General features: G+C 47.2%; 2 protein-coding genes and 3 pseudogenes across 13 annotated transcripts; 1 reads left to right on the forward strand and 4 right to left on the reverse strand.

The window, feature by feature from the left end:
* Nucleotides 1–15,946: 15,946 nt before the first annotated feature.
* Nucleotides 15,947–47,842, reverse strand: CA5A (carbonic anhydrase 5A; the record flags this gene model as incomplete). The annotated part of the gene is made up of 7 exons (XM_079759764.1): nucleotides 15,947–16,090; nucleotides 19,675–19,830; nucleotides 23,486–23,548; nucleotides 23,697–23,792; nucleotides 26,185–26,303; nucleotides 41,749–41,946; nucleotides 47,686–47,842. 7 exons carry the CDS (start codon nucleotides 47,840–47,842, stop codon nucleotides 15,947–15,949), a joined length of 933 nt encoding a protein of 310 aa, XP_079615890.1.
* A 13,108-nt stretch (nucleotides 47,843–60,950) lies between these two features.
* On the forward strand, nucleotides 60,951–207,068 carry BANP (BTG3 associated nuclear protein). 9 transcript variants are annotated; one of them, XM_079759428.1, is made up of 15 exons: nucleotides 61,022–61,045; nucleotides 75,958–75,995; nucleotides 90,796–90,890; nucleotides 94,150–94,288; nucleotides 100,168–100,259; nucleotides 103,554–103,753; nucleotides 122,500–122,616; nucleotides 124,359–124,534; nucleotides 137,877–138,116; nucleotides 144,132–144,302; nucleotides 146,736–146,866; nucleotides 149,263–149,334; nucleotides 152,528–152,566; nucleotides 182,158–182,301; nucleotides 185,591–186,215. In XM_079759428.1, exons 4-15 carry the CDS (start codon nucleotides 94,219–94,221, stop codon nucleotides 185,660–185,662), a joined length of 1,524 nt encoding a protein of 507 aa, XP_079615554.1. In that variant the 5' UTR covers nucleotides 61,022–61,045; nucleotides 75,958–75,995; nucleotides 90,796–90,890; nucleotides 94,150–94,218; the 3' UTR covers nucleotides 185,663–186,215. The 9 variants fall into 9 exon arrangements, with proteins under 9 accessions (XP_079615558.1, XP_079615552.1, XP_079615557.1 ...); XM_079759427.1 differs by lacking the exon at nucleotides 75,958–75,995 and having other exon boundaries at nucleotides 60,979–61,045; XM_079759429.1 differs by lacking the exon at nucleotides 90,796–90,890 and having other exon boundaries at nucleotides 60,983–61,045.
* LOC307092412 (small ribosomal subunit protein eS1-like) lies at nucleotides 95,743–97,410 on the reverse strand (annotated as a pseudogene). Its single transcript has 2 exons — nucleotides 97,396–97,410; nucleotides 95,743–96,412 (listed from the first exon to the last, which is right to left on the reverse strand). The product of its transcript is annotated as a small ribosomal subunit protein eS1-like (transcript).
* Nucleotides 207,069–254,696: 47,628 nt separating the features above from the next.
* Nucleotides 254,697–255,409, reverse strand: LOC307116033 (proteasome subunit alpha type-2-like; annotated as a pseudogene). The gene has a single exon. The product of its transcript is annotated as a proteasome subunit alpha type-2-like (transcript).
* A 4,087-nt stretch (nucleotides 255,410–259,496) lies between these two features.
* Nucleotides 259,497–265,351, reverse strand: LOC307092485 (protein BUD31 homolog; annotated as a pseudogene). The gene is made up of 4 exons: nucleotides 265,339–265,351; nucleotides 265,137–265,251; nucleotides 260,565–260,794; nucleotides 259,497–259,700 (listed from the first exon to the last, which is right to left on the reverse strand). The product of its transcript is annotated as a protein BUD31 homolog (transcript).
* Between the last annotated feature and the right edge of the window lie 23,007 nt (nucleotides 265,352–288,358).

The following is a 288,358-nucleotide window of genomic DNA, read 5'->3' on the forward strand; positions in this document are numbered from 1 at the left end:
AAATACGATGGGAAAAGAACATAGGCAGAGCCTCCCTGTCAGCTGTTGTTCGAGCCGGCCTCGCAGGCCGGGGAGATGAAGCGGTTCTCGCCAGGAGGTGCCTTTCAGACAACCTTTGCTGTGGGTCCCTATACAAAAACCAATGAGACTTTCCTTTCATTTTGTTCTGTGTCCTAAGACCTTGGCTTAGTGACCAGTGAATATATTTCCTCTGGTCTCACCATCCCGAAGGTCCACTTACAGGGTACACCTGGTGGCCAGTGAACTAGTGTCTCTTTGTCCCGCGGTGCCAGCTCTCAGGGGAGTTTGTCATAAGGGATCCCAGGCCATAAGGGGCCTGTGCGGTCTAATTGTTAGGTGTTCATTGTTAGTGCTGGGAAAATCTCCTTTTAGTAGAGCCTGCCCAGTGCCACAAATTAGCAGTTTGTGGCTAGAGGCTTCTCACGTTCTGTGGGCGACCTGAGATACCTCACCCACGACACACCCTAGCCGCCTACGTGACGAAGGCCTGTGCGTTCTCTGACTTGCTTTGGGAGTGAATTTTTGGATCGTGGAGGCTACACCAGGAGTCCTTCCCCGGGCGCCTGTAGTGCCCCTGATAAAACTTACCCAAAGCCTGGGAAGCTAACCCTGGGTCTCTCCATTACAAGGCTTATTGGAATATACGGATGAAGATCCTATTCATCCATGAGCAGATTTTGAATTGGAGAAACTTCTATATTTAGAACAGATTTCAGGACGTTCTCCTAACAAGCAGCTGCCTTGCTGGTACTTCCGGATAGGTCAGATTGACAGGAGGACACACAGAAGCATGACACCTGGCTGAAAAGCTCCCTTAATACGATAAAAGAGTGGAAGTTAGACTCAGCGCGAAAATTAAAAACCAAATCCGATGTTCATTCCCTTCCTCCCACCTGTACTCCCCTTTATCCACACCTCCTGTCCCTGACGGTCCAGAAGATCTTCTGGCCTCAGTGCGCCTCCGCACCTCACGTCAGCTCCCCAGTCAGAGCCCTTCCATCCTAAAGAGCCCCTACTTCCCCAGGAGACCCCTTAAGTTGCCCAGCTGCCTGTTTTATCGTCCGTTCTTTACAAGACTGACACAGGGCACTCAGGCCTGACCTTCAGCCTGAGAGGTGGCCTGGTAATTTGTAGAAATGCTGGAAGTCAGGAAGGGCAGAAGGGCTCACTCTGCTGTCCCCTTCGATTTCTCCTGTTTTCCAGGACTTCATAAGCAGGCTTTACCAGCTTGAGCTATTCATATGCAATGTCCCTTGCGGATGTATCCTGCAGCCCTGCCCCAGACCGCCAAGAAGACGTGTGCCCTCAATGGCAGCCCATCTTTTAAATCCTTTTAACTTCTCTCTCAGAAGATCCGACAAAATTCAGAGAGAAATTAGAAAGATTTATAGCTACTTGTAAGTCGACGACAGAGGTCTCCATTGGCTGCTAAGTAGGGTACCCGCAGCCCAGATTACACAATAATTATCAGACAGGCCAGCGGGCCCCTGGAGAACAGCCCTCATCGGGGAAAGAGATGGCCAGACCCTCTGTCAGGCCCTCCTGCAAATGAGCACGAGGTGGCTCCACTAGAAACTCACGTTCAAGGGCTACTAGGAGAGATGATGGAGGTCTTTCCTCCTAAAAGAAGTGAGTTGGTAGAAGTTGCATTAGGAGAACATCCAAAAGCACTTGTTGGACATTTTGCAAAAGGCTTTCAGAGACACACTCACAGCTCTGAGTTCTTTTCAGCATTCAGTTCGTATTCCCAAGCTTTGGAGATTGTGAATTGGAAAAAGCAAGCTTCAATCTCGGCATGGTAAGGAAACAAGAGTTCAGTGCCACTATGCAACCTTAACAGCTTAACCTCTGTGGTTCTCCAAAGTCGTCACGCCCTAGATATGCTGACTGCCCAACAAGGGGGAGCTTGTACAACCATCAGCGAAGACTGTTGCTTTCATGTAAACCAAACGAGACAGGTGGTGTGTAACTGAAATCTGTGAAAAGAAAGGATTGATACTTCCCAACAGATAAATGAACCACAGACATTTTATTGGGCTGACATCCCCAGGAATGGGGGACTGGTTTAGCGGGGTGTGGAAAAATGTGCTCCAATTGCTTCTTTTCTGTTTGTTTATCCTCGTGTGCACCTATGTTCTTTTCTCCCTCTGCAGCTCCCTCACCACTCAACTACTAACTCACTTGTCTCCACAGCCAACAGCTGGTTTTGACATGCGACACTCCTAGGGGAGTTTCAGCGGAGGGAACTGTGGGTGTCCAGGGTGAGTGTCCCCAGAATGTGCCACACTGGCTGGCAGATGATTTCTAACTGAGATCAATTAAAGCCCAACAAACTCAGGAAGAGTTTTTTACTTACACTTTTTCTTTTTTTTAAATTTTTTTCATTTTTATTTTATTTATTTGTTTTTAAAATAAATGTATTGGGGTGACATTGGTTAATAGGATCATATAGGTTTCAAGTGTACATTTCTATGATAGAAGATTTGAATATTGTACTGTGCCCACCACCCATAGTCAAACCATCTTCCCTGGCCATATATTAGGCCTCCTCAACCCTCTACTTCCCCTTTTTCTTAAAGAGATTCAATAGGAACTTTGGCATCATCACCTTTAACTTTTTCACCTTAGCATTGGGAAGACTCCAGGAATGTTGACTAGATTACTAGCCCCCTCCGTCCCATTGTTCCTGACTTGCCAAGCAGAGAATTTACCTGCCAGGTGTGCTCAGTTCTTCCTCAAATAGCCATAAGTCGCCCATTCTTCCTTTTGAAATTTAAGACCCCAGTTCCCCTTTTCTTTGTTGTCCAAAATGCCATGGCCCAGTCAGTGGGTAAATGAGTGTTGTCTTATGAACCAGGAAGTCACTGTTTGATTCCCGGTCAGGGTACATGCCTGGGTTGGGGGCTTCATCCCCAGTGTGGAGCATGCAGGAGGCAGCTGATCAATGATTCTCTCTCTCTCTCTCTCTCCCTCTCCCTTCCTCTCTGAAATCAACAACAACCAATATTTAAAAAAAAAAGAAAACTGGGAAAAATGCACACACAAAAAATGTCATGCATATTCAATGCCACCTCACTGTTTTTGGAATTTTCATGCTTATGTGCATTCCCTGTGTGCAGGTATCAAACAATTGTTTTTCTTGCCCTGGCTGGTTTGGCTCAGTGGAAAGAGCATCAGCCTGAGGACTGAAGGGTCCCTGGTTCTATTCCGTTCAAGGGCACATGCCCGGGTGTGGCTTGATCCCCAGTAGGGGGCATGCAGGAGGCAGCCAGTCAATGATTTTCTCTCATCATTGATCTCTCTCTCTCTCTCTCTCTCTCTCTCTCTCTCTCTCTCCCTTCTTCTCTGAAATCAATAAAAACATATTTTTTAAAAAATTTGTTTTTCTCCTGTTAATCTGCTATATGTTGTTTGAATTATTTGACCAGCCAGAACTACTAGTAAAGGGGCAGGAGGGATGGCTCCCCAGCCCCAACAGTAGCAACCACATACTGAGTGTTTAACTGGGCCAGGATTTCCATATATTTCATGTCTTTATTCTCCCATCAACCATATTTAGATCTTATTAATAGTGCCTATTTGTGCTGGAGAACTAAGGCAGTTAGTAAGTTTAGTAAGTTGCCTAGCCCAGCTTCAGACTCAGGGTGAGCCTTAAATCATAGCTGCAATGCTTGGGGCCATTAGGGACAGAAATAGAATATTGGGGACAAGCTATTACTTATAATAAATAATGATAAGAAATATTAATCATGCTATTAACCAAGGTTGTTTTGTTCTGATTAAAGAAAGCACATTTTAACCTGGCTGAGAGTTGCACTGTGGGACCTGGGAGCTCACCTAGACATGCTGTCTATCCTCCCCATCCAGGAGCAGCCTATTATCATAGAAAGACTAGCAACCTTATCGAGGAAAGGAAACAATGGAGTCCCGGATGCCCCCTGCCCTTTGCAAACCCCCGGCCCACATTGCCTGTAATCTGTAACCATTATACCTAGTTATTCCTTTTGCCTACTTCCCCATGTAATCTTTGTTCTTGTACCCCATCTAAGCATCTGGCTTATGGGGAGGGGTAGTGCAGTGGATGACCAGCTGCTCTCCCATATTGCTAGTATTATTATTGGAATAAATGCTCATATAGGAGTCAACCCCGTCTCTGCTTAATTGGCTCAAGTGGTGACAGGCAGCCCGGACCCGTTGGTTGTCCGGTTTCATGGCCACATGACTGTGCCTCTTACACAGGCGACCAGGCCACTGCCCTCCGGGAGCAGACCGATGAGTACCTGGATTCTGTTGGTTAAATGAGAGCTTTATTTCAGCTGCTCCTGGTGGCTTCTTGAAGGTTCATCACCCTTCATTGGAATAAGCCCCCATCTTGTGAGAAAAGGACTTATGACCTTCCTTCACAGAACCTTCCCAGCTGCATCCAGATGCTCAGCCAAGTCTCCCAACCTTCTGCAGTTCAGAGGGTAGTAATAGTGTCTGTAATCCAGGCGGAACCCAGAGCCCTGGGCACTTCTGAGTAACGGTGGGAGGCAAAGTTGGAGGTTATCGAGCTAGACTTTTCACTTGGGGTTCTGCTAAGTTATAAAAAATAAAGGGGAGTTTGCCTGTGTTCATCCCTGGGCTTATGACTGGCCCCTGTGAGGGTTATGCCCTGCTTCTCAGCTCTGTCCCCAGGCTTGGCCTCATCAATGTGCTCCCAAAGGGTGCCCTGCTTCCTGAAGATCACGGAGGAGCAATAGTAGGAAACGGATTAAGCATTCAGGCCTACCCATCAGCAGATAGATGGACAAATAAAATGTATCCTAACCACACAATGGGCCATTCAACCATGAAAAGGGGGGAAGCACGGACACATGCTACAGCAGGGGATGGGCCACGAAAGCATTGCATTCAGTGAGAGAAGCCACACACACGGTGCTGTGTGGTTCTGTTTACATTAAATGTCCAGAAACGGTAAGTCTAGGGAGACGGAAAGTACATTAGTGGTTGCCAGGGACAGTGGGAGGAAGATGGGGAGCGACTGGGTTTCTCTTTGGGGTGATGACTTATTTTAGGCGATGAACTAGGTAGTGGTGATGGTTGCACGATGTTGTGAATGCGCAGATGCCTCTGAAGTGAGGGGGACGCAAAGCCGACAGAGGCTGGGCAAAGGGAGTCCGTGCAGCGTCCGCTTGTGGCTGGAAGGACAGAACAGATGCGAGGTTGCTCTGCAGAGGCCACACCAGGGGGCCTCCAGAAGGGGTCCTCCTGCAGATCTAAGCGTGCGCATCCTCAGGACCCAGGGTTTCCTCCCTCCTCGCGCTGGCCATCTCCAGGGCATTTGGCACCTCGTCTTTTCCTCAGTCATGGCGTGAAGGGCAGGGGCGAGGGTGATGAGGTAGCTCCAAGCAGCCAGTCAGCTCCTGGTGGCCAGCTCAGGCCAGAAGAAAGGAAGTTGCAAGGGCTGGTGAGGGGGCCCCAGCATCACCTGTCTTGTCCCCATTGACAATTCCATCCCACGTGGACATGGCCATTGGCGGGAAGGTCTTGGCTGCCTCTGCTCTCAACCCTCGTGGGACTGGAGAGCTTCCGTAGGAGAAACCAGAGGGACTCCAGAGGAGCTCCTGCTCACTGTGCCTGATAGCTCTGAGCACCCCATTCTGGGGGTGCTGCACATGTCACCCCCGGCACTCTAGCTCCCCGAGGCCCCCTGGGCTACGCCTGCCTGCCGAGGGTCCGACCCAACCATTTCCATCTTCCTCCACTCTGCAATGCATTTGCCCTTTAAAAAAAAATTTTAACTGCCTTTTGCCCTTTCTAGGTTCTGGAAGTGAGAGGGGCAAACAAGCTACGCTTAATCAAAAGTGTAGCTCTCACAACTCAAAGTGACAAGATGAAGTCAGAGTTACAGGGATGGAAGATCTCTAGCCTTGATCAGATTTCCCCACCTTTCCCCCCAAACCCCTACCCCATCCTTCCAGGTCCCCTGAGGGCAACTCTTCCCTCTGATCTCCTTCCACCAGACACCGTGGCTTTATCCTCAACACCTCACGTTCTCTCGTATCCTACAGCCAGCAGGGCCGGACCGCAGTGCAGATGTCTCCAGCATCCGACCCTCTCCCCACTACTGCTGCACCGTGTGGCTGGGCGGTTTGCAGTTCACCTGGGTCTCCCGCCTCCCTTCTGCAAGAGCACGAGTGAGCTGTGCCTGCTCTGAAGTGTCCACACTGCCCTCGAGTGGAGCCCCACCTTTGAGTGGTCCCCAAGGCCCCTCTGGACCTGTCCCCTATGATTCCTCCTCTCTCGACACTGCTCCTCCCTCACTTCATCCCGGCTGCTCTGGTCTCTCTGCTGCTCCAGACTTTCCAGAAACCATCCCCGGTTTCTGCACAGCTCACTCCTCACTTTCTGTCAGTCTTTGCTTAGATGTCAACCTCTCAGGGAGGCCACCCTGGCCTGGTACCGGGCTCCCTGCCTCCAACCTGCCTTTTGGGGAGCCCTGGTCACCTCTAGCATATTCCACCCACCGTCTCGGTACTGTCCACCCGTGGGTGCAAGCTTCACCAGGGCCTGCGTGCTTTGTAGCTTTGTCCACTGACGTTTCCCACTTGCCTTGCACACTAACTGGTACACACTGGTGGGACATTAAATTGGAGTGGTGCTGTGTGCTTCATTATGAAATACTGGGGAAAAAAATCAAGGAATGTGTAAGATGGGTATATATGAAAAGCCTATTGTTTGACATCTCCACCTTTGATTTGTGCTTATTTGTTCAGGGACCTAGAGCCCCTATAGGGTGGACCCCTCTAAATTTCAAGAATTCCGTAAAAAGGATCAGAAGATTTCACTTTGCTTAAAAACAATTCCCCTATTTCATTGTTACAAAAAATAAAAAAAATAAAAAAAATCCCAAACTGACACAGGAAATTCTGATACAGAGAATACTCTTGACATTGAAAAAATACACAGCCTTAATCTTCAATGCAACAGTTGCTGAATGTGTCTTAAGTATGGCGGAAACAGAAGAATTTTTTTTCCTGTTGACATACATTTGAAGATTTCCATGGACATCTGAGCCAGGCATTCCCACTGCTCAGCCTCAAGGACAACTGCGTCCGTGTATTAGTAGATGTGAGGACAAGGTGACTTTCACATTGAACTTGCTCTCACTGTGCCCTGAGCTGCATGCCACATCCCGGCACTGAGCAGAGCTGGGATAGATGTGCGTGCCTAGGAAGCCGCTCTTATAATTCTGTAGAGTTTGGAGAGACCTGCGCTCTGCAGACATGGTTTTCAGAGTTGCTCACTCAGGCTACTTGGCCTTCCTCTCAGTTTTGGACACCAGGCCACAGGACATATGCTACACATACCAGGTCAGGGCCAGGAACTCAGATTTTCGAAGGGAGATTTGGAGCTAAGAGTTCAATTCTGTACTTCAGTAATGTTCACCACCCTACACAATGCCTCCTACTGAGGCCCGTAAACCCTGGCTGCTCCCTGCTGCTCCATGCTGTTCCATGCCTACTCCATGCTGCTCCTTGCCTCCTCCGTGCTGCTCCATGTTGCTCTATGCCTACCCTATGCTGCTCCATGCCTGCTCCATGCCTGCTCCATGCCTGCTCCATGCTGTTCCATGCTGCTCCATGCCTGCTCCATGCCTGCTCCATGCCTGCTCCACGCCTGCTCCATGCCTGCTCCATGCTGCTCCACGCCTGCTCCATGCTGCACCATGTTGCTCTATGCCTGCCCCATGCCTGCTCCATGCTGCTCCATGCCTGCTCCATGCTGCTCCATGCCTGCTCCATGCCTGCTCCATGCTGCTCCATGCCTGCTCAATGCCTGCTCCATGCTGCTCCATGCCTGCTCCGTGCCTGCTCCACGCCTGCTCTGTGCTGCTCCATGCCTGCTCCACACCTACTTCACGCCTGCTCCATGCCTACTCCATGCTGCTCCATGCCTGCTCCGTGCTGCTCCATGTCTGCTCCATGCCTGCTCCATGCTGCTCCATGCCTGCTCCATGCCTGCTCCGTGCTGCTCCGTGCCTGCTCCATGCCTGCTCCACGCCTGCTCTGTGCTGCTCCATGCCTGCTCCACACCTACTTCACGCCTACTCCATGCTGCTCCATGCCTACTCCATGCTGTTCCATGCCTGCTCCGTGCAGTTCCATGTCTGCTCCATGCTGCCCCATGCCTACTCCATGCTGCCCCATGCCTACTCCATGCTGCCCCATGCCTACTCCATGCTGCCCCATGCCTACTCCATGCTGCTCCATGCCTACTCCATGCTGCTCCATGCCTGCTCCGTGCTGCTCCATGTCTGCTCCATGCCTGCTCCGTGCTGCTCCATGCCTGCTCCACGCCTGCTCCGTGCTGCTCCATGTCTGCTCCATGCCTGCTCCGTACTGCTCCATGCCTGCTCCGTGCTGCTCCATGTCTGCTCCATGCCTGCTCCATGCTGCTCCAATGCCTGCTCTATGCCTTCTCCATGCTGCTCCATGTCTGCTCCATGTCTGCTCCATGCTGCTCCATGCCTGCTCCATGCTGTTCCATGCTGCTCCATGCCTGCTCCGTGCCTGCTCCACGCCTGCTCTGTGCTGCTCCATGCCTGCTCCACACCTACTTCACGCCTGCTCCACGCCTACTCCATGCTGCTCCATGCCTACTCCATGCTGCTCCATGCCTACTCCATGCTGCTCCATGCCTGCTCCGTGCTGCTCCATGCCTGCTCCGTGCTGCTCCATGTCTGCTCCATGACTGCTCCGTGCTGCTCCATGCCTGCTCCATGCCTTCTCCATGCTGCTCCATGTCTGCTCCATGCCTGCTCCATGCTGCTCCATGCCTGCTCCGTGCTGCTCCATGTCTGCTCCGTGCTGCTCCATGCCTGCTCCGTGCTGCTCCATGTCTGCTCCATGTCTGCTCCATGCCTTCTCCATGCTGCTCCATGTCTGCTCCATGCTGCTCCATGCCTGCTCCGTGCTGCTCCATGTCTGCTCCATGCTGCTCCATGCCTGCTCCGTGCTGCTCCATGTCTGCTCCATGCTGCTCCATACCTGCTCCGTGCTGCTCCATGTCTGCTCCATGCTGCTCCATGCCTGCTCCGTGCTGCTCCATGTCTGCTCCATGCTGCTCCATGCCTGCTCCGTGCTGCTCCATGCCTGCTCCATGCCTGCTCCGTGCTGCTCCATGTCTGCTCCATGCTGACCCACACTGATCCATACTTGCTCCCCCTCACTCACTTTCACACATCAGTAGAATGGGCGGCAGCACCGAGGAGAGCGTGGTACCAAAGAAAATATCACAGAAGAGAAAGCACTTGAGCTGAGCCTGAATGATAGAAAAATGTTCACAAGCAGAGCCTGAGGGGGAAGGGCATTCCCAGCAGAGAGAACAGCATGACTCAGGCACTGAGGCGGGAGTGCACGCTGCTGCTTGGGGAGGGCCAGGAGCTCTGAGCTTTACAGGTTGGAGCACCTCCTTCACTTTCTAGCAATGAAGGTTTATTTGGTGCTGTGAGCATGTGAGTGAGGGCACCACCCTCAGAGGGCTTACCTCCCGGAGTGAGAAACAAGCAGTGAACAGCTGACAAGCTAACTGTGGACAGAGATGAGTGCGGATCCAAGCAGTGCGGGTAGAGGATGGCAGGGAGGCCTGTGGCCAGCACAGAGGCTGAGGAGGAGATTGAGGGAGCCGGTGACTCCCTCAGATAGCTGTGGGGACAGCAAGGCAAGCGGGGAGCTCCACGCACAGAGGTCGGCATGGAAGGGAGGGGCTTGTGCTCAATTCCACATGTAACAGGAGGCCTCAGTGTTGTTGTTTTTTGTGTGTTGTTGTTTTTTTTTTGTTGTTGTTGTTTTTATATATTTTATTGATTTTTTTATGTTTTACAGAGAGAAAGGGAGAGGGATAGAGAGTTAAAAACATCGATGAAGGAAACATCGATCAGCTGCCTCCTGCACACCCCCTACTGGGGATGTGCCCGCAACCAAGGCACATGCCCTTGACCGGAATCGAACCTGGGACCTTTCAGTCCGCAGGCCGACGCTCTATCCACTGAGCCAAACCAGTCAGGGCAGGAGGCCTCAGTTTTGAACAGGGAAGCAGATAGTCAAGTTGACATCCCCCTTCCAAAATCTCTGCACTGTTAAGAGAAGAATGGATTGGGTGGGGAGGGGGAGATGCTGGGAAGAAGTGGCAAGAGCAGAAGGCTAGCGATATCGTTATGGCTAGAGATGGGGCTGCCTCGTGGCAGTAGCAGAGAAAACGGAGAACAGTGAGAGGATCTGGAACATGCCATAGGGTAGGGGATCCGCCCATAGGACCCCCGGCTGCCTGGGGTGCTCTAATAGGGTGCAGGGAGCCATGAGGGGTTCCCCTCGGCTGGCCTGAGTGCTGGGTGGATGAAAGTGCCGTTTACTGAGATGGGGGTCCGTGGGTGCCTTTCAGCAGGAGGAACAAGCCCTAAGGACAAGGTACCCCTTCATTGCTGCGGTACAGCTGTGCACCAGGTGCAGTCGGTGGGCTCCAGGGAGGCCTGTGAGGAGTGGGTGCTTCAGCTGAGAGCAGAAGGAGGAGCAGCTGTGGAGCAGGTGGGAGAGGGGATGTCCAGGCTACCAGGACCAGCTGTGGGGAGTGGCCGGATTCCTGGTTGGCACAGAAAGGGCAACCAGGCGGGGATGGGGGAATGGGGCAGGGGCCACCGCATAAGAACTGTGGGTTTTGTCCCGAGGGGGCAGTGGGGATTTAGTCAGGCCTACAGCCCGCTCCCACCCAATCACCCAAGAGCGAGTAGAAGGGGGAGGAGGGGGAGGACGACAGCAGTTTGCCATGAACCTGCAAGCTCTCACACATTTGTATTTCCACAAAATGAGAAAATAACATAAAAGCAAAGGGAGGAAGCCTTGAACTTTAAAAGCTGGGCCAGAAGCTGTACAATACAGTTCCAAACCACAAAGGCGTCCCAGTGGGAGCCATCCTGCCCGCGCGGGCCTGACTTCCCGCGGCCGCCCGGGACAGTGGAAGCACCTGTTTGTTTTATCGCGGCTGCTGCTTTGAGGGCTGAGATCAACATCTTTCCTCCTGGCCTGTTTGCGGTTTCCTCGCAATGCGCCAGGCTCCGTGTGCTCACCAGGAAAAATCTGTGTCTCGGGGTTAAGGCCGGTTTCTAAAAAACAACTGACAATAGAGAACATCCACCAGGAGACAAAGGTGTTTGTGCTTTCAGAGGACAGACCTATATCCACACGAAAAATGGGGCGGAAGTACCCCGCCTGTTCTTGGCATTCTTGTTGGCACATGCTATGACCGTGTGGCAAGTGGAACCGCGTTCAAGATGCTGCGGTCCTCTCTCCCTCCTACGGGTCCTCTGGTCAGCTGGGCTTTGCTCTTCCCAATGCCCCTGTGGAAACGGCCCCCAGAGAACTGACATGTGGCTGCTCGGCACCCTCCAACTCACAGACCCCACCCCAATGACTGCAATCCCTTCCAGACGCGAGAAGGACGCTCTCGCACGCCGCAGGAGGGCTGAGCAGGTGCCGCTTTGGGATGGAGTTCGGAAATACGTCTGCAGGTTACGATAGAATACGATTTCTCGTTTTGTAAAGTTCAGGTTTTGTGCTTTTGCTTTGAGGCCGTATTTCTTCTTGCATTTAATTGCACACCTCAGAGAGGGCAAAAGCAGAATGCTACACAGGCCCATCATCCAGGGATCTCAAGAGTCTCAACCCCTCAGGGAGCCTCAGTTTCCCCATGACGACCATTTCATAGAATTTTCGTCGAACTTGTTGTAACACCTGAGTGGGGATGCTGTGTGGTCTCATCCTTGGCCACACCATCCAGTCACTTTTGGGGAGCTTTGTAAAAACCGCTCCTCAGACCCAGGGCAGCACAAGCTTTGGGGACCAGGGCTGGGCCCCCCGTGGGTCAGGCACACAGCGGGATTGAGGATTGCCGAATATGCCTGGGAGCACTCAGCCCTTGTCTGGCGGGACACGGACAGCGCCCTGTGAACTGTTACTGGGGGTGGCACACCCCGCTGCTCGGTGAACTCAATGATCGATGGTAAGTAAGCAGGGACATCAGCTTAGAGTTGAACAAAAACGTGTCTGTTTTGATTGCCTTCCCTTTTCAACATCGATTTTGACTCCTTCAAGCCCGATCCTCTTTCACCCAGCATAACCACCGAACGCAGTCCTTTTAAAAGCCAAACATGTTTTATTTTAAGCCATTTTTGTTGAGAATGAGTGACCTGTGCTGCCTCGGTAACGAGTTGACTTCTCTTGGTGGCGCCAGTTCCCTGGTGGCAGTGTGTTTCATGATGCGCTTCGTAGGCAGCTCAGGAGCAAGGCAGGCGGCTCTGGTGACATCCCGATCCTCAGCCCCGCACCCCGTCAGTGTATCCTGGTGCCCCCAGTGTCCTGCCTGCTTTACTCCCAGAAGCGCTTGAGCCAACATCCCAGACGGCCGGCTATCCTGCCCGCAGAGTCAGAAACCTGAGCTCTCAAGTGGGTCAGCAAAGTACTCTTCCAATTGAGGCATAACATACACCCTGTGAAGTGTGTAAAGTGCATGAGTATTGAGTGTTCACCTCCATGGTGCTTTACATACACACAAACCCCTGTAACAAACGCCCAGGCTTCGAAAGAGAGCTGCGTATTTAAATGTGAACGAATTACGCCCGGCCGGTGTGACTCAGTGGCTGAGCATCGACCTATGAACTGGGAGGTCACGGTTCGATTCCCGGTCAGGGCACACGCCCGAGTTGTGGGCTCAGTCCCCAGTGTGGGGCACACGGCAAGCAGCTGACCAATGATTCTCTCTCATCATTGATGTTTCTATCTCTTTCTCCCTCTCCCTTCTTCTCCGAAATCAATTAAAAATAAATAAATAAATTTGAACTAATTAAAATCATGTACAATTAAACTTCAGCTCCTCAATCACACTGACCGCATTTCAAGTGCCCAGCGGCCACCTGTGTATACAGGACAGGGCGGCTCTGGATCACGCCACCATCACAGAAAGTGCTCTGGGGTAGCGGAGCTCCGGAACACTCAACACCTACCCACTCTGCCCGCTTCCTGTACCTTTCCCCACCCACCCCCTCCCCCTGCCGCGGAGGAGACTGGCCTCGGGGCTGCTGCCTGCTGCTTGGCTGACTTGCTGCAGGCTGGTTTTGCATGTCCGGTCCACCGAGTCTCAGCCCAAGATGTTCACACCGAGCGACCTGACCTAGCAGAGGGGCTTTGCGGGTGTGATTCATTCGGTGAGTGACTTTGTGATGATAGAGTATCCTGGATATCTGGTAGGTCCAATGACATCACAGGGTCCTTGTAAGAGGGAGGTAGGAGGTCATCACGTTGAGGTATCCTGTTACAACAGCCAAAGGAAACTCTCCTTATAGGCGAAAGCCCACTTCACTAGAGACTCAAGAATGGCTACATTTTCTCAAAAGTCAAGAAATATTTTGGGGTCCAAACCAAACTTAAAAATATCTCCTTCCCTCCTGGACACCATACGTCTCTGGCCTTGAAGCAACCCACCCATTCAGAGTCTGCACCCAACTCAACACCCGTGCCTCCACCCACCACGAATGCTCCCAAACTGTTTTGTTTTGTGGTGAAACAAAAATGACGCCGGGCCTTTGTAAACCAACATGAACGCCGCGTGCTGCACAAAGCACTGGGATAGGACGGGTGCTCGTGAGCAGCTGCACTCTTCCAGCGAAGCGTGAATGTAAGGAAGTTTAGGACTGCCATCTCTGTAGCAGGTGCCAAACACTGAGTAGCTCAAAGACAGACTGTAAGTTGTTGGTACCATAAGAAATTCTGTGATTCGGGCGGGGTGGGGGGGGGGGGAGAGGAGTGGGGCGTAACTCTCTGCCACAATAAACCACACTCACTCACAATATAGGTCCTCTCTGATTTTAGATGTTATCTGTGGACGGTAATGAGTGTATTTATTCTTTTTATATATATATATTTTATTGATTTTTTACAGAGAGGAAGAGAGAGGGATAGAGAGTTAGAAACATCGATGAGAGAGAAATATCGATCAGCTGCCTCCTGCACACCCCCCACTGGATATGTGCCCGCAACCAAGGTACATGCCCTTGACCGGAATCGAACCTGGGACCTTTGAGTCCGCAGGCCGACGCTCTATCCACTGAGCCAAACCGGTTTCGGCGAGTGTATTTATTCTTTACCTCCCAGGGATGAGACGGAGTGTATCCCTGCCCGTGGTGGACAGAGCAGCCTTTGCTTATTTTCCTGTCCTTTTCTCACTGTTTATCCGACTGTAAGATCATGTTCGGAGAGAACGTGGTTAGGTGTTTGCAGAGCTGCATCCCTACCAGAGGGGAAGGTTTTAAATGTTCCAAAAAATAAAAATACCTTTTACCAATTAGGATGTTATTCAGACTAAAAAAGGAAAAGTAAGGACATTCTGACACACGCTGCAACAGGGATGAGCCTTGTAGACATTACGCTGAGTAAAACAAGCTGCCACAAAAGGACAAATGCTGCGTCATTCCTTTCACACTGATTCTAGAGCATTCAAAATCATGGGGCCAGGGTCCCAGCTTTCCACGACGAAGAGAGCTCTGGTGATGGACGGCGGTGATGATTGCACGACGTTATGAATATATTGAACACCACTGAACGGTACACTTAAAAATGGTAAAGATGATAATTTCATGTGTATTTCACCATAATTAAAAACATAGGGAGGCCGAAACCGGTTTGGCTCAGTGGATAGAGCGTCGGCCTGCGGACTGAAAGGTCCCAGGTTCGATTCCGGTCAAGGGCATGTACCTTGGTTGCGGGCACATCCCCAGTGGGGGGTGTGCAAGAGGCAGCTGGTCGATGTTTCTCTCTCATCGATGTTTCTAACTCTCTATCCTCTCTCTTCCTCACTGTAATAAATCAATAAAATATATTAAAAAAAAAAACATAGGGAGAAACCATAACACACTTTCCAGAATGGTGGCATGTCCTGAGCAACCAAACACTGTGGAGAAATCTCTGGCTTTGAAGATGGAGGAAGGGGCCTCGAGCCAAGGAATGCAGGCGCCTTGAGAAGCTGGAAAAGGCAAGGAGATGGGTTCTCCCCTAGAGCTTGCAGAAGGAACCGCCCTGCCCACACCTTAAATTTGGACTTCTAGCCTGCAGAACTCTGAGACAGTACACTGCTGTTGTGTTAGGCCCACCGTTTGTGGTTGCTACGGGCTAAATTGTGTCACCCGCCCCGATTCATCTGTTGAAGCCTTAACCTCCAATATGTCTGTATTGGAGATGGGACTTTTAGAAGCTAATTAAGGTTGACCGAGGTCATAAAGGTGGGGTCATGATTCAATAGGATTGGTGGCTTTATAAGAGGAAGAGAGAGAGGAAAGGCCCTGTGAGAAGGTGCCACCTGCAAGCCACGGAGAGAGGTCTCACCAGACCCCAGCAGTGTTGGCACCTCGACCTTGGACTTCCAGCCTCAGAACTATGGGAAAGTATATTTCTGATGTTTAACCCCTCAGTTTGGGGTCATTTGTTATAGGGGCCCCAGGACACTGATACATCGGGACTCTGTTGCCTGGGAACTACGGGTGGCCATGAGTGTGGAGAGACAGAGGACACCACCTGGGGTGAGGCAGCATGGGGCTGAGAGAGGGCTGGGTGGATGACATCAGTCGGGGGGCGGGGGCGGGGGGGGGGCGGGCTTGCTCGGCCCCGTGAGGCTGCCATGACCCGCTGCGAGTCCTGTGAGATACTCCGGGTCCCGGATATCCATTCACTCTCTTTGAAGTGATTTTCATTGCAGCTGAAAAGTACATTGACTGAAACAATGATCTCTGTCTTTCTTTTTAATTTCAGGGGTTGCATATGATCAGACCATGAGACTTGGGAAACAATACTTCCTCTTTTTAAAGTCAGTTCAGCCCATTGACTTGGACGTAATGAATTTAGGGTCTGGTGCCCTCTTTCGTGGCCTGGAAGGATGAACGGACCTTCCGGTTCATCAGGGGTTGAAGTGGGCGGTAATTGTTCACCATCGTCTTCTCTTCTTCACCAAGTGCAGTGAACAGGAGCGTGCGAAACGCGGCCAGCTGGAACAGAGATCCACCAGAGTTACCGGGGTGCAGGGACAGTGAACAGCTCCCAGGTGTCCCTCGGGCCTTGTGTAGTCCCCTCCCACAGTGGATCAGGGGTGGCCCTGTGTGGCCAATACAACATGGCAGAGGTGGCTCCTGAGCTATGTCGGGAAAGGCATTGCAGCTCCCGCCGGGGTCTCTTGGGTCACTTGCTCTGGGGACGCCAGCTGCCATGTTGTGAGGACACTGAAACAGCCCCATGGAGAGGCCCATGTGGTGTGTATTCTGCTTGTGTGAGCCACTTTGGGCATGAATCCTCCAGCCCCAGGCAAGCTTTCAGAAAACTGCAGCCCCAGCTGACACCTGACTGCAACTCCCTCCGAGATCCTGGGCAGAGACACCCCAAATTCTGACCCACAGTAACTCTGAGAGATAATAAGTGTTTTTAAAAAAATCACTAAGTTTTGGAGCTATTTGTTGCGCAGCAATAGAGATCTAATGCATATAATGTACATGCTAAAGTAATCTTTGATTTACTTTTCATTCAAGGAACTAAAAGATTATTTTTTTATGGATCATCTCATTTGTTCTCAGAATATACTTACGAGCTCTGTGAAAATAACTCACATGTTTAATTAATACAGAAGTGACATTTTATCTCTATAGTGACCACTTAATGAGCAAGAAAGATCTGTGTGGTTGATGAAGCGCCCTCTGGAGTTCTGTAGGGCGTGGTGCACACAGTCTCCCAGGCATTCAAGCTCACTGCACGTTTTTTGTTGTTGTTGTTTGTTTGTTTGTTTTTTACTTTCTCAGAAATGCAGCCTTTATCCTCTCCTCCACTTGGCAATCTCCTTCCCACTGCCCCCGGGGTGCACACACACCTCCCCACTTCCCCCCGGCCAGGGTAAGGGGCTTCTGCTCTGTATTTTTGAATAACACTCAACTATGTTTTCATTTCCCCGCAGACAGCAGTTTGCAGAGACTGATATCATTGCTTTTGCACCACCCTCTCCCTTTCTACTTCTCTCCCACCCTCTCCTGCTACAAACCTGACCCAGAATGGGTACTTACTACATGTCAGTTGAGTGACAGAGGGGCTTGGTGGCAAGGATCATTCTTCCACCAAGGCCGTCTGATGTCTGCAATAGTTCTGGTTTGGGGATAGGATGGGGTGATCTGCAGTCTGCATCTCAAAGTTCAGACTCACAAGGCAAAGGGCATCATTCCGTGGCTTTTAAATAAGAGAGTATTTTCAGACGTGCGAGTCTGGGAGTACCTCTAAGAGCGCATCTAGAGCCCTCAGAAAAAGGACAGCTGAACCAGAGCTGATGAATACTGCTGAGATTGATCAGAGATGTCTGCCCGAGGCAGCAGTGGCACAGTGACACCATGCTTGCTGTGTAGTTGCAATCCCTGAATCTAAATTGCCCTCAACAGACGGACTTTCTCCTGATTCTAGATTTCCAAAGAAAAAGATAATGCAACTTAATATATATCCTACCTAATAAAAGGGTAATATGCCAATTGACCGCACCTTCGCTACACCCAAGCCACGCCCACCAGCCCAAGCCATGCCCACCAGCCAATCAGGGCGAGTATGCACATAAATCCAACTAAGATGGCTACAGCCACAGAGAGCAAGGTTTCCCAGGCAACAGAGGAAGCCAAGCTTTCCACATGCCTTTGCCAGGCCTAAGCCTCCACTCAAGATACAAAGTTTCAATTATAGAAGGTAAACAAATTCAAACAGAATGGCGGCAGCCACGGAGCTGGAGAGACCAGGCCAGGGTTGCCAGCGGCAACGGAGGAAGCAAACCTTTCCGCACACCCTGGCCGGGCCCAGGCCTCCACTTAAGGCTACAAAGTTTCAATTATAGAAGGTGAATTAACCCAAACAGAAATGGCTGCCAGCCGTGGAGCATGCAGGAGGCTTGGCTCCTCTCTAGGCTACAAAGTTTCAATTGTAGAAGGTAAATAAATTCCAGATACCAGGGCATCTGCTTGGGTCACCAGGGGGCGTGGCCGGCCTGCAAACCACCACAGGCCCCTTGCTCAGGCTGCCCCACGCCCCAAGGGAACCCCCACCCTGATCCAGGACACCCTTCAGGGCAAACCAGCTGGCCCCCACTCCTGCACCAGGCCTCTATCCTATCTAATAAAAGAGTAATATGTAGATTGACCATCACTCCAACACACAATATGGCTTCCCCCATGTGGGATCGGGCCTAAACGGGCAGTCGGACATCCCTCTCACAATCCAGGACTACTGGCTCCCAACTGCTCGCCTGCCTGCCTTCCTGATTGCCACCCCCTAACCACTCCCCTGCCAGCCTGATTGATGCCTAACTGTTCCCCTGCCAGCCTGATTGCCCCTAACTGCCCTCCCCTGCAGGCCTGGTCACCCCATGCAGCCTGCTGCTCAGTTGTTTGGTCGCCCCTCACTACCACCCCTGCTGGCCTGGTTGCCCCACGCAACATGCTGCTCAGTTGTTTGGTCGTCCCTCACTAACCCCACTGCTGACCTAGTCGCCCCACACAGCCTGTTTGTTCGTCCGTTCAGTTGCGATGGTCGCTTACACTTTTATTACATATATATATACTTATTTTACAACTATAGAAATTTAGGTAAGAAAAAGGAAGAAAATAAAAACCACTGCAGATCTATGACCCTGGGATAATGAGTAGTAACATTTTGGTGTGTATCTATGTGATAAACCGGGGTATTGTTCAGTAAATATTTGCTCCCTTTCTCTCTGCCCCACTGACTTTGGCCTTGCTATTGTGACTTGCTTTAGCTAACAAGATGGGAATGGGTGTGATGCCAGCAGAAGCCTTAAGTATGCATGTGTCGTTTGGCTTGCCTTTTGCATTTTTGTCATTTACCATGAGAACCAGCCCTTGGTGGTCACTGGTCCAAGAAGCATGAGAGACACTGGGCCCAACCCAACCACTGACCACCTTTGGTGAAGCCCAGACGCCTACAACCTAAAATAGAGCCTCCCTAGCTGATCAATGATTCTCTCTCATCATTGATGTTTCTATCTCTCTCTCCCTCTCCCTTCCTCTCTGAAATCAATAAAAATATATTTAAAAATAAAATAAAATAGAGCCTCCCAAGCCAATCAATAAACCCGCAAGCAGAAAAAACACACACACAAATGTTTGTTATAAGCCACTGAGTTATGGGGAGGTTTGTTACACAGCATTATTGTATCAATAGCTGACTAATACAATCCTTCTGGAATTTTATCTCAGCATATATAGTTCTGTAGCTTACTGTTCTATCACCCACACAAGTGGAACAAACTAAAATGTTCTCTTCCTCTACCCTTTTCTCCCCCCACCCTGCTCCCACTCCATCTCTCTCGGTCTCTGTCTCTCTCACATACTAATATCTCAAGGTCAAAGAATTGTGATTTCAGGAACCTCTGTTCGGTGTCAACAAGCTTGTACTTCAATGTTAACCTTCTGGTGCAGGAACATCCAAAATGCACCAAAAAGTTAAACTCCATGATGCTCACTTACAATATCTTAGTGACACCGCCAAACAATTTCTTCAATACAGTCCCACTACACCCGCTGTGGGCACAGCTCACCTGGTTCGCGGACACTTCAATGGGCTTCTTCTGGATGATCCAGGTGACAGACTCGGTTAGTGGAGGAGTGGTGAGGGAGCCCGGGTAGGTCCAGTAATCCCGGCAGGTGGGCAGCAGGCAGGAGGGCTCGAAGGGGTCCATGGCCACCCGTGCCTCCTGAGAGACAGAGACCACAGGCTGCATCAGGAGGAGATGGGGGGTGCAGAGGCTCAGGGAGGAAGGCAGGGCTCTATCTTTCTCTCAGAGACGTGGCTTTGCATGGCTAGGAAGGAAGTGTGTTCCTCACCAAATGCTTATATATTTTTCTTTTAAAGTTATTTACTTTCCCATGCCCAGACTGTGAAAATATTATACTTTTAAAAATGTGGTAAAATAACATGCATAACATAAAATTTGCCATTTTAACCCCCCATTTTTGAGTTCTGTGGCAGTAAGTGCATCCACACTGTTGTGCAACCATCACCCCCATCCATCTCCAGGACTTCCTCATCTTTCCAAACTGGAACTCCTTCCTCATTAAACACTAACTGCCCATCCCCCTCCCCCAGTCCCTGGCCCCCACCATCCTACTTTCTGTCCCTATGAATCTGACTCCTCTAGGGACCGCACATGAGTGGAATAATCATGCACTAGTTGTCCTTTTGTTACTGGTTTATCTCACTCGGCAAAATGTCCTCAAGGTACACCCATGTTGTAGCATGTGTCAGGATTTCCTCCCTTTTTAAGACTGACTAGTACACCACACTGTGTTTATCCATTCGTTCGTCGGTGGATACTTGGAGAGCTTCCACTCCTTGGCTATTGTGAGTAATGTTGCTGGGAACATGAATGTACCAACATCACTTTAAGACCCGGCTTTCAATGACGGTGCATATATACCCAGAAATGGAAATGCCAGATCCTATGGGAATTCTAAGTTTAGTTTTGAGGAACTGTCACACTGTTTCCACAGTGGCTGCTCCTTAAGACAGCTGAACTTCTCTCTAAAGCAGCCGTCCCTGAGTGTCAGGGCCATGGTGATGACATACACTTAGGAGAATGCCCTGCGTTGAGCATATGCCAGAATTCCCCTTCTCACAGGGAACAGGCGGGATTGGTGGACATGGACAGCTGTTCTCGACCACTGTGTCCCCAGATTTCTGTGTTGCTCCCACAAGGGACTCCCATCAGCATGTCTGGCTTGGGAGCCCAGTGTTCAGAATTCACAGTTTGCTTGCTTTCTGTGCTTTATAAAAGGACTAGAGGCCTGGTGCACAAAATTTGTGCACTTGGGGGGGGGGGGGGGCGGGCCTCAGCCCGGCCTGTGCCCTCTCACAGTCTGGGAGCCCTTGGCTGTGTGCTGGTGCTTCACTCCTTTCCATGCCGGATGACATTCCATTGTGGGGTCTGCTTAATTCTTGAAGGAAACAGGTCACACAGGCTCGTGGGACAAAATGCAAAACGTGCCAGTGGATTTGTGGTGACAGATACGTCCCCCCTCCTGCTCCCCTTATCCCAGCCCCATAGGCTGCCGGACCCCTTTGGAGACTATTCCCTTGAATTTTTAGAATCACCCTTCGAGGGGTATGTTTATGTTATTGACGAAGAAAGTAAACAGATGTAAGTGACTCTCCCTAAACCACACAGTTAGGCAGTGGCCGAACCCAGGTGCTGGGAGGTGTGTCCCATCCCAACGCTGGGCTGCTTCCTCCCCGCTCGGGGCTGCAGGGTGGGGGTGAGGCAGCGGGTCCCACGGAGGAGCAGCTGGCGGGCCACCACCCACTGCCAGGTTCCTGCCAATGACAGTTTTGAGAGGACATCTATGCGTTTCTAGTGATGTCCTCGGGAGCTGTGTCCTGTCCCTCAGGCACATGAGGGTTCCGATACAGAAAGCTGTTCCCCCTCGGAGCCCCAAAGCGAGCTAAGGCCCCTTCTCTGTGTGTCTGTCAGCCCCGCTGGCTAGAGGATTGGCAGGGCGCACACGCGGGGCTTGCACCACCGTGCAGCACGAATCTCGACAAACCGGCTCCCGTTGATGGGCGCCCACGCGGAGGTCTCCCCCGTTCTCTTTTCTAACGTGCACATCCCACTTGGGAAAGAGGGAAGGCGGCTGACAAAGGAAGCTCCATTCGGTACAACATGGGAGAATACAATGGGGGAAAAGGCAAAACCATAGGGTTTGGAACAAATCAGTGGTCGCCCAGGCTTGGGGGCAGGGCCATGGCTGTGCGAGGGCCATAGGATGGGACATGCCGGGCGGGGCGCGGTTTTGTGTGGGCCTGGCTGGGTGACTCCACTAATGTGTCAACACCGATCGAATGTACACCACAGAGACGACTCCTAACACTGCAACGTTCAAAAAATCGGCCCAGAACCCAGGACAGAGTGCAGACTGTGACAAATGACTGACGGACGGAGCGCGGCTCCTGCTCACCAGGGCGGGGCCTTTCACCGCTAAGATTCTCTTATTTTTCAGGTGAGGAACCTGAGGCCCAGCGATGATCCTCAGGACCAGACTGAGCCCAGGCAGCGTCTCCTGTCACCGCACGTCAGACACCATTCCTCCCTGGTGGTTGGCCCAGGGACCCTGAGGTAGCTCATGTGAGTGTGTGTGTGTGTGTGTGTGTGTGTGTGTGTGTGAGTGTATGTGTCGGGGCGGGGTGCGGGGCGGGGGTGGGGGGGTGGGGGAGAGAAGGCTCCAGAGCCTTCCTTAGAAGGAAAACACCCCCCTGAGCAAACAGGACCTCCGAGCCAGCTGCTTTCTTTCCCACCGGGAGGCGGAGGCCACCCCATGCAGGAGGTGGATGCTGGTGGGGCAAACATCCCAGGTTTACTCTGGCCGGAGGCCAGCGAGGGAGAGGATGCTCCGAGCACCTTGCCCTTGTGGAGTTCCTGAGCTGGCAGCCATGGCGGCGGGGGGTGAGGAGGGTGATCTGGGCTCGGTCCCACGAGGCCCCCGCAGAGTCCACATCAAGGGGAAGGCACCACACAGATCAAAAGGCCCCCGTGAGCCAGCCAAGGAAGGGCTGACCCCGGCCTTCCTGTGGGCCGCGCTCACCATTGTTAGGACAGGTGGGAGCCCCATCCGTCCGAGGACCACGTTCAAGGGCCGCAGCGACCCCTTCCCTCTCAGGATGCTTTTGTTTGGTACCGAACAAATAAACGGCATTTCTGTGGAATTTCCACTTCTCCATCAAAGTCCTCTCTCAGCCGATGTTGGAGAAAAGCGACATGGTTGGTGGCCTTGTTATCTTTCGGAGCCGTGCTTAACGCGACAAGGTGTTCAAGAGGAGCCGAGCCAAGCTGCGCTCTGCCTCCCACGCGTGGTGGGTGGTGGGGTTTTCCCTCTCCCCGTGGTCTCCATGCTCTCAGGGAGGGGGTGGTCCTGTGTCCCCCCCAGGAGTGTGCCAGGGGGCACTTGGGTGGGCACTCTTAAAGGCTAATAGTCAGGCATTTATGTCCGTCAGTTTTAAAACAAACGTTATCATTAGTGGATGTCATTGCTTGGGGCAGGACCAGTGCCGGGGGGACAAGGCAGACATCTTCAAGATGCTGCCGGAATGACTGAATTTCTGGGGAAACTCAAATGGAGTCCAGCACCCCATTTATACCGAGAAGGCAGGGGCCCCGGAACAGCGGTGTCACAGTGACAGCCGAGCGTGGGCCAGCGCGCGCCACACAACCGGAGTCAGCCCCCGCGCACTCCGTTTCAGGATGGGACTCAGACCCCCCGGGCACACGCACCAGCTGGCTTTCTTCCCCTGGCAAACCAGTCAGTGCTCTGAACAGCCTTGCTTCTCCGCGGCCGCCGACTTCGATGTGTGTGGCTTACCTTATGCTTTATTTCCGGCAAGACGTCCACCAGCTTCTGCAGTGCCTCGTGGTGGGACCCCAGCTGCACAGCACAGACACCACATGTTCATTCGAAAAGGCCGGGGGCGGGGCGACCAGCACGCCTCCTTCTACGGAGACTGTTCAAACAGCAGCCCCGTTACCGCACACCACTTCTCCATCAGGAGGGCGAGGCCCTAGCGAGGGGTTACCTTTAAGAACACGCCTATCACAGCCAAGCCATTCTCTCCCATCACAGCTTCCTTGTAGTTTTGGTATTTCACAGCGTTCCAGTGAACTAAATGCAGCTGAAACACAGGAGACAGAGACCTTGTGCCCATCACGATGCAGCGAGAAATGAAACAGTTGCGCCCCTGCTGTGTGGCAGACCTATGTGTCCATTCAACGGTTTGAATGAATTCAGCCTGAGCAGCCGGTGTAAGGAACGTGGGCGCCACCAGCATGCCTGGAGCCCCAAGTGGCTGATCGAATCACAGACCCTAAGGGCCTTGGCGGTTTTGGTGGGAGAGAAAGAGGCTCGTTTTGACTTTATAAAATAGAAATGGGGATTGGAGAGAGTGGGTTATTTTGCTATTTTTCCTATTTTTTTTCAGATATCCTTGAAAGTGTTTGCCAGATCAAATGCGGGACTCCCAGTAAAGTTTGAATTTCACATAAACAACACATAATTTTAATGCCCCCAAGATGGCATTTTTCTCTCCATTTGTCGTCCTCACTTGAACTTTCTCTTGTCCTTATTTCACACCCTTCCTTCTGGCATCAGGATTGGCCAGATGATAAGGATTTAAATCAGGGCCAGGGGATGGGCTTGGGGAACAGGTTTACCTGGGTCACTGGCCAACAGGAGGCAGAGCCAGCACCCCTGGGCTGGCTCGGGGGTTCTCTGCGATGAGAGCACGTGGTGCTGCCCACGCCGGGTTTGGCTCGGAACCTGGACGGGGCCTGGGTGTCCTTACAGATTTCCTTCGGCAGGAATGAGCCGCGGTGAGGTCTTTCTGAATGGAGACCCAAACCCCGAGGCTGCAAGCCCTCCCCAGGTGCTGCTGGATGCCAGAGCCCTGGGTCCTCTGCGGGGTGCGGGGTCCACGTGTGCTCCAGGTGGCACCTCACTCCCAAGTCCCAGTGTTCCCAGCCATGTGCACTGGGGACAACGAGGGTGGCGAGGCCTCTTCCTGCTTCTCTGTAGCTTACCTGGAACCCCCTGCCTGCTGTCTTATTGCAACTGCCAGAAATAGAGACAGCTGGCCACGGCCCTGACTGCAGCTGCCTGCCTTCACAGACGCCACCTCTGGAGCTGGCTCTGCCCTCCACACCCCCACCGGAAATAGCACTCGGCACCAGGCGTCTGAGCATGGCCAGGAGGGATCTGACTCAGAGAGAGCCCCTGGTGGGTCCCACCGCCGATCTCGCCTCTATGCTAATAGCTTACAACAAGCTCCTCTGCTAAAATATCTGTTCATTCAAAACCGTGGTGTGGATACACAGTTTGTGTGGTCCAATGAACGGGAGCATGTTGCAAGCGGCTGCTCTTTCACCTTCGTCACATCTGTAAACATGTGTGTAATCATATCAGTAGATGTAATTCCCTATTTATAAGCTGTCCCCAGAGGTCACGTCTGGGTGTGTGACTACAGGTCATTTATATTTTGGGGCTTGGCTGGACTCTAGTTGGATTTTAACTACAGTATGACTCCCATAACAATGGCAACAGAAAGTTGAAACAAAAACAGCTCATAACTTGAAATGCATCCGAAAGGCAGGTGGCTGGTGGGTGGGTAAAGGGATGGGCGGGTGGACAGACGTGTGATAGAGAGAATATGGCAAAATGTTCATCTTAGGATCTGAGTGGCAGACTCACCGGTTCTTGCTGTATGGTTCTTTCAACTTTTTGGTATGTTGGAAAATTTTCATAATAAAATATTGGGGGAAATCTATACATTACCACTTATCACCCCACCATAACTACAAAACCCGATTCCTAGCATTAACCTCTGCTCATTTTTCCCCCGACTCCCTTTTTCTTTTTTTTTTTTTAATGTTTCAGAGGTCACTTTGTTTTAGGACAGTGGTCGGCAAACTCATTAGTCAACAGAGCCAAATATCAACAGTACAACGATTGACATTTCTTTTGAGAGCCAAATTTTTTAAACTTAAACTTCTTCTAACGCCACTTCTTCAAAATAGACTGGCCCAGGCCGTGGTATTTTGTGGAAGAGCCACAACACTCAAGGGGCCAAAGAGCCGCATGTGGCTCGCGAGCCGCAGTTTGCCGACCACGGTTTTAGGATGATCCCTATTGTAAAGATTTTCAGATTCTTGATGGTGGCCTCAACCCCTGAAGGACAGGAAGGGGCGAGTCTGAAATCGAGCACCAGCAAGCTCAGGGCTGAGTGAGAGGCTCAGAGCACATTCTGTCCTTGAATCCCAGCTGCCCGGTTTTGGCAAGTTACCCAACCACTTAGAACTTCTTCTGCTAAATGAAGGTGCTAAGAACACCCTCCCTTTAGGACGGTTGTGTGACTGAACGGGTGGGGTGTCCGACTGTTCTGGTTGGAGCACAAAGAGACCCACATCCCAGGAAACTCTCCGTTTCTGGGCCACTGGGATGGTTGGCCACCCCACGACGGAGCCCGGCATGTAGAACGCGTCCACATGTGCGCTGCTCGGACATCTACCCACCTCTGCCGGGTACACGTGGTCCTCCACCGTGTGCTCCGAGCCCCACTCGTTCACTGCTCCCCAGTGGAAGTGGAACTGCTTCAGGCGGTAGTGGTTTTCCAAGGGGCCACCGCTGATTCCTGGAAAATGAAACCAGTGGAGCTTGCGTGTTAGTGTGTCTATTTGTTGGATTGTGGTATTGCTGTGACACTGTCTACGCTGAAGCCACATGATTTCACTTTCGACTGATGTCTTGCTGAAATGGCAAACTGGAAGGTGGGCCCCGTGTCCCACTTACCTGGCCCCAGGCAGGCCCACATCACGCTCATAGTAATGATGCAGATTCCAGTGCTGCCACCAGGTGGCGGTAGGGGCCTCAACCTCTCCCCGCAGCAATAAAGCAGAGAAAGACCATTTCTGAGATGTATGCCTGTCCTATAAGATTCCCAGACTTCCTTATTTAAGAAAAAAAAATATGTCTCTTGGATGAAAAAAAAAAGGCTTAAATCCCATCACCACATAATTTCGTAAACTAATATGTTAAGAGCAAGATTTTAAAACAAATTCTGAGCTACAGCATGCTACCTTCTCCACCAGCTCTGGTCTTGATGCAGCTCTAGCTCAGTCTAGTCCCACTATATGACCAGGTTTTACAGGCACACTCCTTTCTAAGTCACTCTAAATGCCTGGCGGAGCCTCCCCAAGAGCTGTTAGCCTGATGCCCTCGGGCTCAGACCTGAGCATCCGCCAAGGAGGAGTCTGGCTCTCAACTGCGGGCCTGTGGGCGCCATCCAGGGGTTCAGGGTTAGGGCAGGGACTCTGCATTTTAACTGTCTCCTGGGTGGCTCCGATGCACATGGCTTGGCCTGCCGCTCGCTGCACTTTGCTAATAGATTTCCATGAACAACCGCTACAGATGCAGTGGTAACTGTTGGACATCCCACTTTGGATTGAAGTGAGCTTGTGCTACTGGGGTGGCTGGGACCAGTCTGGAAGACATGGCAGAATGGTGGAGTGAATTCCAGGAGCCTTGCTGGCATCAGCCCCTCTACATGTCAAACACTACCGGCTAGTGGTGTTTTCTGTTGGGTCTTTACCATAAAAAGTATCTGTAGCAGGAAACACTGAACTATAAACAAGAAAACAGGCTCAGCTCATAATCCTGCTCCCAATCAAGTTGTAAAGCTTCCTGCCATCTTTCTTGACTCAAAATGAGGGTGTTGGTCAAGGTCATTAGGGTCTCATCCAGTCGTAAAGTTCTATGGTTCATGAGGTAATCTTCTATTCTCCTTAACACCACATACACACACACACACACACACACACACACACACACACACACACACACACATTACATCCCTGCTTTTAAAAACAGGCAGAAATACCTCTTTCTCACCAAGTATACAAGAACATTTTATCCCTGGCCAGGCGGCTCAGTTGCTTGGAGTATCTTCCTGTACATCAAAAGGTTGTGGGTTCAATTCCCGGTCAGGGCGCATGCCTAGGTTGTGAATTAGATTTCCAGCCAGGGTGCTTGTGGGAGGCAACTGATCTCTCTCTCGCTCCCTCCCCCCCCCTCTCTCTCTCTCCCTCTCTCCCCCCCCCCCCCTCTCTCTCTCTTCTTCTCTTCCTCAAATCAACAAAACATATCCTTGGGTGAGATTAAAAAAAAAAAAAAAGACCCCACATTTCAAATCATAAAGTCTGAATCCATCAGTGGCCAAGACTACTGTGACATGAAGGAGGAGAGCCTCTCAGGTGGGTTCATATCACAAGACTTTAATGGAGATGTTCGAGGTTAGAAATACAAGAGGGGTGATTGTTCTCCCTCGAGGGGTGAGGATACCACGCAGACTGGCCTTTGTAGTTTTGTGTTGTATTTTAATTTATGGTGAGTAGTTAAATAGGTTGTGAGAAATCCCTGAGGTGCAGCAATTGGAGCTAGGATTCGAACCCAAGTCTGACGCCAAAATGCATGCCTTTCCCCTTTATCCTTCAAAGTCCAAAATGTAACCTAAGGAGTCACAGAACCGTGAGGCACAGGCAGGCGTCGTCTTGGGGCACGTCTGCCTGGCGCCTTGTATCTGTGGGGGAAAGGGCGTTTGTAGCATTGGGCAGCCAGAGACCACATGCCACCAAAATACATCGCGTAGGGACCGAGAGGTGAGCCTGTCACCTGACCAACGTCCTCAGGAGGTACCCTGGGCACTGAGAGACCGGGACTGGCAATGTGCTCGCCCACGCAGAAGGTACCCATGGGGATACCAACGCACATCTGGGTCACCTTTCCCGGAACGTACGTGCAGAAGGCAGGAATGATGGGTGTTTTATCCAAGGGACAAATTGAATTGGACACAAACTGGTGAACACAGTTGTAAGGCTGTGAGCTAAGCACCATCCACTCGAGGTCCCAAGACAGGGGCCATTCTGTCTTGCTCATCATTGTATTCTCAGCACTTAGTCCAGGACACATCCATCGGAGGCACCGGGTGGGTGAATGAACGGGATGACTCAGCTCATTGATTGGTTCAGCCAGCCACTCAGTGAGCAGATCTGTGCATTACAGCAGAATTCAGCCTTTCCCGTGGTAGCTTGGGAACTGCCTAAGATTTCTAGGGAATTCCACAAAGCACTAATTATTTAAAGATCTGGATTTGCAGCTTAGCTCTAACTTGCTGTGTGACCCTGAACAAGTTGCTCAGCCTTTCTGAGCCCAGCCTCCCCACCTGTGAAATGAGGAGTGTTGGCAGGACAAACGGAGATAATGGCGGGGAGATCACTTTGTAAAGTGTTGTCAGACACGACGACGATGATGACGATGCCGGTGACCAAATGTCACATAACCTTTCCGGGACTCGGCTCCTTCATCTATTAAAAAAGAAGCACTACCTACATGGTTCTTGTGGTTCCTTCCAGCTCAAGCCTCTTAGACTTCTATGTAGGTACACAGGTGAGGTCTCCAAAAAGAAAGATACCAACTGCAGGAGGCAGACATTCACCACTAGCTGGATGTCTGCCAGATCCCCGCCTAAAATAACCTTTAGCAAAGTCACGCCCCACCGTGGCCGGCAACCGAGAGCCAGAATCAGAGACGCTGGGATGGGCGGGAACTGTGAGCACAGAGCATGGCTCCTTCCTCTGTAAGGTAAGGAGAGGCTGGAGTCAGAAGACTTTCCCAAGTTCACACTCTGAGCAAGACTGGAGCCCATGACCACACACTCCACTCCCACCTCAAACATAAAGGCCCCCAGAACCCCTTTCCGAAGCAGCCTCCCACCAGTCAGACTCCTGCCTGTCTGCCCCTGCTTTTCTTTGCTTTATTGCTGCGGGCAGCCCGAACATAAATGGAAGCCTGTTCTTTGAAATCCTGGGGCTCTCCCGCTGCAGGGAAGAATGCTCCTTTTCAGTGGGGCCTCAGAATATAGATCCCCTCCCATTCAAGCTGATTCTGGTCATTTGTACATGAACCAGGGACTTGCTGGGAACCTGGGCTGGGACCAAGCAAACCCATAACAAAGCCCCCCAAAGCCTGCTGCCCCTCGCTAGCCTGTCATGTGCAAATGTAAATAAGGAGATAAGCTTTTCTAGGAGGAGAGTGAGGAGGAAGAGGTCTGGGGCAGGCAGGCAGGGCTAGGGTGGAACATGGGCTGGGCTGGAGCGCCCCCACGTGGCCGATGGGTGGAGACACACCGGGATCTGCCATTTTGAGGGTTGCAGCCTCACTCTTGCAAGAGCATTTCAGAAGAGAAAAAGAGCGCGTCAAAAAGCGTTAAATTCAGGAACGCCAGCAGACATGGACCACCGAGAAGAATCTCAGTGTAATAATGTCTCTTAACTTAGACCCGACCCGCAAAGACAGCCCAGTAGCCAAGTGCCTGTGTATTTATTTAATAGCTGGGGAATCGTATTTTTGTCTCCCTTTCTGTGGGAGCAGGGTCTGGAGTCCGACTGCCCGCCCCATCTCTTCCAAGCTGAGTGATCTTGGTCCAGTTACTGAATTGCTCCCGGCCTCAGTTTCCCCATCTGTAATATGGGGGTGATCCTAGTGCTTACCCAGAGGGACATTGCAAGAATTAAGTGATGCGGTAAATACAAAGCTCTTAGCATGATGCCTGGCAATTTGGAAGTGCTCAAAGACAAAACCCAGCAGCCATCGGCATGTCTCTGGGATGAAATAGCTGATTTCATTGCTCAGCGTCTCCTGTGTCCTGGTCCTGGGTGCTGTGCGGCAGCATCCGCCAGCTTGTGTACCGTCAGCACCTGAGGGACAGTGAGTGCATGCTGGAAACGCTACCACCGAACAAGCCGGCATTTATTGGGCATTGCGCAAAGCACTGTAGGTTCCCCCAGGGAACGTAGGACCTCCTCGCCGCAGGTACTATTCGCTCATTTTTGAGATGAGGAAACTGACTCGGGAGTTAAGTCACCTGCCCCAGTGACCCAGTGACCTCAACCCAGGCCTGCTTGACGGTTCAGACCCTCCGCTCACGTAGCAGGGTTCAAGCCAAACTCTGTGGTGTTTCTGGTCAGGAAAGTTAGGAACCTGGTTTAAGATGGCAGCCCTGGATTTTAAAAAACTCAGCGTGACTTTTTATGACAACACTGTGTCAAAAAAATATTCCTTTAATGAAACATTTAAAAAAGGCAAGCCCAGTACAGAAAGGGCCTTTAGCTTGCCAGCCCTCAGCCCCCAGACTCTGCCATCCACAGGGTCTGTCCACAGAGAGGAGGCTGTGCGTCACCTTTGAGTTCTCCTGAGCAGGTGCTGTGTCAGCGGCTGCCAGACCCTTCAGACCCCCGAGGACAGATGACATTGGAGGATGATCCACGCTGCCCTTGGCTGGTCCCAGACACGCTGTCTCTGTGCTTACAACGGCGGCTGTTCGTAGCCACCTGTTTGTCGTTCAGTGGTTTCACTAGGCTAAGCCGGCTTTTGGCAGGCACGGCTGTTTTAAGGCTTAAAATAAATGTAAGAGACGTTTGAGATATTCAAGTTAGTCAAAACTGCAACGAACACGACATCTCCGAGGAGCAGCCTGTCCTTGGTGCCACTCTGGGGTTGAACCAATATTCTGAAGCTGTAAAGTTCAAGGTCAAAGGTTTTCCGTGTGTTCTCCAGACCAGGAAGCTCTCTGTAACGCCCCCCCCCCCCCCGCCGCCACCGCCCCAGGCAAGTGGGAGCCACAGCAGGTGCCGGCACACTGTCAGTGTGGGGGTCACAACCTGACCCCAGAACCCCGGAATGAGGGAATCCAGATCACTCCCTGGGCGTTAAACTCGGAGATCATCACCTGTTGGCTCCGGTTTTAAAGCCATGCAAACGAGCCCAAATGCCGGCCTCACACAGTGCGGCTCTGCAAGGTTGCTTTCTCTTTCTGTGTCTCAGCTTTGGCACTTTTAAAAGATAATGACACTAGCCCTAGCCGGTGTTGCTCAGTGGATAGAGCGTCGGCCTGTGGACTCAAGGGTCCCGGGTTCTATTCCAGTCAGGGGCACATGCCCGGGTGGCGGGCTCAGTCCCCAGTAGGGGGCGTGCAGGAGGCAGCCAATCAATGATTCCCTCTCATCATTGATGTCCAGAACATCGGAGGAACAAATACAGGGATGCTTACAAACACTCGCCAGCACAGCTCCCAACACCAGTAGGGTCTTCAACTAGCGACAGCACTTCCTGTTATTATTACTGGTATTATCGATCTTATTAAAATGATCACCACCATCATCATCAAAGCAGAGATTTGCAGTCACCTGAGGCAGCCACTATTTCTCCCAAGATAGGACCTTCCCATAAAGACACTGAAGGATAAACATTATCTTAAGAGATTGTCCTTTAGAAGGGGGGCTCAGCCAGCCACAGGTGCATAAAAGAGGAAAAATCATTCATTCAACAAATATTCACTGAGCTCCTACAGTGTGCCACAGCCTGTGCTAAGTACTGGGGAGTCTCCAGAGAATTATACAGATGTCATCCTGATCCCCGGGAGCTGGGAATCCAGAGAGGCAGGCAGGCAGCAAACGAGTGATGAGCAGGTCTGTGAGTTGTGACAGGCGCGGATTAAGTGCTTTGAGGGAGCAGGCCACCAGGGAATGGCACGAATGGATGGTTCGAGTGGCCGGGGAGGAGGGAGCAGTACAAATGGGGTAGGGGGCAAAGGGGTAGGCGCTGGCAATGGCTAAGTAGGGGAGCCTTCATCAACAGACTTCGAATGTTCTGGTCTTTAAAAATGGACACCTCATGCGAGACTTGCCCAAGCCATGAACTGTTTGATTCCTCCACTCCTGGCCTGACTCTAACCTCAGCACGGAGGTAGGCGTGCGGGAGAAACCGCGCTGTGTGGCCTGGGCGTCTACCGCGCTGGAGCAGAGGAACCCGAGCACAGCTGGGTGCTGGAGGCTGCGTGCCCTTGCCATTGACCTTGTTTCCGATCACATCACGAGCCCCAAAGAATGACAGTCTCCGCGGTAGGCTCTCCTGAGTGTGTCGCAGGAACCTACCCAGCATCTCCTTCAGAAAGTCCTGGAATTCACCTCCCAAGGCCTCCACCGTGGCTCCTTTCAAAGCTCTTTCTTGTCCCCGTTCCATTCCCGCCTACCATCTCCTTCCCCTCCTCTCCCCAGCCACACACAGCCCTCCCCCCCCCCCCCCTCCTTCCTACATGCCACCACAACCCACAGGTTCCTCTGCCTTTCAGAGCCCGGGGCAGCGCAGCGGCCCACTCAGTTCTCACCAGCCTTGCAGACGTGGTTGCTAGACCCTCCTGCTGCGGCTCTCCCCGAGGGCAGCCAGGTGCCACGCTTGCGGCCTGAGCAGGGACTTGGGAGGATTCGATTCGGGATCCAGATCACGTCTTCCTGGGGGTTGGGTGCGGGGGGGAGGGGGGTGGTGGCAGCACCTGCATTCTCCCCTCTCCATCCATGACTTGGTTTAAGTTTTCACTTTACCTTTCCACCTATTTCCTAACCTGAGAGCTTGTGAGCAAGGACCGCCTCCGGGAGGGCTCTGTGACCTGGCGCATTCCCACCCACAGTGAGTGCTTAGTAAGTACGTGCCGAGAGAGAGTGGCCTGCGCTGCTGTATTGCAGATTTACAGTTGTAGCCTCTGATTCGGAACAAGCACATTTGCTTCCTGGGTGCTTTTGCGGAAGCACCGGTGAACAGCTGCGTGCCTAGTGATGGGGAGACGGAGGGCAGGCTTGGAACCACGTGGGCCCCGTGGGCGTTAACAACGTGACGGGATTTCAGAGGGTCCTCAGAGGATCGCCCATTTCCCAGTTGATTCCTGCTCAGTGGAGCATGGTTGGCACTAGCCGGGGCTCCGACTCACCACATCCGCCCGTCCTTCTGGGAGCCCTCTTCAGCCTCGCCACTCTCCTGATTTGGGGGAGCTGGGAGGACGGTGCAATTGGGAGTGTGGAAGAATGCGAGGGAAGAGGAAATGACGAGTGGAGGGAGCAGTGGGGGAGGGGAGAGCAGCGGGTGGGAGAGCAGCGGGGGGAGGAGGAAGAGACCATCACAGGGGCGGGCGGGCGGGGACTGGCTGCAGGGGGTTGGGACTGATGTGGACCTCGTGGGTCCCAGAGGGCAGAGCGCTTTCCTAGGTGGGAATTATTATTCCCGTGGATGGAGAATCACACTTCCCCCCAGCCTCCAAAAGTACCCAGGCCCAGGAACCGAGGGAAGAAACAGTAGATTAAGTAAGGTAGCAAATAAACGAAATCTTCATTCTTTAATGAAGATGGAAAGTATATGGTTTTAGGAACCAGACCGCCAATTTACAGATTTGCAGGGAAAAATAACTGCCCGGGATGAGTGTGATCATCACAGTCTTCCATCCCAGTCAAGGTGTCGTCTTCTGACCTGTAGCCACAGTCCCCTTCCTGACAGCCCGGGCTTTCCCTCCGGGACCCCCTCCCCTCCCCTCCTCTTCCCTCTGCATAATCTTGGGGCCACTAGTTCATGCCTCACTGCAGGCGCCCAGCCAGCAGAGGGGTCCCCTGGGACTTGGGTCCCTGGGACTGGGGTCCTGCATGGAGACATGGCAAAGCAGTTCTTGCTGCTGAGTGCCAGCCCCTCTCCAGGCCCCACCTGCCTGTCCGGGGGAGCCCCAGATTCTTCCCGGCAGCTCCCTTTTGGCTACACCTGAAGACTCCCACCTGGTGGAAGTGAAGTCTGCAAACTTGAAAATCACATGGGTGTGCAGGGCAGCATTCAGTCCAGGAGCAAGCACACGCTCATCTCCTGCGTGTGCGCCAGCGGCTGATTCTGCAATGGTGAACGACGGCCACGGCCCGCGGCTCTCGGAGCCGTGCCAGCGGGATCTCTTGGCAGTGGGGACAGTTACCAATTGTCGTCTTGAGGATAAAAGGCTATGATTGGCCCCACTTTACAAATGACTTAAAATTCACTTCCATGCCGGAAGGATGTTAGGCTGTGGCTTCGGTGCCTGGTGCCTTCACTGCCGATTACTGTCCTTGCGAGTGAGTGACCCTTCAGGAAGGCTGCTCGCAAGTCACCGTGGGGCCTCCAGGCTTGAGGTTTCCATTTGTCCTCCATCTGCCCACCGGTAATGCAAACACACGAGGCCTCAGTGGTCAGAGAGCCAGACTCCGCCTGGCGGCGGCTCCTCTGCCTTCTCTGTGCGCCCTCTAGTGGCAGACAGTAAACGAGCACACAGCCAAGCTTTGCTTGATCATCTTACTTGGAAGGCACCCCAGCAGGCAAAGCTACTGGTGTCCCTGACCAAGTGCTTGATTCTCCGGGCATGGAGCTAAGCGCGTCACACGGGTCCTCTTCTACTCTTCCCACAGCCAACCGGAGTCAGGTCTTCAGTTTACAGAGGAGGAGGCTGAGGGTCAGAGAGGATAGGAGACATGTTCATGCCACCCAGATGGTAAGCGGAGGACCTCGGCCTCACACCCTGTTTTTTTCCGACTTGAGAGCGAGGCCCTCAACACCATGCTGTCACCCCACCCTTGAGGAGTAGGATGAGTTGCCACTTGGGTGCTGGAGGGGCAGTCCAGGACCCTGTCCCCCTAAAGAAGCCGGGCCTGGCATGGAAGACAGAGGCATGGAAGCAGTTTGGGCCATCTGCTGCTCTACTCGCGCCCCTCCGCTAAGGGTGGGATGGGGGACAGCGGGGCCTCTTAGCGCTTGGAGTCAGGCCCCGCACGGTCAGCAAGAACAGATGCACCGGCTTTGTCGTGTAGGCATGGAGCTAAGCGCGTCACACGGGTCCTGGGAGGGAGTAGGTTTTGGAAACAGCCCTGGGTTTGACTATTGGATATGGGTATCCTCTTCCAATAAGTGGAAGTATTTAACTATCTCTTGGGGTTTGTGAGAAGTAAATGCCTTGACAACTGTTCCCCAATTAGTACGCTGATTCCTCACGGCCAAGCAGCAGTGAGCTAGGATCTGGTTCACAGCACGGTGTCTGCTCAGCAGGGGTCTACCTGCGGCCTTGGAACCTGGACCTTTGATACGTTTTCTGCACTAATCAGGCCCATCAGGCGCTGTCATTCGTTACAGGAAGGATCGCTGCGCTGGGACAAGGCGTCTTCTTTCAAGTGTGAGGCGCTGCATGGCTTTGACGGCAGGGGGCCCCTTGAAGCCGGCGCTGTTTTCCAGCGTTCGCTCCCCCTTCCTGTAAAGTCCTTCACGGCTCCACCCGCCCCTTCTTCCTGGGCCTCAGCACCACTCACATTCCTTGGAAGGAGCCCCTGCCTCCACCTCTGTTATTCATCCTCGCTGGCTGGCGTTCCTCTCCAAGCACTTGTGTCCCTTGCCCGCTGGAAACACTGCTGGAGCCTTCCACGCTGATGGAAAATGTCCTTGGCCTCCCAGTTGTGTTTCGCTTTGAGTTTTTGGCTCCCGCCTGTTGGTGTTACCCAACCTACGTGATCGCATTTTATGCAGAATTACTCTACCCCGCGCGCCTTCTCCACTCACTTCCTCCCTTGCTCATGGAGCATTTCCTTTTAGTACACCCCGGGTTTGTTCTCTTTTAATTGTGGGAGAATCTCATTAGTCTCCGTTTCTTGCTACAAAACTTTTTTTTTTTTTTTTTTTTTTTTTTTTAGTACTTTCCGTCTTTCAGCTGTGTTTTCCATTTCCTTTCCTCCCACGGCTCCCAATTTCCAATAGCGGTGGACGGGGAAGACAGATAATCTGAAAAGGTGGGGGCTAGAGGCTGGAAAGGGAGCTATAGAGATGGGTGTGGGAGCCTGGGAAATGGAGTAGGAAAGAAAGAAGAGGGAAACTGGGTTTTGGAGAAAATAACAAGTAAAGTAAAACCAGATTGGCCTGTGTGGACATGAGCCACAGGGGGAATTAGCCAACTAATTTATGTGGCCGGGGAGAGACACCCAGATAATTCTTTCGGTCTGTGGCAGGGTGGGGTCCCTTTGAAACAGATTGAGAAGGTGGTGGAGGAGCCAAAATGTGGGGGTCACAGCCAGGTCAATGTAGAGGCCTGGCTGCAATAATGGGTGCAAAAACCTCTGAGAGCAATGCGAAAAAGGGGTGAGCCAAGGTCAGCTCAGGGTCAAGAGCAAGGATGTCAGGCCCAGTGGAGATAGCACTGAGTGCGCTTCTCCAGCCTTGCCTCTCTTCTGGGAAAGCACCCCTGTGGTCCTCCACTCCCGGACCTCACCTTGCTGCAAGGCCTCCAACCACAGAGTCACTGTGATTGGCTCACCCAGAATGAGTGACCGAAGTGGGGCCATGGCAACCAGCCCTGGGGCCGATGCTGCTGTTGCTGGGACAGAGGCGTGGGCTGTCCCTTTGTGCTGCTCTTTTGGGAGGGTCTACAGGGCCACCATCCTTGCCCCATTCCAGGGGAAATGAAACCCACCAGGAGAAAACAGAGCCGAGATGGGGAGGATTCAGCTCCAACTGCACCCTGTACTTTCGGGGAATTTAAGCCAATAAGTTTTCCTCTTCTTTGCTTAAGCCAGTTTGAGTTGAGTTTCTGCCACGTGCAACACAAAGGAAGTCTTAACCAATACAATGAATGCCTGGCAAAAAGGAGAGCAAAAATAAGATCGGAGGCAGCAGGGAATGAAGAGAAAAAAGAACAAGAGCGTGACATGTGGGACAAGCTCATACAGGCTCCTGGGAACTGTGTGCGTCTCTTCCTAAACCATGTCAACGACTTTGCACTGGAGCTTGAAATAGGCGGGCAGCGAAGGAGTATTTACACCACAGGAAGTGGCAAACGCTACAAATTATGGCTTCTTGTCCCCCCACCTCCATCCCACAACCCACACCCCAGAAGGCCAGTTGCTAAACATTTACCAGGACTCCATATACTCAGAAAGGCCAGGTTTATGTGGGCCTGGCTTTTCAGACAGGTCTGAGAGTCTTAAAGCACCATGCTCTTACCAGTAATCTCTCTGGGTCAAGTTAAACAGATCACTGCCAACGTTCCCCTCCACCCTGGGTGGCACAGACCCAGCCTACAGCTGAATTACATTTGAGCAAAGATTAAAAGGACTGAAACTGGTGATTCTCCAGCTGTCTCCCTTTCTATTTCCTCTCTCTTAATCTAGTCACGTTTTGTTTGTTTACTTGTATTAGGACTCTTGAAAATAAGTGACTGAAAGATAAATCAAACTGACTGAGGCTAGAAAGAGATTGAATAGTCCAGGAGCTGGTTTGGCTTCAGGCAGATTTGCCGTTAGAGGCTCTGACAATGGCCTCTGGCCTCAATTTTTACCCATCTCTTGGCTTTGCTCTGCCATGAAGACTCACAGATGCACCCTTACAGCTGGGCTCAGCACAACCTTAGCAGAAAGAGAGGTTCTTTTTTAACATTTCCAAGAAAAACCCTTTGGCTCTCATTGGCTTGGCTTGAGTCACATGCCCACCCCTGAACCAATCACTGAAGTCAGAGAAAGGGTTGCTGGTACTGGCCACACCCACTCCTATGATTCAATTTTTGGGTAAAAATTCAACACACTGAAATTCTTGACCAAAAAGAGGCCTTGACTTGTGACTCTGGGGATGATTGTCACCTGTAATAGTCTAGTTTCCCAGCCTAAACTCTGACCCTGAACTCCCATGGGACACAGGAGCAACTAGGATCCAAGGCACACCTGCTGTAAGACACCCAAATAAAAATCCGATCTAATAAAGAGGGAATATGCTAATTGACCATCACTCCATCATAAAGGTGGCTGCACCCACAGCTGAAGACAAGTTCCCATAAGGAGACTTAACAAGCAATCAGCAGGGACCTGAGGCTACGCCCTCCCCCGCTCCCATAGGGCTTGACAGGGGACCTCAGGCTGGGCTCTGCACCCCAGCACCAGGCTAGGGGACCTGAGGCCATGCCCCCTGCCCGGCGGGGCTTGACGGGGAACCTCAAGGTGCGCTTCCCATCCTGGTGCTGGGCTAGGGGACCTCAGGCTGCTCTCCCCACCCCAGTACCAGGCTGGGGGAACTCAGGCCATGCCCCGCACCAGGTGGGACTTGACAGGGGACTTCAGGCCACACCCTCCACCTGGCGGGGCTTGACGGGGGACCTCAAGGCATGCCACCCTCCCCGGTCTGGGCTGGGGGATCTCAGGCCATGCCCCCCATCCTGGCACCGGGCCAGGGGACCTGAGGCTACGCCCCCTGCCCGGCAGGGCTTGACAAGAGTGGGACTGGTCAGGTCTGGATCTAGCCCAATGGTGGCGGGGGCCTGCCGGGTCTGGGTCTCACGCGATTTTGAGGCGCATGTGGGTGGGCGGGGACTTGACTCTGGGTCCCATGGTGCACCCCAGACTCTGACAGGAGGAAGGTTTTCATATACATTTTACTAATTTTCTTTCATCTCTGACACTTCCATTATAGAGAAAGGGCAAATAGCAATATTAAATTATTTCCTCTAATTAATCCCCTTTTAATGTGCATGAATTTTGTGCACCGGGCCACTAGTATAATATAAACAATCGGGCCCTTGGAGCATCGAGGAGATTCCCTGTTGCACCTGTCAGGAAGGTCTGGGTGTGGGTGTCTTCTCGCTGGTAGGTGAGAGACAGGTGCCCAAGCTGACCTCACTGCCCCTGGCCCTCCTGTGGGGTGAGCACACTGGACACAGCTTGGCTGGGCTTGAGCCAGGAGCCTACCTGGCCCCTGGCTGCTGGCTCTTCTGGGCACTGACAGGACCACATTCCTCCCGTGTGCTAGCACTTTCCTCCCGGGCGTGCGGTTAGCACCTTTGGCCTCATGCCTGAACCCTGTGGACATCGGCTGCAGGTTCCTTCCACAGAGGAGTCATGCTCCTAAAATTCCCTTCTTCAGAGAGCAGAGAATCTCATTGTGAGGGCTCTGTGACCTCCTGCCCTGAATCTGAGCCTCATTTTTTCTCATCTGTCAAATGGGGAATAATATTCGTCTCACTCGGTGGTTACAAGACATATTTAAGTTTGTGCGAGTGAAGCCCTTGACAAGGAGAAGGAGCCAGTGAATGACTGGTGGGGCTTTAGAACCAGCAGGACTTGGCCTTGAACCAGGACCCTTCCACTTCCCTGCCACTAGGTCTTGAGTGAGTCACTTCCATTTCTTCTTGCATAGAATGAGGACCCAGGACTCTCACAGTGGTGTCTGTTTTGGGTGTGCTGTTACAGTGGTGCTTTTTAAAGAGGGTGTTTGCTTGTCTGTACAGTATAGCTTCCCCTTCTAGAAATAGCACCTGAGCATGTGGTCTTGGTGAGGACAAGGGTCAGGGTGCTGGGTTCCCCACGGACTGAGAACTGGGTAAGTGCCAAGCTCAGCCACCAGACCTTTCCCTCTGGGAATCTGAATTATTTTTTCAAATGTATCTTAACTCTATTCATACAAAAGTCCAAAGTAACCTTCAAAGTTTTTTATATTTTAAAACGTAAAGGAAGCCAAAACCGGTTTGGCTCAGTGGATAGAGCGTCGGCCTGCGGACTGAAAGGTCCCAGGTTCGATTCCGGTCAAGGGCATGTACCTTGGTTGCGGGCACATCCCCGGTAGGGGGTGTGCAGGAGGCAGCTGGTCGATGTTTCTCTCTCATCGATGTTTCTAGCTCTCTATCCCTCTCCCTTCCTTTCTGTAAAAAATCAATTAAAATATTAAAGAAAAAAAAAGTAAAGGAAAATAAATCTGTTTATAGATATCAGCCAGACCCATAGCTACACATAACAATTATATAGGAGGATTATGAGCTCATCTACATCCATATCTGTTTTTCTCAATCTTATTAGAATATGTATCACACAACTATTAGCCAAGCAAAAGTTCAGGAACTATTATTCTTTATTTAATCTTTTCAAGGTGCTGCATAAAATGTTTAAAATTAATACAAACCCTATTCCTGAAAAGCCTGTTTTAGTTGCTCCTTGGGAATTTGAACTTGGAACAGACCAACAGGGGCAGGAAAAAAGTTGGTGTGCTAAGTAAATAAATGCAGAACCCCTGCTCCCGGAGCCCGGAGCCGGCCTGGTTCCTGTGCTTTCCAAGATCTGCGTGTCCACCTTCCCTCCTCTTCTTCCAGCTAGGTCTAGCCTTCTGAGCAGTTCCTCTCTGCTTATGTTGGCCGGAGTTAGGGTTCTCATCCCTTGCATCTGGGGAGTCGTACCTGAGAAGTGCCCCTGAGGGTTGGATTTATTACAGAGAGAGGATCCAAGCAAAACCTGCAAAGGGAAAAGGTGCACCCGGCGATGTCTGGAGACCAGGCGCCAGCTTCCAGTGTCCTCTCTGGTGGAGTCACAGGGACGTGCTGACCCCCCCAGCTATGAGTTGTGACAACACGGGCGAAGTGTTGTCTACCAGGGTCGCCCACGGGAGACTTGGTGCCCAAGGTTTTCACTGGGGGCTGGGCACAGGGGCACCCTCTACCTGGCATGAACAAATATTCTCCACTCCCAGAAAGAACACGGATGTGCGGCATAAACAAGCTTACAATCCTGACAAGTTCGGAGGTAGAAAGGAGCAGCCCCAGCCTGATGGAGTAGCCGTCCCTAACTCCCCAGCAAGGGACGGGGATTTCGGGGGCTTCTCTCCCGCCGCCCTGCCCACCTGCCCCTCAGCCCTCCATCATCCCAGACAGCCTCCACCCCGTCCCCCTCCGCTCCCCTTCCTCCTGGCAGCTGGGTGTTCATTTAAAACCTCAGCCAGCTCAGTGTCTGCTGGCCACCCGTCTCCCCTGAGTAAGAACCAGCGAGGTGACCAGGCTCCAGACGCCATTCCCTCCTCCTCTCCTTCCAAGCCCCCTCCACCGCTCTCCTCGGCCCTTCTCTGGTTTCCTCTCTGACGGGCTACGTATTTGTGTTTCTGTTTGCTTAGAGTTTCTTCCTCCCCAGTCCCTGCAATGTAACCCAGAAGGAAGGGACTTAACTTCATTCCTAGTTTTGTCCCCAGCAGAACCGTGTGATTGGCATTATAATCTGTAACATAAGCATCCCGTCCCTGCAGAGAGCCTTCGAGAATTCATCCTGTTTCTGCCGCCACGGTGCTGGTCCTTGTCCCCAGACTTCATACTTAAGGCTCTCAGGCCCTTTTCTGCTAAGTCCATGACCCTGCTCTTGGGATGTGACAGGAGAAGAGAAAAGCTTCAAATCCCACTCCAGGCTCACCTGAGCCCTCGTTGGCGTCGTCAAATTCCACCTGGAAGAGGTAGCCGGTGTTCCAGGCGTAGCGGCAGGCCGCGGCGTCGTAGGAGACCCGGAGAGGGTGCAGCCCGGGGTCGTAGACACTGTCCCTCCAGCGGATGTTGATGGGGGACTGCCGGGAGCCCCCGGGCTTGGAGGCTGGGCCCTTCCAAAGGGGGTGCACTGGGGACAGAGAGACGGAGAGAAGGAGATCCTGATGCTGCACTGGCCACACTGAGCCTCGGAAGCAGAGGCAGAGATCCCAGCGTGGAGCCTGGGGAACCCAGAAGGTCCGCCAGCTTACCCCGCCCACCACTGGGGGCCCTGCTCCACGCCCTCTCTGGACCCTCCCCAGATACCGATTTTCCTGCTGCATTGATTTGGTTTTGATCTGTGTCAGTGTGGTTCCAAGGAGCCCCTGCCCGTGGTTCCAGGCCAGACCAGGGGAGCGGGTGGGCGAGGCAGAGTGCCCCGCGGCTGGGCATCTCTTCCTGCCCCATCCCACTCGCCTGGATGACAGCAGATACCTCAAAGTCTTCCACAAGAAGGAGGGGAAATATGCCCGCAGCAAGGAAACCACGCAGAATGACCCTGACCCCTTTTCTCAAGGTTCCCTTGCTCTGGGCTGCTCCCTCCACCCACTCCTGAACCCCCCCCCGCCCCCTCTAGCCTGGCAGGGCTTTCTCTGCTCTTTGTAGACCCTTGTGGGTCTACGCTTCTGCCAATGGCCACCCACGGCCTGAAATGACACCTTAGATTCACGTGTCTTGCCTTCCCTATGAAAGTGGACATGTTGATGAAGGAAATCCTCTATATGCAAATATTTTAACAATAATTTATACCTTGATTTGAGAGCGAGCTGGGGAGGAGCACAGAGTTGGAACCTGGAGGGCAGCATAGTAAAGGGGCACCGCCTTCCACACAGGGAAGGCAACCCATCGAGCTCATCTCGGGCAGGAGTCACCAACCGCGTGAAAGACCCAGGGCTCATGGAATCACAGAAGTGGAGGCTGCAGTGAGGACCTCGGCCGTCATCCTACCCGGGCCTTGGTGCAGACCGGGGGCTGCCGAGGCCAGGCAGGCAGGTCAGGTAAACGAGGCAGCTGACTCTCACCCAGGCGCTGGCGCTGGGGGGCGGGAGGGAGAGGTGGTGACTGTGGCTGACTGAAAAGCGTGGCAGCACTTGTTGCGAGATCTTTAGATTTTTTAAGAGAGGATAAAAATGCAGATTTTCATGCAACATCTCCCCATGTTTGTGTTGATAATTTTGTGTTAAAGTTTTTACCATTATGTAGAGGGAAAGACACAGTTGTGACCAAATAAGCCAGCTCTCCTTACTCACCACTTGAGTTATTGGGTATGTTATTTACCTTCTCCCTGTTGACGACCCACCTAAGCCTCATCTGTAAGAATGAGAATAATCCTATATAATAAAAGCCTAATGTGCTAAGTGTCCAGTTGTCCAGTCATCCATTCAACCAATCAAAGTCTAATATGCTAATAATATGCTAAGGCTGCTCAACCACTCACTATGATGTGCACTGACCACCAGGGGGCAGACAGTTGACCAGTTGCTATGACATACTTTGACCACCCAGGGCAGATGCTCCAACCGCGGTAGGTTAGCTTGTTAATGGGATCCAGCTGATTGGTACTGAGCGAGACAGGCCTGACACACCCTGGAGCCCTTCTGCGGTCCATCCCCAGCTGGCCAACCTCCCATGTCCCTCCCTGGCCCCAATTGTGCACTGGTGGGGTCCCTCAGCCTGGCCTGTGCCCTTTCACAATCCGTACTGAGGCACGCCCCCCCCAGGTGCACAAATTTCATGCACTGGGCCTCTAGTAATATATAATAATAGCAGGTTGTGGAATCCATGTTAGCTCCCACTCTGCCCATTGCCCTAAAGCAATGACTGGCTGGGCTCAGAGAAAGACAGCCCGGGCACCCTGCAGCTGTCCAGCACTCTGCCTCTCCGGTTCCTGATGATGAATGGATGGCAGCAGACTCAGAGCCGGATAACCAGCCTGCACCTTTGTCTGGTGTCCTTTGTTCAGCCGCCTTCTGCTTTAACCCAGATCTGTACCAGGGGTGCTTTAACCCAGATCTGTACCAGGAGTGCCTGGTCTTCCACTGTCTGTTCTCTCCCAAACCCCTCTGAGCTGCACAAACCACGATTGTGTCTGATGGGAAGCGACATTTCACACACAGTGCAGCCCTCACAAGCCATGTTCACACCCATCCTCCCTAAGGGAAAACGGGGATTTACACGGCTGCACACTCCTCAGCACGGACAGACACGGGAGCAGCTAAGTGCCACAGAGGCAGCCTCCCCTGACCGGGGACTCAGCTGCCCCCCACACAGAGATGCAAGGTGCAGAAGAGTGGGGGTCTTTAGGGTACGTTTGAGACATTTCCTGAAGGCTGAAGGGTGCCGCCAACCATGAAACCTCTGCGTGGAACACCATCCCTGCCACCAAGAAAAAGGTGTTGCCCATCACAGCCTGCGAAGAAGTGACGCCGCTTAAACCTTTCAGTAAGTGTTCATAGAGCTGCTCCTGTGGGTCCCGCATTGGCCCAAGTGCAGGAAGGATGAGAGGCACGTTGAACAGATCCGGACGACCCAGCTTGGAGCCCAGCCCAGCCAGGGTGAGCCAAACCCAAGCCCTGCAGACAAATGAGCAAGAACTGCTTGTTAAAATGTTTGAGAGCACGCACTGGCGTGCTGCTGAAGGTTAATGACCAGCTCAGCAGGGGGAGAAGGAGCTCTGAGGTGGAATGTTTGTTGATTACCACGGGGGATACTCCCTCCAGGGCCGATTTTAAGCTACCAATATGAAAGTCACTGATCACAGCCTTCGGAAGACCAGCTGCTGCTGGTAAAAGGTAGCTTACACACGCAATGAAACATGGTCCGAGCACGCTTCATTGAAATGGTCCCTAAAATTATTTCTGAACATTTTATAACTCTGACTCTCTCGGGACCACACCACGAGTGATTCTCACTCAGTTTTAGTAGCAAGCGTCCTTTTCCCCCCAAAATGAAATGTTTTGCCACATCCCAATAAACAAAACAGTGAAGAGAACCCCAGGGATTCCCCCGCCAGCAGTTTGAGAACTACAGCATAAATACAGCATAAACCGATTTAGGCACTCGATACAGAGTTACTTTGTTATTCTGTCCTGCACACATGTGCAAAGATGTGGGAGAGTATGGTTTGTAAGAATTAAAAATTGAACACCATCTAATGTCTCCCAACAGGGTAATGGCTCAATACAGGGACATGCGTATGATTGCCCAAGACGATAACAACAGTGCTCAGAGAGTTCTCACAAGATGCCAAGCACTGGTCCAAGCCTTCCTTTTCTTTTCTCTTTTTTCTTTTCTCCTTCCCTTCCCTTCCCTTCCCTTCCCTTCCCTTCCCTTCCCTTCCCTTCCCTTCCCTTTCCTTTTCTCTTCTTTCCTTTTCTTTTAATACTAGAGGCCCAGTGCACAAAATCGTGCAGGTAGGGTCCCTAGGCCTAGCCTCCTGCGATCAGGGCCATCTTCTGCCCATTTCCCAGGCTGAACGCTGCCTCCACCGCTGGGCTGTCAGGCCTTTGGGATCACCAGCTCATCCCCCGCTGCTCAGGGGCTCAGGCCTGTGGGAAAGCAGGTGCCAGCTACTTCACCTCCATGCACGTATGCCAGGCCAGCCGCTGATGGAATGCACTGCTCCTCTCTCGGGGCCACTCATGTGGGTGCAGCCACCGCCGCCGCCGCTGCTGCTGCTGCTGGTGCTGGGGCTTGAGGCGCTGACAGAAGCTGCAGGACCTACCCGCCCTGGCACGAGAGGCCCCAAGCTGGCAGCACATTCCATCAGTGGCCGGCCCAGCACACTCGCATGGAGGTAAAGTCACCGGCGCACGCTTTTCCGCAGGCCTGAGCCCCCGAGCAGCTGGGGATGAGCTGGTGATCCCAGCAGCCTGACAGCCAGCCTGGTCCTCCCGCCACCCACCCTGATTCCCTGTTCACCATCGCTGATCCATCGGAGCCTGCGGGCCAGGGGCAGGGACCGAGAGGTGCTCAATGCACCTCATGGTGACCGGTCGTTTGGTTGTCCTGGTCTTCATGGACACTGGCTTTTTATATATATAGATATTTTTGTTGATTTCAGAGAGGAAGGGAGAGGAAGAGATAGAAACATCAATGATGAGAGACAATCATCGATCAGCTGCCTCTGGCACGCCCCCTACTGGGGATTGAGCCTGCAACATGGGCATGGGCCCTGACCAGGAATCAAACCGTGACCTCCTGGTTCATGGGTTGATGCTCAACCACTGAGCCACGCCCACCGGGCTTATTACTCACCTTTTACAGGTGAGAAAACTGAGGCTCTGAGAGGGTAAGAAACTTGCCGAGGGGCACGCGTCCACAAAGTGGTCTGATGCCCTTAATGGCTGAACTAGGTACTCAGAGAGGACAGTTCCTGAGAGACAGTGTGGCGATGTGTACAGTTAAGAAAGAAAACCTAAACGCAGATACGCATGCACAGTGCAGTACTTCTTACTGTTGGGAAAGTTTTGTGTACGTGTGGATAGGTTTCTCTGCGCATGGGGAAAGCGTCAGGAGGCTGCACTGCAAAGTACTCTGGGAATTGGGGTTGCGGGGAGACATGAGGGAGGGTCTTCTATGTGAGTGAATATGCTTCTGTATGGTTTGAAATTTCAGGTAAGTCTGGGGTGGGCCTGAGGTTCCTCATTTCTCGCAAGCTCCAGGTGGTGCTGCGGCTGCTGGTCTGGGCACCCCACTCTGAGTGGGGGTAACTGAAAGGACTGGGGTTGGGGGTGGGACCCGGCTTCCATCCCAGCCCCTTCTGGTTGGGGGCTTGAAGTGCATCCTGGTGGCTTTGGTTTCCATCTCTGTGCCACCCTCGTCCTGGAGGACTCCTTGGGTTTCCTGCTCTCGGTGGCCTATAGCAGCTCCTGAGTACCACAGTCCTCTTAAAGCTCTAGCCCAGGCTTACCCCAGGGCGTGTGGTCCAGCACACCCAGGCTGCCTGCCCTCGCTTCACAGCCTGAGTTCTGGCCTGACGGGAACCCCAGTGGAGCCTGGAGTGCTCCTGTAGAATGCCCTGTGGGTGCGAGACAGAGTTTAGCATCGTCCTCAGGGGTGGACCCACAGACTCATTGGAAAGAACTAAGAGTGCTCCCTGAGAGCCTGGGGTGTGCCAGGCTTTCGACACACCGTTTCATCTCTATGCAGCCCGTGCGACCCCGAGGCATCCCATTGTATAGATGAGGACACCGAGGCTCAGGGAGGTGAAGCCACCGCCCAGCTCTCCCTGCAGACAGGTGTCACCAATGCCTGGCCCCAGGAGCGACTGGCTCTGAGGCCCAGGCTCTGTGAACTACCCAGTCCTGGAAAGTGTGGCCTATTTACGTCAGAAGCCACTTTATCAGCCTTCAGCGCAGGCCCTTTGTCTGACAGAGGGAGAATCTGAGACCCAGAAAGTGGAAAGGATGCGTCCAAGTTCATTAAGCATGCCAATGCCGGCATGAGGCAGACAGAGCGGGCAGTCCCTGGACAGAGGGGTTGGGTGTATTTACTGCATGTTTGCCGAGAATGTTCTCTGCTGGGGAGGTTAGGAGCTCTGATGACTGGCTCATTTGGTCCTTCAGGGCTGGATGTTTCACAACAGCTTGTCTTGGGAAGGGGTGCCTTGTTCCAAGCCTCTGGCCCTCCAAATACCCCCTCTCCCCCCGGTGAATCAGGTTAAAGAACTCGCCCAAGATTGCCCACAGGAAAAGAGCCGGAGCAGAAATATGAACCCGAGCCTTCTGCCTCCAGGCTGCCTTCATTTTGAAAGACACCCTACCGTAAAATTAGCTAAACGTCCAATTGCATTTGGGGAAACGGGAGGATTCTAAGAAATTCTACTTACAAGCGTTATTCCTACTTCTCTGCGCACAGGGAACCTGGGAGCACGGTCGCTCAGGCCTCCGCAGATGGCTTCGCAGAGCCCCCCACGCCTGCTTGGCCAAGACGGAGAAGCCTGAGGACTTCGCATGGTTCCTGCCCAGCATCGGGGTCCTGAGCATCTTGGGTCTGTCCCCGCGGAGCCCAGTAACGAGAGGGTCTTTCCTACTATCCTCGCTTTGACTGGGAAACCAGTGGAGTGGATTGGACCCGCTTCTTATTGTCAGAACTCACCCAGACCCTGAGCCCTGATAGTTAAATTTCAACCCATGCCCGCCCTGGCTTCTAGGGTGACACTTGGTTTGGCTTAGGGGTGGGTGCACTGGGACAAGTGGCCTTCACTGCGGCCAGGCCCCTGGGGTCACTGTGCTTTGATCTGGTAAACAGTGAGGTGAGCTGGACAGGAAGGCAGGCCTGCTGTGAGCCGGGGGAGCAGGTGAGGGCACATGGGAGGGCCAAGTCCCTGCTCTTGGCGTTGACCTCTAATCTGGAGTGAGCAGCTCTCTGGCCTCGGGGAGCTCCAGACCAGGCACAAAGCCATGCTGTGTGTACGTACAGGGAACAATAGGTTCAAAAGTGCAGGGATGGGAATCAAAGCTGCGGGGCGGGTGGGGCAGGTGAGCACGTGACTCTCTGCCTGGGACTCCTGGGAAAGCAGCCTGTCCCCCTTCTCCATCAGACAGACATGATTTGATACAAATTTGTTCTGCCCAAGTGAGCTGCCCTGGGTAGCCCAGGACTCCCAGCCTGTGGTGCCTCTTTCATGCACAAAACTGTCCACATTTGGACAAAGTAGCTGGTCCCGCTCATTATTCAACTTGGCATATTTGCACGTGCCAGGTAACAAACTTACTTTGGACTACATGGCATTTTATTTCCCACTTTTACCCGTGAAATGATGACTACAGGGTTGGAGAAGTTTGTACTTTTTTTGGTGTGTGTGGGTGTCCGACTTAGAAACTTCAAGGGGACAAGGGATATCACAACTTATCACCGAGTCTTAGGTCTGAAAGACCCGCAGAACGAGTTCTGAACCTTGCATCCACTTTGGGCTCCCGGGGACCCAAGGATCTCGTGATCACACACATGATTGGTCTACAGCTTTCGCCCAATTCTCTGACAGACCCATGGGTTCCTTGCCTTTGTTGCAATCAACAAAAAACAACTCTGGAATATAGAGTGTCCCTCGAAAATATCTACACGTACTTTCAATAATTATAAAGGCAGTGTTTATTAAAATATATTTAATTTTCAAAATTGAGCTATCAGCTGTTAAAGTGTGTGTATGTTTTTGGGGGACACCCTGTATATGCTTATCTTCCTACAGAGTCACTTTAGAAAGGTAGCTACCCAGGGTAGCTTGCTTCATTCATTCATTCATTCATTCATTCATTCATTCACCTCTGCCTCTGTTTCATCATCTGTAAAGTGAGGAAATAAAACTCTGTTGGGTTGCTGTGAGGGTTTAAGGGGTGGATATGCATGAAGTGCTTAGAAGGTAGTGCTGCCAGCACTACATGCCGAGCACCACGCAGGCCCTGGATGAGTGCAGGCTTCCCCCGCATGAGCAAACCGGTCAGCTGACACTCACGGGGCCCCTTTGCTCGTAAGGGCATGTCCTCGGCCATCCGGCTGCCCTGCCACCTTCAGCCCGCCTATTTTAGGTAGATCGCATCCCTGGCCATCCCTGTGGGTCTGTCTACCTCTTTTCCTCGGAGCCACAGGGCAGGGCTCTGCTTTGCTTAGGAAATATCATCAGCCCATCTCAACCTGCACATCCCTCACAGCTGACTCCTACGTCACTTCAACTGCTGTTAGCTTTAGAAACCGAAATCTCTGCCACTGAAAATACATAAAAGCCATCTACTGTACAAGCAGTTCAAAGGTCAAAAGTACAAGTCTCTGTTTCCCAGAGTGAACTGCTGCTTGCAGTGTCTTGTGGCTCTTTCTGGAAATTTCCATGATATCTAAGCTTACACAGTCATGCGCCGCTTAACGACAGAGATGTCTTCTGAGAAATGGGTCGTCGGGTGCCTGCGTCGTGGTGCAAACATCGCGGAGGGCACTACACACACCTCGGTGCAGGCCTGCCACGTGGTGTGTGTGCTGTGCTTGTACACCACAGGCGGTTTGCTTACACCAGCAGCACCACACACACTGAGGAGCTGTAGTGTGAGTCCTGACAGTGGCTCTTCTTTTTTTGTAATGCAAGCGTCTGGGTTAGGCTTTGACTGCCGTGGCATTCATTGCAAAGAGGCATCCACTTCAAAGACGGCTATCTCCAGTAACTAGGACACCAGCCACACTAGCTGAAGAGCCTGGCACCCACACTGAGGCACCCTTGTTTAGAGATCTTGGTTGATTTAATAACCGACCCTTTGGGCCACTTGTTTTCTTCTCTTCCCGCACTTTACCTTCTTGCTCTTATATTTTAAATTCACCAATAAAAGGTGAGCCCATGAAACCCTAGGCCTCCACACTCAACCCCAGCAAAGGAGAACTCCAGGCCCCTGCTCTCTCTCCACCAGGGGCCTTGCTGGGTGCCCCCTGGTGTGAGGAATAAACCTTTCCCTCCAAGATGCCTAATGGTTATCACGGAAGGGCATCTTGCTATCATAATAAGAACGACCAGGGTCGGCCAGTTGATACATTAGTTTAGAAAGAGGAGATGTCTGAGAGACAGTGACACAGAGAGAATATGACATTGTTCAGCCAAGCAATTCCTATTCCTATATCCTGAAGTGCACTTCCAAACTTTTCATTTACGTGAATCCTTAAGTTCCTTTTATTAAGCTAGTTAATTTTTTCTCTATATGCCAAAGGGTCCTAACTTAGTAGATAGTTTGGTTTTTATCTTATGGATGAATGAACCAAAGCTGACATGCACGGTCTAAGTCCTCCCTGGCTAGAAAGTGGCCCAGGCAGGACTCAAGTTCGTGGCCTTGAGCTCATTATCTCTTTGAGCCCTACCACGTGGCTGTTGTTGCTTCCACGGGCACACACGTAAGGTGCACAATTTGTGCACGTTGTTTTGTAGGCAGTGGCCAATCATCTATTCTAAACTATCAGCTGGTGCTAGAGTTTTAGTTGGACCATAAAGTGTGTGTGGAAGTCTATACCCCAATTATCTATTGCTGCTTAACAAACCACCCCGAGACTTAGTGGCTAAAAACAACATGTGTAATGTAGGCAGGGCTCACTGGAAACAGTCCATCTCTGGTCTAGGAGGCACCGGCTGAGGAGGCTCATCTGGGCCTGGAGGATCCACTGCCAGGATGGCACACTCACAAGGCTGGTGAGGCGGTGCTGGCTGGCTGGCGGCTCCTCTCCGTGTGGGCCTCTGAGCCAGGAAGTCAGCCTTTTCTCACCCAAAACAATAAAGAGTGTCACTTAGGAAGTCACAAGCAGTTTCTTAAATAAGTTAAACCCAGAGTTGCCATGTGACCCAGCAATTCTATTCCTATGCCAGCTTGGGTGAGGGGCTGAGGGCTGTTTGCAGGCCCCTCCTTCGGCGGTCGGCCCAGGTGGGCGGGAAGCTTGGCTTCCCGTCGCCAGGGGCAACCCAAGCCTCCCTCCTGCTCCAGCTGGCTCCGAGGCCGCCATCTTTGTCCCACTAATTTGCATATTCCCTCCTGATTGGCTGTGGGCGTCATAAAGTGATGGTCAATTACCATATTTCTCTCTTATTAGTATAGATACTCAGCATAGGCAAATACTATGAAATAGTATGTAGAGATAGAAAGGAAATCAGTGGTTTCCAGGGGTTGGAAGAAGGGGGCAAGGAAGAAAGGGGGAGTGACTGATAAAGGGTATAAGGTTTCCTTTTGGAGTAATAAAAAAGTTCTGGAACAAGTTAGTGGTGATTCTTGCACAACATTGTGAATGTACTTAATGCCTGTGCACTTTAAAATGGTTAAAATGGCCGAAACCAGTTTGGCTCAGTGGATAGAGCGTCGGCCTGCGGACTCAAGGGTCCTGGGTTCGATTCCGGTCAAGGGCATGTACCTTGGTTGCGGACACATCCCTAGTAGGGGGTGTGCAGGAGGCGGCTGATCAATGTTTCTCTCTCATCGATGTTTCTAACTCTCAATCCCTCTCTCTTCCTCTCTGTAAAAAATCAATAAAATATATTTTAAAAAATAATAAAATAAAATGGTTAAAATGGTAAAATTTAAAATTTTATAAATACAATAAAAGAAAAAGAGAGAAAAAAGCAGTCAGGCAGGTTTGGCAAAGTATAGATGGACCAGTGGGTTATCACAGGATTTAGGCAAAAGCACAAAAATTGGGATCTGGAGAGCAATAAATCATGGTGGCTAATGATATTTCTTTTCATTGGTAGTAGTTTTATTGTCTAAGTCATTTGTATAGATACATTTTGTTTGTTTTTACAAAAAATATCAGGGTGTCTCCTTTGTGTCAAATTCTGTGAGCAAGCACTTTCCATAGTCAGTTTCAAAACGTAGAAACACCTCTGTGAGGTAGACTGTATTGTCTCATTTGCAGATGAGGACATTGAGACCAGGGATACTGTGTTACTGGTCCAGAGTCAAATGAGGTGATACGCTGGGAGTGGAACCCATTGAGTCTACTAGTATACTCCAGGGCACACTACTCACAGCTAACTTTCATGAGGTCTTCCTACCTATCCCAGGAAACAGAGGCACAGACGTTTAGGGGTAGCTTTCCCAGTTTTACAGGATATCATATTAATGCAACAGTGTTTGGGTAGGGTCCTTATTGCTTTTACATTTTTTGAAAGTGTTTATTTTATAGCTTTCTGGAGGTACAATTGACAAATAAAATGCTGATTTAATAAATGTGAACATTCTGAAACGATTACCACAATCAGATTAACTAACCCCTCCATCACCTGTGATGAGAATACTTGAGATCTTAGTAAATTTCTAGTATGCTATACAACAGCGATTTTCAGCTTCTTTCTTCTCATGGCACACAGAAAGTAATTACTAAAATTCTGCAACACACCAGAAAATATATTTCTTGTCCATCTGACAAAAAATAGGTATTATGTGAATTGACCAATAATATGCAACTCTATTATTTGACCTATATATTTATGGTTCAAGACAAGGCATTCACACCAGATTGCTATTGTGTTGGCTGTTGCCATTTTTTATTTGACAGTCTAAGGGAAAAAAAGGTCAGTACCCCTAAATAGCATGTTTTAAAAATTCTTGTGGCACACCAGTTGAAAACGCTGCTTACAGTATTATTAATTACTAGAGGCCCGATGTACGAAAATTCGTGTAAGAGGAGGCCTTCCTTCCCCTAGCTGCCGGCACCGGCTTCCTTCGGGCACCCGGGACCTGGGCTGGCTTTCCTTGGGCTGCCTTCAGGCACCCGGGACCCAACTGGCTTCCCTCCAGCCCAGCTTCGTCAGGAAGGATGTCTGGCAGATGACCAGTCTAATTAGCATATTACCCTTTTATTATTATAGTCACTATGCTGTACATTTGATCTGCAAAACTTATTCATCATATAACTGAAAGTTTGTACCCATGGACCAATATCTCTTATTTCCCCCAACTCGCAGTCCCTGGCAAGTACTCTCTGTTTCTGTAAGTTTGATTATTTTAGATTCCACATATGAGATCATTCAGTATTTGTCTTCTAGGTCCATGCATATCGTTGTTGTTATTGGTGGTGGTGGTGGTGTGTGTGTGATCTCATATCTTCTTATGAATTCACTGATTGGTAGACACTTAGGTTGTTTCCCTCTCCTGGTGAATGTGAATAATGCTGCAGATAGCTCTTCAATGTACTGAGTTTTTTCCTTTGGATAAGTACCCAGAAGTGGGATTGCTGAATCATACAGTAATTCTATTTTTAATTTTTTGAGGAAACTTCATACAGCTTTCCATAATGGCTTTTCCACCAGCAGTGCTCAGGGTTCCCTTTTCTCTACGTTCTCACTAGAATTTGTTATCTCTCGTCTTCCTAATTATGGCCATTTTAACAGGTGTGAGGTGATGTCTCATTGTGGTTTTGATTTGCATTTCCCTGATGATTAGTGATAGTGAGCCCTTTTTCATGTAGCTATAATAACTTCTTTGGGAAAATGTCCATTCAGCTCCTCTGCCAATTTCAAAATCAGGTTGTTGGGTTGCTTTTTTTCCTTGCTGTTTAGTTGTATAAGTTCCTTATATATTTTGATATTAACTGATTTTCAGATATATGGTTAACAAATATTTTCTTCCATTTTGTATGTTGTCATTTCATTTTGCTATACAGAAACTTTTTTTTTTTTTTTTAGAAACTTTTAGTTTTTGCTTTTGATGCTTGTGCTTTTGGTGTCATAGCAAAAATAATCACTGCCAAAACCTGTATGAAGGAGTTTTTCCCTATGTTTTCTTTGAAGAGTTTTATGGTTTCAGGTCTTTAATACACTTCTAGCGCTAATTTTATGTATGGTGTAAGATAGGGGGCAAATTTCATTCTTTTGAATGCTGATATTGTTTTCCTAGTAGCATTTATTGAAAAGACTATTATTTCTGTCCTGACTGGTGTGGCTCAGTTGTTTGAGTGTTGTCCTGTGCACCTAAGGTTGCCAGTTCAATTTCCAGTCAGGACACATGCCTAGGTTGCAGGCTCAATCCCCAGTAGGGGACATGCAGGAGGCAGCCAGTCAATGGTTTCTCTCTCACATTGATGTTTCTCTCTCTCTTTCTCTCCCTCCCTTTCTCTTTCTCTCTCAAATCAATAATTTTTTAAAAAAATAAAGAAAAGACTATTCTTTCCTCTTTGTGTATTCTTAGTACCCTTGTCAAAGATTAGTTCACTGAATACATCTGGGTTTATTTCTGGGCTTTCTATACATAGTTCTATTGATCTATGTCTATTTTTATGCCAACATCATACTGTTTTAATCACTATAGCTTTGTGATGTAGTTTGAAATCAGAAAGTGTGATGCCTCCAGCTTTGTTCTTCTTCCTCAGGATTGCTTTGGCTTTTCAGGATCTTCTGTGGTTTCATACAAATTTTAGGATTGTCTTATATTTCTGTGGAAAACACCATTATAATTCTTCTAGAAATTGCAATGAATCTGTAGGTGGCTTTGGTTAGTATGAACATTTTAACAGTATTAATTCTTCTGACCCATAAACATATCTTTCCATTTATTTGTGTTTTCTTCATTTCTTTCATTCATGTCTTACAGTTTTCAGTGTATAGACTTTTCACCTCATTCATTAAATTTACTCTAAGTATTTTACTTTTTTGGTATGATTGTAAATAGGATTATTTTCTTCATTTCTTTTTCAGATAGTTTGTTGTTGGTACATAGAAATGCAACTGATTTTTGTATATTGCTTCCATATCCTGTTACTTTACTGACTTTATTAGTTATAAAAGTTTATTGATGGATTCTTTAGGGTTTTCTATGTATAAGATTATGTTACCTACAAACAAAGACAACTTAACTTCTTCCTTTCAGGTTTGGATGCATTTCAATTTCTATTCTTGTCTAATTGCTCTGGCTAAGATTTCTCGTACTATTCTATTCTATTTATTATTATTATTATTATTATTATTATTATTATTTTAATCATCACCCAAGAATATTTTCCATTGGTTTTTAAAGCGAATGGGAGGGAAAGGGAGAGACAGAGAGAAAGAAACATCGATGTGAGAGAGACACATCAATTGGTTGCCACCTGAAACTCAAGTATGTGCCCTTGGCTGGAATCGAACCCAAGACCCTTTTGTCTGCAGCCAACGCTTTATCCACTGAGCCAAAATGGCTAGGGCTCCAGTACTATTTTAAATAGGGACAGGCATTCTTGTCTTGTTTTAAATATATTCTTACTGATTTCAGAGAGGAAGGGAGAAATAGAAACATCAGCGATAAGAGAGAATTATTGATTGGCTGCTTCCTGCACATCCCCTACCAGGGATCGAGCTCACAACCCTGGCATGTGCCCTGACCAGGAATCAAACCATGAGCTCCTGGTTCACAGGTAGGTGCTCAACCACTGAGCCACTCCAGCCAGGCTTGTTCTTGATCTTAAAAGGAAAAGTTTTCAACCTTTTCACCATTGAGCATGATGTTGGTTATAGACTTGTCATGTATGGCCTTTATTATATTGAGTTTTTTTCCTTCTATACTGTATTTGTTAAAAGTTTTAATCATGAAGGATAATGAATTTGTCAAATGCTTTTTTTTTTTTTTGCACTTATTGAGATGCTCATGCAGTTTTTATTCTTCATTTTGTTAATGTGTATGTCACATAGTGTGTCTCCCTCTGGGTCCCTGGACGGGTGGAACTGCCCCTGAACCACGGCTAAGAGGGGCTAAGCTCAGTTCTCAGGCTGCTTCAGGGCCCACAGCCGGAACCAAACTCAGTGGGCCTGTTCGTGGGGCCGGGTCAGGCCTGGATCTTGCTGGGTCCCTTGGCAGATGACGCTGCTGGCAGGACCAGGGTCAAACGGAGGGTAGCCAGGTCCACAGGAGGATGGTCTGTTTCTGAATCTGTAGCTGAGATCAAGGTCAGTGAGTCTGTCATCTGGGGGCAGCTGACTCAAAATGGCCCTCCTTGGTTTTGGGCTCCACCAGGGTTTCAACAGTCTCTTACCTAAATCCCAAAGGTCCCACAAAAGCACTTCTGTCCATGGATGGCTGCCAAATCATTGTTGCTGAGGGAGGATATGATGGAGATGATGCTATTCTGCCATGTTACTGCCATCACTTCCTGGTCCTTAAATCCCTTGATGGCCCAGAACATGTGGCTGTGGCCTGTCCCAGGTCTGGGTGGGATCCATGCTAGGGGGAGATGGGCTACAGTGGGCGTTGGGTGCTGCTTTCCCCCATTTCCCCTGAATTATCATTTGGGCTCTAGCTCCAGGACTCCAGTTTGCCCCCAAACCAGCTAGATGTGCATATTAACACCTTCCTCTATTTGAGCTTCCTGGGCAGCAAAATGAAAAATAAGTCATAAGCACAGTTATACTTTTGATTGATTTAATCTCTTTTTAAAAAAACTTTGTTGTTGAGAGCATTACAGATGTTCCCTTCCTCCTTCATTGTCCCCCTCCACCTGGTTCCAGCCCCACCCCATGCCTTCACCACCCTACTGTCTGTGTCCATAGGTAAGATCTTTGGTTAATCTCTTCCCATCCATCTCCCTCCTTCCTTCTGAGATTCGTCAGTCTGTTCTATGCTTTCATGCCTCTGATTCTGTTTTATTCACCAATTTATTTTGTTCATTAGATTTCTTGTTTGCTTATTTTGATTTCTAGATTTGATTGTTGACAGATATGTATTTGTTGCCATTTTATTGTTCATATTTTTCATCTCCTTCTCCTTAAATAATAACATTCAACATTTCATGTAACACTGGTTTGGTGGTGATGAATTCCTTTAGCTTTTTCTTGTTTGCGAAGCTTTTAATCTGACCCTCAAGTCTAAATGAGAGCTTGGCTGGTTAGAGTAATCTTAGTTGTAGGTCCTTACTATTCAATACTTATAATATTTCTTGTTGTGAAATCAGCTAACAGTTGTATGGTAGGTAACTAACTCCTTTTCTCTTGCTGCTTTTAAGATTCTTTGTCTTTAACCTTGGCATTTTAATTATGGTGTGTCTTGGTGTGGGCCGCTTTGGGCTCCTCTTGTTTGGGACTCTCTGCACATCCTGGACTTGCAAATCTATTTCTTTCACCAGGTGGGGGAAGTTTTCTGTCATTATTTCTTCAAATAGGTTTTCATTTTCTTGCTTTCTCTCATCTCCTTCTGGCACCCCATAATGCAATTGTTGGTACACTTGAAGTTGTCCCAGAGGCTCCTTACATATTTTTCTTCATATTTTTGGGTTCTTTATTCTTTTTGCTCTTCTGATTGGGCATTTTTTGCTTCCTTATATTCCAAATCATTAACTTGATTCTTAGAATCCTCTAACCCCATTGTTGAATCCCTGTAAATTGTACTTTATTTCAGTTAGTATATATTTAATTTCTGACTGGTTCTTTTCCATGTCATTGAAATTTTCACTAAGATCCTTGAAAGTCTCACTAAGTCCCTTAAAGCTCTCATGAATATCCTTGAGTAAATTTATAACCATGGTTTTGAACTCTGTATCCAGTAGTTTGCTTACTTCCACTTCTTTCATTTGTGACATGTTTCTTTGTCTCTGCATTTTGGTTGCTTCCCTGTGTTTGTTTCTACATATTAGTTAGAGCTACTATGTCTCCTAGAATTGGTAGAGTGGCCTTGTGTAGTAGGTGTCCTGTAGGGCCCAGTGGCTCAACCTCCCTGGTCACCTGATCTGGGCACTCTAGGTGCGCCCCTGCGTGGGCTGTGTGCACAGTCTTGTAGTTGAGCCTTGATTGCTGGTGGCATCTCTGGGAGGAGTTGACCACCAGGCCCATTGGCTGTGAGGACCAGCTGCAACTACAGTGGGAGAGCTGCTGTGCAGGAGGCAAGGCCCAGCTGTGAACCAAGGCAGGCTGGTGCTAGTGCTAGGTCTTGGGCCTTTTATTGATAGGTTTGGGGCATGCTGTCACCAACTGCAGCTTGTTTGAGAGAATTTAGCAAAGTTTGAAGCCTCAGCCAGGACAGGCCATTCATATGGAAAAGCTGCTGCAAATAGCTTGGTTGGGGCTGCAAACTGGATAGGGTGAGGTCTCAGGGATTCTTCTGGGTGGAGCTAACAGTGGGCTCCAGGTTGCCAGTCAGCCCTGCAACAGGGGAGGTCCCAGCACAGGAACAATGACCCTTGTGAGCACCCCTGTCTGGAAGAATGCTTCCGCTGAGTTCCTGCCCTGATGCCAGACAATCCAGTTCCTCCCCACATGTGTCTGAGTCCCCCAGAGCCACCCATTGCTGGAGCTCACAGGTACCAAGTCAGAGTGCGCTTGTGCCCCAGCTCTTTAAAAGGAGCAGCTGGGTCTCTAGCAGCCTCCATGTCTCTTAGTTGCAATCCCCATTGGTTTTTATAGCCCATAGTTACAGGGACTTCTCTTCCCAGCTCTGGAACCCTGGGCTGAGGGTTTGGTGTGGGATTGGGACCCCTTGTTCTTCATAGGCAGCCTCCGAAGAGATAATCCCCCTTCTGCTTAAAAAAGTAGCACACATGCCCAGCAGGCATAGCTCAATGGTTGAGCATCGACCTATGAAACAGGAGGTCATGGTTTGATTCCTAGCCAGGGCACATGCCTGGGGTGCAGGCTCGATCTCCAGTGTGGGGCATGCAGGAGGCAGCCAATTGATTATTCTCTCTCATCATTGAAGTTTCTATCTCTCTCCCTCTCTTTTCCTCTCTGAAATCAGTATGTATGTGTGTGTGTGTGTGTGTGTGTGTGTGTGTGTGTGTATGTGTATGTGTGTATATATATATATATATATATATATATATATATATATATATATCACACATGGGTGCCAGACCAGCCCATTCTGCGCCCCCACCCCTCCTACCAGTCTCAATGTGCTTTCTTCTTTACTTTTCTAGTTGTAGGACTTCTATTCAGCCAGCTTTCAGGTGGTTCTGAATGATGGTTGTTCTGTATTTTAGTTGTAATTTTGATGTGGTTGTGGGAGCAGCGAGTACAGGCATTTACCTACACCGCCATCTTGGTTCCTCCGATTGGTTTAATTTCTGATCATGACTTTGTCATCAGTGGCTTGAAGCCAAACAGTGTGCAAGGCTGGGCAGGAAGGAGCAGGCAAACCCATACCTGGAAGGGAGCTACAAGCAAGGACTTTGCGATACTTCGAAATAATATGAAAAATATTACCTTACATTTACCTGCTTTCCTGTCAGATGCAAAATGTTAAGAATTCTTACATAGTTAAGTGTATAGATTTGGCTGTGATTGAGGCAGAGAGATAGAAGGCAGAGCTCTCAAGAGGACTTCCCCCTCCTACCCCCCAACACCTCGGGATTTTTGTGGTTAGTTTTTAGAATCTCCCATGTGAGCAGACTCAGGTGTTTGGGATTGCAAATCCTGCTTTGGTCTCTTTCCAGCCATGAGGCCTTGTTGAGAAAATTTTCCAGTCTCTTTGGACTTTTCACCTCTACATAGGACATATCTAATTTCCATAACAATACCTTTTCCAGAGGACCTTCTGTGGTTCTTCTTCGGAATTTCTTTAAGTCACATTTCCTGGAAAGGAATCCAGTGACCAGACTTAGCAGAACCCCTGAGTGTTAATTCTGGAAGAATTATATAAAAGAAAATGCAAATTCATCTCAACAAGGTTGCCCAACGTTGCACAACTGCTTGCCACCCCGAATCAGGGTTTTATTGTTGGCAAAAAGGAAATGATCATGGTAAAGCATTTTCTTTTCCAAAGGAAAATAGTTCCGTCGTCTTGTATTTGGATGACCAAAGGAATTCTTGCTCAATGTAAACAACTCAGAAAATAGGGGAGAGTATAAATAAGAAAAATGAAAAGTAATGGTAATTCCAGCACACATGAAAAGCAATGGTGATACCAGTACACAGGAATAACATTCCTGGGAATTCTCCATAATTTGGGATTTTTTTCCTACAAGTACCCACAAACGCGCAGTTATACTATATACATACATTATATCCACATTCATGCTATATTTACATTCATACAGTTTATATTTACATTGGCACATATATGATATATAACGTAACATTAATTACATGTAAAAATATATCACATTATGATATATTTTTCCACTCGCGTGCACTCAAGCCTGTATTAATGACACTGGGAACCCTCGATTACACCTATTTGGGGATGGGGAGGGAATCCCGCCAGAGGGGAAGGAGCAGTGGGCTCGATCATAGAACTACAAGTCCCAGCAGCCCAAAGCGCGGGCCGGGCGACCAGAGTATGAAGAGACTACTAATACCGGCAAGCATGGTGCAGACACCGGGACTACGAGTCCTAGAATGCACTGCTCCCGGTTCGCGCAGGGCCCTCCGGGATATGTAGTCATTGGAGGGAGCTAATTCCTATTTCTTCAATATCAAAGAAAATGTAAATTCCCCCAACGGCCCACCAACGCAACTTCTAACCGGCAAGCGAGAAGCCCGGGCGCACCATAGAGAAGTAAACTCTTCGGGGTCCCAGCTGTGGCGCGGGAGCGGGACGCGTGCGCATGCTCGGCGGCCATCGGCGCGGGAGACGGCGCGCGCTGCAGGCCTAGAGCGACGGGCCCCGCCCCCGTTCCCAGCGCGCCCGTCCCGGGAGTCTGCGCAGATTGCGCAGGGTGGAGGGCCGCGGGGAACAACTCCCAGCGCCTGCGCAGATCAGCGGCTTCTCTCGCGAGGACGGACGCCATTATCGCATCTCCCCGACAAACACCACGAGAATTCCGCAGCCCACACGGTAATTGCAGCTCCCGCAGCCGGTCGCGTCTCCACCTCCCCCTTCCCGCGGGGCGAGAGCGAGAGCGAGATCTCCCCTCCTCCCTCCTCCCTTCGCCCTCCTCCGGCCGCGGCGCCCGCGCCCTCCGCCCCCACCCGGACGCCCTGCTCGGCCCGCCAACGGCCCGCTGCCTCCGTCCGGTAGCCCCTTCAGCGCCCTCGGGCCCCGCCTCTCCCCTTAGCCCTGCGGGCACCCCTCCTACCCGCGCGTTCCCCTCAGCCTAGTCAGTCCCTCCGGACGCCCCCGGGCACCTCTGCCCCCCTCAGGCCTGCGGGCACCCCCTTCACCCCGCCGCTCCCTTCCTCCGGGCGCCCCCTCAATCCTGTCAGTTCCCCGGTTTCTGAGGCCCCCTGACCCCCCGCGTCCTCTCGGGCGCCTGGCGCCATCTCCCCAGCATTCCGATACCGGGGAGCTGGGTAACAGGGCCGAGCGCAGGCTCGTTTTCTTTCCCGAGAAGACGGTTCCTTTCTTTTCCTTAGTTTTCTTTTGCACTTGCACTCCTCCCGCCCCCGGCCCCCGGCCCCCGGCCCCCTGCCGTGCGGTGTCTAGGTAGGACGGTCCGGGGGGGCCGCGCCAGCTGCATTGAAACTTGGGGAGCAGCCCTGCGAGAGGTGCTCCCCGGCGTCCCGAGGGCTGCCCTGCAGACGGACGGCTGGCAGCTGTGGGAGGGGGCAGGCCGGCCTCACTTCTCTGGGAAATGGGAAACTGCAAACACCCACAAGACCCCTCGGTGTGGCAGTTCCTGCCAGTCCAGCTTCCCACTCGGTTGGCGTCCCGAGTTAACCAAAGTGAAACGGAGCCCCGAGAGCCAGGGCCGCACACAGCATTCGCTCACTTTGCCTATGGTCTCACCAAGGCAAGTAGGGGCATCAGGGGCCTTTTAAGGAGCAGGCAGCTTTAGACTTCGGAGAGGATCCGAACCAGTTCTCCCGACCTTGATGAATGAGGATTTCAGGGTGTGTTGTTGTTTTTCCCCCCCTTCCTATACTTTTTTTTTTTTTTTTTTGCTATTTCTGTGGTTTAATCCTTTTGAAATGTGACCTTAGTTTTTTTGCTTTGAAGACTTCCCTCCCGCCCCCCATCCCACTCCCACCCTCCCACTCCCGTGCCTGTGCATTCCATCTCCACTGTGTGAGCGAATTGGATCCATTGCCTTAAGAGAGGACTGATTTGTCTCTGATGAGATGGTAGGGATTGTCTTGATGTTGGAGAAATAAATATTCCCCGAAGAACTGTCAACAAAGAGTGACTTCCAAGGATGGAGAGCTTGCCTATCCCGACCAGGGAGAGCCCCAGTTTAGAGTCTGGAAGCGGAACAGGTGATTGCTCTCTATTTGGAGTTACCTGTTCTTCCCAAATGCCCGCCAAGGAATGTACTCTGCGACCTGACTGCGTTGGTAAAACTAGCACTAAACTAAACCAGTTAAGGAGAGGGTAGAGTTGTAACTGGAAGTTTGGGAAACAGAAAAGTAACGGGATAGTGGAGTGGTCTTCAGTGAGGGAAACGGTACATTAGAAAGTAGATGATTGGATACTTTAACATTCAGGTTTTAGGACAACCCTGGGTACCGATATCCAGTGGTAAAAGAAAACTTGAGAACTGTCTGTAAAATTCTATATGTTTAGCTCCGTTTCCCTTTTGTCTTGCAGTTAAAATAATAGGTTGCTGTCATGTATTCTATCATTGGCTTTAAAAAACACACACACAGCTGCCATTAATGTTCTGTGGCAGGGACTGCTAATCATCTCCAGTGTTTCTCATCACAGCGACCCAATGAGGTAGACTGTCCTGTTTTATGGATGAGGTGACAGATCCACAGAGGTTAAGTGACTTGCCCAAGACACACAGAGCCAAGGTTGAATGTTCTTAAAAAATTAAACATACATATATTTAATATTTTAAAGAAATGTACACAATGAAAAACAATGAAAAGCAACAGTCCCCTGTCCACCTTTCAGTCCCCCACCTTATATCTTTTTGTTGTCTCTTCAAGAAGTTCTTAATAGCTCTAAATAATAAGCTGATATTAATTTTACACATTTTTGACGTTATGATAGCATGATTTAGCTCTTCATATATCCCATTTTTTCTATCCACTGAATTCACTGTTTCAGTTAACTCAGATTGTTCATAACTGTGTAAATACTGTTGGTTTCACAGCCAAGTAATGCATTCCCCTTCTAATACAGCTGTTTGTTTTTTGTATTGTTTATAATGGCCTTTCTCTTTCTTTGCATTTTCTGCTTCCATTGACTCCTTACATTGTTTTAAATTCTCAATATAGTGTCAAATCTCTTCAACCTTCCCCCTCCTCTCCAGCTCTCTGTCCTCTTTTTCTAACCTGGATTGACTTCTCTATGCCAGTACAGGTATCATCCTGATATTTTCCTTTATTATACATCTGGATTTGTTCTGGACTCCATATTTTAATCTTGGCTTTTTCATTTCAATGAGAACCTTTGGCCAAGTAGCCTTATTCCTTTGGCTAACTTTTTAGGATCCTCTTTGGTTTTAGGACATTTCCAGCGTGCCAAAGGATGTGCTCTTTGATCCTGGGGGCTTGTCCTTCAGCTCTGGGAAAGTCTCTTGTTTCATTTATTTGAGAATTTCTTCTGCTCTTTTCTCTTTTCCAAGTTCCTGTTAGATTGTTAATGGACATCTTGACCTCCTGAATCTATCTTTATCTTCTTCCTGTGTCATTTTATTCCTATATCTGAGAGAAGGCTTCAATTTATCTTCCAATCCTATTTTAAACTAGAGGCCCAGTGCATGGATTGCGCCGTCTTGTAATCTGGGACCCCTTGGCGGATGTTGGACTTCTGGCTTCAGCCTGATCCCTGCAGGCCAGGCTGAGGGACTCCAGCGGTGCAAGAATCCATGCACCGGGCCTCTAGTATGCATATAAGATAGTTGGTTAATCTCTTCCCGCCCTCCTCTCCCCCTTTCTCTCTGAGATTCATCAGTCTGCTCCATGTTTCCATGTCTGTGCGTTGAGCGTCTGCCCCCTGGTGGTCACTGCACATTATAGCTACTGGTTGAACAGTCGCTTAAGCTTTTATATATAGAGATTTTGTATTTCCATTATTGAAATGTTAATTTCCAAGAGTATATTTGTTCTATTCCTTTTTCATAGTAGCTTATTGTTTTTTAATGCATTATCTTCTTGACACTGAGGATACAAATAAGGATTGTTTCTTTTTTTGTTTTCTAATTTCTTTCATTTAATGTCGAAGCCATTTAAAAAATATTGGCTTCCTGCTGCATATGGCAAGTACTCAATTATTGGTAATTGTTGTGTAAAGCAAGAGCAAGCTAGTAGATCTGAGTCTGTGGGGCTGGTTTTGAAAACGTGTGGGTTTCCCATTGGGTGATTGGGAGCTTGTGCTTGGACCTGGAATGCCAGGTGGCTGAGATGTTTTATCTGGGCCTTTCAGGGAAAGGAAGACCCCTTTGGTTGGGGGTGTCCCACTTGGTGTAGAGCAGCGGTCGCCAACCTTTCGGACCTCACAGACCACCAGTGGTCCACAGACCACCGGTTGGCAACCGCTGCTCCAAAGGTTTCCTTAAATCAGCAGTTGCCAACCTATCAGACCTCACGGACCACCAGTGGTTCATGGACCACCGTTTGGGGACCGCTGGTCTAGAGGGCCTCTTGTACAGCTCTTCTGTACCAGGACTGTCTTCTGTGTGCAGGCGCAGACTTCAGGTTCTGCTGAGAGTCCTGGGTTTTGGGTCCCAGCATGCTGCGTGTGGGCATAGAGCCCTCCTTTGGTTGTACCCACTCTTGTATGCTCCAGCTTGCTGTTTCCTTTGTCATCATTAGATTCTCTTAGTCTGCCAGAAATTAGTAAAATCTCTTGTCTGCCTTCTTATTTTCTTTCTTGTGGGTTTATTATATGCTGTTAAATTTATTTTAATGGGATGAGCAGCGATCACATGTGTAACAGCCAGTTCCTTACTATGAGCAGGAATTCCAGAACCTGTTCTCATCATTGTGCTCCTTCTCTCTCCTGCCTCCCAGTGGTCTAGGTGATGATGCCCATCGTCAGTGAGACACGGGCCAGTCATGATCCCCATGGCTGTTTCCATATTACAAGTGTGGGTGGATGGTGTTCGTTCCCTGTGGAGGTTCTCCTGGCTTTGCAGCCTTGAAGTGGGTGCCAGGCTCAGCTGGGGAAGGTCAACCATAGATGGGTCTTGTAGCAAAGATTGTGATTTCAGATTCTTTAGTCAGCTTTCACTATCAGTGTTCTAAGAGAGCCTTTTAGCACTTCAAAGTTTAAGGAATGCCTCTAGTTAAGCAGTGATTACTGAACTCAAAGTGTAATTGTGATGCATTGTAGTCTAGTGTCCTTTGAAAGTTGCACACAGTGAAATGCATCTGCTGTGTTTGCCAAGGCCTTGCTAGTGAAATGGTCCACAGGCCAGCAACATCACCACACTAGGCATTTTAGGGAAATGCATATTCCCAGGCCCTGCCCAGACATATGGAATCAGAATCTGCAGTTTTATAAACTTAATTTTGAAGTAATTTTACAGAAGAATTGCAAAAATTGTTTGGAGAGCTCCCCTGCTCCCTTCACCTACTTCCCCTAATGCTGACACCTTACTAATCAAATATCCTTACGAAAACCAGAAAATTAACATATCGGCACAGTATATTAACTAAATTATAGACCTTACTGAACTTCATCAATTTTCCACTAATATCCTTTTTCTGTTTCAGGATCTAATCCAGGATCCCACAATTTATTCAGTTGTTCCGTCTTCTTAAATCTCCAATCTGTGGTATTACATAGCCCCAAAGTATCTCTCCCAAGATATTTGTAAATTGCAAAGGGAAAATTAGTAGCATCAAAGTGAAAAATCCCAGCAGATACCGCCTTAACATCACCACTAATAATACATAATAATATCAGGTATGATCCCCCGAGACGAAATGCATACCCTCAGTCTATTCATGAGAAAATTCATGAAGTACATTTGCCAAAATACTGCCAAGTGCTTTTCAGAAATGTCCAGTTTTTTTTTTTTTTTTCCTTAACATTTATTTTCTCATAGTTCTGGAGACTAGAAATCTTATATCAAGATGTCAGCAGGTTTGGTTCCTTCTCCAGCCTCTCTCTCTGGTTTGCAGATAGATGGCCACGTTGTATCCTCCCATCGTCTTTCCTCTGTACATATTTGTCTGATGTCCCTTTGTCAAAATTTTCTTTTTTTATAAGGATACCAGTCAGGTTGGGTTAGGGCCCACCTTAATGGCTCATTTTAACTTAACCATATCTTTAAAGGCCCTGTGTCCAAATACAGTTACATTCTGAGGTACTGGGACTAAGGTTTCAATATGAATTTGGGGTGGGGTGGGAGAGAATGACACAATTCAGTCCATAACAGGTGACAATATGGCAGATTTACTTTTCCTAAATAATATTTTCTACAATTTCTGTAATGTTTCAATATTTTACAAGGAGTCTAATCTTTTTCCTATATAATAAAAGCCAAATATGCTAAGTGTCTGGTCCATCCAGCCAATCAAAGTGTAATATGCTAATGATATGCTAAGGCCACTCAACCACTTGCTCTGACGTGCACTGACTACCGGGGGCAGATAGTCGACCAGTCCACCAGTCACTATGACGTGCACTGACCACCAGGGGACAGACGCTCTGACTGGTAGGTTAGCTTGCTGCTGGGGTCCAGCCAATTGGGACTGAGCAAGATGGGCCAGACACGCCCTGGAGCCCTCCCGCAGTCCCTTGCCAGCTGGCCAACCTCCTGCATCCCTCCCCGGCCCCGATTGTGCACTGGTGGGGTCCCTTGGCCTGATCTGTGCCCTCTCGCAGTCAGACCCCTCGGGGGATGTTGGAGGGCCCGTTTTGGCCCGATCCCACAGGCCAGGCCGAGGGACCCCACTGGTGCACAAATTCGTGCACAAGGCCTCTAACATATATATATGTGTATGTATGTGTGTGTGTATATATATGCACACACACACAAAAGGCTAATATGCAGAGTGTCCCCTTGGGAGCTCAACCAGGAGACTGGGAGTTCGATTGCTCACTATGACATGCGCTGACCACCAGGGGGCGGCTCGGAACATGGTGGGCAACCCGCGGCAGTGGGGTGCTGAGGGAGCAAGGGAAGGAGAAGGTGGGAAGGTGGGGAACCTAATTGGTCTTGATTGGTCCTGATCACTGGCCAGGCCTAGGGACCCTATCTGTGCATGAATTTCATGCACTGGGCCTCTAGTTTTATAATTTGGAAAAGGAACAATGTTAGAACAAAACAAAAGTATTTGTGTTTACATTTAAAATATAGTAAGATTCTATGTGTGATAATTATAGTTTTTTCATTTACATGATATGTCTTCTGGGCATTTGAAAGTCACAAGAGATGCCGGACAATTCTTTGTTGTGAAGGATTAACCCAAGCATTACAGGATATACAGCGCCCCCTCCCCTTACAGTTGCCAGTGGCACCCCTTCTCCATCACTTTGGCAACCAAAAAATATCTATCATGGTTTAAAAAAACTCCATTGATCATCACCACTTTAAAGTATAATTTTATACTAATATTTGCGAATGTTTTCTCGCCCCTTTTAAAGTAACAGAGGAAGAAATAATGCTAATTACCTTCAGCTGTGCCAGTGGGAAGGTTGTCTGTGTCTCAGTACTGGCAGTTTCATGATAGCTAAAGTTGTCTAAAGAAAATGAAGCCTCTTTTGCTGCAGTTTATCCAAATCTTGATGCTCAGGAGAAAATATAATAATAGCAAATGGGTAGTGAACCCTGAATATATGCCAGGCACTGTCCTAGTTCTCTACATATGCAAAAATTCATTTGTTTGCAATAACTATGTGAGGTAAGCGCACCTGAATTAAGCACTTTTATTATGGCATGTGATCGGCACAGAAACAATGAGATTGCTACAGATTTGGAAACTGAGGCTCAAATCTCTTTTGGGAAGCAGACAGCTTATATGTATATACTTTATTACATGTGCATAGTAATGTCAAAGTTACTGCCACAATGACAATGTAGAGAACCAAAGAAATGCTGTGAATATATTTTCCAAATCTATTGAACTTAGCAGTCAATCACTTACTGAATATTCTGAGGTTCTAAGTTACTTATTTAATAAGCTGTATTGTGGAGAAGTGATTTATGACATTGGTTTTCCCCAGAAGTTAATGTAAAACAACTCAATTGGGCTAATAGTAGCCCCAATTTTGTGAACTGATATTTCTCTCCTAAAACAGAAGCGTTATTGTGACAAATCCAATAAAAGGCTTTATTTTTATTTTGTTTGTTTGTTTGTTTTATTTTATTAAGAAAAGGCAGTTCCAGAGATTTTTGAGAAAACTAATTTTTATGCCCTGAATTCTTGGGGCATCACCTGCTTGGTGTAATTGTTAGTATCAGCTGAAGTAAAATCTTACAAAGACTGTCAGGAAATGCATAAAAGGCAAATAGGTATGGTTTCTAGCATACCCATACTCCTTTCTTTTCTGTTGTGGTTTAAAGTTGATTACGAATAATACTTCAGGAAATAAACTTCAGGTTTTGATATAATTGGAAAAAATTACAAACTTTTTTCTTTTTAAAATAATATGTTTTACTGATTTCGGAGAGAGGGAGGGAGAAGGGAGAGAAAGATAGAAACATCAGTGATGAGAGAATCATTGATCAGCTGCCTCCTGCATGCATCTTACTGGGGACTGAGCCCGAAACCTGGGCATGTGTCCCAACCAGAAATTGAACTGTGATCTCTCGTTCATAGATTGACACTCAACCACTGAACAACACTGGCTGGGCAAAAATTATAAATTTAATAAGCTTTTCCTGTTTTTCTTTTTTCTTTTCTTTTCTTTTTTTTGTATTTCCCTCACCACATAGTAGTTTGGGGATCTTTTTCTGATACACTGTTTTGAGTTCAATGCATTTGCTTTTTTTTAGGTTGATTTTTAGGATAAAGCAGTTTATCTTAAAACTTAGACTTTTCACAAACATTTTCCTTTTATTATTGTAAAACAACACATCAATGTAAAAGAAAATTCTGAAAAAACCCCTTTAATCCTACTACATTAATGTTATATATCTGAGAATATTTTCTAGTTTTTATCTGCAAAAGACATTTTTTTAAACATAATTTGTCTATATATGTATATAACATTTTCAGTGACTTTTACTTAAAAACATGAGTTATTTTCCCTGTTTCCATACTTCTCATGATAATCTAATCCATTTCTTTGAGTGGATGTATCATAACTTGCTTAGCAGTTTTTTTATTATTGGTCATTTAGGTTGTTTCTAGTTAATCTATACTCTAGATGGAATGTGGCCATGAATAGAAGTGTCCAGTCTTGAAAGACGGACTCTCTTTGCATTTAAAAAGTTGCCAGGGTTGCATATTCACTTTGATGTTGAAGAAATACTTCCTGTGTTAGATGGTCGTCAAGGAAATAAGAAATAATGACCACAAACCTTGTTTTGTGTGTTGGTTATTTAGGTGTGCTAGGCACAGGTTCTAGATGATTTTTCATTAATGGTTTATTGATAACATCTGTTATAGCTTATTCTCCTTAGTTTTCCTTATCTTCATCTGTACTATATGTATCCTGAAAACATTAGCTATACAATTAACATGTTACATGACGGTGCAAGACTGACTTTAAAATGCCCATGTACAATAAACATTTTCTCATTTTGAAGAGAAGACTTCTGGGACGGGGGGGAAATACACATTAAGGGTCTCAATGAGAATGTCTCCGATAAAAGCTTTAAAAGCCCTCCCTATACCAGAGGTAAATAAAGATTGCTATTGTGTTCTCTGATTTCACATAAAAACAAAATCACATAATGAATTGTTGGTCAGAAGTACTCTGAACCATTCTGAAATATTCATTTTTGGGGATGTGAGGAGTTTTAGGATTTTGAGAGCAAATATTGAGTGGGATCACATGGTTGCAGTTTGCTCTTAAAAAGCTATACTTTTGTTCATGGACAGTTTTGGAGCTCATTTAGCAAATCACAGAACAAGAATCTTAGCAGTCATCTCTGCCTTTGCAAATAGTTTTAAAAATACTTAACTTCTAGGTTTCCCACTTTTGCGCAGGATGTGAAACCACTTAAAAACGAGAGCCTCAGCTACTCATCTCATTTATGCCCTCTGCCTTGCCTTTGGCTCTGTCCACTGTCCAGGGCTGTGCTCAGCCTGTCTCCATGGAAGAGAGGGTGCCTGTCCTCAGTCCTAAAGTCAAGGAGCAGAAGGAATGCTCTTGACCCCTTCTCACTCCCCATTGCAGTGGTGAAGTTGGGCATCCACACCATAGTGCTCCAAAGTAAGTCTCTTAAGTGGAAGTGGAGCTTGGCATCAGCACCCAGAGCCTCCCATTGCTTGAAACCTGTGGATATTCTTGAATTAAAATATGATAGAACCATTTACTTCTTAAACCACAAGCAGGTAGTTTGCCCCAAATGCTGTAAAATCATGAAATGGGTTCCTATTTTGAATTGACTTCTCTACATTTTCCACATTTACCCATAGTTAGGAACTGTTCAATATGATTAAAATGTTTTGGACTATCTACTTCCATGATGGGGTGACAGTAAAGTTTACTTTGTCTCTTTAAGAAGCCTCACATTGGAGAGGGTGGGATGGTGGTGGTGTGAATGATGAGGTGCCCCATACAGGTAACACACAAGGTGGGATTTCTTGCAAGGTCTGAGCATGGAAGAATAAAATCTGTCTAAAAGGCCAGAGAAGGTGAGGAGATACAAATAGTTTTTTTAGTTAAATCCCTGAAAAAGCTGATAAGTGGAATTGAATGTGGGGAAATTGACTACCATTACCTTGTCCTAATTTGTTTTTATATTAGCATTTTAAATAGTTGAGCACAAATAAGGCACCAAAAGTGAAAGTTGGGCAGAGGACCCAGGTGGGGGTAGAGGCCTGGCTGTTGTTACAGAATTTATCAGGTGACTGAAAAATACACAGGGAGTACTCAGAGATCCAGGAAAACCCATTTATTTTCAGATGTATTAGTACAGTGACTCAGGGGAGCCTGTTTTCAAATCCTGAGTGAGTAACTATGGAGGAAGCTTTCCCTTTATTCCCTTTGGTTTCTTTGTCCCCCGAATATGGCAGGCTTTCGGACCTTTCCTGGGCTTTGCGAAAAGCCCCCTGTGTTGGGATGGGGAACATGAGACCACACCCAAAGGCCTGGCCTGGCACCAGTGCTGATAACCCCCTCCAGGGGATGTGTATGGTTTGTGGCCTCTGTAAAATGGGAGTATTCTGTGAAAGAGGTTCTGCAAGACAGGACAGGCATCCATGGAGTTAATTATCAGCTAGCAAGAGTGTGCCTTAGAAGGCAAGTTACTGGCACAGATTCAGATTACTGGGGCACCTTCCCCCCCCATCCCCCCAATGTCTTATTTTCCCCTTCATTCTGACCAGAGCACTGTCAGGAAACCTGGGCCTGCATTGAAGCAGTCAGCCTGTGGCCTTTGCGATTGTACTGACAAACCTTTTAGTAATAGAGATTTACATTGTGTGCTTCAAAAGGTGCTGCTTGTAGTCTCCAGTGATTTTTCCTTTTTCCTTAAGGGTGGAAAATCATCAAATAACTTGAAGCAAAGGTTAACCTTTTTGAATTAGAAATGGGTTTGGATAAACTGGCAGTGAAAACATGGTATGTGTGCTGCTGGCATTTCCTTATTGGTGTGACTACATGTCCCTTGAATATGGCCAGGGACACAGGCATCTTAATCTTACTATATGGAGCAGGGAAGAACTAAAGCTGCGGTTCCTGCTGTCCCCATGAAGTGCAGCCCTGCAGTTCCGTTGGTAGGTGGGGAGCCAGGTTGGGACCTGCTGTTGCCAAGCCCGCCTTATGGATACTCTCATCAGTGGGAGGTGGGGATGGGCCTTGGGAGCAAAGTACTGTGTTAGGCTTTTATGCCCAGAACACTTCTCTGAAGATGCCAAGTAGTTCACAACCCACGTGTTTAGACTGACTGACAAAAAAAAGACTGGTGTTCTGTTAACCACTTAAAAGTTGCAGCTGTCTGGGGCAAGCACAGTTTTCAATTAATTGAAATTACACATTTTAATATTTGTAGGATTTCACTATTTTTGCAAAGTGAGAATTTAATATTTATTGTTATTTTAAATTTGTGTAATTTAAATTTGTATAATTTGTATTTGTATAAAATGCAATCATACTATGTTAGGGAGGAGAAAGGAAGCTCAAGGGCATACAATAAGATGAAAGCAAATACATACTGCTAGGGGTTCCCTCCACACATAGCTGTTAATAAAAAATTCAGTTCAGCTTGCTTCATGGATTCTCCCACGATCATTCAAGAGACAGTAAGGCTGCTTTGCCTTATTGGGATGTCTATGAATCCACTATAATCTGAATCAGAAATTGCTCTTGCAAAACTCTGGGGGCTGAGGGCATATATGGGAGTGGGGTGGGGGGGGGGCAATGGTAAGATATGTACACATATAATACCTTAATAAAAAAATTGAAAAAAAGAAAAGAAATTGCTCTTTATAGCTAACAGGAGGTGGGTCAGCAAGAGCCAATCCAGGCCTGTAGGTAACTGAACAATCCTGTAATAGCGGAGGCACCTCTAAGGAGGCCAAGATTACTATTCTTCAATAATTGTCTTTAATTTCTTTATCCCTCAGTCTCAAGAGGCAGTTTCAAGATTCTGTAGATGCTGTGGACATCATTAAACACTAGGGCAGAGGTCAACATTTTCTGTTTAAGGGTCAGATAAATATTTTTGGTTTTGGGATCTCTCTCACAGCTGCTCAACTCTGTTTGCCCTTGGAGAGTGGAACCTAAATGGGGATGGCTGTTTTTCCATAAAACCTACCTACAAAAACTGACACCAGGCTAGATTTGGCCCTTGGGCTGTAGTTTGTGAATTCCCAAGCTCTAGACTAAAAGTTCTTATGCAAGTTGGAGAAAGAAATCATGGTTCGAAGTTCAATAACAGTATGATGATAGTAAAGCATACTTCAGCTGGTGCCAAGCAGTGTGTAAAGTGTCATTTTAGGCATTACTCTCTTAGTCTCCTCTAGCATCCATGCTCTTCACTGCTGACTTGGAGAGTTTGGGGGCAATCTGGAGGGATCCACTGAACAATCTCTGGAGAGTATAGGTCAGAATCTTTTAGTTTATTTTGAGAAAATCTACTTGGAAAGAAATTGTCAGTGGTAGCCTCTTAGAAGTATGATTAGCATTTGCAAAGTCACCTTCAAATGAAAATGCTTCTATCCATTCTCACTACCCCCCTTTTTGGAGAAAAAGCCTCAACATCTTTATAGGAATTTTTTTTTTTTTTTCAGGCTTCGAAGTTGTAAGAATTGTCCAAAGAATTATATAGTTTCCTTGATTCTCAGAACTTAATATTCTATATTTGCTTTACTGTTTCTATAACTGTGTGTATGTGTGTGTGTATATTTTTTTCTAAAGTTTGACATACCTCTTTACTTTTAAATACATTTAAAATATATTTTTATTGATTTCAGAGAGGGAGAGAGAGAAACATCAATGATGAGAGAGAATATCGATTGGCTGCCTCTTGCACGCCCCCTACTGGGGACCGAGCCAGCAACCGGGGCATGTGCCCTTGACTGGAATCGAACCTGGGACCCTTCAGTGCACAGGCCAACTGAAGCAAACTGGCTAGGGCAAGTGTCTTTCTTAAAAACGAGGACATGTTATATAACCACAGTGCAATTATTAAAATTAAGAATTTATCATTGATGCAGCTCTACTATCTAAGCAACAGAGCTAATTCAGATTTTACTAATTATCTCAATAATGTCCTTTATACTGAAAGAAAAGGGGACTCCTTTCTGAACTTTGATGAATATATTTTTCCCTAAGAATATTTGGCCCCCATGATGATACTGTGGTGGATGTGTCTGCCAGGGCCGTGTGTGGTCAGCCAGTGTCTGCCACATGACCTTAGTGGGCCTCCCCATGCTTTTGTCCATTTGCTGCTTTAGATCATGTTAACTAGTACTCCTTGGTTATCCACTCTGTCTCTGAGGGGTTGCACTTGTCTGACATCTGTTGTGTGGGTCAAAAACCTCTGGAATGGTCCCTGCATCTACATCTGCCACCTGCCATTGTTAACTTTGTTTTTCTAATGACTGCTCAGGTCGGGAGTTAATTTTCTTTTGTTCTTATGTTGATGGTTAGGATTATAAATTTCCTTAACATTTTGGCATAATCTAGTTGTTTGGTTTGGTTTCTGTAAAATTGTGAGGTGGACAAAGGAGATTAGGACATTTAACCCTGAGCTGGTGACCACCTCTCTCCCCAAGCTTTGCAGTATGAGGCAATAAACTGGACGAACAGATGGGTGATAAAAAGGATTTCAGTTTTTAGAGGGAGCTGAGAGATGGATGGATGCACAGACCCAAGCTCCAGGGAAAGGAAACGAGAACACATGGTGATGGCTAACATGTGGGCTTAGTTAAAGACACAGAATGTGTTATTGTAGGAGTGTGCTCTGTTTCCTCCCCATTCCACTTCTTTACTGCTCTCTGGTCTCACATTCCCCTAATATTCATGGTGTATGTTTCAGATAAGGGGAGCATTTAGGGATGGGCCTATTTCTGTGAATTGGGAACGCACCTACATCAAAGGTTGGGAAGATTAAATGAGATAATGTTTAATATAGTGTTTAGGATTCAATAAATGGTAGGTCCTATAATTATTGTTACCATCAACTTTACCTGTCAGGTCCTATATCTTTTTATGCTTGTTAACCTCAAATGGTGCTGATTTAATTGATAGAGGTTTGCATATAGTCTGAATTTTGTCTGTGATAAACTTACATCATATAATTTTAGATATTTAAAATTAGACAGGAGCTTAGAGGTATTGTAAATTAGTACAAGTTGCTAATTAAAAGCTTGGCTGTGATTGTAAAGTATACACTTGTTAACAAGTGCAAGAACCTACGATAACTGCACTTCTGTGAGGAACCTGCCAGTACCACATGTAGACCCATACTCTGAGGGTGTGGAATCACACAGCCCCCTGTCCCAACAGATGTCCTTGATAGTCTTTAGGGTTAAGACACCCTCCTGTTCTCTCCAGGGAAGTGACTTTTCTTTTGTACTTTTTTATTGTAAACTAGAGGCCCAGTGCATGATTGAATCATGCACGTGTAGGGTCCCCTACATGCTTTGGCTTTTGATCGCGGTGGAGCTGGGTGCCTGTCCGCTGGTGCACCAGGCCTTTCAGAAGCCTCCGGCGCGGCGGAGGCTTCCGAAAGGCCTGGTGCTGGAGCAGACAGGCACCCAGCTCCCACGCTTTTGATGGTCCGAGGCGGGATGTGAGCTCGCTGCCCTAGAGGCCTCTTCTGTTCCGCAGCACAGCCATGGCGCAGACGCTGAGCAGCATCCTGCCGGCCCAATCGGCTACCCCAGCCACCCTGAGTCCCGCCCCCTGCGCCTCCCTCTGGCCTAATCGTAGGCGTAGCGGAGTGATGGTAATTTACATATTACCATTTTATTAGGTAGGACTAGAGGCCCGGTGCATGAAATTCGTGCACGGGGGTTGGGGGGTTGTCCCTCAGCCCAGCTTGCACACTCTCCAATCTGGGACCCCTCGAGGGATGTTCAACTGCCCGTTTAAGGGATTGGGCCAAGGGGGTGTGGCCAGCCTGTGTGAGGGGCTGATGGCTGTTTGCAGGCTGGCCAGAGCCCCTTCAGGGTGGGGGGTCCTGCTGGGGTGCCTGGCCAGCCTGGGTGAGGGGCTGAGGGCTGTTTGCAGGCTGGCCACACCCCCCGGCGACCCAAGCTCCAAGCCCCTCCTTTTTTTCTTTTTTTTTTCAGTGCCTCCTTGAGCAGAGGCCAGGGCCGGCTGGAAGGAGGTATCTGGGATTTATTTATCTTCTATAATTGAAACTTTGTAGCCTTGAGCAGAGGCCAGGGCCAGCCAGGGCGGGCGGGAAGGTTGGCTCCCTCCATCACCGGGGGCAACCCAAGCCTCTTGCTCGCTTCAGCTCTGTGGCCGCCGCCATCTTTGTTGGGTTAATTTGCATACTTGCTCCTGATTGGCTGGTGGGTGTAGCGGAGTGATGGTCAATTTGCATGTTTCTCTTTTATTAGTGTAGATTTTATTGATTTTTTACAGAGAGGAAGAGAGAGGGATAGAGAGTTAGAAACATCGATCAGCTGCCTCTTGCACACCCCCTACTGGGGATGTGCCCGCAACCAAGGTACATGCCCTTGACCGGAATCGAACCTGGGACCCTTGAGTCCGCAGGCTGACGCTCTATCCACTGAGCCAAACCGGTTTTGGCATTAGTGTAGATTGTTACTACTATATGGTGTTGTAATTTTGGTGTATTATTTGATATTCAGTGATAATTTTAAATTCTATTAGATCAGTGGTCGGCAAACTCATTAGTCAACAGAGCCAAATATCAACAGTATAACAATTGAAATTTCTTTTGAGAGCCGAAAACCGACTTCTGCGCATGGGCCAAGAAGTTTCAATTGCACTGTACGTGTGCGCCCACACGTGGCATTTTGTGGAAGAGCCACACTCAAGGGGCCAAAGAGCCGCATGTGGCTCATGAGCTGCGGTTTGCCAACCACTGTATTAGATGATTTTAGACAGTTTGCAATGTTGTGTATGAATTCGTACTGTCTTAGGGCCAATATTTCTTATAAGAACAGTTGGAGTGACTCGGTTGAGCATTTGTCCTTTGCACCAAAAAGTTGCCTGTTTGATCCCTGGTCCAGGGCATGTACAGAAGGCAACCAATCAATCTCTCTCTCTCTCTCTCTCTCTCTCTCTCTCTCTCTCTCAACATGTCCTTGGGTGAGGCTTAAAGTAAAGAACTTATGTCAGTGGATAAATGACTTTAAAATTTTACCTCTAATTCAGTATCTGATTATAAAGTGAGCTATAGTTGAATTTAAGAATATAAATATCAAAATCAATATACTATCTCTCTGAAACATAACTTTTTTCAGTAGAGGTACAGACATTGACTTATGTCATCTAATTCATTTTCACATCTCTAAATGTTTTTCATTTTAATGGTAAAAAATAGAGGTATAAATGCAGTGGAAGTGTAGGAGACAACATCAACTGTGGTCTCCAAATACAAGGGTGGGCAAAAGTAGCTTACAGTTGTAATACAAATATATAATACAATAATGAATAAATAATAATACAAGAATAAACTCTGTTTCATGTACTCTAAACTATAAACCTACATTCCCATCCATGCCCACCACTGTATTTAATGTTTTCTCTTGACTTAAAAAAATTAAAAAAAAATTATTTCATAGAGGAAGGGAGAGGGAGAGAGAGATAGAAACATCAGTGATGAGAGAATCATTGATCAGCTGCCTCCTGCATGCCCCACACTGGGGATGGAGCCTGCAACTTGGGCATGTGCCCTGAACCTCCTAGTTCAGAGGTTGACGCTCAACCACTGAGCCACACCAGTTGGGCTTCTCTTGATTTTTTTAAATTAGAAGATAATTAGAATCAAGATTCCTATTGTCCTTGCAGCAGAGGGATTGAAAGAGCTGTCAGGGCATTAAGGCATGAGTTTCAGGATTATCTGTATTTGCATTTGAACCTGAAGATCATTACTTTCTTCATTAAAGTATTTGTGGATGACTCCTGTGTGCCCAGCGTGGTGCTTGTGTTAGTGATGATCCAAGGCATAGAGCAGTGATGGGCAACCTTTTGAGCTTGGTGTGTCAAACTTCGCCAAAAAACTGAGCATAACTCGGGTAGTGTGTCACTTTGAGGAAAAAACTAACTCCAAGACTCTAGTCGCAAATGTTTCATTCTCAGAAGCAGCATATGTTTCATCCTTGGCATGCGGCCGCGTGTCATCAGAAATGGCTACGCGTGTCAGTGCTGACACGTGTGTCATAGGTTCGCCATCACTGGCATAGAGCAATTGTTTTTACATTAAAGTGAGACTTTCAGCCACTAGAGGAGCCATTATAGCCCAAAGCAGCCGTAGACAGTATGCAGACAGCTGGGCATGGCTGTATTTCAATAAAATTTTACTTGTGGACACTGAAATTTGAATTTCATATAATTTGATGTTTCAAAATATTGCTTTTCTTTTTATTTGGCCCATGGGTTGTACAAAAACAGGTAGAGGGCCAAATTTGGCCCATGGGGTCATGGTTTGCCAACCATTGGCTTAGAATGCATTTGTTGGTTGAGTGAATAAAATGAGATTATATATAGGCAGGCAGGAGGTAGCCAGACTAGGAAAGGCTTGAAACCTGGATGGAGGAGTTTAGACGTGATGCCGTCAGCAGAGGAGGGCCATAGAAGGTGCTGAGCTGGGCTCTGAGAGGATGAGCCCCCCAGAAAAACCACTCAGGCATTTATAGGATGGACTAGTGGCCCGGTGCACGAAATTCATGCACATTATAAGGGGATTAATTAGAGGAAATAATTTAATATTGCTATTTGCCCTTTCTCTATAATAGAAGTGTCAGAGATGAAAGAAAATTAGTAAAATGTATATGAAAACCTTCCTCCTGTCAGAGATTGGGGCTCACCACGGGACCCAGAGTCAAGTCCCCGCCCACCCACATGTGCCTCAAAATTGCGTGAGACCCAGACCCAGCTGGACCCCCCATTGGGCTAGATCCAAACCAGTCCCACCCTTGTCAAGCCCTGCTGGGCAGGGGGCGTAGCCTCAGGTCCCCTGGCCCGGCGCCAGGATGGGGGGAAATGGCCTGAGATCCCCTGTCAAGCCCCTCTGGGTGGGGGGCATGGCCTGAGGTCCCCCATCAAGCCCCGCCAGGTGGGGGGGGGCGGGGCGCAGCCTCAGGTCCCCTGGCCCAGCACTGGGAGGGGGGATGCAGCCTCAGAGGAGGGCCATAGACCGCAGCCTCAGGTCCCCCGTCAAGCCCCACCGGCAGGGGGGCACAGCCTCAGGTGCCCTGTCAAGCCCCACTGGGCGGGGGTGTGGCCTGAGTTCCCCTGACCCAGCACTGGGGGTGCACCTTGAGGTCCCCCATCAAGCCCCACTTGGTGGGGGGCATGGCCTAAGGTCCCCTATCAAGCCCAGCCAGGCAGGGGGCCCAGCCTCAGGTTCCCTGGCCCAGTGCTGGGGTGTGGGGCATGGCCTGAGGTGCCCTGTCAAGCTCCACCAGGTGGTGGGTGCGGTCTGAGGTCCCCTGGCCTGGTGCTGGGGTGGGGGGCGCGGCCTGAAGTCCCCTGTCAAGCCTCACTAGGTGGGGGGCGCGGCCTGAAGTCCCCTGTCAAGCCTCACTAGGTGGGGGGCGCGGCCTGAGGTCCCCCAGCCTGGTGCTGGGCGGGGGGAGCAGCCTGAGGTCCCCTAGTCCAGCACCAGGACGGGAAGTGCACCTTGAGGTCCCCCATCAAGCCCTGCCAGGTGGGGGGGCGCGGCCTGAGGTCCCCTGTCAAGCCCTGCCAGGCAGGGGTGTGTGGCCTGAGGTCCCCCAGCCTGGTGCCAGGGCAGGGGGTGAGGCCGGAGGTCCCTGTCAAGCCCTGCCTGGTGGGGGGGCGCAGCCTGAGGTCCCCTGTCAAGCTCCACTGGGGCGGGGGAGGGCGTATCCTCAGGTCCCTGCTGATTGCTCGTTAAGGCTCCTTAAGGGAACTTGCCCTCAACTGTGGGTGCAGCCATTTTTGTGATAGAGTGATGGTCAATTAGCATATTCCCTCTTTATTAGATAGGATGAGAGAGGATTGGCTTTCTGCCTTAGCATGTGTAACTCTGGGAGGGACAAAGAGACACTCATTCTGCCAGATCAGTGGACTTAGCTTTAGAGTGTGTCCCAGAAAAATGGTGCCTACACATCAGACTGGAGGCAGAGACTGGGCAGGAGGCCAGTTCATGGATAATGAGGCACTTAGCAGACCAGGTGCAGTGGGAGAGAGGAAGAGAAAGTCAGGTTGGAATCAATAAGCGTGAAGAAATTATAGGATAGGGTCTGGTGATGGTTGGATACTTAAGGGTAACAGAGCAGAGAGAGTTAAAAAAAAGTGCACGGTTCTTTCTCAGAGGGGTTGGTGTCTCCTTGATCAATATTCTTGGGGGAAAGGAGCTAATAGGGACATTAGAAGAGTTCATCTTTTAAAATAATGGAATATATCTCATTGTTGTCTTATGGGCATTAGGGTGGTTTGAAATACTGGACTAGGGAAAGGCGTTGGCGAGAGTTTAAGGTGGCACAGTTTTGGGAGAGATGGTTGTCAGTTCTGTAATCAAAGTGCCTGCCAGCACCCTCTGGGAGACAGTGCCTTCCATTGTGCTACTCTGTTTCCTGAAAGCCCGGAAGGGGCCGCACCGGCACCTGCAGCCTGTTGGTTAGTCACTGCACTGCAATTGGAGTGGCCCACTGACAGGGAGCCAAGGCGGTGGACATGCTCCGCAAGGGACAGCTTTCAGAGGAGGACAGAGGTCTCAGGGGGACCCTGGAGCAAGGCCCAGGAGAGGGAGGAGACATGGATGGATGGCCTGAGTGAAGAAACTAGACCACCAACTTAACACCATACACAAAAATAAACTCAAAATGGATAAAGGACTTAAACATAAAGACAGGAAACCATAAAAATACTAGAGGAATTCATAGGCAGCAAAATCTTAGACATATGCCGAAGGAATTTCTTCACTGATACTGCTCCTAGGGCAATGGAAGCTAAAGAGAAAATAAACAAATGGGACTACATCAAAATAAGAAGCTTTTGCACAGCATAGGAAACCATCAACAAAACAACAATAAAGCCCACTATATGGGAGAATATATTTGCCAGTGTTATCACCGATAAGTGTTTAATCTCCAACATTTACAGGGAACTCATACAACTTAACAAATTGAAGATAAACAATCCAATCAAAAAATGGGCAACGGACCTAAATAGAAACTTTTCTAAAGAAGACAGAAGGAAGGCCAAGAGACACATGAAAACATGCTCAAAGTCACTAATTATCCCAGTGTTGCAAATCAAAACGACAATTTGGTACCATCTCACACCTGTCAGAATGGCTATCATCAACAAATCAACAAATGACAAGTGTTGGCGAGGATGCGGAGAAAAAGGAACCCTCGTGCACTGCTGGTGGGAATGCAGACTGGTGCAGCCACTGTGGAGAACAGTATGGAGTTTCCTCAAAAAACTAAAAATGAAACTCCCATTTGACCCAGTGATTCCACTTCTAGGAATGTATCCCAAGAAGCTAGAAACACCAACCAGGAAGGATATATCCAACCCTATGTTCATAGCAGCACAACTCACCATAGCTAAGATTTGGAAACAGCCTAAGTGCCCATCAGCAGATGAGTGGATTAAAAAACTGGTACATCTACACAATGGAATACTATGCTGTGGTAAAAAAAGAAATTCTTACCATTTGCAACAGCATGGATGGAACTGGAGAGCATTATGCTAAGTGAAATAAGCCAGTCAGAGAAAGATAAATATCACATGATCTCACTCATTTGTGGAATATAATGAACAACATAAACTGATGAATAAAACCAGATCCAGAGACAGAAATATCAATCAGACTGTCAAACCTTAGAGGGAAGGTAGGAGAGGGAGGGTGGAAGGGGGAGAGATCAACCAAAGGACTTGTATGCATGCATGTAAGCCTAACCAATGGACACAGACAACAGGGGGTTGGGGGCATGAGGGGGGTGGGTAGATGAGGACACATATGTAATACCTTAATCAATAAAGAATTTTTTTTAAAAAAGACCAAGGTGGGAAAAAAAAAATGCTGATGCTAAAAGGCAGTCAGGAATTGTTTATGGGGCTCTTGTCTGGTCTCTTGGAGAAAAGTTCCAGTCCTACAGCGAATTTGGAAACCACATTTTTTGTTTGGGATTCAGAAGGGAGTGGGAAGAGACAGTGTTTGTGGATGGGCTTGGGCTCTAGAACATGTTCTAGGAGTTTGGCACAGGAGAGATGTGATGATGGTGGCTGGTGGCATGCAAAGCGGTTTGGAGAGTTTTGTTTTTTTCTAAAGACTTATTTTAAAACCTTTTATTTTGTAATAATTTGAGATATACAGATAATAGCAGAGATAGTACAGCTTGTTCTTGTGTACCCCACATCCAGTTTCTCCCCGTTAACAACATGCACCACCATGATGTGGGACAGTGTTTGCCAACATGAAGCTCTCCAAGCTCTGCTTGATCTAGCTTGAGCATGTTTTACTAAATCAGTGATTTTGTGCTACCTCCTCCTAACTTTAATCTAGAGAAAAGTTGCTAGAAGAGCACAATGAATATACATGTGGATAGCCTTCATCTAGATTCACAAAGGGTTAACATTTGTGTTGTTTTTTTTCCTGCATTTGAAAGTAAGTTGGAGAGATCACCTTATTTTATCCCTAAATGCTTGAGCACTCATGTCTGAGAGCAATGACATTCTTTTTCAAAACTACACATAAAAAAGTGAATAATAATTCAGTGTTACTAAAGATACCATCTATTTGAATTTCCTCTGAAATTCTTTTATGGCTGAACCCCACTCCATCCCCAGGACCTCACTTCATCTGGCAGGTCTCCTTAGTTAATTGAGAGCAGACCTCTGCTAGTTTGTTCTGTGCCATGGACTTTTTAAGACTCCTAACCGGTAGACCTGCACCTCTGACCCCTTCGCTCAGTCTGTGTTCCCCTAATGCTGTTTTTAGCTATGGCTAAGCAGTAGATCCCAAGTGTACTTCTTGGTACACATCTTAAGGGTAGGGTTACATTCTCCTCCCTTGTAGCGTATGTTTAGTTGTATGTATGTGCAGTGTGTGCCCAATGATTATTTTTAAAATAGTGTATGAATGAATGCAGTAAGATCACAATACTAATTGTGTAAAAAAGTTCATAGAGACTTATCAAAGTTTCTCTTGGAACTATGAAACAAGGTTAAGGTGTTTTAGCCTACAGTCAATTGTACATTACTAGACTTCTGCATCTTTGGCAGTTGTAGTATCTTATTTGATCAGAACAGATGATATTTCACAATGTAAGTAATTTAGTAGCTGTCATGGAAGAATTAAAATATGGGTGTTAATATGTAAAAACCAAAATTTTTGTTGCAAGATATATGCAGGCTTCTGCATTATTGGTTATATTTACCGTTGGCAATTGGTAAACCAAGTAAAAGTTGCTTTTAAATGCATTTATAGTTAATATTTTATAGCAGGATTGATCTGGAATTCACATTAATTCATATGTGGTTCTTACGTTTTCTTTCTAGAAATGTACTTGAAAGCAGTGGTTGTCAAAGTTGGTCTACAGAACCCTAGGGGTGTCCTTGAGACCTTCCCGGGGGTCTGTGAGATCAAAGCAGTTTTCATAATGATCATAAGTGGTCATTGCCTTTTTTGCATGTTGATGTTTGCACTGATGGTGCAGGGTCAATGGTGGTAAAACTGGTGCTGCTTTAGCACAATTTAGGCTGAGGCCCCAAGCTGCAGTTGTACCATTGTATTATTTATTGCCATGCAATTTTTAAAAAATCTTATTCACCTAAGAATGTACTTGATGAAGCAAGGTAAATCTCAACCCAAGTACACCTCTTTTTAAGACAGGATGTATGTGGAAAGCAGTTGTGCTGCATTTTGGAGTTAGAGGGTTCCCTCAAGGACAAGTCCTTCTGCAATTATTTGAGTTGCTAGCTGAACTAGCCACTTTTTTTCATGGACCACTAGCAAAGAATAATTGACAAACTACCAATTTTCCTACTAAATGAACAAATTCAGCTTGCCACTTCAAGGAAAGCAACTAACACAATTGCCAGTGATACAATTTGAACTTTCAAGTGAAATTGGAATTTCAGAAAGCTTGTATCTGCTGCTATGAGCCCAATAGCTTCCTAATATTTAAAGACTTTCTGATGAGATCAGTGCTCATATTAATGAATGTAATGCTTTTGATAGTATATTATAAACAACATTCGGAACTCAGTGAATCTGTATTTTCCAGATGACAAGGACATGGTGTTACAAAATCACACTTGTGTAAAGGTCCATTTAATGGGCAGGACAGACCAATGGATTTTAAAGTAATAGTGTACAAAAAGTTCACTGATACAGTTTTAGATGTCACATTGCAAAAAGCTTTTAGGAAAAATAAAACACTTGTTGAGTTTCAGTTTTATATTAAAGAAGAATATCTACAATTATCTGAAGGTTATTAAAATATATACTCTTAAAAAATAAAATAAAATACATAGTTTTCCCTTTCCCAGCAGCACCTCTTTGTGAGGCTGGGTTTTCTTCATATGCATCAACCAGAACAATCTATTACAACAGATTGAAAGCTGAAGCAGATATGAGAATCCAGTTGTTTTCCATTAAGTCAGTCATTAAAGAGATTTGTAAAAATGCCAAACTATGTTCCTCTTCTTAAGATTTTGCTGCTTTTGTTCTTTTGGAAACTATTTTTTCATAAAAATGTTTTGTATGTCAATATGTAATGTGTTTTTATAATTTTAAATGAATAAAGAAATATTCAGACATTTTCTGTTCTAATTTCAAATGTGGTAACTATTGGTAGATATACAAGCACAGGTTTTGGGCCTTACTAATTTTAAGATGATAAAGGGGGGTCTTCAGACCATTGAGTCTGTGGATTGTGACAGTGGTGCTGTGATATCAACTTAATCCGTTTTCTTTTCTTTTCTGCATTTGTGGTTTATATTTGAGGAGCTTTACATATTTTGGAAAACGTGAATTAAAGTGGCAACTTTAATCAAACATTAATTGTAAGAAGGAAGGACCTGCTCTTTGAGGTCCTTCATTTAAACTCAAACATTTTTTGGGAGGGGGGCTGTCTTAAAGAAGAAACAATATGGCCTGAATTTCCCTAATTGGGAATCATAGGAAGAAGTATTTCTTGCTTCCTAATTTCCTAGTTTATTACCAGTCATTTAGTCATATTGCTCTTTGTTCCCTATTACATCTTTTGCATATTTCCCCTCCCAACCCACACTGATTTTGGGAGAAAAATAAGTAAACTGAGTCTTTCCCCCATATCTCAGTTTAATAAAAATTTGTTTCTTTGCTTACTTCATACTGGCTTTTAATTCATTATTTTATTACTATACTTATATTCAAAAAGATTTGACTAAATGGAATGCTCTTTAGTTTCTTGGAGGTTTCCCTGTTCCTGGAGATTTAGCTTTTTAATTAGGCACCACTTAGCTACTTCCTCACATGGGATTGGAAATTACTGTTATGATTTTTATGGCATTGTGGACTTAACATTTGGGTGGGGTGCGGTGGGTGATGGAATGTCAAGAACACAAACCATATACCTATACAAGCACAAGGTTTTGGGGCCTCATTAATTTTAAGGCTCCAGGGAGCTGGAGTCTGCTGTAGGACCTTGGTGATGGTCCTTCCTCATCACGCCTGTACCAAGGGTCTTTTCTGCAGAATTGTACTCTAAGACTTGTATTTAGGCTCATCTCCCTCTTGTACTTGTTCACGGACAGTTCTAACCCTCAGAGTAATACATTCAGATTATATTTTTGTCATCTGTAAAGTGAAGTTAGGTTAACACTAACTGACTTCCAAGGCCCCTCTAAGATATGAAAAGGGTACACCAAGCTTTTTACCCATGACTTGTGGACTGCGTCTCTTTAGTTACTCTGCATGTATCTGATAGCTGGTAAATAAGTCTAGTAGAGCAGGCCACTGCCCAGGGAGGTTATGCACCCGGCTACATTGTTCTGCCTCCTGTGGAAATCATCCAATCCAAATCAGACTCAGCATTATTCGAGGATTGGTATAATAAACTGCTCTATGACGACCACCCTAAAAAACTGATGGGAAAATGGTCCCATATGTTGTGACATCCCTAATGAGATGATCCATGTGATGTCATTTTCACAGTGACTGAGAATATCCCTGTGTCCATACAGCGAGGCTTTGTTTGCTTATTTTTTCTTGCTGCCATTTTCACATAACGAGAACTGATAGTTGATACTAGTAGTGTTTTCTTTTTTAACCTTTACTGCTGAAGCTAATAAGTTTATTGCTCAATCACAGGAGCCTTTCTTTTATTCCTGTTTTAATGGCCTTGTGACTTTATTGTATGGGTGTCCAAATTTATAGTTTCTTTAAAAATTAAAAATAAATTTGCAGTTCTGTATCTCAGCTGATGAACAGCTGCTGTGTCTTTTGCTGATGGCTGACAAGCAGCTTGTTGTATTTTCACTGTTAATGGAAAGTGTAATTCACATGAAGTTCACAGTCATAAACTAAATAGCTTCGTGACTTAATTATGGTACATTCCTATTGAAATCAAAACATAAATTGAAAGAACTTTGAAGACTTAATCCATGGTTTTTAAGTAGAAATGCTGACCTTCATAGTTCTGCATTGCTGTGTAACTCTACAGTGGGCTCTTCCACTAGATTCATCACATGTGTGTTCATTGAGGGCCAGCATATGCCAACCCTGTGCTAGACAGGAAGCAAAATGAAAATTCCTGCCCTCATGGAGCTGATCTTCTAGTAGGGAAGACAGATTTAAACGAAATGAACATTCAGCACATGTAGTAAGTTGGACAGTAAGTGTTTTTCGATGAAGCAGGAGAGGGGAACAGAGATGTGGGTGCTGGTGGTAGGTGTAATTGAATGGGCGTAATTCAGTTATGGAATTGGCAGTAGGGGTAGGAGGGTGTCCGTGTAAGGGCCCTGAGCTGGGTGTACCTGCTGCACTCGGGAGGCCTCTTTGGATGGGGTGAGTGAGGAGCAGCAAAGAGAACCTGAGGGGCATTGTGAGAGGTGCTGGCTGGTGTGCAGCTGGCTTCAGGGTTCCGGGAAAGCCATCCTGAGTAAGCAGAATGCCTTCAGAGGGCTCTAAACAAGTGAGGGACAGTCTGACATGTGATGTGATCCTGAAAGCTTTTTAACCGGGCATTGGGAATAATTATGGGGTAAAGGTAGAGCAGGAAGGCCCCTGTGAAGGCCAGTGCTCGACTCCAGAGGAGCTCACAATGCTTATTGAGAGAATTTGCTCACAGATGGGACATGAGAGAGAGAGAGAGAAAAACCAAGGACTGAAGGTTTTTGGTCTAAGCAACTGATGTTACCATAAATTGAGATGGAAAGTCTGGGAGGAGCAATTGGTTGTGGGGTATCGGGTTCAGTTTGGTAGTTAGAGTTGGGACTAGATACCTAGAGGAGCTGTCCAGCAGGCTATCTGTAGTTCACGTCTGAGGTTTGAGTTGAAGGGTGAATCTGAGCCATCAGCACATAGATGGTATTTCAGAATGATTGAGAAGAAGTCCAGCACCTGGCCCTGGACCTTCCACGTCAGGGAGATCATGCAAACCTTCAAAGAACCTCGGCAAGACAAGGCCAGGAGAGTGGAGCCAGGCTAGGGAGGTGAGGGAGGGAGGCTGGCTGTAGAGGAGATGGGAGTGAGCCCTGGGCAGGTGCTTGTGGTGGGCAGGGCAGGCTGGATAGGGGCAGTTTGGTCAGTACAGCAACTATTGGGAATTCTGCTCTGAAGGGGAGGTGGGAAGTAGCAGTGCAGTGTATGTTGGGAATGACCTGGGAGGCAGATGGCCAGGGACTCGGAGAGAACTGCTGAAGTGCAGGGGCCCCTGGTGGTAAAGAGGGGAGGGCATACTCTTTGGATAGGAGCAAGGCCAGGTGGTGCCCATAAGTAGCCACAGGTGGGGTGGCTAAGTTCAAGGGAACTGAAGGGTAAGAGAAAGCAATGTCGCTAGCTCACTGAGGAGGGAGGAGCTGGGGTGTAGAAGGGAGAGGAGAAAGTATGACACAGTGGTCCAGGAAAATGGAAGTGTTCAGGGAAGGGCTGCTTTGTGCCCGCAGCCTCGGACACACCAGCACTAGTGGTCATGGCTGGGTGTGATGGATACATACAAGTTGTAGGTTATATACTTGTTACTTTGTTTTAGAAAAACAATTTCACAGGTGATAAATGAATATGGGCTTATAGAAAATTCAACAATCCTGAAGGATCAAGAATGAAAGTCAGCTCATATTGTCTATATTCCTTCCCTCATGGGTAGCCTTCAGTATGTATCATTTCAGACCATCTGGTGTGCATCTACACACACATGGACATGTGACTACACATACATGCATTTTTAGGAAACAGAACAGGGATCATATACTGTTTTGCAATTTTCCTTTTATGTTCCTTTCTGTTAGTATTATATTCTGGAGACCTTTCCATTATGGTTCCTGCAATCAAACCACTGTCACATTAGTGTCTGCAGTGCTTTATAATAGGGTGTACCTTCATTTACCTCTCCCTTAAGATTGAGCACTTAGGTTGTTGATTCGGTTGGTGGGCTCTTTTTTCATGTGCACCCTAGAAGAGGCTCTCTTCAGCCACTTGAGAGGTTAGGATTCAGGATTTTATGGTGAGTTCGGAGCATTTTCTTAAGCCACTTGTAGAACTTTTATTTATTTATTTTTATTTTTTTCATTAAGGAATTATATGTGTACATATCTTATCATTGGGTCCCCCCCCACTCCCATACATGCCCCCACCCCCCCTAGTTTTGTGTCCATTGGTTATGCTTATATGCTTGCATACAAGTCCTTCGGTTGATCTCTTATCTCCCCACCTCTCCCTAACCTTCCCGCTGTAATTTGACCTTCTGTTTGATGCTTTACTGTCTCTGTATCTATCTTTTTGTTCAACAGCTTATAATTTTCTTTATTATCCATAGATGAGTGAGATCATGTGGTATTTTTCTTTCATGGACTGGCTTATTTCACTTAGCATGATGTTCTCCAATTCCATCCAGGTTGCTGCAAATGGTAGGAATTCCTTCTTTTTTATGGCAGCATAGTATTCCATTGTGTAGATGTACCATAGTTTTCTGATCCAGTCATCTGCTGACGGGCACCTAGGCTGTTTCCAAATCTTTGCTATTGTAAATTGTGCTGCTGTAAACATAGGGGTGCATATATCCTTTCTTATTGGTGTTTCCAGTTTCTTAGGATATATTCCTAGGAGTGGGATTACTGGGTCAAATGGGAGTTCCATTTTCAGTTTTTTGAGGAAACTCCATACTGTTCTCCACAGTGGCTGCACCAGTCTGCATTCCCACCAGCAGTACACGAGTGTTCCTTTTTCTCCGCATCCTCGCCAACACTTGTCGTTTGTTGATTTGTTGATGATAGCCATTCTGGCCGGTGTGAGATGGTATCGCATTGTCGTTTTGATTTGCATCTCTCGGATAATTAGTGACTTTGAGCATGTTTTCATGTGTCTCTTGGCCTTCCTTCTGTCTTCTTTTGAAAAGATTCTATTTAGGTCCGTCACTTGTAGAACTTTTAGAAACCAGGAAAAAGCTTGAATTGGGCCCTTGAAAACTTTCCACTAGCCTTCTCTGAGAGACATTTATTTAACCTGGAAGCCTTGGATCATGAATGGGCTTCAGGGTGGCTCATGTGACAGAGTCCAAAATACGTTAGTTTAAAGCAGGGTTCTAACTAGTCATTGCCATTAAAGACATTATTGAACATTAATCTCAGTCCAGTTGTTTTATTATATTAAGACTGGACTGTCTCCAGGACTTCTGAGAAATGGCAAATTTAATTTGCCAAAATGGCAACGGCACGTATTGCTGTGTTCCAGTTTTCTTGGGCTTGTTGCCCTACTTTTCTATTCAAGCCTTCTCTGTTAGCAGAATTTTAAATGACTCTTTATCCTGGCCAGAGAATCATTTTGAGTAAACAACTTGGATAACGTATGGTGTCCTCATTTGGAAGAGGTTAAGACTCAGGATTTTTTGGTGAGTTTGGAGTATTTTCTTGAGCCACTTTTAGAGCTTTCAGAACTCAAGAAAAATGTTTGAAAAAGGCGCCTGAAAACTTTCCACTAGACCTTTATGAGAGATAGGTATTTAACCTGGAAGCTATGGATCCAGGCACATCATGAATGGGCTTCAGGTGTATCCCTTAGGTTAAGCTTGGCTGCATGTGACAGACTGCAAAATATACATTGTTTTAAAGCAGGTGGTTGTTTATTTTCCTTTCTTATGAGGAAGTCTGAGACAGGCAGGCCAGGAGGCATGGCAGCTCCATAGATGTGAGGACCCAGGCTATTTCCTTCTTGTTCTTTGCTCCAACGTTCTAGCTCCTGTCCATCCTCATCCCTAGAGTCTAGCAGCAGCAGGAGGGCCATGGTCACTGCCAGCTTTCTTTTGACGAGGTGCTGGCGCTGCCATGCACCGTGTCTGAGCTCATGTTCCATAGGCTCAAACTTGGTCAGGTAGCCACAGTGTGCTGTAGGAGAGGTGGGGAGCTTTCCTTTGGTCCCCACATGGCCCTATAAATTAGGGCTCTTACGCTGGTATTGGTGAAGCCTGTGAAACTTCATAGAGTTTTGTCTATGCAAATTTCCAGGGAAAAGGTCCATGGTTGTTTGTTTGTTTGTTTTTAATTAAATTCTAAAGCAGACTGTGACTCTAAAATGTTTTAAACCTATCAAGTCAAAGATCAGTTGGGTGGTATCTAACTGAGGACTACCACCTTCATTACAGAGTTCAGTGTATCCCTTTAACAATCTTTGCTTTGGTTTTTAATTTGGAAAAAAAGAAGACTGAGATTATGGAATGAGTAGCTTTGATCTTCAAACTGACCACCAGGTGACTTAGAGGTCATCTTCAGAGGACACACATTTAGCACAACACCTTATTTCCTTATCCTGACAGGTTCTCTGGAGCAGTTGCTGAGGATGAAGGTGGAAGAAACTCCCAGTGTTCAGCACAGGCACCAGGTTCAGAGAATATTACTGGATATAACTGAGGTTGGAATTGAGAATGTCCCCCACAGTTTATGCCTAAATATTTAGTTGTGTTATGCCTAAATATTTAGTTGTCCAGACATCTTTAAAAAGTGTGTAGTGTTGTTTTTTTTAATTTTGAAAAGGTGATAAATGCACTTGATAAAAAATGCAAATAGTATAAAATTCTCTGCATATTTTTCTAGCATATTTTTTAAAAAGTATGTTGTGCGCATTCTGCCCCACTTATATTCGTGTAATACTGCATCTTGGGAGTTCTTAGATATATTTGCCTCCTTTTGCATTTATTTGAAATTCCATTGTTTGGCTGTTCCATACATTTTGTTCTTGTTGATGTTGTACATTTAGGTTGCATCCATTCTTTTGCTGCTAAAAGCAATGCCTTGGTTGTGTGTTTTGTTTTTTTTTGTATATAGATCTTTGTACAGATATATGAATCTATGTGCTGGAAGGATTCCTGAATAGGGAATGGCATGGTCAGGGCTGTGTCCAGTGCATTTTGATAGCTATCTTGCTTGTTGTTCTCCAGGGTTACACTTGCACCAGAAGCGCAGGAGAGCTATATTTCTTATTTCCTGATACTCTTCCAATACAGTGTGTAACACACTGAGTGTTGCTTTGGTTTTCTTCCTTAGAGTCTCCTGTTATACATATGCTGGATCTTCTTTGTCACTATGCTACATGTCTTTCTAGCCTGTTTGCACTGACTGTAGTGATGTTATTTTTCTTTCTTTTCTAGAGAGGCAGGGAGAGGGAGAGAGAGATAGAAACATCAATGGTGAGAGAAGAAACATTGATCGGCTGCCTCCCCCTCTGGGGATCGAGCCCACAACCCGGGTGTGTGCTCTGACCGGGAATCAAACTGTGACCTCCTGGTTCATATAGGTCAACGCTCAACCACTGAGCCCACACTATTTTGCTTCTTATTGTCTTTTAATATATAGTATCTTTTCATCAATTGGACCTCAAATTTTTTTGTTTATTTTGATGTGGAATTAATTTTCCTGACTAGTTAGAAGGGAGGCTTGATTTAGAATAGTTTTTCTAATTTCAGTGTTCTAGAGCTCTTATTTTACATGTTTTTTAGGAAGTTTTAAAAAAATGTAGCAGTTCATTTTCTGAACTCTCCTGGCTCTGTTTTTCTCTCCCAGCTTTAATTAGACTTTGATTTGTCTCTGTCATTGTTTTTCCGGGACTGTATATCTTGTATTCTGTTTTCAGTCTTTTCGTTTCAGTGTTTGGCGTACAGGGAGCTTTGGATGATTATTTTTAAGAGTCCATGGGCCCCAGAATGTTCTAGGCCTTCTGGACTTTATCGCAGACCTCTTGCATTTGTCTCCTGTGGGATTGTGCTCATTTCCTGGTTTCAGTTGCTGTTCTCAAGTTGACACATTACTTCTCTCTGCTCCCTGCTTCTACAGTGATGATCTTGTCACTGTCAGTGGTGTGTCCCCACTTGCTTGCATTTTGGGGTTTGTTCGGAAGACCTTATCACTCAGTTCTGTTATGGACATTGACCTGGTTTTGCTATCCTAGCTGCTCCATATGTTTTTGTGGGGGGATTTGAGGAGACTAACAATCTTTTAGTAAAGGACTCTGTCAAAGTTCCTTTGAGATCCTTTGTTTCTCATCCAGATTGGTGGTTATCAGTCTCTTTTTTGTTAAGGACTCTTGATGTTTTCTCACCTCATTCAGTCTTGTATGAAGTGATCATACATTTGATTAGATGTTTATAAAGGAAGATTTAATAGAGGACATTGGTTCCTCCTACAAATTGTCTTCCCTGTGAAATTCTGGAGCTACCATTTAAGCTGTAGAATTTAAGTCTGGACAAAAGAGAAGAGGAATCATGTTGTTTATAGGATTTAAGAACACATGTGAAACTTGCAAATTAATTTAATGTTCATTGGAACTTATCTTTAAAAGTTGCTGTCAGGAGATTCCGACTTGAAAGTAGATGATCTGAAAATTGTAAGTTATCTCTCTGCTGCCCCACAGGAGTTGTGTAGGGATGGTAAGTACTTACTGATGAAAGGAGCTATGCTGTAGAGTTGAGTGCATGGTTTCTGCCCTCAGGGAGCATGTAGTCTAGGTGGGAAAATAAATAATTTCTTTTATAAATATTCACTTGTAAATACATAATATAAAGTATAATAAGATAAAAATATTACAGTGACATTGATTCCTGAGTTCTTCAGGATATCCTCTTTTTCAAGTACTAAATTTGGATATCTGATTGAGAGATCATATTTAGAATGATATGGCCTCATTTTTGTTTTGGAAAAGAAGGTCTCTAGGCCTAATCAAAGTGTTTCAGGATCAGGAAGAAAGTAACTGACTCTATTCCAGACACAATGCTAGGCTCAGGGATGACAGCTCACACCAGAGGTGGCCCTGCCCCAGAAGATGCCCTGTAGATAGGATGGCAGTGCACTTGGGCATAGCAGTGGGCTGTATTGCAGTTCATGTCTGTGCTGGAAGCCAAGGGGAGGCAAAACAGAGGCGCTCAGAGAGAGGGTGGATTTGAGTAGCAGAAATTGAGTATGAGGATAGCCTTGGCTAAAGAGTCCATTAGGTAAACTTTGGGAGGTGAGAGTTTTATTACCGGTGGAGACAACAGTGCGATGGTTTTCTGGGATGTGGTGTGAGGTGATACCCCACGGGGAGCAGGCGGAAGATAGGATGTATTCTGTGGGCAGTAGGGGACCATTGGAGACTTTGGCTTGGGGATGACGTGTTTAAGCCATTTTAGGAAGGTGACTTTGGAGATGGTGTGAGGAATGGGTTGATAAAGTGAGAGGCTCTCAGGTAGGGCTAGACAGAAGCAATGAGCATTTTTTTGAGCTATTTCTCAATTCTCCAAAAATGCTAACCTTTTGGTGGTTTGGGGCAAGAAGAACCCTATATTAAAAACAAAATTTGTGGACATCTGATGTTCTCTTTTTATTTTTATTATCCTCACCCGAAGATATGTTTATTGATTTTAGAGAGAGAGAGAAAGGAAGGGGGGTGGGAGAGAAAGAGAAAGAAACATCAATGTGAGAGCGAAGCATTGACATGTCCCAGGGATAGAATCCACAACCTAGATATGTGACCTAACTGGGAATTGAACCCACAGCCTTTTGGTGCACAGGATGACACTCCAACCAACTGACCCACCTGGCCAGAGCCTGATGTGCTCTTGAATATGTATGGTTAGCAGTTTTCATTTCACAGGTCACAATCATTAATCTCCCTCTCTGCTCTTGTGTTTGTTTTGTAGGTGACAGAATCCTAGTCCTGTGTGAGTTTGATTCTTGCTTGTTGACTGGCCCCTCTTCTCTCCTTCTGGATGATGTCAGAACAGGATCTGGCGGATGTGGTGCAGATTGCAGTAGAAGACCTGAGTCACCATCACCCAGGTATAGAGCTGTGTGAGAGCAGATGGACTTTGTTCTCTCTATTTTTTAAAAATATAAAAGTACACCCAGCTGGTGTGGCTCATTGGTTGAGCGTCTACTCATGTACCAAGAGGTCACTGGTTTGATTCCTGGTTAGGGCACATGCCCCAGTTGTGGGCTCAGTCCCCAGTGTGGGGTGTGCAGGAGGCAGCTGATCAATGTTGATTCTTTCCCATTGATGTTTGTATCTATCTCTCTCCCTCAAATAAAAAGACCATGTTAAAATAAAAATAAAAATCCAAAAGTGCTTCGAGAAGTTTTCTTTAATCTTTTAAAGAAAGAAAGAGAAAAAGTGATGCATGTACTGTGTGGAAGGTCCATTCTCAAATGGGTAGCCTTCTAGCACCTTGTCCGCTCTCCCCTCCTCTGATATGCACAGGCACTTATAGTCTCTGCTTCCCTCTTCCTTCCCCCGCCCATAGGGGCCTCTGTGACAGCTTAGTTCCTTACAGTTTCTCCCTTTTAAAATTTACTATTGTAGTAGTCATGGAAATCTTACCATGTTGATATGTCCAAATTGACTGCATTTATTTGACAGCTACATGGCATTCCTTTTATAGGTGTCCTCTCATAAGGACACCTCTTGTGGGTGGCATTTATATTTTTTGCACTGTTTCTATTTCATATAAATCTCTGCAATAAAGATCCCTGCAAGTATATCTTGGAAAATCTTTTTTTTTTTTTTTTTTTATTAATGGTAAATTCCCAGCAGAATTGCTTTGTATATTTACAATTTTGATAAGACACTGACAGATTTCCCAGAAATGTTTTACTTTGTTACTATTCCATCAGCTGAGTGAGAACAACTGTTTTCCTACACTTTGGCTAAGGCTGGTAATTTTTCTTATTGATGATAAAAGCATACATCTACTTTGAAACCTTAATTAAATATTTTTTTTAAGAAGGAAATATTTTTTTTTAATAAAGGAAACCCTAAATTTCAAGAACTTCACTTATGAAAAAACTTTGTCTACACTTTTACTTTGTAAAAGGATTTCTCAGTAAGTATCCTCTTTATTTTTTTGCCTTAAAGTTTTCAGTGTTTTATATATAGTCACAAGTGCACATAATTAAGTCACTGAATGTCTGTTGCCTGTTTTTTCCTTTTAGAATAGTGGAATTAAAATACTGAATTATTTTTCCAATAGAAAAGAATTTTCAGAAAGCATGATGTCTATCCTGTATGATCTATTTGATACGTTAATTGGGAAATATTTCTTTTGGAAATTAGTTATGATACAGAAGGGGAGAGTAATATAAATAATTTTGGAATTAAATGAGCGGTCATAAAGAAATAAAGTGCTTCATTTCAGGAATACTATTCTTTAGTCAGTTTCCCCCTTACTTTGCTTCTGATTTTTTTTTTTTTCACAGATAGGATTCTATTTTATTTGTCACCATTGAAAGTCTAAATTTTAAACAGATTCTTGGACTTGGGGCTCCTATCCATCAGCTTGTTCAGCGTTAGCACCTGTCTTATTTCTGGTAGTTTTATTGGAGCTGTGACCTTCACCACGAAGCTCCATGAGTTTTCCCAGTTCAAACTTGGGCTTCTTCAGCATTTTTACTTTTCTAACAAAGACATCGTGGAGTGGATAAATAGGTTGGCAAAACTTTCTTCTATCTTTTCCAATGCTGTCTGGAATAAACTTATTGATCACTTCTATGAAGCCATTTGTACCTCTCAGGTCATGATTTCCATCATCTTCTGGATTTGGTGGACCTGTTGATGCTGAGCACAGGAGGTCTTCCGAATCTGATTGTTGTGATTTTTAGTAAAACCAACATAGACTAGATGAAGCAAATAACCATTGGTAGTTTTGACATCAACATGAGCTTCAGTCATGCTCTTTCATTTTGTCACGGGTAAGATCCATGCTGTGGAAATCAGGTGGCTTTGCCCTGCACATTTAGTAATTAGCTTGAATTTTCTAACTGCAATGTCATCATTCTGCAGATCAGTTTGGCTCACTTCAAAACCATGACCCATGAGACCATCAGATGTGATTTTGGTTCCTTGACTCGTGTTTTTGTGACATTTCTTATATTGAACACAGCTGGTGCTTTCACATCACACCGATCTTTCTTAGAAAGAGATCACCCATTTTCTTGGCTCCCTTTTAGCCGCATAGTGACCTGTGCACTTGGCTTGCTTCCCCTGTGTTTACCCCTAATGCCTTTTGTTTAATTATTGCCAACTACCATGGTGCTGCTCAGAGAGCCAAAAGCTGCTTCTGATTTTTTTAGTAAGAAGCACTATCACCTATTAACTGGCAAAATCAAGAGCCTCATCAGATCATTGAACAAAGTTGGGGATATGAGTGCAGCTCTTCAACTACAATTTTCTCTGTAAAAACTAACCAATTTGTTTAGAGCTAGAACTTGTAGCTCTGACCTCTTTAGCACCACACCTTAGATACCTTTGAACTTAAAAAGAAGCAGCACTATCACTGTCTATAGCAATTTAAAAATTATCCGTGTTTATATTTTGGTAGGTGAACAACAATTTCTTTAGAAAGCACACACTGCAATGTTATAAAAGAGAAATGTTCCATTCACATAAAATTTAAGCATTTTTAGAACTATTAAAATTCTGATAGCTGACTTCCTACATAAACTCCCTCTTTGTAGATTATAGTCCAAGGAAGGCATAGAGAAGTCATTTCTAATCTTGTTTTGTTCCTTCTCTGTTCCTTAAATAACTGGGAATTATAGTTTATTGACTGTTTAATGAGAACCTGTATGCAAGGCTCTCTGAGGCCTTTACGGGCAGAAAGGCTGCAATTTCTGACTCAAAAGAACTTGCACACACCCAGCAAATACCATGGTGCATTACACATGTTTGTATTCAGAATGGGTTTAAGATTGAGATTACTTACCCCTCATCTCTAAAATATGACCTTTATGAAATTTAGAAGTATAGTTAAGCAAGTAGAATAAACAAAAATTTCCCATAATCCTAGTAATAGAACTGCTTTTAAAATGTTGGCATGTATGTCCTAATTTCCATTTAAAAATAAATGTTTAGGTTTTGGTTTTGCATGTACTCACCATACAGCTGCACTTACTTCAATTTTCTGCATGTAACTTTCTTCGGACCTATCATTGCAGGTGGTTGTGCTGGCTTTAAAATGAGTATTAAGCCCTGGGTGATTTTGCGTAGTATCTTTACACTTTCCATAGAGCATCGGCCTTCAGACTGAAGAATCTTGGGTTCGATTCTGCTCAAGGATATGTACCTTGATTGCAGGCTCCATCCCAGCCCTGGTTTGAGGCCATGTGGAGGCAACCAATCGACGTGTCTTTCACATTGATGTTTCTTTCTGTCTCTCCGCCTCCCTTCAACTCTTTCTAAAAGTCAATGGAAAAAATATCCTCAATGAGGATTAACAAGTAAAAAAGAGTATTGAGTTCTTTAATATAAATCTAAAAGTAATGCACACAAAATTATAACAAGCAATGCAACAAAGGACAAAGAAGAAAAGAAACTGTAGTCCTGCAGCCAATGGGAAGTTATTGGTGAATCCTGGTGCTGGTGCCTGTGCCGTCTGCCACGGACACATCTTCTTTTACGCGTCTGCTTCATTGCTCTTTGCTTCCAGCCTGAGGTGCTTCACGCTGCCAAGGGGCATGGAGTCTTCTTTTCTGTGGTTATAGGAACCAGATGTGTGGCTCTGGACAAGTCACTTAACCTCTCTGGACTTGTTTTCTATTCAGCAAATTAAAAGGATGAAAACAATTGCCAAGGTTTCTCTCTGTCCTCCTAGTCCTGGTATAATTACCAGTTTTCTATAGAGGTGACAAAACTTTTGGGAACCTGTGTTTTGGTAACCACATACACTTGTAGACGTGGATTTCCTCCCTTTTTACTTAATTAAATGAACATTCATTTTTATCTATTTTTGTGGAGGTGGTCAAAGCATTTTCTGCCCCACAGGATCCACTGTGCAATGATCTTAGGTAGGCAAGATGCCTTTTGGTATTGTCAGTCCTTGGCTGGTTCCTGTAGAGGAGCTTTGTGTAATCACCTCCGGGAGATCACTTTACTACGACTGCCTAAGAACCATGAAAGGTTTGTGTATGAGTCATGGGACTATGCAGTATCTTTATACTTAATAGTTTTGAGATGAATTATCGAGTATGTATAAGTTTAAAGGCATTGACACTTTTTTAAAAAAAATTGAGATCTTATTTGGAATCTCAAGATAGCCTGTTGAAGTGGCGGTGCTTTGAGATGGGGCCTGGGCCATAGTGACCTGTGCACTTGGCTTCCCTTGTGCTTGCCCCGACCCTCCCTGAGCAGATGAGAGATCTAATGCCAGCCAGATGCACTGTGTCCACATCTGTGGACAGCCTTTTGTGAGGGGCTAGGGGTTTCTTCCTTTTGTGGTAGTTACTGTGCCACAGCACGAGCAGGTACTAGTTCCAGCACCCGTGTGGGCCTGGTGGAAGAGGGATAGATTTCCTTGAGTGGAGGTGGTTGAGCACAAAGAAGATTGGAGGGGGAAGACCTGGGACTGTCAGACATCATTGCCCAGATGAGGCAGGCATCTTCTGTCCACAGCGAGTTTATCCTGCTTGATTGAAGCATGGGATGCATTTGAAAGGAGGTCTGGTGATAGCCAAAGTGGTCAGGCTCCATAGTTTATTCTCCATGGGTGGATACTCCCACAAGTGCTACAATAAGTGCACTTCTGTGTATACCTGTATATATACACAATATTATAATATACATGTTCTGTTTGTGTATATATATGTAATGTATATTCTCATACTGGTACACATTTCTGTAGAATAGATTCACAAACTGATATTACTGTTAAAAAGTGAGTTAAAGCCATTAATTGGGAGGGCTGTCCACATTCCATTGTTAAGTGAAGGCGAAAGATGCGGACAGATCTACTGATATAAGGTGGCCTTGACCCTCTGGTATATATGTAATATGTTTGTGAACTTGTAGAAAGAGGTGAGGAGAAATATATCAGGCAATTACCATTGGTAATTAAGGCAAGGAGAGGAGAAGGAAAAAATACTGGAGCAAAATAGAAAAGGACTCATGATATCATGTTCAATAAAAAATGACTATGATATTCTATCTATAATTGCAAATATGTAAATGTTTAGTGATTGACTAGGTCTAGAGCAAACAATCAGGAACAGAGAAACATAGTTTACAGAAATGATATGATTGTGGATGGTTGTGGTCTTTGATTCTTTGGCTATCTTTAATACTGTTTTTGTAGCTAATTTCCAATGAAAGGAAGGTGGTTGGGACCTGACTGTATTGTGGCAGGCCTTGAATGTGAGCTGAGTTCTTATTTGTGGGGAAGCCATGAATATCAGCTGAACATTGCGATGGGGAGGCACTGATTTTAGCGACACTGTGGAGTAGCTTTCCATGTAACTTAGTATGTTAAGTTTGGGACTGTTTTGATGATCAACACCTAAGGAGATGTAATAGCCCAGATAGGTTTTAAATTTGAAATGAGGTAGCCAACAGACATGACTTTAAAATTGGGAAAATATCACTATTATTGATTTGGTTTTATTATGCTGAAATTCAAACAGGGTAGCTGAACAGAACACTGAGTGAGAATCCTGTAGTTTTGGAATTAGGGAAATTACTTATCCAGTATCTCAGTTTTTCTTGAGATTAAAGAGAGATCTTATTTTCTCTGAGAGTTTTAACTTAGAACTATGAAAAGGTAAAATATGAAACAGATTGTACCATTTCTCATTTTAACTTTAAGGTGTCAGAATGGTTTACTGTTTTAATATTAAAACAGTCTGTAAAACTTCATATTAAAGTTTAAGTCTTTTGTTTCTGCTTTGGTTTTCAGTTGTACTGGAGAATCATGTAGTGACAGACGAAGATGAACCAGCTTTGAAACGCCAACGATTAGAAATCAATTGCCAGGATCCCTCTATAAAGGTAAAAATACAAATATATTGTATTATTTAGTTTCCTAGGGCTGCCATAACAAATTGTCAAAAACTGTGGAGCCTAAAACAACAGGAATTGATCCTCTCACAGCTTTGGAGACCAGAAGTCTGAAAGCAATGTGTGGGTAGGGCTGTGCTTCCTCCAGAGACTCTAGGGGAGGATCTTTTCCTGCCTCTTCTGGCTTCTGGTGGCTCCAGATGTTCCTTGGCTTGTGGCAGCATCACTCCAATCTCTGCCTCCATCCTCACAATGCCTTTTCCCTTCGTGTTGGTGTCTGTTTCACTTTCTCTTCTCTTCTAAGGAAATTATTATTGAATTTAGGGGTCACCCTAATCCAGAGAGATCTCACCTCGAGATCCTTGACTTAATTACATTTACAGAGACCCTTTTCCAAATAAGACCACATTTATAAATTCTCGGGGTTAGGATATAGATGTATTGTTTTTGGGAGTCATCATTCAATCTCCTTAAAGCAGTGGTCGGCAAACCGTGGCTCGCGAGCCACATGCAGCTCTTTGGCCCCTTTAGTGTGGCTCTTCCACAAAACACCACATGTGGGTGCGCACATACAGTGCGATTGAAACTTCGTGGCCCATGCGCAGAAGTTGGTTTTCGGCCTGGGTGAGTCTATTTTGAAGAAGTGGCGTTAGAACACTCAAGGGACCAAAGAGCCGCATGTGGCTCGCGAGCCGCGGTTTGCCGACAACTGCCTTAAAGGTTATGAAGAATCAACATTGTTTAGATTGAGATGCTGCCACATGACGCATCTTCCTCTATAACCACAGACCTGTTATGGACAGAAGGAAAGAGAAAATTTGTGTGGCTAATATTTCCCACTAGTGCTGAAGTACTTCTGTACCTACCATGTAAGTCACCTAAATTTCAAAGTTTATTAGAGGTGGTCTTGGAAACCACTGAGTCAGTCAGTGATTTTGGATCTTTGGATTTACTCTTTTGGTTTAGTGTTTACAGAGTCATTGAGATAAATATCAGCACATGTGAGAAGTTTCATAGTGGCTTTTCATGTAATCCCTCTATTTAGAGACATTCACATCCCCCCAAAACCTAACACTTTTGTTAAAAAGGGGAAGTAGTGTAAGCTTAAACATGTAGGTGATTTAAAAGTATATTCATCCTGGCTGGCATGGCTCGGGTTGAGCATCAACCTATGAACCAGGAGGTCATGATTTGATTCCCATGCAGGGCACATACCTGGGTTTCAGGCTCGATTCTCAGTGGGGGGCATGCAGGACGCAGCCGATTGATGATTCTCTCTCATCATTGATGTTTCTATTGCTTTCTCCCTCTTCCTTTCTCTCTGAAATCAATAAAAGTATATTTAAAAATATATATATTCACAGTTAAATTTCTGTTTCTGATTAATGGTTAGAAGGTGGTTGCATTAGTAACATCAAATTATATTTTAAAATAAAATGCAGTTATAATTTTACCACCAGAGATACTCATTATAAACATAAACAATATAGAAATTTATAAAGTAAGAAATGAAAGTGGGCTGGCCTCAGTCCTAGTTCCACTGTCAATAAATTAAACTTTGGGCTCTGGTTTGAATACTGCCACATTTGTGTACTGTTTGGAAAAGTTTGCTCAGCAAATTGCCAAGAACTCTTCTGTCTAATGAATAGATTTGAATGCGAATGGCTAATATCACTTGTATATAACAAGACATTAAAAATATTATTCTGTGCTCTTTGTATCATGAATTTGTTTGATAATTGTTTTATTAGTACATAACAGTGAATTGTGCCCAAACCCCAGGTAGAATCATTTGTAATTTAGAGTTAAAATAATAAGGTTTCACTGTATTTTAAGAATTCCGGAGCCAAGTGTTTGATGTCTGGAGTGGAGTTTTAAGTGATTTTATCTCAAGAATTCAGCGACCAATGGGTGGTTCTAATAGTGATTTACATTAGGGTGAACCATGAAAGTTACCTCTTTGTAGATCATGAGTGATGGAATGTCTGCACTGTGTGTGCCTCTGGCCCCTGTCACACAATTGCTCCAATGACCTGTTCTCCTGAAGGCAGGCAGTCATTGGCGGATGTGGAGGTTAGCACTCATGATGAGTCTCATCAGGAGGTGTGATTGCTTGAGACAAAGGGAATTGTTTGGACAGTGTGCAGGTTTTGTTTACTGCATTGCTCCCCCTTACTGTCACGTCTACCAGGCAGTTAGACAAATGCATTTAACTTTTTCACAAGATAACCTCAGTCTGTTGAAAATGCACTGAATAAGAATATCCATATTCTTCTTCTCTCAGACCTTGATGCCAGCTACATGATGTGATATTGCTCTAATTTTGCATTTTTGCTTCAGATTAGAAGGGCAGCAGGCCCTAGGAATGCTGTAGGCCAGCAGCAGTTAGATGGCATGTCCTGCCAGTCCAATGGAGGCTGGCCTTTTACTGTGGGCAGAGAAGCAGAGAGAAAGAGGAAAGGCAGAGTCTGCATTATTTTCAGCTGTTGGTTCTCAAGCCAGCCTTTCTACTAAATTGAGCTGTTGGATACTTTATGAACTTGCTTCTCACCAGCACTCTGAATCCTTCTACTAGCTGGTGAGATCAGTAGGGTGTTTTCTGCACAGTGGAAGTCTTACGGTACCTGAAAACATGCTTCTGTTTGTATTCTTCTCGACTCACGGCAGGAATGGCAGTGTGGGAAGTGAAGAATTTTCCTGTCTGGTTGTGTATTTTATCTGTTTCTTGGGTCTGGAGTCATGTATGCCACTGCTTACTGTGATCAATTGGAATCAGTAATTGGGACTTTGTTCAGAAGTGATAATCAAGTGTGAAGCTGCTCTTCATTCAACCACTAGGTGGCAGGCATACTATTTATAACTTTTTTTTTTTTTAACCAAATTTCAACAACAGGGCAGTGGGGATTATGTGAATGTGCAGGACCAGTAATTTCCATGCTGTTTTGATGTTCCAGGTAAATGTGTTTTTATAGTTAGAAAGTTTTTATGTGCAAATTTACTGATTAATAGAAGAACATCCTAAAAACTACATATATTTTTATCATATGGACTTAAGCGTTACTAAGAATCACAACTACACATAGAAGTAAAACCATGATTTAAGTAGTCGCATTTAAATATAAGAGGTTGAACTTGTTTACTCAAATGTTTCTGGCATGTAACTAAAGAGCTAATGTGCAGGATTGTACTATTGGAGTAGATGTGATTCAAATTAGGAAATAGCCATTTGGGATTCCCTAAAGTTCAAGATATCCCTTCTGAAGTTTTTCTTTTTTTCACTTCCAGTCATTCCTGTATTCCATTAACCAGACAATATGCTTGCGATTGGATAGCATTGAAGCCAAGCTGCAAGCTCTCGAGGCTACTTGTAAATCATTAGAAGAAAAGCTGGATCTGGTCACGAACAAGCAGCACAGTCCCATCCAAGTCCCCATGGTGGCGGGCTCCCCTCTCGGCGCAACGCAGACGTGCAACAAAGTGCGATGGTAAGAACAGACCTGTGGACTGTGGTCACCTCCTCACACAGGCCTTCTCCATGCGGTTACCCAAATTGTAGTACACATGAGGGCATCTGCCTCCAGCTTCACGGCACCTATTCCAGTTAGACTCAAACTAAACACGTGATACCCTGCTGCACTGGCTTCGAGTCATCTTCACAGTTTCTTTCTGACATGAACCAGACTGGTGCATCTTTTCTGTGGAATTAACCCATGAGATCTTGGAAGATGTGCATTTGTTTCTTTGTTGTTGTTCTATCTGGCGAGTCCTTAGATATTTTTTCTCTGTATTAGTATTTATAAATTTTATTTGAGTATATCAAACTTCCCATTCATGTCTATCGTTTTTTTTTAAATCCTCACTTGAGGATACTGTCTTCATTGATTTTTAGAGAGAGGGAGGGGAGAAAGAGAGAGAGAGAAACATCAATGCGAGAGAGAGACACATTGACCGGTTGCCTCCCACATGTGCCCTGATGGGTGCAGGGGCGGGGGGGTGGGAGGTTGAGAGGGAGTACAGGGATTGAACCCGCAACCCAGGTACGTGCCCCTGACTGGGAATCGGACCTGTAACCTCTTAGTACGTGTGCCGACACTCCAGCCACTGAGCAACACCGGCCAGGGCATGTCTGTAGTTTTTATTGTGCCAATTAAAAAAAAAAATTTAGAGCCTTATTTTAGTTGAATGTGTGGTAGTGCATGTGCTGTTTAAATTGAAACTTTATGAAGAATTTGATTAGATTGGAAAGATGTTTATATATTTGTAGTCCATGACACCCTGTCTCTTAGTTGAGCTCCCAAGACGAGTTAAAGCTCAGGACCTGGGCAGCAGTTCCATTAGTCCTGTTGGTATTTTTGTGCTTTCCCACTGCTGGCTACAAAGAAACCATATTTGTGATGGCGGCAAAATTTCTCTCTGTACTTGACGACAGCTTGAAGCGTTTTTTCCTGAGGGCTCTTCTGTTGCATTCTCACGACTGCTGCTTCCTGCCCTGTGTGTCTGTGAGGAGGAAGAGCAGGGGGACCTGGGGAGATGGGGTGGCGTCATGGTAGATGCAGAGGAGTGGGAACCACAGCGAGATGGAAGGACAGTAGCTGGCCTTGCTGCCAGAGTCGGCTGGGTCCCACCCTGCCTGTGTGCTCTGGGGACAAGAGCAGCATTAGGGACTTTGTGGACTTTTCAGGGGAATGTGGGATTGAAGAGGGGTTCCTGATGGGTTTTGGGAAGCTCATAAATGTGCCTCAGTTTCATAAAGGTGGCCACTTGTCCTGCTTTGTCTGGGACAGCTGTGGATGATGCCTACTGAGTTGGCATAACTAGTGCTTCCTTTGACTCTCAGAAGTGTCCTGGTGTGTTTGAGACACTGCATGGCCTCTATACCTGATCTCCAGCTGTGGGTCAGGGACTCTGGGATCTCCTTCCCTAGAGGAGAATGTGGGGCAGTCTGTGGTGCTGCTGTGAGACAGGGCCTTTTGCCCTGGTTTATGTTTGGTCCTAACAAATCACCCATGTGTTTACTCCCAGCAAACATTGGTTGAACATGTCCTCTGTGCAGGCAGTGAATCTCAACCCTATCAGACCCAATGCTTTTTTTAAGAACATATATTTTTAATGCCCTCTTATTCTAAAATGCAGTGTTTAGAAAATATAATTTATAATTAAAATATGAATACAATGCCTTAAGTGTAATGGAAGGAGAAACAGAAGGGTAGTAGTATATAATAAAATAACATGTATTTCAATATGTAAATGGTGGGATTCACTTCATAAGGAGGCAGTGAATAGGCCAGATGCCCAAACTGCTCCTCTTGAGTCCTGGTGACTCATGCTAGTTGGTGATGGGATAGTACAAAATGGTGAGAAATTTTGATGAAGATTCAAATAAAGCCACGTGTAATTATTTTCTAGACTTAAACAATAGTTAAATTCCTGGAACATTCAAGTTTTACAACTATCCAATAATATCCTATCTAATAAAAGAGCAATATGCAAATTGACCATCATTCCAACACACAAGAAGGCTGCCCCCATGTGGACACAAGATGGCCGCCACAAGATGGCCAGCAGGGGAGGGCAGTTAGGGGTGACCAGGCCTGTAAGGGAGGGCAGTTGGGGGCGACCGGGCCTGTAGGGCAGGGTAGGTGGGGGGGACCCAGGCCTGCAGGGGAGGGCAGTTAGGGGTGACCAGACCTGCAGGGGAGGGCAGTTAGGGGCAAACAGGCTGGTAGGGGAGCAGTTAGGCATCAATCAGGCTGGCAGGGGAGTGGTTAGGGGGTGATCAGGCTGGCAGGCAGAAGCATTTAGGGCAAGGGTCCTCAAACTTTTTAAACAGGGGCCCAGTTTACTGTCCCTCAGAATGTTGGAGGGCTGGACTACAGTTTAAAAAAAAACTATGAACAAATTCCTATACACACTGCACATATCTTATTTTGAAGTAAAAAAACAAAACGGCAAAAACACCCACATGTGGCCCGTGGGCCGTAGTTTGAGGACGCCTGGTTTTGGGGCAATTAGGAAGGCAGGCAGGCGAGCAGTTGGGAGCCAGCAGTCCTGGATTGTGAGAGGAATGTCTGACTACCCATTTAGGCCCGATCGTACCGGGATTGGGCCTAAACGGGCAGTCGGACATCCCTCGAGGGGTCCCAGATTGGAGAGGTTGCAGGCTGGGATGAGGGACACATCCCCCCGTGCACAAATTTCATGCACCGGGCCTCTAGTTTTGTGTATAAATGTAGATTACAAGCTCTTGTCAAGTACAATGGAGTAAGATTCTGAGCTCAGAGAGTCAGAAGTATTAGGTGTACCGGTTAATAATGCGGATTTTTTTCAGTAGATGGAGTTACACATATGTTGATATATATGCAATTTGATATGTATGCTTTTTTGTTGTATTGACAGCAAGCTTCAAAACTTCATATGTCAAATTTTCTGAAGGTGTTAACATCATAGATACTTTTACGCTTAAAAATGTCGAATTTTGTGCCAAAAAAAGAGCATTTGTGGGAAGTTTTAATTCATTACTTTATTTTGAATAAAAGTGCTGCTGAAAGTTACCGTATACTTTGGGAAGCTTATGGTGAACATGCTCTATCTCAAGGTACTTGTGAATGCTGGTTTAAATGCTTTAAAAGTGATGATTTCGATGTGAAAGACAAAGAACGTCTAGATCAACCGAAAAAGTTTGAAGACCAACAGTTACAAGCATTATTGGATGAAGATGCTTGTGAAACTCAAAAAACAACTTGCAGACAGATTAAATGTTGCTCAGCAAACAATTTCCGATCGTTTACAAGCAATGGGAAAGATTTTAAAGGAAGAAAAATGGGTGCCACATCAACTGAATGAAAGTCAAATGGAAAACCGAAAAGTCATCAGTAAAATGTTGCTTAATTGGCACAAAAGAAAGTCTTTTTGCATCGAATTGTGACTGGTGATGAAAGTGGATTTATTTTGAGAATCCCAAATGCACAAAATTATGGGTTGATGCAGGTCAACCATCAATATCTCCTGCAAGGCCAAATCGCTTTGGAAAGAAGACAATGTTCTGCGTTTGGTGGGATCAGGAAAGTGTTGTGTATTATGAACTTCTAAAACCAGGTGAAACCGTTAATACTGATCGCTACTGACAACAAGTAATCAATTTGAACCATGCTTTGATCGTGAAACGACCAGAATGGGCCAGAAGACACGGCAAAGTAATTTTGCTTCATGATAACACACCATCACACACTTCAAAACAGTTAAAGACATGTTAAAAGATCTTGCCTGGGAAGTATTAACCCACCCGCTGTATTCACCAGACCTTGCTCCTTCAGATTACTACTTGTTCCGATCGATGGCACACGCACTTTCTGAGCAGCACTTCAAACGTACGAAGAAGTGGAAAATTGGGTCTCTGAATGGTTTGCCTCAAAACAAGAGAAGTTCTATTGGGACGGTATCCACATTACTTTGAATAAATATCTCTTGAAATTATTGTGTTTTCTTTGATTACAAAATCCGCATTAGTAACCAGTACACCTGGTATGTTTTTAGCTCATATGAATATATGGGACATTTGAACTTTGTGCAGGAAGATCATTTTATTAGTTGAGACTGTGTCCTGCATTAAAGGATATCTTAATGTCCTTGACCTATACCCACTAAATTTCAGCGGTATCTCTTAACTCTGATAACCAGGTATGTCCCAATGGATTTCAACCCTCTCCACTCCCAGGCACCTCCATTGAGAACAGTTGCTCTAAGGGATTAGAGAAGAATAAATGACATACTTTTTGCCCGTTAGTAAGAAGGTTGCATATTCTAAGGATGGTCCTCCTTGGTGGGATATTACTTTACCTGTGTTTGGAAGAGGTAATCTTCATGAGATGAGTCAGGGAACGTGTTGACAAAAATCTGTCCATTCATATTGCGCCTTCTATTATTTGTGATAGTTCATCAGGGTCAGTCAGATAGTCGAGGGTGAGTGCCCAGGGACTGAAGTTTGGACCTCCAGGGTGACTTTGTTTTGGGATTCCTTCTGTGTCAGGAAGTGTGTACTGGGAGAGCAGGCATCTGCCTGTCACAAGTTACCCTGGTTTGAAACTGCAGGGGTGATCTGGGCCAAGTCATATAGTTGTGTTGATTCCCCGTTTCCAGTTTCATTAGCTTAAAAAAAAAAAACAGAAGAAGGTGACTTAGGCTACCTCTGGGGCCCATTAGTTTCTCTTACTGTTCTAATAACAAAACTGCCCACACTCACTGTGCAGGTGAGCAGGAGAGAGGTTGGCACCACTTCTGTTGAAGTTGTCCCTGCTGACTGGTGCCACAGTCGTTTGGATTTTGAGTTGTTTGATCATAGAACTGCTTGCTTGGGTAAAGGCATTTCCAGACTGCAGGGAGCCGCCATCTTTCTGGCAGGGCTAGTGGGAAGAACCATTAGCTACTTTCCTGGTCAGAAATTCCACCATGTTTTCCTCTGCAGGGGAGAAGATTTTATCATTTAGAGGTTTGCCATGGTTTTCTCTGTGTGTATAACAAGTGGTAAAGTTTGCTAATACTAATTAAGATGTGCAATCTAGTTAGGTGTTCTAGTTTTAAAGAATTGTACTGGTGAAATAAAATCAACTTATTATAGAATACACTATTGTATGTTTGAACAAGGTTTATTAATGTTGTTAATACAACCATTACTATTAAAACAATTAAGTATTAGAAGGAAAAATCATTCCTCCATTTTCTCAAAAGCGTAGTTTTAAAGAGGGTATATGTGAGTGATTTTTAAAGAAGATACTAAATTTGGCATTTCTCTCTGGGTAAGTTCTGAAAATGAGAAAAAAAGGCCAACAATTGAAAGCTGTTAATAAGGAATTTTAGGGAGAATTAAAGGATAAAAATTTAATCCCAATAAAAATATTTAAATTAGAAAGTTACTAATTTGTAAACACATATAAGTAAATGAGAATTGTATGTTTTAAATGTGGGTAGTGGAACATAGAAAAGTCTCCCAAAGTAAGTGAAAACTGGTTAACATTCTGAGTAATAAGGTACTTCTACAAATTATTTATGTTGGGCCTCAAATATGTAAAATAAAGTTTTAAACTATATAAGTCCTAGATTATTTTATATCCAAATTGAACGCTTTTAAAAATTACTTAAGATTCCTTAGGCCCATTTACATTTGTTGTGAATGATCTGTTGGGAAGTCTGAGTGTAATTTCACAGCCCGAATGCAGACACCATAAAGGTCTTTTCAGGAATGAGGCCTCTGGATAATAAGCTTTTCACTGAAATACCACTCTCTCTTCTCTTTGGAGGCTGCATGGGGCTCAAAGCCCAGCCCCACCTGCAGGGCCTGGTGCGGCCTCTGAGCTGCGGGGCCCACCTTTGAATCTCTCTCTCTCTGCATATTGAAATCCACTCACCTGTTGATTATTTCTGATTAAAACTGGCCCAGACTAGACCATGGTATCAGCTCTGAGAGTTATTCTCTTTAATCCCTGGAGCATAGGGGCAGTGGACTGCTGCCAACCTCGGCTGGTATTTTGGGTCCAGATTTTCAGATTCTACACCTGAATGAGATTCTTTAAATAAATTCAAGAAAGAAAGAAAGAAAGAAAATCTTTTTCTTTGATGCTAAAACTTAATTATTGTAGTAAAAATGTGAGGTTACTTGGATGAAGTCTCACCCACAATGGTCTTCTAATTGAGGAATAGAAAAATAGACTTGAATTCTTTTAGGTAGGTGCTTTTTTCCTTCCTCGCAAGTGTGCTCATATTTGGATTTTGCTTATTGTAATGCCAGGAGTAGTGAGGTTTTGTTTCGCATTGGTATTGGGGAGGTCTATAATAGAGTAGGCTGCCTCCTGCATTTCCCCTACTGGAGACCGAGCCACAAACCGAGCATTGTGCCCTGGCTGGGAATCAAACTAGCAACCTCTTGGTGCATGGGAACCAATTGAGCCACATCAGCCAGGGGCTCCATTTTGTTATTTTTTATATGCACAAGTAGGTTTTTTTCCTTTATTTTATTTGTTTTGGAGAGAGGAAGAGGGGTGGAAAGAGAGAAATGAATTCTTGATTGATCAGTTGCCTCTCATACATGCCCCAACCGGGAATTCAACCCGCAACTTGAGTATGTGCCCTGTCCAGGAATTGAATCTGCTACCTTGCCACCTTGTGGTGTACATGACGATGTTCCAACCAAATGAGCCACACTGGTCAGGGCACACAAGTGGTTTATTTTGATTGAGCTGAGATTGACATAACAAATTTTTATTTTTAAAAGCTTAGACATGTTTTTACAGCTTAGTGTGTTTCTACAATTATAAAACAATTATAACAAATCAGAAGCTTCTTTAAAATCCTCTAAAAGTAAAAAGGTGATTTCGTTTTTTAAAAGCATATTTTGATTGATTTCAGAGAGGAAGGGAGAGGTAGAGAGGGATAGAAACATCAATGATGAGAGAATAATGATAGGCTGCCTCCTGCACACCTCATACTGGGGATCAAGCCCCCAATGTGGGCATGTGCCCTGACCAGGAATCTAACCACGACCTCCTGGTTCATAGATTGATGCTCAACCACTGAGCCACGCCTGCCAGGCAAAAGTGATTTCTTTTAAAGTTTTTCTTACAGAGAGATGTATCATAAGACATATAAAGGGGGATATTTTTTCTTTTCCTCTGAACTGATTATTGATCCACAGAAAATTGAAATATTTGATCAAGAAATTATTTAAATTATGCTGGATGCTGATTTTCTCTTTTACTTCCCAGAGGGTCTTTTGTTTTAAATGTTGCTGGGTATTTGTGGAAGGACTGTTTTGGTCTTTGAGCCTTCATGGCTCTGGGTAAAAAGAGGCCTCACTGGCTCTGTGCATCTCGTTCTAGCACTGGCAGTCTTGGCCTGGGTCATCAGTATCCAGAGTGTTTCCATTTGGGGCATTGACCTTCTCAGTCAAAAGTATAGCATTTCATAAGCTTTAGAATGTGACAAACTCAAGATAAGTTTGTTTGAATTGTGAGGGAATGGTGTGATCTCAGCAATGACAGACTTCTTAATTTTTCCTTATCAAATTTTGAATTTAAAAATATTTTTATTGATTTCAGAAAGGAAGGGAGAGGGAGGGAGAGAAAAACATCAATGATGAGAGAGAATCATTGATCGGTGCCTCCTGCACGCCTCCCCTACTGGGGATCTAGCCCACAACCCCGGCATGTGCCCTTGACTTGAATTGAACCTGTGACCCTTTAGTCCGAAGGTTGATGCTCTATCCACTGAGCAAAACTGGCTAGAGCTGAATTTTTGATGTTTCCATTTAATTTTGGATGCATGTGATTTCTATTCCCGATTGGTCTACACTACCTCACACACCCGCAAACTTTTGGTGACTTTTTTTGTGATTCCCTGTACATGTTATGACTGAGTATTAACCAAAGAAAACATGTAGTTTACACACATACACTTTATGAATTATTAACATAATCTGATGACTCAAATTCAATCTGATAAGCAGATAATAAACATAGTCAAATGTTTTAATAGGTTATGCATTATTGTAATAATTTGGTGTACTTCCAGTGTTAGAATAACTCATATCTCATTGATTGGAATTGAGTTGAATCTGTAGGTTAATTTGGAGAGAATTGCTGGCTTGCTTTTGTTAATTGAGAGGTTTTCTTTGAGATAATTCACAAAAATTAGAAAGTTAATAGTATATCAGATTTCCCAAATTCAACTTGATGAATAATTATTTTGAGTTTCAGAAGGATTTGTGGTCAGTAGGATATAATCTAGTGAGGCTTAATTGTAGGTGGGAGGGAGGCAAAAACTTTCTCAAATATTTTCCAATATTCTGGTGGAACGCCTCCCACCCTAGCCGCAAAACACAAAGTTGGAGGTCACTGTGTGAATAGAAATATCACCTGACTTGACTGCCTCATATAGGAAATGAGTGGGAAATTATTTGCAAGTAATACACTTTAAGTCTTACCTAAGGTTTGCTCCTAGTTTGGGTTAATATAAATAACTCAGGATGTGAACTCCCCGAGGGTAGAGAATTTCTGCTGTGCCTGGGGTGGCCTTCTCACTTACTGCCATTCAGGACAGTGTCAGTGATGGAGGGGGTCAGAGGATTTGGCCTCCAGGCATTTTAAGTTATTTAAACTTGTCTTTGGAAGAGTAGTTTCTTCTAAAATAGGATGTGCTCTTAGTACCCATATGTGTAAGGTGAGGTTTAGACAAAGAACATAATTGTGGACATTCTTGATTATTTGATGTGATATGTCTATGTCCCTTCAGCCCTCGATGGTTGTTCAGTGAACATCTACAGACATGTCACTGTTGGTGACATTACAGACTTGGTGGCAGTTGTTTTCTTTAAAGAAAATATTTTTATTCATTTCAGAGAGGAAGGGAGAGGTAGAGAGAGATAGAAACATCAGTGATGAGAGAAAATCATTGATTGGCTGCCTCCTGCACACCCCACAGTGGAGATTGAGCCCGAAACGCAGGCATGTGCCCTGACTTGGAATAGAACCGTGACCTCCTGGTTCATAGGTCGATGCTCAACCACTGAGCCATGCCAGCCAGGCCAATTGGTTTCTTATTTCCTGGATGAGCTTTTTGCTTGGATTAAATGCTTTTGGTACTCATGGAAGTTTTCCTTGATCATTGGAAATTGGAAATAAGGAATGACTGTGCAGATTCTCCCAGGTAACCCTATTCTTCAAGGCGACTTAAGAAGCGTTTGTTTGGTTGAACCCCAGTGCACTGAAACTCTTGGGTAGGGCTGGAGAATATAGGCATGACTCCTACACCTCTAGCAATTTCCATGGCAGACTTGTTAATTGATGTTGACCCATCCCTGTGAGCTTCAAACCTGAACCAGTGTGGTGTTTTCAGGCAAATAGAGCTGGCTCTAAATATTAAACTATTTGACTTTTATGATTCTGTGGGGTTCTCTCTGTTCCTCTGTTAGTATACAATAAGAGGTGTGTGTGTGTATGTGTGTTTACATTCAGAATCCAATTATAAGTCTCTGAAATCTGTATAGGATTTTAGCAGATTCTGTATTAGAGTTTCTATGAAGTACTCTAAGCATACAGTTCTTCTGTAGAGCGCCTGGGTGCAATCTCTGGTCCACCCCTTGTCCCAGGTCTGCATGTGTTTCTTGTTGGGCTCTCTGCATGGCAGATACTGACCTTGAAAATGTTGGCTGATCCTGTCCTGATGTCCTTGCCTGCACTGGACCAAGGTATGGGCTCCAAGTTCTCTGGTTCAAGCCAAGGGGCTGCTTTTTTCCAACTTGTTTTTAGTTTTCCTTTTGTCATAAAAAGTGGCAAACACAAACTTGTGGAAAATAGTTTACATCCTATATTTTCCAAGTCTTTTATTTAGGTCCTTTTTTTTTTTTTGCACAGATTTGAATAAAGCTCCTAAGTGTGCATTCAAATGATAGTCCATTTTTTGTGTCCGATGGGCAAAGGGGGAAGAAAAGTTGATGTTTTAGAATAATAATACAGGTACTGTCACAAAGCAATTTCTTGAAACCGATAAGAAGTTGGCCACTTCCTAAGTGTAACTTGGAAAATATTTGCCATGATAACTCTGAAAGCTGAGGATACAAAATTGATTTAAAAACAAAACAACTAAAATGCTTAGACATTGAAAAGGGTAAGTTGTAACAGTATTGAAATAGGATTATTCCTGCTGTTAACCAGCAAGTGGCTAAGAATTTGAGAAATACTTGGCTTCAGATCCAGGCTCCATCATCTATAAATGGTGAGAACTTGGGCAAATTCTTTTCTAAGCATCAGTTTCTTCATCAGTAAAATGAGAATAAAAGTAGTAAACTAGTGAATGAGATCACTGTAAACCAATAAAATCAATTTTAGATTATAATAAAGAATAAAAAGCACTTATTCAACCAAAAGGAGCTGTAGCCCTGGAGACACAGATTCAGGTAGCAACCTAAATTGTATCTGAGACAAAGGTCAGGATAGCAAAGTTCCTGCCCAGGCTCTCAATTAGGTCCATTTTATGTAAATTAGGTATCTAATTGTGCAGTACTGAAAGACAAAACCAGAATTTTCCTGCAGTGGCTGACTCCTATGGTGTCAACAAACAGTGCAGAGCGAGGGGAGGGTTCTGGTATACAGAGAATGTGAGAAGCCCCTATCAGGAAGTGGCCACTAGGCTCTTATCTATAACTAGAGGCCCAGTGCACGGATTCGTGCACCAGTGGGGTCCCTCAGTCTGGCCTGCACCCTCACAATCCGGGACCCCTCAGGGGATGTAGTAGTGACTGAAAGCAGCAGGGGGCCGGGGAGGAGCTTGAGCCCAGGCCCCTCAATCCCATTCATCCAGACCCTACTGCACCTGCTGCGCTGCCATGGAGGTGGGAGAGGCTCGCGCCAGCGCACTGACTACCAGGGGGCAGCTCCTGTGTTGAGCATCTACCCCCTGGTGGTCTGTGTGCATCATAGCTACTGGTCGGCTGGTTGCTTAGGCTTTTATATATAGAGATAATAAAAGCGTACTATGATAATTAGACCGGATGTCCTTCCAGACGACCTTCCGGATGAAGCCAGGGCTGTGAGGGAAGCCCAGGTCCTGGGTACCTGCTGGCAGCCGGAGGGAAGCCTGGGTCCTGGGTGCCAGAGGGAAGCTGGTACTGGCAGCTGGGGGAAGGAAGACCTACTCTTGCATGAATTTTGTGCATCGGGCCTCTAGTTGTTTATAAAATTTGGGCCCTCAGTTAACCATAGGGAGTCCATTTTTAGCACATAAATTTTTTCTCAGGATTTACATCAAATGAATCTCCCCACGGTCCCCATCATGCATATAGGTGTTTAGTATTCCTTGATCTTCCACAACCCTCTGATGTTTAAAAAATTAATATTAATGTTGGTTGTTTACTGTGTCTAATATTGACCATGCTCTGTGGTACATGCTGGTCTCACACCAGTAAAACCACAGGATTCTAGGTCACACTCAGTTTAGTATCTTCAGAAATTGCAGTGGCAGCATCCATTCTAGGCCTTCCACTGACATTGTGTTCGTAGGTTTCTGTTCTAGCTTGTGATCCTTAACCCTTTTTCTTTTAGCATCAGATTGGCAGCATGAGACCAAGGAAATCTAGAGGAATTAACCAGAGGCTTGCACTCAGATATGAAACTTATTCTTCCATTCACTCATGTCTTAACCCATAGGCTTGACCATGTAGGGGGCATTCACCTTAGCAGTTGTGATGTACCAGTGAATAAAACAGTCAAAAAGATCCCTGTACCTCGACAAACTAAACTGTAATAACGGAGCTGTATAACAGATGTGAAGGTATTGAAGTACTGTGGGGGAACAGTGGCCAGAACAGATTTGTGCCTCTTGTATAAGGTTGTGTGTAATTTTGTTGTTGTTTTAAACCAGAGGCATCCATCAGAATCATCTTGGGAATTCTTTTTTTTCCAAAGTCCTAGGCTGTCTGGGGGTGGGCCCTAGCTTCTCCAGGAAATTCTGATATTTCGGAAGTTAGGGGGCTGTAGACTATTGCTTCATTAATTTTGATTAAGAATGTTGGCTCCGCTGCTTGAGGATTTGAACTCAAATCTAAGTGTGTCACTTACCAGCTGTGTGGGCTTGGGCAGGTTATTGAGCTGTCTGTGCATTGCCCCCACAGGCTTCCAGGATTGAATGACTCCTTTTACACGGAGCCTTTGGGGTCGTCCTGCTGGGGACCATGAGGGTCCTGCACTTACACTTACAGTCACTGTCCACAATGGGTGAATGTTCCTTGTTTCACCCATCATAGGTCACTGGGCCAAGTTCTAGGGCCTGTTTTACTTCTGAGACTGTATTTAGGCAAGAGTGTTCAACTTGTGTAATTAGCATAATATTAGAATTGAAAAAACCAGTATAGTCTATGGGGTCTAGCTATTTCCCCTTTTCCTTAATTTTGACAAAGTTTAATATATATATGTTTTTCTTGATTTCAGAAAGGAAGGGAGTGGAAGAGAGATAGAAACATCAATGATGAGAAAGAATCATTGATTGGCTGCCTCGTGTAGGTTCCTGACTGAGGATCGAGCCCACAACCTGGGCATGTGCTCTGACCAGAATCGAACCATGACCTCCTGGTTCATAGGTTAATGCTCAACCTCTGAGCCACACTGGTCAGGCTTGATTAAGTTTTTATTTAACAGGAGCTTAAGTAACAAATACACAGTTATAGGTAATGGTTTAAGATTGCAAAAGAATGAATTAAACACAAAATTTTTTAAAAGCAAAGTAATCAAGAAATAAATAAATTGATCAGTGGAACAGAATAGAGGGCCCAGAAATAAACCCACACAAATATGCCCAACTAGTTTTTGACAAAGGTGCAAAAGAGTTCGATAGAGGAAGAACAGGCTTTTAACAAATGATGCTAAAGCAGTTGGGCATCCACAGGCAAAAGAAAAGAAATGAACATCGATGTTAACCTTACAGCTTGAACAAAAATTAATTTAAAATGGATCACAGATTTAAATGTCAACTGGAACACCTTTAGAGGAAAACACAGGAGAAAATCCTTGGCTGTTAGTCAGACTTCTTAGACTTGACACCAAGAGCATAAAGAGATAAATTTGACTTGATCAAAATAAGAAACGTATGCTCTGTGAAAGACCTGCCAGGAGGATGAAGAGACAAGCTACAGCCGAGGATAAAATATTTGCAGAACATTTATCTGACAGAGAGCTGGTTTCTAGAACAGAGAACTCTCAAAACTCATCAGTAAAGAAACAATCCAATTAGAAAATGGGTAAAAAATACAGCAGATATTTGACCAAAGAGGAGATATAGGAGGGTAGATAAGCATATGATTATTTAGATGTTCAATATCAGTAGTAATCAAGGAAATGCAAACTAAAACCACAATGAGATATTACTCCACACCTATCAAAATGGCTAAATGAAAAATAGTGACACCACCAAGTGTGACCAGGATGTGGAGAAATGGATCTCTCATCCGTTGCTGGTGGGAATGTAGAATGGTGCAGCCACTCTGGTGCAAAGTTTGGTTGCATTTTATAAAGCTAAATATGTACTTGCCATATGGCCCAGTAATCACATTCTTAGGCATTTGTCCCAGAGAAATGAAAATTTATGACCACACTGAAACCTCTGCATGAATGTTCATGGCAGCTTTATTTGTAATAACCAAAACCTGCAGACACCCCCGATATCCTTCTGTGGATGAAAGGTTAAACCCATGGTTGGCACACTGCGGCTCGCAAGCCACATGCGGCTCTTTGGCCCCTTGAGTGTGGCTCTTCCACAAAATACCACGGCCTGGGCGAGTCTATTTTGAAGAAGTGGTGTTAGAAGAAGTTTAAGTTTAAGAAATTTGGCTCTCAAAAGAAATTTCAATCGTTGTACTGTTGATATTTGGTTCTGTTGACAAATGAGTTTGCCGACCACTGGGTTAAACAAACTGGTCCACCTGTAAACAAACACCCATTCCATGGAAAGCTGTGCAGCACCAACACTGAATGAACTGTTGATACTTGCTGCCATTGGATGACCTTGGGGGCATTGTGCTGAGTGCAAAAAGCCATTTGCTAAAGGTCATGTGCTGTATGATTCCATGTCTATCACTTTCCTGAAATGTCGGAACTATACATTAAAACAGGTTAGTGGTTGCCAGGGGATAGGGTGGGATGGGAAGGTGGGTATGTCTAAAGGGGCAGCACTAGGCCACTCCTTGGTGGCAATGGAGCAGTACGCGGATCTGCACATGATGTCAGCTGCATAGAACTATATGTGACATGTTACTGCATGCAGAAACTGGTGAAATCTGAATGAGGCCTGTAGTCTCGCTAGCAGTATTGTTCCATTCACTTTCCTAGTTTTGATATTGTACTACAGGTTATATAGGATGTCACCATTGGGGACCCAGGACTTCGTATACTTCCTTTGTAACTTCCTGTGGGTCTATAATTATTTCAAAACGTGTCATGGTTCAACCAGAGAAGCAGAAACAGTAGGAGATAGATAGATAGATAGATAGATAGATAGATAGATAGATAGATAGATAGATAGATAGATAGATAGATAGACAGACAGTACTCCCACGAGGAATTTATCACAAGGGATTGGCTTATACATTGTGGGGGCAACTGAAGGCTGTAGGGCAGGTGGACAGGAAGGGCAGATCATGGTCAGCTGGCAGGAGCTATTTGGAGTCTCCAAGACCAGGGAAAGCCTAAACCTCCTTTCAGAGTTTCATCTGATCAGGCCAGGCCCATCCAACATTACAGTAAACCCTCAGTTTTTCAGACCTCGATTTAATGGGCTTTGGATTTAACAGAAAAAATTCCCAGTTTGTATGTCAGATGTGAAAATTAACACCCTGTTAATTTTAAAATGGTTTAACCAAGATTTGCTTATAATTAAATTAATAGCTTATTTTTTTTTGTTATTCACTGTTATTTTAAACAAATTTTAGCAAATGGGCCATATGTTGGAAAAAACATTGTAGTAATTTCACCAACATAAATATTATATACCTACAAATATAGCCTACAGATTTAAGTCCTAGAGACTGCTCTTAAACAATGTTCTATAAATGATTAGCATGTGATCACACCACATTTTGGGCGGTAGTTGGTTCTGTTGTAACTTGGCATGACTTTCTGCAGCACTTTTAACATGTGTTGGCCGATGTTCCCACCTGCGCTGAGCCACAACCCGGCTGTGTGCATTTGTTTACTCATAGTGACTGGTGAATGCATGTGTTTACTAGGCCTATTCAGTATAAATTTAAAGTTACTGTAATATATATAGAAAATTTTTCTATGAAATTAAGCTTTTCATACATACTTAATTACACAAACATGTCTACATAAGTAAAAACAGGTAAGCTAACTAATTTGTCAGTTTCTTTTAACGTGTATTAGAAAAACCTACTTTATTATATAATGGATTTTGGCTTTAAGGGATATCCCCTCATCCAAATCAATCCATTATATCAAGGTTTTACTGTATCTTTCTTTTGGATAACTTCAACCAATTAGGACTTTAATCACATCTGCAAAAGTCCTTCCAAGCAGCACCCAGATTAGTGTCTGATTGATTGACTGGGACTGCAGTTTAGCCTAGTCAAGAAACTTAATATTGTGACAATTTTTCAGTATCTACCCTTAGATAACATTATTTCATTCTTCTTAATGTGATATGGATGTTTCATAATTTTTGAAAAATGAAATATTCTTTGGTACAATTTGAGGTTGACATAAGTTACATTAGTTAAGAGTTTGTAATTTCTGGCATATTGTAATATTGATATTTAAAAACAAAACTGATTCATTGCTCTTTAATTACTTTAATCTAAAAGCATCATCCATTTAAAAAATCCTATGAATAGGCTTTTGACAGCCAAATTTTACCTTGTTTCTTTGCTTTTTAAACTTTCATTCCCATTTCTTTTCCATCACAAAGTTTTGTCCTATCTGACAGGCTGTCACACTCCTCAGTAACAGAAATATGGACAGAAATTGAAGCTAAATATTTATTTCCTGTAACTGTAAGGCCCCAGGGTTAAAGACATTTATTACAATTATTAGTACACAGGTGAACAAAACAACATAAATATATTACTTTTGTTTATAATGAATTCTTAATATCCCAATATTGTGGATGTATCCTTGTGAAGGTGTGGATTGATTTTAGTTAATTACTGAATTCATGACTTACTGCTTAAAACGAGACAGGTTCATTCAGCATTACTTTTATTTCTCTTTTTAGTTTTTATAGTTTTAAGTTCTGAGAAATGTTGTTCCCATAAATAAATCTGTGGGAGAGGAAAGAATCCCTCAGCTCTTTAAGTTACATGCCAAAAATTATTGTGGTCTATCATCAAAAATAATTTTTGATGATCTGTGAGCTGGATATTTTAACTAGGTCTTGTTAGTTTTGTTGAAAGCAAAGAGCTATGGAACAATAGCTCACCGCATGGTTTTTCAGTTGGTCATTGGAGGCGCTGCCACGTTTCAGACTGGCCCTACATTTGTACCTCCGGTGTTCATTTCTGGATGGACAGTGTACCCAAGTATAATTAGAATGAATATAATTAGAATAAGAAGTAATTTTTTTTAAAAAAGTGAAACAAACAAATTGACCAGAGGTGCTTTCTCAAGGAGAATAATTTTTAGAAGATAGTACTTTCTGGAAGGCAAGGATCTTAAAATTGAGATGCTGGGAACTGGCCCACACCCAGGAACCTCCTGAAAGTCTTTGAGTGCCTCCAGGTTTATGTTTATTCCAACTTGAAGCTGGTTGCCTCAGAACATTGTTTCCTTGACAATTGTTTCCTTTTCCTCCTTTAGGAGGAAAAGGTATATTTCGTCAAAACCACTTTGTCGATGTTGGGCATAAATGAATTTTAATCGTTGTATTCCCTGTGGGACCTCTCCCCGTTAGGGAACTCATCTACTTAGTAGAACTTACTTAGTTGCTCATAGAATGAGAGAGAACAGGAATGAGTGTGTGTGTGTGGGGGATCCTGGGGGATGTTAGTGTTATGTGGAATACTCTTTGGGAAATATCCTATATAATAAAAGCCTAATATGCTAAGTGTCCAGTCGTCTGGTCAGCCATTCAACCAATCAAAGAGTAATATGCTAAGGCCACTCAACTGCTTGCTATGACGTGCACTGACCACCAGGGGGCAGATGGTCAACCAGTCGCTATGATGTGGCACTGACCACCAGGGGGCAGATAGTCAACCAGTCGCTATGACATGCACTGACCACCAGGGGGAAGACGTTCAGACTGGTAGGTTATCTTGCTGCTGGGGTCCTGCCTGGATGACTGGACATGCCCTGGAGCCCTCCTGCAGTCCCTCCCCGGCTGGCCAATCTCCCACGTTCCTCCCTGGCCCTGATTGTGCACCTGTGGGGTCCCTTGGCCTGGTCTGCACCCTCTCACGGTCCAGGACCCCTCGAGGGATGTTGGAGAGCCGGTTTTGGCCTGATCCCGCAGGCCAGGCCAAGGGACCCCACTGGTGCATGAATTTGTGCACTGGGCCTCTAGTCAAATATATGCAAACCTTTTTGTCTGTTTGGTATAGGAGAAGAGTGAATTTTTCAGCCTGTACATGGCCAAGTCAAAGGTCACCCAAGTTAGTTGCAGCATCCTCAGGGTTTGGTGGTGACTAGGTGTCACCAAAGGACAAGTAGAATAATTGTAAAAACAACACCTTTGAGTGACGTGCCATGGATCATGTTCTTATTTTTGAAGCAGAATCTTTTGTGCCCTGATTTTGGGAGGGGGCTGAACAGCCTGTAGCCATGACAGTAGGCTAGGTTTTCACGTGTGCTGTTGGCTACATGGATCTTATGTAAAGGCACTACTTCCCGAGTTGTGTTTTGGAAAATGAGATCTAAGAACGACATGCTTTTCAGGTAATACTGCCTTGTGTTTCAAGTGCTCCTTGTGGCACTCTGACCCCTACAATGGGAGGAGATTCTAAAATTTCCTGGGGCCATAACTGCCGAGGGCTAGAAGATTAATGACTGAAGTCTCAATGAGTGTGCCCCTTGAGATAGGCTCTTGGCTACTGGTGAACACACAGTGCTGTCTCTATGAAGGTGCCCAGTGAGGGCTCAGTTCTTTCCTGTGGTAATTTTCCTTGAAAACAAAACCTCGAGGTCCTTTGGTCCTGGTTCCTGCATTCTCCCAATGGAACCTAGAGGCGGTCAATGCCATGTGACCCACCCGCAGTCCCTCTACTGTGTTTGTCCTTTCTTTCCAGAGCAGCACTAACATTTTGGGATGGTGTTGATAAGTGTAGCAGTTATAAAACCTAGATTTGTCATGTAGGAATCCATTGGGATGGAATGAGTAAAAATATTAAGCATGTTTTTCAGGAAACATGATACTTTAGAAACCTTGTTAATTGTGCATAATTTGTGACATCTCAATCTATTCTGTATAAAGGTTTAAATACCCCTTTCTTGTATTACCCCATGTGCAAACTGAGAATACCAACAATGAAGAAGGTTACATTCTCTATATAAAAAATTCCTATCTCCAATTTATTCTTTGCCCAGTATAAATTGTTTATTACTTTAAATGTGGTTTCTGCTTGGGGCCACCTCCCTTCCTTAGTGCCCATCATTGGGAGCTGACTGTATTGAATTACTCTTATGCACTCTTACAATGAATGTTGTTGTTTTAAGGTCTTCTTTTTCTTTGTGATTCTTTTGTTCCCTAGCGTCGTCCCCCAGACTACAGTAATACTCAACAGTGATCGGCAGAACGCCATTGTAGCCAAGATGGACGACCCCTTGAGCAACAGGGCACCGGATTCCCTGGAAAATATCATTAGCAAGTCAGTAGCCACAACATCATCCCCACCTTTCACTGCCACTGCCACTGCCACTGTGATGAGTCCCCTTGAGGACAAATCAGCATTCTGACTGGGGATTTCTGTCCTCACACGGGCTGAGCCCAAAAGGCACTGTCCACACTTCTTTGTGGTGTGGGGGGGCTGTGCCATGCTTTGGACCGAGGTCCCATCAGATGAGCTGGATAAGAGCAAGAGGTTAAAGGACAGACAGCATTTGGGCATTTGGGACTGTTGTGTTCAGTGTAGTGTGTGGTATCGAGACATGATGCTGTGTTTTCACAATAGTTGGTCAAGCCCTTATCCTCTTACCTGCTCATGGCTTACTCACATCAGTATGTCTGTCTGTCCAGTAGCATGTCAAGTCAACAGATATCCTCATGTAAATTTGCTAAGTGGTGGAGATATTTTAAGGTGATGGCTTTTTTCTCAACCCTTGTCTTTTGAGACATTTTAAACGTAACCTTTTTCAGAGATGGGAGTGTATAAAAGGCATTCTCGCCACCCTTGTGTGATGATGAAGTGAGTTGCGGGTGGCCTTGTGTAGTGGTCGGGGCTCAGCTTTTCCTGATAACATTCCTCCAAGAGGGCTCTTTTGCTTTTTGTTTCCTACCTGTGTCTTCACAATGTTCTGTTTTGCCTATTCTCTCAGTCTCCTCTGCAGATTGTTCCTCCTCCAGCTGTGTCCTGTTTTATTTGTTGTCATAGCCTGGGTGTCTGAGGGCCTGCGTGCTGGGGTGCAGGGAGACAAGGTGAAGTATGGGTGTGTCTAGGTGCTCAGAGGTGGAGGAGGTCTGGCTGGTGGAGAAGAGACAGGGGCAGGTGTGCCTCTTGATGGCTTGGGTGAAGGTCAGCCCTCAGAGTCTGAGCCTTTAGGAGCCAAGTCAGCCTGGACAAGCCTCTGTGGAATCAAGAAAGTATAGCTCCCTTCTCTGGGTAGGGCTAGGATTCGAAACATGTTTTAATGTGTAAACAGGGAAATTGTGCTTCTCTCCCCTTCTCAGTGCTTAGCAGTCCACATTGAAGGGCCATTGAAAGGGTCTTTAAAAAGGCAAGTAGCATGTCTCCAGATAATTTTTTATTTTTTTATTTTTTGAGTACTTTTCGAGCTAGGCTGTGTCCTGTTTTTCTGACAATATCTCATTGCTTCGTATAGGACCCCTGATGGTGGTGAGAGTATTTCATCGGAGATACTTGAGTGGCTTTTTAAACCTACTTAAGTGGTTTTTGTCTGTGGAAATCATTGGGAGTGATAACTGCATTTTCAAAGGCTGAGTCATTTCTAGAATGTCTAACAGTATGGAGTAGATTAGATCAATGGAAGTCTCTAGCCATACTGCCTCCTAATTTACTAGTAGTTTTTCCTTTGACATGGCTTAAAAGTTACTTTATGTGAATGTCAACATTTTGTAGGAATACCTCTGTGATCCAAAAACAGCATTTAGGCCTTGAGTTACTGAAAGCTGTGATTTTATTCCATGATATAAACACTTTTTAAAATTCTTAAAATGTTATGTAGTTTCTTCCAACCTCAAACTATTTACTGGTATCAAATTGCTATTAATCTTAGTAGAGGAGGTGCATGGGAAGACTTGTGCCTACTGCTCCGTGTGAAGTTAGCCTCGGACAAGGGAAGGAAAGAGGAACACGCAGCGACTCATTGCTAGTCTCTGCCTGTCGGTGGTGCTGCTCTCACAACACTGGTGGTGTTTTTGTTTCCTGCTCAGTGCGGTTCCCGGGCGTCGGCAGAACACCATTGTGGTGAAGGTACCCGGGCAAGAAGACAGCCACAATGAGGATGGGGAGAGCGGGTCTGAGGCCAGTGACTCCGTTTCTACCTGTGGACAGTCGGGAAGTCAGAACATCGGAAACAACGTCACCCTCATCACCCTGAACTCAGAAGGTGCGCTCACAAAGCCTTCCTTTCCTTTGCCTGAATAGCATTAGGTACTCCCCACCCCCTTTTAGAAAATTAATATATATTTATTGTTTTTGAAAAGTGATAAAATAGAAAAATGATGAAGAAAGTGTAAATAACCTGGTAAATTCCACATCCAGAGAGATCTATAAATTTCCTGGGCATTTTCTGTATTAAAATACACACTAATTTATGATTTTATAACTTGCTTTTTTATCTTTGCATAGTAGAAATCTTTCCATAGTAATACAGATTTATAAATCATTTTCAGTCAGTTTCACTTATTTAATCAAGTTCTGGAGGCTTTCTAGTGATGGACAGTTGTAATTTTTATAACTAGTGGTATAACTAGTAGTTGGCTTACTGTCTTGGACATTAGGTCTATCCATGCCTCTCTGATGAGGACCCAGCATAGACTCTCAGAGGTGTTGCATATTCAAGCCGGGTCCATGCCACGAGCTGTGTTGTCTCTTCCAATGAGATTTAGAGGTTATAAGTCAGGACCATTCTGTGGTATCATTCTATCAGGAGAAAACATTTTGTGATACATGTTTCATGGACACTGTCCTTGGGAATGCTTCCCCCAGCAGTTTCAATGTTACGAGAACTTGGACTGAGCAGTCTTAGTTGGCACAGTGGTTTGGGGAAGATGATACAGAGAAGGGTGGGTGGAGTCGTCTTTAAGTCACTGCTGTATATGTGATGTTGGAGGAAGAGCTAATCCATTAATGTCTCTTGTATCAGATTTACTACTGACCTGTAGGGCGTCATCTGTTAAATATTTCTGTGAGATTTATGAATGCACTGAGAATTGGATTAGCCGTCTCCTGCCATGTCCTCCCCTAAGACTAGAGCAGCTTGCTCAACTGGAATGTCAAGTCAGCTAGTTAATATTGAAGAAACATTATTAATATGCAAAATGCAAAAGGGCCATAGGCTTGTCTGTAGATTGAGTCATTTTAGTTCCTGATAAGAGCCCAGAGCTACAACAAGACAGATTGTTCTTATCTCCTTATAAAAATACTAGAGGCCTGGTGCACGAAATTCATGCACGGGGGGTGGGGGGGGTGGGGGGGGTGGGGGGGTGGGGGGGGTGGGGGGGTGGGGGGGTGGGGGGGTGGGGTCCCCTATGCCCAGCCTGCACCCGCTCACAATCTGGGACCACTGGCTCCTAACTGCACCCTCCCCCACCCCCACCAGCCTGATCACCCCTAACTGCCTCTGCCTGCCAGTCTGATCACCCCTAACTGCCCCCCTGCCGACCTGGTCACCCCTCACTGCCGCCCCCTCTCCCCTGCCAGCCTGATCTCCCCCAACTGCCCTACCCCCCCCCCCCCCAGCCTGGTAGCCCCCAACTACCCCTCCTGCTGGCCTGGTTGCCCCTCACTGCCCCCCTCTGCTGGCCTGGTCACCCCTCACTAACCCCCCTCCCGGCCTGGTCGCCCCATGCAGCCTGCTGGCCAGTCTTTTGGTTGTCCCTTGCTAATTCCCCTGCCGGCCTGGTCGCCCCATGCAGCCTGCTGGTCAGTCATTTGGTCGTCCCTCGCTAACCCCCCTGCCAACCTGGTCACCCCACGCAGCCTCCTGGTCAGTCGTTTGGTCATCCCTCGCTAACCCCCCTGCCGGCCTGGTCGCCCTACGCAGCCTGCTTGCTGTTCAGTTGTTACTGTGAGGGTGTCGTGACCAATTTGCATATTACTCTTTTATTAGTATAGATTTAAGTGCCTGAAGTTTTAGAGAACCACAGGTATCAAAGTGGTTACTTCTGAAGAATTCCAAATGGTTTGCATGAATTGACATGCTGTTTTATATCAAATTTAGAGTTATTTTATTTATAGCAAAGATACAGTATCATTTTATCCCAGTATTTTGCTCAGGCAATTTCATCTCTCATGGCATGAACTCCATTAGAATGAGAAAGAAGTGCTAACTGTCTCCTCTTGGAGGTTTTTGTCTTGGTGTACTTCTATTTTTGTTAAGTAGGGAAAGTGTTTGGTATAATCCTTTAAAGATTAAGCAGGCTAATTGAGTTAGGGAAACAAATGAGCAATACGGAACAAAAATGGGATCTGTTGACTAATGAAGGGATTTAGTTAATAGTCTTAATGAAGAGTTTAAATTCCTGCTGTTCATGCTTTTGGTAGTTCTTAGAAAACTTGACTAATTCTGTGTATAAAATGTTGGGTACTTACTTTTAGTGAGAGGGTTGTACTTTAGGTATAATTTAATCAATATCAGAGATTGGCCTCATGAATGTTCCAAAGCCCAGTCAGTAAGCTGACTTACATGATAAATATCTGTGATGGCTCATTGGGGTGGTGCAATGTTGTCTGGGAGAAGCATTTTGAATTGCTGTGTTCACAAAACATCAGCCATACATACATAAAGAGGGAATTTAACCAAAAACATTTCTTGATAATTTATTTTACATAAAGCTTTTTTGCATATTTTTATGTGTGATAACATTAAAACATTTTGCTAGTGATCATAAATTGGCTGCCAAGAATAGGATTACAGACAGGTTAATGACCATAATGTAATCAAGAGAAACTAGTATGAGAATGTTGGTGGATGTGTGAGCATGAATGACCATGCAGTGAATGTTGTGCTTGTCCTGATCAGAGTAAAGGTGCTGGAGGGTGATCTAGAACAGGGCTGGGAAAGTGACATCATTTCAGCATCTCATGTTGCGTTTCAGAATCACAGCATGTGACACTGATTAGGGACTTTCTGTCTGTGCCCAGGGGTTCCCACTCCTTTATGCCAAGGGATGCTCTTCAGCACTTGTTTCAGTTATGGCCAAGCTCAGGACATCATCTGTGCTGAGCAGCCAGGAGTTCACAGGGAAAGAAGAAGCCCACCTGGTTCTGCCCTGTAGTCCAGGCTTTGACCTCCAGGACTGGGGTGTCTGGACCTGAGTAGGTGGCCTTGGCCCTCAGTCAGTGGTGTGGTCATGCTTTTTCTATGGAAGTGTGCTCATAGCAACAGGAAAAGAATGGACTCCAGTTCCAAAAGCCATTTGTTTGTTCCCTTTTCCTATATCATTATCCTATATGTAACTCAACCATCTTGAATTGCCAGTTTAAAGCCCCCAAAGTATCAGTCTGTTTACAGCGTAAAGATGTCACATCACTCTTCAGTAAGTGCACGTGTTTGGGCCACAGGTATAAAGTTAACTGTCTAAAACCAGAAAAGGGCCATCAGTTTTTATGGGCTGTTTGGGGTAGGTAGAGTGTTACTGAATGAGGTTCACAGCCAGAATGTAAACAGCTTAGTTTATAAGGGCTCAGAAATTGGTGCCAGGTTCTAAGTACCATGTGATCCAGTGTTGGGAGGACTGGCCCAGCAAGACATACTTTGCAAAGGCTCATTCGGCTCATCCCCAGCCCTGTTCCTCCCCAGCCTGCGGGTTCCCCTGGTCCTCACCTCTGGTATCTTATCTATCACTTTTAAAAGCCACAGCCCTCTTCCCGGGCTTGTCCTGTCATTCCATAGTTCATGCTATTTGCTCCAGAGATTGGTGTAGGAAAGGGATGTGGTGGAGGTAATATTGCATGGAAACATTTGAAGTGTGATTTGAGCATCTTAGAGTGGGTCAGAGGAGAGATATATGAACACTGGGTTTCAGGAGCAGCTTAGGCATGGATTGAGCACTAGGGTTTTAAAAACTGGTGGGTGAACTTAAAGCTGGGAAAGGGCAGTACAGCAATTGGCTTGAATGTAGATTTAATACTAGAGGCCTGATGCACGAAGATTCGTGCAAGAATGGGCCTTCCTTCCTCCAGCTGCTGGCACTGCCTTTGCTCCGGCCCAGAGCCGCCTTTCCACCTTTCTGCCTGGAGTGGCTGGGGCAGAGTGGAACACCTGCGTTGTCGCCATTGCGCCGCTTGGCACCTGTGTATGCAAACTAACACGCCATCTTTGTTGGGTTAATTTGCATACTCCAGATTGGTTGGTGGGCGTCACAAAGGTACGGTCAATTTGCATCTTTCTCTTTTATTAGTGTAAATTACTTTGGAAATAACTCTTAAATACCTTGCTTTCCATTTATTAATGTTTGACTGACCAGCCCCGCAGCCTTCAGAGGCACAATGGACAGTGTGGTCCCTACAACTTTAGAGCCCAGTGCATAAGGGCAAAGACCAAGAGGCCTCCCTCATAACATTTTCTAATTGTTTCTTTTTAAATTTACAGAAGCACTTGTGTTTTCTATGCTGCATGAAACATTACCACCAACATAGTGGGCCTAACAGCACTTATTATCTCACAGTTCTGAGGAGGCAGAAGAGTTGTTCATAAGGCCTAAGTCAAGGCATTAACTGTGCTGGGCCTGTATCTGGAGGTGCTGGGGAAGATCTGTTTCTAAGCTCAGTTAGGGTGTTGGCAGGATTGTGCTCTTATAGTTATATGACCAATGTCCACGTTTTCTTGGGGACTGTTGGCCAAAGAGTCTGCTCTGGTTCTTATCTCATGGCCCTTCATTTTACAGTGGAGATCTTCTCTCATGTTAAGTCCCCATGACCCTCTAACATCTTTGTCATCCCTTTCTGCCACCAGCAGAAAAAAATTCTGCTTTTACAGGGCTCATCTGATTAGGTCAGGCCCACCTGAGACTCTCCTCTATCCTAAGGCCAACTACTCAGTGGCTTTTATGATACCTGTGGGATCCTTTGTGTCCCTTGACATAGTCACGGACAGAGTTCATGGAGCCATCTTAGAATTCTGCCTACCCAGACCCTGCTCATACTGGCTTTAGTTTTGGCCTTGTGGTGTGTGTAGTTGTCTGGTGTACTGGATTCCGACTGTAGACAAGACTCTCCTAGAGCAGGCTTCTCAGTTTTCTAATGCCTGACTCCTTTGGGAAACATGAGAGATCTGAACATTGGAAATGTCAGAAATAATGAAATATATCATAGTGATCTATGTCTTTTCAGATGACACATGTCATCTTGCTCTACTAGATGTCCTGTCCCTTAACTCCCACCCCGACTCCCTCTCAGTGACATTGACTGCTCTTCTGGAAGCCTTAGAATGAGTAAGGGCCCTACTTACTCCACCCCTGTGCCTCATGGACATGGTGGAGACTCTGAGATCTTTTACAGAAATGTTTCAGAAAAGGTAGCAATCGTAATTATGATTCTGATGAGATCATTGATAGTGAGGAAATGTAAGAGCAGAAGAATTGTGCAATAATTTAAACTGCACCCCCCCCCCCCCCCCCCCCCCACAGCCTGCAGAAGCATAGAGGATAGGCAGAGGGAAGCTGGGGCAGGACATGAATCGTGAGGTCGGGATACCCCAAGGCTGTAGTTTAGGTCTTCTTTTTCCTCTGTTCAAGTGGTTGTTAGCCATCAGGCCATCAGGGCACCCAGTTACAGAGAACTCAGGGTGCCGACTACTTCAGGGATGGTTGAATAGTGTTTTCACTTTAAGAAATGTTTGAGCATTACTGATAAAATCTTTATAATAGAATTGTTGATCTAAAACATCTCACTCAAAAAAACCGAAGCAAAATTAGCCCATACCAGAAAAGCATTTTAAAAGAAAAAAGTAGAATGTTACCATTTCTAAATTGAAATCTCTATAATTTGTAGTTTGGGGAATGCCAATATTAGAGATTTTTAAAATTCTCAAATTTTCTTTCATGTCATTATAAAGTCCTGATTTCCTAGAAAGGACCACTTGTTGGAAGGCCACCTGTCTTCACAGTTGTCCTCTCAGCATGTAGCCATTCATGTGATTCAAGACACACCAGGCCTTCCCATTCTCTCTTAATCCTGGCCCCTTCTCCATCCTGAGTATTCCACTGATTTATGGTTGAGATGAAGATCTTTTTGAAGCATCTATATATGACATCATAGAAATTTAGCTAGCAGATGGCCAGAGTTGACATGAGAAAAGTGTAGCTTTACTTTTACATAAATAAAAATAGCCCCTAGGATCCTGGAATACCCCCACACATGATTCTTTATGGAACAGATAGTTGTAAGTGGCACAACAATAAATGTTTTAAGAATTACATGCAGGATTCTTACTCTCCACCTCCGTGGAAGAAATGAATTATTTTCAGTTACAGTGAATCCATCTCCTGGCTCTGGAAACACTTGATGTATGTTTACAGTAATGCAGCCTGAGAGGTTTCAGGACACTGGCCTGGGATTTCCTACTCAGCAAATTCTATGTGGGTTTATTCTGTATAACCATCCATATTTGGAACTATTTCTTTTATTTTATGCAGTATGCTGCTTTTGAAATTAATAAACAGTTTGGGCAGGCCTTGACAGAAGCCAGATGAAAATTAGTTTGGGGTATAGATGGAAAATACAGCCTGACACCAGTTCATGACGATGAATCTGTTCTCTGAAGACTTTCCTGGAGATGGTGGGAGCTGACCATGAGGAACTAGATTGACATGAAGTTCGTCGTGTTGTGGAATTGACACTGTTCTGGGTCTCTGAACCATCCTGAAGCCTTTAGTGAATCATAAAGTATTGACTTCTTTTGGTTTGTTTTGGGTAGAGACTAAAATAAGTCATTAGTTACCTCTCATGGCTACAAAGAACTGACTATATAGTCTTAGTAATAGCAGCTAACGGACCCACTGTGACAGGTCCGTTAGGTGAGTGGGCATCCAGGAGCAGAGGCAGCGTAATGAGAATCCACAGGTGTTTCCAAGCAGAACTTGCTCCCTCGCTCTTTCCGCATGAGAGCTGCTGACACCATAAGACACCACGACTCTTGAGATGTTTCATGTGGCTGCGGGAGCAGGACACCACAGGCAAAGCCATGTCATCTTTGGAAAGAGTTGAGGTACCGTGGTTGGTGCCAGAAGGCAATTAGACTGCCCAGTCTTGTACTTTATGAGGCCTTTCACGCACAAGATGTGCGTAGACATGGATTTTGCTGTTTGCTTTGGAGGAGGGAGGATACATCATATGGAGTCAGCTTAGCAGAGAGCCCCCAAGTTGCAATAATGGACGTGAAGTCCTGGTACAAAGTAGATGCTGAATAAATATTGTCTTGTTTTTTGTCCCATGTAATCTCCTCTTGTCCTTGGAAGAGAGATTTATTGAAGTTTAGGCCCTGGGATAGGAATGTGACTGGGAATAAAGGCCGACTGGCATTGTGGGCAGGAATGTGTATCATGATCTCAGGGGAATGTGTATGTATGTCAACAGGTAGGGAAGGAAGCATAACAGCAGCTGGTTGTGCTTCTTGCCTTTAAACTGACCTCGAGAATATATGTGGTCCTCCTCTTCACCTCAGTGCTTTCTCCTGGTCACTTCATTTTCCTGGCACTGAAATGGGGCCTCAGAACAAACGTGTGTTCTGAACTGTTTTAGTGGTAAGAAAATTTAGGTTAGTGCTGAAGGGTTTTCACTGTAATAGGTTTTTCAGAAGTGCCAGTCCATTTTACTGAAGATTTGAATGATTGGAATAGAAAGCAAGTTTATTTTTCTTACATTCTGACTGGTAGTTTTCAAATAAAGCTACTAGAATCTTTCTATTGTTTCAGATGCCAAAACCGGACCAAGCAATTTTAGTAAAACAAATATATCCTTTCTGAATTGTCAAAAGGCAAATTTCTCAAATATTTATGTGGGCAGGTACTCTGTCTTATTTTCCATTTGAAAGGCATGATTCATTGTCACTGGGGAGAAGCGGGATCCAGACTGGGCTCCAGCTCTGAGTTGGAGGTAAGTTAGGGCTGAGTATTTCCAGAGGAGCAGAGCTGAGTTAGCAGGTGCACCAGCATGACTCGGCTGAGAAATGCACACCCAGTGAGCCTATCTTCTTGCCAGGGAGCTTGGAGGTGAGCCCCACGATGGTGATGGTGGAGTCCTGGTCCTCTCTTCCCTCTGGGATGGGTTCCCTGTTCCCATGGCGATGATTTTTCACCTCTGTGCTGGTCACAGTTGCTGCAGCCTGTATTTCTTGACTACCTAGCTCAGACTTCTTGCTTGAGAGATGACCACCTCAATACACAGGGTATTTATGTGAAGTTAGGAATGAGTAGGTTATAAATAAGTTATAAAATTCCTTCTAAAATCTTGAGATATTAGATTGAAATAAAGTTTTTGGATAATTTCCTGCATTACAAGAGAAATTTAAGCCATTATTTTCTGTAGTGATACAAGAGGGAAAATAAGGAAGTTAGTTTTTAGACTAACTTACTTTTTTGGGGGTAGTGAATAATATTCCCTGAAATAACAACTACTGTAGGAGTTTAAAATGACACTGTTTATCCTCTAAACTATTCTGGTACATTTCCAGAAGTCTGTCTACATAGCACTGTGGACTGGCTTTTATCCATAGGCAGGTGCCAGCAGGGAGTAGGGTCATCGTGGGACATTGAAGCTGACTTCCTTATGGGGGTCCAGTGAGGAAACAGCCCTCCCAGTTCACGTTTCTCAGGCTGCACACTGGACAGTCGCTTCCTCAGCTAAGAGCGTATACTGAACTTTCACATCATACCCTTTGATATAACCTTTTGCAACCCTGAGTAATTTTTACATAAAAAGAGGCTTAACTTTCATTTGTAAATTTTTTGTTGTTGTTAATTTAACATCATGTTTTGCCTTCAAAAGAATTGAGTTGACCAGATAAAGTCATTTTTTCATTCTTCCTCTAGAATCAATTTGAAAATAATCTGCCTTTACACGTGTGTTTCCTGCATCTGTGTAAATGGAAAGTTACAATACTGGCCTGCGGGCATTGTCTTTTTGTTGTTGTTAATACTTACCCATGGATATTTTCTCCATTTTTTTTTTTTTTTTTTTGAGAGAGAGTGGAAGGGGAGGGAGAGGGGAAGAGTGACAATCATTGATGAGAGAGACACACATTGATTGGTTGCCTCCAGCATGCACCCCAACTGGGGCTGGGAATCGAACCTGCATCCCAGGTACATGCCCTTGACCAGGAATCAAACCGGTGTGTGGGCTGATGCTATAACCACTGAGCCATGCGGGCCAGGGCTGTGAGCTTGTATTCTTGATTGTTCCTGGAACCATGAAGCTCTTCAGTGGGTGACACTTAGAAGAAGGATGGCTTTTTCTCCTGCATATCACTGTTCAGCACCGGGGCCAAGTACAGCGTTTGGACAAGGAGAAGTGCTCCTAGTGCAGGTATTTAAGCATCAGAAGCCCTCTTGCTTCTCCCTGCTTCACCCCCCCTCCCCCACTCCCCAGCCTATGATTTGAGAGGCTGGGCAGGGCCTGTGTGCCACGGTGCCAGTGGGAGACCTCATGGTGCAGAGGGCACAGCTATGGTGGAAGGAGAGGATAGAGTATGGAGGACAGCCTGGTAGGAAACTGGTTCTCAGGGCGGGAGTAAGAAGTAAGGTTTACTGTGAGTTTATAGAGACCTTGAGTTGTCATCCCTTCTTGAGAGTAGGGCTGCCCTGCCGGCATTACACACACACACACACACACACACACACACACACAGTCTCATCAGTATCACTTTGACAAGATGTTGACTTGCTGTTTGGAAAACAACACTGAGCTCTCGTCCAGTGTTTACATTGCTTTAAATATGTTATGTAAACACCAGGAGCTTGCTAAGCAGAGTTCACTTCACTTGTTATTCCTGAGAAAGGCCACTCAATCTGTGGCAGTGTTGGTAGTTAGGCTGAGCTCCAGCTCACGTCTGCACTGGCCCTTGCGCAGTGTTGATGGCTGTCAGGGAGGCAGGGTGGCATCGCCCAGTACCTCTAGTGGTTCAGGATGCTGCTGCCCGCCCTTTCTGTGGATTCACATGGGATTCTCCTGCTCAAATACTTAAGTTTAAATATGCGCAGTATCACTAGATACCACCTTCGGTTTGACTGTATTCACAGTCACTTAGCATCGGTGCTTGAATGTGGGAAGGTCCACCCACAACAGGTTCTATCTTGAGATTTAATGCCCATGTGCATGGGTCCTTCCTGGACTGCTGAACAACCCAGAAGTGGCCACCTGTACCCTTTCTGTTGCCCCGTCTTCCATTCATTCATTCTCAGCACAGATTGTGTCACTCCCTGTCCAGTCATCTGTGCTCACCTCTTTGCCCAGTTCTTCCTGCTCTGGCCACACTTACTCCATTTTGTTCCCAGAGCACCTGGCCTTCCCAGCCCAGGCCAGTGTAAAATGCTCCTTCTTTTGGAACCTTTTCTCTGGTTCTGCCCATGGGTGACTGCTTGCAGTTCTCTCCTTACTGAGGCTGGCTCTGGTCTGTCTGAAGTCGTCAGCTCTGCCCCTCTGCTTTGTGATGCTTCCTGTCTTGCAGCTGCCACTTCTCTGTTTATTGTACCCACCCTCCTCTGCACTCATCAGCTCAGTCTGGGCAGCTCTACTGGCTGACTCAGGTGTCCATGAGATGCAGCCGAGAATTTCAGTGTGTTCACTTCCAGCTTGGACCAGAGCAGTGAGGAGGCGATTCTGAACCAGATGTGGGAAAGCTGGCCTGTTGTCTTTTTAGCTGGTGAGGCAGCCAGCCACCTAGAGGATCTCAGGATTCCTGCATTCTAGCAACTTCCTCACTAATCAGAGCCTCCACTCTGCAAAGATCTCTGTCATGAGGCTAAATGTCCCTCTCAGGCTTGATTTGATTGGAACTCAGCATGGTGTATTTTGGAGGGTTTGGCACAAGGGGCAGAGTTTGTTTCTGGGAGCCTCCCAGGGAAGGCGTAGATGGCCTTCCAGCCCCCGTCCTCCAGTCCTCCAAGTCCTCCTGCTGCCCCTTTAGGTGATGTGTCTGGGACACACCCTTACATCCCGTCCTGGGGACTCTGGCATGAATATTCAGTCCCACTGAGTTCATTAACTGTCTTTAACCATGTTTTGAACCAAAGTAGTTTCCTGGTCCCAGAAGACTGTCTTGTTCCTGCTTCAGCACCTGCCCTTTCTTTTCTCTATAGCAGCCCTCCTCTCTCTCTTCTTCTCACTCCTGCATCTCCCACTCCTGTTCCTCATTCCTTATGCCTTTTCTCTTCTCACTTCCCTCCCTCTGCTTTCTGCTCCCCCTCCCTCCCTCTGGTTTGCTTCATGGATTGACTGTTACTGATGAAGTGTGGTTCTTCTACTCTAGAGGTCCCATCTCATCCATACTTAGATCATGTGTGTGTTTGGTTTCTCTGTAAATGGCTAAATGTAATAGTAGCTGACTGACGGTCAGAAAAATGCATGTATCTGAGCATATGGTCATGGTACCGCATCTCCGCTCTCAAATCATCGACGCTTCTGAGAAATGATACTACTTACTCACCTCTTACTCTGAGTTCCAAAATTAGATGTGTGATTTGTTTTTTTGGCCTTAGCCAAAGCCAGAAGCCTAGCCTCAACCGCCGTAAGCAGTCCTTCAACCGCCGGTCTGCCCCGTGGCGAAGGGTCATCTTGCCATAGTTACCACGCCTCGCCTGTTCCTGGAAATCTCATGGTTCAGGAGCACAGCTGGGAGAGGCCGCCTGTGAAGGAGGCAGGGTGTATGAGTCATAGACAGCTAGCCACTTGGTTTTCTGCTCTGCCCCAGGCCTTTGGCAAAGCAAGGCAGGTTGGCCACCCTTTGTGAGGACTTCCTCTGTGTATGGAAGCTGGAATGTAAATATCAGGATGCTTCAGAGTAAAGTTAATGAGAAATTTTGAAGCAGAGGTGACTGTGGCTGTGACATTACTTGGGCAGCCCAGGCCTAGTGGACACTCAGCAGAAAGCTGGTGTCCCTCTGATATCCCGGCCAGCCAGAGGGAGGCTCCAACTCTCCCTGTTGAGGTCCTTCCCTCCCATAGTGGCATATTTGTGCAGTAACTATATCTTGTACCTTAACTTGCTTTCACGTTAGGGTCAGAAGAGATTGTTTGGAAAGCTGCTGAGTTTCAAGGCAGAGTTGGTAGTTCTTTTGGGTTGTGGTCTTAGTGAAATGCTTCTCCTTCTGGGTGGGAGAGCTGGCCCCCTCACTGCCCTCCCTTTTCCCTCTCCTAGCCTCACACCAACCCTCATTTTCACTGTGGCCTTGCTGAAGGTAGAGAAAACGGGGCCCTTCCCACACATGAATGTCGAGTTCTGGGTGTTTGCATTTTAGATGACCCTTGAGAAAAACAAAGGCTGGGGCAGGTAGACGCAAGGCTTGGTAGTATTCATGCCATTATTAGTAACCTTTGAGATCTTAAAGCCACAAATGTGCATTCCACAGGATTAAGGGAAGAACGAGCGGTAGGAGAGGAAATCTCGTTGGTGAGGAGAGGAGAGGGATCATGGTGCTCTGAGCAGGAGGCTGGGAAGTGCTTCTGATCTGTATACTTCCAGGTTCACTGCTGGGAGGCCAAGGGAGGGGGTGGGTGTGACACACAGAAGGACAGTGGAAGGACTCAGAGTGAGGAGAGGAGTGTGGGAAGCTTAGCATCCCCTGAGACCTTTATTCATGCTGAGCTGGCTGCCACCCAACTCCTCAGCAGGTCAGAACAACAGCTTACATCATGCAAATAGTTTGTCTCACTTAGGATGTGCTCAGCTTCCAAGTGGCCTCTTCTTGGAACAGTTCCACGTGGAGACTTGAGTCACAGCGTCCTCTAAACACAGGATTGCGCGTTGATTCTCATCCCAGAGATGGAGCACTGTGTGTGGCTGTCTTGCGCTAATATGGCCAGATTCACAGCCGTAACCCAAGCGAGTGTATTCTGTGAGCGGCCTCTCTCTCTCTCTCTCTTCCCTGATGCTGGAACTCTCAGGCCACTCTAATTTGCTGCCCTTCCAGATGCAGGGTGATGCTGAAAACAAACATAAGTATTAAAAAGCTCTTTGTCCTGCTGGAGTTGTAAAGAGAATCCAGGGCTTGAGGCTAGAGCTTGTCCGATTCCACCTCTTCCAGACGTACAGGCCTGTGTGTGGGGTCCTGGCAGCATTGTCATGGGCGCTGTGGGGCCTCCACAGTTACCTGTTATCAGACTTGTGAGAGCTCTGGGCAGGCCATCGGGTAGGTGGCAAGCATGCCAACAACATACAGTGCTCTACCTTCTGTGAGTTATCAGGTGGGCTTAGCCCTGTGGAAGCCAGTCTCCAAGGCAGAACATTTTTATGTTACAACATATTACATTGATCTTCCTGAGATGATCAACAGAATCCCAGGCCGATCCTTGGAGAATGATGTCCTCGTTTCTGTTGTTGATCAGGTGTAAGATCCCATACCACTCTTTTGTGACCACAGGAATTGCCCCAGTCTTCCTGGCCAACACTTGGGAAGTTGGGGGAGCGATTTGCTGACAGCCCCCATGGATCTTCCTTGTGTATATTTGAGATGAGCACTGGGCCCTTTGGAGTGTGTGAGTTTGTCTGAGACTCCCCTTCTCTCTTTCAGAGGACTACCCCAATGGCACCTGGCTGGGGGACGAGAACAACCCCGAGATGCGGGTGCGCTGCGCCATCATCCCCTCCGACATGTTGCACATTAGCACCAACTGCCGCACGGCCGAGAAGATGGCGCTGACGCTGCTGGACTACCTCTTCCACCGGGAGGTGCAGGCTGTGTCCAACCTCTCAGGCCAGGGGAAGCATGGCAAGAAGCAGCTCGACCCCCTCACCATCTATGGGATCCGGTGTAAGTGTGGGTTTCCTGTTCTCTGCTCACCTCCTTAAAGGAGGACCTGGCTGGGGGGTGGGCCCTGTGAGGTAGGGCTTCTGGGACGAGTCAGGATCTCCATTATTGGGTTGGAGAGGACGTCAGAACTAGTCACAGAGCAAGGAGAGGGATTGCTGGGTTGGGCATTTCCTTTAGTAAGTGTTGCCTGGTACCCAGCCCATGGGAAAGACAGGGAGTGGGCCTTTCAGACCCTGAGAATCATTTTGAGTAGCTTACTGAGAAACTGCATTAGAAATCAGCTGACATCAGTCCCTCAGGTGGGAATTATTAATCAGTTCTCAGATGAACAGTGTTGCAGGAGTCAGCAGACTTTTCCTAAGGGACATGCAGTTGATGTGTTAGTCTGTGGGCATAGGGTCTGTGTTGTGAACTATTCAGCTCTGAAGCAGCCACAGACCAAATGTAAACAAATAGGTGTGGTTGTGTTCCATAAATTTGACTTTCAAAAGCAGACAGAAGTCTGCCGACCAACTGCCAACACATGCTTTAGAGCATGATGCCTAGTGCAGAGGGCACCACTCAGATCTGTGGGCATGGCACACGTGTGTGCGGCCTTAGAACACGTGGGTTTACATGGTGACAAACCATGTGATGGTATGTGACAGTGTAACCCACAGTGCGAGGTGCTGTTAGGATGTAAAGATGAACAAGAAGTGGTTCCAGCTGCACAGTATACAGTCAGATATATGTGAACAGCTGCAGCCCCAAGAGTCACAGGGCAGTTGACCACGCTTGCAGTGGTTGATGTCGAAGGCCCTGAGGGAGAACGGTGTTTGTGCTGAGGCTCCAAGAGTGGCCTGGATTGGCTGGCCCAGCATTGTGCAGTGTGATGGCCTCTGGGTGGTGGACCACTGTTCCCGTAGGGAGTCACAGGGCTACTAACAAGGGGCGCCGATGATTTGGAGGGGTGCCTTGGAACCTGTGTGCAGGCTGTGACACACAGGTTGTTAAGCGGAGGCTTGGAGAACGTTCCAGAGCAGTGGTGGGGAAGATGGGCAGTGGGACTCAGAGCAGAAGCACATGGGGATGGGGGTGGGGTGGTTATGAATGGACTTGCTTTGGAGTCACCACTGGGAGTCCGAGTGGCGTGGGGGAGACACTGCATCGTCAGAACAGGCAAGTCCTATTTCCCTGTAGGTGGGGAAGCTGGCTACCTTCTGAGCGCTCCTTCATTTGGGAACCATTGCGAATCGCTGCTTCTCAGTGCTAAAATTCAGGTGGCATTTTGAAAGGTTAAAAGTATTTGTTGACCTTTTTTCCTTTTGGCTCAGTTTAATTTGTATTGCTGATTGTTACTCAAAAAAACTGAACAATGAACAAATGGATTAAATACTGAGCACTGAGCTTAAATAGTGGCTAGTGGGCATTGGCTACTTGGTCACGCGCAACCGATTCTCTGATGTTTCTGCAGACTCTGGGTGACGTGGACACCTTTAGTAATTCTCAGACGGTCGTCTTTCCCTGTGTCTGTTTTCACACGGCTATCTTCTCCGTGTTTCCATTGTCACCTGGCGTCTTCTCCCTGTGTCTCCATCATCACACAGCCCTGTTGTCTTGTGCCTCTGTCGTCACATGTTTCGTCTTCTCCCTTTGTCTCTTCTCCTTACAGGGATACCCGTCATATTGGATGTAGAGCCCACTGCTCTCCAGTATGACCTCATCTCAATGTAATTAATCACATCTGCAAAGACTGTATTTCCAAAGGAGGTCACATTCTGAGCTTGGAGAGCCTGACAGCGGCATCGGGCTCTCCTGCTATAAACTGAGGAGTGGTGTCCCTCATCGTGCTTATCTTCCGTCAGTGGATCACCACTGCTTGGGGAGAAGGGGTGGACCTGGCCTTGAGGCTAGGACACACTGGATATGGGAGGTGCATGGTATGTCAGCGAGGCGTGCTGAACCCATCCACATGAGGGAGCATGCTGGCCAGTTTCCCCTCACTCAGAGAGCTGAAGATTGCTGTTGTTTTTCTAGGCCAGTCACTATGAAGTAAAGACTGTAATTTTAAGAAGTAAATTGCTGGCACTCAGTTTTCTGCTTATTTCCCCCCCCCCCCCCCCTTGAACTTGAGATTACATTAGCAGTGATAGTGTTTTTTATTCCTTTGTGACTGATAAGCCCCTTGCCACCCACCAGGGATGCGAGATTGCGTCTCTGTTCATTTGATTTCCTCTGTTCCTCTTTCCCACAGTGTGTCTCAGCCTCTCTGTGGGGCTCATTATTTGAGAGCTGGGAATCTGGTTTTGTGATTTGAACCACCATTGTCAACCATGGCATTCTGGAAAGTGGGCAGGCAGTTAACAGTGACGGACTCTCAGATCTTCAGGAGGTGGCCAGATAGCTTGCCAGCAAAGCAGATGGGCCAGCTCGCAGGGGCTATCTTTCTAGGGGTGGCCTGGGGGCTTGCCTGCTGAGCAGCTCTCCCACAAAGATACTGAGAGAGCTATGTGGCTCACCCTTGGGTGAGATGGCTCTGTAGCTCCCCAGGGACCCTGTGCAAGGAACCTTGGGCAGCAACCAGAAATGGCCTTAGAGTGAGCCGTGTCACCTACACAGGGCAGCCAGAGTGATAGCCTAGCGTGGGGAGTTATACGAGCGGAGGCTGTGGCATGAAATTGATGTCATCTTCTCCTGGGTCCCCTGAGTGTCCCCCAGGGGGTCTCTTAGTTGCTGTTGAGGGGCAGAGTGAAGCACTCCTGGGGTTTATGCTGTGACCATTTCTTCTCCACATGGGTGGGCGCTGGGAGGCCTGAATTTTAAAGCCGGATCTCACTCCTAACTGATAATTCAGCTTGTAACTCAAGTGAGGGTAATGGCATTCTCATTTTATGAGGTTTTCTTATGAGATAAAATGCTTCACAAGTGTGAAGTACTGTTAAGTTCAAATGAAGAACGCTTTAGGAAAAGTCAGAATAGCAGCATCCAGCAGTACATGCGGCAGGGGGCTGTACCCTCTGCTATCAGGACTCCTTCCTGGAGCTGCCCGCTGATGGCCAAGGGTTTCTGAGGGCAGAGCTGACTCCACTGCCCCATTGGATCCATCCCCTGTCCCTCCCCCTAGGGCACTCGGCAGGGGAACATTTGTGTTGCTGATTCATTAGTTAGTTTTTCTTGGCAGTCATCAGGGTGGCATTTGCCATGCATTTGAGTCTTGAGTTGCTTTTGGAAGGAATTATGTAATATGATGTCTTAGGAGAATTAAAAAATGGATAATATATAACTATATGAATGTATATTTTTTTTTTGTCAAAGGATGTAAGCCAGGTTTTGACTGGCAAATTGGTTTTTACAAAGTTGAATTTACATGTTCACGCTTTTTCTCATTTCTTATATTTATATACCATGTGTATCTTATATATATTTTCTGTTCCTGACAAGTTTTTAAAATTGTGTATAATTTCATTTATCCCTTGAGGCATTCAGTTGGTTTTCCTTGAATGTGAAGGTGTGAGAACAGGAGGATGGTTTGTAGAATGTTTCTCTCTCTCTTTTTAAAAATATACTTTTATTGATTTCAGAAAGGAAGCGAGAAGGAGAGAGAAATAGAAATATCAATGATGAGAGAGAATCATTGATTGGCTGGCTCCTACACACCCCCTACTGGGGATCGAGCCCACAACCCAAGCATGTGTCCTTGACTGGAAATGAACCTGGGACCCTTTAGTCCACAGGCCAATGCTCTATCTGCTGAGCCAAACTGGCTAGGGCTAGAATGTTTCTCTTGAAACATATGACTTAACTAGAGGCCTGGTGCATGAAATTTGTCACTGTAGGGAGTGGGAGAGGTGTCCCTCAGCGTGGCCTGCGCCTCTTGCAATCTGGGAAGCCTCAGGGGATGTCCTGCATTGAGCGTCTGCCCCCTAGTGGTCAGTATGAACATAGCAACTGGTCGACTGGTTCTGCTGTAATGGTCGCTTAGGCTTTTATATATATAGATATAGATAAGATATTTTGATACTGTGTGTGATTGCTGTTTCTTTTCTTGTCTTGGAGACCACAGTTGTAGTTGGGCAACTATGCAACTATAGTTAGGAGTTGGGGTCTCCTGTAGCTACCTAACTATAGTTCTGATAGTTGCACTCCCCTGTAACTATAGTCAGGAGTTGGGTTCTCCGGTGACTATACAACTACAGCTAATATTTGGTTCCTCTGCAATTATGGCAGTGGTTGGCTTTTGTTACCACTAATGTTGGTCACTAGCCTGGAAGTTTGTGAGCCATCCCCTGCACCTAAAGCCATACCTGGCATGTAGCAATCACTCAGTAGGTATTGATGAGTGTTTCGGTGATTATTTTAGAGGTAACCTGAATATCAGAAAGCAAAGATTCATGCTGTTTCGTTTACATATTTCCTTTTATGCATGAGGATTACAGTGCTGCTAAAACTACCTCAGGTTTTTGTTCTTTCAGATCCTATAAATCCTACCCCTCCTTACTTCAATTTCTTTTTAATCTAGATTACAGAAATTTGGGTTTTCATTACATTTAGAGTCAAAGATGTCTTAAGCATATGCTCATAGAAAAATTCCAGAAATGTCTTTCCAAGATGAAAGAAACTTTTGATACTTAATATAGTACTTAAGAGAACAAACACTGCCTTTGTTTTGATTATTTGTAGTATTTTGGTCTTGAGAGGGACAGATTTTAGGAATTGTGCATCAAGTTAATTCTCAGTAGATTGTCCTAACTTAATGCTCTTAGTAGTTGAAACAGGATGTTTTTTAGTTTAATCTTTTTATTATTCAACTTTTGAATTTCATCCATTTGTTTTCCCATTAATCAGTGAAGTTGCATGAGCCAGCTAGAGAGGAGGTCACCCTGCTTAAGCATTTCTTGTAGTTCCCACGTTCATGACCTTACTTTCTGTTCATTCAGCATAAAGAAGAGGTGGTGGGTGTGGTCTAGTGAGAGGTGGGCAGGGCTGGCAATGAAGGGTCTCCATCTGCCACCCATTCCTCAGTGGCCTCCCATGTCACCGGGTTCCTCTTTGTTGATAAGGGGTGGCACATACTGAGAGCTCTCTGTGATGTAAGAGGTTAACAAATGTGGGCGCCAGTAATATGCTCTGTTAAGTGCAGGCTTACCTACTGGACTGCAAGGCTACATGCACCCTCTGTGACTAGCAGTTCAGTTCTATCTGGGTTTGGGGGCTCTAGGTCAGTGGTTTCCAACTGATGGTCCATGAGGGAGGTCCGAAAGGTAGGCGACCGCTGCTCTAGGGAGTAAAAAAATCGCCTCTGCCCTTAGGGAGTTTTCATTCTGATGGGGAGGGGAGGCAGATGGAGAGTTCCACAAGCCAGACACAGAACTCAAGTTGCAATGGAGATGTTTTAAGAAGAGTTGTAGTCACCAGTTAGTCATCGAGTTTTAAAGCATTTACTATGAGCCCAGATAGTCTTGGTTCTTGGGTGCACAAAACAAAGATCCCTGTGTCTGTGAGAGAAACAAAGAGTAAACACAATAAATATATAAATTCTCTAAAATGTTAGAGACCCAGGACGGGAGTGGAGGTGGGAGGAACCTTAGGGTCAAAGGGGTTGGTTAAGGATAGGATAATTGAGCCAAGACTTGAAAGAAGGGAGGGAGGCAGCCAGGAAGACATAAATGAACAGAGCTAGAGCTGGGGCCTGGAAAAACAGTTTTGACAAAATTGTTGGGATCTTTGATTTTATTTTCGACATTAAGGAAGTTAGAGGAGAGAGAAAAGTTTGTGGAGCATCTGGGAAGCTCCTGTGAGCCTCACCACCTAGCTTGTTACCTTATTTCCATCTGGTTTGGGTGGGTCCAGTGAGAGTTATTTAAAATTTAAATAAATGAAAATACTTTATAACATATAACCAGCATGGCTGTGGGGCAGAGGCAGGGGGCTCTCAGCCCCAATCACATTTTTGTGTTCAAATTGCTCCCAAATAGCCAGGACCCAAAAGGAAGGCCTTCACCTCATGGTGCTTTTATTTGGGACGTCTTCTTCCAGGTCACCTCTTTTATAAATTTGGAATCACGGAATCTGACTGGTACCGAATCAAACAGAGCATCGACTCCAAATGCCGGACAGCCTGGCGGCGGAAACAGCGAGGCCAGAGCCTGGCCGTCAAGAGCTTCTCTCGGAGAACGCCGTCCTCCTCCTCCTCGTACAGTGCATCAGGTACGCTTAGGGGAGCAGCCTGGAGCAGTTTGCGTTGCGGGACTTGGGGGTGGTCCTGAATGAGTCCCCTCACCCGCAGAATCTACAGCTACCACTTGGGTACCAGCAATTCAAGCCTTAACTCTGTGCACACATGTCAGCTTAACTTAGAGAATGCTGCTTCTGTGTCAGTGGGAAGCCGCAACCGGACTTGCTTGAGGCTTCCTCCTTGTGAGCACTGGAATAATTAGTTTTGAGAGAAACACAGAGCATATCATTTTTAAAAATCAAACTTTAAGAAAAGCACATTGCTTTTAAAATTTGTGTTGATTTAATTGTTCTCTATTTTAATATCCTGCATACTTGGCTAAAACTAGGTAAAGCAAAATAGGTGGTTAAAGGGACTTCTGGAATTTTTGTCATTGTTCTTTTTGCATATTCAGTCTAACAAAGCAAATCTGATATGTAAGGCTATTCTGGTGACAGAAATAATTCAGTGAAATGTAACTAAACCAGGATCTTGTTATTGGTAGTATTACCATCTGGGGTGTCTTGTTTACTTTTGAATTATCAGCTGACATCAAAGGAACTTCCAAATAAATGCTATAAATAAAATTTTGAGCCAAGGTTAGTCCTGCCAGTTTGAACACAAACCATAAAGCCACTAGTTTCAAAGCGTTTTAAAAAAATCAATTTATTAAAACATTTGAGTTGCTCTCTCTTATCTAGCAACACGGTATAAATTTTTATATGTGCTTGATTTTAAGATGGCTACATGTTATTGTTTAAAATACAATTCAGCATTTTTCCCCCACAGGTCTCATTGGTGAGATTAGGTAGGCATCTATTTAGTGCCCAATATTTTAGAGCATCTATAGGTAGGCATCTATTTAGTGCCCAATATTTTAGAGTTGCAGGGAACCAGCTCTTGCAGCTGGTTTTCCACTGGACATAGAGAAGAGCCGGCCAGGGAGGAAAGGAGGCCCATTGGGTGGCCTGTCCTTTCTGCTCCAGTCTCTTCCAGTGGGCACTGTGCTCCAGAGCCGCACCAGCACTGTCCCTTGGCCTCGGGTCAATCCGACCATGCTTGTCTCCTGTCACTTGCCGTAGATCTTGGTCTGTTCTTGATCACAAAGTCACCAGTGCAAGTTTTTGTACTAGACTTTGATATCTATATAAATTACAACACATGAATTTAAAGTGGTCTTCATGTTGTATAATTATAGGGAGCTATTGATTAAATGGTAAGTTCAGTAATTTGAATCTTAGGTTTGGGAACCATTATACACACAAATCCTATCATCTATGGTGTTTTAGAACCCTGGGGACTGTCATTCCTTTTGGTTATATTTTTGAAAACCAGCAAAATTAGTTGATTTTTATTAACATTGGAGCAGAAATTATTTAGGAACCTATTTAGTTATATAGTTCTTATTAACTGGCAGAGTGGATTTTAAATGTTTTGGTCATTACCATCTTAAAGAAGTTTGGAAAAGTGTTCTTCTTTGCATATTTTTATGTTGACATTTTAAAATATTGACACCTAAAATTTTTAATTCTACTTTGAAATAATTTAAAAGGATGTAATTTCTGGCATACTGCTGTATTATTTATTTATTTACTTATTTATTTTTATTGATTTAAGAGAGGGAGAGAGAAGTAGGAACATCAGTGATGAGAATAATTGATCAGCTGCCTCCTGCACACCCACTGCTGAGGATCGAGGCTCCAACCCTGGGCATGTGTTGACCTCTTGGTTGATAGGTTGATGCTCAACCACTGAGCCACACCGGTCGGGCTGCTATATTACTTAAAAAAAATACATGCAGGGACTCAATATACCATGTCAATTTGATGCCCATCATTAAATCATTTAAAAAATTCACGAAACGCTTTTCTTTAGTAAAAGTACTTAAGAAAATTTCTCTGATTGAGATTTTACAATTAAAATTAATACACATTATCAAAACAAACATATCATTTTGGATTAAACATAGAAAGTAAAATTTTATTAGAGGTGTATCTTTAAATAAGTGAGTGGAGCTTTTTTCTTTAGTTAGTTTAATTGTCCAAGGACAAATATTACTTATTGCTGATTTAAAACAGTTTAACATCTGCTTTTTTTTGGTATTTTTTATCTTGTCAATATATATCCTGAGGAATTTCATTTAAATAAGTAGATGTGAATAGTTTGTTGGTGAATAGTCAGTTCTTTAGATTCCTTCTATCTACAGATCAGAAATCTTAGTTATCTAACGCTAATTACTGATAAGCTCTACAAAATGCCATGCTCTCCATTGGGACATGTTGACTTGGATTTCAGAATGAAGAATTTCCTTTCCTCTTCTGTGGGAGTTTGAGGTTGGGGCTGGGGTTGGGGAAGAGAAGGCAGCCTAGATGTGTGCACCTACGCTAGTCTGCTGGGCTGATGCTGAGCCGTCTGTTTTCCCACAGAGAGCCTGATGAGCACGCCGCCACCTGCCAGTGAGATACCACAGCCCCAGCCGCAGGCCCTGCACTATGCCCTGGCCAACGCCCAGCAGGTCCAGATCCACCAGATTGGAGAGGATGGACAGGTCCAAGTAGTATGTACCTTTCTACTAGCCTGTCTCCATGAATGAACTGGAAGGGAGGGTGTGGCGGGGATTGGGAAAAGCAAGACCAGTTCTCCCTGCGTTTCTGGATCACGTGGATAGTTTGGGATGAGGGAAAAATGCATGTTAAAGTAGAAGTAATTAGGGTACGAACTCTTACATTTCAAAAGGAAGGTCATTACTGGGTGACCCTGACATTGTCGAGGGCCCTTCATGGCTGTGCTGCACCCAGTGGTTACTATCAGCTCTAAGGGTCCATGCTGCTGCCTCCTGGGAGGCGTCATAGATGGTGTCATAGATATTTTCTCACTTTGGAAACACAAGTGCCCTTTTACTGGGGGAAGAAAAAGTAATTTCCTTCTGGGGTCAATGAAAAAGCTGGTGTCCTTAGTTATTGTGTAGCATTTCCTTTGGCTTGTGGGACATGCACTGAGCTTGTGTGGGCAGTTAGCTCAGCGATGAGTCCACTAAGCCTTGTTGCTCTGTCTGTGGTGGTGCCAGCCCAGGTGGAAATTTCTCCAGACCCTGTGTGGGTTCTGTGGCCAAGATGTGGGGGGCAGGAACTTTGCTAGAGAACGGGATGTTTTCAGTGTGCCCCTGAGATTGTGTTGATGTTTGAGTCACACCCAGACTCTTTTTGTATACCTGCATCACCAGGGCTTTCTCCTGGAACCCCGATCTCATCCAAGGGTGACCTCAGTTTGATGCCACCTGTCTCATTTTGATGTTACACTGCCTGGAAAGGGGTGGGCTTACAGAAAGTTTTGATGAGGACTTTTAATGCAGTTTTTCTTCTTCCAGAAGAGATGAAGCAGTTAAAAGTAGTGAATTATTTGTTTAATTGACGGTCACAAAGGCAGTTAGTTACTCTTTAAGAAAGTTTTGTGAAAGAATTTTAGAATAACTTGGACACAGTTCACATAGACATAGTAAAATGAAATCAATAGAAATTTCTACAATAGTTTACTTTAATATCCATTTTCATTAAGATAGAATTTTATTTTATTTTTAAAAAAATATTTTTATTGATTTCAGAAAGGAAAGAAGAGGGAGAGAGAGATAGAAACATCAATGCCCCCTACTGGGGATTGAGCCCTCAACCTGGGCATGTACCCTTGACCAGATGGAACCTGGGACCCTTCCTTCCCCGGGCTGACATTCTATCCACTGAGCCAAACTGGTCAGGACAAGATAGAATTTTTAAATACAATCATCGGTATTCATATCACTGAGCAATATCACAACTGCCTGTTTCTACAAACATAAATGCATTGTATAGTTGGATGCTTTGATTTATTTATTAGTGTTTATTCCAGCTATTTAAATAGTATGTGTTTCTCAGATTTAAAAAATATTGCCTGACCTGTTTTCGATGTAGATGCACATGTACAAGTCTCCTCCCCACAATCCCACACTGCTGTGTAGCCATGCTGCATTCCCAGATCTCTGGGAGACCTTGCCGGATAGTTCCACAAAGTTGTTTCTCCTCCTCCTCCTCCTCCTCCTCCTCCTCCTCCTCCTCCTCCTCCTCCTCCTCCCCCCTCCTCCTCCTCCTCCCCCCTCCTCCTCCCCCCTTCTCCTCCCCCCTCCTCCTCCCCCCTCCTCCTCCCCGCTCCTCCTCCTCCTCCTCTCCCCCCCCCCCCCAGAGGGAGAGAGAGATAGAAACATCAATGATGAGAGCGAATCACTGATTGGCTGCCTCCTGCATGTCCCCCCACTGGGGATTGAGCCCACAACCCGGGCATGTGCCCTTGGCTGGAATCCAACCTGCGACCCTTCAGTCCAGAGACTGATGCTCTATCCACTGAGTCAAACCAACTAGGGCACACAAAGTTTCTGATCACTCTGAGTTAATAGTATGATTTTTTAAAGGAAAAGTTATTCTAATTTTCTGGAAATTTCTGTTTCCATTTTTTTCTATATGTTCTTCATATTCTGACATTTGCTTGTTCAGTTTAAGCAAATTTAAAGACTTAAACAGAAATTTCCTAAGACATAGTAAAATGAAATCAATAGAAATTTCTACAGTAGTTTACTTTAATATCCATTTTCATTAAGATAGAAATTTATTTTATTTTTTAAAAAGTATTTTTATTGATTTCAGAAAGGAAAGAAAAAGGAGAGAGAGATAGAAACATCAACACTCCATTGCTCCTTTAAGAATTATTGCAAAATGTTCTGTATGTGTTATATACTAACAGTTTAATTTCAAGAGGCTATTAAGTAGCTAATACTATGTACATATTATATTAACACTATTCAGGATTTAGTTGGTCTTTTTTTGAATTGTGAGCATGTAGTTAAGAACAAAAATTTCAGAAAGTGTTTTTTGTTTCCTCTGGTTTTGATTTTCTTCTGATGCTTCTTGTTGTCTTCTCTCGCTGCGGATCCCACAGGGTCACCTCCACATCGCTCAGGTGCCTCAAGGGGAGCAGGTGCAGATCACGCAGGACAGCGAGGTGAGTCGGCCACCAGCACTGCCTGTGGGCTTTCTGCATTCTGAGCTTCGTCAAATGGGGCAGACAACTGGGAATCCCCAGACAACACGATGTCCAGCATTGACCACCTGACTCTCGTTTCCTTGGGCACGAACTGGCTCTGCCTGTCCTCCTGCCTTTGCTGCACTGCGGGTTTATACGGGCAGTCTAGTTTTCTTTGTCAACACTTGCTATATCCAGTTTTTGCTTCTGGCTGGTGCTGACCTCTGAATACCCCTTTTCTCCCTGCCCACCCTGCTTTCCTGTCTTCCCATCTGAGATGCAGATCTAGTTCCCAGCATGGCCCTGGCCCTGCTCTCCTGCCCCGGGGAGTTCCCCAGCATGGGGAGTGGGAAGAGCAGGAGGTGAGGCTCTGCTCCTGCGACATGACCTCACAGGTTCTCCTTGCCTCTACAAGCCTGTGCTCTGTCTCTGGAAAACCAGTGCCCACATTATGGGTTGATAGGGAACTGGTGAGACTGCACATGTACATCCTGTGAGTTTTCAGTGCATCTTTTCATGGCTCTCCCCATTCCTGACACTCCTAGGATTGCCTCAGCTGCCTTAAGTTCATGAGATCCAGGTTTCTTAACACTGGTGGCGTTCTCCTTTTCATGAATTCTAATCCATGATAAAGACAGAATGCAGGCAGTCCATCCCAGCTGCACAAGTGCTGTTGCATATGTGTATCAGCTGCTATAGGGGGTCGGTGTGTGAAGGTCAGGTAGACCATCTCTCTGGGTTGTTGGAAGGTGAGGCCAGCTGGTCATGGCGCTGATATTCTCTGAGCCCCTCAGGGGGACCTTGCCTTTTAGCCTTCTTGTATAGGGCATGGGTGGTTGTTGGCTGCCTCTTGTGGGAACACTGACGATCCTTTCCTACAGCACAGGATAGCATCAGTAGACTCGGTGTACTTGTCTTCCTCTGACTTTGTCCCATGGCTGTCGAGCAGTGCACACTTGCTCTGCTGGCCAAGCAAGGTGTGGAACGGTGTGCCCCTGGCAGCATGGGCTGGGAGCTAAAAAACATACTTATTTCTAGGCTGGGAAGATAGTACCAGCTTTGTGCAGACCTGCACTGTGGTGTATTGTTACATGGTGTCGGGTTTCCTCACCAATGGCGAAAGCAGGTACAGACCCAGCAGCGACTGTGCAAGTCTTGACTTGTCAAAGAGCCTTTCAAGAGAACCTTTGGAAGGAAGCATTTGATTAGTTCAGTGGTGTTCAGAGTTGCTTTGTGGACACTTCTGCTCACATTCTAGCGGCATGCTAGGCTGCTTTCCTTAAGTAGATAAGGCATTCATGCCCATTTGACTTTTCAGTTTCCAGAACCCAGGGTGCTGAGGTGGAGGTGGTGGTAATTTGCTTACTGACTCGTGTGTGAGGCATTTGCTGAGCTCCCGGTCTGTGCAGGTTGCTGTGCAGGCTATTGCTGCTGTGTGAAAATGTGAGGTAGAGGCTCCCCACAGTGCACTGAGATGAGTGTGCTAGGGGGGCCGGAAGTGACGAGCACTCGCTGGTGCAGAAAATAGAGAGGGGCTCTGGGATGCTTTCTAAGGGAAATTCTTTCATTCTGACCCTGGAGATTTGTCCGTGGGCCCAGCCTGCAAAGGGAAGAGATAAGCAGAGGTTCTGAGGGAAGAACGGGGATACGTGGCTGAATGAATTCCTATGAGAGGAACAGTAAATACCTGGTCAAAGGAGGGGATTGATTCATTCATAGGAGTAATTAGTTCAGTAATTGTTATGTGTCTAAACGAGGGAGTGGGAGAAAGCACATTGATGTGGCTGAAGCTGCGGGCAGGGGAAGGAGAGCAGCAGGCAGTGAACTTGGAGATGGCCCTGAGAGGTATGACTGTGAGAGTTAAGGAGCTGGATGGTGAGTGGAGAGTCTTCTGGCTCACTGTAATGTGGGTTCCATGGGAAATGCACAGAGTGGTGCAGGACACCTGCAGACTAAGTGGGGTGTCCTGTTGAAGGGCAGGGAGGCTTCATTTTTAAAGACACAGACAAGGGGAGACCAAACGACAATTAAGAAGTGTCAGTCTAGAAGGCGTGTACACTTAGAATGCTTAATTTGTCAGTAGTCATTTGAAAAGAATGAAAATTTATATAATAATAAAAGGAAATAATCAACATACACTTTTTTATATTATTTTTGCTAAAAAAATCATAGTACTTTTTGAAATATATATATTTTTATTGATTTCAGAGAGGAAGGAAGAGGGAGAGATAGAAACATCAGTGATGAGAGAGAATCATGGATTGGCTGCCTCCTGCACACCCCACACTGGGGATTGAGCCCACAAGCCGGGCATATGGCCTGATCAGGAATCGAATCGAGACCTTCTGGTTCATAGGTCCACACTCAACCACTGAGCCACCCGGGCTGGGCATAACAATAATTCTTGAATTTAAACTTTTGAAACCAATTTTGTCCCTTTTTTCAGTTTTCATAGCTGAAACCCAGTATTTTGTTTGTTTCCATTAGGAATTGAATGCAATGAATTAGAAGACATTGTTGATAATATTAATGATTACTTTGTAATAGGTTACAATATACAGTTGTCTTCTTATCACAATAAAGTTTTACCTTGTTCATTTAAAAATTAAGTAATTATTTTGTCAAAATGAGGATGTCTGCAAAGAGACATTTAGCAGAACCTATCAAACTTAAATCGTTTATTTATTTTTTTAAAACAAGTGAAAATGAATTTCCAGCTGGTGAGATCCCAGTAGGCCTGTGGTCTGGTTAATTGTATTGTGTCCTGCCAATTTTGTGCTTGTGATAATGCACTATTCTTATATAAGGTGTCTCCATGGGGGAAGCTGGGTGATGGGTACAGGGACTTCTCGCTATACCACTTTTGATTCTTCTTGTGAGTCTAAACTTTCTCAAAATAAAAGTTAGAAAAAAATTACATTTGCATTTGTCGTTGGGGAGTGAAAATGTTTTGTTTTTAGTTTGTTAGTTTTTATAAGAAAAAATAGTAACTAACCTGTAAACTCAGCTTAAATATTTTGTTTTGAGTTTTTATTTCTACAAGGGTTGAGTTTTTGTAGAATTGGTGTTCGTGGTTTTGCTGGTTATTTACCAATGGCATGGGGAAGTTCTTGCCACTATGTCTTAAAGTCATTTTTATTCTTGATCTCTCTTTTTTTCATCCATTTTGCAGGGCAATCTACAGATACACCACGTGGGACAGGATGGGCAGGTAAGTGCTCACCTACCCTCACTCCATGCTGCTTGCTGTAGTAGATCCCCATACACTGCATTGCCACAGGGAGGGAGTGAGGAGTTGAGGAGCCAGAGGGTGAAGCTGCGTTAGCCCCAGGGAAATACTGGCTTTACTTGGTGGCTAAGGACTTCTGATGGGGATACATTGACTGCGGGACTCTGGGCTGCATCTGCCTCTTTGTGGAGTTTCAGGTAGCTCTTGTCTTATTGATGAAACTCCACATCTGTTTATTACTGTTTTCTGTAAATTGACATGATTGTTGTTGATCACTGTGTTTGTACAGTAGCTGTAGATTAGAACAAGGTAGGTTTTGTTCATGGATATTGCTGTCAAACTCTAGCTACTGCCTTTTTTCTAATCTTGGACAAAAAGTAACAGAGACCATCATTGAATACATTTGATATGAATTGTTTTCACAAAGAGAAGTGTGCCAACTGTGAGGGTTTCTAGAGAGTGATTTGCTTTCAAAATTGCTGGTGAATTCGGGGGATTAAAATTTTCATGTCCTTGCCCAGCTGGCATGGCTCAGTGGATGAGTGTTGACCTATGAACCAGGAAGTCATGGTTCTTCCGGTCAGGGCACAGGCTTCACCCCCAGTAGGGGGCATACAGGAGGTGGCCAATCAATGATTCTCTCTCGTCATTGATATTTCTGTCTCTCTCTCCCTCTTCCTGCCTCTCTGAAATCATTTATATATATATATATATATATATATATATATCTTTATATATACATACACATATAAAATTTTCATGTCCTTTTGAAGAGTTTTTATTAAGGTGATGTTTGCAACCTTTGAATAATTATGACAGATTCTGGATGATCTTCCTTTTTTTTTTATAAAACGTGAACCATAAACACAGAACTCATTTACTTCAAGGTAATAATACTTGTTATTCTCAAAACCAAGTGCACGCTCCCCTTTGAAACACCTGTTTTCCCATTATCACCATGAGTTCCTGATGTCTTCCATGAGCTGGTCGTGGAGAGCATGTATTGCTGGACTAGGAAGTGAAAGGATAGTTATAGCCCTTGGATTTTCTCTTGAACCCTCAGAGCGCCTCAGGAGAATTGCACTTACTAATATTTAAATTGGAGTTGCTTGGTTTGAAAATTTCTTCTTGAACATACACATGAGGTTTTAATCAGTGTCCTGAAGCAGTATTAATATATAAATATAACATAGCTTCCATGGAAAAGAGCCAAAAAGCCAAAGAAATGCAAAATTAAAATCCACAGTTTCTCTGAGCTGCCTTGGTGATAAAGGTGTGGGCCAGGCGCAGTAGAATCGGTTCTCAGCAGCTTCAATGTGATGTTTCTCTTGTTTAGGCCAGAGGTGTCGGGCTGGGGCAGGAAAGGACAGGTCACTATCAGTAGTTTCTCTTTGTTTTTGACAATTTAATGGTTTACATTCCTACGGGGAGGACAATTTGATCCTAATTACGATGTAGCTGAACTTCAATTGATGAGAAAAGTAAGTCTGTCGATCTTGATTTCCCTCTTGTTTTTGTCTCTATTCCTGAGCAAAATTTCACCAGGGATTTTGAAATGTAATCAGGTTTTTATATTATGTTACTATCCTGTCACTGTGTCTAATCAGGCAACACCATTCCAAATACATCTTGAAGGCAGAGAACCCAGTTTTTGTGGACAGGTATAGCAGGCACGTGAGCTCTGTCCACGATTTCAGCTCAAGAAGGACTCCTAGAGTTCATATCCGAAGAGCCACCTTCTGAAACTTTCCCAAACAAGAGTGTTTTCTGCGCTCTCCCATTCTGCACACTCACCAAGTACTGCTGCCTCGCCTAAGTTCCTGTCCATGCCTCATCGGCCTGTCCACACGAGCAGCCGGGATTTCCTGAGGATTTATGTCTGTTCCAGCCTGTCTGCCTCCAAGTTCCCACTGGCTCTCTTAGCAGCCTCACTACAAAATAAGTAGAACTACTGCACTGATCACTTTCTGTGTCACGTGAATAATAATTTAATTAGTCATCTGCATTTTTTTGCCTAGAAAATCTCCACCATGCTCATTGTTGGTCACTTTGGTGGGACCTCTAGTTAAAGACAGAACTTAGGTAAAGGCAGGACTGATGCAGATGGTGACTAAGGGAGTTTTGGAACCTGGCACCTTTTTCTTTTCTAAAGGAAACTCTGCTTCCTGATTTAAAGACATACTATGTGTTCATAAGAAGCTGCCTATTTCTGTTAAACATATGTTTAGCTAATCCTTTCTTTGTGGAAAAGGTTTTTTTGTTATTTTATCATCTATCCAGTTCTTGTTCCTGTTAAGTTATCCTGCTCATAACAACTTTGTTTTCTAAATTGACCAAATACTTGTGAAATAGAATGATGTTTCACAAGACACAGAACACCCCACTCAACTTGACGCCACTGATATGGCTGACACACATCAGTGCAGAAGGCAGGAGCCCCTGTCGTCCCATCTCTCACCTTCTCCCTCCACCACAGTCTGTCTGACTGCCTCTCCACTTTCCCTGTCCCTCCCCGGTCTCTCATGCCCACAAGAGGATAGGCCCTGAGCCTCTAGGGCTCTTTCCCCTTTAGCCTGACACAGCCTCAGAATCTTCCCTCCGTAATGCTCCAGGGGCTCCCAGTTTCCAGTCCTGGTGTAAGTGTTGGTGTTTCATTTACTCAAGACTGACAACACCAGGCTCACACCAGTTTTTTGGGGCAAAAGGCGTTGAATAGCTATCTCAACTCTAGGGAACAGAAAATCCTCCTGAATTACAGAAGTGCAAAAAGAAATTTATGTATTATTGATGTAATTTAAAAATTATGTAAAAATGACATCATATACACAAAATTACATGTCTTTTTGAGTTCACAGATCCACTGACTATTTTATGAGCTTCATGTTAAATTCTTACTCAGTAGGTATAACTGCTGTTTAATTTAAGGCTGGTTAAGCAACAACACTCAACATCCTTACAGTTAAGCATCTCTTAGGAGCTGATGGCAGGGATACTTCCTTCCTGATGCCAGGGCTGTCGAACCCGTGTCCACTGCTGTTTCTGTAATACGGTCATGTTTATCACAGGCTTTCTTGTTTCTACTTCAAAGATGGGTATTGCTGGCCTTGTTTGTGTTGCTGAGTGCAGAGCTTCTGTGAAAGCACCTCTCCCTTAGTTACCTGGCAGGAGACGGGAGGGAAACATGTGCTCTGCTGATCTCTGCTGATCCCTGCTGCTGCTGGTGGGATTTATATGGTTAAGTCTGCAGTGAATTATTTCCAGGAGAGAGATCTGATGTCTTCATGTTGCATGGTGTTTATTATACTACATTTACATAGTTGTGTAATATGGTTCTGACAGTGGACCATCCTTTTTGGAGTCATGTATTTTCTTCAAATTAATTATCAAGAGATCCTAGTCCTGTCCCATGTTGGGGTGTGGCACCTGGCAGGTCCACCGTGGGTCCAATGAGAGTGTGTGAATGCCTGGTCCATTACAGACATTGGGTCTTAGGGCAGCAGTGTCCATTGCTTCCCAAATATGGGAAAGAAGGATCTGGAAAGATGACCAACTTGCAGACTGGAGAACTGAAGGTGTAGTCTGAAGCCACATTTCAAGGGATGGCTGCATCTGTAAGCAGGTTTGTGGCAGCATCGGGCTGCCACAAACCTGCTTGGTATGTTCATGTGTTTCCTGTTCTCTTCCCTCAGTTTTCGGCCATGCGTATCTTCTTGTAGTGATCATTCCTCGTCCTTCATCACATCTACTGTTTTGCTAGGAAACCAGATGGCCAAATTTGTTAGGGTTGAAATTAAGATGCTGTCTCTAATTGTGGTCGTGGGTTCTGGACTAGGGCACCTCCTTGGAGAAGGATGCATGAGCCAGAGGCTATGGCTTTGTTCCAGATGCTGTTGTTGTTAAAAGTCATATTATTAAGCGAATTCAAACTGTGCTGATTTCTCTTGTCCCCAGTCTGATCATAGGTACTATTGGAGTGAAGGTGACGTCTTATACTACTGCATGCTACTGCCTCCTTTCTTACTCAGTCATCCTTGTGGGGAAGGTTAGGGGAGAGAAGGAGCCCTATCCTGGAGGGTCAGCTGCAGCGGCTCTCTACTGGGAGGTCCTGCTGGGAGCAGCCCAGGACGTTGAGCCAGCTTCTGCCAGAAACAGAGGCCTTTCTCCATGGGGCCCTGCAGCCATGTTGGACCTAATGCACGTGCATCTTCCACTTACTCTCTGTTAGAGAAGTTAGGGCAGGAGGCTCTCCTTGCCCCTGGTAAGCTCTGTGATGGGGGTGAGGGGTGAGAGGTGAAGCACCTGTTCAGGGTTCTTGCCCACTGGCACATCTGTGCACTCCCATGGTGCTACCTCCTAAGACCCTTGTTTGGGGTGGGATATTGTTTGGAAGAGAACCATCTGGTGGGAAAGTTGTAACTGGGGCCCAAGTCTCGCCTCAGTGCTGCTACTCTGTCAGTGTGTCGTCTTGGGCAGACTTTACTTTGTTCTGCTTCTGTTTATTTGACACTGAAATGGGACCTGCTTCAGGAAGGTGCGCCTTCCCCAAAAGCAGAGGCTGACCAGTGCTCAGCCTGGTATCTGGTTGGCTCCTGATAGATGCTCATTGTCCACAGGGCTACCTCTCTGGGAGAGTGGGTGCATATATCCAAACCCCCCGAAACTGATCACACAGGCAGGGTGTGAGAATGATGAATAGGCTCTGAAGAGATAAGTTTTTACTTTACACACTTAAAAAAGTAAGATTTAGCCCTAGCTGGTTTGGCTCAGTGGATAGAGCATCAGCCTGCAGACTGAAGGGTCCCAGGTTCAATTACGGTCAAGGGCGTGTACTTCGGTTGCAGGTTTGATTCCCTACTCAGGTCAGGGTGCATGTGGGAGGCAACCAATTGATGTGTCTCTCACATCGATGTTCCTCTCTCTTTGTCTCTCCTCCTCCCTTCCACTCTCTCTAAAAATCAATGGAGCCAGCCGGCATGGCTCAGTGGTTGAGCATTGATCTATGAACCAGGAGGTCATGGTTCGATTCCTGGTCAGGACACATGCTCAGATTTTGGGCTTGATCCCCAGTTTGGGGCATATAGGAGTCAGTCGATCAATGATTCTCATCATTAATGCTTCTATCTCTCCCTCAATCTTTCTCTCTGAAATAAATAAAAATACATTTTAAAAAAATCAATGGAAAAATATACTTGGGTGAGAATTAACCAAAAAAGCCCCCCCCAAAAAAGGTAAGATCTGTTTTGTTCTTGAGTGATGTCACTAGACTGTGACCCTTCGAAATTCTGCATGTAGAATCTGGCAGAGAACATCCCTTTATTTTTAGTGTGTGTATGTGATTTTAGAGACATGTTTTAGAAAACTATATATTTAAAGCATTAATTGGGAAATGTTCCTTTTCTTGTTAAAATTATGGCCATGAATGAACCTTTCAAAGAAAGCAGATCATCTGAGCTTCATCACTGTGAAGCAATTTAGATTAAAACTTAGCTTTTTTAAGTGAATTACAATTATTTGTTAAAGAAATGCCAAACATAATATAATATGTTTTAGTAATCTTAGGGAACAGTCAGCAAGTGGAATCTTGGATGGCATGAGGCATTATGTTTGTGTTATTGAAAATCCCAGATTATGGTTCATAGCGCTGCCTGACTGGCGTGTAACTCGGTCCTGCTGGGGTTTGTACCTGACTGGCGTGTAACTCGGTCCTGCTGGGGTCAGAAAAGACTGAGGATGCTTGTTCTAATTCCTCGGAGAAAACTGCAGTCACACTTCTTACAAACTCTCATTAGATGGAATGGACATCTTGGTCACGGCAGCCTCTGAATGTGTTCCTTTCCCTGAACCAGGAAGTGGAGTTTGGTCAAACGTGACTAGAACACTCCTCAGTCCAGTTGCTTGGAAGGTGAAGGCACAAAGTTCAGTTCTGGCTAACTTTGGTGAACATGTCTTCTCGGCCTTGCTCCTTTGTACGTAGAAAATACTTGTAAAGTTATGTGGACATTTTAACCTTGGCAAGACATTAAAACACTTTTAAATGAATAGAATCTGGCTCAGTTTTAAGTACTGATGAAGAATGATGAGGTTAAAAATATGTTTTGGGAGCAACCCTTAAATTCTGATTAATTGTGCCTTGTGTTCATGTAATAGTCATGCTACTGTCCTTTCACTGGAAATTCTTTGGTCATAGCCCAGGAATTCTAGACATGTCACATATCGGTGTGCATTACACTGTCCAGGAGTCCCATCACCTCCCGTGGTGGGCCAACCTGATGGTTCTCTGTTCTTCATGACACTGGCTGTTCTTCAGGGGAAAGTGGGGATTCAAGCAAAAAGATGCAAATCTTATGGAGGAGAGAGGAAACACTTGTTTTCTGAAATGAGTGCCTTTCCTATGAGTAACTGTTTAGAAAGCAGGGGCCTGTGGTGTGGGCTGATGGTTGTGCAGGTCACCTACCTCCTGGAGGGCAGGAGCCTGAGGCACTTGGTGGACATAGATAGTGTTACTTCAAAGTTGAACTCTATCTGGGAAAACCAGGAGGATCTCTGAAAACCCGTTTAACTTTTGAGATTTGGAATTGAGCCTTAAAAGTGGGGCCTCCCACAAACAGTACAGCAGGTCAGCACTCAGACTTGGCGTGGAGTCCTTCACCTATTAGGTGAGCTCAAGAAGGTGCTCGGTTGGCCTGGTGCTCTCACCTGCGGTTGCCAGAGAGCTTCTTCAGGGGAGGAGAGGAGAATAGGCAGCATTCCCCTCAGAGGTAGGGTGGGAGGACACGCAGAGCCTGAGGTCGCTCAAGTCACACTCTGAACTCGGCCCACCTCACCTGCGGGGCAGGTAAAGCCACCTATACAGTGAAGCCTGCATGTTGTGGGGTCTGGTGAAATAAAGTATAGTGTGCATTCTGTTCTGGGAGCCCCTTTTTAGGCTCAGAGATGAGCACCCGTGGGTGTGAGTCAGAGTTTGGCCCCAGCCAGGCATCCTTACTCCTCAGATCCCTCTCTTCCGGAAATGCACTGGACAGCAAGGCTTCAGTGCGTGGGGGCTTTCTGCTCTGATGCACTAAATGGAAAAAGTGCATTCCAGCCTATCCCAAACCCCCACCTTTCCCCTAGATATCACTAAAACACTCTCACAACTATGTTACATCCTCAGAGCATTTCTGCTTAATTCAGAGTCTTTTAAAGCACCAGTGACCGGAGTTTGTAGTGCTTCACAAACTCGTTGCTGGTGTGTGTTGTGCACTTGGAGTATTACACTAAAATGTTGTATGGAAATATACTTTCCATTTACATGGATAGGACTATGTCCTGTAATTAAATAATATCAAAGCTATTATCCAAATTTGATCCTAATTAGCAGTGTCGCTAGGTGCTGGCAGAAGCAAACTATGGGTTAGGAGGTTAACCCTCAGGAAGGTGAGTGGACGCTGGCAGGTGATACTTTAAAACCATGAGATCAAAGATGACGGGGCAAGCTCAGATGTAATTAATCAACAGTGCAGGCCAGCTTCTCAGAAATCATGTGCAACTCAGTTGACTGTAAGCTTGTTATAGCAGTTTTTCTATTTAAATGGTGAATTTTGGTTAAAAAATTCCCAAGTTCTTATAGGGAATGTTCGGATACTCAGTTTAAATAGCAAGAGGTTCATGGTTTGGTTCTGATTAATTTGATGTGATTGAACACTTGGCCAACTCAAAATAATTTTGTGGAAGTATCTAATCAGTTGGAGAAACAACAAAAAAATCTGGTTTAGTTTAGGAGATTGCAACGCAGTTATAAATTTAAACATGCAAGTGGAGAGATTAGGTTAAATTTGAGTAGTGGAGGAAAGAAGTGGCCAAAAAGAAAGGACATTTATTCTAAAAATATCCTCAGTATAAGGTATTAAAGTTTACATTTGTGTGACAGGTGAGGGAGAAGGTGGTTTTGAAACCTTGAGATGTGCCCTGCTCTGCAGGAGGCTTTGTGGAGTCAGCACAGGACAGGGGCCTGACTGTGGCACCACAGGGGAAGCAGGAGTGCTCCGAGGTCACACTTGGTGACATGAAACTCCAGCCTCATGACTTCATATCAAAACCAGACATCTCCTGTAACTCATTTAAGTGAGCTGAAACAAAAATATTGTACTTTTTTCCTCTTCTCTAAAGATAATTGTTTTCTTGGGGTTTAGATTGCATAAGACATAGGAAATGTGTTGTTTTAATTAGAGCATCATGTAATACTTAAATTAAGAACATTTTTTAGGAGAGAATGGGCATGTAGGCCAGCTGAGCATTTCAATCACATTAACAAGGATGTGAATCCTCTCTTTTGGGTTAATTGAGATATTTCCGGCAAGATCAACTGGGATAAGTGTAGTTAACATGGACAAGGCACTGCGTTTAGTATATTCACTGCCTTTGTGACTGCGACTCTTGATTGCTTTGAGCACTTGAGTTGCCAGTGAAAATGAGTAAGTGGTTTGTCTCCACATAGTCATGTAAGTGGGAATGATGGTTGAACAAGAAGTTACCATATCCATAAAAATTGCAGACATTAATTGACATTGGCATTGAAATACAGAGGATTCTAGTTCTAAATCTGCCTGAATTAGAAACAGTCGTGAATGAGTCCTGATTCAATTATATAAAAGTATAAACAACCAGAAATCCATACATTTGTATAAGTAAGTATGGATGTATGGATGTTTGTTGTGTTTTAAACTATTTGATAGTAAGTTGCAGACACCAAAATCTTTATTATAGAACTTGTAAGCATGAGGACACTTCCCTACACAACCAGCTGTCACTAGTTTCAGTTACCTCTTGCTGTATTAACAAACTTAGGCTGAAGACGCTGACCATTTATTATCTTTCATGATTCTCTGGGTTTATTTGGAAAATCAGGTGATTGTTCTGCTCCAAGTGGTGTCTCTGGGATCACCTGAGGTCACTTGGAGACTCAGCAGGCTGCCCTGTCTGGGGGGCTCACTCCCAGGGCTGGAGTGCGCTGGCCTACAGCTGGGAGCTCAGCTGGGCTGTCCGCCTGAGCCCCTCGGTTCTCCTCTATCTAGGCTCCCTGTGTGGCCTGGGCCCTCACAGTATGGGGAGCATGATTCTAAGAGGGGATGCAACCAGCATTTAAGAGCTGAGGCTGTGGGCCCTGCAAGCCCCCATGGTGATTGTTTTCCTGGAGAGGCAGTGTGCGATACCCATGCCAGGATCTTGAATTGAGAAGAATGAGGTATGGGATTGCCTGCGTCTCTCAGCATCCTTGCTGTGCTTAACACGCCTTGACTCAATTCTTTAAGGCAGGCCCTGCCCTGCCCTGCCCCAAGTGCACAGGAGGCACACAGGAAGCATGGGCTGCACTGGAGTTGGGTGATTCTAAGGCGAGGCACCACTGCAGTTAGAGGATGGACATATTTCTACATAGACATTTGTTGGGCGAATCTTATGCTACAACCCCCTGAAGTGACCTTCCCTGTTCAGGTTGATGGGTTGGGGGTTAGTCTGTCAATGTCAGTGTTGTGACCTCAGGCAGACACCAGCCCACCTGTGTGGCATAAAATCTACATCGAGAAACTTTACATAATTGATTGATGAACTGTGTGCTTTTTTGGGACAGCTTGGCTAATGATAAAATCTGTTACATTCTCATAATTATACATTGTTAATTATTGAATTATGTTTTTTAATTGAATTTATTGGGTAACATTGTTTAATAAAATTATATAGGTTTCAGGTGTACAATTCCATAATACATCGTTTGTATATTGTATTGTGTCCACCACCCCAAGTAATTACTGAATTATTAAAACAGTCTTAAAAATTTTTTTGCTTTAAAAAAATAAGATTTTTAAAGTATAGATTTGTACAATTTCTGAGATTCTTTTGCATTCTATTTATTTCATTTCTTTGGAGAGTTTAAGAAAACAAAAGACCTAAACATTTATTCATGTTTGAAATAACGCTCCAGAAGCAGTCCGTTTTTGGATAATTGGCAGCTGCTGCTGGCTGACCTCCGATTCCTCTTGGGCACCATGTCTGCAGCTCCTCTGCTTACTGGGCTCTTTAACACCCAAGGATAGGCTTCTGTTCCTGAGAGGGTGCTGATGGATGTGTTGTTTTAGTTATACTAAGTTGCTAATAAAGATCAAACATAACCAAGAAGAACAAGTCAGGGTCCCTTTAACTTCTATGTAATGTATAAAGGTTCCCCATAGTATAAATTACCTTCAGCTAAATGATACCTTTCTTCCCAAAACATCGAAGGGAGCTAGCCATCTGCCTGCAGTGACTCAGATATCCCTTGCCTGGAGCAGGGCATGTGCTTTCTCCTATGTCATACCTTTTTGGTAGTATTCTATAGAGGAAATGAGACAAATTCAGGAACTTGGTGAGTATAATTCCCCTTTACACATGGGGACAGTAGATAGTAGTTTTTCCAGGATTATAGAGGGAGGTGAAATCAGGGTTGGATCCAGAACCCAACTCTCATGACCCCTGAAGCTCCAGAGTAGATACAGTTGTCTAGGGCATCATCATCACTGTTGTTATGACGGTCATCACTACCATCATCACCATCATTATTACCACATCACTAGCACCACCATTATCACCATCATCACAATCATCATTATTACTACCACTATCATCATTATCACCACCAACATCACCACCACCACCACCACCACCACCACCACCACCACCACCACTCTTACCACCAAGGAATCGAGTGAGTTTTTTGATGATCTTGAACTATGTTCTAATCTGTCTTATCTATTTATTGCCTTCTCTGCCTCTTTCAGTTGTGACTGAAATGATGGTGTTTTCTTTGCCCAGCTCATAGGAATTTTAGTTGGGAGTAAGGTAACGGAAGCTATGAAAATGTACCAGAAATGGAACTAATCGTGGGAGCTGTTTCTTGCCTTTTACAGTGTGCGTTCAGTAGGCACTTTGGTGTGGAGCAGAACCAGGAAGAGGGACGGTGCTGCTTCTAAATACAGGGTTCATGCAGGATGTGGAATTCGAACCCAGTAGGTTGAACACTCACTTTGTATCAGACTCTGTTGCTAGGTAAAATTATATGTATTAAAACACTGAATTCTGGCTCAATTATTTATCTGTATTAGGGAGGTTTCCAGCCACTGAGGAAATCTTGAAAGACTGGAGTTTTAGTCATGCTGCTTAGATCATGAATCATGAAATGGTTTAGTACTGGTTCAGCTAGATGCGTACTTTGGTACTGATAGGTTTTCTCTTTACAGTTGTATCTAATGTCATCTAAGATGTATGTGAAAAAGTTTATATACTGTATGTCTATAGGCTAAACAATGTCAGAGTACTTGATAATTAGGGAGATTCTCTGTGTTCTGGTAAGCCTACCTTTGTAATAATGGATACACCACACCCACACATGCGATACATGTGTATTAAACAACACAGTGATAAATCCAGGTTAATCTCATTGTGTATTGATGAGATAACGTTACTGACAACTAACAACTTGGGCATTCTTTAACTTTTAAACCTATCTTGACTTCTTTGGCATTTGTGCCCTTCCTTATACTTTGCTTCAAGGTAAACTTCAGGGGCTGTCAGAATTTTCCCCATGAAGTGAGGCCTCTAAATCCAGCTGGGAAAAAGACTTGAAGAGATGAGAAGTATCCAACATTTCATATGTAGGACTTTTTTGGAGTAGGTGAGAAAAATGTGTGTATGTGTAGGGGATTTGTGTAGGGTGTGTGTGTATGTGTGTGTTGTGTAGGGCATGTTTGTGGAGGGTTGTGTTTGTGGAGGGTGTGCATATGTATGCATGTAGGATGTGTGTATGATTGTGTAGGGTGCTCGTGTTTAGGGCGTGTATGTAGAGGGGTGTGTTTGTGTAGGGTGTGTATATGTGTGTGTAAGGCATGTGTGTAGGATATGTGTGTCCATGCATGCACGTGTACGATGCCTTTATCTGTAGCTGTAAATATCTCTATTTCTGGGAAGCTTTAGTCTACTTTTATTGGTCTGTCACACTGGGGAGAACAAGTCAGCCTCCCAGATGGAGTACTCTGATCACTTCACTTCTAATACAAATGTTCTCTTCAAGGAAATATGTTCCTGTATTGCATGCCAAAACACCAACAGAAATCTTGGAGAACCTATGTAGCTTAGGGAATTCATCCCTATCAAAAAGCCTCTGTACCAGAAATGGTAGAAAATATAATTTAAGCCATTAAAGGTCAGAGCGGAGTTGCCTGGTTGTAAAAAACATCCTAGAAAAGTCATAGAAACAACTGGTTGAGGAGTACGGCCCACCGGCAGCCTTGGACTGAGCGAGACCCTGCAGGTTTGTCACCGTGTCTGAGGCAGTTGGCTCGGACCAGACAAGAGGCCCACGGTATTTCCTGCTGCTGGCTCTAATTTTTCAGGAATCCTTCTGGTCCCCAATAGAGGCTTGTTATATGAAGCAAAACGAACCGGATGCCAGTGAGCACAGAAAACCCGAGAACTCACTAGCTCTTAGGTTTCTCCTTAGCAGTGAGGAAGGAGTTTCAGGCTCTGGTGACGATTGGTTAAGAACGCTGGCGTGATTAGGCCTTTTGTTTTGTCCTTATAGTTGTAACAGACAAGATTGTTTCAGGGCGGGAAAGACCAGGAAAAAGCTGGACAACAGTTTGGGCTGGGCAGGGTACTATAATGTTAGAGAGAAGCTGGATGAAATGATTACTTAAATGTACATTTTCGTATTTGGGTAGTTGAAATGATGATGTCTTTGAAGGGGCTCTTATTAGTATGGGCTGAAGTAGTTTTATAATAAAACCCCAAAAAGAGTTTTCAGAGATTTGGACACAGTGCACACTGGTCACGGTGCTCACGGCGCCCTGAGCCCCTTTGGTGGAGTTCCACATCAGTCTTCTGACCAGACAGTTAACGGAGGGGTGGCAGTCCCTAAAATTCCAGAATCATTTTTTATCAATTTCATTATTGTCACATATGTATGGATAAGGTTAAATAGTTTTAATACTGTTAGATCTAAATTTTGTTCATTTCTATTCCACACAGTACCTGGGGTAGTACCAAATTATCAACACTTAATGATTGATGAATGAATACAATAGTAGTTATTACAAATTGGCACTTATTTAATTGTAAGATACTCAGGTTATTGGAAGAACTTTGAAACACTCTTCCATTTTTAAGCCATTAAAAATATAGTATATATTCATCAATAATTTTAACCATGAATAATAACCTGAAAATATATGGAAGAGTTCTTTTTAAAAAAATAATTACTTATTGGTTTCAGAGAGGAAGGGAGAGAAAGATAGAAACATCAATGACGAAAGAGAATCATTGATCGCTGCCTCCTACAAACCCCCTACTGAAGATAGAGCCCACAACCTGGGCATGTGCCCTGATCAGGAATAGAACCATGACCTCCTGGTTCATAGGTTGACGCTCAACCACTGAGCCTTTCATGCCGGGCTAGAAGAGTTCTTATTTATTTATTTATTTATTTATTTTTAAAGATTTTTTTTATTGATTTCAAAGAGGAAGGGAGAGAGAGAGAGAGAGAGAGAGAGAGAGAGAGAGAGAGAGAGAGAGAAATATCAATGATGAGAGAGAATCATTGATCAGCACGCCCCCTACTGGGGATGGAGCCCACAACCTGGGCATGTGCCCTTGACTGGAATCGAACCCGAGACCCTTCAGTCTGCAGGCCAACGCTCTATCCACTGAGCCAAACCGGCTAGGGCTAGAAGAGTTCTTATTTAAACTTACAGCTCAATAACCTGAAAATTTGTGACTCCTGAGCAATTCCCATTTTCTTTTGTTGTAGATATTTTTCAGTATAAGGAAGCTTTGGTGATTTCTTTTGGGCTTTTCTGAAACTTTTCTGTCACAGTCTTTTAACTGTGTATGTGTTGCCTGCTAACAGGCCTGCTGTGTCACGGTAGAAACTGTTACCTGACTGGGTGGGCAGCCTGAGCCCACATCTGGGGCCAGGCCAGTGTACCTTTTGGTTTGAGTGGCTGTGCAGAGTGTCTATGAAACACATGAAGGATTCTTTAGGCCCAAGAATTCTATTCTATAAGCAATCAGAGAAGCTGCTATCTGTTGAAAGGAAGCAAGATTACCACTTCTGCACCAGGAACTTAATTTCTGAACTTCTGGCTTGTGGAGAGTGAAGGTGGGTGCAAGGTGAAATTTCAGAAGCAGGAACACCCCTTGGAACTATTAGCTCCAGGTGTCTCACTTTATAGACAGAAAAATTATGAATGGAAGGCACCTATTAGGACATTTCATTCCTATTTAGACCCTGGGTCTTCCCTTGTGCAAACTCTAGGAGCTCTAACTGGCCCATGTTTATTAAACAAGCAGATTGTCCCCATGCCCTTAACTGTGGTTGTGTTTGGACTCTGGTGGTTCCTTCCAGCTCGAGAGGAGTATGGGCTGGGAGTAGCACCGCAGTTTGCACTGAGCGTGTCTGGGTGCTGCTGGTCTCCAGGGTCTGCAGATTCCAGGAGCACATCATCTTTATCACAGGGCGCATGAGCGGGGAACCACTTACTGATCAGTCCAGTGGTGAGAGGCACAAGCAGTGAGGCCTGCCGTGTCTGAGCTGTGACAGATAAGAAGACACCAATGAACCTGACTAAAATCTTGATGAGCCCTTGAACTATTGAAGGGCAGAATTACTGTAGAAGGAAAAAAATTTCAAGCACAATGTGATTTCCCATTTTTACGCACTTAAGAGAGTGAATCACTGAGGGGACTGTTACATTCACTGTGTGTTTATGAAGAAATCTTCATCTAGAAACCATGGACCCAGTCTGGTCAGGGCCCCTGCTTAAGTTGTTAAAGCTGCTGCTCTAACAGTGTGTTGAAATGACTAAAAGAGAATCCTATGCTGTTTAACTCACTCACTAACCTGTGGGAAACCAAAGGACATGAGAACCAAATCCCTATCTTTCTCACCAGGAGCCTGCAATCTGTGGGTGTTTTCACACTGACAGGTTTACAGAGGACCATATTATGTGTCTACATAAGCCATAGCAGAACCAGTGCCAATGCTAGTATTATGACTTTTTATATAAATTCAGAGTGGAGGTCAACTTCTGATCAGGTAACATATCAAAGATCAGGATTGTTACCCTTGTTCTGAGTAGCTGGAAGCTTCCATGTTTCCTCTCACATGGGTAATGAATTTGCACATATTTGGCAAAATTCATTACCATTTTCCTTTATATTTTCTTTAAGGATTTGCAGTTCAAAAATGAAATATGTGTGACATGCCACTAGGTTTGGATTGAAGGAAAAGTATAATATCTGAGACCATCAGGTGTGTGACTGTAGAGACAGGGAGAGGGGAGATTAAGAACACATTGAACTGATAGCTGCTTTATGCATAATATACATGCAGGTTAGGCAGATCATCTAGGAGTGGTTTTTCATGTGCACACAAATATAGTTAGTCACTTACTGTTAGAATTCAGGCTATTGTTTCATGTTGACTCCCAAAGTAAACAAAAAACTTGTAAAGTGACACAGACTGATTTTTAATTCTGCCTCTTCACCTGCCCCTATGAGCTATTGCTTGCTTTAAATAACTATTCTCACTTAATGTTCCTATGTCATCAGATGTATACATGGCACCCAATGCCATGCACTTATTATTGTATAGTCCGTAGAAATAAGCCCGGTGCCTACTGTTGAAGGCTGGACTAAGCTCTGAGGATGGTAGTCCAGCTAGTGAAAGATGAGAATTGATTTATACAGATGATTTTAAAGTGGGAGCCTTTAGAATTGTGATGATGTGGGCCAACAATCCAGTTGTAGATCTTCTGTCTGTGAATGGAGGCGGTACATCACCCAGAGCAGGGCAGGCAGTGACCGAGCAGTGAGACATGAACTCTCCTAGGCCACATACCCACACTGGGCACCAACCCCAGGCCATTGGTAGGTCCATCTCATTGCGTTGAAGACAGTCAGGTAAACTGGGCCCCAGTTAATGGAAGGCTTACTGAAATAGGATGGAAAAGTGTGGCTCCTTCAAAACAGGTCCTCATGATGTAAACAGTTGGCAAATCTTTTTGAGAGAATTACCTTACATTTGGGGTGATGTTTCGTTGGCACCTGAGTTGAATTCCCAAAAGCCTCTCCAGACTTGGAGAATGCACCAAGGCTTAATAATTTGTGATTGGCAGGTGTTCAGCCAAGAGACAAGTTGGCCAAAACAAAACTGATTGAAGGCCTTGTAGCTGTTTTCTCTTCTTAACTAAGGCTTAAGTAGAGGGGATTTAGCATAAATAATTTTCTTTGTTTTAATGGGAAATTATTAAAGTCAAATGAGCTCTTAAGATTTCTTAGTTGTATGATTTGCTGCGTAAGCATTCTTTTCAGTTTTTTCTAACACGTCTCAGTCACCCACAAGGGATTGGCTCCGGCCTTGTGGTGTGACGGGAGCAGCCCAGAGGAGTTGCCACAACTGCATTCAAAGCCTCTTCTGTTTGGTTGTATTTTTACTGGCCTGTGATCCTGGGCACATAAGTTAGCCTCTGAGGCCCCATTTCCTCTTGGCAAAGTGGAACTAATGATAACAAACAAGATGACATCTGTGTCGAATGCCCTGTGTGCAGCCGGGGCCCTGGGACCCCAGCCAGTCCTGCTGCTCCCATGTAAACTCACTGGCACCATGGTCCTGCCCACCATCCAGGGCTTTGGGTCCTTGTCTGCTAACTTCGGGGCTGAATGATGACCGACGGGTTCTTCTGATGACTAAAATAGCGGATGTGTGATCCTGACATTTGCAGCCATTGGCAGCAGCCATCAGCAGCAGCCAGGATGTCCCCCAGAGCGGACACTGCAGTGGAGAAGAACCCAGGGATATCCCTGTTATTGGCCTCTCTTTTATGAACCTTGGCTCTCCTGGCTCAGTCTTCTCTAGGCTCCTTCGCCCACTGGCTTTCCTCTTTGGTTTGGCCAGTGGGGGGCATAGGAGGAAGAGAACCCCGAGCTCCAGGGCTTCATTCCACTGATCTGCCCTGGGCTCTTGCCTTGCTGCACCCCACCCCAGCACAGCTCCAGCTTGTAGCTTTAACTCCATATCTGCAAAATGGGTTTTCTGAGGTTGAGTCACCTTCCTGAGGAAGTTTACCCTTCCTCCTTTCTTCTCTCTCTCATTTGGAGTTATAGTGGTGATGGTTTCTCGTTTCAGTGCATGAACACAGACCATGCTGGGTAATATAGAAGCACCCTGTAAAGTGTGAACTCACTCTTCACGAGCAGCCCTCACTCTCCTCCCCAGAGGTGGCTCACCATTGGCCGAGTGTGAAATGTTTTTTTGAGAGTTTTTTCATTTGGACAAAGTTTAAAGAAATTTTTTTTACACCTGAAGTTAAACATTTGCATTGTTTCTGACTCCTGGTGTCAGTTAATCTGACCTTGGAGTGGGGTGCCTCGAGCACACTATGCAGTGAGAGCAAGCAGTTGTCACATTTGAACCAGGCTTTTCTTTGTTGGCCCAATGTGTATGTGAGCAGCATGCTGTGTGCTTTAACAGTGCTAACGACTCCTGGGCCCATCTGAAGGATGCACAGGGGAGAGGACAGGATGCTGGTCTGGTTCAAGTCTAGGAACCCTCAGAAACGGGCATACTAAAACTGCCGTTGTCCTTGACTGTATTACATTTTCCTCTTTCTGAACCCTAGAGGTTAGAAAGATAGTCTCTCAGTGTCAAGGGACTGAGGTAAACACACTGTGAAATCCCCAAATTCAGAATGCTCCCAGAGAAATGATCCATAGTGTCAGGAGTCCAGGGACCTGCTGAAGGGATTCTTCTTAAATTCAACTTGAAATGTATGTAAACTAGGTCTTTACAAATCATTGAAGATAACAACAGTGTGTGTATGTGAATGTCCCTTCATTTAAAAGTCACACAAAATTAACAACAGTGGATTTTGAACCTAAGGCTAATTGATTAGAGATGCCTTTGGGTTTATTAGTGGGTTTTTCTTTCACAGTGATCTGTCCTTCTGGCCATCTCCAAACTGGTTTCACCTCAAGAGAAGGAAGATGATGATGTTTATTAGTATGTACCACACTTTCTGTTGAGGTCGGGTGGTTGTAACAGAACACCACAGAGTAGGGGCTTAAACAATAGATCTTTGTTCCTCACTGTTCTGGGGGCTGGAAGTCAGATCAGCGTGCCAGGACATTTGGGTTCTTGTGAGGACTCTGTCTCTGATTATGTCCTCCCATGGCTTTCCTTGGTGCATGCATGGAGAGAGCACTTCTCTCAGAAGGGCACTAATTCCATCATAGGGACCCACCCTCATGGCCTTATCTAATCCTAATTTTCTCCCAAAGATCCCACCTCCAGACACCATCACAGTGGGGAATAGGGCTTCAACATATGAATTTTGAGTTGGGGGTGGGGAGGTTCCACAGGCATTTAGTCCAGAGCACCCTGTCTGTTTCTAGAAAGGATATGGAACGTTGTGACTGAGCTCTGCTGTGGATGAAGAAAGGGATTTGAGCCTGAAAATATTTGTGGCTATTTGGTCCTAGATATCTTGATCAGACACTAATCTCAGTGTTTTACGTCAATGTGGAATTTTCTGAGGGCTCCTGGAGAGTTCTTGGCCCCAGGTGGAGTTGGAGCCCCGTGGCCATTTGCTCAGTGGGTCTTGTTAAGGGAACTGAATGTCAGGAGAACAGCTCCTGCCCATGGCCAGTTCTTCTCAATAGGAAATGGGAACCTGGTTATTTATTTACTAGAGGCCTGGTGCACGAAATCCGTGCACAGAGTGGGGGGTGGCCCTCAGCCCAGCCTGCACCCTCTCCAATCTGGGACCCCTTGAGGGATGTCTGACTGCCCGTTTAGGCCTGATCACGGTAGTCCAGGATTGCTGGCTCCCAACTGCTTGCCTGCCTGCCTTCCTGATTTGCCCCTAACCGCTTCTGCCTGCCAGCCTGATCACCCCCTAACCACTCCCGTGCCAGCCTGATTGATGCCTAACTGATCCCCTGCCAGCCTGTTTGCCCCTAACTGCCATCCCCTGCAGGCCTGGTCACCCCTAACTGCCCTCCCCTGCAGGCCTGTTCCCCACAACAGTTCTCCCCTGCAGGCCTGGGTCTCCCCCAACTGCCCTTCCCTGCAGGCCCAATTGTCCCCAACTTCCCTCCTCTGCTGGCCTGGTCACCCCTAACTGCCCTCCCCTGAAGGCTTGATCGCCCCCAACTGCCCTCCCTTGCAGGCCTGGTCCCTCCCAACTTCCCTCCCCTGCTAGCCATCTTGTGGCAGCCATCTTGTGTCCACATGGGGGCAGGATCTTTGACCACATGGGGCAACCATCTTGTGTTTTGGAGTGATGGTCAATTTGCATATTGCTCTTTTATTAGATAGGATAGAGGCCTGGTGCACAGGGGGGGGGAGACAGCTGTTTTGCCCTGAAGGGTGGGTGTCCCGGATCAGGGTGGGGGTTCTCTTGGGGTGTGGGGCAGCCTGGGTGAGGGGCCTGTGGTGGTTTGCAGGCCGGCCACGTCCCCCAGCGACCCAAGCAGAGGCCCTGGTATCTGGGATTTATTTATCTTCTATAATTAAAACTTTGTAGCCTTATGTGGAGGCCAAGGCAGGCCAGGGTGTGCGGGAAGCTTGGCTTCCTCCATCTCCAGGGCAACTCAAGCCTCCTGCTCTCTCCAGCTCCGTGGCTGCTGCCATTTTTATTGGGATTTATTTATCTTCTATAATTGAAACTTTGTAGCCTTGAGTGGAGTCCAGGCCCGGCCAGGGTGTGCGGGAAGCTTGGATTCCTCCATTGCTGGGGAAACCCAAGCCTCCTGCTCGCTCCGTGGCTGCAGCCATCTTGGTTGGGTTAATTTGCATAGCCACTCCTGATTGGTTGGTGGGCGTGGCTTGTGGTTGTGGCGGAGGTATGGTCAATTTGCATATTAAGCATTAATCTTTTATTAAATAGGATTTATTTATTTATTTATTATTATTATTATTTTAATCCTCACCTTAGAATATGTGAATATGTTCATTGATGAGAGAGAGAGAGACACATTGATAGGCTGTCTCTTATACGTGCCTTGACTGGGGATTGAATCCACAACATTTTTGGTGTATGGGATGACACTCCAACTGACTGAGCACCCAGCCAGGACTAGAAATCTGTCTCTTTTGAAGAAGAGAGAGAGCTAGAAACATAAATGATAAAAGAGAATCATTGATCAGCTGCCTCCTGCATGCCCACACTGAGGATTGAGCCCAAACCCTGGGCATGTGCCCTGACCAGGAATTGAACTGTGAATTCCTGGTTCAAAGATCAATGCTCAACCACTGAGCCACACTGGCTGGGCTGGGATCTATTTTTTTAAGAGACCATCGGCTTGTGTCTTCTGAATTTTGGCAGCTTTCTTATGATGGTCTTTAAGCAACAGGAGCAACTTAAGATTCGAGCCGGTGTCTGGCTGCTCTTGTCTGCAGCCCTGCACTACTGAGTTCATGTCTGTATATCTTGCTGGGTGGCATCACTCTTGTACTGGCTGTTCTTGGTTTAGGACCTGCCTGCGCTGGACCCAACGCAGACCTGCTCCCAAACCTGTTAGGGTGTCCAGGAAGCCTATAGCCTAGCAATTTGGGGGAAGACTGTTGACTTCTCCTTTGAAAGGGCAGAGGGGCAAGCTACCCTTTGAGCTTACCTAGAGAGACCCACCTGTGAAGAGCTGACAAAAATTAGGGAGAGGAGAGGAACTGTCAGGATGTTCTCAGGAAGCAAAAAGCCTGAACTTTTTTCAGCTAAGTACAGTTGACCAGATGGCCCTGGGCATGTATTCTAGCTGAGCGTCTAAAAGTGTGAAGACTGTTCCTGGGCCATCATCCTTAAGCCAGTGACCTCCACTGGGTGGCTTAAAACAGCCAGAAATGCATTCTCTTCCAGTTGTAGAGGCCAGAAATCCAAAATCTACAGCAGCAGGGCAGCACTCCCTCCAGAGGCTTTAGGGGTGGATCCTTCCTTGTCTCTCCCAGTTCCTGGGCCTCTGACAGTCCTTGGCTGTGAGTGCATCACTCCAACCTCTGCCTCTGTGTTTCCACGGTGTTCTCCTCTCTCCATCTATGTCCAATTCCCCTCTTTTTATAAGGATATTTTTCATTGAATTAGGATCTATCCTGCTCTAATGTGACCTCATCTTTTGCATTCTCCAAGACCCCATTTCAAATAAGTTCCAACTATAGGTTTCAGAGGTTAGGAGGAGGAGATAGCTTAGAAGACATAATTGATCCCACTATATCCCCGACCCCAACATTGGCCGACTACCCCCACCTTGGGCCTCTATCCCATAGAGATGTGTGACACATCCAGGCTCTGCACCATGACACAAGTTATTTGTGAAACGATGTGAGTTGGTGACATTCTGGGTGTGGTGGGGCTTCCTGTGGGAGATACCTGTGTGCTCTCTGTGCCTTCACGTCCTCCCGGGACTCCCAGTCACTGTCTGATGTGCACACAGGTGCAGTCTTTTCTTCGCTTATATGAAAGGACACTCAGTAGTGGGCAGATTTTCCTGCACCTCCTCAGTGCCTGGAAGTCATGATGCACTGAGGGTAGGCGTGGGAGTGGAGTCATCTCTAGAACTGTTGCCTTGAAAGGGGAAGAGTGCCATCCTCACCAAAGGCCCCTGGTGAAGACAGGGATAGGTTGACACCTAATGAGACTTTGTCCACTGGGTGTGTAATAGTCTTACTATTAGAAAGTAGTGATAATAGTCTTACTGTTAGTATTTAGTGTGTAATAAATAGTTTTACTATAAGTAAGTAGTGATAATAGTCTTACTATTAGTAGTCAGTGTGTAATAGTTTTGCTATTAGTAAGTAGTGATAAGTCTTGCTATTAGTAAGTAGTGATAATAGTCTTACAATTAGTAGTTGGTATGTACTAGTCTTACTGTTAGTAATTAGTGATAATAGTCTTGCTATTAGTAAGTAGTGATAATAGTCCTACTATTAGTAGTCAGTGTATAATAGTCTTACTGTTAGTAGTTGGTGTGTAATAGTCTTACTGTTAGTAGCTGGTGTATAACTCAGTTTCTGAACTTTTCTTTACTTCTCTATAAGAGATGGCAAGCACCGTGGTTTATCACAATAGAATAATAACACTGGGCTGGTGGAGGCTGTGTCTCCCATATGAGGAATGTGTAGATGTCCCATTGGTCACCATGAATATCGAAACTGTGTTTCTGCAACATGATGAACTTTTAAATTTATGCAAGAACTTTTAAATATTTCCTCTGTAGTAGCACCTGCCATAGGAGGCACCTCTCTTGGTCTTTCCCAGGGAGGCTGTTGGTCTGCAACCTAGATCACTCCTGCAATCTGGGTTGTAGGTGAGAATATGAAGACTGAAAGACTTTTTTTCCCATTCCAATTAGGAGGGAAAATTAGTTGACACCCATATCACTCAGTAAAACATGGATATTTATAAAGTGGTACTTTATTAATGCTTCTTACTGACTTGAACTCAATAGGAAAGTTGCATCTCATCTTTTTAGTTGTTTTGTTTTGCCACATCACTGAACACAACAATAATTTTTGCTGTTCTGTGCAGTGAGTTTTCGGAATTGAAAAAAGGTCAGAGCTGTGAGAACACTGTCATGGGACAATGAGAGGAAGCAGCCCTGAGCACAGTGCTTGCACAGTCTCTGTCTGAGGTGGTGGCCACTTGGTTCTCATTATCAATTGGGACGATAGCTGGCATCTCATCTCATTGTAGCCAGGAAGTGTGATGGCTAGCAGACTGGCAACCCTTTCCTTTCCTGAAGTCTGAAAGGCACTATAGTGCTGTGATGTATCACTTAAACGCATAATTAAAATGAACGTTTCATTTTGTTCTTGCTCTGTCTCACCCACTCCCCACCCACCCCTTCTAGAAGCTAGAGGCCTCCTGGGAAAGAGGGAGGGGTCTTAGATTTGACTCTGGCTGAGTTATTAAACCTCCTTCCACCCACAGCCCCAATCAACTGGAAAGTTTTAAGACACATGGTTAAGATTTGTTCCCAGGAAGGCTGACCTATCTGGAATGGTGGGGATGAATACCAAGTATCTCCAGACTTCCGTTTCTGCTTTATTCTATTTTTTAGGTTTTGTTTTGCTTTCTCTTAGATTGTGTTTGAGATTCATGCTCCAATGCTGGAACACTCAAGCCACAGAGCATATGGCAGAACCTGCTTTTTATTACTGCTTGCCGCACAGCATCTTTGTGTGCCCATAATCTAGACCTGGATTCCCTGGGGCATCTTCCCTCGGCTCCAGGCTGTAAATCTGGCTTATGGCTGTTAGCCTGTTAGCTTTGCAACTGTAGCCTTGCTGGCCATAGGATGCTTTTCTGAAATGTTGCTTCAGTTGGCTTGAACCTGAGGGCTATGAGAAGTCTCTGTGCTAGGTCTTGTTAAGGACCGATCCCAGAGGAGCCTTGCTGTTTGAGCTCCTTTTGGACCAACTACTAATGGTGATATGGTTTATGAAAGCACTCAAAATGGAGTCTAGGGAAACATGCTGCTGGTCCGTCAGAGAGTTTAAAGGCTTAAGAATGGTCATTTGTTTTTGGCATTTGCTGTACAAATGTACAAAAAAGATTTTAGGCTGGTAGATCTCCTGGCCAGTTGGTTTGGGAGTGTCTCCGGGGCAGGCGTCTTTCTCTAAGCTCCTCATTTTACTATGACAGGAAAGCTACTCCTTGAATTAATAACCAGATTTGAGAAAGTCAGCCTGGTTGGTTGATTACGTTACCTTAACAAGTTCAATTTAAAGATATTTTATAAAATTGATTTTTTGTGAGAAAGGAAGGAAGAGGGAGGGAGGGAGGGAGGGAGGGAGGTAGGGAGAGAGAGAGAGAGAGAGAGAGAGAGAGAGAGAGAGAGAGAGAGAGAGAGAGAGAGAATATGGATGTGAGAGGGAAACATTGATTGGCTGCCTCCTGCACACCCACTCCCGCGGATCGAGCCTGAAACCTGGGCATATGCCCTGACCCAGAATCAAACCGGCAACCTTTTTGGTGCATAGGATGATGCCCAACCAACTGAGCCATACTGGCCAGGGCAACAAATTCAATCTATAATAATAAAAGTGTAATATGCTAGTTAGACCAGACGGCCGAAAGACCTTACGAATGTCCTTCCTGACGAAGCTGTGGTGATGGAGGCTGAGGTAGAGGCAGTTAGGGGTGATCCAGGCAGGCAGGCGAGCGGTTAGGGGCTATCAGGCAGGCAGGCAAGTTGTTAGGAGTGATCAGGCACGCAGGCAAGTGGTTAGGGGCAGGCAGGCAGAGGGGTTAGGGGCGATCATGCAGGCAGGAGAACGGTTAGGGGCGATCAGGCAGGAGGACAGAGTGGTTAGGGGCGATCAAGCAGGCAGGCAGGCAGGCAGAGCCATTAGGAGTCAGCGGTCCCGGATTGCAAAAGGAATATCCGACTGCCAGTTTAGGCTTGATCCCGCAGGGATCCCTGTGGGATTGGGCCTAAGCTGGCAGTTGGACATTACCCGAGGGGTCCCAGATTGTGAGAGGGTGCAGGCCGGGCTGAGGGGGACCTCCCCCCCCACACACACACACACGAATTTCATGCACCGGGCCTCTAGTTTAAACATAAACACAAAACAAGTAAGGGATATGTTTCTAGGAGGCCTCGGGATTAGTGGTCTCATTCCTGGCCACAAACTTAAACTGTTATAAGCAGATCTTGTAAGTGCATTAAGGGTTTTTTCTTGGGTTTCTTTGGAGGTGGGGAGGAGTGTTAGGTTTTTTTTTTCTTTTTTAATCTGGGTAGATTCTTGGTTGGATTGGGAATTCTATATCTGAATATTACTGAAAAGTCCTTGGGCTTCTTGCATTTATTTTTGGTTCTGCACCAGTTTTGCATTATCTCATTTGGGTATTAAACAGTTTCAGAATTAGCAATGTAGAAAGGAAAACCAGATGTGTGTGCTCCACAAAACAGTGCTCTTAGGTCCAGGATCCCCTTAGTGGGCTGCTTTATATCTGTGCCCTGGGCCACTTTTCTTTTGGAAAATAATTGGCTGTGCTTCAGAAATGTAGAACCCTCTGAATGAAGCTGGGGTGTGGCCCATGCCTGCACCCCACCCCTGAGTGCCTCACAGACGATGTGCTGCCCTTTGGGGAGCCCCACTCTAAGTGAAGCCGCAGGCTCACAGTGGCTGGCAGCCAGGAGGTGCTGCCTCTGGCTACTGGCCTGGAAGCTCACTGCATTCCAGTTAGATCTTTCTACATTTCAGAGCCTGTTTGGAAAAGGTACCGAACAGAAAATGAGCAGGAAGAATGAAGAAGGAGCTGAAAGCTCATTTTTGGGAAATGAGTGGAAATTCATCTAGGCCAGCTTTGTGCCACAGATGGGGCTGTGGTGAGATGAGCAGGAGACAGGTTTAGGTGCTGGGCCACCCACCCTCTCCCAGTGCTGGAGTCAAGGTGTTGAGCTGAGCATCAGGGCTCTCGCTGAGGCCTCACGTGGCAGAAGTCCCCTGGGCAGGTTTCTCTGCAGGGTCTGGAGTATGAGGAGGGGTCTAATGGTAACTAAGTGGCTGGAAGGTCTTTTCCTCTAGTAGTTTGCACGTTAAATGTTTAACTCATTTCTGATCACTGAGCAAAACCAAACCAATGTGGAAATGTTTAAAAGGCATAGCATTTTGAATGAATTCCCAATGGAGAACATTTTCCTATTTTTATTCTCATTTACCAGCCAGGCTGGTACTGTGCCTATCTTCACTATTATAATTCTGCACAATTAGATTCTGAGGTTTCTGACATTATAATTCTTAAGATTTAATCAGCTGTGTAGATCATATGAGAAGTCCCTTTATTGGCAATGCTGACAGGAAAATCTATCTTAGGATACCTTAAAATGCCTTTCGTTTGTAGAGGGTAGTGGCTCATCGCCAAAACCAGAGTACAGGCAGAACCTTTTTAGAAATAAGTTCCATGATTTCATAAGTTTCCTTTAAAAATTGTTATATGATTTGACCTTAAATTCACTTATTAAGGGATCTTTAAAATATACATCCATTATAGACTGTGACTACATTAAAATACCTAACATTTTAGCTTAGTATCTGAAAACATTGCTTAGATTTTTAAAGTTTAGTCCAGGATCTAGAAATCAGTGCTGAGTTAGGGCAGCCATGGCATCACAGTCTATACCCTCTCTCGCTTTCACCCACCAAAAGGGCAGGTGGCTGTGTGGTTTTGAGGATTTCCTACCAGGTCTCTTACCTTTTGTCTTTTCCCCATTTTGATTTGTCCTAGCTGTTGTGGGACAGCATTGTTGCCCAGCACAACCTCTGACCTGAACCACAAACCTCTACTGAGTGGGATGTTGTTGCCCACATTACTTTTTCCTCAGCTTTGCCACTGGGAATAAATGACACTTGATTGTGCCAATTAGACATGAGGTGCTGCACTGGGGAACATGAGGGCTGGTAAGCAAGAACATTGCATAGACATGGGACTACTTCATAAAAAGTTCACAGGTGCCTGTAAGTCAGGAGTGAGTCTGCTCACTAAGAGATGCAGGTGCAGATGCCACAAGTACTGTGCCAGGCTCCAAACCAGCAGGTCTCCCACTCGCAGTTGTGTTGTCTTAGACTTGAAATAAGGTCTGTTGGGACACAGGGCCAATTAATGACACACTGTCGGTCAGTGTTTCTGCAGTGGCTCCTCTGGCTGAGCTAGAGGTTTTGAATCTCCAGATTCCTAAGAATGTAGCTATACATTAAATAGCGCAAAGAATTAACAATTTGAGAAATGTTGTGAAAATGGGGAACTAGGGAAGATGGCATAGAAGCCTTGAGACAGAGTAGTTCAGTCATTAACTTCAGATTTACAGACCAGGGTGAAGCAACCTGTGGAGAGGAGGAACTGGTGGCCCCCCTCCAAAAAGAGGCAAAGGGATGAAACACAAGCTAGCTACTGCTGAACCTTCTGATGGACAGAGGCTCCTAAAACACTTCCATGACTAAATATAGCTTCGTGTCTCCCTTTCTTCAGGTCCCAGCTAGTTTTTCTTGATTAGAGTCCTTTGACCTGTTCGTGTTGGGAGTTTGTGGAGTAGAGAGCATATAGGGATGCTTGCTGGAGGGACCTAGGGTGCCCACCTAGATCTTGCTGCCCTTTCTTAAAAAACAATGATGCTTTCCCAAGCCACAAGGAGACTGATGCCCAGCGGAGGCCCTCTGGGCCATGCAGAGGGGACTCGGATTCTCAGCTTTGAGAACCGAGGGCTGTGTGGGTGCTTCAGGAATATCCCCAAGCTCTGCTGTCCCCTGACTGCTCCCAGGCATAGCTGGCTCCTTAGTTGGACTGTGGCCACACCAACTGCTGCCTTTGACTGCTCAGCCCTGTGGACCATGGGGGCGGGGGGTAGGGTGGCAGCCTCCCTGGTGATGGGGAAGCAAAGCTATGGAACTGGACAGAACCATGCCCTGTTTTCTGATCATGAAAGATCTGAAGGAGAGTAAGTGCTGGGGAAAAGAAAATGTGAATAATAGAGGAGACTTTAGTTTTCTCCAATTTTATTTTTTAACCTTGCAAAAACTCATTAGTGCAAACAGTTTATAATGGAAAAGAGTAGTGTTTTAATAAAGAGCCATTGTTGTCAGCTCAGCCCTTTGGGGATCCAGAAACAAGTTCCTGTGCTCGAAGAAGGCAGTTTCGGAAATGGCGAGTGCAGTGTGTGCATATCCTGTGGCTGCTGTATAGACTGGAGGGCAGAAGTCTGACATGGTCTCCCGGGGCTAAAGCCAGGGGTTGCAGAGCTGGTTCCTCTGGAGGCTTCTTTTCCAGCTTCCAGAGGCTCCGCAGTCCTTGGCTCGTGGCCCTTTCCTCATCTTCCAAGTCACCATGGCCAGTGACTCTTCGCATGTGGCATCCCTCTGCCTCTCTGCAGCTGGGAAAGTCTCTGCTTTCAAGATACCCGTGTGACATTGGGCCCACCTGATACTCAAGGACATTCTCCCCATCTTGAAATGATCAGCTCAATCCTGTCTGTAGAGTGCCTCTGTGAGTATCAGGGCACACACCTGCGGGTCCGGGGAGAAAGATGTGTGCATTTTGGGGCCAGTATCCTCCCAACATAGCCGGCTGGTGTTAGATTGTGAAACTGGTTTCTGAAGAAACGAAAAGTAGTTAACAACCTTCTGTCATCTTTTATTCTAAAAATGGAATTTACCTGTTTTTCCACTGATGAATTCCTTGTTAAAGAAATAGAATTCTCGTTTGTAAAAAACTAGAATGCTATTTTAAAATCACAGACTCTATTTTCATAAGGACTCCGAGCCCGCCTTTCCCAGAGTGGGCAATCCCTCTTCTCTCTGTGGATCTACACCTTCTTCCTTAGCTCTTATGCTGTTGCAGGAGGTAGTGGGCTGGCTGGGTATTGTGGTCATTGTTGCCCCACTGTGGATGGCCCACAAGTGACCCTGGAAGGTGGTGCCATAGGCATATAATTTCAAGGAGGAGTGGGGTTCAACGCCCAAGTAAAACCCTCACAGCTGTGGCATCTCACTGTCATGAATATAAAGCCTCAGAGATCTCCTTTCCCACCTCCCCATCCTGGCCTTAGGGAGGTCAAGGCACCAGCCTACCTTCCGGCTGCGAGAGCACCAGGTGGGCTGGGCTGGAGGTGGGCTTGGATGTGAGGGTGCTCATGAGTGGTAGGGTTACCTAGACCCTGTCCCTGGGCCCTCACCAGGCCCCCACCTCCAGGCACAGTCCAGGGTGCTGTCTCTGGTTGTCATGGGGGCCTGTGCATTGGTGATTTGTCTCTGGAACTTGGTCTTACCGCCCCCCCGTTCCACCCCCCAGGTATTCTCCCACTATCCTTCATCAGTGTCTTCTCCCCCATCTGCCGCTCTTCATGCAGAGGCCTTCTTGGCTCCATCTGGATCATTGGGTGTTGTAACTCACACCCATGTTTCTGCTATTTCTTAAACTCGATGGTCAACTCTTGGGGGGGCTTCATCTCCCCTGACTTCCAAATGCTCCAGGGGCTCCAGGAAAAGCTGAGGAATGTGTCCTCCCTGCGGGTGGAGAACATGCTGCCCTCCATGTCTCCCTCTCGTGACCTAGAACAACAGTGATTTCCCAAGGTATTCATGTGCTTTATCTCCTGCTCCATGTCCCACTTTCTCTCCATCCCAGTGCCCTCAGGCATGCCTTTGGCCATGTCCCACGCTCACTCTTCAGAAACCTGAGCTGGTTTCTTTCTTCCTATAAGGCTTAAAAAGCCATCTTTCTGTCCGATATATGGATGTTTGAGGGAGGTCCCTTGCAGATGTGGAACAACCTGATCACACACACATACATTCACACGTGCTCACTACACACACACACACACACACACACACACACACACACACACACACACACGTTACTCCAGATGATTTGTGGGCAGGCGGACCCCACAGTGTGGAGTGGAGTACAGTGCTGGGTCGTCCTCCTTGGTCCATGCAGTCACGTGGAGTCTGCATGCATGGCTTTCACTCTGCCCTTGTACCTGTGATGGTGCTAACGGTGTCTCCTTTGTCCCTCCAGGTGCTTCAGGGGGCCCAGCTGATAGCCGTGGCCTCCTCAGACCCCACAGCCACCGGCATGGATGGGTCACCTCTCCAGGGCAGTGACATCCAGGTCCAGTACGTCCAGCTGGCGCCAGTGACTGACCACACCACGGCAGCTCAGGTAGGTCTCTGTGGACAAGTCCTGGGTCTTCTGTAGGTATGAACACAGCTTGGTTATTTCTACTTCTGACGTTCTTCCGGGAGGAAGGTGAGAAGTTAGATCTCGACCCAGGTGCTAGTCTGAAACTGATTCTTGAACTATTTTGTCTTGTGCAAATGTTTCTCTATAAACTCAGAAGCAAAAAATAAATTCTGGTCAATTCTCCTTCGAAAGTGAGCGGTTACCGTTGACCTGAGACCTTGCTGCTCCTCTGTGTGGGCGGCACCTGGCCCAGGGGTTGGCACTTCTGCTGGCACAGCCCTCGGCCTTCACCCTTTTCCCAGGGGCAGGTTTTTGGGGCACTTGCCTCTGAGCAGTCCGCTGCTTTAGGGTGGAAATGTAGGATGGCCTGGCTAGCTATGGTGTCTGCACTTGGTCCTGGGGGCACCATTTGGCCAGGTTTCCAGCTTCCCACACCATACTTTTGGCATAGCGGGAACTCTGCATTTGTAAGGCCCACCTGTGTTTGCTATGTGCTTGTTCGGCATGTCTGCTTGAGCATCGACGAGCTTCCACGGAAGCCTCTCGTCATCTGGTTTTGCTGGATCTCCGCTTAAGCTGCCCTTATCCATGCTTACTGGGAGCACTGGGAACCCGGCTTTCACGCTCTGTTTGGACACTTTCTGAAATGTCAGATGAGAGTCGCTTCTTTAGATATTTGAAGTGTTCTTGGAGCTGCCCCATGATGAGTGTGCTCAGTGGAGCGAGCATTGTGGCCTCTCTAGAGTCAGCCTGTTTGGGGGGCACCTGCTCTCACCCCCTTGTTCTAGTGGGGAGAGCTCGCATAAGCCTGACAGCCTGATCCCCTTTAGGGGACAGTGTGAGTGGTTCTGTGTGGTTGATTGGTTGTGTTTAGAACAACCAGTTCTAAAGTCAGTGCATATTCCTGTTTCACGAGAGTGACCACAGGGTTGGTCCTGAGAGGGCAGTGGGTCATGGGAACAAGCAAGGCCGCTGGTGCTGTGAAGGGCACAGAGAGGCTGGTGGCCTGCATTCTCAGACCTCACAGGCTGTGGTGGTGAATCACTTTACTGCTGAGATAAGACAAATGCCATTGTGTTGCAGGTGCTTGGCCATGGGAAGGCAGGGGGCATGTGTCTGGGCAGCCTTGGCCTGGGGAGGCCTCATTGCTCCCTGTCCACAGGACCCTGTGGATGTTCTGTTCAAGCCTGCTAGGTATTGGCTCCCGCCCCGCCCTCTGCATGGTCTGCTGTCCTCTCTGGGTCTGCTCCTCTCCTTTTTGCTAAGCCTCTTGTGTCTCGATGCCGTCAGCCTTTGACATTTAGAATTAAAGCCCCACATTTCCAGGTGGTCCCTCTTCCCTCCTGCACTCTGCTCTGCACTGTGCTAGGTGTCGTGTGCTCTCCATTGCCCTGGGAGGAAAGGAAGTTCTCATTTGCTTTTCTTGCAGCCTCGTGAGGTGGTTGCTGAGGAATGGAGCCAAGTAGGTTGCCCAAGGTGACCCTGGTGACCAGGTGCCAGCTCAGTGAACTGAGCAGTCCTCTGAGGACTTAAATTCTTATTCTCCTGACTCACAATGAGGCCCCAGTTGGCCCAGAGTTTGGGAAGGGGTGTCCTAAAGAAGGTGTGCGCCTCACCCCCCACCAGACCCCTCCAGCCGCTCCCACAGCCCAGGCACTCCCACTCTGAGTCACTAGTGCTGGGCTTCCTCAGAGCCGTGGCCCCAGAGGCCCTTCCACTGTGGAGAGGGATGAGCATGGCCTGGAGCCGGTGGAGGGTGTGTGCGTGTGGGGAGAGGAATTCTCCCGACCAGTTTTCTGTTGTGATTTAAGAACAAACCTATCCTAGGAGAAACCTCCCATGTGTACCCACCTTGTCCCACGCCAGGTGATGGTGTCTGATACCCACACTGTTGTGAAAGGGTCATGTGTAAAGGCAGTTCACTCCTGCTGCTGGGCAGGCACAGAGGTGGGCACGGTGTGTGTTCTTCAGGTCTGGGGGCTCTGTGGCGGGTCATCTTCCATGTTGTAGGTTTGTTGTCATTACAGATTTCAGAGTTGAGGAAAGCTGTGTCCATTTTAGCCCCTTGCCACCTTGGCTTCCTGGCATCGTTTTTTGTCTCTATTCACACCTGGCAGGTCTCGAGATCCATTCAATTAGGACAGATAGAAGAGCAGAGAATGAGATGCATGCTTACTGCCCCAGCCTGTAGCCTCTCTCCCGTCTGCAGACACCAGCACTGTCTAGTCCACTTTCCCTCGACCAGAAATGTGGGGGGAAGCCCCCATCTCGTCTGTGTTAGCTGGTCCCTTTTTTGTTGCTTTTGCCCAGCCTCTCTGTGGGCTCTTAGACAGACAGCGTGGGCGATGCCTGTGCTGGTCCTTGTCTGAGACTGGAAGGCCCCTGCTTCAAGGAAATACTGTTAAATGCCATTTGTATAGTATTTCAAAGTCTCAGCCTTGAACTGCAGTAGGGGTTGTAGCGCCAGCCCCCATGCCCAGGGACTTCCGCCTTCCAGTCTCTGTGGCTTTCTTTGTCTCTTTTCCGTTGCCATGCCAGGCCCCTCCAGCTAAATTTCCTGCCAGGGAAGCTGGAACTGCCTCTGAGGGTCTAGTCTTTGTGACATTGCCTTTGACAGACAGTTTAGAGGACCCTAAAAATCCCAAACTCTCCATCTGGGAGCCAATTCTGCATGGTTTAGATGGATGACTGGTGACTTATTCCAAGATTATATTTTTCCCTTTAATGTATCTTAACATTTTAAATATGCATTTAAAATGTCTTAATATCTATAACTCATTGTTTAGAACTTATGTCTTTAAGGGGAGAAAGCTAGCTGTCCCTAAAATGCTTTTTTGGAACATTGGAACAGTTTTTATAAGAAAATGCAAAATGATAACTGAAATTCTAGGCAAATATATTAGGTTAAGGATGTGTTAACCACTTCAAGAGTATCCCCAGTGATAAGCAGGGGGTGGGAATAGGAAATCAGCACCACAGACTTTAGGGATCTCTGCAGCTTGTGTGGGAGGTCGGTCAGGACCTGAGCAAGCAGGAGGTCCCGCAAGGAGGGGCCGCAGCCCGGATTCGTCAGAGCTGCTGCGAAGCAGCTCAGGTTTTGGGAGAGTCATCACTCAAAGCAGGGGTGCACTTAGGACCCGGACCTTCCAGCTCTGCTGTGTGTTTGCTCTGTGCGTGAAAACCATTGGTGTTTTGTGACCAGTGAGTGTCCTGGACTTGAGTTGGTGGGTACTTTTATAGAAAAGCCCTCCTCTCTCCCCTCTTGCAGACGGCCGAGACCCTGCAGCCCACCCTGCAGCCCGAAATGCAGCTTGAGCACGGAGCCATCCAGATCCAGTGATGTAGGACGGGCTGCTCCACCATGACAGGACCCAAGGTGGAGCCGTCGCCGCTCTCAGCGCCGGCTCCAGCCAACCACCCAGTTGTACACACGGCTGGCCCCATGGCTTTGAATGGAGGTGACTGCACGTGTTCTGTTAAAGCGCATCTGGAACCTCATCCACAGGGGAAAGTGTCCCAGTAAATAACAGATGACAACAGCTACCAACCCTCCAGAAGACCCCTTCGTTTGAGTCCCACTGTTGGTATCTAGAGAAAGAGTGGGAAGCACAGTGTGGATTGCGTTAAGTTCACGCAGAAAATCAAGAACTACAATATTTTTCTCTGTTTAAACAGCTTTTTTTTAATTTGCTATGGTGTTTATAACAAAAAAGAAAATTGAAAAAAAAAAAAAGGAGTAGCAGAAGCCTTTTGCTGTGTGCTCTGTTCAGTGAAATGAAAATAGGTATTTGCAGAGACAACTAACATTTTGATGGAAATATTGCTTACCTACTTTTCTAGGGGGAAATGCTCTCAGCACTGTAATTAAGCATTTTTAATGAAATAAATGTATTTATGACCACAGCAGCTTTAATGTTATTTCCTTTGAAGAGATGGTTTGCCGAGACCAGCCTCCCTCCTGGTGGGTGCTCAGGGATCACCCACAGCCCTTCCGCTGTGCTGACAGTACTTGTGGGATTCTTGCAAAGGGAGGGGTGTGGCTTATTCTGTCAGAACCCGGTAATGGGCCTGGAATGTCAGCTCCCCCATATGCAGAGCGCTGCCCAGTGGAGTGCTCCCTCTCAGACACAGGCGTCCCTGAGACAGTGGGAGCCTGCTTCAGTATTGCAGGTAACCCAGGCTGTGGCATGGCACGACCATTGCCAGCTCCAGAAAGTTACAGCTCCAGGGCTTCTTAGAGAAAGTCATGTCCAGAGGAGCCTGCCTCATCATCTAAAATTAAAAAACAAAGGCAGAGTTTAAATGTCTAAGGACTCATTATAATCATGCCTAAGATTGTTGATTCACTAAATATTTAAACCCATTAAACAAAAGTGTACACATACAAAAAACAACAACACAAAAAACAAAGGCAGAGAAAACAGTTCCAAGCACAGAGGTGGTTTGCACTACATGTGATCAGCGTGTGGGGCCTGCTTCTCTCACACGGTTTTGGCAGTTACATTAGTGGGGTTTGTGAAATTCATAACAAAATCGTATTCACTGACTTGGACTATGACTGCTCAATGCTTTTTCTGGGAAGCATTCAAAGTTGCCATTCCAAGTAGTCCCGCCTCTTCCCCCCTCCACCCCATGGGGGTTCCTGGGCTGGGTCGTTTATACCAGGGCATGCTGGGGGGTGAAGGTGGGGGCGGGGACAGCATGTCTAAATTTCATGCCTCTATGCATCCTCCAGGGATGATCATGGTGAGATGAGGACTCAGAACCTCCCTGAATAGTCACCTGAGAGAGGAGATGGACATGAGAAAAAGACCAGTCATAATGCTGGAAGGAAAAGGTCTAATTTAACACGTATCTGGACTCTCAGATGGAGGGAATGGAGAGAACAGTAGAAATATAACACTTAAAGGATTCAGGAAGCAGAATAGATTCCAAGTAGAAGTAAAAATAAATCAATGCCTGGACACACACAGAACATTAAAGACAAAAATAATTCTGAAAGCAGCCAGAGAGAAAGGTGAGACCATCTACAGTGGAATGAAGGAACCATAACAAACTTCACAACAACCACTGGACGTCCGAAGCAGAGAGTAGTACTAATGAGCACGGAGAGAAAAATATTATCTACACAGAATTGGGTCTGTAGTGAAACTGTTGTTCAAGAACGCCGGTGACGATCCGTCATTTGATCCAGCAGTTCCACTCTAAGGTGTACATGCAGGAGAATTGAAACCGTATGTCCACATGTAAACTTGTCTAAGAATATTCATAGCAGTACTATTCACAGTGGCCAGAACTGGGAGAGAACCAGGTGTCCATCAAAGGATGAATGGATAAATAAAATGTGGTCCATCACCACAAATGGAATATTATTCAGCCATAAACAGAAATAAAGCTGACACTACAACATGGATGAACCTCAAAAACATTCTGAGTGAAAGAAGCCAGTTATAAGAGGCTGCATATTATATGAAATGTTCGGAATAGACAAATGCATAGACAGAATGCAGTTTAGTGGTTGCCAGAGGCTGGGGGGAGGGAGAAATGGGGATATGGGGTTTATATTTGAGGCGATGAAAATGTTTGGGAATTAGTGGTAATGTTGCCACAACTGTTAATTTACTAAAAGTCATTCAATTGCACACTAAGAAGGGTAAATTTTTGGTATATAAATTATATCTCAGAGCTACTAAGAATTGGACGACATTTAAAAAACCATTAATAAACAAAAATGAGGGTGTTACTTGAATCAATCAAAAGATGATTCCTCAAGAAAGGAAGTAGTAAGGAGTTTTCTTCAAGAGGAGGAACGGATTCCAGGAGGAGGTTCTGAGCAAGAGGTAGTGGTGAACAACTAGAACAGTAAACACACAGATTTGTCTAAGTGCTCTGTACAAACCGTCTCACAATGAAGTTGTCAAAAACAATAAAATATTGGAAAACATTACAATGTAAGTCGAGATGGCCTGGAAAGGAATTAAATGGTTTTAAAGCTCCCTTTTATTGCCCTGGGAAAAAAGGATCAGGATACTGTACAATCTTAAGAGATGAAACTCAACTATCTGTGACAAACATTTAAGAAACAGTATATAAACAGTGAGTGAGCAGTGGAGTATTTCCACTATGGGATCAAGGAACTTGACGTGTAGAGCACACATTCTTCCATGTGCTTTTCGGAACTTGATCGAAGTTGGCCACAGGCCAGACCAGAGAGAAGGTCAGATAAGAAATCAAAATGGAAATTAGTGGTATGTTGCCAGGACTCTATAAATTCTTTTTAAAATCCTCATCTTAGATATGTTTAACTAATTTTTTTTTTTTTGAGAGAGAGAGAGAAGAGAAGGGGTGGGGAGAGAGACAGAGAGAGAAAAACATTGATTGGTTGCCTCCTATACACATACCCTGACCGGGAATCGAACCTACAACCTTTTGGTGTATGGGATGATGTTCCAGTCAACTGAGTCACCCAGCCAGGGTGGGAAGGTATTTTTAACAGACAATTAAATATGACAAGTTGACGTATAAAAACTTACGGAATCCTTTGGTTGTATTTCCAGAGTGGGACTACTGGATCATATGGCAGTACTATTTTGAACATCCAGACTGTTTCCCATTGTGGCCAGACCAATGTATAGTCCCTCCAACATTGCACAAGGGTTTTCTTAACTCCACATCCCCACCAGTCCTTATTATCTCTTGTATTTTTTATAATAGCCATTGTAGCAGGTGTAAGGTGATACCTCATTGTGCTTTTGATTTCTCTGATGAAGAGTGACGTTGAGTATCTTTTCGTATATCTGTTGGCCATGTTTGTCTTTGGGAAAGTGTTTATTCAGTTCTTTTGTTTATTTTTTAATTGGATTTTTTAATTTTTTTTTTTTTTTTGGCTATAGAGTTATATGACTTCCTTATTTATTTTGGATATTAACCTGTTGTCAGATGGCTGGCTTATAAATATTTTCTCCCATTCTGTAGGTTCATTTTCACTTTGTTGATTATTTCTTTTGCTTTGCACCGTCTTTTTTGATGTAGTCTCACTTGGTTGTTTTTGCTTTTGTTGCTTGTGCATTAGGTGTGACATCTAAAAATTGTTGCCAAGACCAGTATCAAAGATCTTTTTCTCTTTGTTTTCTTCTATGAGTTTTATGTTTCAGGTCTCACATTTAAGTCTTTAATGTACTTCAGGTTTATGAGTGTTGGTTGTTGTTTTTTTTTTTTAACCTTTTCCCTTGTATTTATTTAAAATCTATTTTTTATTGTTGACAGTATTATACCGATGTCCCCCATCTCCCTTCTACCTAGCCCCCAACCCACCCCAGGCCTTCAACACCCTATTGCCTGTGTCTCTGGGCTATGCTTATAAGTTCTTTAGTTAATCTCTTCCTGGCCCTCCCAACACCCTTTCCTCTGAGATATGTCAGTCTATTTCATGCATCCTGGACTTATTTTGTCTGTGGACCTATTTTGTTCATCAGTTTATTTTGTTCCTTAGATTCCACATGTAAGTGAGATCATGTGATATTAGTCTTTTTCTGACTGGCTTATTTCACTTAGCATAATAATACCGCGATCCATCCATGCTGTTGAAAAGGGTAAGAGCTCCTTCGTTTTTACAACTGCATAGTATTCCATTGTGTGAATGTACCACAGCTTTTTTATCCACTCATCTACTGATGGGCATGTGGGCTGTTTCCAGATATTAGCTATTATAAATAACACTGCTATGAACATAGGGGTGCATATATTCTTTCTGATTGGTGTTTCAGGATTGTTAGGATATATACCCAGAAGTGGGATCACTGGGTCAAACAACAGTTCCATTTTTAATTTTTGAGGAAATTCCATACTGTGTTCCACAGTGGCTGTACCAGTCTGCATTCCCACCAGCAGTATATTAGGGTTCCCTTTTCTCTGCATTCTTGCTGGGACTTGTTTGTTGATTTACTGATGGTAGCCATTCTGGCAGGTGTGAGGTGATACCTCAGTATAGTTTTAATATGCATCTCTCTGATGATTAGTGACATTGAGCATTTTTTTTATATGTCTCTTGGCCATTTGTGTGTCCTCTTTGGATAAGTGTCTACTCAGATCCTTTGCCCATTTTTTAGTTGGCATGTTTGTCTTCCTTTTGTTGAGTTGTCTGAGTTCTTTATATATTTTGGAAATTAACCCCTTATCAAATGTATCATTGGCAAATATGTCCTCCCATATAGTAGGTTACCTTTTCATTTTGAGGATGGTTTTTTTGCTGTGCAGAAGCTTTTTAGTTTGACATAGTCCCATTTGTTTATTTTTTTCCTTTGTTTCTTTTGCCTTGGGAGATGTATTGGTGAAAATCTTGCTATGTGAGGTGTCTGAGATTTTACTGCCTATGTTTCTTCTAGGATTTTTATGGTTTCATGGTTTACAATTAAGTCTTTTGTCAATTTTGAGATTATTCTTGTGTAAGGTGTAAGTTGGTAGTCTAGTTTCTTTTTTTTTTTTTTTGCATATACCTGTCCAGTTTTCCCAGCACCATTTATTGAAGAGATTGTCTTTACTCCATTATATGCTCTTGCCTCCTTTGTCAAATATTAATTGACCATAAAGGAGTAAGTTGATTTCTGGGGTCTCTGTTCTGTTCCATTGATCTATATGCCTGTTCTTGTGCCAGTGCCAGCCTGTTTTGATTACAGTGGCTTTGTAGTGACCCCTCCAACTTTATTCTTCTTTCTTAAGATTGCTGAGGCTATCTGGTGTCATTTTTGGTTCTATATACACTTTTGTAATATTTGTTCTAGAGCTGTGAAATACGCTGATGGTATGTTAGTTAGAATTGCGTTGCATCTATAGATTGCTTTGGGTAGTGTGGACATTTTAATGATATTAATTTTTCCAATCTGTGGACACAGTATATGCTTCCACTTGTTTGTATCTTTCTTTATTTCTTTCTTAATGTTCTACAGTTTTTTCCAAGTACAAGTTTTTTACCTCCTTGGTTAAGTTTATTCCTGGATCTTGTCGAATGATTTTTCTGCATCTATGGTATGATCATGTGATTAAAAAATGTTTTTTTGTTAATCCTCACCTGAGGATATGTGTATGTGTGTGTTTATTTATTTATTTATTTTAATCCTCGCCCGAGGATATTTTTCTATTGATTTTCAAAGTGGAATGGAGGGAGGAAGGGGGGTGTGGGAAGGAGGGGGGAGAGAGAGAGAGAGAGAGAGAGAGAGAGAGAGAGAGAGACAGACAGACAGACAGAAAGAGACAAACATTGACACATTGACGTGAGAGAGTCATATCGATTGGTTGCCTTCCCACTTGCCCCTACTGGGGCTGGGGATCAAACCCACAACCGAGACACATGAAATTGAGTCCGTGACCTCCAGTGCATGGGCTGATGCTCTACCCACTGAGCACACCAGCCAGTGCGTGAGGTGGGTCCCTTATAGCCAACATATATATGGGTCATGTTTTCTTATCTATTCACTATGTTGTTTCGTTGAAGCATTTAATCTATTTATATTTAAGGTTATCATTGATAGGTACTTATTTATTGCTATTTTTATTTTTATGCCTATTTTTCTTTCTCTCTACATATATTTCTTCTTATAACAGTCCCTTTAGCATTTCTTGCAATGCTGTTTTGGTGGTAACAAACTACTTTAGCCTTTTTCTTTTTTCTTTTTTCTTTTTTGGTCTAGGAAGCTTGTTATTTCACCTTCTATTTTGAATGATACTCTTGCTGAATAGAGTAGTCTTGGTTTCAGTAGTCTTGCTTATCATTACTTAGAATATTTCATGCCATTCCCTTCTGGCCTATAGTGTTTCTGTTGAGAAATCAGCTGACAGCCTTATGGGAACTCCCTTGTAGGTAACTGTTTCTTGCTGCCCTTAAGAGTCTCTCTTTGTCTTTAAAGTTTTATCATTTTAATTATGATGTTTCTTGGTGTGGATCTCTTTGTGTTCATCTTGATTGGGATTCTCTGTACTTCCTGAACTTGTGTGACTTTTTTCTTTACCAGATTAGGGAAATTTTCTGTAAATATTTTTTTAAAAACAGGTTCTCTTTCCCTTGCTCACTTTCTTCTCCCTCTGGTATCCCTATGATGTAGATGTTGTTCTGTTTCATGTTGTCCCTAAGTTCCCTTAAACTATCCTCATGCTTTTTAAGTGCTTTTTCTCTTTGTTGCTCTAATTTTTTTCTAATTGTCTTCCAAATCAGTGGTTCCATCCTCTGCTTTATCCAGCCTCCTTTAAATTCTTTCCAGTTTATTCTTGATGTCAAATATAGTATTCTTCATTTCTGACTGGTTCTTATTCATGGTTTCTATGTACCTTTTTATGCTGATCTATTTCCCACTAAGTTCCTTATAGTTCTCACTTAGTTCCTTGGACATCCTTATAATCATTACTCTGAATTCTATGATATATTGTTTATCTCCATTTCATTTAGTTATTTTTCTGAAGATTTCTCCTTTTCTTTCATTTGGGGATTTCTTTTTCTCCCTATTTTAGTTGTCTCTTTGTGTTTGTTTCTGTGTATTAGAATTGCTATGACTCCCAGTCTTCGTGTGGTGGCCTTTTGTAGTAAATGTACTGTGGGACCCAGTGGTGCGATCTCCTTAAACTGCTGAGATGGATGTTCTAGGAGTGTCCCATTTGTGGATTATTTGGGCTCTTCTGTTATAATTGGGTCTTGATTGTTGTTGCCCCATTTGTGGGTGGGATCTCCTCTCAGGCTGGCTGACTGTGAGGCTCAACCCCAACCAGGTTGTGCAAACTATTCTACAGGTACACTGGCTGGTGCAGACATGTGTTTGTGGGAAGTTTGTCCTTGCACTGTGGTCCTTTTCTGAGATTTTCCTGCTATCTGGCTAAACCAGAATGATACAGATTGCTTCATGAACTGGAATTCTGACAGCCTAAGAGCTCAATATGATTAAGAGGACTGTACAGGCAATAGCTTTTCTATGATCTCTTTTCTGATGGCTGCATCTAAGCCATGGAAGCTCAGAGCAACTTGCAGACTCTTCCAGCTGCCACCTAGCTGGCTTAGTTTTCTAAAGCGGGGCCACAGCATTCCCTAAATATATTTTGTATTCATGAGGTAGTCTTGGAAATCCTTGCTCCGGACATAGTCCTCCACACCAGTGTGCCTACCATGGCCGTGTTGGACCCAAGCCATCTGAGGTGCACTTGGTGCCCTCACCACCACTCCTCGGAGCCCTACAACACCCGACTGAGCCAGCGTTTTGTGAGTGGTTTTATAATAGGGGTCCAATGTCATTCTTTTGCATGTCAATATCCATTTTTTTCAGTACCATATATTGAAGAAGCTGTCTTTTCCCCATTGAACATTCTTGGTTCCCTTGTGAAATATTAGTTTGTATATGTTGTGTTTATTTCTGGGCTCTTGGTTTTGTTTCATTGTTCTATGAGTCTATTTTTATGCCAGTACCATACTGTTTTCATTACTATAACTTTGTAGTATAGTTTGCTACCAGGAATTGTGATATCTCCAGCATTGTTTTCTTTTTCAAGATTGCTTTGGCTATTTTGGGTCTATTCTGGTCCTATTGAGAATTTTGGGATTTTGTTTCTATTTCTGTAAAATGCCATTAGAATTTTGATAGGGATTGCACTGAATCTGTAGATGGCTTTGGTTAGTATGGACATTTTATTTTTTTTTATTTTTATTTTTTAATATATTTTATTGATTTTTTACAGAGAGGAAGAGAGAGGGACAGAGAGTTAGAAACATCGATGAGAGAGAAACATCGATCAGCTGCCTCCTGCACACCCCCCACTGGGGATGTGCCCACAACCAAGGCACATGCCCCCGACCGGAATCGAACCCGGGACCCTTGAGTCCGCAGGCCAGCGCTCTATCCACTGAGCCAAACCGGTTTCGGCATAGTATGGACATTTTAAACAATATTTGTTTCATAGACATGGCATATCTTTCCATTTATTTCTCTTTCATAAATGTCTTAAACTTTTCAGTATAGAAATCTTACACCTCCTTGAAAGATTTGGCTAAATTTATTCCTAAGTATTTTATTATTTTTATGCTATTATAAATGAAATTGTTTTATTTATTTCTTTTTCAGATAGTTTGTTGTTAGTGTATAGAAATGCAACTGATTTTTATATGTTGGTTTTGTATCCTGCAAATGTACTGAATTTGTTTATTTATGTTACAGTTTGGGGTGGGGGGATCTTTAGGATTTTCTCTATAAACCATATCATATATAAACAGACAGTTTAACTTCTTCCTTTCTGATTTGGATGCCTTTTCTTTTTCTTGCCTGATTGCTTTGACAAGGATGTCCAGTATCATTCTGAATAGAAGTGGCAAGAGTGGGCACTCTTGTCTTGTTCCTGATCTTAGAGGAAATGCTTTCAACCTTTCACCATTGAGTATGATGTTAGCTTTGAGTTTGTCATATATGCTTTTATTATATTGAAGTATGTTCCTTCTACATTGTATTTGTTGAGAGTTTTCATCATGAAGGATATTGTATTTTGTCAAATGCTTCTGCATCTATTGAGATGATCATATGATACTTATTTTTCATTCTATTAATGTGGTATATCACATTCATTGATTTGTGTATGTTGAATCATCTTTGCATCCTAGGGACAAATCCCACTTGATCAGGGTGTATCATATTAATGTGCTGTTGAATTTGGTTTGCTTGTATTTTATTGAGAATTTTTGCATCTTTTTTCATAAGGAATATCGACTTGTAATTTTCTTGTAATCTTTATTGTTGAAAGTATTACATAGGTCCTCCTTTTCATCCCATTAACCTCTTCCAGCCCTTTCCCACCCCTCCCTTCCCCCAGGCCCTCATCACCCCACTGTCTGTGTCCAGGGGTTATGCATATGTGCATATAAGTGACTTGTAGTTTTCTTGTAGTGTCCTCATCTGGCTTTGGTATCAGAGTAATACTGGCTTTATAAAATGAGTTTGGGAATATTTCCTCCTCTTTAATTTGTTGGAAGAGTTTGAGAAGGATTGGCCTTAATTGTTCTTTAAATGTTTGATATAATTCACCAGTGAAGCCATTTGGTCTTGGGCTTCTCTGTGCTGGGAGGTTTCTGATTAATGTTTACTATCCTTACTCATTCATGGTCCCTTCAGATTTTCTACTTCTTCTTTAAAAAAAAAAAAAAAGTTTTTATTGACTTCTGAGAGAGGAAGGGAGAGGGAGAGAGAAATAGAAAAATCAATGCTGAGAGAGAATCATTAATTGGCTGCCTCCTTCACTCCTCCTATTGGGGATTGAACCTGCAACCTGAGCATGTGCCCTGACCAGGAATTGAACTGTGACCTCCTGGTTCATGAGTTGATGCTCAACCACTGAGCCACACTGGCTGGGCTATTTCTTCTTGATTTAGTCTTGTTTCTAGGAATTTTCCAACCATTTCTTCTAGTTCATTTTTTTTGGTGTATGATTGTTCATAGTCATCTCTTATGATCCTTTGTATTTCTTTTGAATCAGATGTAATGTTTTCTCTCATTTATGATTATACTAGAGGCCCAGTGCATGATTGAATCATGCACGTGTAGGGTCCTCTACATGCTTTCGCTTTTCACGGTGGAGCTGGGTGCCTGTCCACTCGTGCACCAGGCCTTTCAGAAGCCTCTGGCTCGGTGGAGGCTTCTGAAAGGCCTGGTGCCGGAGCAGACAGGCACCCAGGTCCCCCACTTTTTTTTTTTTTTTTCTGTGAAAGAGCTCATTTATTGGGGTGGTGGACTCAGTGGATCCAAAGTGGAGAGCTGGTGAAGGGATCGGTGGCTTCCATATGCTAACGATATGCTAAGGCCACTCAACCACTCACTATAGTGTGCACTGACCACCAGGGGACAGACGCTTCCACAGGTAGATTAGCTTGCTGCTGGGGTCTGGCTGACAGGGACTGAGCAAGACGGGCCAGACACACCCTGGAGCCTCCCGTGGTCCCTCCTTGGTTGGCCAACCTCCCCGTGTCCCTCCCTGGCCCTGATAGTGCACCAGTGGGGACCCTTGGCCTGGCCTGTGCCCTCTCGCAATCTGGGACCCCTCGTGGGATGTCGGAGAGCCAGTTTTGGCCCAATCCTGCTCAATGAAGGAGCTGTCCCCTGGTGGTCAGTGTGCTCCCACAGGGTGAGTGCTGCTCAGCCAGAAGCCAGGCTCATGGCTGGTGAGTGCAGCGGCAGTGGCAGGAGCCTCTCCCGCCTCCACGGCAGCGCTAAGGATGTCCAACTGTCAGCTGGGAGTGGGCCTGAGCCATCAGTCAGACATCCCTTGAGGGCTCCTGGACTGTAAGAGGGTGCAGGCCAGGCTGAGTGACCCTCCTCTCCTCCCCCCCCCCCACAGTGCAAGAATTTCGTGCACCAGGCCTCTAGTCTATAATAATAAAAGCATAATATGCTAATTAGACCAGATGTCCTTCCAGATGATCTTCCTGATGAAGCCAGGGCTGCAAGGGAAGCCCAGGTGCTGGTGGCTGGAGGGAAGCCCGGGTCCTGGGTGCCAGAGGGAAGTCAGTGCCGGCAGCCAGGGGAAAGAAGGCCTACCCTTGCATGAATTTTGTGCATCGGGCATCTAGTCATAATATAATGACCTTTGTCTCTTGTTACAGTTTTTGACTTAAAGTCCATGCTACCCCTGCTGTCTTTTCTTTTCCATTTTCATTCCATATATTTTCCATCCTTTCCTTTTGAGCCTATGTATCCTTAAAGCTAAAATGAGTCTCTTTGTAGACAGCATACAATTGAGGTGCTTTTTTTTAAATCCATTCAGCCACTTGATGCCTTTTTTTTTTTTTTTTTTTTTAGATTTTACTTGTTTACATTTAAAGTAGTTATTGATAGGTAAAACTTAATAATGCCATGGTATTGTTTTTGGCTATTTTATTGTTTCTTTTTTCTTCCTCTTTTACTAACTCCTTTTGTGAATTGATGATTTTCTCTAGTGGTGTGTTTTGATTCTCTTCTTTTTTAAAAAAAATATTTTTATTGATTTTAGAGAGGAAAGGAGAGAGAGAGAGAGAGATAGAAACATCAATGATGAGAGAGAATCATTGATTGGTTGCCTCTTGCATGCTCCCTACTGGGGATCGAGCCTGCAACCCAGGCATGTGCCCTTGACCGGAACCGAACCTGGGACCCTTCACTCCTTTTCTTTTTGCTCCTCTTTCTGGATGATTCAAATGGCCTGTCTTCTAGTTCACTAATTCTTCTGCTTATCCAGTCTGCTATTGAAGCACTCTCTGATTCTTCATTTCAGACATCTTATTTAACTCTAAGATTTCTATAAGTTGTGTTTAAAAAAAACATACCGCGTTTTTTGTTTCTTTATTGAACTTGTCATTTTGTTCATTTTCCTAATTTTGTTTAAATTTTGTTTGTCTGTGTGCTTTTTTAGTTCACTGAATTCCTTTAAAAGGTTATTCTGAATTCTTTTCAGATATTTCATAGATCTGCATTTCTTAGAGTCAGTCATTGGAGTTTTTATTAGCTTCCTTTTGTGGTATCATTTTTCTTTGAGATTATTCATGATTCTTCAAATGTTGTACATTTGAAGAAGTAGGCACCTCTTCCAGTCTTCACAGACTGACTGTGACAGGGAAAGTCCTACACCACTTATCCCATCCAGGAACCTGAGTGGAGTTCTTGGGTAGGCCACCCTGGTGCCTGGGTCAGCAGGTGAGCAGGTCTGGTGCTTGGGTCCACAGGGTTGGGCCTGGAACCCAGGCTCACTGAGACAAACCTGGCACCTATCACCCTGGAGTCCATGGTGCAGTTGGATACTCTCCTTTGTGGAGGGTGTCTCTCTGTGCTGGGGTGCCTGGGCCTGGGGGGAGGGGTGACAACATGAAACTGTCTTTTTTACCCTCTTCAATGTGTCTTTTCTTATCTGAGCTTAACCCAGGAGCTGTAATCTCTCACATGGAATCTTTAGCTCTTCTGAAGGTATTTTCATGTATGGATAGCTGTTCAAATTAATGTTTCTGGAAGGGGATGATCACCAGAAACTCCTGTTCTGCCATTTTGCTGAGGTCATTCTTCATAGTGCCTACCTTCAAGTAATCTTAACCTATAATTTAAAATCTTGTCACAAGAAAAACTCCAGGCTCAGAAGACTTCACTGAAGTTAAATGTTTCAGATGTTTAAGAAAGAACAGCAATCTGTTACAAACTCTTCCATAGAACAACAGAAAAAGAGGTTCGTGTCCCATCTTGTTTTATGAAGCAATATAACCTTGACATCAAAACTTGAGAAGTATGTTACAAAGAAAAGAGAGAGAAAGAAAGTTATAGGACAGTGCTTCTCTTGAAAATCCCAGACAATCCTAAGCAAAGTATAAGCAAGTGGATTCAGTGATATTGAGTGATGATATGTCATGGACAAGTTGGGTTGGCTTCAGGAATTTAAGTTTTGTGTAATATTTTAAAAAAGTAATAAATGTGTTCATCTCATCAACAAAGAAATAAACTACATGATCATCTCAATAAATGCAGAAAAAGCATTTGTACAACTCCACACCCATTCATGATTAAGAGAACTGTTAGCAAACCAGGAATGGAAAGGAACTTTCCTAATCTGATCAAATAAGAAATCTGTGACAAACATCCCATGTAACTGTGAAATAGCCAAAGCTTGTCCCTGAGGTGGGACTGAGCCAAGGATGGCTGCCCAGCGCTGCTTCTGCTTGGCACTGCACCACAGAACCTAGCCAGAAAAGAATTAAAGGTATACGATTTGAAAAGCCAGAAATGAAACTCATTGGTTTTGGGTTTTTTTGCAGATGATATGATTATTTAAAAGAAAAGTCAAAGAAATCCAAAAGCAAAATATTAAAAGCAATGAGTGAATTTTGCAAGATTGCTGGACTCGTGCTCAACATAGGCCAAGCAATTGTATTTCTAAATATCAGAAACAAACAATAATGATCATTTATAAATTTTATTTATGATAACCTTCTAGACACTTCCATATAGAAATAATCTAACAAAAGATACCTGAGACAGAAAGTGGTGAAATATTATTGAAGAAAAGTGAAGAAAACCTAAGAAATGGAAGTGTAGGGCATGTTTGTGGATTGCAAGCCTTAATATTGTAACAAGGTCAATTCTTCCCTAAATGGTGGATTCAGTGCTATTCCAACCGAAATTCAAGCACCGATTTTTGTGGAAATTGACACACTTATTCTGTAATGTATTTGAAAAATACAAAAGGCCAAGACTAGTGAAGACGGTGTTGAAGACTTTGGATGACTGACGTGCTCCCAGAAAGCAAAGCAGTGTTAGTGTGAGAATCATTCTGTCCAGAGGGCAATGAGCAGGATACGGAGCCTGAAAACAGACCCCCTCATACAGCTTTCTGGTGGATGACCCAGGAGACACTGCAGCTCAGTGAGGAAGGGCGCTGTTGTTAATAAGTGCTTCCAGGTCAACTAGATATTCCTAAAGGAAACAATTATGAATTCCCATCTCACAACTTACACAAAATCAGTTACAGAGAAAATTATGAAAGGAAACAAAATTTTTAGGAGAAACTAAGATTTCTTCATGGCCTTGAGTTAGCAAAAGTGTTTTAAACTGAATACTGATGATAGACCTGGCCAGTTTTGCTCAGTGGCTGGAGTACAGGCCCACAGACTGAAGGGTTGCAGGTTCAATTCCTAGTCCCAGTCGGGGCATGAGCAGGAGGCAACCAATCGATGTATCTCTCTCATGTAGGTGTTTCACTTTTCCTCCTCCCCCCTCCCTTCTGCTCTCTCTTAAAAAAATCAATGGAAAAAATAATCTCACTCCTCAGATGAGGATTTTAAAAAAAAATACTGACTATAAAGGAAAAGAATGACAAATTGGCATTCATGCCAATTTGAGAACTTTGGTTCATCAGAGACAGCATTAGTAAAAGAGGACAGAAAATCAAGCCAGAGTGGGATGGATATTTGCTATCCTTTCAGCCAATAAAGGACTTATTTATGAGAGGTAATCAGGTTTTTATTACCTGTAAGGTAATACAGACTCCATGTGTAGATAGACCAAGCACAGGGGTGCTGCTAGGAAGCCCGCAAAAGAAGGAATGGAGATGGAGGAGGAAAAGCCATCCTGATCATTTTCAGAAATGAGGGTTATAACTCTTATTCATTTGTTACTGCTGAATTATTTAATGGTTAATTAATTTTTGTCCCCCCACTTCACCTCCTAAAAAGGCAAAAGGCATGAACCCATGAACAGACATGTAACACAAAAAGATCTCCAAAAGGCCAATAAATATCTGAAAAGGTGGCTCAACCTCACTGATCAAATCAAAACCACCATGAGACACTTTCAGAATGGCTAGGATTTAAAAGACTAACGATACTGAGGTAGGTGAACTCCGGGGCCTCCTATGCCATAAAGGCAGGGTAGGAATTGATAAAACCACTGAGGAAACAGTGAGGCGCCTTCTGCTGAAGTGAGCACATGCACATGATCGTTCAGCAGCCTCTTGGGCTCTGTCCAAAAGAACACGGGCACGTGTGCTTCTGAAGACATGCCACGACGGCCCCAGCAGTGGGTTGTGAGCCCCAATGGGAAATCCTCAGATGCCCATCACTAGCAGAATGAGCAACTCTTTTTTGTTGTTGGGGTTAAGCCTTACCAGATATTTTGATATTTTTTTCCATTGATTTTTTAGAGTGGAAGGAGGAAGGAGAGGGAGAGAGAGAGGAGAGAGAAGCATCATTGCAAGAGAGACACATTGATTGGTTGCCTCCCTCACGTGCCTGAAGGGGGCTGAGGACAAACCTGCAACCCAGGTACGTGCCTTTGACTGTCAATCAAACCTGTGACTCTTTGCTGCTCTAACCACTGAGCTACCAGCCAGGGCAGAAAGAACAACTCTTCACAGTCAACTCATTCCACAGGATACAGAACAGCCATGGAAGTGAACAAACACATTGTCACTCCTGCAGTCACACGGATGAGTTGCATGTGCATAGTGTGGGAAGAGGACACTGTTCTAGCCCCCCAGGGAGGAAGAGCCTGGCGTCCTTGTGTTTTGAGGGCACGCACATTGTAAGAAGGAGTGCTATGGTTGCAACTTATCTCTGCCATTCTTCAATTTAAACTTTTTTTTTTTAAATAAAACACACACTCAAAAGGGAAAAGTTTGCCACCAGTAGACAAGCACTAAAAGAACTTTAAAGACTATACTTTTGTCAAAGGGAAAGTGATCCCAGATGGAAGACCTGAGATGCAGAAGGAAAGGAGAGCAGAGAAAGTGGTAAATGTGTGCGTAGTCTAAAAACTGAAACTATCCTATCTAATAAAAGAGTAATATGCAAATTAACCATAACTCCACTATACCCACAAGCCATGCCCACCAGCCAATCAGGAGCAAGTATGCAAATTAACCCAACCAAGATGGCTGCGGTCATGGAGAGAGCAGGAGGCTTGGGTTTCCCCGGCAATGGAGGAAGCCAAGCTTTCCACACACCCTGGCCACCCCAGGCCTCCACTCAAGGCTCCAAAGTTTCAATTATAGAAGATAAATAAATCCCAACAAAAATGGCTGTAGCCACGGAGCAAGTAGGAGGCTTGGCTCTGCTCAAGGCTACAAAGTTTCAATTATAGAAGATAAATAAATCCCAGATACCAGGGCCTCTGCTTGGGTCGCCGGGGGGCGTGGCTAGCCTGCAAACCACCACAGGCCCCTTACCCAGGCCCCCCCATGCCCCAAGGGAACCCCCACCCTGATCCGGGACACCCTTCAGGGCAAACCAGCCGGCCCCCACCCATGCACCAGGCCTCTATCCTAGCTAATAAAAGAGTAATATGCAAATTGACCATCACTCCAACACACAAGATGGCTGCCCCTATGCGGTCAAAGATCCTGCCCCCATGTGGACACAAAATGGCCACCACAAGATGGCCAGCAGGGCAGGGCATTTGGGAGGGACCAGGTCTGCAAGGGAGGGCAGTTGTGGGCAATCAGGCCAGCAGGGGAGGGAAGTTGGGGGTGACTGGGCCTGCAGGGCAGGGCAGTTGGGGGGGACCAGGCCTGCAGGGAAGGGCAGTTAGGGTTGACCAGCCTGCAGGGGAGGGCAGTTAGGGGCAAACAGGCTGGCAGGGGAGCAGTTAGGCATCAGTCAGGCTGGCAGGGGAGTGGTTAGGGGGTGATCAGGCTGGCAGGCAGAAGCGGTTAGGGGCAATCAGGAAGGCCGGCAGGCGAGCAGTTGGGAGCCAGCAGTCCTGGATTGTGAGAGGGATGTCTGACTGCCCTTGAGGGGTCCCAGATTGGAGAGGGTGCAGGCTGGGCTGAGGGACACACCCCCTGTGCACGAATTTTGTTCACCGGTCCTCTAGTAAGGAAAATAATGTCTTATGGGGCTTAAAAAAATAGGATTAACATATGATGAAAGGAGAGCAAAAATCTCAAGGAAAGCTAGACTATTGCCAATTTGGCCCAAGACAGTGGGCGATGTCTGTGGCTGGTGTCGCAGCTCTCCTGGGCAGAATAATTCCAGTTTCCCAGTCAGTCGTCATGTGATCATCAGATAGATCATTCTTAGGACACCCAGAGAGCAGTAGCTAAGCATTCACAGAGTGGTATCTGTGATTTTGTATTGCTTTTCTTTTTTCTTTTTTTTTTCTTTTTTTTAAATTTCTTTATTGATTAAGGTGTCACATATTTGTCCTCATCCCCCCATTCCCATCCCACACCCCTCCCCACGGATGCCCCAACCCCCTGTTGAACTTAACCATTGGTTAGGCTCATATGCATGCACACAAGTCCTTTGGTTGATCTCTCCCCCCTCCCCCCACCCTCCCCTATCCTCCCTCTGAGGCCCGATAGTCCGATCAATGCCTCCTTGTTTCTGGTTCTGTTCTTGTTCATCAGTCTATGTTGTTCATCATTTCCCCTAGATGAGCAGGATCATGTGTCACTAGAGATATACTTATAAGAACTGAATGTGAGACGAGCAATAATAGTTATGCTGACAGGCAAATGAATCAGTCTGTAGTGAGTTTCTTTCTGGACCAACAGTTCTTTTGAGACCCAATATCAATGTCCACCAGTTCCTTATGTGTACATGTCGGCACTGACCCCTCAGCTCTGGATGGTGGACAAATGGTGGTAATGCAGGTCCGACTCCCTCTGGTTTGGTCTCGGCCGGACCCAGGGGCGCGGCTTCACCCCGGACCCAGGGGCACGTGGCCTCACCCGGACCCAGGGGGTGCGTGGCCTCACCTGGACCCAGGTGCGCGCGGCTTCACCCGGACCCGGGACCCAGCCTCACCCGGATCCAAGGGCACACGGCCTCACCCGGACCCGGGATCCAGCTTCACCCGGACCCAGGGGCGCGTGGCCTCACCCAGACCCAGGGGTGCGTGGCCTCTCCCAGACCCAGGGTCGCGTGGCCTCATCCGGACCCGGGATGTATTGCTTTTCTTGAAAAGATCCTCCCAAATAACATAAACTGTAGGCCCCACAAAACCTGAATTTGTCCTCCATCTTGTCACCAACTCCCTTTTTTCTCAGAGAGAAAGATTGGGAGAGCTGGGTGGCGGGAGGGCCCAAGGAGAAGGGACACTGAAGTGGACTGGAGTGTGGGCAGAGGTCTGATTGTCAGCTTGGTTCCTGTGCACCACCCATCTGACCCCTCTGCTCACAAACCACGCATCACCACTGCCTGAACCCTAAGTGGATCTGAACCCCAAAGCTGGGGCCCCTTTTTGGGGGGGACAAGCAGCAGCCTCTCTCCTGCACAGGCCCGTGCTGCCCTCTTGGCCCTGCCAGCCATGGGAAATGGACCCAGAAGGCCTCCTGGAGATCCTTGCCCAGCACTCGCCTGCCCATGGGCTGGGCTGGCTTATATATCGCTTTTAGATAGCTCTATTTGACCATGTCCTTCCAGCCCTGCTCGGGCCACCAGGCTGTCAGGAGGAGGTGAGCCGTGAGGCCTTGCTCCCTCGCTGCCCCTGCTGCTGACTGCTCCCTGTGAGGCCCTCTGGGTGTGATCACACTGGGGCCCCTGGCTCCCAGCCAGGTTGAGTGGGTGTGGGTCGAGGCTTCTCCATGGACTCCCAGGCTCTCTTTGCTGGGCCCGGGAGACAGCATACCTCAGGGGGACCTCATGCTGGCCACAGGCCGGGGGCAGCCCCGGAACCCCCTGAGCCCCCTGGCTTATCACAGCCAACCAGCTCCCTCTCACTCGCTTCCTCCAGCCTTCACCTCGTCTGTGATTGGGGATTCTCAAGAATGATCTCAGTGCTGTGGGTGTAGCTGACTCAGGCTGTGGGCTACTGATGACAAGGAAAGCCTGTGTTTGGGCTCTACTGGAGTTTATCACAAACCCTGCAGATAGACCTCTTGTGTCCCCAATAAAGTTTGCTTTCTTCTCATGCTTCTCTCGCCAGCCAGCCGGGACCAGGCCCCCAGAGGCCCTGGGGACTTGCCTGGATGCCTAGAGCTCCCAGGCCCCAGCCCCCACCGCCTCCCCACTCAGCTGGTGGAGTCATTTTGCGAATAAGCCATAGAGCTGGAGCTTTGTGGGTAACTGTGGACAAGGGTGGACTCTCTTCCTCCCATAGGACATTGGTCAGTGTCTGAAAACATTTTTGTTTGTCACATTGGGGAGGGGGTGTAACTGGCACTTACTGGGTGGAGGTAGGGCCTGCTGGTGCAGGAGTTGGTGTGAGGAAAAGGGAGGGAGGGAGGGGGAATGCACTAAAGGCCCCCATTTCATCCTAGCTGGTTTGGCTCAGTGGATAGAGCATTGGCCTGCGGACTGAAGAGTCCCTGGTTCGATTCCGGTCAAGGGCACATGCCCAGTAGGGGGACGTGCAGGAGGCAGCCGATCAATGATTCTCTCTCATCATTGATGTTTCTATCTCTCCTCGCTCCCTCTCTGAAATCAATAAAAATATATTTAATGAAATAAAATAAAGGCCTCCATTTCCCCAGCAAGGCCAGACACCCTCAGGGCCCAGCTGGCTTCCCATCCTTATGTGGGGGTGACAGTAGAGTAACATAAAAGGGCAGAGGGGAGAAGTATGTGGAGGGACACCCTGGCCCAAGGGGTGTTCTCACGCTGGCATCTGTAATGCAGCATTTACTGGAGGCGTGGACCGTGGATGGACTGGGTCAGGGACCTCCTGTGGATGCTCAGGGTGCAAGGGACATGCCTGTCCCTTGGGGCCTTGCTCAGACCCATGGCCCTAGGAGTTCCTCCTCAATGACCCCCTCCCTGTTAATGTCCTCATCATCCCCCCAGCCCTGGGCCCTCCTCTGGGGTGAAACTCCAGGCAGCAGAATGTGCTGCATACAGTGTGTGTGGGGGGAGGGAAGGGGGCGTTGCTCAGATCAGGAGAGGCAGCGGAGAAATGAGCAGAGGTGAGGAGTGGAAGGACCAGTCTTCACACCCAGGGACATGTGGGTGAGACAGCAGCTCCATGCAAAGGCGAAGGAGTGCCCTGCAGAGAGCGCTGCCAGTGTGCAGGAAATGTGGCAAAGGGAGGGGGCCAGCCATGATCTCCACAGCCCAGCACGTGTCCCCTACAGACACAGGCCTTCCACAAGCCTCAGTATGAGTCAGAATCAGAAAGAGACCCAGTCCATCTGAGCCCGTCCCAGCCTGGCTGGGGAGCAAAGGGTGCTTGCCACGGGATTGTCACACAGAGCTTCGTCCCACCTCCTTTAGTCTGTGCAGCTTTCTCATCTGTTCCCACGTGCTCCACCTTGGCACTTGGTTGCACACCAGGTCTGGTGTCTCCTGGAGATGAGATTCCAGTTGGGTAGGAATGGCAGGAAGTGGAGCTTATGCCTCTCTATGCGTCCAGGGGGAATGGGGTAAATTTTTAATTTGTCTCATTACTGGCCATGTGAACATTGATTGTTTAATTAAGATGATGTCTGCCAGGCCCCGCCCTGCAAGGGTACTTTCCCTCTTTATTATAAGTAAGTATTTTGTAGAAAAGTACTTGAAAACTATATAAACATCTCATGCTTCCTCAAACTTGTTTGTCTATTTGTCTGAGTATGAACTCATGAATTACAATTTTTTTCAACAGGGTGTAATCTGTTGCTCTCAGTACGCCCCGTCCAGCTGGCTCTCCGGGCATTGACAGTGCCCAGGCTCCTGATGGCTTCCCAGCCATCTGATGTGTCAAGATGTTCCAGAAGCATCGGGTATTTTTCCTGCCCAGACTGGAATCGGCTGTCTCTCCAAGGAATCCTGGTCACTGTTAGAGGAAGATGATATTTAGAAACCACAATCTGGGTACTGGGGGTGCTCCTGCTCCCGGGTGTCCGGATTCAGCCCTCCCAGTGAACAGAATGGGGCATGAGTGTGAGCGTGCGTGTGTGTACAGATAAATGTGTGTATGTGAGTCCACACTCACACAAATGTACACCCGCACAAACGCATTCACTCGCTCACACTATCCATCTTTATCTGCCAGTGAGTTTCCCCAGTCAGCCACTGGCTGGTTTCCTTCCCTTGTCAAGCGGTTTGTGTTTTCACTTCATTGATGTACAGCCTTCTTCACTCGGTCCAGGCCAGGATTCCAGGCCCGGAAGAAGCATCTCCCTCAAGCCTGTAATTTGATGGAGGGAGCACTGGCTCTCCGGGAAACCTGGATGAGCGGCAGAACTCAATGTGCCATTGAGCTTCTCCGAACAGATTTCTGGCCTTAGCTCTGCTCTTTATAAGAGCAAAAGTTGAAAACCCTTCCTGTGCATCGATGAGAGAATGGTTCCTTGACCTGTGGCTCGGGCGTTGGCCACCGAATTCTTGACTCCTTACTGAGGGCCGGGTCGGAGGGCAGGGTGGTAGTTCTCCAGTGAAGCCTGTGGAGGTGAGAGGAGAGAATGTTTTGGCAAAACAGCTTAGACTTGGCCCCAGGACAGCGCAGGGAGGAGAGAGCACTCCGCCCTGTGTCCCTGGGGTGGCCGAGACTCCTTGTTCGCTGGGGTCATGATGGAGCCCCCAGCTTCACTCCAGAAGACACACCCTTGCTTGTGGACTGGCAGTGCCTTCTGCTCACTGGACTTGCTGTAGAGCAGGGGTGGGGAACATCCGGCCCACAGGCCGTAGAAGTCCCGAGAAATCATTTGGTCTGGCCCTGCCAAGGCATTAGGGGTGAGTTAATTAAATGTTTAACCAAATATAGCAGGCTAATTTTTGATAATTTTATATGGCCCCCAAATGATGTTATAGATCAGGCGTCCTCAAACTACGGCCCGAGGGCCACATGCGGGTGTTTTTGCCGTTTTGTTTTTTTACTTCAAAATAAGATATGTGCAGTGTGCATAGGAATTTGTTCATAGTTTTTTTTTAAACTATAGTCCGGCCCTCCAACAGTCTGAGGGACAGTGAACTGGCCCCCTGTTTAAAAAGTTTGAAGACCCCTGTTATAGATATTCAAATGGCCCTTGGCATTAAAGAAGTTCCCCACCCCTGCTGGAGAGTAAGGGAGGGGCAGAGAGATGCAAGTCCCCATCGGCACGTCTAGTGAGTCAGTGTTCGCCGGCCCTGCCTTCCCTCTGCTGCTGCAGGTGCGCCTGTCTCCACCTGGATGTGCCAACCAGAAGGGAAAGCACTCCTGACTCTGGCCCATTTCCTTTGTTGAGGCGCCTGGGCAGGGCCGAGCCTGTCTCCCATCCTGAGAGATCACTATTTGCTCAACCGACTACTGTGCTCTGGCCTGTAGGATCCCACCCTCCTTTCTCCCCTGGTTGGGCAGCAGAATGGCCTGGCTGGAGCCATAGCACTGAGGGAAGGTTTCCACGAGGGTCAGATAGAGAGGCAGGATTAGATCCCCAAGCTCTGACCTTTCTCCCCACCCCTCAGGGCTGGATGGGTGCCCTAGGCCCCAGGGACCCCCCCATCCCCAACAACTTGCCTTGAAAGTAAAGGGGCCCTCGTGGTGCCGGAGTAAGAGAACATGGGAAGGAACGTGGGCCAGGGTGCTCAGGAGTCAGGAAGCGGGTTCTGACTGGTGCCGAGGCCCTCAGGACAGGCCTCCAGCCTTCACTCCATCCTGCCCAGGTGGCCCAGCCCCCACCTGTCAGCCGCTGCCACCAGCCCTTTCTCAGCTGGAAGTTCGTGGTGCTAGTCCCCAGTTAACTCCTGCCGCGTCGAGGTCTGACAAGACCCTCTCAGGTGTCAGAGGGGCCTTCTTATCCTACAGTGGTGGTGGAAGACCAAAAGCTGTGAACCACACACTTCATATCAGTGAAATGTATGGTATGTGAATTCCATCACAGTGAAGCTGTCATTTGTAAAGGGCCTTATTCTAGTTGTAATAAATTAATGAAAACAGCATAACTCTTGGTACTTGAATATGCGTTCTGTCGCTCCTTTGCTCTTTCAACAAATGGATGTAGAAGGGAGGTCAGCACCGTCTTCATCTTTGGTGAGGCTGTCATGTGACGGGTTCAGTTGTCTGGGTTGGACTGGGTGCTCTCAAACCAACCTATCCCGGCGAATGTGCAGCTGCAGTCGAAACCACTGGTTTAAATCTACCAGAGTCATGCTTATAAAGTTTTTTCAGGCCTTGTTTACAAAATAGCTCTTGGTTAAAAAGCATAATCCAACAAGTACTGGCAGTCCACAACTTAGGAAATTATGTTTCTGGAAATGGTGGTCTAACCTGAAATGGTTTATATTTAATCACATTTTGCCACAGGAAAAAGTGCCATGGTGCTGTGGAGGGCAGGATGCCCAGCCTGGCTTTTAAACAAATGGCCACGAGCACCGTAGTTAACCGATTGTTACCGGCCTTGCAGTTTCCCAGCTGCACAGAACCTCGTTAAGAAGGAAGCACACTAGAGAAGTCCACGTGTTCGTAACTCCTGCAGCTCCTTCAGACAATAGTCCCAGGACTCAGACAGAGTTTCCATCTTGTATGGAGAGACAGAGCCAGTAGGAGAGTTTACAGATCTAAGGAACTCTGTTTTAGGGAATTGGCTCCCACGACTGTGGGCCTGGCAAGCCTGTGTTCATGGGGCAGGGCTGAAGCACCAGGAGCTGACGCTGCTGTCCAGAGGCAGACTTCCTCCTTCCTCGTGGAAACCTCAGTGTTTCTCCCCAAGTCCTTCAGCTGAGTGGGTGCGGCCCACACATTATGGAGGGTGGTGGTCTGCGTTACCGGAAGTCGGACACAGAGGTTAACCATGTCCACAAATACCTTCACAGCAACATCCAGGTAAGCGTTGGATTGAATCACTGAGACAACAGCCTGGCTGAGCCAACACGTAAACCTGACCATGGCATGGGACCCTGAGTCAACACGTAAACCTGACCATGGCATGGGACCCTGAGCCAACACGTAAACCTGACTTGGCATGGGACCCTCCTGCCCTTCCTCAGAGGGGCCTTTCTTGTCACCCCTGTTGGAGTTCTGCCTGGACGCACAGCACTCAGCACGTCTGACATTTCCCTGCTCCTGGTCTGTGTGCCTTTTGATTCATCTGCTCTCGGAACAGTGTGTGCTCCGGAGAGCAGGGAACTTGTCTCATTCACGGCCGGTCCCCATTGCTCACAGTGAGCAAGTGGATTATGAATTCATTCCCTCTGGGGCTCTGCACACCCTCATTGCCCACCAGATGCTAACTGAGATGGTGACACTCGAGATGACTGGGATGTGAGTCGTGAGGCCAGGACACTGAAGGGCAGCACCGAGACAAGCCCTGAAATGGAAGCAGCAGGTCAAATTCAGCATCTTTCCAGCTAGGCCTCATGGGCTGGAGTGTCTCACCTCCCAGGATGGCTAAGGGCTTCGGTGTAAAATGGTTCAAGTCCCAGCCCTACACCTGCTAGCTGAATGACTTGGGCAAGTCACTTACCCTCTCTGAGCCTCACTGTTCCCATCTGTGAGTTGGGCACAGTAATACTGGTAACCCCCAGGTTGTTGGGAGGGAGAATGTGATTGTGGCTGGGTCGCCATGGGCAGGCGGCCCCAGGCAGAGGCCAAGGGGGGCTGTTTGGGAAGCCAGAGGTGGCTGGTGGGACATTTTCTGCCTGGCAGAGAAGAGCTGAGACAGAAAATTGGAAACAATGAGAAAGATATTGCAAAGGAAGAACTGATGACTGAAAAGGAGGGAGGGACAGGTCAGGGTTGGCTTTTTTATTTTATAAATGTCTGGGTTTTGATAATAGGATAAATCCATGCTCATTGTAGAAAACCTCAAAAAGAGAAAAACAGAACAAGATAAAGACTACCCATAATCCTACCATGCAGACATCCCTGTGTGGGGTGCTGTAGCCAACTCAGTCTTTACTCCACACTCCCACCCCAGACACAAGGCTTTGCTTCTCAGACATCAATTAAGATGATTTAAAACTTCTAATGATTATATTTTAATGCACTGGTCTTCCATTTTGAAGATCTTATTTTATCAATTCTAGATAAAGTGCTCAAAACTAAATATGCATTTATATTTAAACCCTGTGGAGTGGGCTGCTGCTGACCCATTTCACAATGTTTCCTAATTTGCCATCTTGGGTTTCTTCTGGAGATTCCAGGGAATGACTGTGGCAAAGGTTAGCAGCATTTTCAGGGCTACAGATACACATCAAATTGGCTGCAGTCACAGGCATGAGTGCCTGGGCCTGCCTCTCCGCTGCTCCAGCCCCCAGGCCTTCCCAGGGAGCCCTGTGATGGGAGCAGGGGATGATGGCATCTCTGATATGAGTTTCAGTAATAACACTTCCAAGAACACCACATGTTTTAAAGTATTTAATTCTGAACATCATCCCCGTGAGAGGGGTACTATTACCTGAATTTTAGCAATGCATACACTGAAGCTCAGAGAGGTTAAGCAACTTGCCTTAATGGCACAGCCAGTAAGTGGTGACGTCCCATCTGAATCCAGGCAGCTGGCTGCAGTCAGTGTGGACCACGTGGTGTGGGAGCTGAGGTGGGTCTCTCTTTTCCTCCATCAGCCCACTGAAAGAGGGCCCAGAGATTTGCCTCCAAGGGCTGGAACTTTGGGGTGTCAGTTCTGGAACCAGGAATCAGAACTGAGATTGGGGACGTGTCTTTTCAGTCTCCCAAGCAAATGGCTACTGACACCTATTTCTTGAAGGTGTCTTAGTTAAGAAGAGAGAATATCTGAGACCCCAGGGACTCTTTGGGAGGGTTGTATGACTCTCATGTGACCAGAAAACATACTAATGCTGGCCTCAAGCGGTCAATGCAGTTAGATGGAAACAAGAATGAGATCATGTGTGTGCATGTGTGTATGTGCATGCATGTGTGAGTGAGCATGGGTGTGTGCACCTGTGTGTGCACCTATGTGAGCGAGCATGTGTGAGTGAGCATGTTTGAGTGTGTGAGCGAGCGTGTGTAAGTGTGCACATGTGAGCATGTGTGTGTGTGTGTGAGTGTGTCATTGCTGTCATCTCTTCCTACATCCACCATGGAACCCCCAGCTAGTGCATGGTAGGAGCTCAGTGCCTACTTCTGGAGTGAATGACAGCATGTCAAGCTCTCATGGCTCAGTTTCCCTCTAGCTCATGAGAACTGAGTACTCCTTGGTAAGCGAATAGAATGGGTAACTCAGGGGCGAAGGGGTATGAGAGGGCTCAGAGGAGAGGTGGGCTCAGATGTTTGGCAACCTACTGGGCTTCCACTGGGCACGTAAATCGCTTCTCAGAGTTTATTGGTCAGTGGGTGCTATTTACATGTTACAGACACTGGGACTCTGGAAGGAAGGATATAGGCTGAGCATCTGCAGACAATTGGGAGTGGGCTGGAATTTACTGGCTCCCCAGTGCCCCACCCTCCCTGAGCCTGAGGGTGAGATCTGAGCCCTAAACTCCTCCACAGTGGCCCCGAAAAGGAGCCCAGCAAAGGGCACCCGTCATCCTGAGACCAGCAGGCTGGTCATCCCTAGGGAGGACTCCTTCAGGGGAGTAAGAGTCCAGTGGGTTAAGAAAACCAAAAAGCCTGGCAAAGACGCGCCTTCTAGCATCTTCCCCACATGCTCCAGTTTATTAAGGAGAAAGCAGGAGGGAAGCCAGATGGAGACCAAGAGTTGGTTCTTCGCCCCCAAGCACAGCCAGTCTGTGTCCCCAAGCGCACAAGGCTAATTTCACTCAGATCCCTCTTAGCCAGGCAAAAGCAGGGTTAAGTGTGTGCGAGGGGAGAGGGAATCCCAGACTGCCTGGAACTTGAAACTTCCCCGCTGAGCTCGAGCCAGTCCAGGAGAGCAGAGTCAGCGCCCTGCGGCTACTGCGGGCACCTGGGCCAATGCAGTCAGGGAGGACGCGTACATAGCTGACCCGCTACATGCCACACGCCACACAGCAGGACACGCGGCAGACACCCACCGCTGCCTCCAGGGTAAGTGCAGGCTCCCTAGCTTGGGAGCCAGCTCCGGCGCTAGCCGGGACATTGGAAATTAAGTGCTTTCTTTAGGAGTTTGGATGTGATGCTATTGGGCAATGTGCATTTTTAAATTATTATTAATGCATTCAGACTTGCCATGAAATTATGTGACAAATGCAGTCTGGGAATATCTTTAAGCAAAACAAAGCATTCTGTTTTCCCGTTGAAATTCCGAGTGTTAAGACGAAATGCAGGAGCTCAGAAGCAGATTCATTTGGTAGGAATAGCGATCTGTCTGCAGTCTTTGATCTGACGCAATGAGTGCTTCCTCCTTCATTAAGGTTTTCTATCAATTACTGCTTTATTCTTTCCTTTTGTGACATGTCCCTGGTGACAGGCTTGTCTCTCAGCACCCGGGTTCGGATATGCCATGAACAAACCCGATTAGCTATACTTTTTTTTTTGCTAAATGTGCATCTCATTACGGCTTTTCCGACCGAGCATGGAGGCAGGGCTGGGTCCCCCCAACTGACCAGGAGCAGAATTGGGGTTCAGCAGCTTGCAGTTGTACACAAGCTGCCTGAAGCAGGCAGTACCGATAGTAAGCCGCCTTTACAGTGTGTGTGAGCTTAACAGCCGCTTCATCTGAGCAAGTTTTCAAAGCAGGTCTCTTCCTGGTGCTTATTGACATGTCTGTTTCCCATTATACAGTCGGGCAATGAACGAAAGTGACAATCGGGGTTTCCGCACATAAACTTCCTGAAACTCGCTGGGAAGGTTCTTCCATGACATGCAAGCTCAACCCAAAGCTCTCAGCCGGTGGGGGCGGAGGATGGCCGTCGGCCCCGGGCCTTGAGCTTCATAGCTGGGAAGGATGGTGGCTTCATTGTTAACAGGGATGCTTGGAGGGGACTTGAAAGACAGGACAGCAAGGGAAATGGATGGGGTTCGCCAGGGCTGTTTCAGAAGTTCCAGTGTCATTATGCCTTCTGTAAAAATCTGGCTTGATGCGAAATTGTGGTGAGCTATTGCCATGTGTTGGCGATTCCTCATGCCTTCCGCGGCCTGAGCTGTAATGGGAGAGAGGGCGGAAGTGGCTTTTTGGTTGTTGAAAACCTTGGCAGGATTTCCCGCCCCAGTGTGGACCGCTAAGAACTGGGGCTTCCTGACCGCCGTATGGCGTTGGTCCCCGTCTGTCCCCGCTGATGGTCAGGCTTCCAGACTGGAAAATGCCGTCTGTCGTTGTCGTTCCCAGTGGACACTGAGGACAGTCCTTCCAGACCCGGAGCTTGGTTTAGGCTGAAAAGACAGAAACGAGGAGCTGCGGGGACTGTGTATTTGTTCTCACATTGGTTGCTGGGATCCTGTCCCCCAGGTTTTGTGTCCCAGGGCCACTGCCTTGTGACTGTGACCCCAGAAGGAGGGAAGCTGCCTGGCTTGGGGCAAAGGCACTTTTTCATGGTTTTGTTTTTTCTTGAAATGGTCTAATTTGCAAGTGTCCAAAGGCTCTGCAGAAGAAGGCGTGGCTTGCCTCCAACTCTAGTGTCCTGAGCATGGAGAGGCCCTCAGGTGCTCAGAGTGCCTCTAGGAGGCAGTCACCGCTCACTGGGTGGGTGTTGTTCCTCTGCGGAGTGTTTCTCTTGAGACCCTCTCATGAAGGGGCTCCTGACTGGACACTCTCCACAGGAGTTTGGAAGTTGGGTGATTGATTAGTGATGTCTGCCATGGCCTGGGGAATGGGGTAATAGGAAGCGTGCTATGTGGTGTCTGGTGCAAATTTGCTAAGAAAGGAGAAAGTCACTGGATCCCAGAAGTCAGGACTGAGGCCCACTGAGAGGACAAGTACTTACACCAACTCCTGTGTGTATGTGTGTGGACTGAAGGACACGGCCTTAGACCCAGCCGTGCAGTCCCAGGCCACATTTCAGTCAAGCGGGGTGTGTGCAGTGGCCAGCAAGCTGGTTTCAGGGAGTCTAGGAAGAAGTCATGCCCCAGGTCAGCCACCTCTGAGTAATCGAGGATTTAAAAACGAGAATCCACTGTCTCGTCACATCTGGCAATATTTGGGCCAGCACAATGCATTTCCGTCTTGGCCAGTGGGTCCCGCAGAGGGAGACAGTGTGGATGGGTGCCAGCACCATGGGCTTGGCTCCAGCCTCCCACCACATGTCCCCACACCTCTGAAGTCAGCTTATTCACAGGAATTGCAAGCCCATCCTCCTCCCTGCACTGTCCGGCCCCCTGCACCTCCCCTGCTCATAATTAACAAACAGTCCTTGGCTGATAGGGGCTCCCGGAGGGATTTTCTTCCAACAGGGAGTGAGTTGAGTACAATAAACTCCCACAATGAGAGATTGGTTGCCTAATGGGAAGAACCCTCTGCACTTTCCCAAGGGAGTAGGGTGTCTGGACTCTGCTGCCAACATTCTAGAACTTTGTTCATTGTCACCTTACTTATCTCCTTTATTTGTTTGCAACCTCCTATTTAACTCTCTTCTTGTGAAAGATCCATTTTTTTCCTTAAAAACCAATCCAGAGAGCAAACACGACCAGAGAGAAGAGTGTATGGTCAGTCTCTCCATATCTGGGTTGGCCAGAAGTTCCTCTTCATGGGTGTTGAGCTGGAACGTCATCCACCATCTCATTGCTCTGTGGGCAGGTGGGCTGAACTGGCCCAAAGCTTCTCCTGGTCCCAAGAGGTGGGTATTTAACCTGAGCAGGCCAGGAGGTGGGGTGGCTCTAACCAGCCCTGAGAGTGGACACTTGATGGCCACCAGCTCTTGATGTGGCAGTGCCTGCGCTCAGGTCGGCCGCCACTCCCACTGTCCTTGTTCACCTTTACCAGGCCCTCAGGGGGCACGTGGCTCTAGGAGCTCTGCCCTCTCAGGCCCACAAGGGGAGGCTTATCACTCCTGTTTAAGATAAGTAACTATGGAAAGCTGAAAAATGTCCCCCAAAGTTGTCCACGTCCTAATCCCCAGAACCTGGGGATATGTGACCTGACATGGCAAACGGACTTTGCAGATGCAATTCAGTTAAGGACCTTGAGATGGGGGGAGATCTTTCTGGACTGTCCAGGTGGGCCCTATGTACGCACAGGGTCATCATAAAAGGGAGGTGGAGGGAAATTTGGCGCAGACAGAAGAGAAGGAGGCCAAACGGCATCAGAGGCAGAGGCTAGAGCAGTGTGGCCACACACGAGCCATGGGCCGGGGCAGCGCCAGAAGCCAGAGGGGCAGGAGCAGACTCTCCCGGAGACTTTGGCAGGAACACAGCCCTGCTGTCTCCTTGATTTTAGCCTCACAGGGCCCGCTGTGAGGAAATCCATTTGTGGTGACTTGGTACCGCAGCCATAGGAAACCCATGCAGTGACTCGGGAGGTCATCAGCTAAGAGCCAGGACCCGAGTGCAAGCTCACTGACCCCAGGGTTCAGGTTCCTCCGCACCACTTTTTGGTATCATTTGGAGATGAATGAGAGTAGAGGAGAGAGGACTACTTTTCCAACATTTTTGCTCCCCTTTCTGTAAGAAGAAATGAGGCCTGAATCCCTCAGCTTATGAAGTCATTTCTGATGGGGAGACCCAGCCACGCAGCTGGGCCGGTGTGACGGGGACAGAGAGACCCAGCACTGGGCTCTCCGGCTGCCTGTCCCACTGGTGAGTGCCAGCATGGTTTGGGCAGAGCAGGCCCTGTTTTGGAGGAACTGCGGCCCTAGGCCAGCCCTCCCTTCCCCAGCATCCATGCTGCCTTAGAGATGGGCAGGGTGCCTCCTGCACCATCTGGGTTGGGGGCCATGATGAGGCTAAAATGAGAGGACAAGGACAAAGAAGCTCTGGAAAGTTAGCAGGGCCCAGTTATTGTGTAAACAGCTTCAGTGAGTTTTGCTGTTAAGATAGGAAAATGATTCCATTTCTTCCTTTTTAGAACATGAACTGCACAAGATGTCACTGCATGGGTTCCTAAAAATAAAGAGCAGTGTGTGTGTGTGTGTGTGTGTGTGTGTGTGTGTGTGTGTGTGTGTACAGCTTGTTTGGGGGAACAGCTTCTTTTGAAGGCCCCCCAGGCTTCCAGATGCGCTTTTCTCTGCTCTAGGCATCCGGAAAGCTGACTCTCTAGAACCGAGTCAGTACTCAGCTTATTCTGGCCTGTGGTCTGCATTTCCCCTTGGTACTGAGCTTGCGTGTTGCGAGTTCCAACCTGAAGTGGCTCAGGGGGAAGGGGGGTCCTGTGGACACCGATGGACCCAGGGCCCAGCCTAGTGCTGCATGGCTGTGGACGAGCGTCTTAGGCCCTGAGACTCACTCTTCTCATCCGTAAAACAAGGGCAGTGGTGGTGCAGAGTTTCCAAATCCAGCACCTTCATCGTTAAAATAATACTACCCCCCGGGACGGAGAGCTCACCAACACGTCCAACCGTCAGCACATCTGGCTCGCCCGGCCCGGCCCGGCCCCGAGGAGGGCGCTCTGCCGGAAAGGCTGGGCTGCCGCAGTTGGGAGGCACAGTGCAGCCCTGGGGCTGGGGTCCGCAGTGGCACCGACTGTCTATCATTCTGCGTGTGCTTATGGAAACAGCCGCCAACCGCAGGATGGGAGCAGCACAAGGCAAGGACGCTTCCAGGTTAGAGTTCGCACCATCCCGCTGGCTCTGCTATCAGTATGGAACCTCTGGGGGCCGGGGAGGGGGGGGGCAAGGGAGGCAGTGCTGGCTAGTGAGCTTCCTGATCATGCCAAATCCTCCTGTGTGACGGGGAGCCGGCCGCTCTTTTAACTGTGAAGACTGTCGTACAAGACTGCGGGGAAAGGGAGTGCGTAGGACGAGGAAGCTTCAGGGCCAAGTTACTGAAGTAGAGAGACATCCTGGGCTCCTCCCATCCTCCGTCAGCCTGGACAACCTCAGTTCAAGGGTCTCATCCTCGGAAGACTTTCTGGAGAGTGGATTATGTGGGTGCTACCCTGTGGTATGCAGATGCCGCCCAGGACTGGGAGTTGCCTTCTCTCAGGGAGGTGGCCCCAAACTGCTCTTGGTGAGCCTTGCCTCCCGGGGTCACACTCCACAGGGAGAGGCACTGAGGCCCAGCCAACAGCCCTGTGAGGGGGCCACCTCCGGAGTGGGTCCTGCAGCCCCAGTCCAGCCTTCGGATGACCCCAGCATGACGTCTTGATGGCGGCCTCATGAGAGACCCCATGCCACAGCCAGCCAGCCAAGCCACACCCAAATTCCTGACCCACAGGGGCTGTGAGATAATTAATGACCATTGTCATTTTCAGACACACAGTTACGCAGCAACAGAGAACTAATCTGCCAGTACACCCAGGTGGCGGGAGGGGCTGATGGCTACAGCTGAGTCCCCCTTTGGAAACTGCTGTGTTCCCCAGAATTACGCCTTTCCTGGGGCAGTCTGGGGAAGCGGCCGGTGCATGACGGGTGTAAGTGCCTGGCCTTCTTGCCTCTGTGCTGTGTCCCAGCTTCAGAGCCCAAGAGAGAGACTCAGCTGAGGCCTCGGGCCCAACCACATGCCAGCCCACGTGTGCTCTGCCCAGGCCTGCCTCCTTCACTCGCTGGGCGCGTGGCTCTTGTGAGCACCCTCTGTGGAACGTTTGCAGCCTCATCCCTGCCTCTGTTCATGTCCTGGGACCCGGACCTGGCAGCTGCCCCTGGGCCCCTCTGATGTCGCAGTTATCAGATCGGATTGGGCATTTGTGTCCATGTTCCTTGTCTTTCCTCCCTCCCCGAGGACAGGGGCTTCGTCAGCTCATCACATTTTACCCCCAGACACGTGGTGGATTCTGACACATGTTTGTTGAGTAGATGTGAACCGGTGACACAGAGGTGGCCGTCCACAGGGCGATTTGAGAAAACACTTCTGTATGGAACAGTGTTCCTGAACCCCGACCCACATGCCTGGAATTTTCGCTGTTAATAATCCATCTTTGCCCTCATTAATCATCTATGCGAACACTACAAAGAAGAAACAGATGAAATGATTAACATCGGCTTTAGGTGCAAGTCTAACCAGCCCTTCTGAAACCACCTGGCCAGTGCCTCTCAACCAGAGCCTCAGAGTTCCCTGGAGACTGAGGTAAACGGTGGCAGTTAAACAGTTACAATCAGAAGCGGAGGGGTTTCCACTGGGCAGGTCTCGGGCCGGCCTGGGGATCTGCATTTCTAACACGTACCTGGTGGTGCTGTTGCTGCTGGCCGGGGCCCCACTTCAAGACCCCCTCTAGCTCCTGGTACAGCCGCTACCCCTCTGGGATTCCCACCCCCCGGTTCAGGGACAGGGCCGGTGCTCGGAGTGGCACTGGGTGTACCCAGCTGATTGTGATGCAGGTTACTTACAGGGTCTGCCTTTAAGACCTGTGGGCCAGGTCACAAGTGAACAGTTTCACAGGCCAGAGAGTGACCTGCTTGAGGTCACGCAGCCCCAGAACCAAGCCTGCTGCCATTGGGACCTGGTGGTTTTCATGCCACATCCCTTTGCCGCAGTGTGAACCGCATAGAAAGTTCTCCTAGTGTATGAGCTGCAGCTCTCAGCTAAGAACCATAAAGCGCACTCACTTTAAGGAAACTTCTCCAGAAGAAACAGCTTTTCCACCCGAGGTGGGAATCGGAGCAGCTGGATATTGAAGAGGGGCCGTCTGCGGCCTCGCAGCCTGGAAAGGAAGCTGTGTGGTTGGCCACCCTGGTGAGCTCACCCTGAATGCATTCTTCACCAGGGGCCCAGGGGAGCTAAGAAAGACACACTTGTGCAGGTGCTGACCCTCAACCCCAGTCCTAGGGGAGGGTCCTTCCTGCTTTTCCAGCTCCTGGGGGCTCCAGGCATTCCTTGGCTTGTGGCCACATCGCTCGGGTCTCTGCCTCCATCTTCAAGTGTCCCCTCCTCTTCTATCTAAGCCAAATTTCCCTCCTCCTCCTCTTATAAGGACACTTGTGATTGCAGTTAGGGTCCCCCAGGATAATCCAGGTAGTCTCCCCATCTCAAGATCCTTAACTCAGTCATACCTGCAAAATCCGTCCTTCCTTATAAGGTCACATTCACAGGCTCCAGGGATGAGGACCTGGTATCTCTGGGGCTGTTACCATCCTGTGAGTTGTTTCTCTACGAAGAGCCTGGCTGGTGCTCTGGAGGCCTGCAGGCCTGGCTGTCCCTGTCACCACCGGTCAGCGTGGGCAAGAATGGCGGGAGAATGAACAAGATGACCCTGAAAAGCCCTCTGCACAGGGTCTGGTGCAGAGAGTGCGACACGCAGCAGCCCGTTTTCCCGTTATGTTTCCTGCACCATGTTATCTGCATTTTCCTTCAGTCAAAGGTTCTATGAATCACCAACAAACCATTTAAATTAGACTTACTCTGAGAAGAAGCCTTTTCCTCACTTCTCCACCCTTCCTTTAAATAGTATTGGGAAAACAACTTTTACTTAAAAATGCAACAGTAGTCTCTCATATAATGGGGGGAGGGTTCTCAAGGGGGGCCCCAGCCAGCAGCAGCACTGGGGAACTTGTTCAAAATGCAGATTCTCGGGCCCCGGGCCGCCTGAATCAGAAGCTCTGGGTGAGGTGGTCATCTGCGTTTTGTGGGCCCTCGGGTGCCTATCGGTGCAGGAGTTCAAGCCATGCTTCTAAGGAAAGCTTCCTCCCACGCCACGCCCCATAGGCACAGCCCGAAGGAGCAGAAGCGGAGGAAGCGCCTGGGAGAGACTTTCTGGGCTGGTTTTGTGAATGTGCTGGGGGAGGGGACAACTTGAGGAAGCCAGCAGGGAGGGCCACCCAGAAGGCCACGTAGTAATTCGAAACATTGGTGTCCAGGGAAGTCCAGTTTATATCCACCCAGAGCTCTGGGAGCCTTGAGGCACCACCGGGCAGGGGTTCGCAGAAATGCCCGAGAGAATGCAGATCGTTTCAAATGCTTTTTTTAAAAGGAGAGAGTAAGCACCCAGCAAGAATCCTGTCAACATAGACAAATTTATACAGAAAGGCGAAGGACCTAGAAGAACTAACAGGTTTTTGGAAAAGAAGACTCAAGCAGGAAGAATCACTGTACCTGATATGCCAGGGTGTAAGAGGGACCGCCTTCGAGGCTATGTGGTGTTGGTGGTGGGACAGACACACGGATGGATGGGACAGACTAGAAGGCCCAGAAATAGACCCACACAGACATGCCCAGATGATTCTCTGTAAAGGTCAGAGGACAGCCTTTCCACAGCTGGTGCCGGAGCAGCCACGTCCGGGGCAGAAAACGAGCTACCAGGTTACCCTGTGTCTTCTCCCAAGACCAATGCAAAATGGGTTGCGGGTTTCAGTGGAAAATGGTGAATTATAAAACTTCAGAAAAAAAGAAACAGAAAATCATTAGAACCTAGGGGCAGGCTAAGAGTTTTTAGATGCTCAAAGCATGTACTGAAGTCCATAAACTGGACTTGATGAAAATGAAAAACTTTGCTTATTGACAAACTCTGTTAAGAGGATCAGAAGACAAGCTAACTAGTGGAGAAAATATTTGCAAACCACATGTCCAACAGAGGGCCTGGTCTCCAATATATAGAGAACACTCAAAACTAACGGTGAAAAAGCAACCACTTAGAAAATGGGCAAAAGACATGAACACCCGAAGAGGAGATATGGATGGCAAATAAGGCCATGAAAAGGTGCTCCGTGTCACTGGCTGTCAGGGAAACGCAAACTAAAGCCACAGTGAGATATCTTCTCACAGTCAGAATGGCTGCAGTGAGAAGAGTTAACACCAAATGCTGCCAGGATGCATCCTGGGAGTGCAGAATGGTACCCCACTCTAAAAGACAGGTAGGCGGTTCCTTCTAAAACTGAACAAGCCACCCAGCAATTACACTCTTGGGGCATTTATTCCAGAGAAATGAAGACCTATTGTCACATAAGAACTGTACACGAATCTTCGTAGCAGCTGTATTCCTAACAGTCACAATCTGGAAACAACTCAGATGTCTTTGATCACCATGGAATACTACTGGTCAATAAAGGGGAACAAACTTTCAGTAGAGAGCTTAACATGCACACACACACACATATACATGCACGCACACACATGCATGCACACAGGACTGGTAGAATCTGAGTCCCTCTGGGGACTGCACCAACCTCCTGGTTGTGCTGCTGCAGTGATATTGTGATATTGCAGTTGTGTCAGATGGTAACACGGGGAGACAGGAGTAGGGAAAGGGTGTGTGGGACCTGCTGTACATTTCTTTTCAATCTCCTATGAATTATTTCCAAATTGAAAGTAAAAAAAAGGGGGGGGGCAAAGAAAATGCACCACAAATTCTTTTGTCCCTTTAATCTTTTTAAACTTGGAGAACTGACTGAGATCTTTAAATAATTAGCGTCTGAATCACTAGAGGGCTCCGGGAGGCTGGGCTGCTGGGAGTCAGGCTTTTCCCAGACAGCGATGGGGAGTGGTGGGACTTTCCCCGGAAGGTCGTGACCCTCCCTGAGCCTTGGTAACTGATGAGGAACCCACGACGTTGTCAGTTGTATTACTCTCTCTCCCTTTCCTTTCCCAACCTCCCTGTGGCTGGATTGAAACGTTGCCCCTGAGCTCCCAGAGGTGATGGGTTCCCTCCAAGTGGGGCTTCTCTGGCGGTACTTTGACTTTGGTCACCACGTCCCTGAGGAGTGAAGGCTGTGGGCGGCGGCCTTAGGTCAGCCATGCAGAGACAGACAACAGCAAGGGTAGGAGTGTCCCGTCCATTCCACGTGGAGGTGCCGGCTTTGGGGGCTGATCATGGATTTAGGAGCAGAATCTGCTGCTTTGATTGATTCTCTGCTTCACTTCTATGACCTCATCTGCAGAGCGAGGACTGAAGAAAGCACAGGTGGCAGGCACATCATCGACATGCCAGACAGGCTCCGCTCCTCTTCCCTCTGGACAGAGTGGGCTGAGCTGGCTCAGATCCCCGCTCTGCCGTTTACTAGCAGTGGGACCTGGTGGGAAAGGATCATTTTTTAAAAGAAGATAAAGTTCCGACTCAACCAATATGAAATGCACACAAGTCAGAGATTTTATATAACTCATGAACTATTGAGGCGTCCAGTAAATGTGGCTAGCTTTTCAAAGGAGGCAGCGAGAAAGGCTGGGGTGAAATGCTGGCCCACCCAGGGCCAGGATCCACGTGCCACCCACACAATTCGTTTGCATTTCTATGGACAAGAACCACTTGCATTATCACCACTTTTCTATCACTTAGACTTGTCAAATAACTCTGAGCCGATCAAAGGCAGAGACAAGACAGGACACTCAATCACTGCTGTTAGCCCATTCTTAAGTCCTTTGCAAGTTGTCCTGACACTTGTAACTGTTGAATAGTAATAACATTCCTCCAATCCTGAAATTGTGAGGTGAAAGAAAGGCACCTAGGGAGGAAGGGCGTTGCCTAGGCGCCTTTGTGTAAGCTTTGTGCCGGCTGGGGTGGTGGTGAATGCAGTTCCGGCTCTGGGCCCAGGGTCAGCTCTAGGCTCTGCTGAAGACTCCCCACTCCCTCTCTCCAGTGTTTCTCCCTCCCCTCCTCTCCTCACACCCTTCCTTTAGAGGCAAGATCTCTGGCCCAGCAGCCTTGCACACAGCCTGTGGTGCATCTGTCATTACTAAGTGCAACGAGAATATCCTTGCACTGCTGGGAACAACACAGCGAATTGCTCTAAGTAACCAAGACCAGATTTTCAGCAGCCCCTCACTCCAGGCGCAGAGATGGACAGCCCTGCTACCTGGCTCAGGGGCCAGCACCTGGGATGTGATTTCCACGGAGGGTGAGGCTGAGGCACCGGAGATACAGGTGCTGGAAGCTAGCCCGTGAGAGGTGGCTGTCCACCGTGCGGGAGATGCAACCGCCAGCCCGTCTGGAGGTCCCGAGGATGTTCTGTCCCTAACTGGTCTCTCCTGGCCTCTCCGCTTGTCTGGGAAGCGGGGAGCAGTTCCAAAAGGAGTTTTGGCTCCACTCCCTGAACCCCGGTCTTTGTTAATTGGGAAGATGGAGTGAAAAAATATGGACACATGGATCCTGCTCTGACCACCACGGTGGAGCGACTTGAGGGTTCGGTCAGACCCGGACTTGCCACAGTGGGAGTCGGCTTGGAGACCCTGGGCCCAGGGCATCCTGCCCAAGCTGCTCCCCGTGTGGAAAGCTCCTCTTCTGGAAAGAACGGGCCAGGCTTTCTCCTGGGTCTGTCACTAACAGAACCCAGACACCCCCCACGTCGGCATGGGGGTCTGGAGAACGAAGCTAATGTCAGCTGGTTCCATGGTGGCTGGACGTGGCCCGTGGAAGGCGGGGAAGCGTTTGCCCCAATCCATTCTCCAGCCCTGCGTTTCCAGGGAATGCTGGATGGCCAGATTGGTTTCTGAGGACGGGAACAATCTTCAAAGGAAGCCAGAGCCGGCCAGGGGAGCGCGTCCCTTCCTTGGCGGTGCCTCTGAGTGCTTACTCTCCCGGGGGCTCGCGAAGGAAGCCGCAGCCTCTTTCTGTGTGCACTTCACAGCAATGGCAGCCGATAAAGCGATTTGTGCCTCGAAGCTTTGTTTTCATTCCACGCGGTGATGTCATCGGGCCCTTTTGGGAGGTACTTTTACCTACAGAGCTGAAAAGGATGCCGAGGTGACACTCCCCAGACCACGGGCGGCTGGTGGAAGTGGCCGGATGTTATGATGGTCATCTGAAAACGCATTCATGGCAGGCAGCAGGGGCTGGAGGCTGGGCGTCCCCGGGCTGCTGGCTGCTGCAACCGTGACCTGACCCTGAAGTTGGTGGCCGAGTGGAGGTGGGTGTCAACCCCGGGGAAAGTGCCACCCTCGACCTGGCCATTCAGCTGGGCTCACGGTGCTCAGTCCTCACCCCCCCCCCCCCAGAAAGCCAGCGTCACCTCCTTCCAGGGGAGGACACTTGGTTCCCAGGCTCCCCCGGGTTGGCTCCTGGCTGCGGAAGGCACCGATCGCTGGCTGGAAAGTGCTGAAGAAAGGGATTGGGGTGTGGTATTGGTTCTGGAGGAGATGAGCCTGTGGGGCAGTCAGACAGCCAGGCCTAGCCGCCAAGGCACTCCCCTGCAGCCGCTTGCCCTGGGCCTCGGCGGGAATTGGTGTGGTCTTTCTTGGATCGCTGCCAGGGGAGTTTGTTTTTGAGGTTCTGGAAAAGCCTTGTTACAAGGTGTGCATGTTTGTCTCTTCTCCACTGCGTACCAGGCAGAGCCAGTGCCGAGGTTTTCCTTCCTCTGGCCCGAGCCTTGTCAACACCCTACTAGAGCCCTGGCCAGGGCGCGTACGGAAGGCAACCTATCGATGTTTTCTCTCACATCGATGTTTCTATCTCTCTCTCTGAAATCAATAAACATATCCTCAGGTGAGAATTAAAAAATCCTCTTAGAGCCGAAACCGGTTTGGCTCAGTGGATAGAGCGTCGGCCTGCGGACTGAAAGGTCCCGGGTTCGATTCCTGTCGGGGGCACGTACCTTGGTTGCGGGCACATCGCCAGTGGGGGTGTGCAGGAGGCAGCTGGTCGATGTTTCTCTCTCATCGATGTTTCTAACTCTCTCTCTCTCTCCCTTCCTCTCTGTAAAAAATCAATAAAATATATTTAAAAAAAACAACCAAAAAAACAAAAACCCTCTTAGAACCCCCTGGCTGTGGGCCAGGGGACACCTGATTGGTGGTGTTACTTTTATATCAATCGGGCAAAGCAGATATACAGTCCTTAGTCCATCCTAGCTTGATGCCTGTATCGGTGGCCAGAGCTGTTTCATGCCTGAGGCACATTTAAAAAAAACCAACAACAAAAAAACCCAAACCTCTAAGAGGTTAACTCTGTTATACATTTTTTTTAAAAAGACAGGCTCAGAGTTCAAGAGATTTGTTCAAAGTCAGAAAATAGAAACTAAGCAATGCAGTTAAAGCCATATCATGGGCTGTAAATTTCAAAACTGTTGGTGATGGCCATGGGGTGGACTAACGGGCTCAACAATCAGAATGACATTATCAGCAGAGAAACAAAACTGTCCTTGAAAGGAATTCAACTTTGGCTGCACGGCCCTTGAAGTCTGGCTGTAAGATCATGATGCTGGCTCGTATATTTAAATCTGGCCCTCGGCCTGAGTGAGAGTGAGTAGGTGAAATTCCTTAAATAGTTAAGCATATCTATGTTTTATTCCAATGACCTAAGAATAATAAATCATTTTGCCTGTTGTTCAATAACCTTTAAGTCTTGCCTTCCTAATCCCTAATTGGCAAAGCAGTTGCCAGACCAAATTACATAGTTCTGATGTAACTACGTAAATATTAACAAGCTAGGTCCCTGCTTTGGTCAAGTTCACCCTTTATACTTCTGGCTTTATTTTGTCAAAATATGTCTTCTTTTTTTTTTCTTACCCCACCATTACTACTATCCTCCCCATCAAAGCTTTTTCCCTCCCTTTTTCCAAACCTCCACAGAAGTAAAACAAAGAATATGAATGAGTAACTCCATCACCAGCTGCAACAATGATCAGCAGGTCGCAATTTCGTTTCCCCAATCCCACCCCGCCCTCCCATGCATACCCCATTCCTCTACCCGAGTATTTACAGCAAATCCTAGCTGGGCTCACGGGCAGGTTGGGATGTTGGCCTGCTCCGTCCATTACAACATCCCCTCCTGGATATTCAGCAGCAGGTGAGCGTGCCTGGACCCATGGCTGTGTGCAGGGCTGCATGACGGTGGCGGTCTGACTCTATCATCCTTCCGTGTCTCTCAGCTATGGTTCTTTATAGAGAAGGACTTCCCTCCACTGACCATGAGGCTGCCAGGTCACACAGGATCATGCTTGGTTCTAGCAATTGGTAAAATTGGGAGCGGGTAACCAGGAATTTATCCTGATGAACCTCCACAAAGCCAAGCACATTTTAATATGATTATGACATGAGGGTTTGTATACACCTGTCTGCTTTCATCTATTGCTGTCATTACACCTTTGATATTCAAGTGGCTCCATCCTTGGCCAGTGGGGAACCCTTCAAGATGCTACTGGGTCCTTTTAAATTCTGATTTTCTTATTTTTTATCTGAAATACTTTTAATCATTTGAATTATACATATTGACTAGAGGCCCAGTGCATGAGTTTGTGCACCAGTGGGGTCTCTCTGCCTGGCCTGCAGGATCGGGCTGAAACTGGCTCTCTGACATCCCTCTAGGGGTCCCAGATTGCAAGAGAGTGGAGGCAGGCAGAGGGACCCCACCAGTGCACGATCAGGCCAGGGAGGGACGTGGGAGGTTGGCCAGTGGGGGAAAGACCACGGAAGGGCTCCAGGACATGTCTGGCCCGTCTCACTCAGTCCCAATCAGCCGGACCCCAGTAGCAAGCTCACCTACCGGTCAACTGTCTGCCCCCTGGTGGTCAGTACATGTCATAGCAAGCGGTTGAGCAGCCTTAGCATATCATTAGCATATTACACTTTGATTGGTTGAACGGCTACTGGACACTTAGCATATTAGGCTTTTATTATATAGGATGAGTTTGGACAAATTTATACATGCATGTAGCCAACACCACAATTGAGATAAATTATTTTCATCATCCCAGCCTATGGCCACATACCTGCTTTCTCTCACATACATTAATATCTTTCTAGAATTTCATATCAGTGGAATCAGACAGTAGACACTTTTTGTGTGCCTGGCTTCTTTTACTGCATAACATTGAGATTTATCTTGTAGTATTATCAGAGGTTTATTCCTTTTTATTGTCAGTAGTATTCCATTGTTTGGATGTATGACAACTTATGTGTTCACCTGCTGATGGACATTTGGGCTATTTCCAGTTTTGGACTGTTAGGAATAGTTATTATGAGCATTCATGTATAAGTCTTATTGTGGACATGTGTTGTCGTTTCTCCACTCTAGGAATGGAACTGCTGGGTCTTATGATAAGTGTGTGCTTAATTATAAGCAACTGCCAAGCTTTTCCAAAGTGGCTGCTCCATTGTGTGTTCCAACAACAATACACCAACATCAGGGCTCAGGCTAGGGCGAAGCTAGGAGGCACCTTGAGGCAGAATCTAAGGAGGGTGCAGGCACAGGGTCCCCCACATCGGCCTGAGAGGGTGTGCCTAGATGCCTCCTTGCCCCACCCTAATCCTGGTGCTGCCAGGTGTCCCACATTCTTGCCAGCACTGGGTATTGCCAGTTGTTTTAAAATTTTTTAGCCATTGTAATAGGTGTGTAGTGGTATCATGTGATGGTTTTAATTTTCATTTTCCTAGTGACTAATGATTTTGAGCATCTTTTCATGTGCCCATTTGCAATTTTTGATGAAATGACTACTTAAATCTTTTACTCATTTTAATTGGGGTATTTGTGTCCTTATTACTGAATTTTGAGAGTATTTAAATGTAGTCTGGACACAAGTCTTTCATGAAATATGTGTTTTGTGAATATTTTCTCCCAGTCTGTGGCTTGCTTTTTTAATTTTCTTAATAATATCTTTTGAAGAACAGAAATTTATGATGTTCAATTTATCAAATTTTTAAATGACTTATGCTTTTTGTGTCCTCTCCAAGAATGATTTGTCAATCCCAAGGTCATTAATAATTTTTCTTATGTTTTCTTCCAGAAGTTTTATAAATTTAGCTTTTCCACTTAGATCTATGATTCATTTCAAGATAATTTTTGTGTATGGTGAAGTAAGGGTTGAGATTCATGGTTTTCTCCCACATTGATATGCAATTGTGTCAAAACTGTTTGTTGAAAAGACCATTCTTGCCCTGACCAGTTTGGCTCAGTGGATAGAGTGTCGGCCCACAGACTGAAGGGTCCTGGGTTTGATTCCGGTCAAGAGCACGTACCTTGGTTGCAGGCTTGATCCTTCTCTGGCCCTAGTCTGGGGGCATGCGGGAGGCAACTGGTTGATATTTCTCCTCCTCCTTTCCACTCTCTCTAAAAAAATCAATGGAAAAATATCCTTGGGTGAGGATTAACAAAAAAGAAAAGACGATTCTTTCCCCCATAGAATTACTTTTGTAACTGGTTGAGAATATTGATCATTTACTTGTGGGTCTATTTCTGACTCTCTTCCTATATACCTGTCTTTACACTAATACCACACTCTTTATTATTGTAGTTTATAGCACATTTTAAATAGTATGTTTTCTAAATTTGTTCTTCTTTTTTCAAAATTCTTTGGCTATTACACATCCTTTTTATCTCCATAGGAACTTTAGAATTGGCCTGTGCACTTCTACAAAAACAACCTGCTTGTCCTTGACTGGGATTGATTCGAATCCCAATCTGCAAAGAGTTGTCAACTTACTATATTGACTGTTCCATCATCCTTGAATATCGTTGGCCTCTTCTTTTATCCAGGCTCTTCTTTTATTTAGGTCTTCTACAATTTCTCTCAGCAATGTTTTGTAGTTTTCATCATCAGGTCTAGCATGTATTTTGTTAAAATTATCCCTAAGCATTTTATGACTCAATATTCAATGTTTTTCAATTTCTAATTGCTTGTGCTGATATTTGATATTGACCTTTATCCTGAGACCCTACTTAGTTCTGGTTCTAGTAGCATTTTTCTTTTTAATTCCTTGGGGTTACCTAGGTAGATGTTCACACTGTGTGAATAAAGTTTAACTTCCTCCTTTCCAACCTGCATGCCTTTTATTGTCACTCTCTGTCCTTCTGCTCTGTCCAGGACCTCCACATAACGTTAAACAGAAGTGAGGAGAGGGGACATCCTTGCCTTGTCTGCTTCTTAGGGGGAAGCCAATATTTCCCCATTAAGGATGTTCTGAGCATCAGATTTTATATGTAAGTCTTTATCATATTACCCCTAATTTGCTTGGAGTTTTATCATAACTGCATGCTGAGTTTTGCCAAAATTTTTACTGCATTTTTAAAATGGATCTTATTGGTTTTTTTTCCTTTCCCCCCATTTGTATAGTGAACTAGGCTGATTGATTTTCACTGAGCCAAACCGGCTAGGGCCTAGGCTGATTGATTTTCAGATATTAAACTGACCTTGCATTCCTGGGACAATCCCCATCTGGTAATAATGTGCTGTCATTTTCAAATGTTTCTGGAACAGATTTGCTCATAGTTTAAGGCATTCTATGCCTATGGTCATAAAGGGTTTTGGTCTATTAATTTCTTGCAATATCTTCATCTGGTTTTGGTATCAGTATAATAGGCCACATAAAATGAATAAGAAAGCATCCATCCCTTCTTTATTTTCTGAATAAGTCTGCATAAGTCTGGTTATTTTTTTCCTCAAATGTCTGGTAGACTTCAGTGCTGAATGCATTGCATCTCAGGATCTAGATAGAATTTAATAATAACACCCTGTTTTTACCTTTATGGGTACTTACTATTTAGTCATTGATTCTGACATTTCATTTGCAGTGGCAATGCCATGGTTGGTTTCTGTACACATAGGGTGTTCCAAAAAGTATAAGCACACTCTTTGAATAATTGTAAAGGCAATTTTTATTAAAAAACATTTCATTTTAAAAATTGAGCCATCAGCTGTTAAAGTGTGTAAACAGTTTTGGGCTTACACATAAATCTGTTTAACGTAAGGTAAGTGAACAGTGGTATGGGGTGTGCAGATGTGATAAGAGTTGTGCATAGAGATGGAAAAATGAAGGGTGGAAATACTGAGCATGCTGAGCCTTGCGGGGTGGAGGGCCTTGGGGATACCCTCCCTCCCAGGTTGAAGTACCAGCCAGGTTTGGGCTCTTGGTGGGAGAGGGCCTCCTTCTGATTGGACTCTATATTTGAGACGAAGAAGGTTATTTGGTGACAACCAGAACTGTGTTTAGGAGGAAAACTTTGTCACTTGAAGCAATGCTTCCCCCAGGTTACCAGAGGATCTTTCTATCTCCTCATCTCAGAATAAAGGGTCTTAAAGGGGCTGTCTCAACACTGAATGTTGAAGCTGGTTCCCAAACGCCTCCCCAGCACATACAAGCATGAAGCTCATCTGTGTAAAGGCGATGACACGCTAGGCTGCAGTTCGTGTGAGACGTGTGTGTCCTGGGAAGGAAGGGCCGGCACCCCCTCACACACATGGGAGTGAGGGCGTTACCATCCATGCCCAGGAAGGGCAGAGGTCAGCGTCTGTGCAATGACCCTGATGGCGATTTGGGGGCACTGGCTGGTGCGGCCCTCTGCAAGGATGGCATTTCTTTGACGTTTTACGTTTAATCCCACCAGACAGCCACAAATTTTTAACATACAAAAACGATGTTTAAAATAACTGACCAGTTGAATGTGTTTTATTGTTCTTACCCTCCAACCCTCTAACACTGATGCTCTGGGATGATGCATCACTGTTGTTCATGATGCATTTGTCCCATTTCACCATGCTGGCTTGGAACATTCTGGAAGTTCTCTATACCTGTAGGAACCTGAGCTTCTAAGCCAAGGACTGGGTGCACCCTCTGTGGTGTGACACCCCAGCCCAGACAGGAGACCCTTTCGAGGGGGACTCAGGGACTCCTGCTGCCCGCCCAGTCTCCCTCTGCCTGTGAAGGCAAACATTTGCTCTGGCACTCTCTCGCCACCTGAGAAGGTTGTGCAAACCCCTCTAGGCCGTGTGTTCCCAAGGCTGCTCTGGGGGGGGAGAGGGGACCCCTGGCAGCCTTTCCCAGGATCTGCTGCCCCTTCCTGTCCGGTCGCGGGCTGGGTGCTCGCTCCCCGGGGCTGCAGGGCACCTCTGAGGGCAGAGTGAGTGGGCTCTGCTCTCAGCAGCATCGCTGCCCTCTGAAGGGCACGCGCATCCTTCAAGGCGATGAGGTCAAAGGCGAGAGTCCTTCACTTTGGGAAAACTCGACCATGAGGCGAAAACGCAAGGTACATATTTTTGCTTCTAACAAGGTCCTGTGCTTATAAATATAGTAGAAGTGGTTAAGAGTAAGCAAAATGAGTTACTAAAAACAACTGTAATATAGTGATACCGTGTAAAATCCCCCAACGAAGCGGGCCTGACTCGTTGACTCACGGAGAGCTGTGTTCAAGGCGCTGCTCTGCCGCTCGCTCTGTGTACATGCGTGCAAGTCCCGGAGCCTCCCTGAGCCCCGATCCCTCACCTTGCGCTGGGGTCACCTCAGGCTGTCACAGAACGTCAGTGGCTCGAGGGTTGGTGTGGGCGGTGTCTGGCAGCGGCAGGAGCTGGTGATTCAGTGGAGGCAGACTCACCGCTCTCTGCTGCTGAGCTTTGCACACCTATTATTTATTATTGCAAGTGCTAGGTTGTGTTGTATTAATTTATGCGAGCTCCTGTTTCTCTGTCTAGACTCTTGATCTGGCTTGATGGCCAGTGCTTAGGATTCAATAGGTGATAAATAAATGCTTGTTCAACTGAGGTAATTGCTTAAGCAGCTGTTGAAGCGACTCCGAGTTAATCCTCAAGTTCTTTGGTCTTTGAAGTTGCCAATTTGGGGCTGAGTTCTTCTTACTTTTCATCAAAACCCTGTCAGGTGGCAGAAAGAAAGTTTTATAGTTTTTAGTGAAAAAGGCTTGCATGTCTGATTAAATGAACTACTATACAGTGTAGATGAGGGGGCCTTTACCTACTGTTATACATAATATAAATGCCAAACCGCAACCTGTGTCCTCAGCGGTGAATCCGGGAAAGAGAGCAGATTGCCACCCCACCCCTACCCCCTCCTCTGCCCCCCTCCCCCCGCCCCAAGGCAGGCACCAGGAGGCTCTCTGGGTCCTTAGGGAGGATGAACACAAGGGTGTTCTCTAGACCCGTGGTCGGCAAACCGTGGCTCGCGAGCCACATGCGGCTCTTTGGTCCCTTGAGTGTGGCTCTTCCACAAAATACCACGGCCTGGGTGAGTCTATTTTGAAGAAGTGGCGTTAGAAGAAGTTTAAGTTTAAAAAATTTGGCTCTCCAAAGAAATTTCAATCATTGTACTGTTGATATTTGGCTCTGTTGACTAATGAGTTTGCCGACCACTGCTCTAGACAAACCACACATCACACGTAACATGGACGGTCCTGCTATGACATGATGAACGCGTTCCTAACAATCACCCAGCTGTGCAAAAATCTCACAATTAAAAGCCACAGGGTTTGTGGGAAAAATGGGCTTGGGGGCACAGCACTCAAAACTTCATCAGTGACATGTAAACATGGGAACCTAATAAACACAGCAGCCAGCTTCATGCGTTAAATGATTAACTACACAACCAGTACAATAAACAGGGCACAGCAGAGTTTGCTGGGATGCGGCCTGGGAGGGTCCCTCTGTGCGGTCAGATGCCCAGTGGTCCCGAATCCCGAAGCGGAGGGTGTGGCCCTCCCACTCGGGTGCCCTGGGGCCACCATGGGCTTTGCGGTGAGTGGGTGTCGGTCGTGGTCTTGTCCAGGGCTCAGTTCCGCGGGCGCCGTTGTCTGTGTGCGCCGATGTTTCTGGCAGGTGAAATGGCGCATAAGGGAACGTGCCATCTGTGCTATGTTTGAACTGCTCCCTAACAGAGCAATCGTGTTGGAGCAGATTCTCGTTTTCACAGGCGTTGCAGCAGGGCCGCTGTGCCGGGGCCCGCTGTCCCGTTCAGTCTCTGTGTAGAGTGAGAAGTTAACGCACACAATCACGCCCTGTTGAGTGATTTAAGAATGACCACTTTTCTCAGCCAGAGACTGTTGAAAAAGTGAAAAGCAAAACATAAGAAGGCAAACAAAACACAGACTTGGAGCGCTGTCGAAGTCTGTGACCCGGCCACATGCAGCCAGAAGGCCAGTCGGTGCCTCTCCGCCGTCCCCTCTTGGCGGAGGGGTGTTCCCTAACCGCCCCTCCCCCAGGTCCGCTGACCCCTGGGCCAGGAAGGCGGTGTGGCTTCGGGTTTCCACAGTTCGGAAAAGCATGCCAAGTCCCCTCCGCTGAGTGTTCTGCAGACTCGTGGGGAATTCACGCTGATGAGCGAGGCGGGCTCAGTGGGGTTCGTGCAGATGGGGCGTGTTTGGTGGGGCGTGGGAAAGCAGATGAGAGAGGCAAAGCGGTGTCCATGGGGCATCTTAGGGGACACTCCTCCAGGAGAGGGACACAGACAGGGGTCAGCCTTGTCCACTGCTGATGGGCAGGAGGACATACGTTCCCTTAGACACGCCTGTGGTCAGGATCCACCTCTGTGCCCTCCTAGTGGGTGGCTTGGCGCTGCCAGCTGCCCGCCTATGACCTGCCTGGGCAGGACCCTGCTGCTGCCCGTCCCTCCGCCCACCTTCAGGGGAGCTGAGGACAGTGACGCTCACTCTTGGCCCCTCAGAGGCCTATCAGCTGTTGGAGGACACGCCCAGCCTCTCCATCTGCTTTGCATCGTGGCCTGGATGATGCTTCATCATCACTCTCCGCCACATGTTTTGGAAATTGCCCTCCCCAGGCTGGCCCTGTGATGACTTCAGCTGGCCACGCTCCCGTGTGGTAACGGCCCAGGACCCACCGCCTGCCGCCCGTTCTAGCTCAGAACTGGGAGGGTGCTCAGGCCCCACAGTCTCTCCTCCAACTGCCCTGACCTCTGGCTTCCCTGGCCACAACCAGCTCCCAAAGAGAGTGCGCGGCTCCCACGTCCTCGGTCATCCATTCACTGGACTCAGCCATGAGGCGCACTCCACACGGGTGTTGTGGACGGGCTGGCTTACCGCTTCCATCCCTCCATCCCTGGGACGGAGTCATGACTCAGCCCTTCCCGGCCCAAGGTTTCTCGCGTGAGAGCTGGATTCAAAGCAGCAAATGCTCAGGTTCTTTGCAAATGTTAGCATCGCATTTAGTGTCTCCATGTGTTTGTCTTGTCTTCCTGGATGGACTTGAAGGTCCTCAAAAGCCAGGCTTGGGGGTTAACACTGGTGACTGTGAGAGCCTGGCCAGAGGGCAGGCGGGGCCCCCCTGCCACGTGCTCCGTTGGGGCAGCAGCCTAATGAAAAGACTGGGCCCCGGGCTTCCTGGATGTGTGTGCCCCGAGCACTGGGTTGCCCTGATTTCAGGCTCCTCACCTGTGGGTGGTGGGCAGCACCTGCCTGGCAGAGCTCGTGTGTGCAATGGCCTCTCTCAGAGCCCTGCCCGGCGGGGCTGCCTGTGGCTGGCAGAATAATGGCCCGAGGGCATCTGCATCCTGACCCCAGAACTTGTGGATCTGTGATTTTACATGGAAAGGGACTTTGCAGGTGTGATTAAGGGTCTTGAGATGAGGAGGTGATCCTGATCCTATAAAGGAGAGGCAGGAGGGTCAGGGAGGAGAGGAGATAGGATCAGAGCAGAAGGGTTGAGAGTTAGAGAGACAGGAAGGTGCTACACCTCTGGCTGTGAAGATGGAGCCAGGGGCCAGGGGCCAGGGGCCAAGGACTGCGGCACCTCTAAAAGCCGGAAAAGGCAAGGAAATGAGTTCTCCCCAGAGCCTTCAGAGGAACCAGCCCTGCGACACCTTGGCTTCAGCCCAGGGAGACCGTGTCCGACTTCCGCCCTCCAGACCGAGAGAGAATCCACTGTGTTGCTTTAAGCCACTCTGTGGGCATGTGTTCCAGCAGGCACAGGACACTGAGCCACCTCCCTCCTCCGTTCCCTCTCCTCTCCTTGACTGTAAATACAAGCCAGGGAGCAGGACTGTGGAATGCTGGCTCTGTCACAGCTCTCTTCTCTGATCAGAGGGTATCGGCTAAGACCTACTGCCTCAGCTTTGCTCTGGCCGACTGACGTTTTATAGCCTGTCGAGCTGTGTGATGTTTCAGTGCCTGGTGCTCGAGTTGCTTCCAGTTCACCTAAGTGTGCCTGTCCAGGGTCAGACCGGCCAGGACTCGCAGGGCAGCTCCAATGCCGCCCGCTCGCCCCAGCTCTGCTGCCAGTTACCAGAGTATTTTCGGAATCGTTTAAAGCATCTGTTTCATTCTTTTGGATGTTCTCAATGGTGACAAACTTTTTTAAAAATTCTTTATTGACATATGTCTCCTTTTCCCCCCATTGACCTCTCCCTGGCCACCCCCCCTCCCAGCACATGCCCTCACCCCCCCCCCCCCCCCAGTGTCTGTGTCCATTGGTTATGCTTATGTGCATGCATACAAGTCCTTTGGTTGATCTCTTACCCCCCACTCCACCCCACCCCCCACCCCCCACCTTCCCGCTGAGGTTTGACGGTCTGTGACAAACTTAGATCTCACAAGGGTGGATTCAAATTTCAGGACAAAATGGAAATGTCTGGAGTGGAAACTCACTGAGGGCCCTTGACAATGTCCGTGCCATCCGTAAGCCCGTTTCTCTGGCCGCCGCCTGGTGGCCCTGAAGGGGGTTACGTGCATCCAGACTCGCCATCAGGTCAGCAGGTGCTCGCACAAAGCAGGTCCCGGGGGAGCGCCTTGGAGCAGGTGGAGGTTTCGTATGGCAGCTGGTGCGGTGGGTGCCCTGGGGGAGACGCGGCAGGCCCTGCAGTCCAGTTCACCTTCGAGGTGTGTGCAGTTCCGTTAATAAATGCAGCTTCCCGCCCCCTCTCCCAGGCATGGCTGGCCACACCGTTTGGCCTCTCCACAGCCACGTAGGCGACGCGCAGGCTCTCTTCCTTGTCCTTATTTCGATGCCTCAGAATGAAGTGTCCTTTCGAACGTATCCTGCCATCAAATGATGTTGCCAGGAGCCCCACATCTCAGCAGCTCTTTCCCTTGGGAGCATTTTCACACCGTCTTTGCGTTCCCTTTCCTCCCCTCCCTCTCAGCCACCCCCCGAGCTCCGTGGGGTCAGAGTCCAGGGACCTGCTGGTGGGAAATGCAGGCCGGCCTCGGGATCCAAGTCGGAAGGAAACTCTCTGGGCTTCTGGGATGTTAAGGTGATACCACGATGCGTGTCCCGTATTGGAAACGCCTACCTGGCCTTCTGATAGAACGCTGTTGAGAAAAAGCGGAAGCAGCCCGCTGGTCCCAGTGGCTGAGTTTTGAATGCATCCTTTGTGTACCTCTGTTGGTGCCAATGCGTTACTCTGCCCACTGCCCACGCACCTCGCAGTCGCTGGGCACCGTGGCCGTCCTTCCCGACAGGACAGAACTGTGTCTGGGCGACCTTTTTCAGTGGCCGCCTGGTAACCCCTGGTACTCATGCTTTCAGCAAACGTCGGTGGACGGTCTCCTAAAATGTGCCAGGCACTTTCTGGGTCTGAGGATACAGAAATGGAGAAGAAAGATAAGACCTGCACGGGTGCACATTTACTTAATAAACCCCAGCCGGTGGGTTTGGGTAATCCAGTGTCAACCCTGCTGCCAGGAGCATCGTTACTTATCCATCTTGTTTAAATGTCCTATCGCTGCCTTAGGATAAGCTCCCAGCAGCGGGGTTACAGAACCGGGAGTGAGCCCATTGAAAATTTGGACACATATCCAAGTGACTCCTAAAGAGCCTGCACCAGCTTCCATCTTGCCAACCTGGTGTGTCCCCACCCTGTCACCGGGCGTTGGCACCGTGTGACTCTGCCGTCTCCCTCAGGACACGTCTCATGTCAGGTGCCCGTCGTCCACGGTTAGGAGTGGTGACTGCTGAGTTTCCCCTGTGCTTCCTGGCGTGACCGTGGGAGGAGGGGCGCTCCCCCGGCCCCGGGAGGGAAGGCTGATGGCCAGGCTGGTGAGCATTCCTTGGCACCGGGCTCTGGAAGAACCTCTCAGGTCCTCAGAGGTGCCCTCGGTCTCCCTCCTTCGTCTCCTAAAGGCTCCTTGTCCTGAATCATATCTGCTGGAGTTGTCTCTGGCCCAAGCCGCTTGGTCAGCCACTTTGCTCTCTTGTGCCAAGTTTGGGATTTCAGCTCACTCCGATGTCATCTGTTGGGAAGAATTTGAGGCGCGTTGACTGTTGTCAGTGACACCACTGAGCGAGTTCACTCAGGTGCGTGGAGTTGGAAGGGGCCCGGCGGAGGGAGGAGCGCTCTGCCGTGCTTCCCTGCAGGGCGTGGGGCGTCTGCACTGCTGGGAGCCGGGCCCACGCCTTCCCGACAATCGGTGCTGCTTATTCCTGATTATTGGGTTGCTCAGCAAACGCTGGCTGAGTGCTGGGACCTCATGACCAAAAGGACACAGGTCAAAGGGGGCAATGATGTGTCCTTTTATTACACGTGGTCAGCGACGAATGGCCCCACACGATGTGCCAGGAGCGCAGACCGTGTGACGGGCAGCAGCGCCTGTCTGTGATGGGCTGCAGGTCCCTGTATGAACAGGCTTCCCTGCCGCTCAGGGGAGGCCCGTGAGCAGTCGCATCTGGTCACCTCCCCCAGTCTGGCCTTGCCTCTCCGCCTCTCCTCCGGCTTCTTTCTGCAGACATGGGCACCCTCCCTCTCGCCTCTCTAATTTCTGTGACTTCAAACGCCAATCGCTGCAATAGAGCCAAGGCATTCCCAGGTGCACACCTGCCCTGGGGTCTCCGGAGGACGGGGGCAGAGTCCGCTCCGGCTTGGCCACGAGGCTGGGTCCACGTGGGGTTCGTTCTTGGCTTCTGGTCTGGGCAGAAGGTGGGTTTGGAGCCCGTGAGGTGGGGGCTGTATCTCTGCGGGGCCGTGTCACCTCCTCCCCGCCTGCCGTCTCTCGGGGTTCCAGGAGGGCCTCGGTTGTTACGAGTTGGGAAGAGAACCGCATGTCTGGGCGCCGTGTGCAATACCAAAACACTTCTGGAATTTGAGTGGGAGCCAGTTGGTTGCGGGCTGATGGGAGGCTTGGTTTGCAGAAAAGCAGTTAACCAGCCGTGTGCCTGCGGATGGAGAACGAGAAGAATGCTTTTGGACCCCTCAGATGGGCCTGTGTCCCGCAGCCTCAGCGGACAGGTGGCTCTCAGGGAGCGTGGAGGTCCGGGATTATGGTCCCTCTAAGACTCCTGAGGACATCCGTCAGCTACGTGGCCTCTTGGGCCAGTGACTGTTCTCTACTCGCCTCAAGTTCTTCACTGCACAGGGGACCGCGACACCCGGGCCCAGGCTGAACGCAGAGGGCTCACTGTTGGGTGCTGCTTCGGAGGGTCTGTCCAGTGGCCCTTGAGTAGCCCTGGGGAGACCCGTTTCCTACTCACCCGGAAATAGACCACTTTCTCTTTTACTTCCTCTGGCTGAATCAATATTCTGGGGGAAAATCAGAAACACTCATCCTTAATTTCTTGGCAGTCTTATTTTGCAATTTTCTTTTTTTTAAATCCTCACCCGAGGATTTTTTTCCCCATTGATTTTCAGAGAGAGTGGAAGAGAGAGGGAAAGACAGAGAAATATCAATGTGAGAGAAACACATTGATTGGTAGCCTCCTGCATGCATCCCTACCAGGGCCTGGGCTGGGGAGGAGCCTGCAACCAAGGTATGTGCCCTTGACCAGAATTGAACCCGGGACTCTGGTCCACAGGCTGATGCTCTATCCACTGAATCAAATTTGCAATTTTCTCAGCCACACAGCTTCTTGAGTTTCTTATTAAAGGGTTGAAAATATATATAAATTCTGTGTTCCTGGCAAGCAGTACCCCACTGTAACAGTCAATACAATTAAGCCGGACAGATGCAGTGTGGGCACTTCCGCTGAAGACCAGTTTACACCTGCTAATTCCTAAGTGGAGGTGGAGACCTGAGTGACCGCCCTGACACCGTTAACCCAGCCGTCTTTTCCTGCCCACCATAAGTGGGTCTCCTGGGCAGCCGCCAGCCAGCCCACCCCTTAATCCGTTCTGTTTCCTTTCTTGAGAGGATTAAATGGTCTTAACATATAAAAAGGCCTGGTGCAGAGCGTGACACTTGATGAGTGCTCAGACTTTTGGTGTTGAATTAAGATAAGTGCATCTGTGTGATGACTGTGTGTAAGCTTTATCTTGAGCCTGGCCACTGGAGAGGAGGACGTATAGATGAAATCTGCCTTCTGAGCTCAAAGATCTCAGCATCCATGGACAGACTTGTGTGTATATAACTACCAGTGCCTACCACACACATGCCTACAATTTCAGGTGCCTACAACTATGGGCACCTACAACTACGGGCGCCTACAACTAGGGGCACCTACAACTACGGGCGCCTAGAACTACACATGCCTACAATTTCAGGTGCCTACAACTATGGCACCTACAACTACGGGCGCTAACAACTACACACGTCTAACAACTCTGAATGCCTATAACTGCAAGTGCCTACAACCCCGGGTGTTGTAGGGGACCGGGACAGATACTGTAAAAAGTGGGCTGAAAACCTTTGCTCCTTGGCCTGGGGAAGTGATGAGGAAACTTGTTGTCGTCCAGGGATTGAGCAGAGGCAGGCAGTTTGCCATGAAAAATAAACTCAAACCTGTACTGTGTGTGGGTCTGGTGACTGCATTTATACTGTCTGCATGGCACAGAATCATGAAGACAGGAATTCACATAAAACCGAGGCCAGAACCCGGGGAGCTGGTAAACACATATACATTTCCTCCATTCTCCGTCCCGGGGACACGCCCCAGAAAAGAGCTTCTTCCAGAGAGAAGCGCACGAGAAAACCACATTAAGAAATAAACTCTCATGAGGAATAATTAACCAACACAGGACCGATTCTCTGTCAACACAGAAATAACAGAACAAGATGAAATAGATGTGTTTATTTAAAATTATGACACATAAAAGGAGTCAGAATGAAAGACCAGAACAGGAGAAATGGTTTTCCGGCAGAATTTATTTAAATGAAAAAATGTAGTCATTAAAATTAACAAAGCTGACGAGAAAAGCAGCCGACTTGGAAGTTAGATCCGCGGATATTACAATACAGAAGAGAGAAACAGACACACGGGAAAGAAGACAGACCTTTAGAAAAAGGAGGACGGAGTGGAGAGTCAGTGCCGGCGGCCAGAGCGCAGGAGAGATAGCGCCTGAGAGAGGCCGCGTTAGAAGACGTCGGGGGAGGCAGGCGCCTGGCTCTCGGAGCCATCACACCGTGCTCAGGTATGCAAATCCAGAAGCAGGGCGCAGAGACAGGTACGTGGGTTTTTAAAAATGCATCGAGTCCGGCATGTGGTCCTTGAAAGGAGAATTTTTTCATTTAGGAATCTGGTCACATTTCAAGTAGAGGAAGGATGATTCAGAAATATTATTGGTACAATTAATCCACCTTTTGGAAAAACATGAAGTTAGAGCCCTACCTCACACACAAAATAAATACCATGTGGATTAAAGAGCTCATTACCCTGCCGTCCTCCGCACGCCCTCCTTATGGTGGAAATGCGTCCCTGGACCGTTTCTCTAGAAACCAGCCTCACTAGGGCGCCCTGTGCCTGGAGCAGCATCTGCAGCCTCTGGCGTGGGTTCCAGTCTCGGCTCCTCCGCTGGATGCCGTGTGACCTCGGGCACATGTGGTCAGAACAGGCCTCCACCCTGTTTCTAAGGGGGGTGCCCCCCCAGCCTTGTAGGGCCGCGTGGAGGGTTGACCCGCCTGCGTGGCAGCGGCAGTCTCACTCCCACCAGCTGGGCTCTTGATGAATTCTTCAAGCAGGGAGCCGCTCGAAGAGTGTGAAGTTTTGGTCCTTTTCGGGAAATGCTGACGGTCACCGCGCTGTAACATGTGCTGGGCACAGCCAGGGCCCGTCTCGTGAATGAGCAGCGTGACCTCAGTTGGGGAAATACTCTGGTAATTGTCTCCAGGCCCCGGGGTGGCCTTTGATCAGGAAAATCTCTGTTTATTCTATGATATAAATATGGAAGAAATCCATTTGTTCCAAACCGGATGCAAATAAACCCAGCGGATATGCCTGCCGCCGAGCTGCCAGGAGTGGGAGGGGAAGGGGATGCTGAGCTGGCCTGGGAACGAGGCCTCTCACCCGCAGCCCAGATCCACCGGCCCTGCTCACGCCAACGGCCCAGGCCTTGTCCCTGAGCTGCACGAGCTCCGTGATCCCGGGCCCTCCTTAGGCACAGTGGAGGGTCACTGGCACCGTTTGGGTCCTCAGCCAGAGCCAGGACCTGCTGCTATTTCTGTGTGTGTATTAGCTGCCTGACTCTCCCCAAGGCCCCTGATAGCATCTGGCCCCGGCTGCCCATCCTCCCTGCCTTTGTTCTTTCCACCCCAAACTTTTACCAGGATCCAGCCCTGTGCCAGGTGCTAGAAAACCAGCAAAGGCTCAGAAGCAGAACCAGTCTATTTGGGGAGACAGATGTGCAGTCACACCCAGGAGGAGCGAGATAGTAGAGATGCGCCCAGGCAGTAACAGAGGGTATGGGCCCGGGTCTGGCCTGTGGGAGTGAGGAGCAGCAGAGGGGGCGAAGGGGTGGGGGGCAGTGGGAGCAAAGGCAGTGTGGGGAGGACAGCAGGTGGGAGAGTTCAGCACAAATTGTCAAGCAAAGAACAGAGGGGGCAGGTAAGAGGGGGCAGCAGGGCCCAAACTGTACAGGCCCTTGAAGGCTTTAATGGGAGGAAGCCCAGACTTTGTTGGTTGGGCTTAGAGGAGGCTGCTGTCAGCCATTTACACTTTAGTATGAATTGAAGCCAGGATGTTGCTTTCCGCGGGTTGATTTTCATGTTACATTTGGTTTCTGATTGTGGAACGAAAGCTCTGTGCTTCCTGAAAGCATTTCAACAACCCTGGATCAGAGGGGGTGGTGTTTGGAAGGAGGAGAGGAATAGATGATCAATGGTCCTAAGGAACCAGGATGGTTTGGGCCGCAAGGCGGAGGGTGTGCATCTAGGCCCCGGTACCTTTTGGGCAGAGGAGGCTGGACAGCCGGGTGCACAGCCCAGGCACTCTCTGGGGTGGTCCAGGACAGGGTCTCGCCCCTGGGAGCTGAACTGTGTTACCAGCTGCAGCTGTGTCTGTTTGTTGATTGGGTTGTGTCTAACTTCCATAACCATGCACAGTGTTGCCATGAGATGCTGTAAATAGAATAAAATATTACTAAATATTGGCTTGGCGTCAACCTCGCTCTGTGAAGTCCTGTTGGGGGGCAGTGAGGAGATAAAGGAGCACACGTGATTGATGCCGGCTGCCTCTGCTCTCACAAGGGGCTGAGATCTGTTTGTCCCGCCAGCTACCTCCACCGTTCATGCTTTCCATTTAAGTTCTTTCTTGCTATTCGAGGCTCATTTTTCTATCTCAGTTTTCAAGGACAGATGAGATAATCAATGCAACACGTACTGCATTTGAAATGTTTCAGGCTAATTTTTGCCTTTGATCCCAAAGGCTGTTTAAGATACGCGTTGTCTGAGTTCACCTCTGTGGCCTAGCAAAATCCGTTTGTTCTGATGAGAAGGCAGAAGCGTGTCCTTGTTTTTCAGCCTAAAATAATGAAAAGAGAAGTCCAAACTTTTGGACTTGGCAACGGTTTTCATGTTAATTTCTGCATGTGTCCCTAAATTTTGGACTAGATTCCCTCACCTCAGGCGTCAGTTAAATGCCATTGCTGCCTTTTTAAAGATTAAATTTTTTTTTTTTTAAACTTTAAGTGGCCTGAAGTCCCAGGAAGGAGGGATGAATCACACTGTAGGGGACAGTGTGGCTCTGTAGTTGAATCGATCAGGATTAAGGAGACAATTATTTGGGAAATTTCAAACAGGTGTGCACACAATGAACGTATGCGCACCCATCACTCAGACGCAGGGTGGTCACCCCACGCTCCCTGCTCCCCCCACCTCCCCTCCTGCTGGGCCACGTGGGGGGGCAATCCCAGACACCCTTCCCAAATAGCGCACGGACACCCTGGCTTCTCCGTGCAGGCCCAGCTTTGCCGTCTGCCCTCTGCCTCGCATGGCCACTCTGTGCTGGCGACCAGCTGGCCTCGAGGGTTTGCTGCTGTCCTCACAGAGGCACCTGGAGAGGCACAGGGCGTGGCCCCGTCTCATCTTCCAGAAGTCTGAAGGGAGCCCCACCCACGTCCCCAGGGCCAGGCCGGGGCTGGGCCTCTGTGTCCCAGAGCACCTCCAGAGCCAGGTGACGGCGATGCTGGGAGCAGCTGGGGAGGCTGAGGTGGGGCTGGCACCCAGGGGGCCCAGAGGCTGTCAGGTTAGCGGTGGACGTGGGGCCCTGTGAACGTGATTGTACGGGAGGATTGCGTGGGGAGCATGCTGTGTGCTCGAGAGGGCTCTGGCTGTGGCGGGTGAGAGAGGGACACTCGCTGGCAGGCCCCTGGCAGGCCTGTCCCTTCAGAGTGAGGTCACACCCCTTCTGGATTCCCGTGCGCTTGCTCAATTTATTAACTCAAATTCTCCGCCTTCCCTGGGGGTCAGGAGAGGCTGGAGCTGATTCTGTTGTCATTTTTGGAGGAGAAAACTGAGCTCATGTCAAGGGGGAGTGTTCTCCAAGGTCACACTGCCCACTGCCCCTTGCTGCCAGGGGGTGAGAGCCTAGCAAGGCGGCACCCAGGCCCGTTCCTCTGGGCTGTTCCTGGAAGGAGAGGTGTGAAGGCCACGCAGGGCACCTGCCTGTGGGCTCTCCAGTCTCTTCCTCGTCCAGTCACTTTGCCCGGCGTCTGACGGGGCGGGCGGCGCTTTCACTGGGTCGGCTCTCACAGAAAAGACCGTAGCCATCTAAGCGCCCCTCTTACCTGCTAGGCTGGCATGTCTGTGCCTTGGCAGATACCATTTGTCCAGTCCCTGCCCTCCCCGGCCCTGTAACTGTGGCATCTGAGCAGAGACGAGAGACCCACTCGCCTTGCTCTCCACCAGCTCGGCTGCCTTGCAGGGCTCGGCCCAGGGGCAGAGGAGTTGAGTAAACACAAGGTGGGTGTGAGACTCAAGCTGAGAGAACACCTTTCACCAAGAAGCAAGAGGACGGACTTGTCAGGTGGCCTCTCCTTGAAAAGCCGCCCCTCCTGCCCCACAGCTCCCCAGGACGCAGGTAATGCTGGGCGTTGGGCTCAGCGCCCAGGTCCAGTCTTAGCGCTAATACGCGTTGGGAAGATTCTTTTCTCTCTTTAGGTCCCAGATTCCTTCTGGTAAAACAGGAGGCAGAGCTGGCCTTTAAAACCTTATACCCAGCAAACGCCTACATTTCCTTCAAAGCCCAGCTCAGATGCCTCTTCTCTCAGGGTAGGTTTGCTGGCCCCTTAAAGGGGCCCGACATAGAATCTGCCCTGTGTCACGCACCGTTGTGTCTGCCACTTCCCATGGGCAGGCAGGTAGATAGCCCCTCGGCACATCTGCAGGTTCAAAAACCATGTATTGACTGAACAAAAGCAGAGAGAACAAACTCCCTCAAAGCGGGTGGTCTTCTCAGGGGTCCTCGTCGAAGGGGCCTGTTTTTATCGAGCTCTCGTTCTTTCCTTTATGTGCAAAATAGCACCTGCGAAGACGGCTTTTGGGAGGAGCCCGTGCCGTGTGGCTGCAGCAGCATGTCCTCGGCCCACCCGGAGGGGCTCTTTCCCACGCCGGGCCCAGGCCTGCTTTCGATAGGCCCAGACGTGCCCTCGTACACTTACCTTCCTCCGGGCGCTTTTGTCCGGTCTTCGTCTGACCTCCTCGCCCACCAGCCTGCCGGGGTGGACCGAGAGGGCTTGCTTGCTGTTAACTGGACCTGGGTTTCCGGGCGAGGGTCACTCATCAAGGGAGAGGAGGAGGATGTCCTTGGGGGGCTGCTTGCTTGGCCAGCATCCCTGAGAGGTTGGTGGGGTGTGGCTGACACCCTCTCAACTGCCTGACAACTACCGCTCCCCCCACCCGCTCCTGCAGGCAGGAGGCCAGGTGAGAGTGACCCCCTGAATCCGAGGGGAAGTTCACACTTCACAGTGTGGCAGCCCCCCTGCCCCCGCCGCCGCAGAGGAACTGTGACTTTGGGCCTCGGTGGATACCGAGAGCAGCAGGTGGCCCTGGCAGCAAAAGTGCCATGTGAGCAGGACTCCGTTGGGCTCCAGCTTTGCACTGGTGGCCCGGCGGCCTCACCGGCAGGTGAGCGGGCTGGGTGTATTGGCCTCGCCTGAGGAATTCAGGGATTCTATAAATTTTCACCACCAGTAACCGTTTAAGGGTCACCTCCAGATTAACACCTTTTAAAAAGGTTATGACAGTATGGAGACCTGGGGACTTAAAATAGTACAAAGTGTGCTTGTGAAAAGCAATTTCGAGTGGCCTTCCTGTCTGGGATTGGACCAGAGCTGGGTTTTGGTTTGTGAGTCAACAGTTTGAAGGGCAGTCTGGGTAAAGGATCTGCCCTCTGTTTGTGTGGGCGTGAGAATTATGCGAGGGGCTTGCTACAATGCAAGCAGTCGAGCCCCTCCACTCCAAGATCTATTCCTGGTGCCCAGGAAGCTGCATTGTAAATCGCCCCCAGAGGACTCTGCTGTAGGTGGTCTCTGACCACACAGCGAGGATCCCTGCTCAGACCTTGAAGGGGCCACGCGAGCAGGATCATTGCCCACAGGGTGCCAGGCGGGAGGGAGCCTTGGGCTTTCAAGCTCCCACAGTTCCTGAGAGACGCTGCATAAATCCAGGCTTAGCGGGGAGGACTTTGTCTGGACTCTTTGGTTTATCTATTTATGCATTTTTATTGTGAAATACACATAGCATAAAAGTAGCATGTTAGGCATGTTTAAGTGGACAGTTCAGCAGCACTGAGCACATTCACTCTGTTGTGCAAACGTCACCACCGTCCATCTCCAGGACTTACTCATCTGCCCAAACCGAAGCCCTGTCCCCAGGTAACACTAACTCCCCACCCTTCTCAGCCCCTGGAGATCCCCGTTCTGCTTTCTGTCCCTATGACTCTGACTCTTCTAGGGCCGCGTATGAATGGGATCATGCACTATTTGTCGTTTTGTGATGGGCTTATCTCACTCAGCATCGTGTCCTAAAGGCTCACCCATGCTGTAGCCTGTGTCAGGATTTCCTCGCTTTTTAAGGCTGAATAATACACCACCTCGTGTTTTTTCATTCATCGTCTTGGTCTTGGCTATTGTGAATAATGCTGCTATGAACACAGATGTACAAGTTTCTCCTTGAGACCCTGCTTTCAATTCTTTTGGATATTTACCCAGAAATAGAATTGCTGGATCATATGGTAATTCTACTTTAACTAGAGGCCTGGTGCACGAAATTCATGCCCTCGGGGGGTCCCTCAGCCCAGCCTGCACACTCTTGCAGTCTGGAAGCCCTCGGGGGATGTCCAACTGATGTTAGCGCTGCCGTGGAGGCAGGAGAGGCTCCCGCCACTGCCACTGCACTTGCCAGCCATGAGCCTGGCTTCTGGCTGAGCGGCTCTCTCCCTGTGGGAGCACACTGACCACTAGGGGGCAGCTCATGCATTGAGTGTTTTCCCCCTGGTGGTCAGTGCACGTCATAGCAACCAGTCACTCTGCCATTTAGGCGATTTGCATATTAGCCTTTTATTGTATAGGATTATACAGGATAGGATTTTTTGCGGGAGCTGGATTCTTGGTTTATTTCACACTTGGCATGCTCTTCGACATAGGGGAAAACCTTCCCTGTCACCTGTCAGAGGCGTAGTCCCCTTGAGTCTCAGCCGAAGGTGTTTACGCCGTGGTTTTGCTGCTGTGGGGCTGGGGTGCTGTGCCAGACAGCCCCAGCTCCCCTGGAGCGTTCTCCAAGCCTGGTCCTTCCTCACACCTCTGGACATTCCACTAGGATTTGGGTCCGGAGTGGGGAGAAACAGCCCATACAGATATAGGGCCTGCAGCTACAGGCTGTCACGGTGCAGGGTGAGGACAAAGGGAGGACAGGACGCTGTTGTTGGGGCGGAGGTTCGGGGGGAGGGTGTTAATTGTGAGGAAGCAACATTTAAGCAAGAACGGGAAACTGGCCCCGTCCTAGAAGTGCCATGGGCTTCCTGGATGAGCACTAGAATTCTGCTCCAGGGAGTTGTCTCTCTGGGGTCTGAGCTGACGTAGTGGGGAAACTGAGGGCAGAGGCAGAGGGTCTGGATTCCTCAGGCCTCTGGAGGCGACTATGGCCATCGGTTAAAAACTGTACTCTCGAAATGTCCAGGAGGAAAATGTGTTCAAAAGTGCTTGGGACGCACTAATTTAAATGCACAGACAAGCTGTTTGGACCTGGAACCCGTGTCCTTCAGAGTGAAACCTTGTGCGATGAAGCCTCCGGAACCGGAGCGCTGCTCAGCCGGCCCAGGCCAAGGGCAGACCCTGCGAGAATCACCGTCTTCCCTGGACGCGGCGCCCTGGTGACCTGAACGCCCCGGACCCCCTGGCTGACATTGACTGCTCAGCTGAGCGAGGACACATTGCCCAGGCCCCCACTGCCAGCTTTTTCTTTTGTTGAATATAACAAAGGAGACTCATGGAGTAAGAAATTCAACTAATTGTCATGATGTTTATTCAAGTGATGGATATTAGCCTGGACATTTCTTGTTATCCAACAACAAACAAAAACAAGGAAAGAGATCTTTTTGCCCCAAGTAACTTCAACCAGTTATTTGACACCAAGAACGCCCCCACCCTCTAGGTTAGTAGTTCTGAGAACTGGCATAGAGTCTTGGTCGCTCAGCTCGAGCTATTCAATTACTTAGCAACAACTTAAAATGCGGCACGTGGAGTACACTGGGAGTTTGAGAGTGTGTGTCCCTGGGGGAATCACGCAGCCCACGGGCCACGGACTCCCCTGCCCCAACCATGCAGGGGGCGCAGGGCATGGAAGGGTCGCTGAAATGTGGGCGGAGACTCCGCCCTCTGGAGAAGGCCTGCTCAGGTGACTGGTGTTCAACTTGCACCTGCTCAAGTCACTGTCACAGTCGCGGCGATCACTCCACCACGCCCAGTATCTTCCACGTGGGCCACGGGTGCCGACTACTCGCTGTGCTCATTCATTAGAAACAGCTAACATACTCTGGTTTCTCTTCAGATCGCATGAATCTTTCACCCTGTACTAAAGATTTCTGTGGAGAGGAACAATTAAACACACACACACACACACACACACACACACACACACACACACACACACAAAGTCAAAACAGCTAACAAATGCCCTGTGCACCCATCGCGTTCTGGTACCGGTTCTCAGCAAGCTTGACCTGCGGTGCAAGAAGATCCTCGTCCTGGCCGCCCCCCTCCCCACAACTGGAAACCTCAGTTCACAGGAACAGGAGCTCAGAGCTGGGTGGGAAGCAGCAGATAATTTTTAAAGCCTTAGTATGGGCGCTCGTGAGTTCATCGCGACTCAAGCACAGACGTTGCTACAAGTGACAAAGTTGTGAGACCCTGGAAACTCAGAAAACTCTTGATTAACCGACACGTTTACAAAAGGTGTGTTTCTGCAGAGGAGAGAACTGTCCTAGAGCAGCCGTAGATTTTCTAAGTTCCCTCAGACAGTGAGCATTTTAAAAATTAAAATTCCTGCTCCCCCAGCTCTCCGGGGCCGGGAGTGGGTGAACCCAGCTGAGATCCAACTTGAGAGAACGCTGGCTGAAGGGGTGAGGCAGTGGGAGGAGGGGGCAGGCGTCTTAGACTGTTGATGGAAAAACAATTCTAAGAACTGCAGCAAAAGGAAGATTTCATCTTTAAATGTGTTGAAAAAAAATTACCATTTGGCTACAGTTCTGCACCAGGCACTGCTTTGCTCTAAAGCTGATTAAAACCTTTGGAGGGGCTTCGGCGGTGAGCAGACCCCAGGCCGGTCTCCAGGCTCTGTAGGGTTTCCCACATTCCTGCAGGGTATTTACCCCTGTGGGGTAGGGGCGTGAAGCACTCCGCACGCCGGTCAAGGTGCTGGCCGGCCCAGGTGCTGGCCGGAGCCGGGGCCGCAGCAGCTGTGGATTTTGGCTGCCTCAGGGGCCCAGGATCCGTGCGGCTGGTGTCTGCCTGGCCCACTGAGCACCGTGCCGGGTTTTCTCCAGGCCCGTGACTGATGCCTTGCCCACCAAGTCACAGGGAGAGGGCCGCCCTCTGAAACACTTCATCCAGAGTCTGTGCTAATTGGAAAAAACCATTAACATCTACCTGGGTCTCTAGGTGACTTTGGGGGTTATTGGTGTGTTTTTGGTTAACGTGGATCACTTAGCAGATGGTAGATCCCTTCACTCCATTCAAAACAACTTCATTTCCAGAGAACTCTGAGATCCTGAAGACCTGCGCGCAGCCTTGGGAGGGCTGCCTTTGCTGTGACCACTCATCACACGTTCCTTACACAAACGGCCGTCTGATGAGTTGCCAGACTTACACCATTTGGGTTTTCAATGATGCTTTTGGACCTGGGGCAAGTTTCTGTCAAAGGCATTTGCTCCAAATGCTGTTCCCTCCACTCGCCTGCTGCGGAGGCGTCCCTGCACTGTGGGTGCCCCCAGCACCGCTGGCCCTGGCCGGTGTCCGCCGCCCCGTCAGACGGTGCGCCTGGAGAAGGTGACCCAGCTCCCCACAGTCAAGTTCCTGTGACACTGCCCTTGAGCCCCGGCTGAGGGAACAGAGCAGGTGAGCCAACAGCCCGGCTCCACACAGGGCTCTCCAGGCAGGCGGGGCCTCTCTCACTGTCATGGCGGGCTCCCGGGGTCCACACTGCCCCTGGCCAAGGCTGGTTCAGGGGATTCTCCGCTGTTTCTTGCAATGCTGGCACCTTGGAGTCAGCGAGGCTACCTGGTGTTTGGGAAGGAGAAAGACAAGTGGGGAAAGAAGAGGTATTTGCTGGTTGCCCTGAAGGTTTTTCTCCCATTGGGCAGACAGATGTGCCCTCCCATTGCAGGCGAGGTCGATCTTCGTGTTTGCATTTTGGGAGAAGGAGTGAGGTGTGTGGGCCTGGATGGGGATCACCACCATCAGCAAGATCCCAGATCACAGATTTAGGGATATATCGGTTTAGCTGTGGCTGCCACCACAGAATGCCACCTACTGGGGACTTAAACAAAAGACACTGGTTTCTCACCGTTCTGGAGACTGGAAGTCCAACATCAAGGTATCGGCAGGGTTGGGTTTTCCAGAGGCCTCGCTCCGCCTTCTCTGTGTGGCTTCACATGGCCTTTCCTCTCGAAGAATGAGAGCTCTGGTGTCTCTTCCTCTTCGTGTAAGGACACCAGTCCTGGTCAACCAGGGCCCCATCTTTATGACCCCATTTAACTTTGATCACTCCCCTAAGGCCCCATCTCCAAATGCAGTCATGTCGGGAGTCCGGGCTTCAACGTACAGATTACAGGGGGACACAATTCAGTGCCTAACACGCGGGAATTTGTATTTTCAGCCTGTCGCCACCACAGCACAGAGCTCTCTACTTTTCTAAGTATCTTTACACCATGCCACCATCTCAGCACAGGCCCCAAGCCAGCATGCGTGGGCAAACTGAAATCGGGTTCTTTCCCGTTGGTCTAAGGAGAGGCAGATCCGGGCAAGAGCTAAATTCTCTAGCCCACTAGTCTGGCACCTTGAGGACCCCAGGGGGCCTTACTGACAGACACTGAGCCCAGGGTGAGAAGAGGTATTGGAAGGGTTGCTGGTTTCTCTATTCTCATGTTATAGCGAAGTGCGATTGACAATATTTGTTGTTTTGAGTAAGTCATCTGTGCACCAGACAGAAATTCAGGGGGAGGGAGTCTCTCTCCTTAAAAACCCCCTCACTTCTCTCCCGTCTCCTTTGTCCAGAGGTCATCTATACCCGTAAAAACCCACGGGCACGTAGGTTTCCTCTAGTGCTCACACCCCATGCCACACCTGCTGCTGCCACCTAGCTTATCCCCAGTCAGCCACTGTCATCAGCACAACTGACTTCACACCTTTGCACGGCTGCGTCGCGTTCCACAGTGAAGGTGACCCATGCTGATTTCACCCGGTCCCTGCTGGATGCTGGGGCTGCGCCCACATCTTTGTACCACACACACCTAGGAATGCGATGCTGTGCCCACGTGCCTTTTAGATGTTGGTGCATGAGGTTAGATCCTCAGTTGCAAGGTCGTCTGCACTTCTGTCGACGCTATGCACCAACTTGCCTTCTGACCTTTGTTAGTCTGACGGGCACACGTGGCCTCTCCTGGTTTGGGTTGGCCTAATGGCAGTTCTGATGCCGGGAAGACAACGTGATGGAAGGCCGTCTGTTCCCGCCTAGGAGGTGTGTATCTCTCACGGTGTAGGTGTCTGTGTGCCTGCAGTCACACACACACACACACACACACACACACACACACACACACACACACTGGACTTGGTTGGTCTCCAGGAAGGTCTGTCCCCGTGCTGGACAGTGGGCTGGCCCATTCCGGAAGAATTGGGGGCTCTGCTTGAAAGAGGACCTCCAGGGGCGTCATTTGTGCCATTGTGTCCGGCCGTCAGCAGGGGCTCTGCACTGGTGTGTGTGTGTGTGCCCGTGCGCATGTGTGGAGGGGATGCTCACAGTGTCTACTCCCAGGAAGGCAGAAGGACATGTAAACCGTGTGTGCATTTGCAGTGGGGAGTTCCTTCCCAGACCCGTCACAGAATCAGAGGGGGGCCGCAGCCCTAGCCGGTTTGGCCCAGTGGATAGAGCGTCGGCTTACAGACTGAAGGATCCCGGGTTCGATTACAGTCAAGGGCACGTGCCCCGTTCCAGGCTCAATCCCCAGTAGGGGGTGTGCAGGAGGCAGCCGATCAATGATTCTCTCTCATCATTGATGTTTCTATCTCTCTCTTCCTCTCCCTTCCTCTCTGAAATCAATAAAAATATATTAAAAAAATAAAAGAGTGGAGCTGCAGAGAGCACTGCGAGGCCCATTAGGGATATGGCTCCTCCTTCAAAGTGAGGAAAGCAGGGCACCGGGCCGCAGCCCCTGGAGTGTGAACAGGAGCGCGGAGATTTGTGGAGGCTCACAGCGCTGCGATGGTGCAGAGCGCTGTGCTGCCTGCCTGGAAATGGGAGAGGCCACTGGGAGCCATAATTTCTGATCCTGATGTTCCCGGAGTGGAGTTCGGACACAAAATATGGAGGAAACAGCTCCTTGTTGTTCCCAGGCGCCTCTTTAATCAGAAGCTGTTAACATGTGCACTTTGGACTTCCCTGATGGCGGTCTCGTTCTTCCATTTTTCTTATTCATTCATTTGAGTCACAAACATTGACCGAGCCCTACTCCATATTAGGAATGGAGGAGAGTCCTCTACGGAAACATCCACCTATGTGCCTGCTCACGCCCCACTGCTTTTCACAAAAGAGAGTAGCATCTACTTGAAGAAGCAGACTGTCGTATTCATTTCTGCATTTTTTTAATGATTGTTCAATGACTGACACACAGTAGGACTTCAAAGCCACTTGCACTGGAGCCTCCATCAGGCACACATTTAGTTAACTCCCCGGGTTGAGAATTTACCCTGCATCATAGGACACAGCTCCATTTATTTTCATCCGCTGGATGAACACTCAACCTGTTCATGTATTACAGGATGTGAACCTTGACAGGGACAGAAGTGAGTGAGTCTTCCTGGTGAGCAGGACCCGGGATTCTCGTCCCTGCATCTCCATTCCCCATCACTCCTGGTATGTCTTCTTAGGTTTGGCCAGTCCTCTGCAAAGAACGGCTCAAATGCCCCTACCTCGGCTTGAAGCCTTTCCTCTGGGCCCGTTCTTTGCCTGGCCCTGGGGGTCTCCACCTTCAGCGTGCCAGACCTAGAGTCAGGGATGTATATACCAAACTACTGTGCTCTGCAAGGAAAATAGAAAGGGCTGTCAGGGGACACTTAGACTGCATGACTGTGACTTAACTTGCTGACTTTAGAATCTCACATGTGAGACGTGACTCCATGGAACTGAATCAAAAGAGGAAGAAAAGAAATCATACCTTTCCTACCCTTGTGGGTCATTTGTTTCCAATTCATGGTAAGTTAAATTCACATAAACCTCTGCCTACAGCACATGGCTCTGGGGGTTAGCGTTGCACATTTATGTGTGTTGCTGAGGCATGGTAGGAATGGTCAGGACTGGAATCACAGAGGAGAGTAGCTTTTGAATTTAGTCTTGATCAGGAGGAATGGGCCAGAACAAAAAGGGGATGGGAGTTTAGTGCTAATAAAATAGTTCTAATGTTATAGTAATAATAACAGCTATTGTTTACTGGGTATTCATTATGTACCAACTGACACATTTACTTATTTAATCCACAAACAACCCTTTGAGGTAAAGCCCATTATACTATTACTAGAGGCCTGGTGCATGAAATGTGTGCATGGGTAGGGTCCCTAGGCCTGGCCGGCAATCAGGGCCAATCGGGGCCTTCCTTCCCCAGCTGCCAGCTGCTGGTGGAGGCCTTCCTTTGTTCCAGCCACCCCCTTCATTCCGCACCACCCCCTGGTGGTCAGCGCAGGTCATAGCGAGCGGTCGAACTCCTGGTCGGTCAAACTCCCGAGGGGACAATTTGCATATTAGCCTTTTATTATATAGGATATACATGAGGAAACTGAGGTCCAGGGAGGTGAAGTAAATATTGAAGCACAACTAGTAAGTGTCAGGATTGGAATGTAAGCAGCTCCAGAGCTCGTGATGTTAGCCCATTTCCAGAGGCAAGGATGGACTAAGTTGTGAGAATTTAAAGAGAACTGCAATAATGGTAGCTCTGATTTTAAAAACACACTTTTTTTTTTTAAAGGCTCTTGATATGTAGGACTGATAACCTTTCTTTCAGAGAGGGCATCTGTCTAGCAGGATGAACTAGCTTTCAGTAACAAACCAAAGCAGTCTATCAGCGATGGGAGCAGACAATGGGGGATGGACAAAGACAAAAATGGGGGATGCTGCCAAGAAAGTAATTTATTTGAGTAAAAAAATCACATTTTGCCCTAACCGGTTTGGCTCAGTGGATGGAGCGTCAGCCTGCGGACTCAAGGGTCCCAGGTTTGATTCCAGTCAAGGGCATGTACCTTGGTTGCAGGCACATCCCCAGTAGGGAGTGTGCAAGAGGCAGCTGATCGATGTTTCTCTCTCATCGATGTTTCTAACTCTCTATTCCTCTCCCTTCCTCTCTGTAAAAAATCAATAAAATATATTTTTAAAAAATCACATTTTCCCATCGCCAAAAAAGATACCATCGTTGTCTTTTGACTCAAGCATTTAGTTAGTTTATATATATATTTTTGGATTTCACAGTTTATTATGAGTTATAAGTATCATTTTAAAAACACTGATCCATTAAATCATGTAGAGATAAGTATGCAAAAAGTTTGCAAAACAAAACATACTTTAAACATGTTTAAGTATAGAGATTATCTGCAATTCCAAATTTTTCAGTCACTTCATTATGCTGTGGCAGCCAAGTAGTCCTTAACTTCAGTTGGAGTAAGCATCCTAAATCCAGCTTCACTGCAGAGTCCAATGCTATGTTACCTTCTGTCATCTGCCCTTCAAAGCCTTCCTTTAGGGTTACTATGGCTGTCTGAATGGCACCTTCAAGTTCTAGCTCTTCATTTTATCTTTTCTCAAGAAAAGTTTTTCCATTCACACAGTTCCTTCCCATTGCTGTGGCTTTCCAGGCAAAGTAAGCTCCTGTTGGATCTGACTGAAATAAATATGGTCACCCCTCATTCCAACCACAAATTAGTAAGGAAACTCCAAATGGATGAACACCACCCGACTGGGTATATTCTCGCATCACAGAAGCTACTCTCTGCACCAGCTGAGCTGTGGGAATGGGCTCTTGGTAAACAAGGTAATATTGCTGAGCTAGTCTCCGAGCTCTGTGCACAAGCGCTCTGTAATCTGGGCCCATGCCACTATATACCAAGCCTATGTGTTTGGTAATTGGCTGCACTTTGTGTACACTTCGCTCACCATACAGAATGGATTTCTGTTTCTTCTCTGTTGCTAATACCACACCATTTGCAGCTTTAATTCCCACTGAAGGGGCTCCTCCAGCTACAGCAGCCAAAGCATATTCAATCTGAACAAGTTTACCAGATGGCCTGAAAGTAGTCAACGAAAAGCGGTAACCACGCTCCGCCATCTTCACCCGGAGAGCTAGTTTATATTTAATGTGATGACTGACATATTAGTGATTTCATCTAACAGTTCCATCTAGCTAAGTTACTATGTGCTTTCTATTTATCATAACCATTGTATGTTGCTTTTTCTCTTATTTCTGAACTTTATAAATGCTTGTTTTTATTATTTCACATCTCCCTATATTAGTTTCATAGTTACAAATAACGTTGTTTTTTAGATTGCCATAGAAATTAAAACATGTATCTATGACTTGTTAAACTTCAATAAAAACTAGTATTTCTAAAAAAGACATACAACCCAATTTTTTGAATGGGCAAAAGGTTTGAATAGGCACTTCATGAAAAATCTCCAAATGGCCAATAAACATGAAAAGGAGTTCAATGTCACCAGTCATTAGGGAAATGCAAATGTAACCACAATAAATAGCGATATACACTCACCAGAATAACTATCATTTTAACTTGGAATATTTCATTTGATTTATCTTCCAGTTTACTAATTCTTTCTTTGAGTTATAAGTATCTTTTTTTTTTTTTTTACTGCATTTAGAATTTATTAAGTTCTAAATTCCAGTTATTGTATTTCTGAGTTCTAGAACTTCTCTATGACTCACTTTTTGTTGTTGTTTTCGTTAATCCTCACCCGGGGGATATTTTTTCCATTGATTTTTTAGAAGAGTAGAAGGGAGGGGAAGAGGCAGAGAGAAAGAAACGTCGATGTGAAAGAGCCACATCGATTGGCTGTCCCCTGAATGTGCCCCGATCAGGGCCGAGATCGAGCCTGCAACTGAGATATATGCCTTTGGCCAGAATCAAACCCATAACCCTTCAGTCCACAGGCAGACACACTAACCACTTAGCAAACTGGCTAGGGCTCTATGACTCCTTATTATAATTTGACAAACTTCTCAATCTTATCTTTCATTTCCTTGAGTATTTTAAGAAATTATTGAATATTTTAAGAAATTATTGAATTCTGATAACTTCACGACCATCTTCCATGGCTCTGTTTCGTGTCTGTTTCTTTTGTTTTTTATTATGTTGTCCCATCTCCTTATATTCCATGTTATTTTTTATTCTGTGCTGGATAATTTACATGAAAAATAAAAGTAGAGATTTTGAAGCTTAGGACGATGTTCTCTTCCTCCACAAGAGGATTTATGTGAGTTTCTGGGGCATAAGGAATGCCATTATCACCACAGGGATTTATTATTTTGAAGTAAGGCTTCAGTATCTGCAAGAGATGGTCAATTTCCAGTCTTCCTTTACCCTAAAAGTGCAGTCCTTTAGAGTCCCAATCTAAGCCTTTGGTGTTTTTTAGATCCTCCTCCTAGTCTGTGGCTTACACTTTGAGTCTGTGAAATTATCTGTTCAAGTGTCTCTGCCTCTATGGCATGGCAGGTGGCAGATGAATTAAATGGAGAGGAGACTGCAAGTCAACCTTCCCTCTTTAGACGTCCTTTCTCACCTAAATCTTGACCTTACAATTCTTCACTGCTGTTAACTTGCCATCAAACTTTTTAAGTTTTTTGTGTGTGCTTTGTCCAAGTTTTCTAGTAGGTGGCCAGTGCAAATGATCTACTCCACCATGACTGGGAGAAATCTCTAGGACAGCATACTGACCCAGGAGAGCTACCGACTTAGAAGGCAGATAGTGCCTGTGAGCTACAATGATCCCACAGGAGCTTAAATGTGGAAAAATCAGATTCTAATGGGTATTTGCCCCCTTTCTTCAAAAACAGCTTGGTCCTGCTTAACAATGCTACAAGATGACAGGTGAGGCAGAGAGCTTGTCTTGTGGGAGGCTAGATGACCCCATCGGAAATACTAGGGGGCATCGCTCGTGGAAAGTAGGAAGGTAGCTCAGTGACTGTGAAACACAATGCCTCCACAATTCCAACGCCATGCCTCCAAGTGAGTCTAACCATGGCTGTAATCTCCTATGGCTCACCTATAGGGCTCCTGGGCCTCACTGATGGACTGCTTCCCTCTGACTACAGGAGAGTGGCAGCAGCTGCCTCTTATTCCCGGAGCAGGGAGGCCAGCCTCATCGGCTCTCCTCAGACAGATGTTTCCCACAACTGGCCCCAACTGCCTCTAGAACCAAAGCAATAATTCAGATATTTTAGCCATAAACTTCCCTTTTGCTTCTGTTAAAAGCATATTTAGGGAAACTCTGGTATGTAATTGTCAAGTTGCTGTATTTTTTCATGCAGTCCTCAGAGCCGTCCAAAGCCAGAATTATCATCATCCCATTCCACTGGCCTGGAGACTGAGTTTCAGAGAGAGGAACCAACTTGCTGACTTTTCTCAGTTTGCAGGAGCTAGTTAGCTTCATTATTGTGTAAGCCACATGAGGGCTGGCAGGTATTTTGTCTGGTTGTCCATGTCTATGTTCGTCTGCTGTATCATAACCAATGCTTGTTGAATGAATGAATTAGTTAGTTAGTTAATGAAGTGGCACAACTGGAACTCGAAACCAGCTCTATTCATTCCAAATCGGTGTGTTCCTCACTACCATGGTGACCCATACCACAAGCAAAGAATAGTTGGCGACTCCTTCTGAGGCACTTTTATGAGGAAGTGAGGGATGTAATTAGCCCTTTAATGTGGGCATGAATTTCCTGTGGCTCCAGTTAAAATGCAGATTCTGATCAGCCGGTCTGGGTGGGGCCTGAGGTTCTGCACTACGAACCGGCTGGCAGGGGCTGTCCATGCCGCTGGCTCGTGGACCATGCTGTGAATATCCTGGGGCTAGGTCAGGCAGTGATGAGGGGACCTAGGGGTGAGGGATCTTACACGGGAGATGTCAGTCGAGAAGAGGTGATAAAGAGCTTTGACCTGAGGGCTTAAGTCCAAGTCCTGCCTCTGTCCTTTGTGTAGAATGCGGCCTATTGATGACTGCCCTGAGCCACAGTTGTTTTTATACAGCCTTATTTAAATGTTATTTACATACTATATCACTCACCTATTTAAAGTATACAATGCAATAGTTTTTGGTATATTCGCAGAGTTGTGCAACCATCACCACAATTAATTTTAGAACTTTTCATTACTTGGAAAGGAAACCCATTAACAGTCATTCCCCGTATCTCCCTCCCTCCCCACCCTGCAACCATGAATTCACTTTTTGTCTCTAAGGATTTGCCCTCCTATCTAATAAAAGAGTAATATGCAAATGGACTGTCACTCCAACAGACAAGATGGCTGCCCCCCTGTGGTCAAAGATGGCTGCCCCCATGTGGACACAAGATGGCTGCCACAAGATGGCCAGCAGGGGAGGGCAGTTAGGGGTGACCAGGCCAGCAGAGGAGGGAAGTTGGGGGTGACCAGGCCTGCAGGGAAGGGCAGTTGGGGGGGACCCAGGCCTGCAGGGGAAAGCAGTTCGGGGGGGACCAGGCCTGCAGGAGAGGGCAGTTGGGGGGACCAGGCCTGCAGGGGAGGGCAGTTAGGGGTGACCAGGCTGGCAGGGGAGAGCAGTTAAGGTTGACCAGGCTGGCAGGGGAGGGCAGTTAGGTGCAATCGGGCTGGCAGGGGAGCAGTTAGGCATCAATCAGGCTGGCAGGGGAGTGGTTAGGGGGTGATCAGACTGGCAGGCAGAAGCAGTTAGGGGCAATCAGGAAGGCAGGCAGGCAAGCAGTTGGGAGCCAGCAGTCCTGGATTGTGAGAGGAATGTCCAACTACCCGTTTAGGCCCTACTGGGATTGGGCCTAAATAGGCAGTCGGACATCCCTCGAGGGGTCCCAGATTGGAGAGGGTGCAGGCTGGGCTGAGGGACACACACCCCTGTGCATGAATTTTGTGCACCGGGCCTCTAGTTTCATATAAAAGAAATCACACAATATGTGGCCTTCTGTGACAGGCTTATTTCCCTTAGCATAATGTTTTCAAGGCTCATTCCTTTTCTTTACCAAGGTTTTATTTCTACAAATCACAGCTGATGAACACCAGCACCTTCACGCACGCAGACCATGCTCCAACTCGGGCATGGGGCACCAGTCTGTGAGGAGAGCTGCTTTCAGGGATGGGGGTGGCAGGACAGGTAGAAACCTGCAAAGTGCAGAGTACTGGGTGGAGAGGGGTCATGGCCCGGGGGCCTCAGCCAGAGCAGCCCAGCAGCCGCACTGTGTGCATTTGATCACCCGGCCCACTTCCAGGTTGCTTTTGGGAACTGGCAAATGCAGCCTGTTTCCACATTGGTGTCCCATGTTTGAGTGCATGAAAGCAGCGTAAGTTCTCATACCCCTGCCTTTTCCATTTTGAGACCAGGTTTTTGTCTGCCCAGCCTTCTTTAATACAATACAGGGTAGGGCACAAGTAGGTTTGCTATTGTTCGTATGGAAAAATAATACAATAATCCTAATATATAAAAACTCAGGGTCCGTAACGACCAACAGAAGGCTCTACTGAACACTGGAAGTTGGTCCTGCAGTCAGTGCTGGGTTGCTGTGGCGACCCAGCACTGACTGCCCAGGGGGCTGCAGATCAGGCCTGGAGAGAGGCCCAAAAAGAGAGGCAGGGTCTGATCCACAGCCTCCGTGGCAGCTGTTGATCAGCCATTGTGTCTCTTTTTCTCCGGGCTTTGCCAGCAGCCATGCCTCTGTTTCTCTCCGGGCCTCCGCAGGGGCTGCTGATCAGCCTGCCTCTCTGATCAGGCCCGAGATAGGCCCAGAGATGCTGACTGGCATAGAAACTGACCAATCAGAACCAAATCTGGGTGAACTGTGAGGAGCCAATGGTTGCCTAAGAGGCGGAGCTTTTGATGCTGACTGGCATAGAAACCTACCAATCAGAACCAAATTGGCTGGCAGGAGAGGGCAGTTGGGGGCAAGATCAGGCCAGCAGGGGAGGGCAGTTAGGGGCGATCAGGCAGGCAGGCAGAGAGGTTAGGGGCGATTGGGCAGGCAGGTAGAGGGGTTAGAGGCAATCAGGCAGGCAGGCAGAGGCAGTTAGGGGCAATCAGGCAGGCAGGCAGGTGAGCAGTTAGGAGTCAACGGTCCCAGATTGCGAGAGGGATGTCCGATTGGAGAGAGTGCAGGCTGGGCTGAGGGAACCCCCCTCCATGCACGAATTTCATGCACTGGGCCACTAGTTAATAAATAATAGTATTAGGGTAAACTCTGTTTCACATACTCAAACTGTAAATCTACTTTTGCCCACCCTGTATTCATATAGTTCTCTGCTTATGGCTTTCTGTTTGTAGAACAGGCAAAAAATCAGCAGGTTTTCAAGTTGTGGGTCCTGAAGATGGGCCCCAGAGATTCACTTTCTTTCCCTTATGAGGTTGTGTTTCAGCTTCTGTCATCTTTTGATCTAATTCATCCAGTATTGGCTTGGTCAACTCCCAGCCCACTGGGGGAGCTTTTTAGCTTCTTTTGACTTTAGGTATTTTTCTCCTTCACCAGGGTAGGGAAGTTTTCACCATTATTTATTCAAATTGGTTTTCTGTTCCTTTTTCGCTCTCTTCTCCTTCTGGGACCCCTATGATGCTAATGTTAGTATGCTTGATATTGTCCCAGAGGTCCCTTATGCTATCCTCATTTTTAAAATTCTTTCTTCTTTTTGATCTTCAATTGGGTGATTTCCACTATCCTCTTTTCCTGGTTGCTGGTCCATTCTTCTGCATCATCTGACCTGCTGTTGATTCCCTCCAGTATATTTTTCATTTAAGTTGTTATATTCTTCAGTTCTGACCAGTCCTTTTTGTAATTTCAATCTCTTTGTTGAAGTCCTCACTGAGTGTATCCACTTGTCTGCAGAGTTTGATAAGCATCTTTATAACTATTACTCTGAACTCTTTATCTAGTAGACAGCTTACCTTCATTTCATTTAGTTCTTTTTTCTGGGGTTTTGTCTTGTTTCTTTGTTTGAACATAGTCTTTTGTCTCTTCATTTTGTCTCTTTGTTTCTAGGTATTAGGTGGGTCAACTACATCTCCTGGTCTTGAAAAAGTGGCCTTATTTAGAAGGTGTCCTGTGTGGCCCAGTGGTGGAATCCCCCTTGTCACCAGAGCCAGATGCTCCAGAGGTGTTCCCTGGGTGGACTAGTGTGGCCTCCTATTGTGGACACACTGGCAGGCAAGGATGGTCCCTGGCCCACTGGCTGTGAGGCCTGGCCACAACTGCTTGTGGGCTCACTGGTGCGCAGGGCAGGCCTGTGGTGTAGCTGGCTGTGAGCCCAGCCACACTATTGCAGACACACTGCTGTGTGCTGGTGCCAGCTGAGATGTCCACCAGATGTGTCAGGGCAGGAGCTGCTTGGAGGGGTGACTGTCTGGGTGGGTCCTCAAGGAAATGCCAGGATGGGGTGAACAGTGTCAACAAGGTTAAGGTGCCTGCCAGGGTCAGACCAACTAGGTGGAGGAGAGTCAAGATAGGGGAAATAATGGTGCCCAACAGCAGAAAGTCCTAATAGATCCTTGTTCCTCTAGCACACACCCTAAAATTAGTCAGTGCATCACTTTCACGAATGACCAAGGTGATTTTATTTATTTTTTATTTTTTTATTGATTTGAGAGAGAGAAAGAGAGAGGAAAAGGGAGAGGGAGAGGGAGAGGGAGAGACAGAGAGAGGAGAGAGAGAGAATGAGAATCATCTATGGTTGTTCCACTTATGCATTCATAGGTTGATTCTTATATGTGGCCTGACTGGGTGTCAAACCTTCAACCTTGGCATGCTGGAAAGGCACTCTAACCAACCGAGCTACCTGGCCAGGGCTGACCCAGGTGCTTTTCAAACTGCTGTCTCTGTGCTGGGACTCAGAAAGAGTGCAGCCTGGGTTTCTTAGAGCCCTTTGGCTATCCCTGGTATAAGTCCCGCTGGTTTTCAAAGCCAGATGTTATAGGGGCTCCTCTTTCTAGTGCAGTTCCCCCAGGCTGGGCTTGGACCCCTCACTCTTCACGGACAACCTTGTAGTTGTGACATCCCTCCCACTTGTGAGTCACCCCCTGGGGAGTGGGGACAGGGTGGGTCCTGACTGGACTTAGTCTCTACCCCTCCTACCCATCTCAGTGTGGCTTTTTCTTCATATCCGTAGTTGTAGAAAATCTGTCCTGTGAGTCCTCAGGTTGTTCTCAGAGACAGCTGTTCTGGGTGAGCTCAGGATCTTCTTACTCAGCCATCTTGAGCTCGAAGCCAGGGGCCTTGCTCTGGAATGCCAATTTAGCCTGTCCATGAACAGTTGTTCCTTCTGGTTGGTGCCCTGCCTCACAAGAAATGTGTTTCTGGATTGCCGAGTTACTGCCCTCTGTCTTTTTACTGTTAATGATGTCATTTGCATAAAAAACTTAACTGTTGACTAAATATAGTACATCTATTTTTTTAATTTTCTTGTTGGGATTTTGGTGTCGTATCTAAGAAACCATTGCCATCAAAAGAGAAACCAATGCCTAATCCAAAGTCATGAAGATTTGCTTTCTGCTAAGAGTTATGGTTTTAGCTCTTACATTAAGGTCTGTGAGCCTCTGTGAGTTAATATTTGTATGTGCTGTTTTGTGGGGCTCAAAGCTTATTCTTTTGCATGTGGGTGTCCAGCTGTCAGCACCATTTGTTGAAAAGTCTTTCCTTTCCCCACTGAATTGTCTTGGAATCTTGTTGAAAATCAAGGGACCATACTTATGAGGATTCAGAGCATCAGATTTTTATCTTTGAACTCATGATAAAAATTAATGCCAGCGTCCTATTGCTATTCTGAGGGTTAAGTGGGATAATTCACGTGACGAGCTTCCTATACATGGCCTGGCACCTAGAAGGCACGCAGGCATCGGGCAAGGATGTGGTGATGAGGAAGACAGGGTGGGTGCAGGCGGCGGGCTGTTCTCTCCTGGGAGGAGTGCACTGCTCCGGAGCCACAGGCTGGAGGGAGGGGCTGTGGCGGGGGTGGGGGTGGGGGTAGGGGTGGGGGTAGGGGTGGGGGGCTTCACTCTTCCCAGCCCCACGCGTCCTTGCCATGCCAGCAGGACCTGGCCCATCATACCCAACCTGGCCAGCAGGCATGGAAAGAATGACTCGTCTTTTCGCGAAGATGGACGATGATCTCAGGTGAGGGGCAGGGGTTTGGAACAAAACGTCCTTGGTAACAAAAGCTTGGAGAAAACATGGCCCCAAACAGTGGTTTCCAGGGAGGCCCCTTCGCCCAGATTGTCTCACTGGGCCCCGTGGCCTGAGGAGCAGCTGCAGGAGGCATTTCTTCCCTCCAGAGCCTGGCTCATCCTCAGGCTTCTCGAATCCTTGGTGAAGTGTGTGAGGGCGCCCAGGCAGCTCAGGACCGCACTCACATTGCTCTGTGTGGGCTGGGGCTGAGGCTGAAACCGCCCCCCCCCCCCCGCCCCCCCACGCCCGCCCGGCTTTCTCAGCCATTTCCAGAGGCCTGGCGTTTCCACATTCTCTCTACCAGAATGCTCTGTGCGGCTGGATTCGATGGAGTGCCTCCATTGAATGGGGACCCATGTCCTCCCTCCCCCACCTCCTGGGGCAGAGTGTGCCACTTCCTTTCACAGGGTGACACCAGCCTCTGGCCTCAGGGAAGACCTGGATTCTAAGCTGCTTCTCATACTCTGGGAATCCTGCTTGCAGCGAGTTCTACTTCCTGTGCAAAGTCACATGCAAAATTAATTAGCTAGCGTCCTGGTGAATTATTCTCCCATCTGAGCTGCTGCTGCAGCCTCTGCCGTCCCATCAGGAGCAGGTTCTCGTCCCTCGAGGGCGGGCAGTGTCCTCTCAGAGGCTCCCCATTCTGCTACCCCTCCCGAGGCCCTTAAAACCTGGCTCTCTTCGTGACCACATGCAGACCCTCTCAGCGACCAGACATCACAGTGGTGGCACTGCTGGGCAAGTCTGAGTTAGTCCAACGCGGGGCTGATGAAGAGGAGCCCAGGTCCTCCCTCTGGGCAGCCCTCCGTGACCAGAGTCCCCACAACGCCGGCGCGGTGTGCCAGCCGGCCAGGACAGTGTGCCAGTCTGGCCTGTCACATCCTTTTTTTTCTTTTTTTTAATGTATTTTTTTTTTTTTTTTTTAATTTTAGAGAGGAAGGGAGAGGAAGAGAGAGATAGAAACATCAATGATGAGGGAGAATCATTGATCGGCTGCCTCCTGCACATTGATCGAGCCCGCAACCCAGGCATGTGCCCTTGGCCGGAATCGAACCTCGGACCCTTCAGTCTGCAGGCTGACACTCTATCCACTGAGCCAAACCAGCTAGGGCTGGCCTGTCACATCTTCTTCCAAGATGCAGTCCCCTGCAGCCCCTGCCACTCAGGGTCAGGTAGCCTCAGCCCTGCAGCCCCTGTGTCAGTGCCTCTTGGCTCTCTGTTGTCACTGCGGAATCGTACATCCCTGTGAGGCCGGGACTGGCTGTCCTGGTCGCTGCTGAGTGCTGGCAGCCGGTGAGGACTCCTGGGGCCTTGCTGATGACCACTGGCCAGTGTCAGGTGTGGCCCCTGGGGCCTGGCTCTTCCTGGGCATTCTGTCCCTCCCTCCGTCTGCTAGGGAGGGACTTTTGTAGCAACTTCCTCACCTGACTCCTTCCTCCAGGATAATATATGCAACACCTCCGCTGCCTCCCACTGGCCTAACTCCATCCCAGGGAACTGGTCCTGCCCACTCGTCCACTTGGCCTGTCCCCCCTCCTCTGTGGGTGCCGTACCTGCCCACTGCCCTTCCCTGCCCTTTCAGGAGGAGGCTCCGGAGCAAACAGCCTGGGCCGTGGTCCCTGGACGGCCCTGGTGGCTTGGGCTGTACCTGAGGGGAAGGGCGCTGTGCAGAGGCAGCAAGGGCGGACGCTGGGCTGGGCACTCACCCCCACGGGCCTCAATGTCCTCAAGGGTGCGGACATGGTCGTTGTCTACAGTGGATACTGTGGACGGGGGGAGAGCGGGATCCCTGCTTGTGCCTGGCCTTTTAGGAGAGCCCACGGGGGCTGGCCATCATGTCGCCCTGGCACCTGTGAGGGACATGGCTGTCTGCCCACTGTCCCTGGAGCTGCTGGGGGACAGGCGTGCTCACTGTGGGAGCTACTGGGAAAGAAAGGACTGAATCGATGAATATGGGATCGTGGTTTGGGGGATAGGTGGAGGGAAAGGATGGCTTCTCCCCACATGTTCTTGCATCCAACTCGGCTTCTTGAAGCAAAAATAGCAGCTGAGCCTGTTTTTTTCAGCTTCTCATTTTCCTTCAAAACAGAGCTGCATTTCATCAAAACCTCTAAATATTTATTTTAACATTCCTCCTATAATTTAAAATTATTTGCTGTATTCTAAGGGATGTTTCATGTTTCCTGTTGGGCAATCGCTCTTTATCTCCACTGTGCAACCAGCAGTCTCCATACCTTGTCATGAGCAGTGGGGGGCAAAGCTGCATCCCCCAAAGCTGGGGCGTCCCCTTTGCACGCGGGAGCTCCAAGGGTCACGACTGGATGGCAGAGGCGAGGCCTCCTCTGGTCTCCTCGGGCAGCCTGTGCGGGGAGGACGAGTAGGTTCCGGTTCTACCACGGCCGAGTGGCCTGGGGAAACCTGCTTTGCCTCTTTTTATTTTTCCCCCAAAAAATTTTACGAGAGAGAGAGATAAAGATAGATAGATAGAGAGAGAGAGAGAGAAACACCCAGGCGAGACAGCTGCCTCTTGTATGCACCCCAACTGAGAATTGAACCCGCAACCCTTTGGTGCACAGGCCGACACTCCAACCAACTGAGCCACACCAGCCAGGGTCCTGCTTTCCCTCCGGCAAGTCATTTTCTTCAAGTGCCCACTCCTGGGGTTTCCCACATCCCATCCCATGTGGTGACTGTACGTGTGCAGCATCCAAATGCCTTGCAAACCGTAGAAAGGGACCGGCTTCCTGATCTTTCGAGTACCGTGGTTGTGGCCAGCGGAGAACGGCCAGGCACTAGCTCGTCGCCTCTAACACTCTCTCTTTTAAGCAAAGAAGCAGCACATCTCAGGCCCAGAGGCTATGGTGGGCAAGAGGATCTAACTAGAATTTAAGGATTTAAAAAATGATTTTTTTTTTTTTAGGGTGTGAAGCCCGCTGCCTGGCCAGCCTCCGGTTCCTGGGCCCTGGGCCATCCCCACCAGTGGCCCGCGGGACACAGGGAACCCCCGCCTGGCAGGGGCAGTAGGGAGCCCAGGAAATATAAAAACGTTTGCTGATTCAGTTTAAAGTTCAATGCTGAAGGTACAATGATTTATTTTTGCAGAGTTAACATAAATTCAAATTTTGGTGGCACAGTAAAAACAATATTTTTGCTGAATTGGGACATCTCTGAGGCAGAAATATGCTTGGAATCAATGCTGCCCCACAAGCAATAACTGCATCAGAATATTCTCCCAATCACAATAGAAGCTGAGGTTGTCCAAACGTAAAACTATTAAGTAGAGAAACGAGACCACAGATCTGTGTGATGAAGCCCACATGGCGTTAAGGAGCAGAAGCAGCCTAAGCCGGCAGTCTCTGCTCTCTCCCTGGGCTGTCTGCCCTCCGTGGGTCCAGAAGGGTTCGAGCCTGTGGCCTACAATGGCTTTGAATTGCTTTGCGAACGGGTCCTTACGTTTTGTTTGCATTTTGTTCAAAATTTACTGGAAACTTCAAGTTTTTCCGTGAATGCTGTACTAGAAAAATGCAGTTCCTGAAACTTTTGATGAAGCGCTTCAAGGGAAGATGCCGAAACGCTGCCCTACCAGAGCCGGGGAGGGGCAGAGGCTGGCACCGGGGGCCGGCTCCCCGGGCAGTGCCACCGTCTTGCTCTGGAATGACCTGGGCTTGAAGAATCTTCTGATGAAGTTCACATTTTTTAATTGGATACATTTTCTAGTATATTCTCTACTCAAATGGAATGTAGCCGAGACAGCCCAAGATTTTGAAACATTTCAAAAGAATCCCAAGTTGATGAGTTTTGGCTTGTGGAATATTTGTTGATGAGACGTCCTCTGAATGGAGACAGACAGACAGCACCTGCTCAGATATCCAGGCGGCCACAGTCACAGGAGCCCACGTGGGAAATCAGAACGGAGAAAACCCTCCATTTCAGTCCCATCTCCTCCGAGCTCCCCAGGTCTCATCGGCACTGCACACTGCCGACAAGAAGAGCAGCTTCTCACCCTGGCTGGGTGGCTGGGTTGGTTGGGTGCCCTCCTGTGTGTGGAGGGGTTGCCAGTTCGATTCCCGCCCGGGGTCCATGCCTGGGTTGTGGGTGGGTGAGGGGCATGGGGAAGGCGGCCGATGGGTTGGTGTTTCGCTCTCACATTGATATTTCTTTCTCTTTCTCTTCCTCTCCTGTCCTTTCTCTCTAAGCATCAATAAACTATTCTTTAAAAAATTAATAAAAAGGGAAGTATGCAAGGCTACTTATTCGTGTCCAGAACTTAAAAAAAAGAGTATTTTCTCAATAAAATATTACACTTTACACAATCAGCCAAAGGTTTCAACATCTTTGAATTTACCAATGACAAAGTTCAACATTGAAGAAGAGTGAGAATAATTTATGAAAAAGAAAACTAATAATTAATGAAAGCAAATTCTTTAAAAAATACCGGTGACATAGTGTTAGAGGCAGATATGCTTGCATAATTTATTTTTGATAATAGTTTAAATAGACCTATTTTATAGGTCCACCAATAAAGAAAATAAAAATGTCGGACAATAAATAGTTATTTCCAAAAGTGTATATTTTAAAACTTATTTTTATTTTTTAAAATGTATTTTTATAGACTTCAAAGAGAGGAAGGGAGAGGGAGAGATAGAAACTTCAACGATGAGCGAGAACCACTGATCAACTGCCTCCTGCACACCCCCTACTAGGGATTGAGCCTGCAACCCAGGCATATGCCCTGACTGAGAATCAACAGTTCATGGGTCAACACTCAACCACCGAGCCACACCAGCAGGGCTTAAACTTGTTTTAAGTGCCACCTGTTACTCTCCCACGGGTCTTGGTTTGCTTGAAAAGTTATATTGTCACCCTGGTTGCATAACATCCCATCTGTGGCATTACTCTTTTATTCCCTTTGTTTTCCTTGCTCCTTAAAGATACACAGATATCTTACTCATTTTTGTTCATTATTTACATAATCCAAATGTCCAACAAATACTTAGTGCCTACTCTATGCCAGATATTGTAACTCTGTAAACCCAGAAAGTAGCAAGGTTTTAGCAATGTAAGGTTCTTTAAAGTTGGATGGAAGGATGGGTGCATGGAAGGATGGGTGGATGGATGGGTGAATGGATGGCTGACTGATCCTGGGTGTGTGCATCGATGGATGAGTGCACGGTGGATGGATGAGAGTGGATTAAATGTAGTAATTAATGAGGGCATCACTGATACTTTAATGGTGAGTTTTCTCCTTTTCTAAGTCTGAAGCATGTACTCCTGGTTCATTACAATACAATCTCATGGTTGGCTAGCTCATTTCACATTGTTTTGTGACTCTGTGAGCCCCTGTTCATCAGAGAAAGTAGGTGAGAAACCAAGAGTGTGTCAATATAAACCTCCCAAACCCTCGCTAGGAAGCAGATGGACTTGGGTTTCTGAATGATGGTCTGTGGGATCCTTTGTGAATGGACAGGGCACTTGCCCGGTGGAGGCCAGGGCTGGCCAGGGGCCCTTTCAGTGAGACAGGATCACGATCTACACCAAATGCTGCTTCCAGATTGACTATGAGCAGATAGCAGGCAGCGGAGACCCACCACACTCGTGGACGAGAACCTTGCCTCACACAGCATCTTTTACCCAATCTGGGACCCATGCCCACCTACTGAATACCTCCCCCAACAGGCCGCCCATTGCTTGTGCATATAGAACACACCTCCGCCTGCCCTGGGCTCCCCCAGCCCTTGGCTCACACTGCCCCAGGTGACCATGACTCATCTTACTAGTATTCATCCAGGTCCCCATGAGCTTGGTGTCCCCTGATGCTTAGCGAAGGTAATTGAATGAGGGTGTTGCTGCAGGATCGGCTTCCTCTCCTATTTACCATTTCAGTGAGGCCCTCGCTCAGGAGTCCCACGTTCAGAAGCTTTGGCAATCCAGGCCTTTGAGCTGTGTAACCAAGTCAAATCCCAACTTCTCAGTCCCTGGAGTTTTAGGAGGAAACAATTGGTCAGAACACTGATGATTCTGAGCACTCGCTGTGCCGGCACTGGGCCCAGTGCTCTGTGCACATTAGCTCTGTAACCCACACAGAGCCCAGAGGGGGGCTGCCAGCACTCGCCATTTCTAGTTGGGGGAACTGAGGCACAGAGAGGTGAGGAAGCTGACCAAGGTCCCACAGCTGGTGTAACGGCACAGGCAGGATCATAACAGACGGGCTGGCCCCACAGCCTGCATTTGTTCTTTCTTCCTGCATTTTATTATGAAAAACTTCAAACACACAGAAAAGTTAAAATAAATTTACAGCAAATAGCCACCTACTTACCCACCACCAGATTCCATCATTAACAGAGAACTGCAATCACTTTATCATGTCTAGCCATCTCTCCATCTTTCTATTCATCAGCAAATCCATCTTATTTTTGTATGCATTTCAAAAAAAACAATTACCTTCACCCCTAAACACTTGAGCCAACATTTCATCAACTACAGTTCAATATTTGTTTATGGTTTTAAGTAAAATTCCCGTGCAATGAAATGCACAAACCTTGGGTGTACTATTCTCCGAATTTTGACAGAAGCAAGCACCCATGAAATGCCTTCCGTGTGTGACCTGGAACTTTCCCGTCACCCAGGAAAGTCCCCTCATTTACAGTCAACCCCTGCTTCCCCGCCCCCACTGAGACGACCACTGTCCGGGTTTTTTTCATCATAGGTTAGTTTTGCCTGTTCCAGAACCTCATGTAAATTAGAGTCTGCATTTCTAATCACTAGTGTATGCTACCACTTGAATGAGGGGTGTTTCAAGGGCTAGCTTTGTGGGACTGGTAGAATTTCTCTGTGTATCAGCCAGGGTTCTCCAGAGAAACAGAACCAATAGGATATCTATCATCTAGCTCATCTCATCTCATCTCATCTCATCTCATCTCATCTCATCTCATCTCCCATCTAACATTCATCTATCTATCTATCTATCTATCTATCTATCTATCTATCTATCTTTCTATCATCTGAGAGATATTTTCATTTGAAGGATGTTGGGGCTAGCAAGTCTGAAATCTGAAGGGCAGGTCGACCGGCTGGCAACTGGCAGGATTCACAGTCCTGAGACGGAACTTCTTCTTTGGAAAATCTTGTGTGTTTTTTTCTCATAAGAACTTCAACCGGTTGAATGAGGCCCACTCACCTATAACCTCCCTTCCTCAGAGCCAGCGGACGGTAGATGCTGACCACATCTACTGAATACCTTCCCAGCAACATCAAGACTGGTGGCTGACCAGACAACTGGGCACCAGAGCCTCTCCAAGTTGGCACATGATTAGCAGTCACACGGTGTAATGCTTCCGAGTTGAAACCTCTAGCCCTGGCCCTGCCTGAGAATGTGGGAAGGTGGTTCCCAGCAGGAGGAAGGTCCCCCCAGAGACCTAACTGGAAGGGAAGAGCCATGGCCCTGGCTGCGAGGCTCGGCAGTCATTGGAGGGAGCCGTGCTGGGCCGGAGCCAGGCGGCGTGGAGGTGGTGGAGGTGGTGGAGGTGGAGGTGGTGGTGGAGGTGGTGGAGGTGGTGGTGGAGGTGGTGGTGGTGGTGGAGGTGGTGGTGGTGGTGGTGGTGGTGGAGGTGGTGGTGGTGGTGGAGGTGGTGGAGGTGGTGGAGATGGATGTGGTGGAGGTGGAGGTGGTGGAGGTGGTGGAGGCGGTGGAGGCGGTGGTGGTGGTGGAGGTGGAGGTGGTGGTGGTGGAGGTGGTGGAGGTGGTGGTGGTGGTGGAGGTGGTGGAGGTGGTGGAGGTGGAGGTGGAGGTGGTGGAGGTGGTGGAGGCGGTGAAGGCGGTGGTGGTGGTGGAGGTGGAGGTGGTGGTGGTGGAGGTGGTGGAGGTGGTGGAGGTGGTGGTGGTGGAGGTGGTGGTGGTGGTGGAGGTGGTGGTGGTGGTGGAGGTGGTGGAGGTGGTGGAGGTGGAGGTGGAGGTGGTGGAGGCGGTGGAGGCGGTGGTGGCGGTGGAGGTGGTGGAGGTGGTGGTGGTGGTGGTGGAGGTGGTGGAGGTGGTGGTGGTGGAGGTGGAGGTGGTGGTGGTGGAGGTGGTGGAGGTGGTGGAGGTGGTGGTGGTGGAGGTGGTGGTGGTGGTGGTGGTGGAGGTGGAGGTGGTGGAGGTGGTGAAGGTGGTGGAGGTGGTGGTGGTGGTGGAGGCGGTGGAGGCGGTGGTGGTGGTGGAGGTGGTGGAGGTGGTGGTGGTGGTGGTGGAGGTGGAGGTGGTGGAGGTGGTGGAGGTGGTGGTGGTGGTGGTGGAGGTGGAGGTGGTGGAGGTGGTGAAGGCGGTGGAGGCGGTGGAGGCGGTGGAGGCGGTGGTGGTGGTGGAGGTGGAGGTGGTGGAGGTGGTGGTGGTGGGGGGGTCTGTGCCTCCTTCCTCAGCCCCGCCGTGAGTGCAGCTGTTGTGTAACAAAAGGGATTCTTTGCGCCGCTCTCCAGGATGACTCGCTCCTCCCAATAGATGATCTGATTGTGTTTTAATGAGAATAATATTTGCTTGGAGGAAGGATGACCCAGCCACGTTTTTATGTCAGCCAGATGTCTTCAACTATTTACCCCCTCCCAACATTGGGGTTCTGGCAAAACCTGCACTGACGTTCGGTCCCAAAGATCCTCTCCCTGGGCCCCACCTCTCCCAGCCACCCTTTAAGTGTTTCCAGGGAATGTACGCCATGTGTAGCTAATTCATTGACACGTTGCTCATCAAAATATAGACTTTTGTGAGAACTCATTGGCGCCTGGGTAGCATTTTAAATCTTTTTTATAAGCCTCTTACTGAGCCTGTTGTTTTGAGCCAAGTGTTAACAGAACCTCAACTTCAAAAGCCTGACGTTTGGTCCGAAACTCAGTAGCTCTGGTGTTTGAGCGGGCACTGAACTTGGCCGCACATTTCGAGTGATTTTAGGCTGAGCAAAGCCAGGCAAGGCGGTTGGGAAAGCCTAGACGCTAGGCAAAGTTATTAACTGTTTTTCCCCCCTTTATCTTTTTCAGGTTGACAACAGGCTTTGAGCAGGAAATCCAGGGCCCACTGCTGTGACAGGTAGGACTAATGTCACTTGCTCCTCTGTTGGTCGGGTGTGGCTATGTTGCCTTGCACGGGGTCTTGAGGAGTCTAGGTAACTTCTTTTTTTATAGCCTTTTTTTCTTCTGCCAAAAAGTGGGATATAGAGCAGTAATTTTGTCTGTTTCTTTACTCTAGAACTTCATTCAATCTTCATTCACTTCTTCATTAATTTTGTTGAACACCTATCATGTGACAAGCACCATAATAAGGGCTGGGCATCAGCGATCAGCGTAAGGCATTATATGTGTCCTGCTAGAGCTGACACACACGTGGGGGAGACAGGTGACTAACAGGGAAACAGCTAAATGAAACTGTGATTGCAACTTGTGATGAAGGGAAAGACCCAAGTATGACAAGACCGGAGGCTCCTCTGGCAGGTGGTGGGAAGACTGAAGTCTGAAGCTTGAGAAAGAAGGTGTGGGGAGGGGAGAAAGGAAGAGCATTCTGGGTGGGGAACAGAGTGCGCAGGATCCCTGAGTCTCTGAAGGAATGGGTATGTTCAAGAACCAGGAAACTGACAAAAAGGAGGAGGCAGACCAGGTCACGCTCGGCTCAAGAGGCAACAGAAAGGAGTTTGCATTTTACCCAAAGAGTAATGAGAAGATATTGACACGTCTGCAGAGGGATTTGGTCCCATTTTTGTTGTTGTTTAAGTCAGGTGTGTTGAGATATAATCCACATCAGTAGAATCCACCCTTTTGCCATGCTGTTTTGAGTTTCGACAAATGCATACAGTTGTGTATCCAGCATCACAATGAGGATCCAGAGGGTTGCATCACACCCCCCCACCCCCTGCCGCTAACTCCCTTGTGGCCTGTGTAGTCAACCGCTTTCCATCCGCCAGCCCCTAGCAGCCCTCATCTGATTTCTGTCACAGCGATTAGTTTTGCCTTTTCCAGAACGTCATCAAAATGGAATGATCCAGAATGCAACCCTCTGAGTCTGTCTTCCTTCACTTGTCACAGTGCATCAGACGGTCGGGCTGTTGCAGGCATCAATAGTTTGCTCCTTTGATCACTGAGTGGTAGTCCGCGATTCAGACGCCCGAACATTGGCTTATCCAGCCACCTGCTGAAGGATGTCTGGGCAGGTTCCAGTTCTTGGCAGCCGCGTATAGAGCTGCTCTGAGCTTTGTGCTCAGACCGATGTTACTGCTCCTCTCTCCCACTCCTTGCCAATGCTCCATTCATACTTGCAGGCGGTGCTGGGCTGTACAGTAAGAGTATAGTTAGTGTCATAAGAAACTGCTGAACCGTTTTTTGAAAGAGGTTGCACCATGAGGCATGCCCACTGTGACGCCCACAGCCTCGCGAGCTCGGTCTCTTCATTGTCTCTGTTCTCGGCCATCCTGTCGGGCCATCCTGTGCGGTGGCTCCTCCCTGGGACTTCTGCCAAAGAATGGGATGCAGAGAAGTAATTTTGCATTTGTGTTTCCCTCACGACTGATGTATGGAGCATCTTTCCGTGGGCTTCCACTGTTGCTTTTAAAAGGAATTTGTGTTGGGTGTGGTGGATGGAGCCCCAGGCAGGGGACAGAGGTCTGAGTCCTGGTTTTCGCTCAGCTGCTAACCTGCTGTGTGATGTCGGGCAAGTCCCCTCCCCTCTCCCCACCTCATTCCCTGCAACTGTCCTGGGGATGACAACGCGTCACGAGCTGTTGTGAGGACGGAGGCCAAGGCAAGAGGTGGGAAAGAGCCACAGTTTCCTGCTCGTTCCATGGTTGTTGTTAAGATTCCTTGTCATGCCATCGCTCTCCTGCTTCGTTTCCATCCGCACCCCTGCACAGTAATCATGATGGAATCAATAACCAAGACGTGGTTAACCTAGTGCAGTACTTTTAAGTTAGCTGCTCCCTCTCACATGCCCGCCTATTCTATTTCTGAGGAAGGGGAGGAAAGCTGATACATGGGGACCCGTTCTCTCCGGAAAGCGTTTGCCCTCTCCATCCCCAATCCCGCCTCCAACCACCTGCCCACTCCTGCTCCTCCCATGAGCTCCCCTCCTGAGCAATCCCATGCTCCCACTTTCTGGAGCCAAGAGCCTTGGGATCAGACTGGACTCCATCCCCTTCTCTTTCGTGCCCACATTCAGTCCTTCAGCAGGGCCTCTGGCCGCCTTTTAAAGATAGAGCCAAATTCTTGTCATTGCTTCCATCATTTGCACCCTGGTCCAAGCCCCTCCTCTCACCTGGACTATTGCCATTTAAAATGTGGAAATAAAAAATTACCATCTATACATTAGACAAAAAAACTCTTCTGGAAATTTTACTGAGTTTTTGACATCTGACTCTGGCCAATATGGAGTAACAGGAATGGGATCTACCCTTCGCTGTAAAAAAACCAGAAAACTGGATGAAATGTTCAAAGCACCGTTTTCACACATTGGACAATAAGATGGTATAATGGGAAACAAACAAGGCCCCGTGATTGCTCACTGCAGGGAGGGGATGAAATAGAGGGGGTGGTCTCCCTGAGTGGGAGAGAGAGAGGTTGGAGTTCAGGGAGGCCAAATTAGCAAGAATCGGAGGACAGGGTGCTGGAGAGGAAGATGCTGCCAGGCAAGAGCTCCAGGGCCTGCAGAGAGGCCCGCAGGCCGTGGCTGAGAGCTGCTGTGCGTGTGGGTGTTGAACTGCAGGAGGCTGGGAAGGCACTGCCCGAAGGAGTGGGCAGAGCAGTCCTTGGGCAGGATGGTTGTAGTCACACCGGTCAGGGCGGACAGACCTCACCATACACTGGGAATTGGTGGTGCCTCAGAAGAGTCTTTTCTGAATAATGGTGGTAAATTAGCTTTAGCCTAAGTCTGTCCTGGACCCGTCCTAATAGCAGACATTCAATTTAAAAAATTAAGCATGAAAAAGGCAGAAAATTAACACCAATAATCGGGAGGAAAAAGAAATCAAAAGAAAGCTACCCACAAGTGGCAGAAATGATGGAATTCACAGATAAGGATGTTAAAATAGCTATTAAAATATGTTCCATGTGTTCAAGAAGGAAGAAGAATACATCATAATCATGATAAGGTGCAAGATAAGAGATATAAAAAGTCACAAGTGGAACTTCAAGAGATGAAATTTTAATAATATCTGAAATGAAAAACACACTGGATGGGATGCACAGTAGACCAAATACTGTAGAGGAAAAGATCAATGAGTTTGAAGGTACTGATATTCAAATCAGAACAGAGATAAAAAAAAAAAAAAGACTAAAAAGAATAACATGACAATACCCTGGTGGCCTGTGGGGTAATATCCAGTTGTGTAGCCTCTGTATAAATGGAGCTCTATAAAGAAGAGAGGCAGGGACAACAGATTTTGAAGAAATAATAGCCAACATTTTCTGAATTCAACAGAAACTATAAACCTACAGATACAAGATGCTGAATAACCCCCATCTACACTAATAAAAGAGAAACATGCAAATTGACCATCACTCCGCTACACCCACCAGCCAATCAGGAGTGAGTATGCAAATTAACCCAACAAAGACGGCCACGGCCACGGAGCTGAAGTGAGCAGGAGGCTTGGGTTGCCCCTGGCAATGGAGGAAGCCAAGCTTCCAACCCGCCCTGGCCTCCACTGAAGAAGGGGCTGGGAGCCTGGGTCACCAGGGGGCATGGCCAGCCTGAAAACAGCCCTCAGCCCCTTACCCAGGCTGGCCACACCCCCCAGCCATCAGCCCCTCACCCAGGCTGGCCAGGCACCCTAACAGGACCCCCCACCCTGAAGGGGGTGTGGCCAGCCTGAAAATAGCCCTCAGCACCTTACTCAGGCTGGCCACACCCCCATGAAGTAAGAGTCCCTGCTGGGGGGCTTGGTCAGCCTGCAAACAGCCATCAGCCCCTCACCCAGGCTGGGCACACCCCCATGGGGTGAGGGTCCCTGCTGGGGGGCATGGCCAGCCTGCAAACAGCCATCAGCCCCTCACCCAGGCTGGCCAGGTACCCCAGCAGGAACCCCCACCCTGAAGGGGGTGTGGCCAGCTTGAAAACAGCCCTCAGCCCCTCACCCAGGCTGGCCACACCCCCCCGGCAGGGACCCTCACCCCATGGGGTCGTGGCTGGCCTGCAAACCACCACAGGCTCCTTGCCCAGGCTGCCCCACACCCCAAGGGAACCCCCACCCTGATCCAGGACACCCTTCAGGGCAAACCAGCCTGCCCCCACCCGTGTACCAGGCTGTTCTTCTGGACAAAGCCATGGTGGTGGGACCAAGGTAGAGGTGGTTAGAGGCCAAGAGGGGAGGGCAGTTGTGGGTGATCAGGCCGGTTGGGAGGGCCGTTGGGGGTGATCAGGCCAGTGGGGGGGGCAGTTGGGGGTGAGCAGACCAGCAGAGGGACCAGTTGGGGGTGAGCAGGCCATCAGTGGGGGTCAGTTGGGAGTGATTTGGCCAGCAGGGGGGTAGTTGGGGGCAAGCAGGCTGGCAGGAGGGGCAGCTGGGGGTGAGCACACTGGTATGGGGGGCAGTTGGGGGTGATCAGGCTGGTGGGGGAGATTTGGGGGCAAGCAGGCCAGCAGGCAGAGTGGTTAGGGGCAATCAGGCAGGCAGTCAGGTGAACTGTTAGGAGCCAGCAGTCCCGGATTGCGAGAGGGATGTCCAACTGCCAGTTTAGGCCCGATCCCTGTAAACCGGCAGTAGGACTTCTTTTGAGGGGTCCCAGATAGGAGAGGGTGCAGGCCAGGCTGAGGGACCCCCCCCCCCACCTCATGAATTTCGTGCACCAGGCCACTAGTGTAAAATAAACATGAAGAAAGTCATATTGAGGCACATTATAAACAAATTGCTGAAAACCAGTGCTAAAGAGAAATCTTAGAAGCAGAAGGATAAAATGACACACCATGGACAGAGGGACAGCAGACCTCTGGCCAGGAACCATGCAAACCAGAAAATACTGGGTAAGCATGTTTAAAGTGCTGAAGTGGGGAACCTGTCAACAATGATTATATTACCCAGTAAAAAATATGCTTCAAAATTGGAGATAAAATGAAGACTATTTCAGACAAATAAAAAGTGTTAGAATTCATTATTTGTTTCACTGTCAGCAGATCTGCTGTACATGACATGGTAAAGGGAGTTCTTCCAGGAGAAGAAAATAATTCCAGATAGAAATTTAGATCAACACAAAGCAGTGAAGAGTACCAGAAATAGTAATCATATAGGTAAATGTAAACGGTATTTTCTCAGTTCTAGATCTCTTGAAATGACAATTCTTTGTTTGAAGCAAAAGCAATTAACCATGTATTTTGGTGGTTTTTTTTAGTATACATGGAAGTAAAATATATGACAATAATTGCACAAAGGATGGGAAGGGAACATAGGAGTATATTTTTTGAGTGATTCGTACATTATATCTGATGTGGAATAATATTATTTGAAGGTAGACTGTGATGTTATAGATGTATATAATAACTTCTGGAACATTCAGTAAAAATAAATTTTAAGGTATAGCTAATAAGCCCATAAGTGGAGATAAAAGAGTATCATTAAAATAAAACTCTCAATTAATCTGAAAAAAGGCATGACTATACCATGGAAATATATTTAAATCCAACCTTGTTTATTATAATTACTAGAAGCCCAGTGCACGAAATTCGTGCACGGCGGGGGGTTGTCCCTCAGCCCAGCCTGTACCCTCTCCAATCTGGGACTCCTGGAGGGATGTCCGACTGCCCGTTTAGGCCCGATCCTGGTGGGATCGGGCCTAAACGGGCAGTTGGACATCCCTCTCAGAATCCAGGACTGCTGGCTCCCAACTGCTTGCCTGCCTGCCTTCCTGATTGCCCCTAACCGCTTCTGCCTGCCAGCCTGATCACCCCCTAACCACTCCGCTGCCAGCCTGGTTGATGCTTAACTGCTCCCCTGCCAGCCTGTTTGCCCCCAACTTCCCTCCTCTGCCAGCCTGGTCACCCCTAACTGCCCTCCCCTGCAGGGTTGATCACCTCCAACTGCCCTCCCTTGCAAGCCTGGTCCCTCTCAACTGCCCTCCCTTGCAGGCCTGGTCCCTCACAACTGCCCTCCCTTGCAGGCCGGGTGCCTCCCAACTACCCTCTCCTGCTGGCCACCTTGTAGTGGCCATCTTGTGTCCACATGGGGGCAGGATCTTTGACCACATGGGGGCAGCTATATTGTGTGTTGTAGTGATGATCAATCTGTATATTACTCTTTTATTAGATAGGATAGAGGCCTGGTGCACGGGTGGGGGCCAGCTGGTTTGCCCTGAAGGGTGTCCCGGATCAGGGTGGGGTTCCCTTGGGGCGTGGGGCGGCCTGAGCGAGGGGCCTGTGGTGGTTTGCAGGCCGGCCACACCCCCTGGCAACCCAAGGGGAGGCCCTGGTATCTGGAATTTATTTTCCTTCTACAATTGAAACTTTGTAGCCTGGAGCGGAGCCAAGCCTGCTGCTCCCTCTGGGGCGGCAGCCATTTCTGTGGCAGTAAATTCACCTTCTACAATTGAAACTTTGTAGCCTTAAGCGGGTGAGCCCGGCCAGGGTGTGGGGAAAGCTTTGCTTCCCCTGTTGCCGCCGGCAACCCTGGCCTGCTCTCTCAAGCTCCATTCTGCCGCCATTTGTTTGAATTTGTTTACCTTCTATAATTGAAACTTTGTAGTTTGAGTGGAGGCTTAGGCCTGCAACGGCTATGGAAAGCTTGGCTTCCTCTGTTACCTGGAAAACCTTGCTCTCTGTGGCTGTAGCCATCTTGGATTGGGGTTAATTTGCATACTCGCCCTGATTGGCTGGTGGGCGTGGCTTGGCTGGTGGGCGTGGCTTATGTAGCAGAGTGATGGTTAATTTGCATATTACCATTTTATTAGAGAGGATAAATAATTACAACAAATGTAAATTGTCTAACATTCAAAATTAAAGCAGAAACCGAGAGCTAGGATAAAGAAGCAAGGCCCAAGGAAATACTGCCTGAAGAAGTTCAATTTAAATAGAAAGGCACAAGTAGGATCAAAATAAGAGGATGGGAAAAAGATTTACCATGTTAACATGAATCAATAGACAGCTGTAGTGACTGTGTTAACCAAAGTAGATTTCATACCAAGGAAGGTTTCCAGGGATAAGGAAGTCAATTCTACAAGAAGATACAAATGCTAAATGGATATGTTTCTAATAGCAACTTCAAGATATATGAAGCAAAAATGGATAGAACTGAAAGGATAAATAAATAAATAAATAAATAAATAAATAAATAAATAAATAACAATCATAGCTGGAGGCATCAATATTTCTGTATCACTCAGGGTTACAAATTGCTGAAAACCAGTGCTAAAGAGAAATCTTCATTTTATCTCCAATTTTGAAGCATAGTTTTTACTGGGTAATATAACCATTATTGACAGGAGCAGAACCAGTGGGAGGTTTGTATGTATCAAGAAATACAAGAAATTATTGGCTCATGTAATTGTGGGCTGGCCACACAAGTCCAACGGCAGGCCAATGTGAGTGTAGGCAACGCTGATGCTATTCTTCAGAGGAGTGAGTCCTTCTTTCCCTGGGGAAGCCTCAACTCAGCTTTTAAGGTCTTTCTACTGATTAAGTCGGGCCCACTCCACATCATCCCCCTCACTGAAAGTCAGCTGATTAGGGACTTCAATCACATCTGCCAAATCCCTTCACAGTAGCACCTAGTCTAGTGTTTGATTGGATGGAGAAGCAGATACATCAGAAGCCATCACAACCATCTCCTAACAACTGATAGAACAAGTAGACGGAAAATCAGTAACCATATGGAAAACTTGGAAATGTTGTCAATTAACTTTACGTAATTGGCATTTACAGAACATTCCACCCAACAAGGGTAGAGAGAACATGAACATTCATCCAGATGGACTATATTCTTGACCATAAAGTAGGTCCCAATAAATTAAGAAGAAAATTAAAGCCATACAAAGTATGTTTTCTGACAACAAGGGGATTAATTTCAAAGAGGTCAGGAGAGTTCTCCAAGACCAGGCAGCGAGGAAGTGCTGGAGCTCGGATTTGAACACAAGCCTTTCTGGCTTTTTAAAGCCGCACCCACTTCCTACTACCTAGACTGTGACTGGACTGCTAGAGTGGGTCTGAGTCTGGGGGACTGGAGACATCTGGCATCCTGCACCAATTGTACCTTTTAAAATGCTTAACCTTGCTAGTGATACTGTGTTATTAGTACCAGACTGCACAAACACTCATGAATTTCAGCCTCATGTCCATCACCACAAAGGGCCTCACGTGCTCCACCCCTGGGGTGTTTTTGTCTTCAGAGACCCCAGTGGGAACTGACACGGGGGCGGTTCTCCCTGGAGGACCCAGAGATGCAGTGGAGAGAACATGATGATTAGCCAGGGCCCAACGGGGGAGCTGGCTGGGGAGCCTCGTCCTTTCGGCCAAAGTTCAGAGGCCTACGAGAAGGAGATTATTTCTGCAACACCAAGGAGCTTGGCCAGGATCGTCCAGTATCCTGCAGACACTGCCAGCATCCTCTCCAACAGAACATGGGACAGTAGGGGCGGTGGTGCCCTGAGCCAGCGTGGACAGCTCCACACACCACCCTCTCCCCTATGAAATAACAGAGCAGGTCCTGCTCCAAATATCTTGAACTTGGAACTTGAAACAATAACTGAGGGAAGTGTTAAGGTGGGGAGGTTTTCTATTGTTATCACTGTCTTTGTCCCTTGGCAAGTTTCTGAGCTGCCTGTGGTAGGTAGTTCTGTGACCTGACCATCCAATCATCTATCAAAACTCACAAATGACCATCTCATCATCTTTCTTACTCATCTGCTTTGGTAGTAAGTTAGGGTAAAAGCGACTTTGAAGAAAAGAGACAATGAAACCCAAGCAGATGTTACATGAAACATGTATGTAAACCGTGGATGATAAACTGACGGTTCTCGTGCCCAGCCGTGAGAGCTTGGGCAGGACAGGGCATGGCTCATTCGCATGTGGCATGTGGCAGAGAAGCTCCCGTTTCAGAACCCCGTGAGCCTTACCGAGGTCACAGAAATCTCAAAGCAAAGGAGAGGGCTTCCATGTCCTTATCCGGTGATTGACAGGTGATAATGTTTTATTGGAGCAGAAACATTTCCCAACTAATTTATTCCTTCACTCATGTGGATAAAAGGGGGGGTTGCAGGGGAGAGAATGAGAAAATAGAAGCAGATTAGGGGGCTAAGTTGAACTTGCTTGCCAAACTACACATACCCTGTGCCCAACTTCCATAACTAAAATGAAATGTTGAATTAGTCACAACAAATTAAAACACTATTTATTGAGAGATGGAGGGTCCAACTTTTTGTAACTTGTGGAATTTCCTCTGTCCCTCCTATTCCTCTCCCCAGTCCTCGCTCCCCTCTGGCAAGGGAACTTGTTTTTCTTGCCATGTGAGTTCATCAAGATCAGATACGCGTTCTATTGAAAACATCATTTCCACAGCGCCTCTGAAGGAGAAAAGTGTGTCAGTTCTCCATCCTGGCACTTAGCATCCCAAACATAGCCCCGGGGATTTGCCATGACACCCTGCTTGCAGCTCCTCCTGCCGTGGGCAGTCACGGTCACAGCTTTGCCAGTTGTTTTCATCGGAGCGAAGTAAGGCGCACTCATCAAATTCCTTCCACATTGAAACCGCCACCTGGGGCAGCCCTCACGGAGGTGGCTTTGGCTCTTGTGATCCAGAGCTCCTGAACGCTCCTGGGCTGTAACGTAGGCGACAGGCGAATTTGACAGTTAATTTGCTCTTGTAGGAGTTTTGTGACTTTTTAACCTATTTCATTGGACAAACCACAGAGCCCGCCCACTGCCCACCTTCCGCTGACACGTGATGCAGAATTGGAGATGGGAGGGGAGAACTGGCTCCCTGATGTGGAGAAAGGGCCCCGGGTGGGCTGTGAGAATTGAGGGGAGGGCAAGATAGGGACCTGCAGGTTATGGACTGGGCGGGTTTACTAGGAGAGCACTCTGCCGTCCTGGGGTAAAAGGGACAGTGCCCAGTGGGGACCTGCTCAGATGACGGCCACGCCCTTCCTGAGGGTGCCGATGTGGAAAAGGGCCATCACCTGCTTCTTGCCCTCAAGAGGACATGGTAGTTTGGGGGAGAGCAGGAGAATTTTTGTCAACATTCTGTCTGTTTTCAGTATATCCAGGAGTCTGTTAGAACTTGCTATGTTGGAAAAGGGAAAAAAAAAAAAGTAATCCTATATAATAAAAGGGTAATATGCAAATAGACTGAATGGCAGAACAACCAAACAACCAATCAAAGTTAATATGCTAATGATATGCTAAGACTGCTCAACTGCTCACTATGACGTGCACTGACCACTAGGGGGCAGACAGTCAACTGGGAGGTTAGCTTGCTGCTGGGGGCCAGCCGATTGGGACTGGGCGAGTCGGGCTGGATATGCCCTGTAGCCCTCTTGCAGTCCCTCCCCAACCCCGATCAGCCAATCGGGACTGAGTGAGTTGGGCCGGACACACCCTGGAGCCCTCCTGCGGTCCCTTCCTGGCATGATTGTGCACCGGTGGGGTCCCTCAGCCTGGCCTGCACCCTCTCACAATCCAGGACCCCCCAGGGGATGTGGGAGAGCAGGTTTGAGCTCAATCCTGCAGGCCACTCCCCTTGGGAGGGTGCCAGATGCAGGCCTCATGGCTGGTGAGCGCTGCTGTGGCAGTGTGAGCCTCTCCTGATCAGGACTGATTGGGCATGAGTCTGCAGCAGGCACAGTGGGGCCAGGATGAGCAGGAGCAGCAGGTAGGAGCTGCAGGCAGCATTGAACTGCGGGTTTCGGCCTGATCCCTGCAGGCCACCCAGAGGGACTCCACCTGTGCATGAATTTGTGCACCGGGCCTCTAGTATTTTATAAGAATATTTATTACCTAACTTATTTTGTGTCGACTTGGGTTTTTCTGCGTGTAGGTTTGCTTTCTGGGAGACATGCTGCGCAGAGGGAGGGGACAGTAGAATCATTGGGTCACAACTGCAGCCAGGCCTTTGCCACAGGTGCTGACCACCATCCACTGGAAGATGCCCTTTCTCTCAGAGGCAGGTTTCCTGTTTTCCCACAGACCCACCGGGTCAGACACCTAATTGGCCTTCAGGACAAGCCTGAAGCCAAGCTGATCAAGAAAAAAGGGAGAAGCCACAAATTACCAATATCCAAAATGAAAGAGAGACATCACTACAGTTCCTACAGACATAAAATGGAAGAGTAGGGAACTATTATTATTAAGGAACTATTAATTTTATGATAATAAATTTAATAATATTGATGTAATGAATAAATTTCTTGAATGACACACACTACCAATCTCAACAAAGAAGAATTAGGTGTTCACTACAGAGAAGATGCCATTATCGCTGCCCACCTTGTCTATTTGGGGGGAACTAGAAAGAAGTCCTGCAGGAGAAGAGGACCCTGTGGGCGTGGATGAAAGGAGGTAGTCCAGACAGAGGAGAAAGGCCCGCCAAAGGCAAGGAGGTGGGAACACTGGGAATGCCTGCTGGGTAGAGTGTGTGCTGGGAGGCATTTGGGGCCCAGGGAGGGAGGTGGGACTCACATCTTGAGTTTCCAAGCTCCGATTACTATGGTAAGTGGTGGGGACTATAGGAAGCTCTTAAACTCAGGGCAGAGCTAAATTTCATGCCTCTTGTGGTGCAGCCAAGATTTTAGCTGTGTCCTAACTCACTCTCATCTCCATTAAGTGGCACTGTTGTGTACTCAGGCACAGCCCCAAGATCTCTCCTTGGAGAGACGACACAAAATCTCAATAGACCTGACAACAAGTCGGATCTCTGTGAGCCAAAACTGTCCTCCGCCCCTGTTCTGAATTTGTCATAGACCAAGGCAGGAACAGCAAGCAGGTTGCCACACCTGTTAGAACTGCCTATACGCAGTGATGGGCAACCTTTTGAGCTTGGTGTGTCAAACTTCACCAAAAAACTGAGCATAACTCGGGTAGTGTGTCACTTTGAGGAAAAAAACATTATTTCGCAAATGTTTCATCCTCAGGAGCAGCAAATGTTTCATCCTCGGCATGCGGCCGCCTCAGCGGCCGCGTGTCATCAGAAATGGCTACGCGTGTCAGTGCTGACATGCGTGTCATAGGTTCGCCATCACTGGCCTATAGAGAGAGGAGGGGAGGATGGTGTCCCTGTGGCCCTGGGAGCTCTGAGCCGCTGCTGGGAGAGCTGGAGGCAGCAGTGCGAAGGGAGGAGTGCTTTGCCAGGAGCAGCTGAGGAGTGGAAGTGCACACAGGAGACTCTTGAACTAGACGGGTGTAAAATGCTCATATCCACTTACACACGGATCTTTAAATTAAATGGTACCGTAGGTGTATTTTCTCTCTATGATTTTCTTAATGACATTTTCTTCCCTCTAGCTTACTTCATTGTTAGAATACAGTATATAATATATAAAACATACAAACTATGTGTTCATTGACTTACGTTATCAGTAAGGCTTTCAGTCAACAGCTGGCGATGAGTAGTTAAGTTTTTGGGGAGTCAAAAGTTAGACACAGATTTTTTACTGTTCAGGGGGGTCGGCACCCCTAGCCCTCACGTTATGCAAGAGTCAACTGTATTTGAAAGCCACCTTCGGTGTTTACTTAAGCAGGTGCCATTCGGAGACAGATGCCAGCCCCCAGCTCCCCCTAAGTGCTCAAACTCCCGCCGGGAGCACCCGTCCTTTTCCGTCCTGTCTGCCTACAAACACACTTCCTTCTTACCCCTGCCCTTGCCCAACTTTCTGCTCCGAACTGGGAGGCTGAGACTTTCATTCCAGGCTTTCCAGGGAGCTCCAGCCGCACTTGGGAAGGGAGCCAGACGCGAGGACTTGTCCAACTGACCGTGCCCCCGAGGGCTCACCTAATATTAAGCAAACTTGTCTTCCCAAAGATGCCAACCTTCCTCCTCCCTCCCTCTGGCCGAGCTCTTTGGCAAACCAGGGTGATGTCATGGGAAACAGAATTCAAACGTGTTGTACCACCGTGGGAGGTGCAGCAAGAGGCTTAGTGAAAACTGGGGCGGGGGGGTGTGGGGAGACATGGTTAAAGGAACCAGGCGGGCGCGATGACAGTGATGGGCTGACAGAAGGATGGATATGTTGGGAGAGTGGCTCAAGCAGGCCAGCGTTTGAATGGAGCCCTAACTACTTTGGGGGGGGGGGGGCAGACAAAGAGAAGCTCCAAGTCAGCACGCATCTGCCCCTGCCCTTGGTGTGGACAGCCAGGTAGGCGGGCATGCCCTTGGCCCTCCCTTCCTGTGAGAGGCGGAGTGGCACGTGGCCTTGATAGATTAGCAAGGCTCCATCTTAAGAAGGGCTGCTCCCCATCCAGGGAACCCCAGGGCGCTGGGGTGATCGCAGCCTGGCACAGCCCCAGCCTGGCAGTGTGGGCAAAGGGCACCAGACCTCCCAGCGACGCAGGAAGGAGCCGCTGATGGAGAAGGGTAGGGCTGCCATCTGCCTGCAGCTGGGAAAGCCTTTGAAAGGAGGGGACTCAGCTCTCTCCTGGGTTATGTCTGCATCCCCCAGTGGTGCCGCCAGCGAGAAGGCTCTTTCAGCAAGAGACTGGAAGGAAAAGGGCAATTTCTCTTGGCTGCGGGGTCTCGGTTTCCTCGGCTTTGGCGATGAGTCTGTTTTCTCTCCTCACTGCGAGCGGCAGCGGTGCCGGGGCCTGCGGCCTGCAGCAGCGGGGGGCTCCGTCCACCCATGTCCTCTTCATCCTCCTGCCAGTTCAGTCACCTCTGAAGTTTGCAAGAAAGCGCCACCACCCACACCAGCGAAACAGTGGGCGATGGAAGGCAAGCCCGGGAGCACAGTGGCAGTGAGTGTGCCGGGCCGCGCAGACACGAGAACTCAGTGCGGTGGTTTCCACGACCTTGTCACTACGCCAGTGCTGCTAATTCCCTCAGGGGACACGCCCTCTCGCTGGCCCTGGTGTGCACAAGCACATGCACAGGCTCACACACAGACTCACACGAAACACACATGCACATACTCACCGACTCATATGATACAAGCATGCACACACATGTACACACACATACCGAGACACACACAAGACATACACACTCACTGTCATACACTATCGCAGACATACTTCAACAGACCGGAACACTCTTGCTCACACGTTCACACACACACACACTCATAGGTGTTGTCCTGAGGCTAAGGGAAACAATGTAAGTGCCCTAAACTCGTAAATTACAATATCGCTCCACCAACAGAAGATGCTGCTGCTGCTGCTGTTGTTAAGGAAAGTACAATAGATCCCAGCGGCACCAGCAGGGCGGGTGCGTCTGAGACCTGCGGGCTGCCTCAATGGCCTTCCTCTGAGAGGAGAGGTCCCAGCCCCAGCTCTCAACATCCGAGGCGCCTTTGTCCTGGTGGGACTGCTTTGTCAGAGAGTGTAGGTCAGGCCCTGCTGGGAGATGTCTGAACTGGGCCTCCCCCCCCCCCCCCCCCCCCCCGGCGCCCCCTGTAACTCGGCCAGTGATGGCAGCTCGTACACTTCCCCAGGAGCCTGTGCAACATGAACCGCTCTTCCCCAGCCGCCCCGGGCGAGGGGTGCGGGTCTGGCGGCCCAGCCGGCTTCCCTCGGGCGTGTTGGCGGGAAGGTGAGCCGGGCTGGTGTCAGTGCAGGAGAGCTGGTTTCCGTGCCAGCTCCTCCGAAGCATTTAGCCACAGGGTTGCTGGCCGTCTTTGCTCCCAGAGGACCAGCTGCGGGTGAAGAGTCAAAAGATAGCTCTAAAAATACGTGCCGGCCCTGGTCCCCCCAGATATGGCGGGACAATTTCTCTTGGCCCCGTGGTCCCAGTTTCCTCTGCTTTGGCGTTGGGTCTGTTTTCTCTGCTCACTGTGAGCGGAAGGTAGCTGGGTCCAAGAGGCACGGCTGCTGCTAGAACATGTCAGTGAGGGCTTTGGGCTTGCATGGACTTCAGCTCCTTTGTGTTGGAAAAAATGTATGCAAACTAGAATAAACACTGCCTCTTGGGAGGGCTCCTTGTCAGGGTCTGGTCTGCTGCGGGGTGGGGTTAGCCAAAGGATTGGAGGAAGCAGCCGTGACTGAGGGGGGTCAGACCCAGAGGCACTGCCGCCAGACAGACCCTCAGGGACCCTGGACTGTGGACATCCCCAGGGCTCCCCAGGGAGGGGTTGGGGGTGGTAGCAGGATTTGTCATGGAAGAAAAAGGTAGGCAGGGTGGGAGGTGCTGGGCAGTGGGAGGTGCTGGGTGGTGGGAGGTGCCCTCTATCCTAAGGAAGAGCCAGGGGGAGTCGGGCTGCAGGCCAGGTCCAGCTGAGGTCTCTGCTGGAGGTCCCCCAGGTTCAGCGCTCCAAGCAGGTGAGCCCTGAGCAGATGGAGCGGGGTGTGGGTGCCCGGGAGGGTTCCTCCTTGCCCGGTGTTGTCCAGGAAAACCCTTCAAAACGGAGAGCCTCTTGGGTTTTGCCAGGATCCCCAGCAGCTCAGCGCCCTTTGTGCCCACAGCCCAGGGGGACACCGGGCCTGCCCTGGTCATCACTGCGGTCCCGTTCACCGGAGAGCGCATGCTTTCTATTAATAATCGAACTGTGATAAGAATACGGGCTGTATGGAGGAGGGGAGGGAATTTCCATGTCTCCCAAGCACAGCATTTCACAGCGTCCCTGTAATTAGAACAACACTCGATCGATCGTGCCATTAAAGTGAGGAAGGAAAGTCTGCCTCAGGCTGTGGGATGATGCTCTTTGTGGGAATAGATTACGCACCATGGACCCGACAACGCCCCACCCCCACCCCCCCAGAGCTTATTTAGTTGTGTTTTTTTTTTACTTGAAGAAGTCTCT

This window comes from Cnephaeus nilssonii (genome assembly GCF_951640355.1).
Source record: "Cnephaeus nilssonii genome assembly, chromosome: 20".
NCBI lineage: Eukaryota > Metazoa > Chordata > Mammalia > Chiroptera > Vespertilionidae > Cnephaeus > Cnephaeus nilssonii.

What these genes read in the sequence shown, in the direction of transcription:
- BANP (XM_079759426.1), top strand. Translation starts at nt 94,219, where the DNA reads ATGATGTCAGAACAGGATCTGGCGGATGTGGTGCAGATTGCAGTAGAA. An exon ending in CCTGAGTCACCATCACCCAG is followed by an intron (nt 94,289 to 100,167) that starts GTATAGAGCTGT and finishes TTTGGTTTTCAG; the next exon opens with TTGTACTGGAGAATCATGTA. An exon ending in ACGTGCAACAAAGTGCGATG is followed by an intron (nt 103,754 to 122,499) that starts GTAAGAACAGAC and finishes TTTGTTCCCTAG; the next exon opens with CGTCGTCCCCCAGACTACAG.